Source organism: Anser anser (genome assembly GCF_964211835.1).
Source record: "Anser anser genome assembly, chromosome: 4".
Classification (NCBI taxonomy): domain Eukaryota; kingdom Metazoa; phylum Chordata; class Aves; order Anseriformes; family Anatidae; genus Anser; species Anser anser.
In genome coordinates this window covers 35997999-36279406 of record NC_139724.1, presented here as the reverse complement: position 1 = coordinate 36279406, position 281408 = coordinate 35997999, and the positions used below count along the sequence as shown (strand labels likewise).

Here is a 281408-nt window from a genome sequence, read left to right as displayed (position 1 = left end):
ACTTTTTTCTTATGAAGATTATCTAAGTATGTTTTGCGTTGAAAAAGGTGTTATTAAAAACTGGAAGTATACTTGTAGCAAGATAATTAAATTGGTTTGATCCCATAGTCTTTTAAGCCTGCAGAACTTGTAGAGATTGTCTTGTTCTTTCCATTTTTTTTTCTTTATGGATGGAAATAATTAAAAGAAAAACAGCTTTTTTTGATCTCCTACTTAGTTTCTCAGCTAGGGTTAATTCACTTAAACGGACTAGTTGAATAAACAGAAATGAAGAAAATATTGCCACCTAGCTTGCAGAAAAAGATGCTTATCAAAAACTTGTTTAACACTTCAGCAAACTGAAATTAATCATTCAACAGCTTGACTTCCCATGTAGCTTGAACAGAAAGTCTGTATTGCTTAGTAATACTACTTTTGTAGTATTGGCCTTTGTAAGGCAATTTTATTTAGTTTTAAATTAACTGATCTGATTAATTCTGTTATTATTTTATTTTAGAGACATGGAGAAGTTACCTTGGAAGAACAACTTTTCAGCCATAGACGTAAATCAAGAACAAAGTCTGAAACTTCTAGGAACCAGGTACTTTTTTTCACATTTAAGAAGGTTACAGATGATCTGGGGAGCCTGTCTGTTAGCAACACTAGGAAAAAAAATAACACTCAAGTATGGAAATCTCTAATATTGCTAAAGAATATTCCTTCTTTGACTTCTGATGTGTTTTGAAATGTGCAACAGTTCATACTCCTAACAGCTTTGCTTGAAGTAAGTGCAAAAGCAATGACATGAAATAATGCTCATAAATAAAATTGGGATAAATCATGTTACTAATAAAGCTCTGGTGCTAAATAAATAAATAATAATAATAATAAACTATGCGCAACAAGAGGGATTTTGAATTATTACTACATAATATTTTTTTCCAGCTGTTGTGGTGTCTCTACTGTTCTCAGCAACAGAATGAGAGAATATATGTAGCAATTCCCTACAGTGGTCTTCTTTAAGGTTGTAAGGCCAGTGACAGTATATTGTAGTTCAGTTTATTAGCCTTTAGATGGCATTAGCTCCTTGAACATTTTAGCTTTTAATTTTCTAACATGTTCAAGTGTGAGATAATGGAAAAGGAACACACCAGTAACTTCTGAACTTGTATTTTGTAAAGGCGAGCACAGTCAGTATGCTCAAAGCATCCTGTCCCCAACCCTCTCCCATTCCACTCCTCCCCAATGCACACACGAAGGGGGAAAGATAAACATGAAAGAGATTTTTGATGGAAAGCATGAAAGATGCAGCCCAGCTCCAGAGCATAGGGTTGAGGAATGTCTAATTCTGAGCTTGGTCTGTCCCCAGGCGTTGTACTGAAACAGCTCTGAGGTATAAATAAAGCAGCAGGGGCTTGTCAGGTTGTTTTTCCTATCTATTCTGCCTCTGCCAGCTGTATGCAGGCACAGAAGTACCCTTTTTTGTTGGCTTTATGCCATGAGAAGGTCTTTTGTATGCTGAAGTGATACATTAGTGGCTCCCTGTGCTGTGGTTAGGTCTAGTTCTACCATTAATGTGTGAAGTGACAGTATTGCAATAAGGAGTTGTGTTTAAGATTATGAAAAGAAATATAACCTACAGTACAGTGCTTTGCTGAAAAAGCCATTGTGTTCCTATTTTTTTGAAGGTAATATTGCTTGAAATTATGCATTTTCTAGATACTGTGTTGCATTTCAGTAGGATAAAGGCCTTCCGCGTGCTTTTAAGTACAAAATTCATGTGTATTCTGTGCAAAAGATGGTGTCAATATAGCTGATGATGACACAGGTGCATTTAAACAGTGCCTACCTCTACTCCAGAATATTTTCAATGATATGCTGAATTAACTGAATGATGCAGTAATTGAAAAGGAAAATAATCGACTATGGCTGTCATGATTAGCAATGTGCAGTTCCTCCTTCCTTAACAGCAGACCTTTTAAGCATTTTTCATCTCTGAAAGCACAAGATGTTTTTCGTAAGTGCTGTTAGGTCCATTTTATAGTTGAGGAAACTGGAACATCAAAATTTGATGATGTGCACATTATCATCTATGAAGTATCTGACATACCTGGAAATGGAACCTGGGTGGATTCCTGATCTCTGTTCTTGTGCCTTAATTGCCAGATTTATTTTCCATTTACTGTACATCTTTATATGGTAATAGCGTTGCTGTTTGCCATAAATCAGAGCTAGTGTTCAGATTACAACAATGGCTGTTTTCTCTTTGATAGAGTACCATAAAAATGCACAGTGCTTTAGAGTAAGCGCATGTATCAACAAAACCCACAAAATATTGAATGCTGACAGTGCCTATTTTCCAGACTTAAATATCTCTTTTTGTATGCGTGAAATTTAGGCTCCAATTCATACGATACTTCTCAATGGATTTCCACTGTGGGTTTTTTGTGTTTGTTTTTTTTTTTTTTTTTTCTCCAGAAATCAGTGTGATTGTGTCTGTTTGAGAAGCCTGAATTTTGTCTTCTAGTTCCAAGGTGAGCCTTTAATAATCAAATAGACATCAGAGTGTATTTTGTGCTGACGTTTTGCTCCACATTGCATTTGAGTAGGCTTTCATTGCAGCTGCTTCTCAGTTTGACTTAGTGAGGCTGCTAAAGGACTGTCTTGTTCTCATGCTATATTTGTTGTGTTCTTTTTTGTAATTTATTTACTTTGGAGAACTGAACCAGACTTAAGCATCTGTTCCTCAATGAGGTTTTGTGTGTGTGTGTTTTGACCCTGTATTGCAGCTGGTTTCATTACAGAACACAACAGTTAAGTGATTAGCCCAAGGTAATTCAGTGAATGGCTCAGCCTTCCTCAAAATTTTGAACTCTTCTGGCTCCTTGTCTTTTAAACTAGTCTGGGCTCTATATCATATTGGCTCCCAAATTAAATGAAACTTTGAGAACTGGAAGTCACTTTTCATACTGTATAATTACTGATGGGCATCTTATGTGGGAAAATGTCTGTAAAGCTCCTGCCTGGGAATCCTACCATTTTTTTTTAAATAAAGTGAAACAAAGCTTTTTGCATCAAATAGTTTATTATCTGTTGACATTAATTCACAGGGAGTATACATACATAAAATTAAGCATGTTTTACTGCAACGAAGAGTGTGCAGCACCTGTAAGGTGAGGTTGAATGTGATCTGCCAGCAGGAAACAGATGAAGTTTAATATAAAAAAAAATAAAAATAAAAAAGAAAAAGAAAATAAACATATCTCTATTATTACCAGTATTAGAAGAAAGAGGAAAATTATCACAGAAAAGTATCTTTCTTTCTATAGTGATCTTTAAAAGGCAGACATTTGCAGTTACTCAAAATTCTTCTTTCAAAGTATTAACAACCTATTTGAAGGATTTCTTCTCTGTGCTCATTTTCCTTGTTCCTTCGTCCTCCTCGAACCTGGATAGGACTATGTTGAACATAACTATTTGAGGCAGTGAGTAAAGAAACGATTGTGAGGAGAATGTGTAATTAGACTAATATTGTAAGGAAAAAATTGCCATGGTTTAAGACCTATGTCTTAAAGTGTGATCTAAGGAAAGGTTGGTTTGTCCAGTACCTTTTCTGTATTTGTTACTGTGTCATCTGGTTTAATAATAATTTTTCAAAATCTTGCCTTTTGTCTTCCATTTTCCTGTCCATCCCTGTTTAATTTTGTTCTTGTGAAAGCAAAGGAGTTGAATGAAATTGAATAAAGGAATGTTAAAAGTTTGTTTTGGTTTGTTTTGTTTGTTTTGTTTTTGGTTTTGTTTTGTGTTTTTTGTTTGTTTTGTTTTTTAACTTATTCACAGGTGGTTTTGTTTGCTTTTGGGAGAGGAAGATGAATTCTAATAGCAAAGCATTCCTGAAAAAGAAATCAGTAATTGTTACTGTATAGATTAATCGTGCATATAAATTAACATCAGGTGAAATTGTTAACAGAAGATATGCACCTTATGTCAAAGCTGAACTTGCACTTTTGTATCTTTTTAAAACTATGTTTTTAGCGTTCATATCAACTTTATAAACAAAATATTTGTGTCTTTCAATTATGTTTTGCAACGTAATTTTACCGTCTGATGAAAAGGTATTTTACCCACATTAAATCCCAATTTTGTATTCCTTTTAACATCCTTAAAACACAAAATGCCTTACATAAATACCTCTCTAATTAAAAATCTTTCCTGATTTGCCAATAAGATGAAGCTAAGGAAATATATGCCTAGCTAAAGAGTAACCTGAACCAAATTCTAAGTTAGAAATACTCCTGAACTGCAAGAAATCAGTATTTGAATACTACAGTTGATCACATCTTTAGAAGTGGACTGACATAGCTGCTGCATAATCAGCTACTTCGTGACAAAAATTCAACTTCTTGATTGAGTAGGCTCTTCCAGAACCAAAAATGGTCTTATTCCAAATTAATCCTTTTGCGAAGCAGAACCACTTTTCAGTGATTGGATTAATGTAGTATTATTGCTGAAATACAGGACTCACCCCAAAAGAGCTGATTCAACCAAACAGCCACTTTGCAACAAATATTTTTGTTGGTTCCCCTAAGGTAGCTAAGGGTCAGAGGCCAGCATCTTGAGGTTTTCAAACAAGAGGAAATTGAGTAAGTTTTGACTGAAATGAGTACCTAGCTCCTTGTATCTCCCCTAATTCATGAAGACATAGAGTATGAAATTTAGGAACAATAATATTTGGGAGATCTTTCTTTAAGACAAAATTTTGCGTTTGTGGTGGAGGTTGTTTGATTTCTTGTTGTTTTAAGTTTCATTCACATTCAGTTCCCTTTAACATTGCAGTGCTTATTCTGGCAACAAACTCGGCTGATGTGTTTGGCCGACGTCGTCCGCATTTGCTCTGAGCTTAGGCCACTGGAATTCTTAACATTCCCAAAGGGGTTTCCATCGGTTGTTACTGATTCGGGACTCTTCCTGCTGTGATAACAGACCGTCATCTCATCCAGATATTAATCCAATGATCAGGCAGCAGAGTGGTGACTGAGACAGATAGTGTCTTCTCTTGCTAGATTACTCATTTAATTTTCTGACAAATTACTCATCTTTTCTCCATCAGCACTGGACCTGAGACTGTCTCAATTCTTGCCTACAAGTACCCCTCTATCTTTGGCTGTATTTTAAGCTTTTCCAACTTGTGCTGGTTATCTCTGCCTTTTATTTTTCTGACATCATACGTTTTGCTGTCAGTAATCCAGCAACACACAAATAATTTGGTTTTGGTTTTTTATGTCTGTAATTTATGCTTCAGAGTTGAGTAAATTGCTGCACTTCAGACCCAATCCAAAGTCTAATGAAGTCATTGGAAACATCCCAGCTGACTTCATGAGGCTTTAGATCAGGCCCGTAAGTAGTCCTTGCATGCCACTGGGTCAGGACGTATAAAAGACAAACAAAGGAGAACGTTGTTTACCCTTCTTAGCCAGGCATGGTAAGGAAGCATAGTGAACAAGATGCAGAATACAGTTTAAATTATGACTATTATCAGCTGCTAATGCTAAATAATGCTTCGGTCAAAGACAGTGTGTGAAAATTTTTTAAAAATAGTTTGAAAAAAAAAGTAGTTAAGCATCACTGTGTTAAAGGATTGGAGAAGAGGCTTCTTCTATTTATTTATTTTTTTTTCCTTGTAATTGGCTAGTTAGTGGACTCTATGTGATGCTAACATGAGTAAAACTCATGGAAGAACCACATGAATGCTAGATGTTACTTTTATTTTCGAAGTTCCCATTTGACATGTTACAGAGTGCTGTAGGTAAACAAAATGTGTGAATCACTTGATGTTAGACACAGTTTGCTAATTAACAAAGGAAAGCTTGAAAAGGAAAATAAATGGTATTTGTTTTTTCTTCTATAGAATCCAGGTAGCGCTGTGAAAAAAGGGGCCTTTTTCTCCTCCTAGTAATACCAAAATTAAATTAAACTTTTCTTAGAAGAACTGAACTTGAAAGGTTTAAAAGAAAGAAACCCATCACACCATGACTTTCCCCAGGGGTGCAGCAGCCTTTGTAAGGTAAACAAGCTGTAGCACTGTGCTGTGGGTGCAGGTGGCTAATTAGTGCTCATCATTCTTTAATCCCAGGGGAAGGAAGGAAACCTTTTAAATCTCTCTATCAGACATTGAGGTAGTCAGGCTGCAAAGGAAGCAATGTCAAGCTGACTGTGTAGATTTTGTGTGAACAGTTAATTTGATTAGATCTTTAATGCAAATATGTTTGGTATACTGTTGCCCTTGTATATTTTTGAGTTAGGGCTTAAGTCAACTTTTAAAGTACTTTTATTGGTTTTAAATTTGTGAAATATATATAACTTCAGCCTCATTTCCTCAGGCCTCATCTACACTACAACGTTTTCTAAGCAAAGTTGCCCTGTGCTCCTACACAAGTTTGTAAGCTGGCAAAACATATCCCTTCTTTAGAAACAAAAACTGTCTTCCCATTACCAAACTAACCCTCAGCCACAAACCACGCTGCAAATGACATAACAGTACTGGCACCCAGAAACTTCTGCTCCCGCTCATAGCAAACTTTTTGAGTTGACCCTTGAAATTTCCTGCAGGGATAGACACGTGGCCCTGGCGAAGGCAACCAGCTGGGCACATGCTCTAGTGACACAGCAAGGTCAGCAGGTACGAGGCAGTACATGCTAGCAACAAGGCCTTCTGCTGCAGAAATATAATGTTTTTGCTTCTCACGTGTAGAGTGATGGGACTCATACTTCGCTATCTCATGGAGGTCTTCTGGGAGGAGATGGTAAAACATTCTGGTATTGGGCTCCATATGAGCACTTTGCTGATGTGGATAACACCTACTCTGAACGCCTACTACCCATAATCAAAGTGCTAAGTTACAGGCTTCATCATGGAGTCTGCTGATTAAAGTAACACTATTAGTATGAAGGATTGAATTCAACCTTATAAGCTTTGGGGTTTTGTTCACATCACAAAAACTACTGCTTAAAAATCATTAGGGATAGTTTATAGTTATAAGATCTTGTAGTGCCTGATCTTTTTCTTATAGGCCCACCTATAATCAGGTGATTATTTAATAATACCATTACTACAAAGATCAAAGATGTTTCTTTTTTCTTTTTTTTTTTTTTTAGGAGAAAATTTTGCACGTTTGAATCCCCACAAATGTGAACAACAGACAAAGAAACCTGAAAGTTAACAAAAAAAAAATTATGCAAATGCTGATTGAAGGGAAAAGGTAATAATAATACCTTAGTAAAACAGATCTCAGTTGTTTAATTACAGCAGGGGGACCAGGGGGGAAATCATTTTATCAGTCTCAGTAACAGTAACATCATTTTGTACTCTCAGTTGTAAGGAAATGAGGATTTTGTTATTTCCAGGCCTTCATCTTTTTCACTATATTTCTGTTCTGCTTTTCTATGGAAGCGAGCCTTTTACTTGCAGATTGTTATTGCCAGTTCATTGTAATAACCCTTAAACCTCTTGGTCAGCCAAACTTGATGGAGAGGTAGGGGTGTCAAAGACTGTAGGATACCCAAATATATTTCTGCCCTCCATGACGGGAGTGAGCTTTTCAACCCATCACCTTTTGCCTATAAGAATCTGTAGCCAGTTGCCTAACCCATGTGGGTACCAGTGAGGCAAATTACTTGTAAATAGTTCCACGCCAGCCATAGTGCATATTACTGCTTGCTAATCCAAAACAGACAGAACACCAAGGCTAGGAAGGGGAAGAAGAGAACACAAAATGAAAAGAGGCAAGTAATGGTAGTTTAAGTAGGATGTGAGTTCGTAGTCACCTGATCTTTCTTGCACGGCTTACTGAATGGGCTTGGTCCCTGCAAAGCATTTTATGAGACCGCGAGTCTACAAGTGTATCTGCATGCGAAAAATGTAGACCCTCAGAGGACTGCAATGCTTTATTTAGATCAGGAAAATCTTGTTTAAAGACCACTTATTCGTCATAGTTTTCACACTTGGTTCTACAGTAATGTCTGAATTTTAAGAAAAGAAAACATTTCCTCTTCCATTCACATCTGTGGATGACAGTACTGAGAGGAAAGTGGAACTTTATGCTTACAAGCACTTTTCCAGAATTTCATTTAACCATGTTTGGGAGACTTGTCTATCGATGTTGTAGCATTTAGTTGATTTAGATTTAGCACAGTGACTGATACAGTACTGCTTGGTAACTGTTCGGGCAGTAAAAACAATATAGTACAAAAGTAGAAACGTGTAGTAAAGTAGTTTGGTGTATACAACAGCAGGAAATCCTTGTGAGTGTAACAACTACATGAAGTAGATACCATAGCAAAGAAGCCAAAACAAGGGTAAATATTTCATGGTGATTTCCTTCTACAAAATACTTAGGTCAGTTGTACTTTCCAATGATTAAGTCAACAACATTTTTTTTTTCTGAGACTGGCAGTGACAAGTAGTTCTGCAAAGAGGTGTAAGCAAAATATAAAATACACCACATGGAGTGAATAAGTTTATTTTAAAGAAGCATGTCTACAACACAGATAGGACTACTCTTTACATTTTGAAATGAGTATTTTTTGTTGTTCAATTAGTTCAGTTCTAAAAAAGTGAAGTTAGATTTACACATAAGCATGCCTAATCATCACAACATCCTTATTTCATGGAAATGTTAAAAACTAAGCCATGGTATACAAATGTGTATGTCTGTACTTATATAGTCTGGGCTAGGGGTTTTACAAACTGTTGATAATAATTCTTATTCTAGTGGTAGGTGCTGAGAACATTGTGAACCACCAGTCTGATTTGGAAAAATAAGACCAAAATACCCATATTATAAAAACTGTGATTGCCATAGTCTCTAAATTAGGAGAATTTCTGCTGTTGGTTTGCATTGTTCCCTCCTTTTTGCAGTAGTATCAGTAAACACACTGTTAATCATGATGAATTCCTTTCTGATCATAATGAATGTGTTTTTCTCCCCATCCTCAAATATAGTGATATAATCTGCTATTACCAAAAGCACAGAAAAATCCAAGAAATCTTGTCATATTTCTTCATTGTCTCCATCTTCATGGAAATATGTTATTGCTGCAATCTGAACTCAAATTTCACTGAGTTTGTAACCTCCATCAGTTTTCTTTTGAAATGAGTATTAAGACCTCTTTTACACTAATCAGATTGATCTTATCATCCAAACACAAGCCTTCCTTATAGAGCTTCAAAATGTCTTTTCTTCCTAACAGTTACCTAAAATTAAAATTGTTAGTGTTAATAGATGTGGGATGTAATACTATGGAATACCTATTCCGTATGAAGAAAACAGATAGATGTTCTGAACAAATAATTCAGCACTGTAGCATTAGCTCTTCTTTGGGTTCAAATGAAATTTTACAAGTACATGCACTTTCAAATAACACTTTATCTATATTCTATAAAATTTGAACATCATGCAACTTCAAACTGAGAAATGTTTTCCCTGTCAGCTGTAGTGAGAATAATGTACAGGAAAAGGTGATGTAATGATCATATCACTTACATTATTCTCTCCCTAATGAATAATCTTCTACACTGAGGATGAGCTCACTTACTGTTATTGGAATCACATCTGTAAGCCACAGTACAGTGCTGGATCTACCAGAGTTTTGGTGCTGTAAAATCTGCCTGTAGTTAACGCTTTTCATTAGAATTGCAAAATGTTATATGTACTACATATGGAGTAAGTCTTCCTCATGAGGAAACCAACAGGAAAAAAAAAAAAAGAGAAGACATTTATATGCAGCATTTGTACTTGGGATTCACACCCTTCCTAAGCACAGCTGTATCTTTCTTTGAAAACCAGTCCCAAACTATTATTAGTTTGGAACATTTAAAACATGACAGATGTTTTCTGTTCTCATTAAAGCCAGAGCTCACATAACTGATACAGTAGTCTAAGTTTAATTTCAAAGTAAGGATTGAAAATCCTCTCTATTTCTATTCCTATTTGTAGTTTCCATGTAGACAGTGTGCTCAGTTGTGAAACTGTGTAACTTATGTAATGCGCTTTCTGTAAATGATGAATCATATTCTTATTTAAACCTGGTAGAATGAGTAAGGCTGGGAGTCAATTTCAAATTCAAGAAATAACATAATTAGAGCCACTGACTAATGTAATTCGGTGTTATAAATGCCTTGGACACACAAGTTTTTATTAATATTAATGAAGCAAGAATGGACAGAGAAGAATGTATTGTGTGCAGAAAGTCACATCTTCGCCCTTAGCTAAACAGCCAGTGATCTCCAATCCAAAGCAATGGATTTACATGCATATCCCATATGCATAGACATATATCCATATATAATCACTATTTACAAATTCAAGATTTAAAAACTTCTCGTATTTTGAAGATCATCAGGAAGAAAATTATTTCCCTCCCATTCATCAGTCTTTTCATGCACATTAAGGGAAGCCATGTGATCTCTCTTCTCTTACACTTTCTCCACCTTTTTTCCCCTCTGCTTTTGCTTCTCATGAGCTCCACGAATGTTGAGCTTGGATGGGACAGGCTGAGAAGCTGGAACTCTGCTGCCCAGGCCTTGTACATTCTAGCCACCTACTCCATCCCTGCTTCACCCCAGCTGTGTTTTATGTTTCTTTAGCTAGCCAGTAAGTTAAGCTGACTGCAGGGTTCTGGTTTTCTGCATTATTCTTACCCTTGAATTTATTATTTCCATACTAGTAGACAGTTCATTGCCACTATCTCCTCTGAAATTGCTTTCTTCCTTGTTCAGAATACTGTGATTTGTAGAAGAAAAAAAAATAGTAGTAGAAATGAGTGAAAGCAAAGGGATTATCATGTGAATCATATAGAAAATTAAACATTTGAATATGTTGGTAAAATTTCCATATATCCTGCCTACCACGAGAAAAGGAAAAGAATGCTCAGTTAGAGATAAAGGCTAAGTGATGAGTTTACCTGCCTGGGTATTATTAGCCCATTATTAGCTCCTTGAAAACTTCATGTCATCTATCCTATGATTATCTACAGAAATTGGTATCACCACCAATTGGCATTAGTAGAAGCTTGTCACGTGTAGAGCTTTTCACTTCCTTATTAAAATTTAAACTGGGCTGATTGCCATCCAGCAAAATCTTGTCTTCCCACCCTACCTTTAACTGAAGTTTTTCTTCCACCAGTGTAACAAAACACTTTAAACTTTAATTTTGAGGATGTGGAAGTTTATTGTAGATTTACCAGATTGGGTCTGCAGTGCTCATCTTGATACATTTCATGAACATTTTTGATGTTCTGTTTCTATCAGTTCTCTTTCTCCTAGACGTCTGCCACACCCTTCCCTTTGAGAGGCATCAGCATTGTTCCCCTGGCCCGCTTCGAGACCTGAATAATTCCAGAAAATTAAGCCATGATGTCATCTACGAGCAGAAATAAGCCATTATGTCCCTCACCACTATATTAATCATTGAATTATTCAGCTCATTTTCAACCTTCGTACAAATATATCACATTTGATAAAATTTCTGTCAGTTGATGTTTTTGGTGGATAAATGTCAGCCAGCTAAATAAACATATTCATTGCAGAGTATGAGACAGAAAGAAGGAAAATACATTTGGTTCCTTATATTAATTTCAGTTGTCTAAGTATTTTTTCTCAGAGGTTGTGTGCAGTCTTTGCCCACGTAACCGTATTTCTGTTAACCCTAGAACAGATCAGTTTTATTCTCTGCTATGCAATGCTAGGTGAAGCATCAGTCCCTAAACTGAGGAGCCAGTGAGTAATTTTCCTTTCCGACTGCAAAACATTCAAGAGTATGTGTGTATATGTGAATTTTTTAATTTGTGAATTATCACAAATCATGCCATCATTTTTTTCTCTGTTCAAAATAGCCTTCTTGACCTGACCTCAGTCATATAAGTATACAAGGAGATACAAATCAAGAAGCAAAATAGCAAATAGTGAAAATTTTAACAAAAACAATGCAATCCACGGCATATAGTACTAAAAGTTAAGAAACTATCACATTTTTCAATTCAAGGCATATAAAAAAGTGTAATAATGCACAAGTAGATTTCTAAATGAAATAGCTTATTCAAACTACTTATTCAAATACAAAACCTTGTGAATTAACATTATTTTTAAGTTCTACTTTTTTCAAGTGCTTTGAGATGCATTGTCTTTGATAAAGACTAAGATGTATGGGTTAGAGAGTAAGCCTGTACATATAGCCTAATGTATAAATTTGTTCTGATTTTTAAGTGTCACTACAGGTAAACATCTACCTGCCAACTCTGAGATCAAGCATTTCAAGTTTGATGTCAAGATACAGCTGAAAATTAGCTGTATTTTAGGTGTGTGATACACATCTAAACCTGATGCACCAAAAATAAAAATATTCATTTTAATTGCTGTTAAAATTAACTGTATTAGAGATTAGTAATCCAGTGTGCTTTTGTCTTTATATCGTATATTTTGATTAATGGAAATTTAAATAGTTAGATTTCAGTTACCTTTTTCATTTCATGTTGCCTTTGTTATAACTCCTCACCTCTGGCTGAGAAAGGATTTTGGAAGCCTTGCCCAGCCTTGGCTGGTAGGACAGAACTGAAAACCATCCTATTATCTCTAGCTGCAGAAGCTTATTGCCTAATCCCAGAAAGAGAATAAATCACGTAAAACTGACAGTTAAGGAACTTCTGGACAATGTAGGAAACACTGTCAGCCTTTCCCTCTGCCCATGGGCTCCCTGCTGATGCCTGCGCCAGTGGTCTACCTCAAGATCCACACCAGATGCAATCAGCTGGCCTCACGCTCGGGAAGGGGACGACACAGAGAGCCCATTCATCCTGCTGCGGAGCGTGTGGGCAACTCTAACTACCCAGGTGGGGTCTTCAGGCTGCTCAGAGCACCTGTCCTGGCAGCTGTCCGGATGATGTGAACCCGGCTGGTGTTTGAAACAACTTCCTTCCTGTTTCACCATATACCCTATTGTTATGATGAGGCATCCATCATAAGCTGATGTGAAGTCCAGAGCTTGTTTGGTGTCACAGCGGTAGCAGCAAACAGTTTATGGACTTTTTTCCTGCCTTTTCGAAGCTTGAAGGATGCTTGAATATGAAGCTGTCAATTTTCATCACAACCTTTGATAAGTACATAGATGGATAGGTTTAAGCATAAAAGATCATTTATTTTTAAAGCATCTAGGAAAGCAACTGGCTAATTATTTATCACTTTGGTTATCATAGTTAGCATGGCAGCTGGTAGTCAAAGGTGGCCCTGTTGTAGTTCTGCCCCCATGTCTGATGGAACCTTGATACCAGAATGCGGACAGAAGAAATATTTTCATCACTGGGCACTAACATCTTTTAAGAACCTTATCTTTCAGCTTTCATTTTACAGGTCAGTACTGTTTTATAGAATGCAATAACTGCAAGGAGCTCTGAAGATACTTTCTCTTACTGTAACTTCTTCTAAGGTATGCTACATTATGTAGTACTTAAGCTTACTTGCGTAATGCCAAGTTCCCACAAATTCTAATCAATCCGATTGCTGTAGAAATAGGTATAATTAGAGTAACAGGAAAAAGCATGATATAATCAGAAGAGAAATGAGTCACATTTGCTGCCCTAAGGTCTAGGCTGACCTAGTGCATGCCATTGTTCTCTCAAGGATCTTTGTTTGCTGATCAATTGTAAAACGCACCTCTTGGTACATCTGGAGTCTTCCAGCTGTGTGCAGTATGTGAAGCGTTAGTCAGCCAAAGTTGGTTGTGAAACTAGAAGGTAAGATTTTTAACTGAAATTTTTGACTGAAGAGTAACGAGAGTGCCAGTGATAAAACTGAGACTTTAAATACAGCGAATATTACAGTAGTCCTATGTGAAGCTTGAGACACAATTGCCTTCTTCAGAGAGCTGAAGTAAAGGCCAGAAATGCGGGTTTATCAACTCAGAATTTATCTGCTTGAGATCTTGCATCGAAACACAGGAAAATCTTCAGAGATGTAAGTGCATTATGAGGCCCATAGGTAATAGTAGTCTCCCTGCAGACAAAGAAGGTCTTAATCTACCTGCATAAATGTTAAGGAAAAGTCCTAAAATGTTAACTTGAAACCAGAAATGTCAGCACCAAGTTTCTTCAGGCGAACTCCTAACTTTAATTTTATTCCTTGAATACAAGCTTCAGAAGTATGCTTTTCACCATGAGGCAGATCTAAGGCTAGAAGCAGCCTGTTATCAAATACAGTTCAGACATATTTCAATGCGATAGAAATCCATTAGAGTATGTACAGGGTTTACATCAAAATTCATGTAAAAGCTCTCAGGATGATATTCCAATATAGAGGATGATATTCCAATATAGTCAACTTTTGCCTCAATTTTGATGACAAATCTCATGAATTTCAACACTAACTTAATCCCAGACTGCATATACTTTCCCCTGGTGCCTCAGTAGAGTATAAACCATATATGAAATGCTCTTGCATATTTAAAGGGATAAAAGCCAGGAATTAGAATTGGTTGGCTCTACAAAGAGCAGCATTCTGATGGACTGCTGTCAAACTTCTTGTAGAGCTAAATCCTGTTACATTTCACCGCTGCTGGTGCACTTAGAAACAGACAACCAGAATCTTCAAGTGGGGTGCCAGGATCATTGACACAGACCTAAGCTCAGCCCCAACCAGGGAGATCCTACTCTGCCCCAAGCTGTGCATTTCCACAGCCTCCCTCAGGCCTGACACTGGCACATGAGCAGCCAGGAAATATGTCAGGTGACAAAATTAATCAGGCTAAACCTGACCTCACCAGCAGAAAGTAATCCATCTCAGAAAAGTAGTTGAAGGTAGAACCCTTTCTTTAAATTTTTAGATAATTTTAGCACAATAATGATCCCCTTGCACGGACCTCCTATACTTAATGGATAATCACATCCTGCCTGCTTTTTAAAAAGCAGATCTTCATATTAAACAAGCATGCTGTTTAATTATTGCAGGAATGGAAGCGTGACTAGAGCACAGAACTGACTATACAATAATTTTTTAATCTAGTCATGTGCTGGAATTTTGCAAGAAGAGGATTCTCTTGTGAAAGAGGATTTAAGATTTTAATCAGAAGGTCAAAGCTAGTGAATTTTTGTTCTGGCCACTAAAGTCTCCTAACTGGGTGGAACAGAGAGCAGTGGCTTGTGAGTAGATTCTTATTTTGAGAATGTTGTTGCTACATACATTTGTTTTATACAAAAGTTACTACCTACAGAGTTTTTAAACTGTAAATAAAACAGCATTATGCAGGGGCCTATAAAAGCACAATTCACAGGACAAGTACTTCATTTGAACTAATGCAAAAAATAATCTGCTATATTAGGTCATAAATGAAAATGGATTTATAGTCTATTGTCTCCAGCTATTCCCATCACCAGAATATGAGATACTTTGGCAGAGATGAATGCAAAGAATAATCTCTCCTCAGAAAAGCTCAGGACAGCGATAGTGGGAATCTTACAAGCCAACAGTGGGAATAGACTCATCAGTATTTGTGTAGGCACGCACAGAGTCTGTCTGTGCTGAGCTTGGCTGAAGCCACTGCTATGAGTCACTCACAAATTTAAACAAGAAGTGTTGTGGAAGATTAAACAGAAACTGAGTAAGGAGTTCACAGCCTTCCCTGTGTGTATTTAAGATCCTGTTCATTTTACTACAGATTCACAAAATGAACAAAAAGGGAGCATTTAACAAGTGTACAATGTTTCGACTTCCTCCTCATTCCTCCTTTTACTCCCTTGAGCAATTTGGGATTATCTAAAATAATTAATTTAAAACATACTTTAAATAAGTGTTTTCTCATCAAAAACTCTCTTCAAATTTCAATGCACTTAGATGAGCTATGTTGCTGTAATAGAGATAAAAATTTAAGCCGAATTGTTTTGAATGTTTGTTGACAAATACTTTGAATGTAAATGTCATGTCATGTTCCTTTCTGACTGAGGAAAACAAAGAATTTTGAAAGGGGAATCTTCAGATGTGTTTGTGGGAAGACAAAGTCAGACTGGGGACATTTCTGCCACCTTTACATAAAACAAACAGATAGAAAGCAATAACAATTGATATAATAGCTGTTATTATTCTGTTATTGTACGAGAAAGTACTGGTGGTTTCTAAAGGGCATACAAACAAATGGATTGATTTTTCACCATACCTATTCTGGTGTTATATACCTCTGATGTTGAAGGCCTCTATATTCATTTTACAAAAAGAAAGGTTTTATATATATATATATATATAAAAAAAAAAAGTTGTACTTTAAGATATTATGAAAAGGATCCCATCTTCTTTGCTTTTTAGGTGACTATCATGTTAAATTTTTACATAAATGCTGGATATGTTTATCAGCTGCCCCTCTAGAAATAACAAATGCAGGATATTGTTCCGTTATCTTGAAAATTATATTACATGCTAGTTAGCAGAGATGTGACACTGGCAATGTACTGCAGCATATAATTCAATCTGATTTCTTTTTTTTTTTTCATCTTTGTGTGCCACTCGTAAAATCCAGATGTACTGCCAAGCTCTTCAAACACATTTCCAGCAGCAACATGAGCTGAACAAGAGCCTCTCATTCCTTGACAGACTCCTCAGGCAGCTGCGTGGGTGGCTTTGGAGTTTCTTTGTGGTCTTTCATGTGGTTGAGTTGCTGATGGGCTGTTTTGTCTGCTTTGCCCTCCTGGGTATCAGTTCTCTTTGATTTTGAGGAATTTACACATCTTTATCCATCTGAGAATACGGTTCTGTGTAAAACTTCTGAATTATGCAAACTGTGCTTCTTCATAAGAAAAATATATCTTATAAACCCATGACCTGGATTGCAGTTAAATTGCATAATTAAATTCTGACATTGAACATCTGATTGTAATTACTTATGTATTTATATATAACAAAGTACATTCTTAAAAAGCAGAACCTGATGATAGTTCATGGAATATCAATAGAGAAATAAAAAGTAGAAATTGAACATTTGACTGCAAAATTTCAAGCTAAATTTTGTGACTGCTGCATCCAAACAAGTCCTGTGTAGAAGATACCGTCGTGTAGAAGCAATGGTACTGAACTACACTTTAAAACAGGTTCCCAAATAGTTCCAAAACTGGCAAAACTGTAAGAATTCTCTTATTCTCCCTTCTCTTTGATCATCTGCAACTCCTGTCTGTGCTCCCAAGAGATTAGGATCACTGTTCATTTTGTACCTGTTTGGAAAATAGTATCATATTTAATCACATTAGCTCTTATACTTGCTTGGAAAAAAAGTGTATACTATTTATGCATGCATAACAGCTAACACAAAGCTAGACTCTGTAGTTAATAGGTTAATGAAGAAAAGAAAATAGTTGTGATTAGTCCTAGGCTCCTGAAAATATTTACTTCAAACTGCTAATCCATGGTACTGTTAGATGTGAAGTCTTTGAGCATTTATTACCACCTGCTAGCCTATTACCACTTGCTACTGAGCTGCAGACAGTTCTTTTTTTCCCCTTAGAGTGGGTATTTATTAAAGAGAAGCTTTATCACAATAGGGTTCTTGCCATAACAATATTTACCATACAGTAAGAACAAATAAGTGCTCATGGCATCTGCAGATAAATACAAAGAACATGAACAGTGATGACAGGAGAATATGATATTTACATTAGTGCAGATAATTAGTATGATTAAATTAGAGACAGATGGGTTAAACTACAGCATGCAGACTGATAATTTTTTGACTCTGAGTTATTTTAATTCAAATGATCTTTGAAGGAAAATAGAAGAAGCCTCTAGAGTGAACAAAGCACACTGCTATTGTAGGTAGGATGACTTAATAAATCTTTTTACTACTGTCTAACTGCTAGGCTACATTGTTCAAAGTGTTTATGATCTAGGGATACAGTAGCTCCCTGACAATATAAATGGTAGTGCTAGGCTTGTGAATATGTTTATTTCTCCCTGGGAGACTTGCTCTTGTCTACCAGCAAAACTCTATTTTGCAGGTATTTTGAAATTATGATCCCATAAAGTGGTTTATGTTCCAAGTATGATTTTTTGATGTACTGTTTAAAAAAAGACAAATTAATAGTAAATTTAAAAAGTACTAAAGAACTGATTTTATAAATGTGTAACAAAGCTCTTCATAATAATGGCAATCCCAAAGCTCATTCAGTCCATCCATTGATTGTATCAACTGGAATTTGTTGAAACGGTTGCAACAGAAAGATGGGTTGCAGGCGTGATTTGATATGCCAGTGAAACCAAGGCTTATCCCTCTCCATCTTGCCTGACCCACCTCATATCATTGAAACATTTGTGTGGTTAGGTGAGTACAGGTGAGAGCTGGCTAGCCTAATTCTAAGGTAATGCTGGTCTGTTGGAAGGAGACAAAGATGAGGCGAGAATGGTGTCCATTTCTCTTGTTCCCCATCTGGATCGTTTAAGGTCTTCAACAACAGTAAAGGAATGACACTCGTTTCAACAAAGGCTTATGTTCTGTCTGTATCTAATCAGAAAATAGGAATCAGCATCGGCCTGTATATCTTTACCATTATCTACTCATGGATAGATTATTGCGATATGCTATGTGGGAGCTTACTTCATATATCAACACAGCAGTGAGGAACTGGTGCAGAAATTGCTTGCACTGTGTTGGGTTAGGCTAGGTCAGTCTTTAACCAAAGTCTGAATTAAAGATATGACAATCAGCAAGTATTGTTTCTCCTCTGGCTCTCAGCAAGTAGACGAGCAGAGAGGAGAAATAAAGTGAATCTTGGTTCTGCCTTCTGACCAAATATATCAGCCAAAACTGTTGAACTGAGCAGAGCACATTTATTATGATTTTTTGATTGGTAGGCATGGTTTCTTTTCCTTTCATGGAGCAATGAAGGGAACAGGGAGGAAAACTGTGCTCCAGAACTTGTACCTCTGAGTGAAAATGCCTCTCTGATAAAATAAATCAGTTTCTACTCTGCCCACCCACCTTGATAAAGGGAGGAGCCCTCAGCCACTCTCTTGGTCTGAAATAGGCAAGGCATGGATGCTCTAACAGATGCAGCAGCTGCTTCATCAGAAAATGAAAGGAATTAGTAGAAATTTTATACTATCATAGTTCTGTCTGTATTGATGATAGCTTCACCATATAATAGACAGACTAAAGAAAACACTTTTTCAGTAGTGGTATGTGTGCAATTGGATTTAGATCTGTCAAATTAGTGGCTGTATGTGATGTTCAGACACGCAGTCTGAGTCTGCATTTTTCAATTTGGTTTGTGGTTTGTTTTTTTTTTCTTTTTTTTTTCAGGCAGATGTTGTAAATTGTCTATAAAAATATTAAAGACAGGCACAAATCCTTTCTGGTAGATTCAAGTTTGATGTGGAATCCACACAGGCTTTAACATTTTCTATGCAGACACTGAAACTGATATGACTCAGCAGAGATCCTGAAGTGACTCGAAATGATTTTCTGCTGCCATTTGCCCACTTCTTGGCACACAGCATCAGCCACACATCTTATTAGCTTCCCAGAAATCTGTGAAATGTTGAGCTCTGATGTTTTCTCTCAGCCACAAAGAGACATGAGTATTTTAACCATTAGTTTCCTTTAGCACAGCCAAATAAATACAGTCTGGTGAATGTAACAAGAAACTTAGCAACACAGAGTTGCAGCGCCATGGCAGTTTTAGCTCAGAACTAAAATTCCTATGATGTTTAGGATGTAACGAAAAGATAGTTAAAATTTTGCTCCCTCTTTTAAATTAACTTGCTTCATTTGCATGATAATTAATCATCGAGTTATCAAGTGTTTCTTATCGAATCTATAGAAGGTAAAAGATTGTCTCTACTTATGGTAAAAGATGCAAACCATTTTAATCGATATTGAAAGTAATTGTCGGGAGGATTTTAACTGTATCTGCTGACAGATAAATGCACATGAATAATGCACACAGATATGCTCTTACTGCTCTGTCAACTTTCTAGTGCATAAGCATGGATAGAGGTAATAGCAAGTTGTGGTGCAGTAAGCAGTTTGTTGCTCCCATCATCCTGAATTGCGTGTGTATACAAGTCTAATAAGCACACGCAAACCCATGGTCCTCTATTCAGCAGCTACATCAGTGTGGCCATATCATTAATCAACCAAGTTTGAGCTCTGTGATAGCGCAATGCAAATTTGTTTCCAGACTTATACCCTGCAGCACATTACGTGTGTGACAGCCAGTGATAACCTGGTACTAACCAGCAAATTCCCCTTCCCTCTGTCATCACAGTAAGTTGCTGACAGGCTTTCTTCATGGTCTCTTTGAAGCAGGAGAGAGGTAAGTCACCTCTTCTCTCTGGTAGGTGTCTCTTAAAGCTCAGGCTTTAATGACGTTGAGATTTTTACACGTGAGCACAAGGTAATGTCAGTTTCTATTCTGGGGTCAGAGAACAGGATGTAACTGGAGAGTGCCAAGTGCTTTGCCCTTTATAACCGAGGCCTGCTGCTCAGGAGAAAGGAAGTAATGCTAGTGCTGCTTAGTAAACATGGCACCCTCGCTGATACCAGTCAATTTTTTTTTTCCAAAATTGCTTGTTTGCTGCTGTTTTTATGTCACTTCTTCCAGATATTCTTAGCAAAATGGACAATTTCCTTGCTATTTCATTCTGTAAGTGGGATAATTGTTGGGAGTTGACTGTGGCTAGGGATGAAGTTTACTCGCGTACTTAGAGCAGGTTATCCTTTGAGAGAATGACAATAGTATACTTGCCAGATAGCTCAAATATTGTTGCTTGTAACATACCAACTAATGGACAAGCTGTAAACTACACCCTTGTGGGCTACTAAATTCCGTATTGCATGCAGCTGCTCTTATGTGTGACTGTAAAAATATGCCTCTAAGGAATTCTTTAGTAAAAGTAACGATCTTGCAAGAGGTCAGTCTTGTCTTACAGGCAGAAACCAAAAGCTTGCTTTGGTAAGACAAATAACTGGAATTCATAACACAAGGGTTACTTCCATTGAGTCAGCATTTGCCATATATATATGTCACTCAGAAGAGATGCATACGTGATCTTCCTAATAGTGTTTCTTTTAATGCATATCAAACATTGTTATATACTCAGGGACGCCTGTCAAGCCACGAAAGCCCACTTAGGAGGTACAGCTGCTAGGAAGCAGGAAAGTAGCCCATCCGAATGGCTCCGAGTACCTGTGACAGGTACCCAGTGGAGAACAAGCATCATTTCGGGACCTACTCGGGTTACTGTGGTAACAGCATGAGCACAGCCTGTGCTTTGGTTATGGGATGGGGAATGTTTGCCCAGCCCCCTGCTTAACACCACTGCTGCTGTATCAAGTCCTAACAGGACCACAAGACCACACATTTTGGTTAGTAATACCATCTCTTCCATACAGACTTTACATTTAACTATGTAAGGCAGCTGCCATGGCTGTTCCAGACCATAAACATGTGACCAGGATCATACATTATCCTCCTGAAAAATACTTGCTAAATCCTCAATACAGGCCATGTCTGTAAAACAGCTAATTTAAGATCCTGAAGGCTGCTGTTGTCATGTATTTCCAGAATTGAAATGTACTTTTTTCTTTTTTTGTAGTTAGTTTGCAACTCTTAGATACCGATTTGCCAATGAGCTTCTTTATCTTGCAGCATGTCAGCAATCACAATGACTTTTAAATATATCATGGATACACGTTACTTTTCCCAGTTATCAGTCTCCTTTTTTAATGATATTTTTTACATAATTGCCTAAGAACAATACGTTTGCCATCTGAAGTATTTATTACGTAAAAAAGGAATTTTCTTTATAACAAAAATAGTGAGGAATTTTCTAAAACTGGTGTCTAAATTCTGTAGTGATTGAAATGCCACAAGCTGGCTGCAAAAGAGATTTTAGTATTAATGTATTATTAGCAATTGTTGTTATATTTCTGTGGTTGCTTGAGACTGGAAGCAAAGTCTAGTGGCTTTTTTAATTGGTTGGAAACTGAAATGCAAGGTATTAACAAGACTGCCTCTTCTTGTCCCTGCCAACAGGCAGTTTCAAAGAATGTTTATCAGTATGAAAATGGCCCTCCGTGTACATATATACAAGCCCTGCGTGACAGAGCTAAATGACTTGACAGCTATTTCTGTATTTAAATGTGTTTCTGATACCACAGCTCACTTTCAATAAATGTACAAATACGCTTTGTGTTATTCTGCGATTTATTCAGTTCAGTCAAAGGTAAGCTCTAGATAGGATGTGCATCCATGAATATTGTCTGAAATGTTTGTTTCTCTCCCTTTTTAAAACAAACTCCCTGGTTTTGTGAATTGGCATCTTAGATAACAACATGAGTCAGAGTATAAAGTATTTTAAATGTCACCAGCTACAGCAAATCTTATACAGGCTTTTAAAACATTTTGCTGAATCAGAGAGAGAGTTCTCAGCTACGTTACGATTAATAAGCTATTCACTCTTGACATTTCGAAGCATGCCAAGCAAAACCCACCCTTGCTCTTCTGCTTGCTCTCTTTTAGCTTGTTTGTAGGATTTTATTGAGATGTTCTTCAGTGTATTTGTGCATCTGAAAATATTGAGGTATCTGCTTGGCTGTTGCAGGTTTCACCTTATTGCTGTGGTTTGGAAGGTTAAAGCTTAGTGTGTTTGAATATATACCCAGTAAGAGAGGAGTCTGTTCCTAGCTGTTGCGTTTGTACCTACTCCTACTTTTTATGTTTCTCATCTTTTTTTCAAAACCAGTTAAGACATATGAGTGCATATTTATGAAAAGGATGAAACTCATTAGTCATGGAACACTAGTATAAATACGGCTGTGTCCTCTGAGAAGAATACAACTTTAGGACATCAACATATGGATTGTTTATGACACTAATTTCTTTATTTGTTTTATCACTTCACTTTTGACTTAATCATGTGGCTTTTAAAACTTCTTGCCTACATAATGTTACAAACAATAAATGCTGTTGGTTAAAGTCTAGCACAGTTATTTTCCTGATTAAGCAGTAAGACTAGAAAATTGTACGTCCTAACTGAGACAGATAACTGTATTTATGACAAGCTCTTTAACAATATTGATATTTTAATCGATACTGATAGGATTCAAGGCTAACACATAACAGTGACTGCGCAAGTTTCTCTAGACACTTCTGTACATGGACTTTGTGACTATTGATAACAGTTTAGATCAGCCTCTCTATTTGCAGATGGACAAAACATTCCTTATGGCTGTGCACCTGTATCTGGCTGACAAATTTTCTTTTGCTGGTTTTTCTTCCTTATCTGTCTCTGACCCCCAGAAGCAGTCCAGAGGCTTTTCAAATTCCTGCAGTTCTCTGGCTCAGTTTGAGAATTATCCTAAGTTCTAGCCTGTTAACAGAACTGCTTTTTATTATTTTTTTTAAAGTTTATCTTAAAGCTCCTTACTGTTTCATACATACATAGACACAATCACTTTTGTTTTCATTATAAAATGTTAACTGAAGTTTATCAAAGGTCAGCTAATTCTTTAGATACTTAAAACAGGAGGAGGAACACTCATGATCTTTTTTCCAGTTTGTTTGCTCTTGGTTTTACTCTGAATTTGAAGCTAATAGATTTTAAGAATGGGTTGGGCACCTTTCTTTCAAGAGGGATAGAAGTTGTATTGTTTCTCTGGCAGTGGATCGAGAGGGCCTCTTAAGGCCTCTTCGAGGCCTTCTCTTTTAGGGATTCCTGAAAATTGCAGTCAACAGTTTTTAGAACAAGACTGTGTAAGAAAAGAAGGGATTCTTTTTATATTCTCCATAATTGAACCACTAAAAATATTTTTGTTTTAAATAAGCAGCAATAAAATACTGCTGACATAAATTAAAACTCTTCACACTGCTCTAGCTGCGAACTCGAGCTTTTGTGTTGAGAACTGAGAGATTTAAACCATTATCTTCCCACAGATTTTGCAGTGACCCAGACAACAATAAAACTACATATGGCCCTGAAAATCACACTCTATGCTTGCCCAAACAGTGCTGTTGGCCAGAATAGCTATTCAGGGTAATTGTGCGTATGTGTGCTGTCTTCCAAAATAAATCAATGATTTTGTGGAATAAAAATGTCACAATAGGGAGTCATTCCAGACTTATACCATCAAAACTATTCCAGAATAGCTACACTATTCACTTTTCGCATGCAGTCCTGCAATGGTGTCCATGCTTTGCCCATGTCTTGTTGGTTTGTCTGATAAAAAGCTTCTACTTACTCATATAAACTAAATTTTAAAACAAAGATGGGTATTAATGGGAGCTGCCAATCACATTATGCTAACAAGACATATTAGCTGAAAGGCTAGGTCACTGAAAAACAGTGACATTCTGAAATGCTGCTTCTCTCTTAATCTTCATTCTATACAGTGACACTTTTTTTTTTCTCCTAACATCTCTCAGTTATGTATCTCAGGTTGCATGGTCATTAAACAAAAGGTGACATTGCACAAGCCAGACTGTCAACATGATATGAGCAAAAAAAACTTGCTTAAAGTTTAAAAAATACCATCTTACATTATAAAAATTCTCAGTGTTTTCACAGTGTGTGATTTTAGTATATGAAATATATTTATTTTTTTTTAAGTATTAACATGGAAATGGGAGGTTACCCCAGTACAGAAGCTATGGAAAGCAACAAGTATGGCTTATGACACAAGCTCTGGTCTCTGATGCTGAACCTGGAACATAGTTAGGATACCTTAAAATTAGAGCTACTCACACAAAGACAGACTAATGCGTGTAGTCTAACTTCCTTTTAGAGCAACAGTAGACAGTTAAAAATGGTTTGGATATAGACAATAAAAATACAGCAAGCATACAGTGATATTTGGTTGTTAATCTTTTGAGCCAGTCTGACATCACATTCAAAACAAGCTGGAAATTTAGGTGAGCCTTGCATCAGCGTACTAGAGCATTCCAAATCGTTCATGAATGTTGCCCCATTCAGATAGTGTCAGCGTTTGATGTGCCAGTACAAACAGGGTCATTACATGCTGGATTTGGCAATTAATTCAGAAAACTGGTGTGCCAAGGCCAAAGGGAACCCTGTAAGATAAACCTGACTATTCATGGTCAAAACCCAGAAAAATAATGACCATGGTATTCAGGACAAATGCTGAAATGAGATGGGCTGATCTGTGGACATATTTAACTTCATGCTGAGATTTAGTTTTCCTGTTGGTTTGCATCTTGCTGTTGTTTGACAGACTGTCCAAGAATGTGCAAGATCTGAGTTGTTTTGTTTGTATTTTTTTTCCCCTCACCCATCTTGGCTGAGGCAAACTCTCAGGACAAAATCCATGAAGGAGGACCCTGTGGATTCCAAGACATTTCATACTTTTGTGCTTCAACCTTGCCCTGATGCATACCTGGCAAGGATACACGCAGAGACATTTTCAGGGTCTTTGTGCATTCCCTTTCTGCATAAAACTTAATAAGAATGTAATAGCCTTGATACCACCCTCCCTTCTCAAATTTGGCTGTAGTTGCCTGACTGATACAAATGTTATTCAGGTTTGCAGAAAGATATGTGCAGAGACAGTGTGATGATAATGATTTTCTTTCCATTAGAACAAGATCTAAAGATAGAATTCATTACTAAGACTTCAGAAGGTCAGGAACTCTGCAGCTTTCTGAGACCCATAATGGTAAAGGAAAGTATGTAATGTATTAATGCAACATACCTATCTTTTACCCTTTCCGTAAAGGAAGTTGTAGCAATATAATCACAGATGACATGAGGAGAGTGGTTCAGCCTAAAACCAGCATTGCATTACTGAGGTAAAACCAAAAAGGATGTCATTTTCAGATCGTGCCTTTAGCTCTGTACCCAAGGAGGGGAGTAATAGATTCTTGATGAAATGGGAAATACTGAAAGTCTAGCAAATAGCTGCTCATCTGGAGTATGCTCACCCCACATGCATCAAATTGATTCCTCTGTTGTAATAAAATCACAAGTTGCCCAGACCATGGCTCTACAGCTAACAAAGAGGGCATGAATGTACATGCTATGAGTGATACGTAGACATGTAGTGCCTTTCAGGAAGGCAAGGTGTAACCATCAGTGGCAAATATAGCTTACTGTATTTGAGAAAAATGGTAATTTATCATGATCTAATTTGGGGAAAGAAAAAATAGTCTAGAATATGTCTCTAGAAAGTTGGCAATCCTAGTCCTCTTTAACCATATAGGTATCCTTTTCAAGTTATTGATCAGATTATATTAGTCCGCAGTTCTGGACGAGCTGCTTTAGAAGCTTTTTTGATCTGACAGCAAAATCATTAAAATCATCATCACAATTATTACCTTTACTAGTAGTCAGAGTAGGATGATAAAATACCAGCCGGAAACAGAAGCTAGCATTTTGTAGCTTCCCAAAGCCCATGGCTGCCTAGCCTCTCTAATTTGTGAGGCCTGGAAGATGCAAGAGACTTAGTCTTTCTCCTTAGGAAGAGAACCTTGAAAATATGGCATGATTAAAAGAAAACAATCACTGAATTTGAAGACTGAAGATTTTTCTGCAAGGTAACAGGTGATTTGTAGTACTCTGGCAGAAGCTTAGCTATGTTTTTCATTCCAGAACTATATGCCATGGGATTGCAGGAAGGGCAGTCTGTGAAGCCATCTGTGAGAGCGTTAGGCCATGACAAGCTCCCTGATAGGTACCAGGAAGAAGCATCTCAGAAACAAGACCCAGTTTGACCAGGTGGGGCAGGCAGCTCCAACAGTAACGACCTATGCGAAGTTATACAGGCCAAAACATTCAAAGGACCTACCATCGCATCAAATACAGTATTACTGAGAGCGTAGAAGAACACCAAAAGGGAGTCACGAATCTGTTTATCTTCCACTTCAGCAGCTATTTTGGAGTAAGTGAGAACAGATCTGCAAACCTTGGCTAGTACACACTGAGGAGTGAGTTGTGGCCAACATAGCTGTGCAGGCAGAAACATCCATTGCTAATGCAGTCGTGCTGATTCTGATTGTGAAAGACCAGAAGAGAAGATACGGCTAAAGGTGCAGTTCTGCAGGTGTAAGCTTTGGCTGCGCTTCATCCATGTTGATAGTATTGTCTCTATTGTAACAGCAAAGCCTTCTACAGGTAGATCTGGCCTATGGTCTCTCCCAAGCATATGTTCTGTCAGTGAGTCTAGCCAAGTGCAGGAATGCCTGATCTCATATTTTCCTTTAAGAGATAAGAAGCTAGCTAGAAAACTAGTTTTATTTCATAGTGTAGTATTGAAATCAATATCAATGTCCTCTCCTGCAAAGATTTTCTTGTTCCAGACAAGAACTCTCACCGCCGGTCCCCACGTGGTCACTGTAACTTTACCTGACAGGGGACAGCAGAAAAGTTGGCTTCTCACTTCTAAAGCACCAGCTGAGGGAAGATACCGGTATGTGTTGTAGAACTGGAAGTACAGCAGGTAGAGGAATGCATTCTATTGCGGACAATATCAAACACTACAGGCAATTAAGATTTATAGTTAATAATCGAGAATTCAGCTGAATATGTAGGCAGCTTCTCTTCACCTTTCACTGCTGTTAGCTCAGGCCCTGGCTTGTTTGGAGAATTGTCATTTGAAAATATTATGTATGCCAGCAATTATGGCAAACTGTTTTGTCAGTAGCGTGGATCAAGTAGTCAAAATGATGCACCGTTTACTAAGTGCTTAGCTTCTCATTTGCTTGCTACGGTATATGAATAAACATCAAGTTGTGGTCTACTCTGAAGAAAAACTTTCCCACAAATTCTTAACACTTCTAAGCTGTGTTTGTGAAAGAGATTTAAAAATCATTGGTGGTGTGTAGCTTCAGCTCTGGGGGCACTTTGCACTTGCAAAGTGTTTATGGGTCAAGGAGACGTTTCTTCACTTCGTTTCCACTTCAGGACCCTAATGTCTCTCAGGCTTTGCTAACAAAAGGGTTTCCTTTCAGCAGCACTGTGGGAAAAACACAACTGCATTTGAATATTGTCTGTATGACAGCTTCCTCGGGCTCCACAGCTGACAGCTGTACTGATTAAGAGTTGCAGGTTCAAAAAATCTCACAGTAGGCAAGGCCCTGCTGGCTTTAATAGAAGTTACTCACATGATGACTACAAAATCAACGTGATTATTTTTCCTGTATAAAGACTTGTTTGAGAAAACAGGTCTTCAGGAAGACCTATTTAAAAACAAACTAGGTATTAGATTATTATTATTTTTTAAAATAAGCTACTGAATTCACACTAGCACAGAGTCAGAACCATTTATTCAAGGGTTGTTTTTTTGTCACTAGAACATTAGGTAGATTAGTGAAACAAAAACATTCATAGCTCAAGGTCCTTTCTGCCTGTGGTAGCTTTTAAACAAACCCATTGCCGAGATTTCCCTTTGCACCTTTTCTCTGGACTGATTAGCCAATGTTTGTTGTCTGCAGTTTTGTAATTTCCACTTCTTGGAAGATATGCAAATGAAGGAAACTATTATCTTGGAGCTTTGTATTATCCTGAAAAAAGCAAAAGGCTTACTGTTAAACTTATGTGTGAAAAGTCACCTTCTCATATGTAAAGAGCTCAGCCTTTTGTCTTTGTTTTGATGTGGGTGTGGATCAGCTATTTAACATTGAGTTCACACCACTTAATGCTTTGTGGAGACTTGCTTAAATACGGACCTTCTAAAATAAGATGTATTTCGGGTCTTCTCAATAAACAAACATTTTAATTCCTTATATAGTTCATTGATAGTCATGTGGGAGCCTTTGCTCAATTTAAATACTGTCTACATCAAAAAGCATCCTCTCTTCTATATCTGAAAGCTTGGGTGTTTTTTCCTATCCTAATAGTTGTTCTAATAAAAAACATTACCTCTTCCTGCAAACTTTGCTTTATTATAATATAAAGCATAGCAGAAATAGAGGGAATTAAAGAGATTATTATGGAGAGGAATGATAGACGGAAAAGATCAGGATTGTTTTAGAGAGGGAGCCAAATACCTGACAGAAGTATAACAAATCAAAAAAGAATGGCAGAAAGAAAGTAAACTGAACACACCTGATTACCTCTGGCACTCTCAAAATGGCAGAACAAAGGTTTTACAATGAAACTGGAGGGGAAAAATACAAATGTTTGTTTTTCTCTGGGGAAAAAAAAAACAGATATTTTTTTCCTTCTGTGTCTTTATGTAAAATGCCCTCTGTCCTTAATGCCTATTAGCTTCTGGTCTCTGTTGCAAGAACAGATGAATTTTAATATTCATCTTTTTTTTTTTTTTGCAAATATTTTTTCAAAGGCATCAAATTTAACTTCATCCCTCAATATAATTTTTCAATTGAGTGCTGGAGAGGCCATCATCCAATCCCATGTGCTGAGCGGAGGTTTGCAGTGGGATTTAATAGGAATATGTGGTTCTAACAAGTAGCTGCCTTTCTAGGGAATGGCATATCAGACTGCACTCCAGAGTGTGAAAAGAGAAGGCGTCCTCCTGGGTGCTTGCAGTCCTACCATGTTTTCAGATACATACTTTTTGCCTTGTGTTCTATTATTTTTTAATGTAGTCTATAGGTTTTATACTAGATAATGTGTGGCAGAAGAGTAAAGAAACAATTGATTTGCCATTTCAGAAAGCACTAAACTAGCCAAAAAATAAAAGCCTTTTGTATCTCAATGCCCTGGAGATGCTTGTAACAAGGGCTTTGCAAGTGCAAGACTACGTAGGTCCTTCAGGGTGAACCACTGTCACCTGTACTGACGACTGACAGCTATTTTGCCCTGACGTTTTTTCACTGCAGCAGTCTCTAGCCTGGTGACCAGATCAAGGTTTGTGTTCACTGTATTTATACTGCATTGGAAATGCTGTTTGTGTTATTTTAATCTTGATAGGGTAAGGTAGCATACAACATTTTATTTAAAATAAGAGAAAGATTTTTACGAGGAAGCCTCCATGATTAGAAAACTCCTGTGAAAAAGAGTTTTCATGGTTTTCATGGAGCCATTCTGTTCACAGTCAGATTGCATGTCACTTGCCACATCTATGTGACTATATCGTTTGTACGTAATGTACCTGGGTAGGTCATCATGATTTGTAACTAGGACGTGCTTTTGGACCCAGGGAGGTCTTATTTTCCAGCGCCAGCTCTGCCACTGATTCCATGAGTAATTGAACTTTAACAGCAAGGAGTTGGCAATTTAGCGTTTTTTTTTTTTTTTGGTGGTGGTGGTCTTTAATAGGAGGGAGAGCTAACCTTGTCTTACTCACACATTTGATATCCGCATGGCTGGTGACTTGTAGGACGAGAGTGTTGACTCCTGGGAATATCAAAGTGTTGCCCTGTGAGGATAGCTTTCTGCAGCATGTAAAGGAATTCCATGATTTCTAGCAATTCTAGTGCTAAGGGCAGTCAGAGGATGAAAAATATTGCATATAGGGCTGGAAAAATAGGAGCATGTATTATTTTTTGTGATTTACAAATATATTTTTTTAGAAGTTAATATCCATTATTTCTAACAAGAATTATATCCATAGTTCTCTGCATTAAAATAGATTTGTAGGGGAAATGGGAGTAGTGTGTTCAGGTTTTTCATGTTTGCCAGGCTAACCCTATCTGCTTAATTGCATGCCACAGCATCCAAACTGCAGAATTGTGTTTCTGTTTTGTTTTTTAAAACAACTAGCTTATCCCGTGGCATTTAAAATGTATCTTTGTAGAGCCCAGTATAGCAAACACTTTAACCATTTAGTAGTTATCTAAAGTAATTAACTGTTAACAGTGTTCTTGGGAAGTGTGATATTTTGTTAATGTTCTACAAGAATGTATAAATAGAACCAAGGGAGAAGTTTGTCATGAGTGTCACCAGGATAGCTAACACAGAGAAACAGAGGTGGATTGCAATGGAAGAGAAAAGGAAGTAAGATTAATTATTTTCCTGACATTCACCTTTATTGTCTCAAATCTTGTGGTAACGTCTCTCCTCCAACCTTCAGAGAAATATTGGGGTCTGACTGCCTTGAATTTAGTGGGTTGGCACCAAAGATGTGTTCAGTGGGTAGCATTTTGTGTTAAAATGAAAGAGTCACTTCTAAGTTTTCAGAAGCAATTGCCTTTTTCAGGTGGATGATTTCCATTTGACGTAACTAAAATGGAGTTATTTTGCTAACTTAGTAAAAACTCTGTAGGAACTGAAAGTAATATTCCTGCTTCAGTCTTCTGATACTGACTGCAGCCCTGTTTACAGGATATTCCTCTGACAACAAGAACAAAAGGATTATGGCAAAGCGATACAAATCTCATAGACAGCTTTTAAGCCCCGGGACACTGTCTCGCTAAGGACAACGCTGCATATGCCAAGGAGGGCACTGATCTTATGTGCATTTCAGTCTTCCACTTTTGTTGGGTCAGGGTATCACCTCCCCAGGGATGTCAGCCCAATATTTGAAGAAGCTTTAAAGAGGGAGAGGAAATAATATGCCTGTCCCAGGAGGGGAGAAAGGGGAAGTGGAGCAGAGGGAAGGGCAGCTGGCTGGGGAGAGTGTAGGACAGTAGACGGCACAGTAAGTTGAAATTACTTTTGGTCATAGAAAAAGTCCTTGCTTTCAGGTGACTAGAGATGGAGCAAATGGTGATGAGGGATCAAACGTGATGTTAAAATGCTAAGTGCAAAGCTCTGTTGCTACTCCGCCTGTGATGACAGCAGGCGCCCACATTGGATGGGGGTAGGCGGGAGAGGCTTGCCTGGATGAGGATGGAGGAAGGTCACAAATGTTCTCTTCAGCCTTTGTCTTTTCCCTCCTTATTTTCTCTCACTCTTCCTCTGGCCCCTCTTCGCCCTACTCCAGATTTTCCTTCCTTCTGGCAGTTTTGTGAATAGTGTCACGTTCCTGCCAGCCTCCTCAGGATGGCTGGAAAGGAGACAAACGGGGATAAGGGCTGCAGCTGGGGCCAAGCCACGTTCTGTCCCCACAGCGGTGCCAATGGACTGGGAGGAAACTGCTTCCTCCTGCTCCATGCTCTTCCCTCTCCTGGCCCAGGGTAAGCCAAGCTGCCGCCGTGCTCGAGGCCCAGCGGTGCTTCCTCTTCTTGCAAGAGCCCCAGCCCGCCAGTTTGGGCAAGGCAGCTGTGCAACGGAGCTGTGAAGAGCAAGGCTGTAGGGCAAGAGGCAGTTGTCTCAGGAGGTGTTTTTGCAAGCAGAAGATGCAGGTATTAGGGAAATGAGGGGAAGGCCCCGGAGGCAGCGCTTTGATGAGGCTCTGCGGAGTGCAGAGAACCTGCTGGAGGTGCAAGGGGCCCCTGCTGCAACATGGGGAGTAGGGATTGAAGAGCTTTGCCTGGATGGAGCCTGCACGTACTTTGCTGTACACATTTACATGCAAAGACTTGGGGCAGGGAGAAGAGAAAGTGTGTGCTGTTTCACTCAGAAAACTGGGAGACCTTTGCTAGGGCAGGCAAGGAAGCGGAGCTACAAATAAACAGGAACAGAACAAAGAAACATGCTGAAAATGTGGACAATATTTTTAAAGAACAAACAGGAGATGGAAAACTTTCCAAAACTGAACTGATAGTCATCTAAAGGTTATATCAGCCTGGAACTCCTCTTGTCCTCTCCTTTCAGCAACAGGTGAAGACTGTTTTGGGAAGCAAGGCTGGAGGTGAAGAAATCACTGACCAGTAGCTAGCTTAACTGGAAGAAGTGGAACAATTTTCTGGCTAGCTAGGAATGTGAGAAGCAATTTTCCATGCCTTTGTTGCCCCAGAAATGATGTTTGCTCATCTTAAATTAATTTGCAATAAAACCTTTTATGTAAGCAATGCACCAGTGTGACCTCCGTCCAAAGACAGCAAGGACTTTGTCTTATTGCAAGGTTGTGCCTCTGTGTGATAGAAAGTAGTTGGGAAATACACTCCCTTTCTTGTAAGGCAAATCAGTGAACAAATGCAGCTTTTTAGAATACCCCACAAGACCTGCATCTGTGCTATTTAAAATAGATCAAGTGGTTCACCTGCCTCAGTGGGCTACTATGCTGTGGGAGTAACAGCCAGTGGCAGGAGCAGAGAAATGCTTTATGCCAACTTTTCTGCTAAGTCCACATAGCTCTATCAATCTGAAATCTCTGTGATTTAAGATCCTAAACTACTCTTCACTAGTAGCTAGATTAGATTATTTGCAGGTTCCTCAAAATCACTCCTTCTTACTGACATCAGTTTCTTTTGAATTTGCAAATTGCTTTTCTCACAATCACTAATCTCTTGCTAACACTGTTTCCCCATTGACTGTGTCTATTTCTAAGATGAAAATGCAAAAGCATCATTCACTGGATTATCAGGTTTCTTGGTAAAATTGGTATTTGAGCCTGTGGAATCTCTTGTTCTTTAGATATGCTCGGATAAAAGATCATTTCTGTGAAATGTGCTTATCTAATACCATGAACATGCTACTCAAGTTTGCCTTGTCAGTATGAGAAATTTAGACCGTGTTAGAGTTCACAGCCCAGCAGGTAATAAATTCACCCCTGTATTATCACAGTGAAGGCAAAAGTGGACTAGTTTGGGGCAGAGGATGTAAAGGAAAGGGGGGATCTTGAATCTTAGTGAGCTCTGTGTAGTCGAGAGCTGGTTATAGAAAACTCTCTACTTCCATCACTGTCTCAGCCATCTATTCTGCCTCAAACTTTGAATCATTTCCAATATATGCTGTATGCTCTTATTCTGTTTGTTCAGATCACTTGCCCAATAAAAGACTAGACACCACTTTTTTATTATTTTTTTTTCCTGGATCAGTTTTCTACTAGATTAGCTATTTGAACTGACTCAGAAAACAGGTCTGACAAGCTCTGAGGACAGAAACAGTGCAATCACCCTGCTGGGAGAAGAGCAAGGAGACTAGATGAGCAGCCATGGTGAGCTGTGAGCTGCTAGATCCTCTGTCCCCGTCTTGTGTGACTTCATTTCCACTAGGGTGTTGAACATTTTTTGGAAGGTCTAACAAAGCAAAGCTATTCTGACAGCAGTGGAGGCCAGAGAGAGGTTGACCCTTCTCTTTCAAGTTCTGCTCACAAAATAAGTCCTGCTCATATGGGTCATGAAAAGGCAGAAGGTTGTATTGCTTGCCTAGGTGTCTTGGTTTGTCTTGAAGATGTTTTGAGTTGCCCCAGGGAGTTGAGTTTCTTGGGAGACACAGAAAAAATGAGACATTGCTCAGAGATGATTGAACAGATCCATGACTTTATCTCCTCCCTACTGCTGAAATAGTTAACGGGGTTGACATGTAAATTATCCTTAGTGTGCGTTTAATAAAAAGCCTTGTCTCTCCTGTCCGAATGAGTACAGTCCACCCAAGGAACCATTACACAAGCGCTCCAGGACTTGCTCCCAGCTACTTGGTTGGTTAATTATGTGCCTCACCTCTTCCTTATCAGACTAGGAACCCTATTTCATCATCACCAAGATGATCACAGACATAACAAGGGCAGCAACAGTTTGTGAAATAACTGCAATCCCTTCACCTAACGTTCACTTTCAAAACACTGTTGGCCAACTCATTGCCGGAGCACACCATCACACTTGCTATGTGCAAATCAGTGCTATGGCTATCTGCCACTCTGCAGATTTCACATGAGACCTGCTATTTGGATGTGACTTCTACACAGCTCACATACTTTCCAGTTGCACTTGTCAGCCCAGCGACCCTGGCCCAGAAGACAGCAGTACTGGGAAAGGACCTCTGACACTGTTTGCAGCTCCTGTACCCATCCCAGTCAAAGGAACAGCCACCTGCCCGTGGGCTCCTGCGGTACTTCTGAAGCCAGTTTAACTGGTTTGGATGTGGCACGGGCTGCTCTGCCAAAGCCAATAGTGCCTGGGGCACCCAGGACAGCCTGTTATGCCTGTTGGTAGTCTAGAGGGTGCTTTGCTCTTGCTCAGCGGCTTTTCTTTTCCATGCTGGATGGTCGTCTTAAGGTGGTCACACCTGATTCGGGTGCCATTGATTGTTTTGTGACTGTTTGGCTGAGTCTGGGCATGTTTTAAACCTTGGTTTGTTGAAAAATACGAAATGTCTGCATAAATAACAGGATGGATGGAGAATTTCTGTTATTTAGACACTGTTACAAACTCTGACATCAAGCTGCCCATTTTAAGCACAATGCAGGCCATTAGCTCCCCCAAAATAAGAGGGGGCAGCTGGAATATTTTTACTGTGTCTGAATCCAGTTATCTACGTTGCAGTGTAGCCCCGTGAACTGGCAAAACCGAAGGGACGTGATGCCTCAGCACGAGGTCAGGACAAACAGAAAGGAGATGCTGGGAGCTCTAGCAGCTGGCAACATCTGCACAGGGAGCCACAGCCTCAGACCTCTGGCGAGCTGATGAAGTTTATTTATGTGAAGCCTTGGTCAGTAATTCAACACAAATGAAGCTGTAGGTGTAATGATGTTTTGAATCAAAACAAACTAGTTCAAAATTTAAATCAGTAAGAAGCGCTTCGAGCTATCATTCAGGAGAGGAGTACTGCTGGCGTAACGGTGTACATTTCTGAGATGCAAATCAGTGAGCCTCTCTGAAGGCCATTTGCTGGGCTTCCTGTGAAATTATACTTGGCTCCTGAGATATATGAGAAATTATATGCGGCTCCGGAGCTTTAATGCAAAATGTATACCAGCATATTCTTAACTGCAGCTGTGCGAATTGCTTACTGAAGCCTTGCTTACCTACGTGGCTGAGATGAGACATAGGATGTAGTTTCACAACACTTTCAGCTGACATAAGCCGGCACTGCTGCCAAAACAGTGCAAGGGTGCAGTTAGGTGATCCAGCTGAGCCTAACTAACAGGTCACTGCTGCTCAAAGGGGCTGGCTCCTCCGTGTGTCCCCCAGACCTGCCTCCCTGCTGCTGGCCGTGCACTCCTTGTACTCCTCCTGCACTGGCTGTGCTATTCCTCTGATCCTTCGGCAAGCCATCTCAGCTCCCATGCAGTCAAAATGCGACAACAGTTGCCCAGTGGTTTCAAGGGCTGAGCTGCAAGGTTGCTTGGGCACAAGGAAGAAAGTCCTGGCTCTTCGTCTGCAGGCAGGTCCAGAGAAGAGGGGAGGAAGGTGTGGAATTGATGTTTTTTTGGCAGCAGGAAGCCTTTAGCTTGGCTGCATCTTTTAGCTGCACCCAGAGCTAGCCCTGCTGCAGACCCACCTGGCTCTTGTTTTTTGTTTCCCCACCACCTCCCTCCTTGTGCCAGTGCCAGCACTTGCACAGCCGGCTGATGAGCTGTCTGGGGAGCTGAAGCCCAAGGAACAAAAACTCTGTTTAGCTTTAACCAGGGTCAGCTTTAGAGACGAGTGGTAAGGGGGCAGGAAGGAGCAGGGTATGGGAGCAGCGGGAAAGACTGGCTGTGTTTTTTTTCCAGTGGCAGTGACTGCAATAAGGTGTTAGTGAAAGTACATGCCTGGAGGCCTGGTGCTGTGGTTGAACCCTAGAAAATGAGAAGTACCGAGTTTCCAGAGTGTATTTGCATGACGCTCAGAGGGGAAAGAGGAGTGTTTCACGTTTTGTTCACTGACTTCTTCCAAAGGGTAACTTGACCCAGTTATCCATCCTGGGAGATCCCAGATTTCTCCTCCAAATAAAATCACTCTGTGATTTAGTAAGGAGTGTGTAAATGAATCACCTTGTCAAGCAAGAAAAAAAAAATACACCGTCTTTGGCTTTTTGAAATACATCTAACCTGTTTGGTTGCTAGATATGTTTTAAAACATAATAACTGTTATTACTGCCGAGACAAACACAATACTATGCCAAAAACTAAACTGGATTCACTGTAGATTTTGCATTTTTAAATTCCAGTTACCCAGGCTGTCTGTTTTCAGTTCCAAATCATCGCAAAACAAACAGCTTTAACTTCTCAAGAAATGCTGGATTTACTTGAAAGAACTTTGTAGATATTAAGAGGTTGTTGGATGTGTTTTAATGTTGGCTGCAACAGCTGAAGCTTAAAATCTTGAAGTTTAGATTACACGAGGCTAAGGATTGCAGAGGAAAAATAGAAAATCTGGACTGATGATGTTCATGTAGCCCATGCATTGGCTGGAGAGCTGAGTGCACAATCACACTTTCTTAAAAATAACTCCAAAAAGCTACCCCACAAAGTGATGTCATTGCATGACTGAGGAGGCAGTGGAGGCCAAGAACAAGGTAGCGGGGTTGGAAAGAGGAAAGAGGTGAAATCCAGGGCCCTGAAAGAAACCTCTGTGTAGCTGTGACCCGAGGGGACATCCTGGTGGGCCACAGCAGAAAGAATGAGTGGTGACATGGAGGGTGAGAGCAGAAGTAGCAGTACACTAAGCCTGCCACCACGTGCTGTGTTTAGGGAGACCTCACACCAGCTACAGCCTTATTTACAGACATTTAGGTTAACTACTCTTCTATTTGTTGTTAGAAAAAAAAGCCCTCACTTTGCCACATTACAACCTCTATGCTGCAATTTGGTGAAAAGTTCACAATAAAAATGAAACCAATTACTGTAACCTTTTTCTGGTTCTGTTTTGTTGGTTTATTTCCTCTGACACTGAAAATTACATTTTATGCACATTTATAATGCCCTTTGATATCTGTTTTATACAAATGTTTAGTTGGCTGCTATTGGCCAGGTTTTAATGGCACTGTTTTAATGTGCAGATATTTTTTTTCTGTCATACCTATGCTTGGATGTGAAAATAATTTCAGCTTCTGCTGCTCTTCTGGCAGGACACTGACATTTGTTGTCTGTATGCAAGAACAGCTTCAGTGTTCTTGGGAGGAAACAAAAAAGAAGGGTTAGGAAAAAGGATGAAGAAAATTCATTTAAAATTTAAATTCACTTTAGATTTGTATTTATTTTCTGCAATATTCACATTACCACCTTCCTCTGGTCTAAATGAACTGCTACATTAATTGAATTTGTGTGCTTTCAAATTAACGCTTGGAATCACAGACTAGGTGAGTTCACAGGAATTCAAAGATTTATTTTATGAGATTCAGAGCTGCGGCTATCACCCCAATGAGATGCAAGAATTTAAGTCCATCCAAATTGGAGACGAGTAAGCCCAAATCCTGAGTATTTGTTCTGCCTAAAGACCTCATCCTTGACATCAGCCTAAGCCAGGCTGGCCCTGTACATAGGTTTTTAGTGTGCTATAAAAAGCTTTTAGGAACAGGTTGTCTTTGGGCAAGGCCCACTCTGTTATAAAAACAAGACAAGAAGTACTTTTCTCACTAGAGAAAGAAATATCAAGTGGCAAGCTCGTATCGTCACATTACTACTAATAAAGATGAAAATAATACTGTGTGGTATTCGAGCTAATTAGAAAATATATTCCCAGTCAGAACAGCTTACTGGTTTCCTTCAGCAAAGCTGTTAGATGACTTCAGCCTCTGTGTGCTCTGGAGAATTTAGCTGTGCCATATTGTCTGCTGCCAAGCACTTCCACTCCCTGTCCTCTGCAGCACTGAGGGCATCAGCTCTGTACGCTGGCCTTTTTGTACGTTAACAGCCTTATTTTTGGAAGGTCATGCCGGCGGAGCAATGCTGAGCGCTGCTTGCCAAGCAAGGCTCTGGGATGTTGTGGCGAGCGAGTTCCTATTTGCACCACTGCGGTTCCTGACTCTTTCGCTGCCCTGCGGCATGCTCTGGCCCTGGCTGAAGTTCTGTGTGTCCTCAGCAGCAGCAGGCTCGCCTCTCTGTATTCTGCAGCGCCCTTGGGCTGTCTGCTTGGGCTGAGCAAGTTCCTCCTGAGCTCCGCCAGGTCACTGTGGACCTGCATGCTTGACACATGGCCGAGACCACCCTAATTTCTGAGGGGAGGCTTTCCTGCTGATCAGACCGTCTCCAAACCAGTGGCTTCGTGGATGTTTAATCCAGTCTTACCACTGCAGCCCTTCTCTCTTGCACTAGTGCTGACGTTTGCCCCAGCTGTTTCTTCATGCTAATCCAGCAGAAAACAAATGCAACAGAAAATAGTTTTCTGCCACATGAGGAGTACCTCGATTACCATTCACACCTGTCACCCCTATTCTTGTTTAGCTGGTTTCTGCAGTCCCCTTCTCCACTCTTCTTCATGTATGAAAATGTTATTTGCTTGCTGTAAGGTATAAGTCATGTTGGTGACTATGCAGAGGGAATCATGTGGAATTTCATCCCCTTGCCTAATGACTACACACCAAAGTTGACTTTTTTTGTTTGTTTTATGCCTGCATGCATATGTGGTTGTTTGACTTTTGGTCACATATTTATGGCTCTTCGTCCTTAAATCTTTTAGTACATTAAAATTGCATCAGTCTGTGTTTCCCATTTGGAACGTCACTTTTTTTTTTTTTAATGTAAAACCTAGTTTGATACTATAGAGACATAAAAGAATGCAAAATTGTTATGAATTAAAAGTTCAACAGTTTAAAATGTGGGCAAAGGCTATTGCATTTTTGTTTGCTTGAGTTTCTTTTTTATACAAGCTCAGAATATAACTTAAGAAAAACTCGCATATTCTGTAAGCATGGGGCAGTAACTTACCAATATCCCACTGACACTTGAAGATTTAGAACTGTATTATTCAAGACTGTTATACTTTAGGGATTTTAGTACTTTCTGTCATGCGTGCTGCTGAAATAAGGGTATGTTACACCTATGCAATTTCATCACCTTGTCATTTAGACTGGACCACAACACAACCTGAGATGGTGCAGGCAGGGGGAATACAACATACCACTCATTTCACTAGCTTGCATGCTACATGCTGAAAAATGTTGTTACTCCTGTTGAATAACTCTGTCATGCGTACTTCTATTAAGGCTTCACAGTTTAGTCTTCGGAAGTTGCTCGTGTTGAAAATAATGAAGAATCGTGAAAATGTTGTATGAGCTAAACTGTCAGAGTCTCTCTGTCCTCTCACAGTCTGCTCCCACTCTGTTGCTTTTGCTCACATGTGGTGTTGTAAAGCAATTAATATATAAAAAAAATCATTTTGCTCATCTCAGAAGTATGAAGTTTCATAGATCTATGCCAAACATATTGTCTCATATACTGTAGTTCTGGTTACCCATGTTTGGAAGTTTCAGAGCTCATCAGAGGGAAATAGATGCAGTTTTTTGATGACACAATGGAGCAGGCACAATATTGGACCAATATTATACCTGTCACAGTATTATACCTGTGTCCCTTGGTAGTATCTTTGTTAGCTTAAAGACCCCAAGTCCTTCAGGGAGTGTCACAAATACATATTCTGTCCCTTTGTGCTAGATTTTTATATTTATATCTCTGATTTAGTTGACAGATGTGAAACAAGCACATGAAGCCAGATAACTCCCTAGTAACTACACAGCTGCAGATGTTGAAGAGAGCAAGTTATTCTGGCTAAGGTCAGTATTAATTTATGCTCAAAACTTTCTTCCAGACATGCCATTTTTTGATGGTATAATATATCTTACTGTTATTTTGGGCTGATCCCTCCCACATTGATCAAACTGCTTCCCCATCTGTGGCCTCTTCTAGCATGAAGCTGTAAAGCATTCAGAGCCCAGTATTTGCTTTTCCTGGGTGAGAGGAATAGACTTAATGCACAGACAAAAGCAGCAGTAGGTTAAAAAAAAGTCTAGAGACAGCAAAATGTCAAGGCTTGACAATATCTTACATCTGTGACAATTTGGAAAAAGTTTTTTCTCTACCTTCATCTTGTTATTTCTGCTCATAAGGACAACACAATCTTTTCTGTTAAGAAAAAAAAAAATCTAGTTTGCTTTTGTCACTGGCCAAACTCTGAATTTTCATGTATTTTTTCTTCTCTTTGATCTGTTTGAAACTCTTACCAAATTCCTACTCTGCTATGACCCCAGGTTTGGCAGAACCACAAATTCAACTCTGTATAATATAAACAGATAGTGTAAAATACAGTGCTGCTTTATAGTTGATTGGAATTAGCTAGTGGTCATTCACTTTGGGGTAACATGGTTGCCTAATGCTTTAAAATTTGAGGTAGATTGGTTAGCCATGCAGTTTAAGAAGCTATTTTTAAACTATAAACTGACCTCATTTAGCTTGGACAACTGCCTTTCCCATAAAGGAGAATATTAGTTTTAATTTTTTTGAAGTATATTTTAAGAGATTCTAGGTTAGCAAAGGTCACTGAGAAGCCTTAAGGCCTCTTCTAGCATCCCTCTGAGTTTCATAGGAGTCTTTCCACTTTTTTCAAACATCTGTGGATGACGATGAAGAACAAATAGCTGGCCTCTGATGGGAAGGCTTCAAAGATGGGATGATACATTGTGGCCGTGTGCCTTCTTGCTATGAACTAGCCAGCAAAGTTATAGAGCTATGCTAACCTGGCACCGGTTCTAAGCCTTTCAGCAGTTCTTACTAGGTTCAGCTCAGCGCCATGACAATGAAGCAGCAAGACTTCAGGTCAGCTTGGAGCACGAGTTGGAGCAAATTGTCACCTGCACAAAATATTTTCTATAGATATACCCAAGAAAGCTTGCCCTACAAACACATTTATGAATGCCAAATGAACGTGTCACTGTAGGGGTAGTATCCCAGCAAATGATCTTATTGACCCTTGGAGTAGAGCAGGAGGGTTTCATGCAGACAGGAGTTGTTTTGGGTTCAGAGAAGAATTGCAAAAGAAATGCCATAACCTACTGAAGCAGGCTGGTAATAATGCTACAGCTCTCCATGGTATTATTTTGTAGAAATGAATTGTGCCTTGAGAAAAATTTATTTCTTGCGTGCTTATTCAGTATTTATTTACTTATTTAGTAAAGTAAGGAGTGTTTGTTCAGGGCTAAACCCTATTTTACAACTTTTAATGTCATGCTGCAAGTTTAATATCATGCAACAAGAGAAATTTAAAAGAACTTAGAAGTAGCTCATCCACTTTTGTTATTACCTGTGGTTTCCTGTATTAATATTGTTTTATATAGTCAAGCTACTTCTGATGTTACGTGATCAGTGAGGTTAGACATCTTCCTCTCTCTAATAACCATTCTGGGCTGTATCTAAATAATGCAGAGGTGACTAAAGCAGGGCTTGGGCAGACTTCTTTCTAAAAGCATAAACCTGGAAGCAGCGTACAGAAGCTGGGCCTCACTTCATCCAATGGAGCCCCAAAGCACGGTACAGCACAGCCGTGCTCCCTTTTGACTGTGCCTGGGCCTCTCCCTTGCAGTCAGGCAGCTCCTCTGCTGCAGCTGGGAGGGGGTAAAAGACAACTTGGAGCTGCATCCGATGTCAGACCTTGAGCCAGCAGAGAGATTGCAGATGATGAGGAGAGCAGCAACAGTGGCATCTCTTCCTCAGCTTCCCACTAAGAAATAGTCATGCCTATTCAGGGGGACTCCAGTTAGTGTGAGTTGAGGGTAGGCATCTTACTCACAGCCCTGAGTAAATACTGTTGAAGAGGAGAGGGTTTTTAGAGGTATGCCGAAGCCTCAGCATTTTCCAGCTAGGTATCTCAAGACAATTCCCTGGTTAGAGTACTGATTTTTTGTTGCTGCTGTTGTTCCATGCGAAGGCACCCATGAATAAGAAGCAATAGTACTGTTGCTTTTGCTGCACTACAAGGTATGAGCCAGCTCTGCTTAGAAAGCAGGCAGAAACATAGCAAAAAATAGAAAGCTCTGCTGAAAATGCAGTGGATATAAAGCATATATCATCCTACTGAGAGGATCTCCATGCCAGAACTGACACATAACCTGCTGGTTTAAGAATGTGGGCAGGTAAAACATGGAAATGCTTACACGTGTGTAAAATATGTCCTAGCTCTTCCTTCACACGGTGCAGAAATACTGTGTCCCTCACTGAGAAATCTCGGTATTGGCCCATGATCGTGACTTATTTCACAACACAGTACTGTGGTGTTTGTGCCTGGTTTGGGATATAGCTATTTTGTTTCTGCTACTTACCACTGTTGCCTGCAGGTTTTCCTCCACACATACAAGGGTTCAGTGTTTGCTTATTAGGCAACGCAACCAGATTTTTTTTCCTAATAACCACTTGCACTGGAAATAAATAAATAAATAATCATAGGAAAAACATTTGGTCTCAGGAAAAAAAAAAAAAAAAAGCTTGATTTTGCAAAATTCAGATTTTGGGGCCAAATATGAGTAGGCTGTTATCTTTTATTAATTCAGGGACTTTGGTTATTTTGCTTTGTATCGTCAACACAAAACCAAAGTATTTACTTTTTTTGAAATAAAAAAATTCACCCCGAGAAAGCTCTAAAGTATTAAAAAAGGAAAAAAAAAAGTGTGGCTCTAAAATGGATATATCTATCACTTGCAAAGGATCTGATCTCTGTAAAAGTCACTGGAACAATTCCTATTGATTCCCACTGAATTAGAGTCAGGTCTCAGGAAACACCAGCTTTGGTTGGTTTAACTTCTTTCCCTTGATAGAAAGCTGTCCCGTGGGATGGAGCAGATAGGAAGTAAGAGTCGCTAAAGTAAGGTCAGTAAAAATGGCTTGAGTGACAAGCGTGCTCATGGTCTCCCAGTCCTCTAGACCAGGGGCCTGGCCAAAGCATGCTGTGGTTGCCCCTCAGCAAATGCACCAGTGTTTCTTCCCCCGTAGTGACAGACGAAGTGGGAGCCTGATGAATGCCCGTATCTCACTCTGGTATGCGGCTGAAATGTTTGGGAGTGTTCTGGGGGCTCGAGATTGGGTATAGGTATTGTGATCTTTGGAAACAATAAAATAGCAAGTTATCTCAGTGGTTTTAGTATAGTGGTAGCCCTTTGCATTCTTTGGGTTTTGTTGGTTAAAGTAATGCAACTACATATACTTGCAAGACACTCCCTAGGTCCGCCTCAATTTTACTGGTCTCTATTGCTTATGCCTGTGATTATATTCTATTCTTAGAGGTGTTACTTTGTCGATGTACACCATCCCTTAAAATCACTCTTATTTATTGCCTACAGCGTGCATGCAGTACCCATCTCTAGTAATTTGCAGCTGATCTCTGGGAAATGCTGCCAAGATTCCAGGCAGGCTTCAGGACGGTCTCCTGTACTGGCTGGGTGCAGTGTTTAGTGGCTGGCCCATTTCACAAATGCTTGCCACGTGCTGTCGGTCGTGCACCTGCTGCGGCAAGAAGCCTGAAGTGGAGCCACAGCTGCCTTCACGAGGCAGAGCAAAGCAGCCCCAGGCTGGCAGGGAGTCAGGAGCAGGCGTTTTGTAGGAGCAAAGCCTTCAGCTTCAGCTGAAGCTGAGCTGTGATGTGCCAGGGATCTCCTGCCAGAATTAAGGTTGCCTGTTCACAGTATAGACATGTCTTTCATGTTTGAAGTTGTGTCTAAGGAAGAACCGGAGATAAGACAGGTACTGGCAACAGGAGAGAGGAGAAGGGAATTTCTACATTTATTAGTCTTGTTGTTGAAGAAAGAGGAAAGATTTTATCATGTCTGCCTTGCTGAAAGCAAGGCTCTGGGTTCACAAGACCTGCTGGTAACGGCGTGTAACTGTGCCTACTTTCATGCCTGCTAAGGCTAGAAGGCCAACACCGCTTTCCTTACAGCAAAGAGGAAGAAAGCTCTGTTGTTGGGGTGTTTGCTGTATGTATGCCCAAGTAGGCATGACCAGCAGATGAGAATTAAGCTGTCATTTGTTCTAACCTTTCAGAAAACGTGACTAAGAGGGAACACAGCACTAATCAAACAGAGATGGGAGGAAAGCAGGGCTGAAGTCCTCCCAGCTGCCCACAGCTTGGCAGATGCCTGCCTGGTAATTAAAGAACTGATCATGAATGAAAGGCAGACTAATGATGCAAAGAGAACTATGGCACTCATACTTAGGGAAAAGCCTTTAATAGTTTTTTTCTTTTTATTTTTTTTCTGGTGAGCAAAGCACGGTCTCTTTAAAAGCCTTGGCCTCCCTTCCGAAGTGTTATTTCTCTGCCCCACCCCTGCATAAGCAACACCTGCGTACCTGCAGGGTGCTTTCTTCTTGATGGCTTGTACACCTTGATAATTCAGGTTGCTGGAGTGGTCTCATTAGCACAGCATGGCCATCCCTTTAGTTAACACAAGGACATTGATCTGACCTTGTCCAGATCCCAGTGATGCAGTAACTTGCTGTGCTAGTAGTCCTTTTGTTATATTTGCATTCTTGGTAACCACTGGGCTGATGAGTTTTAATAGGAGAAGGGAGCCCTTCCCATCCAGGACATGTACAAGAATAGCAGATGGTAGCAAGAAGAGCACCAAACAATTGTGGGTAGTTCTGTGCTGTGGGACCAACTGCAACAGGCTTCTCAGCAAACCCCTAGCGTTTCAGAAAGGTTTCTCAGTGCTGAGTGGCTGCTTATGATGTATGTCAAGCTTAACTGGGGGTCTGTGCCATTGCTCTGGGTGTAGAGAAATGTATAACATACCTTGGAATCCTGAAAGTACAGATTCTTTGGGGTCTGAGGAAACCTGATGGATTTAAAGGAGGAGAGAGGCATTTGGGAATAATTAACTAAGGAATAGTTAACTTCCAGAAAAACTGCAGAGGCTAATGTTCTTTACCTCTCAATAACGCATGTTATTGAAGTTACACAAGGGACTAGAGTGCTATGCTCAGGAGCAGTCAGTTTACTAACAGGCTTGGGGCTACCTTCAGCTGCTTCTGCTTCTCCCTGGTAGTGTGGAAGGCCTGTGACCTGAGCATTAGTGCTGCACACTGATGGTTTTCTGTTTCTGGTAAGACCCACCAGAACAGAGAGGGCATCCATCCTCCAACAGGTATTTTGGGTCCTCTGGTACACCCAACACATAAGCAGTGTTTTGATAGATTAAGGTCACATTTCCCTTGTTCAATGGAGGAATAGGGAACTCAAGGCCATTGTGTTTTGAGTTTCTTACACTTCTAAAATGTAATGAGGTAAATAAGATACTCCTTTGTTATGATGAGAAAATGAACGAAGTCTTCATTATGTGGGAAGGAAGGAGAGAAAGGACAAAATGTTAGGAGTGAGAGCAGGGAAGCAAATACACAGAAGAGAAAAATAATCACAGAAGCAGAATAGGCACAATGTAGGCTGCAGAAAGAGGCAGGGGAGAAACAAATGTGGGGCTTACTGGGTTAGGACATCAGGAGGCAGAGAGGTGGCTGGCAGAGAAAAAATGGAGGCATGTGCTTGCCCGCCAGAAGGACCTGCACAGGTATCAGCAGGGAGGAGCAGCTCTTACTGTGCTTTACAGGATCAAAGAGCAAGTGGAATATTTCTGTGTACGTTTGTACAGTGTGTAACACATGCAATTCCAGTCCTGATTACTATGAAAAGATAGCATAGATAATTAAAAAAGCATCACATACAGGCCCAGGTAGGAAAGACAAGACAAGGGTTGGCAAACCACTGGCTGACCTAGCTTGTCACTCCTTATTTTATTCCCATTTATTCATCACAGAACTAATTAGTGGCATATTATGGAACTGAGGTCATTAAGACTTAGGCTTCTTTGCATCTACTCCAACTAATTTTAAAACCAACTGGAGTGTTTTGGTACACTTCCCTTTTGTGGACCATGCCACTGTACCCCAACCCCCTTGCCCTTTATTTTGGCATTTGCATGTGGTCACTTCCTTTAGTAGGGCTTCCTTTCAATATAACGCCATGGCTGGAGATTTCCCAGAGAAGATGTGCTGCTTTTCTTCTTTCTGTACTGCAGTCCTTGCCTGGAGCAGGTGGGAGCACTGTGCCAGTTCTGCCCCATGCATGTCACATCAAAAGGACCTCGCTTGGTGTGTGCAAATTGAAGACTGAGCTGCACTAGGAAGAACTTCAAGGATGACAGCACTGGAAAATCAAATCAGCTTTAAAGAGAAACACACAGCATTTAGCTGGCTCTGCACTGATAACAAGCATTTACAATCACTAGATCACGAGAACTGCACCATGCAGGGATAATTGCCTGTTATAAATGGCACTGTAGTAACGAGGAGACCAGTGATCTGTATTTAACAAGATTATACACCACAAATCAACGATAAGGCAGGCATTGCTTCTCTGATTCACTTTTGTCAAAGATGAATGAACACAAGGCAAGGTAAAACAAAGATCGAAACAAAGAAAGCACAAAATATGTGAATGCTTTTCAGGCTAAAAAAATACAGAAATGAATTCTTCTGTAGACTGATACAGCCAAATGCAATAGACATAGAGAGAATGGGAGGTTTATAAATTCATTTGGGCCTCAGTGATCCCTCTGTGGGCGCAGCATACTGTGAAGGTGATAGGAGCCCTGACCTCTTGGAATTACCAGAGTCCTCACGGGCATTTTACTCACGAGCCACCGATGTCATTTTGTTGTCCCAGCTAAATTTCAGTTTGGTTAATTATATTCTGACTACTTGATTCCCCAAGAAGCATGGTTGTTGCTGTCTTTAGTTATTTGAAGATGAAACTTTGCATGTTTTGTCAGTGTATGATAGTTACACGTAAAATTCTACATGTATGCTCTGTTTTGCAGGCAAAGAATTGGAACCAAGGAGCTTCAAGCAAACCTAGGGATGAACGCACATTAGAACAGAATCTGTGGAAATCTGTTGAGGTAAAAGTTGCTAGTTTGTAGTGTGAATGGGTGGGAAATATGAATGTAAAGGAAAGGGAATGTCTCTGTAAAGGAATAGGTTATGTAATGTGCTTAATTTTTGCACACATTGTTAGAAAGTTCTCATGATGCTTGCAGTCTTACAGCAATTCAAATTTCTTGCTTTTGGATCTAATATTGAAAGGCTTTAGAATGGGATTTTGAAAAGAGAGGGCTGGCACGTTATACCAGGATCACAGAAACTGAACGAGCTCCCTTACTCTATTACGTTGCCTCTGAAAATGCCATGTCCGCAAGCAAAACCAAGAGTGATTTATTTAATTAATCATAAGGCATGACTGTAATTTTATTTCTCATCTGAAAAATGAGAAACATGGTCCCAGCAATACAATGCCTCTCAAACATGACAAACCAGGACCACTCTGGGCTACCTCAGACATCTGTGAGTGTAGCCTAAAATTGGGATAATGCCTTAGCAGTTCTCAGCTGAATCCTAAATCTGAATCCTGAACTGTTTCTTTCACTATCTGTGTTTTCCCTGGTGTGTATCTTATCTGAACACTGACCAAGCCTGACCTATTTTGTGCAAGATTTGATGAGATCACAGTGCAAGACTGTCTAACTGCAGGCCATAAATTGTTGTACTCCTCCATCTGGTTACTCTCTGACAAGCGTATGCTTTGCTTAATCAGGGTTATAGACTCCCTATCAGTGCCATCTTCTAGGTGCTGAAAGCCTTAGGAACATGAGCAACTGAGCTGTAGGGGTCACGTGCTGTGCGACTGGACTTTGCAGAAGCTGGACCAACTGCGCATTGGCTGTGAGGCCACTTTCTGGTTGCAGGTTTTCAGCTGGAGTAAGGCAGTATCACTGTCTCTTGCTATTTGCAGCTATCTGGGGACTTTCTGTGGTGATATCCATACTGAATATTTGATCCTTGTCTGTAAAAGCGATACTTTTCGGCATCCAGATAAAATGCTTTACACTGAAAACTACTTTATATCTGATTGTGTGCAGAGGCACATATGGGTACCTTAGTTTTCTTTTTTTTTTTTTTTTCCCTCCCCTGTTTTAAAGAATCATTGACTGTGGACTTGTACAAAACAGCTTTCCTAAGTGTTAGTAAGCCATGTAGTCCTTTCCCTTCTCTCTGATGCTTCTGACAACAGCAGAATCTCTGGGTATGCATGACATGATTCGGTCATGAATAAAGACTAAATAAATATAGAAAAAAATAATAAAATTACACAAAAATAAAGAGTAATAAATTGATTTGTCAGGGCTGAAAATAAGAGAACCTTTTTTGAGAGGCTGTAGTGCTCCTGTCCACTTGGGAAGAGTCATGACATTTCTCAGGGAAAGAAGAGATGAGTTTTGTGTCAAGAGATGAGCTATGAGCTGTAAACCAGCACCAGCTAAGTCTCAGTTTTGCAACTAAGTATTGAAAATGCACTTTTCATAATGGTGAGCTGCAACATGAACCTGGGGGAGAAAACCACTATTAGTTCCGTTTACTGAATGAGATGGGTCTTTTGGAAAGAATGTATACGAGCATGCAATCAAAGACAGGTGTCAGGATGCAACTCAACTGAATACTTGATTAAGATAATACCAACAACATTGATTTTGATTGGTGACATCTTTTAACTGTTTAATTTTGCAATTTTTATTTGTAGTGAGGATTTATAGATGTGACTTGTGCAATAATATATGAAGTTTAGAGAGGGTTGCTTTTAAATCTACTCAACTTGTTTGTCATAAATTTGGCTATTTTTGGTCAAGCAAGAAAAGAATGGAATTTAAAATCGGTCTCAGTGCCCTTGACATGCGGGCAACCTTTCCAACTCTTTGTGTGACTGCCAGGATGTTTGAAATTTACAAGCTAATTTCCTCCTGAAAGTGCAAACAGAAACTGATACATGTACATTTATTCTCATGGCTATCATTTATTGAGAACTCACTAAGAACTCATTGCCTTTGGATTACTAATTAAATGCTAATTTACTCACACCGACTCACTGAATTCCTCAGTCCAATCACTCTTTCTCTTCACATTCTCTTATTCAGCAGTGAGCCCAGCTCCTGTGCTTGTCATAGTTCTTCTAACACCATGTTTGCAGCCATGCTCAGAATGAAAGAATTTTTCATTGCTTAAAAAGAAGCTCGCTATGTCTACCGCAGTTTCATAGCCACTTTAAACTGGCTGAAGCCAACAACGCTATTAAAAAGATAAGTTTTGCCCTTTCTTCCACCTCAGCCCTGCCCCTGTACAGGCTCAGCACAAGGTTTTGGACAACCACACTGTGAACAAATCAGGGAACTGATTCAAATTAAAAATGAACTTGGGCCCTTGGAAAAACATTTGTTTTTCCCAGCCAGATCAGTTCCCTAGGCCTGTTCAGTTTGCAGCTGCACCAGCAATTGTGCCAGCACAAAGGGGGTGGGTGACATGGGGTTAGGGATGAGCAGCAGTTGTGCAGGAGGAAGGGGGGGGACTGTTTTACTGCTGACTTGTGCAGCCAAAAGTGACACTGAACTCTGGCAATGTGAGTTAGACTTGCCCCAGTTCAGAAAAATTGAAAAGAGGTTTCTGAATTCCTCAAGATTTATATTAAGTACCATTTATGTGGGGAATGAAAATGAGGCACAATACCTTTTTATGTTTTTAATCTCTATATAGAAAGGGCTTATTATTTTGTCACAAAATATTAACAAAACATGGAAGTAAAAGGCTGCATTTAGATGCAATATATGTGATTTTGTTAGTCTTCCAATGGTGTAATTTAGTTGTCTCCTCTTTGGGTATAAAGGAGATAGATCTCTGTCTCCAGAGAGTTACCACTGTTCACCAAGCCCTCGTCCATCACCACGATCCAGTCCCAGCCCAAAGCTGCTTTAGCCTATGGGCAATGGTGTAGCAAGCTGTGACACACAGCTGCTCGCACAGCACCAGTTTTTAGTGCAGCGGTCATACGGTGCAACCAAGTGAATCTACCTTCAAAAGTTTCTAAACAACCCCAGGCAAGACCCAAAGGGAAAATTTCCCTCTCTAGAACAGCACAATCCTGGTGCAGCAGAGCAGGCAGCAGAACTGTGCTTGGTGGCAGTATGCGATTTGCTGGCAGAATTGAGCAACCCAATATTCCTCCCTTCTTCACCAGTAACATAATATTGCTGGAGCAAAGTCCTTACATCAGAGCCTACAGAGAAAAACACCAATAAAGGAGATAAGGGAGCGCCCTGCTTAGTACTTTTTCTCAGCCCAAACCTTTTGGATTCATAACTTTTAATAAGGATCTTGGCAGCTTTAGCCAGCTACATTAATCTTAGGCAAGTAATGAATTTTGGTCTGAATCCCATCATCTCAAGGGTGGAAAAGATGAATGACTGCTCAATCTGATCAAAGACTTCTCTGGCATTTTTAGACAGATTTACAGCAGAAGCTTTATTTAATGCAACAGAGGAAAATACATATAATAATCTTGGAAATTATCAGCTCCACATTTATTCTATATAAATCCCACTTAATCGTGGTAGGCAGTTTAGGAAGAACTTCTAAGTTAGAGTGAAATGAGTTCTTTGTTTATTTGCATATGTGAGCGAGTCAGGAAGCAAAGGTAGGTCCCAAGCAGACTTTTGACTCTACAGGGACAAACTCATGAAGGGTTCATTTTAGTAGATGGCTGGACACACTGAAGAAGGCATATAGAAAACCCTCAGAACTTCCATCTTCAAGGCCTTTATAGCTTACTTCCTTTAGGTTTGTGTGCAACCTACACAGTGCCAGCTCAAAGCTTCTCTTCAGGGTAAGCGAAGTTGAATCTTGATGCTCGAGGATGTGGTAAGCTCAACCTCTGGCACAGAACAGCTGCTGAGGCACTGTGCTCCTTCTCTCCCCCTGCCCCAGCTGCCCGCAGGTGCCAGTAGAGCGCTCAGCGGGGAAAAGGGGGGAGAGGAGGGCCACTGTGTCCTCTTTAATGGGGACAGGACGTCAGGTGAGCAGCTCAGCGGCTGCCATCATTCCGATGCCCCATTCAGTTGGCCTATGGATGGCCACAGTTCATCCACGCTATGTGCACCATACCACTCCTGCTGCTGTGCAGGGATGAAATACCCTGGCCCAGCTCGGACCCAAGCACCTTTCTCGGCAATGGGAATCAGCTGCCAACTCTGTGCTACCAGGGCTAGCCAGTGCCTTGTACCCAAAGGGGTTTGGAAAACTGTACTGAGCTGTTTGCAGTTATGATGACCTCTTAAAAATACTTCTTACCTTCTCCCACATGCTGTCTTCTGCCTGAGGCATCTTTCCCAAACTGATCTGTGTAACTGCTGAACAGTCTGCATATCCACTTTTAATAATGCTGTGGTGGGAGGCTTGTTTAATACCTCACCTATTTAAAGAAGAAAAGCCGTGGAGGACAGAGGCTGATAAGTACTGTTTTTACCAGCCAGCCCAGGAAAGAAGGAAATTATGAAATCAAGTATCCTTAGAAAGCCATTATTCTTCCTGACAGAACTCCCCTCCTCTCAGAAAATACTGCTCATATTTTCCCATGCTAGGGCAACACTGTAATGGCTAAAAAGAAAATCACTCTAGTGATTTTAATGTAAATAATAAGTTACGTGTTTGATACAATTTAATTAGCCACGAAGCTCTAGTTTCTGGCACAAACCTGGTGAACATAAAGGTGAAGCAAAGTTACTGTGTTTGGTGCTAAACTGTCTCCAGAAGGCACTCGCTAGCCCTGGAACCCCTGTGAATAAGCAAGATGAAACATATGCTGCCTGGCTGAGGTTAACGAGAAATACTAAATTATAATCTGCATATAAACTCTGATTTTAGAGGATGATTGAAAGCTAATAGTGGAGGTAGCAGTTGTCATCATAGTATTTCTTAAATATTTGTTATGTGATGTAATAGAATAAAAATATGTGATATAATGAGTGTCTTAGCACTGTGCCTTCTAATAAGCTGTTTTTGAGAGGCATATTTTAAAGCTGATTAGGCAGGTGCTTGCTGAGATTTTAAAAAGTGTCTAAGAGACTAATGTTGCCTTTGAAAATCTTATTAGAAGTTTATCTGCATAAGTGCCCCAATTCCACTGAAGTTCAGGCTTATGAGCCTTATAACTGATGGTTTCATTTGATTTTACACCTGATCTGATGAAAAGTCAGACTGTTTCCAAAAAAAACTGTTCGTCTCCTTCATTGCTCCTAGCCCCATGTCATGTTTTCTTGCAGCAGACTGAACACTAATGTCATTGCACAGTAGGATATGAAAAAAAGAAATAATGTCCTCTGTAACATCTTCAGGTAGCACAATTATCCGGCCCAATGCAGAGGAGGATCACTGTTGTAGGAGAAGCATCAAGCTATATTCCTGGCTATATGTGCCCTTCCGGTCTCTACTTTCCATTTTCCTCATGTTATTCAGAAAGGCTAGTTAGATTCTAGTGATGTTTAATTAGGGTGTATTAAAAGTAGCTGATGGAGATGGAGGTGCTGAATGTGCAGAATTCAGGTAAGAAAGACACTTGTTGATACTACTCACACAGAGTAAGGGGTTTGGACAGTCACCTGTGAGTTGCACGTCTTAAAGCAGGCAGCAGACTTGCAGTTTTGACTTGGTTGTGTACAAAGGCAGCCCTGCCAGGAATGGCACGCTGTTTCTGCTTATTCTCAGGTCTTCTCTCACAACTGATCAAGCCAGCTCTGACCAACCCTCTGACCAACCCTGTCCAGAACAGCCGTTCAGGTTATTAAACATCAGCAAAAGGCCACACTGGGCTATTTTGTTGCCCTTTATAGGTATACGAGCATATTAATGCGATCCTCCCCAAGCCTCAGTCTAAGCAGAAAATAATTTAATTCTCTCATACCGAAGTGAACCAACCAGTCAACCCTAACAACAACAAAAGAGGTAAAAATGCGGTTCTAACAAGACACCTGACAAACTGCAGTGCTTCCCTAATTATCGTCTTGTCATATCTGCTTAGTGTGAACCATGCACTGAATAGATGCTCGGAGCCTGCTGCCCATCCCAGGCCTTCTCCACGTATTTCTCCGTGTGAAACTGGAGCGCTGAGGTGCTGCCAAGCTCTTGGGGCAGTCACTACTGCTGCACCTGGACACCTGGCCCTGATTTCAGTACAAAAAGAGTAACAGCCTCTTGTTTCTTCTGTGCATTGCTTGGAAATGTCTTCATTACACTGATAATATCTCGGTTACATTGTGCTCCTCCTGACCTTGGGCAAGCCATTTCAAATCTGTTTCTTTGGACTCCTCACACACCTGGGAGGATGGATGTGCCAAGCCTGGACTGCTGTTGTTCCTGTAATCTGCAGGGTCTCAGTCTCGCTGTGCTTTAAAATGAGGTTAATGCCATACAAAGGGCTTCCTATGCACACGAAAACGTACTGGTGTAGGTATAGATGTGATTATGCCAGTACAGATGTATCATGCGTGATCTTTTTTCATGTAGAAAAGTCTTCCACTTCATGCTTCGCATCTCCTTCCAGAAATGACGACTGGGTGAAAGCCAAGGTATTTGTTAAAAAAAAAAAAAAAGTTTCAATTCACTCATACGTGTGCTGTGCTCATCTGAGTACAGATTCCTATAGCCACAGTTGGTAGTGAAGCTCACCTTTCCTCGAGCAGGCTCCAAATGTTCAACTGGACTCACTTCAGAGCAGATGCGTGCTAATTCAGAGTTTGGCTCCATTTCAGAGGGCCGCAGGGGTGAGACCTCGTTCCCCTACACCTAATCACACAAGAAGCCTCACGCACCTTCACGGGTTTCCTCATAGACGTTAGGAGTAACTGCAAAAGCACGCAGAGCCAGGATGAGGCCCGCACGTACAGCACCTCGGGGTGAAGCGGTGTGTTACTGGAAGGTGTCGCTAACTCACCTTCAGCATTAAACACGGACTGAGCAGGGGCTAAGGGAGTGAATCCCTTGCGAGAACCAGAGGCAGGCCGAAACCCCGGGCAAGCAGCGTGCTGCCAATTACTCCAACTAATTGCCAGCCTGCCGGTGCTCGCCGTTCTCCTCGAAGCCCAGCCGCAGCCCGCGAGCTCCCGGCCGCCCCGCGGGGCGAGGGGCCGAGCCGGCCCGGCCCAGCCCGGGGGCGGTCACTGGGAGAGGATCCCTTTTGCCGGTCCGTCCGTCCATCTATCTGTCCGTCCGTCCGAGCGGAGGCTGGGCGGCTCCGACCGCCTGACGCCAGCCAGGCCGGCTCAGCCCCGGCGCGGAGGCAGGGCGAGCGCGGGGCTGCCCGGCGGCGGCGCAGCGAGCGGGGAGCCCCCGCCCGGCCCGACCCGGCCCGGCCCCCTTCTTCTCCTCAGCCGCCAACAACTTGGCGGCCCCGAGCCTCAGCGGGCGGCTGCGCTCTCCTCGTCCTCCGTCCTTCCTCCCCGCGGGGGTCCCCGGGCAGGGCGAGGGGCCGCGGCGAGGCCCCGGGGAAGCGGCTCGGTGCCCTCTCCTCGCCGGCATGATGGCGGCCCTCCCCGCCGGGGCGCGGGCTCCAAGTTTCTGGGTAGGTGCCGCCGCCGCGGGCTGGGAGGGACGGGAGGGAAGGGGACCCCAACCCCGGCCCCGACCCTATCCCCGGTCCCCCTCGGGACAGGGCAGGCTCCTGCCTTTGTGTTTTGCGGGGAAAAAGCCCTGGGGCTCGGACGGACCGCGGCTGGCCCGCCTCGCCGTCCTTCTTCCCTGCCGTCCTTTCTTCACGCGGCCCCCTCCCCTCTTTTTCTTCCTTTTTTTTTTTTTTTTTTTCCTCTTTCTAATTAACGTTTAAAATGAAAAATCTCTGCTCGGAGGTCAAGGAAAGTTCACTTTTTTTTTTTTTTTTGTCCTCCTCCGTGTTTGGATGCCCGAGATTTTCCCCTCCTCTGTCTCGTTTCTTCATGTACTCGGGCTGTACAGCCGAGTCCTCTTATCCTGAATACAGCTCCCTGAGGCTGCTGGAAACGTCCTGGTGTGGAAACACTCAGTCATGCATTCAAAAAATGGGCCAAATCCTGATTTTTTTTTAATTTTTATTCTTTATCAACTGAAGTCAGTGGGAGTTGTGACTGAGGAAGGACTGCTGTGCTTGCTCTTTTGTTAGTAGATCAATCTGAAGAAGATATGGGGTCTGACCTTATACTTTGCTTTTCCGGTATACAAATGATCTTTAAGAATAAGCTGTAATTGTTATTTTGGTGTATTTTAGGAAAAAAAACGGTGTTCGCTGCATGTAAAACAAGGTATCGGCTTTATTTGGGGAAGGAGAGGTATTGTTGGATCGAGGTGGGGAGGAGTGCAAGTAGATGTGTATTCCAGATACAAGCAAATGGAAAAGATCGCTGCCGTGAAACATGGCATTGTTTAATGGATGTCAGCGCTTAAAGATACCGCATCCCGAAACTAACGTGTTGAGAGAATAGCTCTGCTTCACACGTGTCATAACTCATACCTCACATCTCTTTTGCACAGAGGAGAGTAGTCAAAAAGAGAAAACTTTGATTCATTTTTTTTCCCCCAATAGTTCTGCGTGTTTTTAAGCAGCACTCGAGAATAAGACTAAAAGCTGCAGCTAACCCAGCCCACAGAGACTGCTTCTCTCCCCAGGCGTGTGTCTGTAGCACATTCTGCTGGTCCTCCTGTGGCCGTCTGCACCTTGTCCTGTCAAACAATAGGAGCAAATCATGTGAGGGAACTTGGGGTGTCAACATTGACTTTATTTTTTTCTTTTAATTGTCTGTAATTGCTCGGCTGAATTACAGGAGATTAGTTTGTTAGTTGCAACTGATTAATGTTCATTTTATTTTTCCACTGAATCGGAGAGCAGTGCTGTGAAGCTTATTAGCGGTTCTCGTTGGATTTCAGTGTGAGTTTGGAGCGCTCGCTTCTTCGCTGTGACTGGGAGATCATCAGTATGACGGTGAAAGCTCTCTAGCCCTTTTTGGAGTTCTTGCCCAGGTCAGAGGGACCAAATCCTTGCAGCTTACTTCAGACTGTAAGTAGGAGCTTGAGAGAAATTTCCCTTGAGTTGGGTGATCCAGAAGCCTTCCACAGCTAGTGGAGAGGATCAGTTCCAGGCATGATCAGGTTACCCTAAGGGTAGGGATTTGTCCTTGCTTCAGTTTTGGCCCCATCAACCGCTAGGTATGTAATCAAATACATTTTTTCCTTCTCTGTCCTGTTCAGCTTTCCTTTTTGTCTACCCTTGAAGATGCGATGATCCGGTACGTTTGAGAAAAGTGACTGAATAAGCAGATGGAGATGTTTCTGTTTCTGGATAAATATTAAGTATCAAATCAGATGTTTGAAAGCTGATGAGTTTAGTTTTGGTGTTCCTCTGTAGTCTGAACACAAAGTAAGGAGTTGAATGTACACAAGAGTAATACAAAGGTTCAGAAAAGTATTTACTGTGTTTTAGAGTACTGGCAATATATTTGGATTAAGTTGTGAGTTACATTGCTTGGTATAAAGATTTAAATTTCAAAAATGAAGGGGTTGTGACTTTTTTTTAAATTCAAGCATGAATGCGCTGTATATCACATATGGCCAGTGGTGTGCTCTGTGAAGTCCAAGCTGTGTGTGTAAAATAAAAGCTTATTTGAGTAGTCTTACCAAGCCTAATGGAGGCATCATCTCAGCTTTATAAATAATGTAAGTTGTGTATAATGTGGAGTCCCCAGAGACTGCAGAGAAAGCATCATTACCAGCCTTTTCAACCTGCTGGAGATCTTAAATTGATTTACAGCACTGAACTGGTGCAAAATGATACATCAGGATGACACGGGGTCAACCTGTAAAAGTCTATGATGTGAGCCCGTTAGTTCAGTCATCATAATTAAACCGTATTATGAGGGCAGCAAAGCAAGTGTCTGTGACACGTCCCATTGTGCTTCAGATATGGGTGGTTTAAGAATCAAATACAGAGAGCACCATGTTTATTATTGAAGTTATGCAAAGAGTAGCTGAAATTAAAGCTTGTGGTGCTGTGAAGAATAAATACTGAACCAATTTAGGCTGACTCTTCACCTCTTTCTTGTAGTCATTAGCAGCTGAAATAGATGAAGGCATGTGCAGCGTGGAGGTGTGTGTGTGGAGAAGTGATCGTGAGTGAACGTCTCTGAATTTTATATATTCTTTCTCTAGTCTCAAAACCAACTAGACTTTACCTGCAGACTGCAGACAGATAGCAAATAGACAAACAGGCAAAAAAGCTAACTTTTTTTTCTTGTATTTTTGTCGTACTAGATGCTTTAACTGCCTGTGGAAACATTCTTGCAGATCCGAGTTCTTTTATAAGACATAGTAGCTTAGTCATAACTTGAACTATATGACCAAACTTATTTTAGAACAGAGACTGTAATTTTGAGTATGGGTTGGCATAGATCACTCTACTTTTCTTAGTGGAGGCAACTGCAAGCTTCAGATTCATGTTTCTGCTCTAAATAGCTTAAAGTAGTGTGCCACAGACAGTAAAATGTTTAATGTATTACATATTACACATCTTATGTCTTGCCACTTCTGCTGATAAAATCACTATGAAGTGTTTTGGGGAAAATCCTGCTAAAGCTCCTTTTCTTTTTTCCAGGAGTCAGTGTGGTAGTTGGAGATTTGAGGGTTTTGGATGTGTTAGTAATTAAACCAACTTTTCATACCTGAGTTGGTGTGAACTCTGCTCTACATCTCTTGAGCTTCTCCCCTCCAAGAAAGAAACATATCTTATTTTTACTTGCTGATTTTTACTCGGGGGTAACTAGAAAGCTAATTTTGAGAGAAGCAAAGAAAAGTCACTAGTGGCGAAATAGCTGTTAGCGTTCATCTTCAGTTACATCGCAACAAGATGTGCTTTAGCTGAGATGCTTTCTGAGCAGTCAGTAAAAGAACTGAAACTCGCATTTGGGTGTAGTGTCTTCTAACATGTGAGGATGGAGCTCTCTTCTGCTGTGTCAGTGCAGGTGAATTAATGGAGTGACCTGACTGAAAACAAGGCCATACAAATCTGTGAAAAAGAAAATTGGATTTCATGAAATGCTTTATGGTTAATGAAGTGGTTCTACTGATGATTTATTTTTTCGATCTTTTTTTTTTTTAATTTGTGGCTTAGGTTTTGATGACAGGCTCAGTTGTGCTTGCAGAGCAGGGAAAAGTCTACTCTCTCCTCAAAAAAAGTTGTTTCCCTCTGGTATCTACAGGCTATTATTGTTCCACAGGCCTTACATTTATTCAAAAAAACAGAATGTGTACAAGTCTTAATAAAGAAGATACACAGTTCCTAGAAATTTACCTTTGAAGTTTCTTTAACAGAAAAGTTGCATTTAAACAATAAGCACCAATTTGGCAAGCGTAGCCTGAAATGCTTGCGATTTAAAGGCTCGTCTACACAGGCATCTTATGCTGCTCCATCCATTTTGCACCAGCTGCAATGGTGTAACTTCAGAACAGCATAGAGGATTTTCATGTTAGTGTTTTTTGCTTGGGATGGGAATTAAGTTATTTTAAAGTGGTACTTTCTTAAAAATTGATAGAGCTGCATCCACACAGACTGCTATATAACAACTATTTCCATGAGAATGTGGCTGTTCTTCAAGATTGCAAACAACAAGGGAAAATGTTAGATTAGGCCTTTTGTGAAGGCCTTTGCAGTGGGTGGGTTCAGGGGTGATGAGAAGGACACTCTGAGCTGTTAATGGCTGCCACAAAGATCTCTATCCTCCTCCGAGAACAAACGTTAATTTGCATTAGAGAAGCTTTTTTGTTTTGTGTGTATTTGAATGGGGGTGTCTTTGTTTTTTAACGGGATAGAGAAGTCAAACATTTCATAAAACAAACAGGTTAATTTCAAGGAATGCGAAATATTTTCCAGAATGAAGCCAGGTTGTGCAGGATCTGTTCCCACTTCAGCTTTTTGCCTGCATGTGTTGGCTTTGGAAGTGCCTCCTTGCTGAATAGGAGCAAAGCTGGAGCACGCTACTTCAAATTAGATAGGGTGAGGTAAAGTGTTCGGCACACATAACACTGAGCTCTACCCAGTTGTGTAGACAGGTCAATTTTTATTATTATTTTTCCTTCTGTGGAAGGAGGGACTTGCCAATGCGGAGAACTTCACCAGTACAGCAATTCTGGACACCTGCACAACGTGGTCATGCTGATATAACCCTGTAGTTGGTCTGGGCCAATGTCACTTTTATTTTGATATAGGCTACCCACATGGGAATGCGATGTTAAAATAGATGTCGCCCATCTTTCTCTTTTTGTCTTCCCCTACCCTTTTGCCTAGCATGCAGAGGAAAGGTCTGGAGTACGAGGAGGAAGACAAATTATTTTTAAACATGCCTTTATATAAGTTATTATATTTAGGCACTGTTCAAAGCAGTGTCATCCAAAGGCAACTATTATGTTGACTTGGCATGTAGGCAAATCATTAATGTGGTTCACCAGTGATTTTTTTGAAACATTATTTCATATTTCTGTGCTTATAAAGGGAACTTTTCCCAACATGGCAACAGATAAGACTGTCTAAATAGTGCTTAATGGTATTCAGAAGTATGTAACTTGGAAGTTTTTGTCATTAGAAGCATTAAAATGCCAATCCACATCAAAGTGAAATGTGACTATCAATCCAGTATTGGATAACTTGGAAATCAGATATCCATGATTTTATTTTTTTACAGTGTTAGAGACAGACAGTGTTAGTGCTATAGACAGAACCTTGAGTGTCTTTGTTCTCCTCGCTTCTGTGTCCAGAAGCTTCTGTACCCACGGGTGTAAGAGGCATGTGTGCCTAACAGCTTCAGCTGGTGGACCTTATTTCAGTGTGAAGAGATCTTGTTAGAGGGGAAACTGAAAATGTATCATTTTAATATGTATTTTGTGCAAGAGTTGAAGTTGGATTTCAGGATTTACCACGTTACAGAGTTTCTTCTGCAGCAGTTACAAGACTGTTTAAAAACTTGTCCAGGTAGGCAACAAGAAAAAAAACACACATATATGCACACAGAGCTAACACTTGACACTTATGCAGCAGCTCAAAAAGGGTTTTATGAATTTAAAGAAACCTTTATGTTCAGATTCCTTAGGTCGTGCAGTGACCATAGTTGATAATACTTTTGCTTGCTTTTCTTCCTCTGTTTGTTCATATTGGGAATTAGCATTTTATTGTTTTATGTTTTCATGAAGCACTAATTTACTGGGGAAATTTTTCTGATAAATCACTTCTGACTTCTGGTTTCAAGTGTTTTAAGGGATTGCCAATAATAGCAGCATTCTGTCTGGTGTAACGTGCTGAAACCAGGACACGACTCTTAAAGACTCCTTATTCTTACTGTGGCATATATATGGGATTATTCACACTTGATAGGTGTGCTCTATTTGCATGTGCACATATCAGTGCCTAAAATAAAATGCACTGCTGTTGGAAGTTAAATGATTTGGACCAGATAAAGGTAGAGTAAACCAATATAAAGTTGAGTAGAGTCTGCTAATTTACTAAGGTGTGTGCATATAATAACTATTTGAATATAAATACTTAAAAGCTGCTTAAACACTTAAAAGCATAAAATTATTGGAATTTTGGTTGAAGATGAAGTAAATATCTGGGGAATCAAGTTGCAACAAACTGTGGCTTTCACTGAAATGTGTTTCTGAGGGTGATAGAAGGAGGAAACATCTGCTGCTTGGTCAGATACTGTTAATGCATTGCATATTTGACTATACTAGCAATGTATTTCACCTTTGTATCTGTTAGGTTTCCTTTGAATATTAATATGGAAAGAATTAATGCAATGCACTTGCTGGCTTGCGTTTATTTTAGTAGTAGGGAGTTTCATTCAGCTGACATGTTGAGGAACAAAATAGGTGGCTTTTAACTAGTTATATTTCCTGAGGCAGTGGAAAGAGGACTCTCAAAACTTTTCTCCAAGACACATATGGAAGGGGAAGGGTTAGTGTGGAAGCGAAAGCAAGTCCATCTGGAACTGACATCTCCTGCTGTTTCACTTGATAACTTCTTTAAGGTTACAAACATAGTTTAATTTTTTGTGGTGTCCCTGTAAATTACACAGTGGATAGCAAGAGTGTGAGAAGGTTGTTTTTTCTTAAAGTCTTTGTTCTTTTCTTTCTAGCCCTCCCAAGACATTGCAAAACAAACTCTTTTGAGTGTTCCTGTGGGACGAAATGTTGGCAGAACACCTCTGCTTGCTCTTGGCCGGTTGTCTTTTTTTTCAAGGGTTTCTGAGCTGTGTTGTATGAAACAAGAAAGCTACTTCAAAGTCAGGATGCTAGCCCCAGTTTAAGAGTATAGGTTCTGCTCACAGGTTTGGAAAGGTTACTGAAATATGATCATTAATAAAACAGTTCTGTTTCTTGAAGGGTCTTTCTCTTGATATCTAAGTACTCTGTTGTGTAATTTGACGTATTTTTACCACTGTTGTGGTTTCCTTTGGGGAAAGCAGCTTTGGTTAGGATTTAAACTTAGCTATGAGTTATCTCACTTCTCTTCTTCTGTTGCCCTTACTCCACGTATTAAAATAAGACAGCCCATCTTAGCTCTGCAGGTAGCTTGGGAGGTGAACACATAAACATGACAAGGGTTGGGCATGGTTGCTGAAGATATCAGGTGCTATAGCAATGGGTATGGTTTGGGACCCTCTGCAGGTCAGTACATTTCAGTAGTGCACAGACAGTGAAAGAAGTGGTGGAAGAGTGGCTTCTAACCAGAGCTGTGTTAAACAAGGGCGACAGGACGAATGACTGGCATTTTAATGGAACAGAGCCATATGTGAAGCAAACTTCAAGGGTACAAGGAGCAAAGTAAGGATGAGTGAGGCAACTCACAAGACTTCTAGATGCTTTGAAAATATTTCAAATGTCTAAAATTTGGGGGGGGATATTGTTGTTAATATTTTTCTGTGCTTTGCATTCTAGTGTATCTGGTTTGTATTTGAAATTCTTAAAAGAAGTACAGTGAGGTCACAGGGCATTTTAAATAGAACTTGAAGTGGTCAAAATCAGGGAAGCAAGTGATCTGATTGTGATTTTGATCATAATTCATGAAAGCCCGTCCTTCGTGGAATTCTGACCAAATCTGCTATCCTCTGTTGAAATGTATGACTTTTGATTAACAGTACTGAATCCACTGAGTTTGTCTTCCTGGTGAATGCCATATTACTTTAAAAGCCAGGTCTCTTGTGACTCTGAATGTGCAAAGCAAATGATGCTCTGTCCCTACCCCTACCTAATAGGCACTTGATGTGGTTTTTGTATTTGCACTGAAGCAAGAAGGCTTCTGTCTAATTTTCCCGAACTAATTGTTTTTTGTTTTTATGCACGTAGACCAAAGTATTGTTGTTTTCAAATGATTATTAGGTGGGTTTGTTTTGAAAACTTATTTATTCCAGTTGTCTTACAACGTTATTTTTTTTTGTAAGAACAGCCATGAAAGAGGTTTTGAAATGTCTTGCCTAGACCTTCTTCTAGACTTGATAGCACATACATGATGACTTCAGGGATTGCTAAGTGCATGAAGTGATTACATTAGTTTAATTTCACATGTGTAGTCCTTCAGGAATCTCAGACATCTAAGATGGGTGCTTTCCTGCACAGAGAGGGAAGAGGGAGGTGGAATAAAATCAAGTGGCATCATTGCGGTCCCTCCATCAGTCTCCAAAGTTCAGGACCAGAGTTTGGTCTCCCTTCACACAGTCTCTTGGTCATTGCTCTTGCCGTCAGACGCTTTTGTTTTTTCATCACTGAGACGACTAGGAGATGGATAAACTGGGAGTTGGTTGTGTCTTTGTCTCTGTTTTGTTCATTACCTGGTGAATGCAGTGAAGAACTATACTGTTTCAAAAAGGTGTGAATTTTGATCTTGCTGGCTATCTAGGGAAACCTGCCTATATATATAGGTTGCCATCTCAGCTATTACAGTTTCCTGTTCTGTTTTTGCCCACTGCTGGCTTTGCAGTCTGGCATATTTAATAATAGGCCTTTTATTTTAGCCATGCAAGTGTCAGTGTTAAGTGCATCCACTTGGGTGTAGAAGCCAAAGGAAAACTTTGTCCATATTAACTTAAAAACTTGAGATAACTTAATTATAGCTTCTGTAACATGTGGTATTAGATTTCATCTGGGAAACATTCTATAAATACTCTCAGCTAAAAACGCTGTAGCGCGGGGTTTTTTTGGACAGATGGGTATGAAATCACTTTTCTTTTTTCTTAAGCTTGCTTGAAGTGCTTGCTAGAGCCTTTGGTTGTTCAGAACCAGCTGGGGCAGAGCTTTTTGCTCTGGGAATGAGACAGGGTTGTGCAAATGAGCTGTATGCTGCAGAGACTGAAGTACTTGTGTTGGAGCTAACACTAAATCTTTGTCCCAGATATTGTTTAAAATTAGGGAGGTGGCAGTTCCCTGAGAAGGAAAGGACTCTTAACAGCTCAGGTCCTCTCAGACCAGGCCACAGATTTCTTTGCTGGGGGACTTTGGTGCTCATCCTGCTCTGAGCTGATTGCACTGCTCTGCAGAAGACTTTCTGTGGTTGTTCCAGGTTAGGAAGGTGAATGGGCTGACAGACTGTAAGCAGAGCATGGAATTATGTTGGACTACCAAAGCTGGAGTAAGGAAATGAAGGGAGACTTTTTTTCGTTTTGGGTGGGAACAAGCTGTCTGAGCTGCTCATCTGCTTGTGGACCTGTGACCTTGCTGGCCAAAGGCAGCTGTTGGAGGTAGCCAGTTGTAAACGAGTACTGTAGTACTCCCAGATGAAGATTTCCTTAAAATGCTTGCCAAGGAAAGGTCTAATTTACATTTTTTTTTCCCAGATACTTATGTTGGTGATTAGCATGGTGAGGTTAGGCTGCCAACAGTTACGTCAGTCACAAAGCCCCAGTGTAGTTATATAGGCAGCAAAATGACAGTGATTAATGATGTAGCTTATTTTATGGGGGGTGAGGGAGGATGGATGGGGAGGAACACTTAAACAAGGTTTTCTGGTCAAGTGCTGTTTTGCTGCTATAAACTGCAAGCTATATTGGAAGTGTTTTTCTAGTTTAATGTAACTGCATGAGCAGAACATCCTGTATAAGATAGGACAAATGTTCTTTTTCTCACGGGGAAAAGGATGTCCTCCAAGTTTAACTTCATGGTAGTAGAAACTTTTTTCCCCCTCTTTACAGTATGAAATAATGTGAAACAACCGGCAGAGCATGTACTGTTAATGTCTTTTTTTTTTTTCTTTCTTCCAGAAAATATCACCTAACATAACTGGCATAAATACTCCAAGGGCTATTTACTAAGGTTTCCTGGCTAACTATTCCCTTTGCCCTTGCCCACACTAGTTTATTAGCTATAACTCGTGACCACATGCAGTGTATCTCCTGGAGTCTGTGAAGTGGGAGCAGGCAAGTAGGTAAAGGTGGATGTCAGAGTCCTCCTGGTGATACCTCCACCTAAGCATTTTCTTTTATTGAAGGAATTACTGAAAGCGTAGGACTGTAAATGTGTGTCCTCATCTGCCTGATGTGAAGACATGCCTGTGTGCCATCATGCGTGCCTCAGAGCCAGCTGGAGAGCTTCCTGTGCTTATTTTGGCTGAAAAGAGTTGATGAATGCTTGTGTGTACCACTCTGATCCTAGACTAGAGAGTGGTCGTTTTGGGAGAGGCGGAAAGTGGGCAGGTTAGATGGAAGTGGGAGGTTTAAATAACTTAGACTTTGTGTGCATTGCTGCAGTTTGGAGGAGATACTGAGGGAAACTTCCAGGACGTTCATCAGAGTGCACATCTGCTTAGTAGATATCAATCAGTCTGACATGCCTCATGAAGAAGATTCCAGTGAAGTTATTGCTGATCACACTGGTCTGACTGCTGCTTGTCCCCACATCTCCATCCCAGGACCAGGTATTGGCGATAGATATGGTACTGGCTTTTAGCACGAGTAGCATTGTAACTGAGGCCAGCGTCCGTGCTACTTTGGGAAATAGGCCTAGTGCCCATGCAGTGCTCATCCTGCTTGCAAGGAGAGGAGATGACACTGAGCTGACTCAACCACACTGTGTGAATAATATGCCTTCCTGGCTGTGGTGGTCCTTCCAGAAATTCAGCAAGTGACCCCCTGCTTCTCTCTCCACTTTACTCCTGTGTGTGCACAGGAGGGAGGAATTTCAGCACCTACACTGCAGGAGCTGAGACTGGGGAGTGCTGGTGGCAAGCTGCTTTCACTGAACTTCAATAAACACAGTTCTTCATTTCTGACTGTAGGCAGGTTTCCATCACACCTTTGCCTAGCTTCTTGCCTCTCCCTACTTGGGACACAGGAGTCCTCAGCCTTACAGGCCAGCCAGAAGCCTGGGTTGTTTGAGTCTAAAGTTTTGTTATCAAGAGAACCTGGAGTCCTGGTTTCAGCCACAGAATTAAAGGCATCTAGATTCTCAGCTTAGAGACAAGGAATGTGAAATTATTTTGTGCTCTTTTTGCTCACTGGCATTTAGCCTAGAAATAAGTAGTCTTGGAGAGCTGCAAGTCCTGCAAATTCATCCTGGTGTTTCTTTGCAACTTATTTGGGGGTTGGAGTTCTCCTGTCCTCTGTACTGGGACAGCCACAACTGTTTATTCAGTAGCAGGCAGCAATGGAAAGCTTGGGAAGCATTGTGCCAGGTTTTTAGCTAGTTTGCTGCTGACCACAGAGGGCATGTGTTGGTCAGGAAATGCTGTGTTTTGGTGTCTGAGCTGTAAGGGTGCAGTGCTTCAGTTCTGCAAAGCCCCAAGTGTGTAACTTTAAGCTTGTCTTAGAAAATGGTGGTGGAATGAGTAAGTTCCCTGAATTCTGTATGCAGAACTGTATAGGCTCTGTTAATTAAAAAAAAAAACAAACCACCTCTCAGATAAGAAAAGGATATTGAGTGGTTCTTTATATGTGGCTTGATTCCTCTTCCAAAGTCATAAAAAGCTTGCAGATAACCAGGGGCCCAGATAGACAGATAACAACCGTTTTCGCTTGTTGTAAAACTTCCGTATTCCCAGTAAGCAGTGTAGGAGGCTATCTCCCACTTCCTTTCGAGTTGTGCAGTTGGCGAGTGCTGTATGAACCATCAGTTCCTATCTGTGGGCTGAAGCCTTTGTTCAAAATCCTCCAAAGCCTTGATCTCAGGAATAGGAGAAAACAGTTTGACGTGAGATTCTGCAGATGTTCTGACTCGGGGCTGTGACGTGGTTTTGCTTCATTCTGCAGCCTTTTGGACCTCTTTGAATCTTCAAACACGGGTGCGCCCTCATTTTGTCCTTTTAGAAGGGGGAAGATGTGTCTGAGAGTAAAGGATCCGTGCATCTCGTTCCCTGCCGGCAGTAGTTGGAGGCCCTGTGGTTGGCTGAGATCGATGCAGTAGCGCTGGCACGTGCTCCAGTCTTGGTCGTGGTGCCTTGCCCTCCAGATCCTTGCTGAAAACTGTCTTTCTTCATCTATTTACCTCTGCACTACCTTTGCAAGTTTTGTTCTCCATTTGTAAGTGGGAGAACCGGAGGCTTTAAGCAAGGAAGCGGCTTGCCCAAAGGAAATAGGATTTGTCTTCTGAGCACCAGCCCAGCACTGTGTGTGACAGTGCTCATCCCGCTGGTGAGGTTTTACAGGCTTAGGGATGCCAGGAAGAAAACATCACTGATAACAAATTAACAGTCAGTTGTCTTCTTGGCATAAAAATGCTCTTAAGCATGGAGCCTTTAGATTTCATCATTGGCCTACCTGTCACCAGTGAGGTTGTTGACCCAGTTGGCAACCATGGTGGTGCATGATCCGCTCTGTGCCAGGTGTGCCTGCTACTTTGGTTTAGAGTAACAGACCACATAAATGCCATGATAGTTGTGTGTCAGTGACTTTATTCTTCCACCAGTATAGTTTTTAATGTTGGTGGGAGCATAGCCCATGTTGAGGTGTTAGTGGTGTGTAGTTGAAGGCAGTTCAAGGTTTTGGCGTGGACAAGCTCAAACGTATAACTCATGTGCTGGTAAAGGCCTCCCTCAGTCTCGATCTGTGGTGTGTTTTAAATGGGCATCGAAAACTTCCTGACCTGATCTCAGGTGAATCTCTAAATGCGTATTTACCTGCAGATCTTAACAATTCTCGTTTCCTTCTGTAATAGCTAAAGAGACATTTCTAAACGCTGTGATCTTGGCCTCTTCCATTTGCCAAGGGCCTGGCAGATTCGGGAGGCTTGGCAGATACGGAGCAAGTGCCAGGGAGTGTTTGCGGCCCGGTGTTGGGCTGCTGCTCACCGCCTCTTCTGGGGACCAGGGATGGGAGGAATTGGTGTTGTTGAAGGTCCGGTCCCAGTTTTCAGAGGGCTGCTAACGGCAAGCAGTAATTAAACAGTGCTTCACTGGAGGGTGGAAATCTGGCAGATCTGCTTGTTTGTTTCTGGGCTGTGTAAACTTGGCTTGTGAAGCTGTATCATCATTAAACACTTTCTCTGTCCAGAATGACAGTCGTGAATTGCAAGACGGTTTGTGAAACTGGACATGGACCTTTCACTCTGCATCTTGTTGTTTCAAAGAGATGCTGAAGATAGTGCTTTGAAGGCCATCTAAAGGCAAAAAATACTTCCATCAATTTTGCAAATCAGGCAAGAAGGAGGAAAACTAGAGGAATCCTTTTTTTAAAAGTAAAGTGTGCATCTAAAGAAGTGTGTACTTCATACATCGTGAAGAAGTCTTCAGTAGTGGCAATCCAGAGAGGCCATTCTTATTTCAAGTGTATAAATGGTGGGTGGGGGATTAATCTGTGAAAAGAATTACTTATTTTCATGACCTTTTTTTTTCTTGGTTTAATTTTCATCAGCCTATTCTTTACTGAGGCTTGACCTAATAACACTTTCATTAATGAATAAGTAACTTTTCCTTCTCAGTTTTTGTTGCCTCTTTCATTGGTGAAACATTCTGCTTTAAAGCTGAGGATTTGGAGCTGTAATTTAACATCTTTACTTAATCTCTGATGAATGAGGTCTGGGTCACAGTCTTTAGAAGTGGTTTAATGCAGCTGATGTAACTGTATCAGTGCATGCTCTTGGTAAAATGAATCATTTGTTGGAGCACTGGCTTGTATAAGCTGAGCATAACTGGATTGCATTTGGTGTGGTTCCCTCCTTAAAAATACTCCGTTGTAGAGCTACTCTAGATGAGGCGACAGCCTGTCGTGACTCCATGCAGTCTGTGCCATCCTGTAAAGACAAAACATCTTGCGTTTTATGGGCTTTACTCAAAAATTCTGAAAACTGGGTGCTGATGGGCATTTTTCAAAGATTTTTGCTTTATGTTGCAAATGTATGTTTTAACTACTCTTCAAAAACACACAAAGCCACCCTGAAAGTGACATGTCAGTAAATTTTCCCCATCTCACCTGTGAAGGAAGTTCCTCCTGCCCTACCCTGATGAATTGGAGGGAAGTGCTTTTTTCAGCTGATAAAAAGAAATAAAATTCCATGCCCTTCCCAAAGGAGGAATTCAACAATTGGACAAGTGGCGTGGGACCATGTGTAGGTTTGTAAAAGGATATAGTTTGTAAAGATGTTTCCTTTGATGCCTGTGATGAATATGGATGTGTTTCCGTTGGAGAGGGTTTTGATTAAATTATGCAATTAGAGCTGACCAGACAGATCTAAATATAGGAAGAGGTTTCAGTTATCCTGCCTTTGTGTGTAGTAACACACCCACACAGATGTGTGTTTGTTATTGTTGTAAACAACACCTGTTTTCTGAAGACAGTTCAAAAAGTCAGGAAAGGGAATGCTCTTTGTGGAAAAAGGGAGTTGTACTAAAGTTTTATGATGAAAGGGAAGGGAAGCTATTTTCCACGGCTTTCTGACTCTTTAGTGAAGGACTTCTAACGTAGATGGCTGGGCTGGTAATGGCATCTTTATGGATACACCATGTTCACAGAGCTGTAGGCAGTGGTCCAAACGGGGCTACAGGCTGTTTGGCATTTTCGAGACATTGCTTGTGACATCTTCTGATGCTGACTTGAGTTCCTCACCTTCTCCTGTCCTCTTGCACACTTAAGGTGGCTAGGGGGGATGATGTGGTATGTACAAGCAATGTGGATAAATTTGCCCATAGATGCACAATAAGATACTCACTGTGATGATGAATACTTACTGCGACTAGTAATTCATTTTATCTTATCACAATTATTTGTTTCAATATTTTTTTCTTTTGAATATTGGGCTTCACTTGAAGATTTCTTTAAGTGGCCTTTTGCTTGGAAAGAGTATAGAAAATGAAGTCGTCTCCCCCTTTACAGCATTAAAAAAAAAAAAAAACACAAAACAACCTCATGAACACCATTCTGTCACGGTTTGTGGTTCACAGCATTGTATTCATCTTACGAGTTATTTGAATGAAGCTCATAGCTTTGTAATCCTGTATGTGCCAGAACTTTAACTGAATAATCAAATCACAGTTCCTTCCTGACTTAAGTTAAAATATTAACTTGCGGTTTTAGAGATAATCTATGATAACACATCTGAGTCAGTCCAGCTGCTTGCCGACACCAGAAGGGGTTTCTCCACACCTGGGTGTATAGTTTGGTGCATCCCACTTGTACGAGCCCTCCTGTGCACTGGGCTTATCCGGCTTCCACTCCAAGTTATTTGGCAAACTTGGTGTTAGTTTTTTTTTAATCTGTAGTCTTGGCAAGATGAAGCAGTGCAAAGAGAAGACCAGCTGATGTTAAAGGAAGAGACAGATGGCAGTTTGTGGCTTCATGGAGTCTCTGAACACAGGAGTAAGTAAAATTCAACAGTGCAAACTAGGAGTTTGCCATTGTTTTTTTAAAACTTGGTTAAAGCTCCATGGCTTGAGGATTTGATGATTGTTTAAGAGGCTGTACATGTTAGCGTTTCTTGTAAACAGGGAGAAGTTGTGCTCTAATTAGGGTGTAGATAAGCTTCTTGCAAGACGTGTTGTTCCAATTTGTTTTCCAGAGTACAATTTTTAAATGTCAGAACAGTTACAGAGAACAGTATCTGGCATTGAGAAAAGCTGCTCTTAATGAAAAAGGGGGGAGCAAATTTAATCGATGATGCATCTGTTAAAATTGGGAACATGTATTTGCTGTGTCACTTCTCACAATTACGTGTTTATTTACAAAGTCTCTTAAGCCATTTTAGTTGGTTTATAACACAGTATTCAGTTTCTAATGCATACAGAAATGGAGCATTTTCTCTGGAGAAGCAGTAGTGAAGTTACCTTAAGTCTTTCAAATGTAGGAACCAGAAGCTGAGTTGGTAGGAGAATGCAGGAAAGTGTACCTTTTGGTTGGTGGTAGAAACCAGCCAGAGGCTGCGTATGTGGTTTGAACCGTGGTGATCATTGGCAAGGAGCTGGCAGATGCTGATGGTATCAGGTTTATTTCATCATGCTCTGGAGTAACTGAGCACTGGGGGGTTTGTCATTTGGGTTGCTGTCATGTGCCCCCCTCCACCCCAGTACATAAAGCATCTCTTGGGCTCGCTTCCTCATTTTGAGTGAGCGGTGGATCTGCTCTTTGGTGCTTGGGTGACGTTCAGAACTCCATCAGTCTGACTTGGCTTGTTGAATGAGGGAGAAGTTGTGCAAGTCCTTCTAAAGGCAAACACTATTGATAGCCATATGCTCTGTTGAGAACTGCTAGATGCTTCTTGCAAGAAGCTGGCACTTCACAAACCCCCTTACAAGCTGCTGTACTAAGTGGTGCAGGTAGGTGTCTACAGGGATTTTCTCTGGGCCAAAAAATGGCATAATGGAGACTTTCTTGAAAGGATAATCAGTCCCTCATTCAGATATAGTGAGCAGTTAGTTGTCCTAGTCCTCTTTATAGGCATGGTGCTTCGGTCTCAGGAACCAAGACAGAGGCTGCCTTACGGGACAGGCTCAAAGTATCTTGCTGGCCCTTGCTGGATGTCTAATACAGTGCCAGGAAAACAGCCTGTGCAGTATGTTGAAGTATTTTCAACACCAGTATTGAAGTGCTTCTTACTCAAATGCTTGATACATGTAGGTATGTATCACATACTGACACCTGTATCAGTACAATGCAGAGCAGAAATTAACGTGTGATTGCGTTTTTAAATTTTTTGTTTTTCATGCCAAGAATACATCCAAAAGAGTTAACTTTCTTTCTTGGTTCTCATTATCCTTTTCAGAAATGCAAGGAAAGCCAAGTTAGGTTCTGTGTGAACTCTCTAATGAGTTTTACAGCAGTTTGAAATGAAACTTGCTTTCTTTTTGCATGTGTATTGTAATGCTCTTGAAGCTTTTACCAGGTTTCCGTGCATTTTTTCAAGATGAACCAGATCTGATCTTCTGCCATAAGAAAGTGCAAAGAAAGAAGTCTTTGATTAAAAACAGAGTAATTCAGCAGAAGACTTCAGACTTCTTGTTTTACAAGTCACATTGCATGAAGAAGGAAATCAAAACTTTTTGCTGCTTTCTCCAAGGATAAGGAGCCAGAGGAAGCTGGTGCACAAATGGTGTAACACATTCTAGCATTACAGATGTTTGGACTGCATACTTTTTAGTAATACGTGGAAATAGCTTTTGCTGGGAGTAAAGTGACAGCTCTCTGGCTTCTATGCCAAAATTTGATATTTTTTCTTCTGGACCTTTTATTTTTAAAAAAAAAGTTGTACTGAGAAGAAACATGAATTGCTGAAAAGTTATCTTTCAGAGAAGGTAAATGACTAAATATTTTTTAAGAAGCAAATTAAAATTTGCTTGTTATTTCTTTATGTTGTCAATACCTAATGGACCCTTAGAGGAGGCATGCTGAATAAAATAAGATAAATTGAATTTTAAGAATGTAGTCAAAGAATAGACAGCTTTCTCTGTTAACAATTACGTAGATTCTCTTCCCTGTGGTTCCCGCCCCTTTTTATGTCTAACTGTTCTGGGCATATATTAAAAATACATAATAGGATCCTTTCTACCTGCATCACCAAGCCTGTAATACAAATAACAAAATTAGTAGGAGAGTTAGAGCTGCTTCTTGTTTGCCTGAAACTCAGGCTAGGAGTTGTTTCACCTCCCTGACAGCGAGGATCATCTAATTGTCCTAACCCTTTCTCCACCCACCAAAAACAATCATTTATGCAAAGCAGGACAGTTTCCTATGGGATCTCCTGTGGGAATTTGAGAACAGTCTCACTGCGTATTTTACTGTCTGCTTCGTGTTGCTGACAGGGTAACCGTCTCTGCTTTGAGGGCTGCAGAACTTCACTTTTAGGCATTTTGCCTAAGTACATTTGTTTAAATCCAAGGCTGGCTAAACAGCTGTATGTATAATGCTCTTTTTTTTTTGTTTTACAGCCTCCTCACAAGCTGCATGTGGGTTAGTGTGTCGGTCCAAAGATGACACAAAAGACAGCAGCAGTGAAGGAGGACAAATAAAGCAGTGCTGGTATTGAAAGAAGTTTGTTGATTCCAGCTCATCCATCAGCAGACAGAACGTGTAATAAAAAGTGCGTGGTTTTTGATGTGTAAAGAGTGACTGATAAGTGGGTAACAACTTGCTTTCCTTTAAACTGATTCCAGGCTGCCTTTTGGAGGGTGTCCTGTTGTTTGGACCATATTTTTATTTCACTGGTAGCTTGTGAGTAAATGTACCCTTCAAGGGCTGGTGGCCACTCAGCTATTGGAAATGCTAGCTCCTGGTTTCCCAGAAGGGCATGTGTATTTAGGGAAGAAAGACTCAGGCTGTGTCATCTGCTGATTCGTGGTTTAATCTTTATTTTGTACTTCCAGCTGATAAGACCACTGTGCAAAAGTAATACAGGAAATGATGCATTGCAAAAACCAAAAGTGGCAGAAAGGGAAATGGAATGTACTGGCAAAAGCTTGGCGCTATGGGCACGCTTTTGACTTCTTGGAAATGAAAAACTCCACCTACACGGCCCTTTTTTAGTTTAATACCGCCATTGGAATTCGGTGTTAGTGGTATACAGCAGCCTGTGGTTTTCTCTCTTTTCTTTCTTTTCTTTCTTTTTCTTTTTTGCCTTCCCCCAATCCCTTTGCTTTGTCTTCTGGCTTGATCAGGGCTTGGATGTTCTTTGGGCAGGCTGGGCTTCAGCAGTAGTCCCAGGACTTGAGGTTAGTGGCAGGCAAAAATGGGGCTCGTGTTGCCTTCAAGTGTATCTACAAGTACTGTGCCTAACGTTCTCCCTGTGCTGCCAAGGCATTTCTCACTACAGTGGTTGCTCCAGAGGTGCCAGCTGTTAAGATAACACCTTTGACTATGATGATGAGTGTTTTGGACCGTATTTATGGGAATGGGAGACGTGCATGTTACAGGATTTGAGCCAAGAATGTCAGAAAGCCTATTCCTATGATCTATGTACTCTTGGCTACATCTGAATGTCGTCCTAGGCTTTGCAGAGCTTGTGTGCTAGCACGTGTTAAACAGGTTGTATTTCCAGGCAGTGGTATAAACATACAGTTTTTAATAGGCAGGACTTGGGAAGGGGAGGAGGGAGAAGTAGTTTGGCCATTTATTTTTAAAGTATCTTGGTGGAAATAGATTGTGCCTAGGTAGAACTGTGTCTGCGTTCATTACCAATGTTGACAGAAGTTTGGATTGAGATTTAGAATTTGTACTTTCTTTTTCACTAAAACTTCAACTCAAGTCTTTTAAATATTCTTGTTTTAATTCTAACAGATGTGAAGTAGAAAGCTTGACTTGATTGCTCTGTGGTGTACCATTGTGCCTTGTACCTCTTGTGTGTGGAACTAGCATTTTTTGTTTGAAAGGTGCAGGAGAAAAGATATTCAGCGCATTCAATGAGATACAGATTATGTATGAGTTATTCTTAACTCAATACTTACAAGCACGTTTGAAGCATACACACTGGGCTTCTGATAAAAGGTTCTTACGCTAGGACAACATTTTAATAGTGCACTTTAGAATGCATGTAAGGATTAAATATACCCGGAGTACAGTCAGCGGCAGTAATGGAGTTTCAGTTCAGTCAGCAGTATGGCACGTGCCCAGCTAACAAAATAAATTCTTAACTTTGCCCCAGGCTCATGCAAATCTTGCATCACATTGACGTTATTTCAGATAGAAGTCTTAGCGTAAAAGGAATGGCAAGTTACCAGTACGAAGAGCAAGTAGACATGGTCTCTGTTAGTTCATAATCATTATTCACATAAATATGGTTTATGCTTTCAGCCTAATAAAACTGAACCTTTGCAATTAGATAATTGTTTCAGTGACAACTTAATTTGAACCAAGTGGATGGTTTTCAGCTTAAAGCACTCCAAGTATAGTGGCACACCTATGAAACCAATTCATGACAGTCAGGAGGGTAAGTGTGGCATGGCATTTACAATTTCAAGATCTGCAGTCATTTCTTAGTCTAAGTAATTCTGTCTCATGCGGCTGCACTTACACCTTCTATTCTGTGTGTGTATGGGTTATTTTTTTTGGTCTTTCTGATAGTAACAAAAACATTCGTATCCTCTTCCCCTTCCCTCTTCCTCTGCAACCTGTTGGTATCCACTCCAGGATACGTTTCCTGTCTGTCTTCATGCTGTGTTTGAAAACCGATGGTTTAGTGCTCTTTGCCTATTTTTTTCTCCCCCTTTCTGCCCCTGGCAGAGGTAAGCTTTTTGCTTGCTTCCAGCTTGGGCAGATGTGGAAACTTGCTGCTCACAGCAGACCCTGCAGCAGGAGCAGGGGCTTCTGCCAGCCTGCGTGGAGTTCCTCTCCCACCTTCACCCATTGTTTCGTCCCTGTTCCACGGCTCCCAGCTTGGGACCTCTGTGCCATCTGAAGCCCTCTTATCAGTCCTTCCTCCTTCCCACTCCTTCGCGTGTCCTTGAGTACAGCAGGCTGGCGTTGCAGCGGGAGGGGTCAGGATGTAATCAGTGCAGTAAGTTCCCGATCTCAGTCTGCTTAGGAACTGAGGGCTGTTTGGCGGGGTGGGAAGACAGAGCTTTGCTTTCATGCGGGAGATCAGTGAGGGCAAGGTTCTTTCTAGTTTCCTTTTTTTTTTTGGTTTGTTAATCAAAGTAACTCAGAGGTGAAGCTGCACTGTTTTTTTTGTCTCAGGTTGTGATATGCATAACTCTGGTGCAGTGGTTTTCGAGCAGTATCGCTTGCGGAGGGCTGGGTGGCACAGTGCTGTTGGGGCGTATTGCTTCCAGCTGCTCTTTGAAAGCAAAACAAAAAGCGCTGCTCCTCTTGTACGCCTTCCTTGGGACGTTTTGCTGTTTGAGGTTGGCACCGCTGATAGATTGCGGTGTGCCCTTCACACTTAGCAGTGAAAGATGAAAGTTGAGGGACTGTTTTAGGCTGGATTTGGTGGGAGCTGTGTTCCTAATACAGAGCCCTCGCCCTTCTGGCTGGTCTGTATGGGAATACAGCCATGTCTTTTTGTTTTGTTTTTTTCCATCCAGCTTCTCACGGCACTAACTGAGGCTATGTTTGGGCACTGAGCAGAAGCATTGTTGGAAGCTGGCAAATGCAGTTGTGGTCCCCCTTGCTTCATGGCACAAAAATCACTGAGGCTATGCAGCAAGTTGCGTGGGAGACCTGAGCAGGTGGGGGAGTTGTCCTGCTACCTTCTTCATTTCTCCACCCCTGTCCATTACTTCCACCTCATCCGAACTCCCCCAACCATTTTTGACTTTGTCTGTGCTGCTTCACTATTTTCCAGGGCAATCCCCTCATTTTTTCAGGACTATTTTGCAGAGAGGGACATGAAAGCTTCACCAGCAAGCCCTGCTGCTTACAAGTCTGTGTCAGGCTGTTCTTTGAGTCCAGTTCTCAGTCAACACTTTGTGTTGTGGTGATTTTTTTCGGGGGTGGGTGGGTTGTTTTTTTGTTTGTTTTTTTGTTGTTGTTGTTCGTTTGGTTTTGGGTAGCTCAGATCTTGTGGGGGGGGAATGTTTCTAACTGTTGTTGGTTAACTTAAAAAGTAAAATCTGTTTTCCTCTCCCACTGTTCTCCTGCAGGTTCTCAGCCTTTAGCACAATGAGAAGGTCACGTCTATCGCGGGGGAATGTCAGCATTGCCGTTCTGGGACGGGAGGACTGAAAAGGCAAAAGGACCAGAATTATTTGGGGCAGACTGCATTTGACTACTGATACAATCTGCTGGGTGGTGGTGGTGGAAGAACAGAACGGTCTGTCCTGCTTGGTCTGTGGTGTCCAGCGTGACCAAGTTGGGTCACCATGAATGTGACAAGCTTATTCTCCTTCACCAGCCCAGCGGTGAAGAGGCTGTTGGGATGGAAGCAGGGGGATGAAGAAGAAAAATGGGCAGAGAAAGCTGTTGATGCGTTAGTGAAAAAACTGAAGAAGAAAAAAGGTGCTATGGAAGAGCTGGAGAAAGCGTTAAGCTGTCCTGGTCAGCCCAGCAACTGTGTCACAATTCCTCGTTCCTTGGACGGCAGGCTTCAGGTTTCACACCGGAAAGGGCTGCCACATGTAATTTACTGCAGAGTGTGGCGCTGGCCAGACCTGCAGAGCCATCACGAACTGAAACCACTGGAATGCTGCGAGTTTCCCTTCGGTTCAAAACAGAAGGAGGTTTGCATCAATCCCTACCACTACAAGCGGGTAGAGAGTCCTGGTAGGTTCTTCCTTGTTTGTAGCTTCACACCTTATCTAAACAATGCAAAGTATGGCAGTTAATCATGTGACTCATCAGCTTAAATAAGCAAAAGTGGCTGTTTGCACACGTCAGATTCTTCCTCTGCGATTTATCTGGATGTAATCATTAATTAGCAGTTCTCCCTTTCACAGGATGAGTACTTGACATGTGTAAATGCATTTCATCACTGCATGGAGGCATAGTCTCAGCATACGCCTCAAGCTGCTGGGTCTGGTGTCACCTGGTTTTGTTGGTGGCCACCATCCCTCAATTCATTTGTTTTTTTATTGAACTATGCAGATAGAATGCATATGAAACATTGCTATGTAATGATTACCGTAGCTTGTGCATGAAAACTATTCTGACGAGGTTTTACAATTTCCAAATTATTCACTTCTATCACTTCTGTTTCTTCGTCCTCCAGAAGATAATACTGTCTTTAAGATCTTGCGTAATTTTGGCCTTCTGAAAAGGCTGATTTTAGTCAACAAAAGATACCCTTTCACCTTGAAACTTCGATAGCAAGGGTTATTTTCTGCGTGAAGTTTTACTTTCAGATGTTCTGCAACTTGGGGTTGTTAACCTGTTATCCACTTCCCTGCTCGTTATTATTTAAAGAGCAGCCCATTCTCTCTGTCTTCTCTTTAAAGGCCAAGCCCATCTTTAATAAATCCGTGCTTAATTTTGCTTATGTGAGTTTATTATCAGGGGGTGTTTCTGGGGCTAAGATAAAATGTGCTTGAATATATCTGCACTAGGCTCTGGTTACTTGTGAGGTGGTGCAGGGACACGTGCAGAAATGCACTGCAGGTGTGATGGGCTTTCCTGGTTTAGGTTTGGGAAGTGTATCTGTGTTGGGCATTTTATAAGCTGTGAAGTTGTATCTGCAGAGTGGCATGGATAGCTTAAGAACTACAGTGGAAATAAGGTTGTCACAAGAGTATTTTCCTGTGAATGGAAATTGCGTTTGTCGTGGATCTGCAACACTTAGTGCATATCTAGGTCTTAAATATTTCCCTGTGGTGTGTTAGTATGAATTTGGAAATCATGTGAATGGTACCCATAAAGTAGGGGTTTTTATGCAGCAAATGCTTAAACAAAGGAGTCTTCTGCCCTGGAAAAAGTTTTAGAAAGTTCTTAACAATTCTGTGTTAGGCAGAAGCAGGACAGTAAAATAAATAATTACGTCCTTGTGCTGCTAGCTTTCTACACATCTGCACCAGGTGCTTTTGTTCAGTATTCCAAACTATTGAGAATTAAGATTCCTGAAAGACATCTAGTTCAGTCACATTGAGCAACAGTTGAGCTCTTGCTGTTACTGTAATTTCAAGTGACATGTTACAACTCATTTTGCTTTAATCTTGGAAACGATTACTGAGTTTGAGAACACTTTCATTTGGATCACTTATACCATATTTAAAATAAGTTTCTGTAAATGCCCTGTCACTTCAATGAGATACACAAGATAAAAATAGCGTATAACTTGCAAAAGGTGTCTAACTAAAATACTCATTTTGGCTGAGTACTGCTAAGTAGCTTAAGTGGTTGGAAAGCTGGGGTTTGGGTGCTAAGTCATCTAACACATTTTGTACTTGGGAGACAGCAAAAAGTTACTACCTGTAAGCCAAAATTCTGGATTGCTTTTTAATTGGTTTTGTATAAGGTAAAATTTTTCTAGGTGCTTGTAGCTACAGAATTTTTGCTGGGGGGAAAAACAAACATCAATAACTTGAATGAAGTTGGAGATGGTAGAAATCAAATATTTCCCTTTTGCCTGGTGAATGCCTTTCTTCAGGAAAAACTAGGTATTTCTGATCACTTGCTTAGTTGGCAGCTGGGCAGTTTTCTTGTAAGTACCAGTGCTGGAGTCAGTTTGATGGAGCTGACAGAAGTATTTAGTCCTTCAGGAGATCAGTGTGTTGCTCTAACCAGTTGAAATGTTCTGGAGATGGCTGGTAACTAGGAGCTAGCTCCACTTCTCTGTAGATGCTCTTTTAAGTAGTGGTTTGGAGGTACAAATTTGTAAGTATGTTGAAGTTGCATCTTAGGAACTTCTCACAGAGTCCCAAGTGCACAAGTGGAGGTGAAGCCTGCCGTGTCTTTGCTGAGGTCTCTGGCTGGGTATGTAAAGGAGGGTTTTGCATTAGTTAACCACAGCTCTGGCCTTGTTTTGAGGGATATCGCATGGAGATGAGTGGTAAAGCATTTACCTCTGGAAACAGGCGGTAACTGAACTGCCTTTTGGCCTGGAGATGCGTGCTTCGTAAGTTACAACTTCTTTTTTCCTTTCCCTTCCCTGATCTCTGTGTCCTCCAAGCATCCTCTTTTGTCTTCATTTCCTGACAGTCACTCCCAAATTCTGCTAACCATTTTTTCCCACTTTTGCCTGGACATTAAATTAAAACACCATTATTGCTGCCTAAGTGCTTACACTTGAAGATTAGTAGGAATTCAGGCATGAGTCACCATTTCCAACAGTCTACAGACTCGAGCAGATACCACGGTTTGTTTCCAAGGTTATCATTGCAGTCAGGAGGGTTGGAAACGTACTTGACAAAACAAAGTTGGAAACTTAGATAGCGTCCGATGGGCAGTTTGTGCAGACTGTGCAAGTACATTGTGAAATTCTGGCTCTGCTTGGCAGCACGGTTGACACCTAATTGCTTCGTGCAGATCCAGCTACTTGGGAGCTGGTGCATAGGGCGTGTACGTGGGGTGGGATCTGTGCAGTCTGTGCACTTTCCTGTTTGTCGTCGTGTGACTTGTTTCGGTGTTGTGCAAGTTTTGAAGAGCGGATTAACGGTAAATCCTCAGACACTTAAAATCGTGTAGTTCTCCCAGCTGAGCAATTAATCTTGTGGATGCTTCTCAGTTTTCATGGTGCCAGAGGGATGCATGGGTTTTCTGCCTTGATACCTTGCTCCATCCTTGCTTTTCAGCTTGGAAAATACTGGAGTTGGCATGCTGTAGTCTGAATTCAAGCAAGATTTTATTTCTGTTAGCTAGGCTGGATAGAAACTGTTTGTGTGCAGTCCAGGGGAGGCTGAGAAGAGGAGAACTGCCTGTAGCTTCAAACACAGAGCCTCCCAGGCATCCCTGACCACTAGTATCTGCCAAGAGACTTGGTGTGACGTGGAGGTGAGGCAGTAACTCAACCTGTCGCAGAGGCTCTGCGCAGGTGTCGGTACCCGAAAACCAAAACAGACGGAAACCTACTTTGTGCTCTGGACTTGTCAGGAGAGGGCAAAGCCAGTGTGGGATGGAGGAGAGTTCTCCCCTCCCCTGCTCCATCACTGCTCAGGCTCATCGGGACAGCGCTGTGATTCCCCTGCGGGAGCATCCGTGCCCACACAGCCCTGTGGGTGACCTGTGGGCAGGAGCAGAGGTGGTGGGAAAGGAGTGGAGAAAGTGGAAAACTTGTTTGGTTGCAGGAGGTGGGAACACGATCTCATTCCGGGATGAAATATTTTCTGGAGAAGCGTTATGGTAGCTCACTGATGCTGTTTCATAGGTCTGCTGGGTGCAGAATTATTTCTGGTGCAGGGCAGTTAATGGCTGCCAAATTTCTCCCTTGGCAAGGCAAAGCAGAGCTTTTAATTAAGGAGGGCAGGGTCTGAATTTGATGCCTTTTAAAAACTGGCACGGTCAGCTAAACTGGTGTGATTACTTGGCTGGATCTTCTTTTTCTCCTCAGTTTTAGCTTTTGGTTTAGAGATATGTGGATACCAAGCTCCTGCCTGGTTTGGGATTCTTAAGTCTGATCAAGACACGAGAAGTAACTGGTAGAGACTGGGAGAGGAAAAAGCAAATGTGTTGTTCCTCATGCCTGTCTGAAAATGTCACAAATGACATCTCTGGTCTTGCTGGAGGACATGTGAAATGGCCTTCCAAAGTCTCCCCTGAGATACTTCTTTCTCTTCTTCTATACCTTTTATTTTTTTGTGGATGTGTGGCCTGTGTTCCTTGCTGCTGTCCTCAGCTATGTCAATGGGATCAGGTGAAAGATGTGACCTAGAATCTGGACAAACATTATTTTTGTTTTAAGCCCAGATCCAGTTTCCTGTAATAGCAAAACAGGGATGGGATAGGGGGAAGGGAGGATGAAGAGGTGCTTAAATTGACACTGCTATTTAAAGAGAAGTGTGATTTATTTCTTTAACACAGCATTAGGGGAGGAGGCTCAGTTCTTTTGCTTTAGCTAAAGGGAAGGAAGGAAGATGGAGAAGCTGAATATTTCATTTTCTTATACTCTTGGTGGATACCAGTTGTGGGTTCCATCTGATGCAGAATAATACTATATGGCCTCTGCTAGGTGTCCTTGCTCATTATCCTTCTAGGATAAAGAAGCTTTGAGTTTATATGTTACAAAGAAGGCAAAAGAACAGCTGATTTGTCCTTTATGCTTCATGTGTAGAAATGGTTGATGGTGCAGAGTACTTGTCTATAGGGTACATACATGCATCCAACTAAATGCTGTCTTCTGAGAGCGAATGGCATGTGTCCAGAATCTACTGGTGTCTTTACAGAGATCAGGCTCAGAAGAAACCTACTTTTCATTGATCTGAGCAAGCTTAAACCTGGCTTGGGAAATGCAGTTGTTACTTTTTGCTATTAATTTCTGGAGGTGTTAACTGATGCTCCTCTGTGCATCACCATGTGATGCCAGGGAGTAGCAAAGCTGATCTGTCCAGAACCAGTTGATCTGTCTTCCAAAATAACAGGGCTGCATTCATCAACCAATTAGTGCATCCACTTGGAGATAGACTAACTGCCCTGGTTCAACTTTTTATAGTTACCAACAAAGTGTGGATAAAAAAAAATGATTGATTTTCCTCTGTTCAGCTTCTCTTCTCCTTTGGAGAGCACACTGTGTTCTGCTGTACATCAGGGAGGCTTTTATGGGGCTGATGGTGCCCGTCTTCCACCCAAATTGCACGATGAGCAGTAGCTGCTTGTTTGTGACATGAATACGCTGTCAGAATGGCTGAGCTTTTAATTTTGCCTAAGGATCACAATGTTCCTTTCCATTATAAACATGAATTTAAAGTGGATGTCTGCTTCAACAAGCTTGTCTTCGGTGGCAAGAAACATTTTACGTGAACATATAGGTGCTTTTTGCCACAAGAACAGACCAAGTCCCCAGGCTCTGAGAAGAGCAGTAGGTGTGTCGTGCTGGTTTTGCTCCCAGCATGGACTCCTTGCCTATGACTTTAACTTGATTGTTTTCATACTTGCCTTTGATCTTCTCTGCTGTTTGCTCTGAGTGAGACTCCATCAGGCTGCACATCTACTTGTGTGCACCAGAGCTGCAGAAAGGAACTTGAAATGGTGGAAGTCCTGGATCAGGCAGGTTTAGATTTGTGCCGTCCTGGAAGTAAATGCTCCTTGGCTGCTCCCATACCCAGTGGTGCTGTCTGGTTCTTAGTAAATGAACAATAATACATGTTTAAAGGAGCTTTTGAATGCCATTTGAAACCATACAGTTGTTTGATTGTATATATTTGTATGGTTGTGCGTGCACTTGTGCTAGCTTGTGCTTGTTTGTGTGCGTGCTCTCTGTGGAGGTACTTTTCAGAAAAATGAAGTGGGTCTGTTAGTCACCCCCATCTCGTTCCCCGGTACCCACCCAGGCAGGATCACTGTGCATAAAACCAACATACCCGAGCTGTTACCTGGCAGATGACTGAAATGAGCGCTTTTTAGATAAGCAGCAGGGTTCAAACACCGCGTGCAGCTTGTCGTAGGCCTCGTCCAACAGGCAAGGGCCGTAATTCTGACAGGGCCACGGGGGGAACCAGGAGGGAAAACTGGGGGTGAGTGGCGATTCCCTGCGGGACTGTCGGCTCGCAGCTTGCCTGGGCTTTCAGGGGCCTGAGGTTTGCGTGGTCCCAGCACCTGGGAGGACCAGAGGGGGCAGGAGAGCCTCCGGCTCGCATCCGGCCAGATGGAGAGGCTTTGATGGCCTGGCCTCCAGGGAGCAGGCGGACCAGCTGCGTGCGGTGCTCCCCCGCCGTCCGGCCTTCTGGAGGATGGTGCTGGATGGGGAGGGACTGCGGGGACACTGGGAACGCGAAGGGGAAGTTGCTGCTTCTCTGGTGTAGGGAGTCTGAGGGGGAGGAAGCTGGGGAAGGAGAATATACATGAAATGGGAGGAGGAGAGAAAGAGAAGAGAGAGGGAGTGGAAAAGAAAACGGAGGGAAAAGAAATCAGAGTGACAGAGGCCAGCAGCTGATTTGAAACAGGGAAAGAGGAGATCGTACACAGAACCAATCTACAAAATTCTGCTCCTTTATTCCCATAGCAGGGTTTCTGCACCTCTGCAGGCTTGGGGGTGCGTGAGCATTGCTGGGAAGTTTTGCCTTATTGCTGTGTAACCCTGCTGTTGGGCGTAACTTTAAAAATAGCATGCTACAACAGGTGGGTACAATTATAGGATGGTTCCCCAAAATAGCAAACAACTGTCAGTTTGTTTGGCAAGTAGTGGGAAACTTTCCTCGCTTCAGTTTTGCAGAATTCTCTTCTAAAATTCCCTACCAGAGCTGAAATAGGGAGACAAAAAGGAGAGGATGGCCTAAACTGCAGGGTTTTTTGTCCAATCTCACCGTATGTCAGAGAACAGAGCCATGATGAAACGATAGAATTTGTCAAGAACGTGTTCGTTTCCTTTTATTTTTAATTAACCAGATTCAGATGTTTCTTCTGACTTAGAAGACCAGACTTCCAAGTTTTAACCTATTCTGTAGGATGGTGACTGTGGTTTTCGTACAGGTAATTTGAACTCTGGTCTGTGTAAATGTCCAACTTAATACACACTATCACACTGTAACTTCCTCCTGTATCAGGACTGCTTCTCCCTCCAAATCAGCTTACAAGAACTCCCTCACTAATGTGCATACAATTAGTACTAAATTCTGAAATTGGCCTTGACAAATGTCAGTTTAATCAAAATGTTAGCTTATCAGAGCATCCGCAAGTAAAATCTAATGTTAGCTGAATATTGTAATGCAGGAAATGTACTAATATTACTTGCCAAATGCATTTAGACCAGATGTCTGATGTAAAAGTAAAGTCAATAAAGCGACAGCTGCGGGTTTTTTTTCTCCCCCTTCTGTTTTTAAATACAGTCTTCAGTTGCAACTATGTAAAACGACAAATCAAGCTGTGAGGTCTACAGAAACTGCAAAATAAAGCAAAGAGTTGAGAAAACAAGGCAGCTCTCAGCTTTCTCCCAGAATAGAAGGTCTGGAATGTTTGTCTGTCTGTCACCCGGAGCAGACTGCTGGACAGCTATTACTGAGCCTTTTCACTTGCAGCTACTAGAATTTAGGTTTGGAGCAAAAGTCCAAAAGGCTGGCACTTCTGTTTTAGAGAAAACAGTACAGCAAAGGTGTGCTACCACAGCCTTGCTTCAGCCAGGTGCTATTGGAACAACATAAAGTAGTGAGATTCTTGGAGAATTGCGTTTGCCACAAGAGCATTAATTATTTTTAACCAAGAGTAAACTCGAACCTAAGTGTAGACATGTCAGTGTCTTTGTATGTGAGAACTTGTCCTCTGGTCAGAGAATATTCAATTTCGCCAGGTCTTGTTTCAGGCAACACGAGAAAACCTAATGACATTAAAACTTTTCTTTCTACTTGGTGTTTTATTGTTTACAAGCAAGATCTTGGCAAGACATTTCAGTCAGCGTGCTTCAATGACTCTTTAATGCTGGAGACAGCAAGCAGAGCTAAGCACGCTCAGCTGGGTATGCGCTGGTACCTGCTCTGTTCCCACCGTGGGACTGGGCTGCTCACCAGGATGCCACAGCCGATTTCAGCAGCTGTGGCGTCAAAAGCAGGAAATTAAGCTAAGAGTCTTTAGAAGGATTGAAATTTGTTAGTTTAACGCTGCTATGTTTTGGGGTTTTGTTGTGTTTTTTTTTTCCCTTGTTTTCCTGCCACTTCCTTTCCTACTTTGTCTTTTCAGGGTACAAGCCTCAAGTTCCTCCCCGAGCCCCACGTTTTCATGCCCATTTCCAGACAGCACCAACTGCTGTGTGAGGATTTCCCTCCTTCCCAACCTGCAGTTTTATTTTTCCCGTAAAACATGAGTGGCTTTGCATAAATCAATATGAAAATACAGCTATATGATGCTTGGAAATTAAAGTGCACCATCTAATGATAGTGCCCTTAGGCCTTCATAAGGGTTGAAGGCCATGTTTTGGTATAAGCCTGCACAAACACTTGTACATAACATACATGCACTAAGTTGTCATGATTTTTAAGAGCAGAATGGTTGAAAGTGCAGCAGCAGTTGCTCATCCTTTTGTTTTGTAAAGGCCACAGAAAGAGTGGGAAAGTGGGAAAACTTTGGAAAGAAAGGGTGATCAAAGCTTCCTTTCTTTTATATGGCCCCTTGGTTTATTCCAGTATTTGGTCTTTGAATTTCCAGACGTGGAAAGAGATACCCGTACCCAAATCTTCATGTAACATGCAAAGGGGAAAAAATAAAAAAAATAAACCCTTGAGAGAAACTAGCTGTCACCTTGTCTTATGTAAGATAACTATACCCCATCCAAATTGAAAACAAGTTACTTCGAAAGTACAGCAGGTCCTTTGGTGAGTAGGGGTTGTTTTTTTTTTTTTTTTTTTTAAGAGAGGCTTTAAAAAAGAGGTTGTAATCAAAAACTGGCAACTTCCTATGTTTGCTGAAATCATTATCTCTGGAGTGTGAAAATAGAACAGAAAGGAAAACCAGAATCTTAAGGAAGGCACACCTGTTAGTTTTCTGAGGAACACGATGACATACTGGAGATACAAAGAGTGGAGATCAGTAGCTTTCTTCAAAGGCCACCATTACATTTTCATAAAGGCATTTCTTTCTTGGTGTGGTTAGTTGAAACATTTATCTGAAAAGCCAGGTTGTCTTTGGTCTATCTTGTATGTTTTTGGCATTCTTGGCTCTTAGATGAAATGGCCCTGTGGGTGAAATTGCCCTGTAGCTGTAATTTCTTTAATACAGCTCCACTTGTTTGGTGCAGGCATACTCTGATTATGATTTGCATGTTTAAAAACAAGCTACCCAATTCCCAGGCTGTCATACTCAGTTGACAGATACAGGCTCTCTTCTTTGCTACAGTTCTGCAAACATACCCAGCTTGACTGCCGGGTGGTTTACCTTCTTCAGCCATTAGTAGCAGGGTTACTACTAGTAGTCATGTATTAATGCTGGCCTCCAGGTCCACACCTGCAGCGAAATTAAGACACAGTTTAGCCCCTTAAACCTTTTAGTTTGGTGTTTGAGAAGGCACAAAAATCAAGCTGTCTGATGACTTAAGGCTCTAGTCCATTAAATGGTTTGTTACAGTAGCTTTTTAAGACAACAGTGTATTTAGTAGTGTGTTTCCTTTAAATGAGTGCATCCTACTGAGTAATGATCATTTAAAAAAACAATCTTTCATTTCTCTGTATCTGTTTTCCCTTCCACTAAAGACAGCAAAAAAGGGGGAAATTGTCTGCAAACTGTTACAGCAGCATCCTGCAGAGATTCCCACAACAAAGATGTGCACCACTTCATTATTTTATAGCAACAGGTGTGCTGGCTTAGCACAGAATAACTCACTCATGCTTTTTCCCCTCCAATGATACCTTTTCCTGGAGTTGGCAGCTGCAGCAGAGATCGGCCTCGTCCCCTGCCGTACAGAGCCCTAGTAATTTGTTATTCCATATGGCTGAGGGCTGCGACATGACCAGAATCTCACTGCCTTACACAGGGCAAGGGGAACAGGAACGGTATGCATCCCCCATTACACTTTGAGATTCACAGATTCACAGATATTTCTAGGTTGGAAGAGACCTCAAGATCATCGAGTCCAACCTCCGACCTAACACTAAGTACTCCACTAAACCATATCCCCAAGCTCTACATCTAAACGTCTTTTAAAGACCTCCAGGGATGGTGACTCCACCACCTCCCTGGGCAGCCCGTTCCAATGCTTAATAACCCTTTCGGTAAAGAAGTACTTCCTAACATCCAACCTAAAACTCCCCTGTCGCAACTTTCGCCCATTCCCCCTCGTCCTGTCACCAGGCACGTGGGAGAATAGACCAACCCCCACCTCTCTACAGCCTCCTTTCAGGTAACTGTAGAGAGCGATGAGGTCGCCCCTGAGCCTCCTCTTCTCCAGGCTGAACAAGCCCAGCTCCCTCAGCCGCTCCTCGTAAGACTTGTTCTCCAGACCCCTCACCAGCTTGGTCGCCCTTCTCTGGACTCGCTCGAGCACGTCCATGTCCTTCCTGTAGCGAGGGGCCCAAAACTGAACACAGTACTCGAGGTGCGGCCTCACCAGAGCCGAGTACAGGGGCACAATCACTTCCCTCGACCTGCTGGCCACACTGCTTCTTATACAGGCCAGGATGCCGTTGGCCTTCTTGGCCACCTGGGCACACTGCTGGCTCATATTCAGCCGACTATCCACCAATACTCCCAGGTCCTTCTCGGCCAGGCAGCTTTCCAGCCACTCATCTCCCAGCCTGTAGCTCTGCTTGGGGTTGTTGCAGCCCAGGTGCAGGACCCGGCACTTGGCCTTGTTGAACTTCATGCAGTTGACCTCAGCCCATCGCTCCAGCCTATGCAGATCCTCCTGCAGAGCCTTCCTGCCCTCGAGCAGATCGACACACGCACTTAGCTTGGTGTCATCTGCAAACTTACTGAGGGTGCACTGGACGCCCTCATCCAGATCATCAATAAAGATATTAAAGAGGACCGGCCCCAGTACCGAGCCCTGGGGGACTCCACTAGTGACCGGCCTCCAGCCAGATTTGACTCCATTCACCACAACTCTCTGGGCCCGGCCATCCAGCCAGTTTCTAACCCAGCGAAGCGTACGCCAGTCCAAGCCCCGAGCAGCCAGTTTCTTGAGGAGAATGTTGTGGGGAACGGTGTCAAAAGCCTTACTGAGGTCAAGGTAGACCACGTCCACAGCCTTTCCCTCATCCACCAAGCGCGTCACTTGGTCATAGAAGGAGATCAGGTTTGTCAAGCAGGACCTGCCTTTCATAAACCCATGCTGACTGGGCCTGATCGCCTGCTTGCCCTGCAAGTGCTGCGTGATGACCCTCAAGATAATCTGCTCCATGAGCTTCCCCGGCACTGAGGTCAAACTGACAGGCCTATAGTTCCCCGGGTCTGCCCTGCGGCCCTTCTTATAGATAGGCGTCACATTGGCTAGCCGCCAGTCAACCGGGACCTCCCCCGATAGCCAGGACTGCCGATAAATGATGGAAAGCGGCTCGGCCAGCTCCTCCGCCAGTTCTCTCAGTACCCTCGGGTGGATCCCATCCGGCCCCATCGACTTGCGCACATCCAAGCTCCGTAGCAGGTCGCCAACCATTTCCTCATGGATAGCGAAGGCCACATCCAGCTCCCCATCCCCTTCCACCAGCTCAGGGCACTGGGTGTCCGGAGAACAACCGGTATTGCCGCTAAAGACTGAGGCAAAGGCGGCATTAAGCACCTCAGCCTTTTCCTCATCCTTAGTAACTAGGTTTCCCCTCGCATCCAGTAAAGGATGGAGATTCTCCCTAGTCCTCCGTTTCGCGTTGATGTATTTGTAAAAGGATTTTTTGTTGTCTTTAACGGCAGTAGCCAGGTGAGCTCCTGGCATCCGTCCGTACTTCTGAACGTACTTCTGAATGGTCCAGTCCCTGATCACGTCTTCGTTTACGGGTGAGCGACGTTCAGATTAACTCCTCAGTGACTCCAAAGGGAGCAGCGAGGCAGCCAAAAAGCCCTTGAGCTGCAGAGAGATCGGGACATGCATGGCAGTGAGCGATTATCCCAGCGCTGGACTAATTGGAGTGGTCTCTGTCCTATCTGGCGTGGCCTTTGGGGGTTTTTCTCCTCATTTAAGGTTGTAAGCAGGGAAGTGTGAAATAGGGACAGTGCCCAAATACATTCCGTAGTGATATTTTGGAGTCTATTTAGGTGGTATCAGTACCAGTTGTTTTCTTCCTTCCCTCTCCATGTGTATTTTGAAGAAGATGACATTTAATTATTTTAGGTTGAAAGACTAGTTGGAGGAAAAGTATAGGGAAGAGGAGATGGGTTCCTGTCTCAAGTCTTTCTAAACTTCACCAGTGGTTCTGCCCAATAGGCGAAAACATGCATATATTTTCCTTGGGGAAAATCAGGCACAGCCTTATTTTAATTACAGAAAACATACAGAAAATATCCTGTTCTCCAGCTATTTTAGAATGCTATAAATCGCATGGCTTCCTGTGATGTCATGTGTGTCATTGTTTAATGTGAGGTTGGGGATGGGAAAGGTAGGTGATGTACTTTCTGCACAAATTAACTTTAGAAAAGTTAATGGTTTGACCTTCATCCGCAGGAAAGGAAGAGATAGGAAAGCTGTGTTTTTTTTAATGGTCAGAAACGTAAGGAAGAATCATAAAGACAGGAAAGGGAAAATAGTTTTTAACACATGATCTCATTGTTAGTTTTTTCACTTCACTTGTAATTTATGAGTCCATCAAACGTTGGCCATAACAATTAATGTGTTGCTTGACCTCACTACAGAAGAACTGTTAGGCTTAACAGAACACGTTTAATTTGAAGAGATCCTAAAATTCAGAGGGACAGGGTTTGACCCTTGCTGTGTTGTGAACAGGGGGATTTGTGATGTCCACCTGAATGCTTTTTCTCTGGTGGCTTTTACCAGTGACCTGTGAGAACAGTTGCGTCAGAGGCAAGAGGCAGCTTGCCTGGCCAAGGGAGATGCAGCTCCTCCTGGGGCGTTTCGCAGTTGGGAGCTTCCAGAGTGCGGTAGATGGATGTGCTTTGTTTCAGAAAATGCTGTAATTAGGAATTTTGTATATTCCTTGTAAGATGGAGTTGGTTAAAATTTTCGTATCTAAACAAATCTCCTTAGGAATGACATCTGTCTCAAGTACTTGAGATCTGTTGAAACTCAGTGAAGCTGCTCTAAGAGAGTGAAGCATCAGATTAAGTCTTGAAAACCTGCTTTTGACACTAACAAACAGCCTTAATTTTAGTCATGAGGTGTGATTTTTTTTTTCCAGTGTGTCTGTTCAAGGAAGGTTTCTGGGATCAAACCTTACATGCGTTAATGCCAGTAGCAGGCAAAAATCTGGTGGATAAATTTCTCTTTCTGTTATGCATAAGCAAAAGAAAAAAGTGAGGAAAATCTGCTTCTTCAGTTAATGTATGGCTTGCTCTCAGAATAGAGAGCAAGTTGTATGTGTGGCATCCCTTTGTATACAGTTTAAATGTGGGCCTAGGCCTTAGGCCTGGTCTGTGGGTGGAACAATATCGTGGTGCTCTCAGACCCCTGGACACTGAAGTAAGAGCCTGAATACTTCTGAATAAGCCGAGTGCTGGAGGAGTAAAGGTGTCCTGAGGCATTGGAAGAACCTCTTTATCAAGATGACTTTTTAACATTTTGTTCTTGTTTTGCAATGAGTTTATAATTCGTCTTTTGGTGAAGCAGCTGTCTCTGAACACCTTTCTTAATAGTAGTGATACAGTTTTGGCTGTGGAGGCTTTTCCTTTTCCTTCTGTTTGTCTCCCATGAGGCCACCAGGTTTTGGGGACAGGGCAGGAGGCTCAGGGAGAGGGCTTTAACACTTTGTGGGTTTTAGCACCTTCCCTTGAAGGCACACATGGGGTTTCCTCTGGTCTTGTGGGGCTGTGGAATTGGGAAATAGAGGTAATGAAGGGAAGGGGCAAGTGTGGAGGACAATAACTTCTTATTTCAGTTCTCTGTGCATGGATCTCTTTCTCCCTGCCTTTCTTTCTCCTCCGCTTCCTTCATCACCCCAGAATCTCGGTCTCTAACAAGACAAGCGCTTAATCTTTTGAGTACCTTGGACTTTGCTGTGAGGCATTCAAAGGTAGAGGCTGAGGCACTGGAAAAAGATTGGCTTCTTTTATCTTGGTGTAGCTGGTATCATGTTCGTGTGCCCAGTTAAAGAGACCTTTGTTTTCCTCGAGTGAGGAGGCCTTGAGAGCATGGGGAGACCAGCAGTGTCCGATGTGCGTTTCTCTGATCCCGTAGTAGCATATAGTTGGACCTCAATTGCAGCTCAGTTTTATTATTATTATTTTGAACTAGATAATTTTATTTAAATTACACTTGTAAACTGATTTGAAGGGTTAATAACCATTTTAGTACTAACTGGTAAGAGCATAGCCTAGGTTAAAAATAAAATTACAGCTGTTGGGACCAGGCTCAGTTCAAGGCCTATATGATATTAGTATTGTCTTCAGAAAAAAATCCCTGTTCTTATTAGCAAGGTTTTGGGTTACAGGCCATTACGTGATTAGCAGGCTCACAAGTGCGGTAGAACGAAGTGCCTGTCAGCATTGCACTGGGACTGCTTCTCAGCATTTCTTTGTGCGAATAAAACCAAAATGTGGAATTGCAGCTCGTCCTTGGCTCTTCTCCCCTGGCCCTCTGAAAACAAGCTCCGGGCTGGTGAGCAGGGCAGCTAGCATGATCGCTACAAATTCAAGCTATGCAGTAACCGGATATAAGGAAGAGAGTTCTTGCTTAGACATGTGTTCCTCGATTTGACTACCTTGTTTTTAAGGCAGCTGTAAATTTGCCCTAGGGGGTGAAGAATGTTTTTTTCCAGGTATAGCCTAGTCCTTCAGAGCTGAGTCTCTAACGCTGTGGCTCTTTCCCCCCTTTTTTTTTTTTCCTACCTTTTCAGTTCTTCCTCCAGTGCTGGTCCCAAGGCACAGCGAGTACAACCCTCAGCACAGCCTCTTGGCTCAGTTCCGCAACTTAGGACAAAACGAGCCCCACATGCCGCACAACGCTACTTTCCCGGACTCTTTTCAGCAACCCAACAGTCACCCGTTCCCCCACTCGCCAAACAGCAGCTATCCAAACTCGCCTGGAAGCAGCAGCAGCACCTACCCCCATTCTCCAGCCAGCTCAGACCCGGGAAGTCCTTTCCAGATGCCAGGTATGGTCAACTTCTGTGACTCTTGAGAAGTGACAATGTGTTGGACATCACAGGTATCTTCATGTTTTTGCGATTATCAGCCAACACTTGTGTTCAATAGTAAGCTGAGAGGGTAGGTAATAAAGGCTATGTAATTGGTTTGTCTATGGGAATAATATCGAGGTTTTTAATATTTTTCCTCTTTCAAACACAATTAAAATGTTAAGATTAAAACTGTTCTGCGGTGGTGGATGGGATTCAAAGCTAGGGATTTTTCTGGGATGGTTGTTTAACAGTGTAGCCCATAGAGCATAACACTCAATATACAAGAAGAATGCTGTGGCTCATTCTTCCTTAGGAAAGAGGTCATCATAAATTTAGCACAGAGATATAGTTCTGCAAAAGAAGGATGTTTCTCAAAGAGATCATGCAGCTGCTACTTGATAAAACTTCTTCACGCAATGATATTATCTCAAGAAACAAATACATTTCAACTGTAAAACAGTTCCTTAAGGCCCCCAAAAGAAATCTTCAGGCTCTTTTAATTCCTACAGTCAAAGAAGTTGCAAACTTTATTTATTGTTGACAGCTGTTTGTAGCTGTTTTTTTCTGTGCAGCTGTCTTTTTTTACGTTTTTATATGCAAATTGGTAAAAAGGAAAAATTGCAGAAAAGCCTGTGAGAGATCTCTAGATCTAAATGCTAGAAGGACTCTGTGCAAATGCTTATGGATAGCCTGGTTGCATGTTTTCTTCAGGGGCTGTAGGAGAGCATGTGTAAACAAAAGTGGCAGACTTGTAAAAATCTGTTTTCTATTAGGTAAAATTAACATCCATAGATTTCTGCTGCTGATAGGAGTTTCTCTTGAAAATGTTTCTATCATGATTGAAGACTACTGAACTTGCAGAGGCAGGAGGGAAAGAAGAAGTTTGTTTTTTTTGTTTTTTTGTTTTAAAATGTGAAAAGTTGAGGTAGAAACAGCTGTCTACTCTCTGTGTTTTTGTTTTGCTTTAAATATGATTGGTGTGGTTGGGTTTCTTCCAGCAGGCAGAGATAAAGGCTTTTCCAACAGGAAGGTCTTCCTGAACATTGGCGTGTGGAAGCTCACTTGATCTTGGGGTTTGTTCTGTCCACATCCCCATAAAGACGTGTCAGCAGCTGCAGTGAAGAAATTGAATTAGAGCAAAGTCAAGATACTGATGTCCTTCATACTTAGTTCTGGACAATTGTCCGCTGCTAGGGAAAGAGGAGATTGACTTCCGGAAAATACAAAAAAAAAAAAAAATGTCCAAAGATCTTGAAAACTTTCCATATACAGGTTAATTTGTTGCATATAGCCTTACAGTTCTGTTTCCTTATCTGTGCATCACCAACATCATATTTGCACACACACGAATGCTGAGGCTTAGTAAAACAGGAGGCTTTTAAATTCCACTGCAGACTGTTAAGCTTTTAATGCAGTCATGTAGACATTATCTTCTCCTTGCTGCTCATTCCTCCAACCGAGGGTATTCACGTAAGGGAATTAGCAGTGTACCTGCCAGTGCTAGACATAAAGCTCACAGGAGAATATCTCCTAAGTAACAAGCAGTGAATAAATTTCATTAGCTTGTGTTAAAAAAGAGAGAAATAGTTACAAATCAGTGGTACGGTTCTCCTGCCTTTTCTTGATACTGATATGGTTTTTAGGGTTTTGAAGTCCCCAGACTACTGTTGTAGTTTGCAGTCAGTGCTCTCAGCAATGGAGTAAACGTGGGACGAGCAGCAGCCGTGTTCACCAGAGGTAGAACAGTGGTGATCTAGCCCCAGCTTTTGCAACAAAAGCTTGCAGAAATTGGGCAAGGGTTTCTGAACTTTTTTGCATGTAGCTCTGTGCAACTCATGTGGAAGAGAGGGTTCTGTGGTGTACTGGGGAGGTGGTGCTATCAGCGGCTTCCTGCAGCTTCTGAGAAGCCCTTTGGGAAGCACCATAGGTAGCTGGAGAGCAGCACAAGTACCTGGTTAGGGCACTCCGAGCAGTGCAGTGGCAGTGTTTTAGTGAGTACGGTCAGAGTTCACGAGATGGTTTTTATGCTAGCGATTCAATTCTGAACTGGCCAGTGCAGCCAGTAGGAGACACAGGCAAATAAATTCCAGACCCAAAAGTTATTATGTGAAATCTGGGTTCCTCAATACTTTCTACTGTTTCCTCTCTAGGGAAATGGAGCTAGATTGTAAAGCATTACTTTGCAATAGTAATAATAAAGTCGTGGATGTATCAGGGATGTTTGCATACTTTGCTGGTGGAATCATGCTGGAAACAGAAAAGCTGGAACTGAAAGCTTTCTGCTCCAACTTCTGTTCATATTTACCATATTCAATATTTACTTTGGGTCTGATCCTGAGAGCTCTGTGTGTTAATGTCTATATGGCACTTCCAACCTGCAGAAGATGTGGACTGGCAATGTAGCTATGCTTTCTTTTGTGGCTTGGTGGGGGGCAGGGAGTGACTTGTTTTTATAACTGTTGTGCTTAATGTGCACAGTAATTCTTTGCTTTCCTGAATCAAGGTCCATGATTGCTTTCTCAGATTTCTGGTGGGTGAAAGTTTATAGCTGAGTCAGGCTGGAAGCATTTCCAGGCTGAAACTGTTTATGTGGGTATGTATATATATACTTTAAAGAGAGGAAAGGGTTTGTGTATCTCTGCTTTTTCTATACTTAGCTGATACTCCCCCTCCTGCTTACCTGCCTCCGGAAGATCAGATGACACACGATACCTCCCAGCCAATGGATACCAACATGATGGCACCTGCAATCCATCCTGACATACACAGAGGAGGTAAAAATACTTCCTTCTCGTTTTCTGCTTTGCTTCTTAACAGTGAAGTACTTCAGAACTTCTTGGATGCTGTTAATAATTGACTTTTCATATTGTGTGTGTGTTGTTTATGGAAATTTTTAGCTGTAGAAAAGAGGACAAAAACACAAACAACTTTTTATGTCTTACAGCAACAGGGAAAAATAATAAATCTGGAGATGATTTTTAAAAAGTAAATATTTATTTATAACAAGAACATAACTCATTAAAAATGAAAGTATGTGGGCTTTATTACTTTCTGACTCCCAAACAAGTCATGACCAAAGTAATTTTTATATATTTTGTGTCTGGAAATTATAATCCCTGAACAGCGAGAATTCTTACAATGCAGCACATTTCTACGTGCACTGCTGAAATTACATATGTGCAAGGAAAGGAATCTCTGTATCTCTTAAATACATTAATTTATTGGAACAGTACAGTTAACACTATACAGCGCTTACTGAATTGTGGATAACAGTAGCTATAGTCAAGCATAGTTCTCCAAACAAAGACTTGATCAGAGGATGGGTAATACTGTCAATTATGTAAATGCCCACAGACGTTTTTCACAGGCAACTGGAGTATCTGTGTTTTTTCCTCTGAGACAGTACATGTCATAAAATGTCTGTTCTCATTATGTTTTTGTTTTGAATTCAGTTCTTAAATTAACGTCCTTAGAGAATATGCTCTGCTTCAAATAGTTAACCCTTCTCCTGGGTTAAAAAAAAAAAAGCTTTCTTTATTTTTACTTCTCTGTGTGTGTGTGTGTGTGTGTGTGTGTGTGTGTTGTTCCATCCTCTCCCCATTTTTATTCTATCTTTGAGTCTGGCAATGGCAGCACATGGTTCAAAACTCAGAGCTGTCTGCCAGAGCTGGCATTGCTACAGACTTTGAAATCTATAATTTAAAAAAAGTATATGTCCTATTGCTTTATGTACTATGACACAGACATCTTTTTACACATTGCTTTTTAAAGCCTTTGCAGCCAGCCGTGACTGCTGAGTAAAGGATTTAGTGCATTCGTCACATTGTGAGAAATAGCCCCTTTAGAGAACACATAAGCTTACACAGTTACTGACCATGCCAAGAAAGAGCAGCAAGCTGAATGCTGTGCCAGAATGATTATAAAGATCACAAGCGTATGAACAATTTAACTATTGTTTGAGTTTTTACTTGTTTTGTTGCTAAGCTTAATGTCTGGTTTCAGGAAGTATATTTACTCTCTTAAAACAATTTGGATAGGTTCCCTGGTAACCTATTTACTCTCTGTGTGGAATGAATCTTGCATGTGATAAACCCCATCTGTGTAGCATTTCCAGTTTTCACTGATACGATACACTGCGTGTGTGTATCTTGCTGCTGTTGAAGGCCCAAAGTAAATTTGCAATGTTTATGCCTGACTACAGACTTTTTGCATGTTTGCCTCTCTTAAAATACATGTGTACCATAGAATTCTTCCATTAGTAAGAAGAGGTTTTGCATTTTTCTTCTTCCCTTGTAACGTGCAACCATTCCAAAATAAAAAGTCCATTAGTGTTTTTCCCTCCTAATAGTTTAGTACAGTGGAGCCTCACCTCTGCCCCTTCAGTTTAAAAAAAAAAATACGAAAACAACAAAAACTCGGTATGCCTTCCTGTGTTTGTTATTTGTGTGTGTGTATGCTGTAATTTCACCACTTTTACAACCTGCATCAGACTTTTTAAAGAACAGTTTTTAGTGTAAACTTACCGCAGCGCTTCTCTTGCAAGCTCTTAGAAGCATGTTCTTCGCAGTGATTTGTTAGTCTTAGGAGATTTGACTTAACAAGCTGCATCCTGTCAATGAAGTTGGGTAATTTCCATTGTTGGCCCATGCTGGGAATAGAGAGACTAAGCGCACCTGCTCTGCATGACTTAAAGCAAATGTAAGGAAGTTAGTATGAAATCTGTGTGAGAGAGATATGATTCATTCTGGAAGAATGGCCAGCTGGCAAGATTTCTTCCTGACTTTTGAGAACTGGGGTAAAGCTGCAGCTTTGATAATTGCTGGCATCTTCATGTGAATTCAAAGTGTAGTAACCTCTTACTAATAATTAATGACTGATTTTTGTTATTTTATTTTTTAACAATGACATGAGAGGATAGAAAGTAACAAGGGTATCAGGAAAGACCAGCTCCTTTTTGCCACTGTTTTAAGTAAGGTATTAGTCAGCAGTAGACATTATGCTCAGAAGTTTTGCACAATGATGTAGGATGTTACCCTGCTTTCTACTGTTTGCCACCTTTCTTATCTGTTATATAATGTTTGTTTGGGGAGGAACTTTTTTTTGTTTCATTTCGCATGTCAGAAAAATCATAGTGGTATGAACAAAGGGAAGTATGAACAGGAATATGAGGGAAAATATTAATTGGACTTGGTTGGCTGATTTCAGTTAAGACTTGGGGTTGGGAGAAGGAATCCTCTGGCCAGAGAAACAAGTTTTCCTGTAACACCAGTCTTATTTTCATGTTAGCACTTTGGCCTGTAGTTAGAGCTTTAATCTGCAAAGCTGGTATCTTAGCAGCAAGTCCAACTGCGCTAGGCTGAGGAGGGAAATAGTCTCCTTCATCTAAAAGAAACCACATAAAGCAACCACATCCCTTCACTAGCCTCCTTTTATTTGGAGGCAGTTTAATAATTTGTAGCTGTATTTGGCACTTGAAAGAATGCGTACTGGGTGGAGACATCTGAAGAAGCCTGTGCTGTTGTTGGACACCCACTGTGAAACTCCCTTTGGTAAAGATCTTCTGAAGAAACTTTTCCCAGTGTAGAGTCACAAGTGTTACCTCAAGACTACCATGTGTTCCTAGAGCTTGTCAGATAGACGTTGCGAACCATGGATTTCCTATTGGCATTCTGCACAGTTCCCAGCTTTGCTTAGGAGCTGCTTAGGAGGAGCTTGTTGCTACCAGAGTCTGCAAAACCAAGTCCTGAGAAGTCCTTGCTGTTACTCCAGAAGTAATTCTTTTGTTGGGGAACAGTTGCAAGTTTTTTATTTGCTAGCACTTGATGAATAAAAGGTTCCCATTAAATAATACCTACCTTGATTTCATCTTCTCTTTAGTCCAGCATAATTATTAGGATTCTGTGTGTTAGGCCCTTGTTCAGGGTTGAGATGTATGATTGCAGAAGTGTTTCTCTGCTTTCCGGGCCTGCACCTTAGCATTATGTAGAAAATGCAGCAGGGTTATTGGGGCACTGCTTGGTATGTTCTTGGGAGCTTCCTGCACTTTTCTGTGGATATGTAGTGCCAGCCTTTTCCACTTGTGAGTCTCGTGCAAGTGAAGTTGAGGTGAAATTATTCTATTGTGTGTTTGTGGTAATGAAAAGTTCAAAAACAACTGAAGACAGAAGAGCCTTTCTTTAACTGCAGCTGCTTATCCAGATCATCTTTCAGTGATCTTCAGCCAAAATCAGCAGTTTTATGAATCTTTAAATCTCAGGCCTGTATTCCAGTGCCGCTAGACTGTAACATTTGTGTGGTTGCTTTACAGATGTTCAGGCAGTCGCTTACGAAGAGCCAAAGCACTGGTGCTCCATTGTCTATTACGAGCTGAATAATCGCGTTGGGGAGGCATTCCATGCTTCTTCCACCAGCATCCTGGTGGATGGCTTCACTGATCCTTCAAACAACAAAAACAGGTTTTGCCTGGGGCTGCTCTCCAATGTTAACCGCAATTCCACCATTGAGAACACGAGGCGACACATTGGCAAAGGTGAGTTTTAGATCTTTGCATCCTTTTTGGGGAGTTTCTTTCGCAGGGATATTTCCACTAGGATTGACAGCCTGGGCCATTTGCTTCAAGAGCAAGCTGCTCTTCTCAGTATGTGGGATAAGTGCTTGTTAGAATATTGGTAAATGTATAATTTTCTGGCCAGGTCGTATAAGCACGGTATTGTTCTTACCTGTTGTGTAATTACAGGAAATCTTTATCCCTAATCAATTCTTTATTGCCCAAAGCCTATCATAACTTTAATTAGAGCAAGAGCTTAAGGCAGTTTTTTTAATGAAATATCTTGATTTGTCTTGATTATTGGTGCATATGGAAATCCAAATGATAGTTCTTGGCACAAAATTTTTAGCTGCCTTTAGTTCCAACACAATTTAGCTATCCTAGCATGTTTTTAGAAGGACAACTTGCTAAAATAGTTTTCCAAATGCATTTTTAAAGAAGCCGGTGATTTTTTTTCATTGGGAATCTTGTTCTCTTCTGTGGCTGTGACAGTGTCCTGCAAAAGAGAAAAGCTTCTGGTTTGTGTCTGACTTAATACAGTCCTCTTTTCTGAGAACTTGCCCATAATGCAGTTGACATTCAAATCTGACATTGGCCCTGCAATGGTGTATTCCTGCCAGACAAAGTTTTCAGGAGCTTACATTATTAGCAAATTTTCAGAGACAGTTGGGGGTTGAGCATGCCCAACCTGTGGTTATCTGCAATAAGTGTCAATTAATGAAGTATCTTCTCCTTCCTTAGAGGAGTAAAGAATTGAAACTGAAGGAACTGAAGGTCATCAAGTTTTTGCCCTTAGCCTGGAAAACTTTTCTCTACGGGAGGACTTGTGCAGCTCTCAGCAGTACACCCCACCTGTGCTGCGCCACTCAAGTCCTAACACTTCTCCCTTCTTTTCCGCCCCATCCATCTTACCAAGTATGAGGATATTTATTTAACACCTCATTCATTTTCCCTTTAAAAGTAACCCAGCTGCAAGCAGCCTTCTGCTGAAGCACTTAACTGTATGTGTGCCAAAGTAGAGCAGAAAAGACAGGGAAGCTGTTGAATAAGTGTATGTATATAATTCTTGATGATGTAGAACTGTTAGTCTTTGAGGAAAAAGGAGTAAATCCTAAACTTGAAAGCAGCCATAAACTGATTTGCTGATCAGATGGTGTTATATGTGTTCCCACACACGTACATACATAGACAACAGCGAAATCTTACGTGACAGAGCACAGTCAAGGCATTCTGATTGGATTTCAGTTTAGTTTTTAAAGTCTGTGTGTTTGCTTCTTTGACTCGTAACATTGTGAGAGGTGAAAGGTTTAAGCAGCAAATAATCCATTTCTAAACACCAAAGGCAAATTTTCTTGGTTTCTCAAAGCCTTTGGAATTGAGTTCTCCCAAGCACATTTCCACAGAGGTTCCCTGTATGTCACGTTTTTGGGCATTGCTGCCACCAGTGATGGGTGAGGGAGTGGGAAATAGCAGTGAGGACTGGGAAGTTGACATGCACCCTCATTTGACAGACACATGAGGAATATAAGGGAAATTTTCTTTTTCCAGCTTTCTGGAGAGAAAGCATTAAAGTGAGCTGAAAAAAGCCTCATGCTAACAAAAATAGCGTTCAGGACTTTGTTGAGAGAATCCAGTTTGAGGCTGTTTTAGTATCTGCTTTCCCCCCCTGCATTTCCAGTTACTGTTTCACATAAATATAATGAGAACAAAGTTCAGCTGGCCAAGCCATCCACTGTACAGCATCAAAATTACTGCAGTACTTGCTGGTTTATTGTTGTTGAATATACAGCACATTAAAATACAGCAATTACTGATTATCCTTGCATATGCATACCTATATACACACCCTCCTTTCAAATCATGTACTGATGGAACATTAAAAAAAAAAAGTTTTAAGGCAGAATATGGTCTGATATGCAGTGTTAATCTCTTTAAGCAGAAACATATGGAGACATACCATGAAAAACAGATGCGTGGTGTGAATTCATCTAACCTCTTAATGTCAACATTCTCCTTCCAGGTGTTCATCTCTATTATGTTGGTGGAGAAGTGTACGCTGAATGCCTCAGTGACAGCAGTATTTTTGTGCAAAGTCGGAACTGCAACTACCATCACGGTTTCCATCCGACCACAGTGTGCAAAATACCTAGTGGCTGCAGTTTGAAGATTTTCAATAATCAAGAGTTTGCTCAACTTTTGGCACAGTCAGTGAACCATGGCTTTGAGACAGTGTATGAGCTTACTAAGATGTGCACTCTCCGTATGAGTTTCGTAAAGGTATGTGAAAATTTGCTTGAGCTTATTTTGTAAGCAAAATAAATATTTTTTTTCTTAATGTGGTGATTCTGAATTGTCGATCGCCTCCCTCCATCAACCTGTTAATAATTTCTGAGTTTAAATGTTTATAGAATAGTGTTCTGGAAGTGTAAGACAGATCTGAATGATATAAAGTTGTCTACAGACCAAAATCCATCTCCTGATGCATAGACTTTGAAAGCTGAGGTGACTTGCAGATGGTCTTTCTTCAGCTTTCTCTCTAGTTGCTTTCTGAAGCGTTGCTATCATGTCCGTTAACTACTCCAGTTTCATTGAAATGCCTCTCTTAAACATAATGATTCAATTGAATACTTCTATTTAATGTGTATATAGATAGTGTGTGTGTATAATTATTTGCATAATTACTCTAGATTTATGGGGCTTGTCTTTTTAATTTTGGGGGGGGATATGGCGTGGTACAATACAAGTAAGTTTTGAGAAGAGAGTTGAGTGGTCAATTACTTGGCCTAAAAATGTAAAAGCCACCAATTCATTACATAGCATCAGCTTTTGCCCCTTTAAATTACACTGCTATTGGTCTGTGCCGACTCCTGTTCTCAAAGCTGTTCAGCTGAACTTCATGCTTCTGTTCCTGGCTGGCATTTTTGGAGATGGGAGCTGGGACAGCCGTGTAAGTCATTGTAGTGGTTGTGGGAATGCAGATAGCATAATCTTCTAAATTTGTCCTGATCAGCAGCTAGCAAATCAGGAGACACAGTAACTATTTGGAATAATACATGTACCTTTCTATTCTAAGGGGACATGTAAAGTCAAGATTTGTTATGTGGCTATGAATATCAACATGTGTACTGATGGAAAAAAAAAAAAAAAAAGGCTAGTCACACATCAGAGGAGGATGGTACTTCTCAGATGTGTTAGGGTAGGGACTGCTAAAATGGAGTAGGTTGTTTATAGCTCCACATCCTGTAGAGTTGTACAGCAGTGCTGTCTGAACAGATGCACAGGACCTCCTGCATATTGGATGTTGCACTGCACGGTGTTTGGAGCTGCTGCTACCAGTGTTGGGAGCTGAGTAATCCCTTAATTAGGGGTTAATGCAGAGCAGCGTCATTGTGTTGTCTACAGACCCCCACCAAAAACAGTTCTCTTACAAAATGATTTTGAATGCTGTTTAAGTATCTGTTTATATCCTTGGTAGTAACGGTTACTAGATTGGATATGAGCTGAAAGAAGACCTATTGGCACTTGTCTTAACTTGGAAGTAGCCTGCTGGACAGTGATCATGCCTTCTTTCTCCTGAGAGTAAATGTTTCTGATTTATCACTGTGTTTGTCCTGACCGTCCTGCAAAACATGCTTTGGTTCTTGTCAGACAGATGCCTCACCTCCAATTCCATCATGTCAGTCTATGAGCTCATTTTTTAATTTGTTGATCTGTTTGTCAGCATTTTTCCCAGTTTTGTTCTATTTTTGATCATGGCGCGGGAGACTTGATTATCCCTCTTTTCAGAAAGTTTATGGGTGGGACATCATGTAACTGGTGGTGAGGTGTGAGGAAACGTTGCATTGCCAGAAGTTATGTCTTTGAGAACTTAGAGTCTCATTCCAAGAGATCACAAAATGACACTTCCAATTTTTTTTACTTCAGATTTGTTTGTTGAAATGTGATAAATGAATGTCATCCTGCTGATAATCACTGTTGAAAGCTAGATTACTTCAGTAAGGAAGAAAACGATTCACATGTGCTTTTCACACATTCGTTATTATAAAATAAGGTGATTTTTCTTCTTTCCCCACTTATCATTCTGTTTCCAGGGCTGGGGAGCTGAATATCATCGTCAAGATGTAACGAGCACTCCATGCTGGATAGAGATACACCTTCATGGTCCCCTTCAGTGGCTGGATAAAGTACTTACTCAGATGGGCTCTCCTCATAATCCTATTTCTTCAGTGTCTTAAAGGTTCCAAGCTCCTGCATTTTGGAAACAATTGAGCCTTGCATGTACTTGAAGGACGTATGAGTCAGACACACACTTCCCCCTCTGCCCCCCGAACTGGCAACAGCTGAATAAGAGCCATGAAAATACTTGACTTCTGTGACCAACTGTTGGATTCAGAAAAAAAAAAACAACACAACAACCCTTTGACATACTGTTGGTGTCAAGAATTTTAGTTTACGTTGTAATATTCTTATTGCAAAGTTGATTTGTAGGGCTTAGCATAAGGGGGACAACCAAGCCCAAACCACAATCTGTTGGAGCAAGTTCCTGAAGGACCATCCTGTAGTTGGCACTCTGAGATTTTTTCTTTCTTATGTCCATTGCTCACTTTTTTTTTCTGTGTCCTCTGGGGCTAAGAGCCAATGTTGAAGTCTGCCTTTTGCAGGATTTCTGCAGTCCATTCTAAAACCATTTGTCGAAGCTGATAGTTGCTGTTCTCTTTAAAAGACAAAAAAGGTTATATGGCTTAACCTCAATAACTGTGTAATAATCTTGGAAATTGTGTCCTGACCATACTGCTGTAAGAATGTTAGGTATGTTTTTGCTAAATGTATGTACGGTGTATTTGAAAGTTTAGAAATTAATTAGACTTAGACCATAAAGGAGTTAGGAATATTTGAATGGGGGGAGGTGGGAGTGGGAAGGGAAATGACAACTGAAATGTAGAATATATTGTAAACATAGCTTGTTAGTTTAAACTGAGGTCTGAGTTTTTGCTGTGCGTTTCATTTTTATAGTGGCTTTGTCTTGTTAATTCTGACTATTTTTGCCTCTTCCTTTTCCCCAAAACAGTTGTGCAGCTGGTTAATTCTTTTACCTGTGAAGAGGACAAAATGACTAATTCCTGCAGTTTGAAGGCTGCAGCTCTATGTATTTCAAGACATAATTGTACAGCGTGCTCTTTAACTATTGAGCAGTTTTATACAGTGTATGTAACAGAAGTAGGCTTTTAATTTTGTAAGAGAATCTTGTTTTGCCAAACATAGTAATTGTTAATTGTTTGGAGGACTTCAAAATCCCTGTGTGGGTCTATTTCAAACTTTTTAAAAATATATATTTTTAATTTTTATTTTTTTTACTGCTTGGTTTATTTTTTTCTTTGATCTTTTATATTCACATAAGCTGTAGTACTTTAAGTACCTTTATTCCAAATCTTAGTGGGTCCTCTTTACTGGAAGTTTTGAATAAAACCTGTTGTTACTGCTTACATTTGATTAAAACTTTGTCTTGTCCACTTCTTAGTAGATTTTTTTTTGACAAACCAGATACAGATACAACTTGGAGAAGGAACAACCAGAAGCGAAGAGACACATTATCTCTCATACTGACTTCAGTAATAAAACGAGCTCTCTAGAAAGACTTCTTAACTAGGCAAGATTAGAATGGGTGTAGTAACACTGAAGTATCCTAACCACTTTGTAAGAGATCTTTGAGATCTGATCATACGATATCTGAATGAGCCGAATTTCTGTGCTTTTACAGCCTGCTAGGTGTTTCAGTAAAACTGTGGAAGTAACTTCTAAGTAAGCACTGTTGCATGCTTACAGAGTTCTGAGAAAGATGGTGAGAAATATTTCACATAGGAAACATTTCCTAGAGGAAATAGGAACTCAGATGAGATCTGGCCTCATCTGTTTGCGTCTTTATCTGTAGTTGTAAAATGTATGAGTGAGTCTCATCTCCTTTCTTGAAAAATGTAGAGGTTTCCATCAAAAGAAATGCCTCCCTCCATTACAGTATTTTTCATTAGAATTGTTTGAATGCCTGTGTTCCACGAGGAAAGTATTTGGAGAGCACTTTTGTGTACCAGCCTTTACCTGGTCTCTTGGCCGCTTGCCTTAGGCAGGTTTACCTTGTGGAGGGTGTTGCTGCCTCCCAGCTGTTTTGCTGGAGACCTGCTGGAGATGAAGACTCTTCCTGCTCCCTGCCCTAGTGGCAAGCCTCCCCGCTCCTTTTTCCACACCTCTTTGCTCTGGGGAGAGGTGAGGGAAGGACGATCCCTTTACACCTGCAGTGTGCCACTTAGTTGGATGATGGAGTTTCAGAGTTCGGAAGTTGACTGGAAATCCAGCCCTTGGCCCTGGCTGTAGTGGGTTGTGGATTGCTAACAGGAGCATGAGGGAAAGTCGAGCAACTGAGATCCACGTGTGTTCAGCCACACCTATGCCTGTGAGTGTCACTGTAATGAGCAGTAGCCCTTTTTTGGAGATTGAGCCAGTCCTATCTTTTACAAAAATCTTAATCCCATTGCTTGGTCTAGTAAAGGTTTTTAAAACTAACCCTTCTCCCCTTGTAAAGTGGGAGGAAAAAAAATCCATGTTCAAGTTCCGTATGTAGGAGAACTTGGTTAGGGACTTTTTTTTGTATTTTTAATTATTGATTGTAAGCTTTAAGAACAAAATCAACTTTTCTTAATCTTAATTCAGTTTAACTTTTTTAGTAGTCATGGCACAAACATAAGTCTTAGAAGTACATAAAGTTGAAGATGACCAAAAAAAAAAAAAAAGAGAAATGTTTGCTCTTTGCTCAGTCTCTGTTTTTTGCCTGCAACCCCTACTACATTAACTTGCAGCTGTTCCCAACCAGGTTCCTTCCTTTTGTTGGAATACAGCAGCAGTTGGGTAGTGACATCTTTTTTAAAGTGCTGTAACCATCAATCATGCAGGTGTTAAGAAATAAGAGTGTTTCTGCCTTTCCATATTGGGATGGTCCTGTGAAAGCTTTAGTAAACTTTGAAATAGCTTTGGAGTAAGTAAAGACTGTTTTGTTGCAAATGTTTTTGAATGTTAGTGTCTTGTATGTCTTGGGCTGCCAGGTAGGGAACCAAACCAATAAAACCAGCTCAGATGCCATAGTCTGACCATTCTCATCCTCAAGAGATGCTGCAAAAGCTCAAATCTGTTAGTATGTATATTATCTTATATTGTTTGAGGTATTGTTTTTTTATAAAATTTCTCTGAGATTCATAGTTTGATGCAATCAGAAAAATACTGATTTATATTTCAAGAACATGAATGTATTACATAATTCGTCTCTTTTATTCTAAGTGGGGATTGAGATCAGCCAATACTAACCCTGTAATCTGTCAGAAACTTTGTGGGGTGCTAGTCTTTTGAAGTTCTCTTCCATTTTGAAATTTTCTTTGCTGTTGAAGTGCAGTGTACATAATACTTTCTTTATCTGTTATCCAGCTCTTTGTGTTGAGGAGACATTAGGTGTCAGGAAAAAGTACACCTTCATGTGATGGCACAGGACATCCCGGCTGGACTTTGATAGATGAGCTGAGTGGATTGGAGTAGCACTTGAGACTAATAGCCAAAAAATAGGAGACATTCCAGAAATTACCTTGGAAGAAGTAACTGCTAGCTTGAGGCTCTTGTGAAGATTTTTGGAGTGGCTTGTAGAAATTTTCTTACTGATTTGCCCTGTTCTGGATAGTTGGAGTCAGAAAGTCAGCAAAGGCACGGGACAAGACAGGAGGAAAAGAGTTTTTCTTGCTGACCTCACAGAATGCAGAGAAAGATGGGAGCTAGAACCTCCAGCGGAGCCTACAATGCCACTTCTGTAACCAGGTGAGTTCCTGTGGGTCAGTTGGTGATATTTCCCCATATTTTCCTGGGTCTAATCTCCTGAATGACCAAGCTAAATACAGAAGAGACTATTTTACGGAGGTATTTGCTCATCCTCTCCTATTAGGAGTGTCTTTTCACTTTGGAGTTGAACATGTTTTGGCTTCTTAATGCTAGAGAGAAAATAACTCTTCCAGGATGGGGATGACTTTTAAACCATATAAAAGCCTCTGGTGAACTTTAAAAAGGCTCAATGAGAGCTAAGGGAGGTAGTCACGTTTACTTGTGTGGTTTTCAGGAACTGCTGGAGAAGAATAATTCATATTTTAACATATCCTGTTATCAGAGAATCATGGGCTTGATCTTTGAATGCTCACAAAGCTGGCATTGCTGTATAGTTGGATAAAAACACTCCCTTACTGAATCACTTTTTTTTGCTAATGCAGACATATTTTCACAACTGCAGGTTTTTCTAGTCTCCTCTGTGACTCTATCACCATTTTAAGACAATAAATTAATGCAGAGACGTCTGAAACTTCTGTGGCCCTTTGTTGATGTGCTTTTTCTCTTTGATTTTTCTGTTGTCTTGCCACACTTCAAGCCTTTGATGAACACCCTGGAAGCTAGCTCTGTTTTGGTGGTCTCATGTATTAATTGCTGCTGCTTCATTCTGTTCAGTAAGTAGACTGTAGCCTCTTATTCTGCTCTTGAGATTCATGATTCATAACTGTGAACTGGCAGTCACCTTTTTCTGGATTTGTGCCTAAATATACAATACGACTCTACCATCACCAGTCATGGTAGAGCAATATATTTTTTACATACATCATCTCACAGTTCATTTTCTCTAAATACATATATAATTCTGTGAGGGAGAGAAGTGAAAATGGCTCTTATTTTACTCTGTCCTATTCTGCCCTTGACTTAAACAGTTCAACCAAGAGGCATTCCCTTGTCATGGTATCCTTTTTGGATAAACTAACTTTCTTTACTCTGAGTCCACCTCCCCAACTTCTGCATTTTGATGATGCTCCTTATTTTTCCTAACTTTTTGCGAATAGCTTTTTGTCAGATTCTTTTCTCATACCTACTGCATGGTCTATGTTTCAGTCAGAAAAACAAACAAAAAAACCCCCTGTAACATATGCTTGCCAAAGGCAGGTGAAGAATGAGGAATTATGGATTGCTGTAGGCCCTAGAAGCCACCCAAAAAGGTAAGCATGGTTCACAGGCTTTTCCAGCCCCTGCCCTCTCAAATGGTACGTTTTTTGGAGGAGGAAGGTGAATGCTATTGGATGTCAGTTTTGCTTGGGATTACTGTTTTTAAAGACTTTTACAGTTACAAGATGCACCTCACTCCTTTGTATGGAGGTATGTCACATGGTTTGCATCTGACTGAAATTGTCAGCCAGGCTTTGTACTTGTGTCTGTGTTCTCCGACTGTTGCCATTGGCTTTGTAAGCAAGCACTGCATGTGTTCTTGCCATCTCTCGCCAAGCGGACTCCAGAATAAACAAGCTGTCTGGCTTGTAGAATGAAGCTGATGTACTCTCTGCGAGCCCTGGTGACCCCTCCTCAGAGGGGAATCCTCTGCAGGACAAATGAAGCCGTGGCATTACTTTGTACGGACCACTGATGCGTGTGGGCTGGCTGGAGCAGGCCCCTGCCCAGGGACTGCTGACCTCACGAGGTGCCATGCCTCTTCTGAGGCACCGCAGGCCGCTGTCCTGCTGCAGACCGCCACCAGTTTGTCCCCGTACGTTCACATGCTGAGAACTGCTGAGGTAGAGGGCTCTGATTTTCCTACTCCTGTTCTGTTGAGGTAGCTGAGGTGGCTCCTATTTCATTCATCCCAGCTGTAGGAGGTAATGATCTCTTCAGCTGCAGCAGTTCAGTCTGATGAAGTGGTGATCAAGAAGCAGTTGCAATAGAGAGAGAGCCTCCAACACAACAATAACTCCAGTTTGTGAAACAAACCAAAGTACAAACAGTACAAAAGTCTAGAAGTTGATGCAGTCATCTTTCAGGAATGTAAGATTTTTTATTCTAGTGAGCACGGATTCTAGCGAGCGCATCTTGCCATGAAGGTTTGAGTTCAAAGATCTGCAACCTTTCTTCATGATCATCCCAGTTTATTTGAGACTTTAAATCTAAAACTTGAAGGCAGCCACTAGGTAAATTTTGAAGGAGAAATGGAACCTTCATGTGCTTCAGATTGTAGAGAGGATTTGCAATCTCTTGTGGTGGTGATAAAAACCTGCTACTTACAATTCTCTTGTAGTAAATGGAAAGTGAGATATAATTGTTATTACAGTGGGTACTCTCTGCTTGCTAAGCAGGCTTTCCCTGCTCAGAGTTTGGTTTAAGTGGGCATATCACTTGTTTAGACTTGGTGGAAGCTGCTGCTGGTCTTTATAAAGAATATTCTGATTTTTGTATTGCAGCTTCTTTCTTTCTCCAGTATGCCTGTAACAGGCAGACGCATTCTTTCATATGAAGAAAAACTATGTCCCTAAATGCTACTTCTCTTACTTTTGTAATGACCTTGGGCTTCTTGGTTTTCTTTTTCCTTCAGTTTACCGAGTCCAACTTAGAACAAGCAGGAGAATGAGTCTGGATGTCTGCAGTGCTGCACTAAGACTATTTCCCAGAGCACTTGGTTCTTGGCAGGAAAGCACAGTCTGTCTCATTTCTGAACCCTTCACTTCTGCCTTTTGGTGATACTTTTGGGATTGGTAATCCTGAGCATTTTCAGATACATGTGTAGAGACTGAAAGATGGCTGCTGTCCCATCAGATATTTCTTCAAACTTGTGGACCGGTCTCCTCAAGTCAAAATCACCATAGGCCATGGTGCTGGCAACAGCACTGTTTTAAAAATTGATCCAAACATGGCTTCGTTTTGAACATGACTCAGGCAATGGTTTTACTACAAACAAACTTTACAAACCTCTCAAACACAGCTTGATGCCTGTGTCTGTTGGATTTGGTCCATGCCACTTTCTAAAGCGGTACAGAAAGAAGCTACCTTGATCTGTGTGCTCTGAAGAATTATGTTTCCAGGAGATGGATTTTTATGTTGAGCCAGGAGAGGAGCTTTGTAAAAACTCTTTCATGGAGTAGGTTTTAATTTGTGTATGGGGTTTCTTTGTGCCTCTTCTCGTAACAGTTAATTTGGTGCTAATTCAGAATACAATGTGTGCACTGTGTGACCAGTCTGTTTTCTTGACCCATAGTATTCCTCTTTTTATTTCAGGAATAGTGACACTGCAGTAAATGTTCCCATGATTTCTGCAAGACACAGGAGAAAATTTGAACAGCTATGTAACGGTAGGGTTTAGTTTGAATTGAATGAGTTCGCAGTTATAGAAAGAAGCATTTGCATTTTTATATTCAAAATATATAAAAAAAATATCTTCAAAACTTTTCCTAGAATGTTGACGGGGCACATGCAGCATCATAAAGAGTTACTGGAGGTAGGAGCCTTCTGCTTGAGGAGCCTGATTCTGCAGAGCATACTTCCAGTGAGGGGCCACGTGTTTTGTCTTGGGTGATCTGTTAGTGCCATACAAGTACCAGATTAATCTGGATTGCAAATGATGAACAGAAGCAAAAAAGCTATGTATATAGCGGGAAAGGAAAGGTCGTTGAACTTGGTGAATTTTTTTTACAGGCTGGGCTGTTAGGATTAGGGCTACACAAGCAGAATGACTCTTCTGCCAGAGGTAGATTTAGGGTGTATATACCTCCTATGGCTGTGTCGGGGAGGGAGGGAGATGATCTGTGGTGGTGGGACTGATGAAGCTGGGGAACCAAGTGTGGAAGGGCAGGCAGAAGAGGGGTGACTGGCTGAGAAGGTACAGGCAGATGTGTTTCCTGACAAATTTTTCTTATGGTCACTTGAGAACATCAAGGGAATGTTCCTTTCTGTGCCAGGAGCTGTGGGTGGGTGGTGGATACACATGGTTGTGCAGTTGCATGAAATGATCCTAGACGTGTTGATCAGACCTGGGGCTTTACAGCTCAACATGCAGGAGACCGCCATGTATGTGAGCATTGTGTGGGACTGGGGTAGGGAAAGGATGGCCTGATCGTTATGAGTAGTTTCATCATGTGTGCAGTGTTTCACTGTTGTCTGGCATGGTTTTTCTTTCAATAGTAAGGTGGATGAAAGCATATGCAGAGTATGTGGCCTTGCCTTTGTTCGTCTCCGTGCTCTGGTCACCCCTGGTGTTTTGTAAAAAACACTGCTGTGCTTCCTTGCATGGGAAATCACCGTGGCCTCACACAGGTGTTGTATACAAGGAGCTCGCTCAGTCAGAATTCATTGTATCTACAACTGTGTGTAGCATGCCTGAAAACGTGACGTGCCTGTCACATAAACAGGAAATGACCCTTGTGGGGGACTGAGTGTAGCTGAAAACCTAATCTAAATAATGCCGTTAGTCGTCTCCATATGGTAACCTTTCATTGCCACGCAAGTTTGGAAAACATGGTTGTAACTGGCTTCCACATGCTGGGTGGATGCACAGATACCAGATGTTGCCTTACATGTTTAAGTCTCTATCTAAAATCAATCTGAGGCACAAATATTCTATGTACAGCAATTGTGGGTGAAAGCCTGCATGTGTAAAAGTATTTACATGGGAACGGGGCTGGACCTATAGCACTAGAAACAAGGTTGAGGTTTCTTTGATCATCTGAGTTTCTTATGGCAATAAATAGTTGAAACAAAACAAAACCAGAGAGGTAGCATACTTAAACCATATTTGACGATATGTTTTCATTACAAAGATATAGTTGTCATAAAAAGATAGAATAAAATGTGTTTTTCAGTGCTGGCTAGTATATCAGTAAAGGCTGGCTTCATTTCTTAAAATCGCCAGAAACAATACCATGTAATTTAGCAATAGACTGACAATATCCTCTTTAGTCATATAAAATTTAGGCACTCTCAATTTCTGTGCTTTCATGTGTATAATCTGTGATCTGTATTGTGTCTGTTTTTCAAATGCAGAACCAGAATGTGCTTTGTGAAGTTCCTGCCTCGTTCCATGTAGCCTGCTCCCTCCTTCCGAAGTCTTTCCACCTCCAAGTTCTTATGGAGTTGCTGAGAGCATAGTAAAAGGGCTGGTTAATAAAAGTAGAGTAAAAATTACATGAGGTACTGTAAGAAGGCATTTAGCATGTACCTGGAAAAACAACAGTTTTATTTATATATGTATATTAAATAAAAGTATTCTCTTTATTGCTTATGGGAAGCAGAACTTCCAGACTGCAAGTCTGACAAATTTAACCTGGAATTGCTGGTTTGCTACTGAAGTAAAAATAGTGCATTTGGAATTACATTTTAAATTACCTTCCTTATGGAAGGCAAACCTTATAAGACGTTATTTTCAAGGCAAAGGTAGGAACAGAGAGCAGCGATTTACTTTGCTCAGCATGGGTTTGTTGTGCACCAAATTTGTTTGCACTCCTTTTAAAGTCACTTTTCATAGGAGCGCTGATTTGAGGATAACAACAGTACAAATGGGTCTGTGTGTTTGTAGGAGCCAACTGTGCTTGTTGCTGTTCTCTAGCTGTATCTGTTGGGAGTTGTGCATGCATTTTCCCTGAATATCAAAATAGAGGTGTACCTAAAAATTGCTGTACCTGAAAAATGGAGCTCAATCCCATCTGTAGAGTACCCAGTAAATTAGCTACCAGCTGGCATAGCCATGTTGTAGGGCCCAATTCTTCATGCAATACAGAAGTTATTTCACACTATAGGTGGTTGTTCTCTTTACATATAGCACTTTTCGGTGATAATCATGTGGTACAATGTTGGAAGTACACAATGTTAATGACAGAACCAAGCTTGGGGTGCACAACACTTTTTTTGTCTCATCAAATGTGCTTAAGTGACAATCTCATTCTATTCTTGTCTGGAAAGTTGAATAAAGAGATTAAAGGAAATGAGAGATCATAGTCCTGATATTTAAAAAGAGAAAGGAGAAAAAAAAAAGTACAGAGATCTGCTTCAATTCTTTCCACCCCATCTTCTAAACTAATTCTGCCTCTGAGGAGCATACTGGAGGAAAGGGAAAAATCTGGATGGACTTGCTACATGTGGTTTCCTTCTGGCTCAAGCTTACCCAGCAACAGGGGGAGATCTCAGAGTGGAACAGATGCTGTGTTCTTCAGAGAAAATATGAATTGCTTCCTCTAAACAGATTGATCTAAAAGTCTGAGGGCTATGGGGTGAGGGGAAAACATTAAAAAAAACAATAGCAACAGCAAAAACAGTGCTTTGGAAATGTAATGCAGAAAGGGAGCTCAGGAACTCTGTAGGTCATTTGCTTTGCCTCCAAGAAAATGGTTGTTCAGACTCTGGCCTTCTAGCACGTCAGCAGTCCTGCTGCTACTTGTTTTCCTGAGAAGCATTTCAAGAGCAAGCTCTCGGAGGTAAGTTGGGTCTCTTCATCTTTTCCTGTTGCAAGAGTGCTGGTATGCTTTTGTCCATGTACCCATTACCTGTTCAGGATGGTACAGCAGGGGGCTCTTGTTGCTGGTAGGACCCGACCTGTGCCGGCTTTCTGATCTGGGTTTGAGAAATGCTCATGAGGGAGAAGGAAGCAAAAGCAGCAATGGATGGTCAGGGTGAATTGTTGGGAATAGTGGCAGCCCTCTGCTAGTTGCCCTATTTTTGCAAGTGTGCTCTTCAGATGCTGTCAAGAGGCTGCAGGTGGAAAATGTGACTTTTGGTGCATTAACAGTTGAGAGCAGTTTTCATGAATGTCGTATGTAACAAGTTTTTGAGCCTTGTACATGTTATGCATATGGAGAAGTGCAGTAAATCCCAGTCAAGTGGTGGGTTGGCTGCGTCATGTGCTCTTTCAGGCGGTATATGGTATAGATGGAAGGACTGAGTATAGGGATTGGATAAAAATCAAATGGAAGATATTTTGCAGTCTCCCTATGTATCCTTTTCTAGTTCTTTATCATCTTTGTAGTTAGAAAGTTTGTTCTACTTTTGGTTTAAATCTGCTTTTCAACAAATGAACCTGATTCCTTCTTAGTCTGCCTTTGTTGGTGATGCAGCAAGTCATTCACTGACATCTCGATGATGCCTATGAAAATATGTACATTCCTGCCCCTTGCCCTACTTTTCCATTTCTCCTTTTTTCAAAAAACTAATTTTTAAAATGCGTTCTTTTTTTTTCTGCTTTTAAAGGCACTTGATGAAGTTTTCTCCTCTGGATTCCAGTTTGCTTACCTCCCTTCTAGTAAGCTGCCTGAAACAGCGTTATGGTCTGGTTGAGATCTCACCAATACTTCAAAGCTATCGACTGGAGAGCTGAGTAAAGTAATTACTTCATTTCTGCCTTGTAGCACTTCTCTTAATAGATTTTGGGACTGCATTTTGCAACATCATTTCCAGTCTGTGGTTTTCAAGCCTTTTTAGACGGATGAGTGCTTAGCCAAATAGTTTTGTTTTACGGGGGTCAAAAAAAAAAAAAAGTTATATCTTGCACTTACCTATAGTGAATGTCACCTTGCTAGCAATACAGCAAGGTTCAATCCTATTTTCCTGTGAATCTTGACAAAAGGCTAATACTCGTGTGAGAATAAGCAATGGGGGAGCAGCGGGGTGGGGAATTTGGCCTAACTCCTGGATTCTTACACTCATAATTGGGTCAAAATACTAAATTTTGTATATTCTGGACACTGAATGTGAGGAATATTCAGATTTAGTCTTTAGAAAAGGTTAATTAAGCTAATTGGCAAGGATAGATCCTTTGGATGAAACTTTTTTGTTCTTACCTTTTCTTTTTTTGACTCTGTTTCTCTGATGCCTTTTTAAGCTAAAACAAGTCAAGTTTTTTGGTAAGAATTTACTGTTCTTTCTCAAGTAGGTGTTAAAATATTTATCCAACCAACATCTGAGGGTCATTCTTTAATATTAGTTAAAAACAAAACAACAAAAACCACATTCAACAGTTATGTTAAAGTGAAGGAAGGAGGCAAACATTTTTTCCCCTTTTATTTCAATGGAAAGTGCGTGTGCTTTCACCTTTTTTCATAAATCATCAAGAACAAAAAAGAGTAACAAATTTCTTTTGCAGGTTAGACATTAAAACTTGGTCTTTGCAGATTACAATGCATGAATTATGAAAGCATGTAGTTAGATAACTAACATTAGGTCTGTACTTGTAGCCTTCATCCAGAAAGACCAACCATAAACTTTTCAGAAATAACCTTCACTAAAATACATGGTGCCCTGTTGTCTGAGCTTCTGAGACGCTGTAGTCATCGTTTAAGTAATCCAGGAGTATTTGTGTGCATGGTGGGAGAATCCAGTTAGGAAATTGCCCATCAGAACTCAGAATGCTTACTGTATTACTGACATTATTTATTAAACGTTTTATTCTAAAATATAACTGTAAATAAATATGATATAAAGTTAGCTGAAAAGGTAAGAGGAATGGATCTATGACAAATAAAGGAGGTTTGATTTTTATATTTATATATTTCTGTAGATATAGTCCTGCTTGCTGAAGAATATCAAATGAGGATTGTACTTGCTTAGTTGGAAATCTTTGAAGGTTCTGGTTGGTGGGGTCTGCCTCTGAACTGAAGAGACTGGAGACACTCTATTTTACGGTTAAGGAACTTGGTCTACCACCTGTCTTGACATTTAATACTACAGTAACAAAACCAAACCAGATTTAACTGTTTAAACATAAGTACCTTTGTGGTCTACACGGCTAGTTTTATGTAGCATACTGGAATGTCTCTGTCCTGCAGAGTCAGGGCTTTGACTAGCGAATTTTTGCTAGCTTCTCTACTTCCTGTGGTGTAAAGATAAGATGTCATCTGCCATGTAGATTTCTAGGGGGGGAAAAAAGGACAATTTCTGATGTTAAAAGTAAGTAGAAATAAGATGGGGAAAAGGGAGACAAGCACCTTTATTATTCTATTTTATTTATAGTAGTAACAACGACCAGAAAAGACAGGCGTGAAGGCCAGCTTTTCTTCTGCTTAGCTGAGTCTCAAAGCCCCTGAGGTACTGAGACAGGTAGCTTCATACCTGGGAATCACAGAATCATACAATGGTTTGTGTTGGAGGGGACCTTAAAAAATGCCCATTGGGAATAGCACAGGTGTCCTCGATGCTTTCTTGGATGCTTTCCTGCTCTGTGCTGTGACTGAACGTTTAGGGCCTGGTCTGAATGTTTAAGAACTGAATTCTGTCGGAGATGTCAATGTTGAGGAAGTGGTCCCTTAGTCACTTGAGCATATTTTCATGCTTACTGAGACAGATTGATTTAACATAAAACAGGCAAGAATATTTTCCCCTTCTGCTCCTTGTTCCACACGCCTATGAAGTTAAAGTGAAATTGTGCTACAGTTAACAGATGTAGTCGTTTGCACGGCTCATCCTAGTGACAAGCCTCACTTTCTGCTGGAGAGTGTGTTCTGCTAATAGCATTTAACCCTCAGTAGGAACGGCTGGAGTATGAATGCCTGATAGGAGACCATCTGGAGAAGAGCTCTTCCTGAGGCTTATCAATATTCCAAGCAGGAACCTACAGGGAGTCTTTGCTCTCAGAGCAGCGAGACTGGAGAAGTGGTGACAGCTATAATGGCAGGGCACTAATGACTTTAGAGAAATGTTACTTTTGTAATTGGAAATGATACAAACAGTGTCATTAAAACAGATTGTTGATGCAATTTTTATTCTTGTCATAAGCTTAGTTCTAAGAATGGGTTCACTCTAAGGAGATGACATCGGAATTTTTAGGCTTTGCACAATTGGATGGACAGATCATGAGCCTTTAACTCACCAAATGCTGTTTTCCAGAACACCAATTAAAACAAGTGAGGCTTTGAATGACTTACTTTTCCTTCAGTTGAACAGTAGTGCAGAAGAGGTGAAATGTCATTCTTGAAGATGTGGTTAAAAAGCTGAGAGCTTCGATTTGAACTCTGATTGTTTTAATTATTATTATTATGTTTTTTCTTTAAGCAGTTGCACTTTAAGAAAAAAATCTTTATAGTCCAAGATTTGGCAGAAAATATGAGAAGCTTATTTAAAGATAAAATCAAGATATCTTCCTTTACCCTTCAAGAAACATCTCATTCTCCTCGTAACCCTGCTGCTCTAATCCAGAGTCCCTACCCATTCAGTCTTTTTTTAGAGTAAGTAGGCACACAAAGTCAGCAGAATGGTGGTGGGGAGGAGACGCTTCAGTGAAGGAGACCTTGAATACTTTTAATGCAACACTTGATTTTTTTGCTTGTTTGTCATATCAAGTAAATTTTTAATATCTAATTGGCACATAAGGTGTTCTGTCAGACCTCGACTAGTGGTGACTGTTGTCCTAACTGAAGTATTTGGCATCTGTTTACTGTGTTCTAGTATCAGTCTTGTTACATGAGAAGATAACACCAGGAATATATTCTCCTGGAAAAAAGCAGCAAACAAGGACAAAGAATGGTATGTATATATATAAAACAGCATTTTCTTTGTGTATTCCTGCATTCATCTTTGAATGTTTCATCTCCTGAAGATTTGAATCTGGCCTGGCTGGACAGAGTTGAGAGTTGGAGCACTCCTGGGAGCTGGTAGAGCTGCTGGCCTTTCCAAAGCGGGCAGAAAGTCTGAACCTACATCAAACTAGGGACAAATAGATACAAAGCTAGAAAGTTTGGAAAGAATTAGGTACAGCTTTTGTCGTCTGACTACTGTTTTCTTTCCACGGCAATGTTAGATGCCCTTTCTCACTGTGCTTTAATCAACAAAATAGCTATTTCTGTTTAAAGCTGATATGCTGAAACAGAATATTTGTTCAGAAGGAAAAGTTTCAGTCATTCAGTCTGTACCTCCTTTGCTTCTAAAATTACAAAATAAGTACAGTTGAATCTGATCTCAAAATGACGAAGGATGCTGATGACCACAAATCATCTGAGGTGAATGCTCAGTGAATGTTTCATTCTCAACAGTAAAATGCACAGTCTTTGAATAATGACTTGTGCTATAGGACAAGTCTTCATACCATTTATATGAAATTTCCAGTTTCTTCTCCGCACTGATTTTCTGAATAAGTCTCTTAAGACAGAAACAGAGCCACTGGTTAAAATTATGCTTTGTATTTTGTTTGTCTTTTGTAGGAAATAAGATGACATTCCCACATCAGTGTATATTGTAGGGACATCCCTAACTTACTGCAGCAATCGAGGAGAGGCCAACAGTAATTCTGCTGGAAAGTCCAAAGCTCACTGTGAAGGACTCCCAAATAGGGTTACAGCCACTTTCCATTGGTCTTATGTCAGTAAATAAAAAAATAAATATAAAAAAAATAAAACCAAGGTGGGAACTCGTAATGGCAGAGGTGTGACTTCAGTATGTTACATTCTGAATCCCACTGAATGTACTCCACATGAATGTGTTTAAGTTCCTCAGGTTGTTAGAACACTGCTGTAGCTGAATAGGATAGATTTATGGTTGTAATGATGAGGTAATAATAAATTCCTTTGTATTCAGAATATGTCCAAGCTGTGTGACAAAAATACATAGCACTAGCTTCCCCTCCTGGCCAGAAGAAGTAAGTGATCTTGAAGGTGAGACACCCAAATTATTTCTCTTTTTTACCTTTATACGCTAAAGATAGAAATGCTAGTTTTCAGAGAACAAATTAATACTTAACTGCTAATGAGAGGGAAGGAAAAAAGTGCTGGTGAGACATCTTTATTGGAATCACAGTACAATGATGGATTGAGATAGGGTTACTGTTGGAAGATGCAGTTCTTCTCTAAACGTGGGCCTAATTTGTAAAGTAACTAGATAAAAATAATAAATTTTGGACAGAAAAATTCCTGCAGTCCCTTTTAGACCCCTATTAGCTGGTGCTAGAAACAACTATTTTACTGCTCTCCATATTTTGTATGCTAATCTTCCCTGTGCAGCTGCGTCTGTTATGATTTTAACTTTTATTTTGGGGTTTGCCTTTTCTTGCTTGCCTTTTTGTTTTTAAAATAAGACATCTTTCTTTCATTTTAGTTCTAGGGTACAATATTTTGTAGTATTAGCATAAATTTTGTAAATACAGATGTACTGGCATAAAGGTGTTTATTTTGTGGCATAAGGCAACAATGCACAATATGATCCAAAATGCTTTTTAAAAAGCTATTGCTAAGTTAGTTTGCCAGCCTCTTACAATGTTGTACTGCAACCCTTTTGGATGGTTTGATCACATAATATTGAATCTTAGCAGAATCTTTCCTTTTTGTCATTCTCTTCCATCTGCTACAGCTGCCTGGAAAATGGGACATTTAAATCTCTAAATAATTTTGCATTGTAAGAAGACTGAAGTCTTGCTTTTGTGGGCATGTTGGAGACTAAGCATGCCAGTGCAGCATGCAGGCACATAGATGCATATGAGAAAAACAACTTCCCGCATGATAAATGATAGCCTCATGTTTAAGATGCTTATGTTGACTGCAGGAAACAGGATTCTCTGTTTATATCAGAGGAGTTGGTCTGAATTGGAAATATTTAGGTTTTCCAGTATCTCAGTCTTGAATCCCAATTATCACATTTATCATGGGCGTGGTCTTCCTCTTCATCTTGGCTGTAAGTGTCATCCTGGAACTGAAAATGTGTCTTGATATGTTTTGCTGCTATTGTTATGTTCCTATGGTCACTCCTGCCCGCTATCTCACTTCCACCAATTGTCTTTTTCACCTGCTTGTGAACCATTCAGCACAGGGATGTTGAAACAAAGATCTCTGAGCACTTATGCTGTTAGAGATGCAGGGAAAAACATTTGAATGCATGAAAGACTTCATCTTTACTCTTAATGCTGTTTAACATTGTTGTTCAAAGTTGTAAACTGTTATGCATTCATCATTCATTCTTTGCCCTAATGTATGCTTTACTTTGTGAACTAAGGTTTTTCTTCTTGCTGTATAAGATTGTGCTAATTTCATACAAAGCTAATAAACGTTTTACACATTGGGATGGCAGGGGAGGGAGGCAAGAGGTTGTATTTCACTTGAAAGTGTCAGTCCTTTTTTTCCATCTTTGTCAAGTTTGAAAGAACTTAGGAACTGCAGCCAATCAGTCATGTCTTCAGGCACAAAGTAACTGGGAATTAAGATATCTTGTCAAAGTCAAGTGTCAGATCGTATTATCCTCTTACGTTTACTAATATGCTTGCTATGGTTTCATTGCTGTAATAAAAGTAATCGGGAGGACGCAATTAATGATTTCCTTTCCAGCTTGTGCAATAATGGACTACATGAGAAATATTTTTGTCATGAGCCATAGATGGCTATGGAGGAAAACATTCTTTAAGCCAAATTTTTACATTATTAATTGAAAGAAAAAAATAGTATTTTACTGACAAGTGAAATGTCCTTGCAGGCTTATAATTTTAACAACGAATAAGTCTTGGAAAACATTATTTAATTTGCCTTTGCAGCCATTAGTCTGTATGAATTAGCATAGTTTTCTTGTCCATATAGTTATTTACAAATAAATTCACAGAAAACATAATTGCTTTTAGAAGATAAACTTTTTTTATCTGTCCCTTTCACATGTCATTTTAGACCAGGCAGTTCATCATGAACTGTTGAAAAACTTCTGCAGAAATGGTAGAAAATTTTCCAGTAGTGATTGATGTCATTTCTCACTAATGTGCAGTCATTGCTCAGTTTATACCAAAAAGAAAATGTTGGAGTCACTGCTGTAAAGTTCTGTGAATAAAGTTCAGCTCCCTTGCTTATAAAAATGTTATACAAGTATAAACCATAGTGTTTTAAGATGCTTTTTTCCTCCTCTTTCTTCGGTTACTCTTGTAGGTCTCAGCCACAGTTCAGAGAGCAAATTTCATTTTCCCAAGTTCACCAGGCAGCTCTAACAGCTCTGGCAACCTTACAGCTCCTCACCAGCATGGGTACAATGAATCTGTACAACAGTTGGAGTCATCTCCCTATTTGTAGGTTGCTGAACCGGGAACGCTGGGGTAAGGCTTTTGTCTCCAGACCTAGCCAGAGAGACGACTTACTGCTCTGTCCTAAAACCTTCAAGTGCCCCTACACAGCAAACACCTGCTTGTATAGCTGTTAATGAGCCTTTGGGGAAATTCACTTCTTTTACGCTGTTTCCTTGCCTGAGTCATGAATGTAAAACCCGAGTCCTGAGGTCATGATACATTTAAACAAGTAAACTTTCAGACGTGAATATGCTTCCATTGCTTTTTTTCAGGTGTCCAGTTATCTTTAAAATGATGGGGAAGGACTTTTTTTGTTAGGAGTTCTGAGACTGTTCTTATTTAAAGGCTACTGCTCGTTACTGAAAATCAGGCTGTAATCAGCAGGTACCTTGCGTAGTGTTGCTCTGCAAAGCTTGGATTGATTCAGATTTTTCTCTGAGAACTCAAGTGAATTGAGGGGTGTCCTCTGAAATAAAGGACAAGTGCTCATTCAGTCACCACTGTAGTTTCAGTTGGTACTGTAGCAGGGACTGTAGTTTTTCTGTAATTTGCCTAAGCATGACATGCAGGCAGGATTTAACCCACACCACAAATAAACACTTGCTTATTGCTCTGGTTGGCAGTAGCAGGTTGCAATGGAAGAGAACCCCTCGTTTCTCCTGTGCTCTGGGATGCAACGTGTCGGCAGCTCTCAGCCACGAAAGGGGAAGTGCTGCATTGCTGGTTCCTGGGAGCTGGGGGACAGGCATGTAGTGTTTGCAGGAGGGAGCCTGACAGAGTTTGGATACTCAGTTTGGATCTACATTATGTCAGCTGAAATTTTTTATGTAGCCTAAGGAGTATGACTATTTTTCTTGAACTTACCATAGCAATAAAACCACTAGTCTGGTTGTAATCATACTAGCCAAAAGCATGCATTTGCAAGTAAGGAGGGTGGAGTATTTAGAGGCAGAATGGAGAAATATTGGAGTGAGTGAGAGAGAGTAAAAAGAGACCCAGTGCTATACTGCAAGTGCAATGTGAGTAGTCAGCATAGGAATTGCCACTGAATTTGTATTCCTGAATGAGAAGTTCTTTAGCAATAAGGCATAGCGGAGAAAGCATTTTGGGGACATGGTAGAGCCTTAAATACCACGCCATCCTCACAGGGGGAGAATGAAGTAATGAAATAAAACCACATCTCTAAGAAATTGTCATTGCTTTTTGTAAGTGACATGCATTTCATAATTCTGGAACAATAACCAGTAATGTGTAGTCATACCAGACCTTTTAACATACAGATGGAAGGGCCAATAGAGGTAGTTCCTAGATACAGAAAAATTACATCTTTACATATTTGGGAAAAAGCCAGTGAGTTTCAAGCTGGTGCTGTTCATTTGATTTCATCAGTTATTTGTCCTGTTGTAATTTCCTTTTAATATTTTTCATTTAGATCATAGAGAATCTTACTTTTGTACTTTTGCAACACATTGCTTATATCTGTATCTATGAATGGATTAAATACTATAGTTATAATGTGCACAAGGATTGCTTTAGAACTTCTTAAGGAGATGAGCAGAGCAGTGGAAACTGGAGTGCTGCCAGAGAAAGGAAGCACTAACGGATGGCAGAGATGTTAATGATAATACTGTTTGTCTTGTGAGAAGTTACAGAAGTCTATTTTTCTATTACAACGATTGCGATTCAACTGAACACTTTGTTCAAAAGATCTGCACAAATACTAGTGCATCCTCACACGCCCCTACTCCATGGTGCAATATTTTATAACACTTGGCTCAGAAGGAAGACTGCCGTTTCACAAGTAACCAGCAGTACTGTTTTCTTAAACATCTGGGGTAGATTTACTATAAGGAGGTTAAGACCAGATCAGTTGCAGACTGTGATGATAACTATGGGATACACATTTTTATTCTTCTAACATCCCTGGAGAAAAGAAGCAGGGGGAACACAATAGAAAGTTGACTTGCATTTGAAATAAAAACAAATAGAAAATACGAGGGAAGCAAGCATGAGGCTTAGTGACTTTGAAAGCTACTGAAGGACTTTCCTGAATACCTCAGCTAGGATGTTGTGTGAATTAATAACTGGGTAAAGGACCACGTGAGCCTGCAGAACTCCTTGTGTTGGAAGTGAGAATGCAGAAAGCCCGTTAAGCTGACCAAAATTCAGTGGGTTGGGTGTAATAAAGACCAAAAAGATGCATGTTTGGTCTCTTACTGTATGTGACAATAAGGAAAACATGAAAACACTATAGTAGGACAGGATGCAGATCGAGGAGACTCAGGATATGGTACAGCTTCCAGGGAAGTCCTTTGCCTATTTTAGATGAGGTCAGAGTAATGTAAAATCAGAGATGCAAGAAAAGCATGTGATTGTGGGAGAGCTGCACAATCTGTATTCCAGTATACTGAAAGTATGTGTGTATATCCATTACAATGCAATAGGAATTCTTTCTGTCAAGTCTGATGTTTGGAAATTATAGTCTTTAGAGAAAAGAAACTTACTTGTTTAAGATTGGAGTTGAGTGGAGGGGGAGGTGACTTGCACAACTATGCTTTTACTTAGTTGAGCCTCATTGTGTGAGTGTCTTAAAATGGTTCTTGTATGAAAAGTACTGAAAAATACATACGTGACTTCCTCATGGTCATACCAGCTTGGCAATGCAGCTGATGAACCATATAAAATAGCACACTTTTTCTTAACTGCTGAATGCACAATTTAATATAATTCCTACTATTCTGTTCCACAAGATGATGGTGCACCAAGAACTGAACAATCCACTCTCCCCCTTCAGAGCTGCTGAAACGTGCAGTTTTCCATTGCCATTCATGTAGTCCTTGTAACAAGGTCAACAACGAAAGCATTCAAGGTGAAAGCGCACAAAGTCGAATGAAATGTAGGATCAACAATCTCTGATGAAACCATAGCGGAATGTCTTTGTTGTTGTTATTAATGGTGTTGTGCTATCTAGGTTTAAGAACAGCGCTTGAAACGGCCTTAGAAAGTGTGTTTAAAGAAGAAATGATAGTGATTCATGGTAACTGATGAACAAAGGCATAGCTACAGAGAGAGGCTACGCAAGGCTACTTTGAAATGGGAATTCCTGTCTCTTTCTGCTGCATCACATGCTGATGAGGATGCAAAACCCCACATTTCATCAGTTCTGACAAGAAAGTGTGGATTGTTCAATTCTCCATGTATGATCATCATATGGACTGGAAGAATACGAATGATGTTAAATTGTGCGTTTGGAAGTTAAGAACAAAATCTATGACATTTCATAGTCCATCAGTTGCACTGTCCCTCTTGCAGGACTGTGGACACCTCTGGTATTCTTTCCAGAATTGCGTTAGTATCCTTGTGAGGTACTAGCAACAGCTTAGGTAGCAGCAGATGGTGTGCATTTCTGTTTATTAAATGCATTGGTTTTAACACAAACAGATGCAGCACCAGGCTGCTAACATGACTAGAGAAATAAATAAGGAGGATATTTAGAGAAATAAAAAATAAGGAGGGTATTTAAAAAGTCATGGTTGTTTAACTTCGTGAAAAATAGGAAGTATGACTTAATAAACGGTTGGGGGTTATTTCTTTGCCATTGTTTGAAATGAAATGGGAGGGTATTAAATGGTCGTGTACAGATTTGAATTTGACATCTTAAAGATTTCAGAAGGGGAGTTAAAGGAGGTGTTGCCGCATCCTTCCTTATGCTGACAGGGCAGAGGACCTGCTCCTATCTCAGCACGACACCGGCAGCAACCCGAGGCCGCCCTCTTCTACAGTGCGGACGTGAGGAGCGGGGCCGCCCCCGCGTGCATTGGCTGCCCCTCGGCCGTGTCCGTTAACGCCTCGCAGCCCCTCACGCGACGCCGCCTAACGGTTACAACGGCCGCGGTGGGGCGGGAAAGGCGGGGCGCTGCGGCGCACGCGCGGCGCTGCCTCAGCGGCCGCGGGCCGTGCCCGGCGGTTCCGTCTCGTCCTGAGGCCGTCACTTCCCCGGGGCGGCGCCGCGCTCTGAGGCGAGCCCCGGCCCACCGGAGCCGGCGGCGGCAGCGAGCGGGGCCGGCGGCGCTGAGAGGCTGCCGAGGGCAGAGCCAGTCCCCAACAGCGGGTTTGAACCCCCGGAGTCCGCGGAGGTGGGGGGGGGGCTGAGTTCGTTAAGCCCAGCCCGGAGGGGGGGGGTGGGGGGTTGATTGGTTGGGTCCTAGGTTTGGGGGATTCCGGGTTGTTGCTGGATTTTTGTGGGATGTTGGAGCCTGTATTTAAACGTATTTTTTATTTCATATTTATAAAAAATTTGTTATGATTCCGTGTGATAATAAAGTGATGCCGTGCTGATGAACATTCTGTAGTGTCTTTTTCTGTTTTTCAAGGGGAAGAGAGAATCACCTTTTGCATTTAAAATGCTGGGTTTAGATAAAATATCAGCACCTGCATACACGTTTCATTTGTGTCCTTGCAAAAGCACTTGGAGTACTTTGAAGGAAGTGAACTTTTTCTCTCTCTCACCTTAGGGTCTATGCAAACAGAAGTGAACTGGTACCTCTGGAGCGTTTAATTCCAAGCAAGATGAAGATCCCCTCTGTACTGCTGAGGTTTCCTCATTGTTATCTCCTTAGAAGAATGTATTTCAAGAACTTTCACTGCACTTCCAGATCAGATTTCCCGTGCGTTGAGTCTCTCACGCCGGTGCGCCGGTATCATACAAAATGGATGTGTTCATCAGAGGGTTTGAAGAGAGAGCTGTGTCACCAAGCTGTCCCTGACCAGCAAGCAGAGGGACTCTCTGACAGAGAAAACAGACTCATAGACAGACTTTACAGTGGACTCATCCAGGGCCACAGAGCCTGTTTAGCTGAAGCCATTACACTTGTAGAATCAACTCAAGCTAGGAAAAAGAAAGTAGCCCAGGTGCTCCTTCAGAAGGTATTATCCTACCACAGGGAACAAGAAAAGTTAAATCAAGGAAAACCACTTGCCTTTAGAGTGGGTTAGTCCTTTTATGTCTGTCCAGTAGTTGCTTTGACAGAATTACAGCATTCACCTTTCATTATTACTGCTATTCTTTAAACATTGTGATCGATAGTCTTTCATCAGTGGTTTCTTGTGATTTGTAACCAACCTAGATCACTTCTGTTGTATGGCAGAGTTATGGCTTGGGCTGGAAAATGTGGAAAATGAAAAAAATCAAGGTATAATTGACGCTTCTTGAGTGGTTGGGGGCATTGGTTGTTGTGCTGTTTGTTTGTTTGTTTTTAATATGTATAACAAGATGAAATGTTAAGTAGTTAACTGATTGTTACAGCTATTATCTACACTTAGATAGGGAAGGATGTAGTTAAGCAGACACGTTCTTTTCCTGAAGTGAGTGTTTTCTTGAGTGCATTCTGAGTCCTTTCACTAATCCACGAAAGGAAGAATATGTACCTTCCTGTTTTATGGTGTTACTTTAAAGCAGCCTGCTTTTTGACTGAGGAGAGTTGAACCTGGCTCTCTTGGAAACTGTAAAATGTTCTTCCCTTGCGAAGAGCTGGACTAAGTAAACTCGGTTGCGCCCAGCTGCCATCTCTCATGTGTGTACAGAGGTATTAAGAACAAGAACTTGGGCATGGGAATAAGAAATACCTAGTGCAGGTTTTCAAACTAATCCTTCTTTATATGCTTTGAAATGGAAGTAAATTGCCCATTTTTTGAAATATTAGCCGCTCAGGGTAAGGGCTTATACTCCTAAAGTGTCTCTTGTATAAATCTGAAAAATACAGTTTTAGGATATTACAATTTAAAACTTTGTAATATAAACTAGTATAGATAAATTTCTTTGGAGGAGAGGAAATAAGGATAAACCAGATGGTATGGGTAGGATGAGGGGTGGCAAAGTGAGCACTGCTGTCTTGGGTGAACCATGGTGTTGTGTTTCAAGTCAATTACAATTGCTCATTGGGGTACTTTTTTGTGATCTTGCGCTAAAATAGGAATTATCAACTTAACTATCAAGTGTTCACATGATGTATAATTTATTTAATTAACAAGATCTTTTCCTAATGTGATTATTAGGGTTGTCTGGTCCTCCTGGTGCTGGGAAATCAACTTTCATAGAATGCTTTGGGAAAATGCTTACAGAAAGAGGACACAAAGTGTCGGTGTTGGCTGTAGACCCTTCTTCTAGTACAAGCGGTGGTAAGTAGGACTTAATGTTTCAGTCAGGTTTCTAATACCTTGTCAAATGTAAGAGTGTCTCGTTGGGGCAAATGGAAGAAAATTTTGGGCCCTATGAAATTATTACAAAACTGATATTGTATCACTTTTTCATTTTTTCTCCCCACACATTATGAAATTGAGAATTATGTATCAATGCCCTCATTTTGTCAAGTTTATTCCTTTCCAGTGTTTGAATGCTGTTTAACATTTTTTTGTCTAAAACTTTGCAAAGCCACTGTTTTCTCTCTAGTTTTATTAACTTACTTAATGCAACGTCAATGAAGGAGAAGAGCTTTCATTTCTACTTAAATTTCAGAAGTGACAGTGCTGATCACTGAGCAGGATATAAATGCTAATTTAAAACTAGAAGATGCTGCAATTCAAATGTATCTGTCAGGTTGGAGTATAGAATATTCATTAATTCTCTATAAGAATTTCTAGTTTTTTGTTGACTGTATCAGTTTCATGGTTTCCTGCTGCATTGTCACTGACCATTAGTCTGACTTGTAGCATGGCCTGCTGATTTTTTTTAAATTTGAGATTCCTCAAAGTTATGTGGCTGTAATGTGCCACTCTCAAACTCTTAGGGAAATTCTAGGCTGATCAGGCTTGATTAATGATATCTGTGACATAAATAATAGAACCTTGATTTTGATCCTTTTCTAACGGGCAGCTGTCAGGGAACATCATTCCTTTTTCCAGTATCTACACCATCGTAGAAGATGCTGCAATGTAACTATTTTAAAAAACAGATTTAAGCACTGCAATGACTTAGAGTTAAGAAACAGTATATTCTTGTATGTATACATTCAAGACGCCTGAGTAGAATAGCAAAATGTGGTGCCAAGACCGTACCAGTTATATGAATTGAGCATCTCTTGTCTTTTGGAATGTGCTTTATATATGTAGATCTCAATGAATTTGATGTAAAGTTTGTATGAATAATAGGAAGGCAGGAATGTATCTAAGTTTCCTTAAAAATGAACAAAAATCAACAACAAAATCTTAAGGTAAAGATTTGTCTCTTTGGAAAGAAACAGCAAATATTAATTAATAGCTCTTAAAAAAGAGCTGTTCAGGAAGTGCGGAATCCATTCTGACCTAGATCAAATTCTTCATATTTGGTAGCAGTAAGGTCCACTTGTCAGGCCTTTCCAGCCAGACAGGAATTTCCTAGTCCCGAGCAAAGTCTTGAACAACTATTATTGGAATATTGTTTTATGACTTCTTTCTTCCAAGAGATCTACCTTTTTCTCATTCGTTTTGGTGGGGGCAGGGAGCAGGGAAGCAAAGTCTAGCTGTTTGGCACATTTGAAATAATTTAATAGTAAATGTTTAAGGTTCTCTGTTGGGTGATAAAACACGGATGACTGAGTTGTCAAGAGACATGAATGCATACATCAGACCATCTCCAACCAGAGGGACGTTAGGAGGTGTAACAAGGACCACAAATGAAGCCATTCTGCTCTGTGAAGGAGGAGGCTACGATGTTGTTCTTGTGGAAACAGTAGGTATGTGCTTAGGGTTTTCTTTCAGTTATCCTGCTGTGACACCTAAATCAGGTGTGTCGCTAACTGCATACTTTGGCTGCTTTCATCTTGGATTTGCTCATGCTTTCTTGCACGGTCACTGGGTAAAAATGCATGCCTGTTCTGTCAATTTTCTAGGCCTTTATATTTTGTAAAAATGCTGGAACGGCATTTTCCCTGTTGTGTTTGTTTATTGCTGGTGAGGCACTGGAACAGGTTGCTCAGAGAAGCTGCAGATGCCCCATCCCTGGAGGTGTTCAAGGCCAGGTTAGATGAGGCTTTGAGCAACCTGGTCTGGTGGGAGGTGTCCCTGCCCATGGCAGGGGGTTGGAACTGGATGGGCTTTAAGGTCCCTTCCAACCCAAACCATTCTGTGATTAGTGGGTTTTATTCAAATCAGAAAGGTAGTGCAATATTATGATCTGATATTAGCGTTGTCATAAATGTGACTGTGAAAGATTGCTGTAAACAGTGAACTCTGGGTTTAATTTTTCAGGTGTGGGACAGTCAGAATTTGCTGTGGCTGATATGGTCGATATGTTTATATTACTGCTGCCACCTGCAGGTGGAGATGAATTACAGGTATTGTTTAGTTTCTCTTTGTAATTATACTACCTAGGACTAGGAGAAATTTAAATCCAAGTAGTACCTCTCTGTGCAAGAAGTCCATATCAATAGTATTTTGTAAATTACATAGTTGCTATTGGAGTCTTTTCAATGTCTTACCAACGTATTGCACAGTTGAGACCTGATTTTTTTTTTCCAGATCTTGGAATTACTGGGATGTAAGGTTTTGATACTCTCTGAGTAGTATCAGGTAGTATTATTATGACCTGTTTATTAGTTACGTATGGTACTGGGAGTGGTTTTGAGGAAAACAAATCAGTATAATTAGTTTTGTAAACTTGGTCATGTTTTGTTTAAACTTAAGTCTCTATGCATAAAATAGGTTATTGTGTAAACTCTGATATCCGTATTCAATGTCCCAGTGTCAAAGCAGAGTAATAAATGGTGATGACAGAGGCCACTGGTACTACTGCTGCGTGACTAGCACGCTCATCCTCCCACCAGCAGGAGCCATCAGAAAATAACAAAGCTTTCCTGACCTGCTTTCTGTGATGAAATCAGTGTGTCAATTATTCTGGATATTCATAATTTCTCTCCATGTTCTGTTCAGGGTATCAAACGGGGTATAATTGAGATGGCAGATCTAGTAGCTATAAATAAAGCTGATGGTGATTTAATTGTGCCTGCACGGAGAATACAAGCTGAATATGTTAGTGCCATGAAGCTGCTTCGCAAGCGTTCAAAGGTTTGGAGACCAAAGGTGTGTGTACTTCCCTATGGTATTTTTGGTGGTTTTTTGTTGTTGTTGTTGTTGTTGTTGTTTTCCCAGAAAATGTGCTGGATGCGTTGGGACTGTTATTGTCTCATTTAGCTGTTTGAGACTCCTTGAGCTCTTTTATAAAAAAATTAGTTTGATTGTTTAGCTTTTTACACCGTGTTAAATATTGATTGTTTATTGTTTAACATTCATATAGGTGGCACACGGTTCTTTGCTTTTCAGCAGTCTGTGTGTTTAGTTCCTCACTGTTTAATGGCAACTGATACATCTGGATACCTATTTGTTCAGCCTGATAAATGTGACCCAAAACACCTGTTTGAGATCAGTGAGGCTGTCAGAAATCTGTCTCTGTTTCAGTGATGAGGACTTTATCCATTAGATTGGGGAGAGAAAGAGAAAGAGAGGGTTTTTTGTTTGCTTGTTTTTTTTTTTTTTTTTTAGGCAGTTCCATTTTAAAGATGAAGTTGGATGCCTGAAATACTTTGGTAAAATGAATTCCTACTCTGGAAAACATATGTAAAAAGAAGTTTCAATACCTCCTTTCTGGAATATTTTAAGTGCAAAAGGGTAGCTATCAGAGTGTGTCTACCTGAATTAATAATTAAGTCTACATTTAAGTAAAATAGCAACACTGTACATTTTAGCTAAGGGTCTCATTTAAAATGATTCTCACTAGTTACACAAGCAGTTGGACAAACCCTATTTATCCCAAATACTGTAGATCTCAAGGTCTGCTTATAGTTGGTAGAATCCCAATTTTGAGTTTATTTTTTTTTTCTTATTCTTTATGGAAAAAAGTGTGAGTGGCACAAAACTCCTTTGAGCAGCATTGGGTGAGTGTATTGAAGCAAGCTTGCCTTCCACATTTCCTAATTTTCACTCGATCTACTTGATTCAGTAATTTAACCCTTAAGTCCAGTAATTATTTGGCTTTAAAAATTCTTCTGAATCCAACAGGTAATGCGTATCTCTGCCAAAACTGGAGAAGGTATCTCAGATATGTGGGATAAAATGACAGAATTCCGTGACCTCGTGCTCACGAGTGGTGAGCTGCTTGCCAAACGACGGAAACAGCAGAAAGTGTGGATGTGGAATCTCATCCAAGAAAATATGTTGGAACATTTCCGGAGTCACTTGGCAGTCAAGGATAAGATTCCACTTCTAGAAGAAAAGGTTCTTAGTGGTGTCTTGTCTCCTGGGCTGGCAGCTGACCTGCTGCTGAAAGCATTCAAAGATGGTCTCTAAACACTGTAGTATACTGTGTTCTTGCTACATTCTTCATGTAAACATAAACATTAAATACAGTTTTTCTATGTGTGGATTCAATTGTTTTGCTACAACAGACATTAATGGAATGCATATCCAGTAATCTGCCAAAAAAAAAGGTGAAAAAATATTTGGGCACAAAATACTGTAGGACCCTGTATATGCAAGGATTGTGACAAATGCAAACACAGACTCAGAGACTGTTACAGATTGTATTTGGACAAAAGCACATTTCTGAGTCTCCCATCTGTATACACCATGGATTTACTGGTCACAAATGTGTGCCTGTGTCAAAAGGGCTGGTTTTGATAAAAGTTTGGTGTTGCAGAGTCTCATTGTGGAACCATCTCAGAGCTGATTGGCAGTGCAGCTTTCCATTCTGGTACAGTATCAGCTGTTGCTTTTTCCTTCCTCACCTTTAGTGACTGCAAGAACAGTGAGCTTCCCTGATAGAACCTGACACAGTTTTAAATAAATTGTATGCATATAAATAGAGCATAGTGCTTGATAACTGGTTGGGAGTTACTGTACTATGTGCTGGGAGAAGGGAATGTAAACCAACCCAGATTCTAAATAGACATTTTAATAAAAAAGCAAAGTTTAATTAGACTTTTTAAAATACAGACATCAGATGGAACAAGTGCTATCTACAATGTTTTAATTGCAATTGGTTTTGTACTAGAGTAATTGATTTACTCTATTACTTTTTAGTAATAATGATTTGAGGTTCTGATCTGACTGAAGTAACTTCTTCGGCTTCAAACAAAATGCCCGGCAGGTTTTTCCTATCTTGTAGAAAATGTGGCTACTTAGGACCAAAAGTACATATTTTTTTTCCCTTTTCCCTTGAGAACATGTCTGGAGGTGTCGTTTTCTTAATCCAAGAACTAGAAAGTAGGGTTCATTTGGTACCTATTAAATATGAAGAGTAACATGGAAAAGTGGTGATTTCTGAAGACTTGACAGAAAAGCAGTAAAAAGCAGGAGATTTTATGACTCTATTGTTGCTTACATGAATTAACTTTAAGTATTGCTAGTGATTATTTTTATAATCTTGATTTTCTGTACATGTACTAAATGGGATGATGACTTTCATTCCTTATTTAAGCTCAGTTTTACCTATTTGAATTCCAAAGTAGTATGTCATTCACACAGCATTTGAGTTCTGGCAACCTGTGTCTGAATTGTTCAGGCAATTCCAGGGTAGCAATGAATCTGTGTAATTTGATCCTCTTTCTTTTTGCCTTCATTTTTTTCCCCCTGGGGACAGTTTTTTTTCTCTTCCCTTAGCACAGATTGTTATATTGTGTCCCCAGCAAAGTCTACTTTTTTGTGGAAGACCTCTGTGCTTCAGAATTTTCATTCCAGGGTAGGTATAATTTAGCAACTATCAGAAAAGGTGAATGAGTGTTGAAAATGCTGAGCATTTTTTTCCTTTGGTTTGTCAAAGTGGCATCAATTAAATACAGAAAAAGCCTTCATACTCAGTGCTAGCATTTCAGTTATTTCTCCTATTGTAGGACGGTTTCTGTATTGTTGTCCATAAATAAAATTCTCCGTATTGTTGCTCTGAGAATACGAAGCATGACCAAGAAGTAATATGTAAACTACAGTGTAAAGTAAAAATACTTCATAATTTATGGCAAGGATTTCTTTATATATTTGCAGTGCAATACTAACAAAGTGCGTTGTGTTGTTTTGCAGGATGTGGAGCTGAGACATTTCTTTTTAAAGAAATTTGGCACCAGTGTAGCTGGTATTAGTGGTTTCCACCACACAGACTGTCAACCTCCCCCACCCCCGTATTCCTGTTTCTTAAACTTTACATCCCAAATGAGTAATTTAGGATTGCTGCAATCAGTTACTTAAAAGTACCTGAAGAAGTGTTCAGGGGGTGCCAGAAGCAAAGGGATCTGATTATTGCCTTGCTGTGTTGTGGAAAAAAATGTTTCTTTTCTATATAAAAACAGTTTAGGTCTCTAATGAATATGACAAAGAGTACCCTGAACCTAAAGTGATTTCTTTCATCCTCTTAGATTTAAAAATTAACTGTATTTTGGTGGTAGCTAGTAGAGGAAAGACGGATGGAAAATGATTTGATGAGAGCAGCAGCTTTTTAACTGGTAAGTTCTCAACTTTTTGGTAGTCCATTTATTTCAGGTGACAGTTTTTAAGATGACCTAATTTGCACTTATCTGCTAGATGTAGTCTTCACTATTGTCATTTCTTTTTCTGTTGTCAGGGACTGCTTTTTTCCTTGTCTGCTATATGGCAGCCATCATGTAAATAAAATAGAACCTCTGGCTTTGTTTGAATAGAGGCTGTTCTAGCAGAATACCTTTTACCACTTCAGGATTTGTTTTCTGGACCAAGATCTGTCTATCTACTCAAGCTATGGCGTTATCATCGTCTCATTTTGTTGCTTCTCTTGGAGTAGAGTTAATTTACTAATGAACTCCTAGAAGATAGTGCAGTGGTTTAAATAAGTTCTACTTTTCATTCAGCTGCATTTTGCTCCTAAAGGAGAGCATTGAATGAAAATTACATTTGCCTTCTTTATGTGTTTGTTTGTGTTTCATGCTTCAGTAGACAGAAAAATGCCTTATACCGAAAAGGGTCTCCAGAAATGGCATGATAAATGACGGTCCCTGCTTTGTTTTCAGTGATTCCCCTACAAAACTGAAAAGCTGTACTGTGTGAACTATGAGCTGAGCCTCACATGTAAGAATCAACTTTTTTTTTTTTCTAGCTGGTAGAATATTGCCACAGAATGTTTTGAAGCCAACTGTTCAATTAGTTGTGCAGTTTTGTTTATGTCCTCACTGACATAAACAAAATGGGGAAGTGCATTGTCTTCAGAAGGACTCTGCATAGCTTGAGCCAGTAGGCTAGAATTTAGTAAACGATTCAGTATTTCCCAAAATGGGAAGTGACATTTGCAGCTCATCACTTCTAACTCTGGGGGATTAGACGGGGTAAAATGCACTAAAACATCGTCATTCAAGTAAACAGGCTTCTGAAAAAAAAAAAAAAAAACAGTAAATAAATCTGTTGAGTGGGATGTTGACATATTCTCTAGTTTCTAGAGTTAAATTTCTTTCACATTAACATTTAAAACCACAGCTACTGCAAAGCAGTATAAGAAAACTGTACGAGAAAATAATAAGACTGTTTGTAGCTAGAGATGCGATGAACTGTTAGACAAATTGATATGGGAGGTGAGGAACAAACTTTCCAGATGCACAAACTGTTGTGTCCTGTGAAGTCTTGCAGTTGTATGTAAGTGTGAAACTTTTCCCCAGGTCCCTGTATAGTAGATGTTGTTGCTGTTTCACAGCTGGAAAAACAAGTGTGGTGAGATCAAGTGATTTACCCAGGACTCTGAAACAGGTCAGTAGAGTATAAGGGTTACAGTTCAGTAGTCTTTACTCTGAGCCCCATGTATATTTACGGCCATGTTACTTAAGGTTGAAAAAATGCTCTTAGCAAGTTCATGCTCTCAGTGTGACTTACTCCTTTCATATCTAATCTCTCTGTCTTCAGTGACAGGACACAGTGACCCCTTCTTCACTACTGTTCTGCGGTAATGTCCTGCTTTAAGTAGTAGAAACCTGTTCCTTGATAGCTAATCTGCCTTCACCTTTCTGTAAATTCATTGCTTCCTGTTACATATGCTTGCTCGCTCTTTCTGTTTTCCTCATGTATGTTGCTTATTTATGAATCTGCAGTGTGTTACATGTCTTTCTGTGAGTTTTGAGATATTGGGGGGAGGGGTGTTGAGCAAAGCTAGAGCATACACGTTAACTTTTTTCTTTTTAATTAACCTTATGCGGCTCCCTTCCTAAAGTTTTCTTTCTTAAAGCAACTGTTCTGGTGTAAATATACTTCTTTACTTTTTCTTGCTCATTGTTCTGTTGTTCCCCCCTTGGATGCATAGTCAAGAAGTAATATTATCCATCAGTTAAAATGAGAAATGTTTTTACAGAGCTTAGTGGTTCCAACACCATTTTTTCTGGATGTTCTAAAGTAGCTATCATTTGAGACATGATTGAATAGGGGGTAGATAAAACATGCATGTAAAGCAAAATCAGTATGTTCCCCTGGAATGTACAATTTGAACAATCTACAGTGTACAGTTTAACTAGTAACAGGATTCCTCTTGTAAAAAGTAGATCAGATACTCAGTGGTCATACTCCTTACAGTTGATTTACAAATAAGCCCTCCCCCACTTCTGCTGTATTAGAACATTAACAAAATTTGTGGATTGAGAACAATTTCTTTTCTTTTCTTCAAATGGAAAAATTCATAAGCAATTACAGTACATTTTTAAAATGGATGTACGATAGGCATATTCTGTTCCCTGCTGCCATACCTAGGTATGGTTCATCTGATAAACGAGGAAAACAAGAGCTGACATTCATCGTAGTCAACGGAGAAGATGTATTATGGAGCAGCAAGAAGGATGTCTACTCTCTTCCTCTCATGAGAACATAAGAATTATCTCAGATGTTTCACTGGCAATTCTCACAAATTGATGTGATACGTAGTGTTTGCTGTGTGAGGTTTAAAGAAAAGATAAATTCCATTCCCTTTTCTGTCTTTTAGATTTGTTTGTTGAGGGCGACTACTTTAATAATGTAGACAGTTGTACTTTGGAATTAGGTGATTTTGTTTGTAATCATGCTCTAGGGGTGGAAAAGTTAATGCATTCAGAAGTACTTGTAGTTTAAGTACATGATTGTTCACCTGTAGCAAAAAGCAAAAGCTTTACTACTCAGAATGCACTTCTTTTTTGGCACTTCTCCTTCATGATGAATTTCCTGTATTTCTCCATAAAATACTATGGCAAATTGACTTACATTAGTTACTTTCTGTGTTTGTTATGTTTAGATGTCTTTCACTGGTAGAGTATTGTAAAAAAAAAAAAAAAGTTTCAATTATTTAAATTATTACTTTTAAAAATTATTGAGATAATCCCTAATTATGAATAATGTTATTTTTGTTTTGCTTCTTCTACTGAAAGAAACTTAGACCTAAAGATTCCGAGTACTGAGCTGACCTGCACTGTGGCTGGTGGTGATGGCTGAGGATATGTAGATTTAACGAGAAGATTGTCTCACTGATTGTGTGGCTCGTAGCATTACAGAGTCACACTGCTAAAAGTTTCTCTCAGTCCTGAATCTATGACACAAAGATCCTGTTTGTAGTTTTCTAATTGCAAGTGGTGGAAGACAAGCGTAATGTTAGTTCTTATGGCTTGTTGCTTAGCAGCAGTGATCAACAGAAGTGCAACCTTTTCTTTTCCTGTGACCTTGGTGAACCTTGGCACGGACAGAGCTCACCAGCAGAAGACAAGGATTTCTGAAGTGAAACCGCTGTTCAGTGTCTGCATTTGTGGCAAACCATCTCTTCTTGACCCCTTCATTACCTTTGCCCTTTAGTCTTCTTTGTCTCTCTCTCTCTCTCTCTCAAGTCTTTGAAGAAAACAGGCACCATCCTGGGAAGGTGGGGAGATTGAAAAGTTTAGAGATGAGTCAGCTGCGCTAAGACGTATTCTGCCACTTACGGGGGAAAAGGAGCTGAGCTAGTCCCCAGGTTGTCATGTCAGATGCTCCGCTCATGGCAGCAAAAAAAGCCACTGTATGCTTTATTTCTGTACCAAGATTAAACAGTTCTTCTGAATTACAACATTTCGAAGAGGGAGGGCTCCGTTTCATCTCTTGCAGGATGCACGTGGCTTTTAGTTTAGCTTCAGCCACTGCTCCCCACACCCATTTCCACTCCACACAATTCCTGGCTGTGTGTTTTCTCTTATTGGAAATGGTACCATTTTTCTACATCTTCACATCAGGAAGGGTGGCATCTGAGCACGTGACTCAGTGTGATTGAACAGGGGTCCTAGAATGCAGGCTGAGTTTTGTCCCATTAGCGAGTCAGTTTTCCACTTTCGAGGTAGCAAATTCATGGGCAATGAGACAGGAAATTTCAAAGGGGAACTGGAATAATTAAAATAATCTTGTTTGGTCCACTGCCAACTCTTTCATCTTAGAAAACATTGCTCTGGAGACAGGCACAGATCCTGTAAATGAATCTAATCTGGATCTCTCTCATCTAATGTTTTGAACATGTATTCCTTACTAAGCAGCTAAAGTGCAAGGACATTTCTGTGGGACAGTTTGAATGGTTATGGTTTCCTAATTTTTTCCTTTATTGGCTGCTGCTTGAGAGTAAGACTGGAGTAAGTGGATTCTGAAGTTAATGTGGTGTTTTCTCATGTAAATTTCATCGTAAAATCACCAAAAAGGAAAGATTTTTACAAACAAGACTTACACAACTTACAAAGAAAAATGATATTGCACTGAAAAGGCAAAATGCAGATTTAATTATTGACAAGCTGGATAGAATAAGGCTTTTCTGGGTTTTTAGTTTTATAGATCCGGAGTTTTTGTAGTAAACACCTTGTTTGCATACCAAGAAATTGCAGCAGAAACAAACAAATTGCTAGAAATGTCAGGGGTAGATCTTTTTCATTTTATTCCTCAGCCAAATTCGCAGCAACTTCGTTTACTAGATTCTTCTTGATGAATCAGTGACAGTGATTTACGGAGAAAACAAAATTGCTTAGGAAGCTTTCTAACGGGAGAGCTAAAGGGCACACAATGTGACAGGGAACTTGAAAGCTCGCTGGGAACAGCTGCAGCCTTCTCGTCTCAGCTGCAGTATTTGCAGCGAGCCCTTAGATGGTGCTGTACAGCAGCGCTCAGCCCTGCCGTGCTCCTGCTGCATCCGGCCTGGCAGCTCCTCCGCAGGGTCACGCCACCCGAGGGATGCTTTTGCTCCAAGTCAGGGTCTGTCGTGATCACTTGGTAAACTTCCTGAGCAACTGCCTGACTTCTCGGCCAACTTATCTTGGACTACTGATAGAATTTGGTTTTATTTTTTAATGAAGTTCTCATCTAAAAGAAAATTAATTCCAAAATGTTGCTTGAATAAATTATGGAAGCGAAAGTGACTCTCAGGGCCTGGGTGTTCCCAGCAGGGTGTTCCACACAAGTCAGAGCTTTCTGCCCAGTAGAGGAAACACTCCTCTTTCTCTCCAAAGTGTTATGCCCAGTAACTGGCAAGCTAATGTCTATTCCTGTCCTTTGTTTTCTATATATCCATGGATCCGTAGCCCAGATCTGAAAATTTTGCCTTAGCTCAAGTCTACAAACATGGATGAGGTATCTCTGGGCACTGTTAATTGAAATCAGTAAATGCAATCTGTCAGTAGAGACATATTAAATATTAAATTCAAACATAGATTTCAGTAACTGCTATAATTTAATTCTTATAAAACTTGAACCCTGTCATGTTTAAAAGTGTGTCAGATATATTGCTGTCTGTCTGTAAAATAAAGTGCTTTTGAATAATAGCTAAAGATTTTTTGAGGGCATTAGAGGATCACCGTGATCAAAGAACAGTATTCAGCCTGGGAACTTCCTCACATAAATGTGGATGTGGTACCAGGGCTTTCAGGTTAAATCTTCCATTCTGTGGAACTCACTTCATTTCTAAACAATTGTTGGATCCGGGACACAGATCTGGGGATATGAGCTGTGCTGTTAATTGCAAAGAAATTGAAATGGAATTTCCTTCAGCGGGATGGATCTCGAGCCACGAAGTTGGTTTTATTTGGAAGCCCTTGGTGAATTTCTGAAAGGAATTTGTTAGACAACTCTCAAATACTCTATCAGTATCTAGCCTTTTCTTTTATAGTGAGGCAGGAGAGAAGTGAGATGTTGAAAATAATTTGATCCCTGCACCTTGGAAAAGAGCTAAGTGAGTGAATTTTTCTAAGTTGGGAGTACAGCCTTCCTGTAGTTTTACTGTGTGTTTATGCACATTCCTGTAATTTGGGAATGGATTGAATTGCTTCCCACCTTTTACCACAATTTGAGGGGATTAAGCCTAGGAGTAGCCTGCCAAAGCAAATTAAATAATTCATGTTTCCAGCATGACTTCATTTAGTTGTGACTTTTATTTATTTAGAGAGAGTGAGAGAGAAAGAGCTGGTGTTGTTACAATCTCAGTACTATTTTTTTAATCTCTGTAACTTCCTACAACCCAACCATTTTTTTTTTGACCTTTGAAATGTACCACGCTGCATATACTAAGTATCGATTGTGTGTTCTGCTCATCCCAGTAATTTTCATCCTATGGTCTCTGCATGCTGTTATTTTAGGTGTATCTTTTACCATTATGCAAGTTAACGAGTTTGTAATGTTAACTTGCATAATGGTATCTTTTACCATTATGCACCTTGTTAACATTACCCCAAATTCTGCAGGCACATAGCTGGAACAAATACCAAGTCTTTTTTTCCTGTGTGTTGAGAAACTCTGTAACTGAAATCGCTGACAAGTTAAATGTTACCAGGTGGTGACTTGTAGCCTAAAACTGGTGGCTATAGATTCTCACCTGTGGAAAGGGACTCCTGTAGCTGTGCTCAGTTATGTTCTTCCAGCTGCAGCTGAATTTCTGCCACGTTAAGATCCTTAAGCAGCTGCAGCAGTGTCACACTGATCTAGCATTTAGCTTCCTCAAAGCTCTGCTCAAATATTTGAACTCAGTAGAACACCGTGCTTTGAGTAGGCGAGTGTCACTACAGCTTTACAGAAAAAGAAACAGCCACTGAGAGGTTAAACCAGCTTTCCCTTACCACACAGCAAGTCAATGGTGGAGCTGGAATTACAGCTTGGGAGGTTCCTGGCTCTTGCTGCACTACAATGCTGTGTAGAAAGGTCATTTCCCAAAATAGTACCGAAAGTTCCCATTTGTTATTGATAATAGGGCAACAAAGGGCTCTAGCTGTATTAATAGGTCACTGTATAATGTCCTTAATAATCCATAATTAGCAACCCTGCAAAAATGGCAACATTGCATTTTTTTGGGGCGGTATCACTTCCACAGTTAGTTTTGTCTACTCTCAGTAGGTATTTTTATTTTGTCTCTTCTAAAACCACTTTAAAGGAAACAGACACATTCACAAAGTAGGCGTTAAATAGCCTCCCCGTTAACTGTCATGTTGGACCTCATATTGGACTCACCTTCAGATCCGTTCAGCTCCCCTTCTTCTGTTAGTACGTGCTTGTCATGGCACTTCAGAGTTTGACGGTAACTTTGAAGCTATCAAGCAGACTTCTGTCTGCCTGGAAGAAAAATGTGGGCTGTTGGAGAAGGCTGTATATTACCTTCTATACCTTCTGTGTATTACCTTCTCCTAAGGCTGATAATAGAGGGTTTTTTTGGTGGCAACATTTTCCCTGTGTTGTGTGACAGCAACCCAGCACTGGCATACTTTGGCAGTGTAGCAGCTGAGATGCAAGCATGGAACTCCACAAAGGCACCAGGTTTGGTGGTCTCCAGGGCTTCCAAGAAGGAAGGCAAACCCCATCACCATACAGCTGGACAGGGGAAAGGAAGGTGACTACTTGTGAAGTTATTGTCACTGAGATTTAATCACAACCAGACTCAGTTCCTCCAGTGTACCTGGAGCTGGGGTGCCTGGTAGATATTGCTTGATTTTTTTAAATTTTTTTTTTTACTTTGCTTGTTATAATGTTCTATAAATCCTGAACTTAGAAATGGTAGCGGCACTCTAACTTATTGGCTTCAGCAGTCTACTACTGAAAGTTTCTGTTTCTTGTTTTTCCTCTAAATGAATTACTTGAACTTCCAGGTTATTTAGCAAATTAAGAAGGGTCATGGAGTAATAAATACGAAGCTTGAGTTTGTTCTTTTACTGGGCACCTAAATCTGTGCATCTGTAATTGACAGAAGAACAAATGGTGTTTTATGCTAGCCAAGTCTGAAAAATTCCAGTGAATGATGGTGGGAAGAGTGGCATTCACAAAACAAATAGTTATTGAATCAATTTATTTAGCCCTGTTTTGGTTTGAGTTAGTGTGAAGTGTTTCCAAACAGGCAAACCCCAAGAGAAAAACAAAACAAAACAGTGCACCTCCCCCCCAGCAAAAACAAAAACAAAAGCAAAAAAAAAAAAACATAGATTGATGATTAGGAAAACAAAATGTGTAAGGAAAGTTAAGAAACCAGAGCATGTATAGCATAGGGAAATGGCAAGGGTGCTGTTCTCTCATCTTTATATCTGCAGATCTATGTATTCGAATTAACAAAGCAATAAGAGCATTATGTGCTGGATTTGCTTTTTAATACATGTTGGTTGAAGTAATTGGATCTATTGTTGTGGGCAGAGGGAATGCCAGCTTGGCTCTTACAGTCACTGACTTGTGAACATGACCTACTGGAGGTCGAAACACTGGAGAGCCTGCTCTGTTTAATTCTCAGAGGTAACAGTCATAATAGTTACTGCTTTGAAAAAACAATCTAAGTGATCCCTGCCTGTATCTAGTTTACTGTTTGCATTGAATTGTTTATATTTTTTATTTTTTTCATCTCTGTAAGTGGATTCAGAATTTTTTTAGTTTTTTTTTTCTTTTTTTTTGAAAGCATAATTGAATTTTCACAACGGAAGTTTGTTAAATAAATCATCATAGATTGAACTGTAAATGCTAGTGGTTTTGGGTGATATTTTGGTACTTGTTCAGCCATCCTGCTTTCATTCCTCCTGCTGATCAAGCCAGCCAGACATAGTCAAACAGTCCTGCATAGGAAAAACAGTGTACTTTCAGCTTGAGGAAAGAAAAAAAAAAATCTCTTGTGATTGATGCCAAATGATTCCTGGTGAATGCTGATGGCTACATAATTTCAGCATTGAGTACATCTGCCTTCCCTGCTAGGGAACTCCAGAGAGACCTGAGAAAAAAACATCCTACAAAAAGAGACAAATGCTCTCTTTAGTGAGTCTCTCAGTTCACACTCCTGATCTTGCTGTTTGGGCAGTGCTAAGCTCCAGTCCCTGTGGCAGAAAGGGAGGCTTCAAGGTCTGTGTGGTTTGTATTTTCTGGCATCAGCTGGCTTAGTGGTTCTTCGTGGAATGAATCCTTTCAGAGAACTAGGGGAGTTGCTGTCAATCCTCAACTTTCCTCCTAGAAGTCTGTCATAACATAGTATTTTAACACTAACCATGCAATGAAACAACCCTTAGATTTTTGTAATCCATTATCAGATCTGCTGGAGTTAGAGAAAAGCAGGCATGGCATCGGTGACCATATCTCCTCCTGTAAGGTATACATTCCTGGACAGTTCAGATAGGGGAAACTGAACTTCCTCAGAATTTCTTTCTCTTCCCCCTAAAATCCACCAAGGTATAGGTACCACGTTATCTGTATTGAAGAGTCAATTCGAGCTGATTTGAAAATTAGTTTTTCCTTCTGGTGAATAGCCTTCTTCCACCACACTGCTCCTTAAAAATGCTTATGTAAACGGCTGAAATCTGTGTCTGCTATCAGGCTGGTTGGGATCTGTGGGCAGGCTTACTCTGTCATGCTAGTAATGTTTTTTCTAGAACTAGGAGAATTCAGACCTCCTTAAATCTGGACTTGGACTTGCAACAGATTTGAGTATTTTTACCTCTTGCTAGACAGCCTTATTTTTAATTTGCTCTATGGCTTGCTCAGGGCAAGCAGCCTGCTGTATATCTGCCTGCACTTGTTTGGAATTGATGCAGTGCGCTGTGTTGTACTCAGATTTACAGCCAAGGTAAAAGGAACAACCACTTGTTACCGTCTTCTCCCGGCCCCCCCCAACACGTCAACCACTCAGTGCTCCCTCAGAAGCACATTGGACTGCTCAGAACCAGGGGAAGTGTGCTAAAGGAAACAGTGAGCAGGGCCCTACATCGATTGCCTCAGGTCTTGTCTTCTCCTGGGTTCTACGTTTCTGCCTTGCTTTCGACCAGGGCTCGTTCAGTGTTTGTGATGGGGAAGAACTACTGAGGATATAAAAGGCTTTGCAGCTGGAGGAGAGAAGATGCAGGGCAGGCAAGATCAAGACTCCCAGCTGTTGTGTAAATAACTTCAAGGGCATAACTTTTTCAAAAGGCCTGTCCCTGGTTAAATAGTTCAAGTCATTGCTATTAGCCAGGAAACCTCGGTTCTTTAGCCCTAATAGATCCAAGTTCATTTGGATCCCCCTCTCCATCCCCTTTTCCCTTCTTGATATCTTCTGTTTACATGGTGTGCCCTTACACAACCTATTCACCCCTCTGTTTTTCTGTGTGATTGTATTTTATAACTCTCATGACGGTGTATTTCTGCAATCTTTCAGCAGTGAACATATATAACCATCTATTTTGTTCCCTTTTTCCTTACTTCTGGCTTAGATGGAAAGCTGCTTTGAGCCAGTGTGGAATTCATGCTACTTTTAATTACAAAGAGCAAATTCCCACTTTTGCAAAGCTCCTCTCTTTCATTTCCTTCCTGATGGTATCTCCGCGTCGCTGTCTGCTGTCTGACGGACCTCTCTCTCGCTGGAGAAGGCAGCTTGTGGTTCTGGCAGTAAGAGGCACCTGACAGATGCAGCCCTCTGCTCCGCTGCTAGGTGTGATAAGGGAAAATGCATTTTGAGTTGGAGTTAGGAACGAAAAGAATCCACACTAGTTCCTGCCCATATCCTGACTGTTTCTCTTCAAAAGACAGAACGTCTATCATGCAATGGAGTCACTTGTGTTAGAGTATGAAGTCTTTATTTATAGATGTATATAAATAAAAATCAGGCTTCCTCTAAAAACTGTCATCCTGCATCTCCCAAAAGCTGAGGAATCTGGAGTTAATGAGTGAGGCTGAGTCTCAAGAAAGAGCACCTTTCACTCAGAAAGACTTGTTTGTTTTAATTTGGCTGCTGACATGGATTGCCTGCAGTTTCATCCTACAAAAAAAAAAAAAAAGGAAAAAGAAAATATGTTGTTAAAGTGTTTAAAAAAGAAATATTACTGCACTGCAGTATTTGATATGATGTTTGCATTATTTCATATTTTGCCTAAAATAAATCCAGTATAATTGAGGGGGCATAAGATACAGTTGGCAGCTCAGACAAAATAAGATGTGCTACCAGAGATGAGGATGGATAAGTGCTTACGTAAGATCTTCATTATCTGACATTAATTGTGCGATGAAGATCATTGGAAGCAGGTGCCCTGAGCAGCTGGTGTGGCTGTCTGGTCTTCACCTTTCTAGGATGTAGGTTGGAACTATGCCATACTGTTCTGTCTTAAAAGGAGGAAAAGAATTGTGCTTTGGACTGGAAGTACCTGGAGGTTGGCTTCCATGTCTTATAAATTAAGAAAAGCCAGTCCTTTTACTTCAGTCAGCCTGTGATCCATGATGGATGCAGTCTCCGTTTCCTAGTTAGGTGTGCATCAGTCTCTTTTCTGACACCTCTCATGTCCAAAGTAACCTGCAGGGTTGTGGGTAAGAAAGGGTTGGTTCCAGGTCTGAGTGTCAACTCCGCCACTTAGTGACCTGAAGCCTGGGTGGGGGGTCTCACACAAGCTTGATTTTCCATGAGTAGGAGAAACTCTGCTTATTCACAAGAACAAGACTATGAGAAACATCAGCGTGGGCAAACGGATGGGGTTTCCTGTTTGGTGTGTGGACAGGCTGCTGTCCCCTCTCAGGCTGTCTGCCTGGTGTCCCAGATTGCCTTCTGGAGTTGAAAAAGGTGATATTTTCTTCCCTGCAGCTTCAGAGCACGTGGCAGCTGTCTCTGGCCTGTGCCCACGGGTGGGAGGCTTCTCTTTGTCCTCATGCTTTCCTGGGAGAGCTTCCAAAGACCTTGGAACAGGCAGGAGGGGCCCTTTGCTTGAGGGTAGCTTTCTTTGTTGGCCATCCTCTTTACTGCCTTGGAGGGAAGGGGGAACAAGGTTACCATCAGGCTTCCTGTTGAATGCTTCCTTGGGATGGTGTAAGCGTTCAGCTTTCACTTCAGTAACAATATTACGTGCACTACTGGGCATTGCACGTGTTCTTTCCATTTCTGTTAACAGAAGAGAAGTCTTCAGTAAGTCCACTTCCACGGCTGGGCCTGTGAAGAGAAGATTGGAGGGATTGAGCAGTCTCCCTGTAGAAGCAGGATAATTGATTTGAACTTGTTATGACACTGCAACTTGTGATGACTCTTGGGCTGCCCTCTGCAAGAGCAGAACAGGAGGAGGCAAGGTATGTGCGCTTCTGTGAGCACTGTTGTGGTAGCAGTTCTCTGGGTTTCAGTGTTTGCACAGTAAATTCAGTGTCAACATGTACAGACAGCAGATCTCAGAGGAGTTAGAGGTAAATAGCCTTTCTTTTTTGAGGTTTCTAGAGCAAGATGCAGAGCTAAGGGATTCTTTCAGTTTTTGCCCTGTCATGAATTGGCAGGTGACTTGGGAGGAGGTAGTCCCTGGTCATTTGGCAGTGCCAAGAGTGAGCTTTGAACCATGCAAGCTTTTGGCAGCTCGGGAACATTTGCAATGGTGACTTCAGAGTCCTGTCCTCTTTGTGGCTGCCAGCAACATTTTTTTGATGATCTGCTTTATTTTTATTTGGTTACTAAAAGCAAAATTTAGGTGGCTCAATCCCGCTGTTAGTCTGTCCTGAGAAGCCTAAAAAAATAGGAAAAATAAATTCTGAACTATACAAAAACATACCACGCCCATGTTGTTTTGCTTCCCTATATGTGGAGTGGTCCTGAAGTCTCAAAATAAGAGCATAGATCTTGAGAAGTTATTGGTTAGGTGACAAAAAGCTAAGGCCAGGACTCGCATGACTCGTGCTGTCGGCAGCAAATATAAAAGTTGAAGAACTGTCCGTTACAGTGACGAAATAAAAAATTCTGGTGGAAAAAGTCCATTTTGAAGGAAAGCTCAGGAAAACCTCTCTGTATAAAGGATTTGGGGAGCTGGATCCAAAGGCAGTCAGGCAGCCCGTGGCTGGTAGTGCTCCTCAGGAACCGCACACTCTGCTCCACAGGAAATTCCTGCGTCTTTAGAAACTTGTCTGACAGCAAAACATTCCACTGGGAGAAACCTCTGAGCAATCCCAATGTATGGATTTTTTTTTTTCTTTCTTTCTTCTGAAGTGTTAGTCAGCAGCATTACCGTGAGAGCAGAATACTGGCAGGAGCTGCGGGGTGAACGGGCCAGTTGAGGAGGGTAAACACTTTTGCCACATATGAAAGTAAACTGTGAGCGAAGTGAACTTGTTGTGCACGTGCTGAGGTCCAGAGGAGGGTAACAGCGCTGCTCACAAGTGAAAAATGGTTTATTCCTGGTAAGAGTGAGCAGAACAGGGCTGGCCACGTTGGGCACGTATGGTTGGCTGCTATAAAATAGCTTGGGGAAGGCTAATCAGGAACTATTTGTGTAATCCAAGCATTGAGGGGGCAATTTAGTATATTACTGGGTTGCAGGCTTGCAGCAAACAAAGTACTTTTTCCCACATAGTGGGTTTTCATGTAAATTGTGGAACTCAGTGCTGGACATGTAAGTTTAAAGACCAGATTCGGTGAGAGGAGGCCAATCCTGCCTCCCTTTCATAAGTAAGTACTTTTGTCTTGCACAGTCACGTTAGGAAGACCTTGGATATAAATTACTATTGCAGCACCAAAGGACCCTTAGCTAAATAGAGCTTAAAAGAAAATACCACCAGATTCTCTTTTTTTTTTTTTTTTTTCCTGTTAAGTTCCTGGTTACACAAGCTGAGCTGGGCCAGCTTGTGAGGGGGCCAGCACCTGCGCTGAGGTCTTCCATCTGGGACCGACTCCCGGGCTCAGTCGTAAACCAAAGCTGCTGCAACCGTGCTAACGAAGGTGCTCTGAACAGCAGATACACCTGTATAGAAGTGTATGGTAACCTTTTGTAGTGTACACAGCATTGCTTTCCAATTAAAATTGGATGTGAACTAAATTTTATTATGAAATTAATTAGTTTTAATAGACTAGTCACAGGAAAATAACCATGTGTTTATCACAGAATGAGGTATTCTGACGTGTCTGAATTTGGGTAAGTGATTACGTGCACCCTTAATTATATTTTCCTGGTTTGAATGGCTGGAGGACTGTTCTTCGTGGCTCTGTCTTAGAGGAATCTGTCACTTTGAATAGGAATGAAACTTGACTGGTAAAAATGCAATCTTGCCACAGTATCACCATATAACTGGATCTTATTTATTTTTAATTGACATGTCACCTTAAAAGATGCAATGCATATCTTTAAATTGCATTAACATTATATTCAGATCTTTTCATTAAGTGCTGGGTGTGCAGTCCCATTAAAAATAGGTAGCTAGCTATAAAAACATGAAGTCTTAATGCTTGCTTACTAAATATTCAGAGTGCAAACAGACATCGCTGATAATACATGTGAATGGAGCTATCCTGGTGTATTTTAAAAGTGTCACAGGCATGAGTGACAGACACCAGTGTATGCATATTATTTCAAATCAAACTGATGGAGTGCACACTCCTAAAGCTATTTATTTTTATTTATATTCCCATGCCATTTTATTTTTATTTTTCCTCAATTTCGGGAAAAAAGAAGATACTATGATTTTATTGCTAAAACAACTGCTGTGTCTAACTGTAATAGAATGCAATTGTATGCTGTGTACTAGAAAGTCTAGATGTCAGGAAAATGTTAATCCCTACAACACTAGAAATGCAAAACATGTATAGTTTAGCATAATTTATTTTGCTGGTTCTAGCAAGAAATTCTGTCTGAATCTCCCCACACAATTTTAGAGTTGTTGTTCCTACAGGGAAGCCAAGTGACTTTGTGCTCTCCTCAAGCAGCAGTTGCTCTCAGTGCCCAGACAAACTCTGTGTGCATGAGGCTACGCAGCGTGAGACGTGCAGTGGGGTAGGGCGTGCCTGAAGCTGGCTCCATCCCTGGGGTCTGGCTTGGTGGCAAATTAGTCGGTGCTGGGCATTGTGCTGGTAGTGCTGCTGTCGCGGGTGTAGCAGCAGGCCTTTTCTGATCGGGGCGAGACCAGGCTAGTGTGGTTATTTGCAGCAACATGCTTGAGGAGAGCAAGCCAGGGAAAGCATGCTCATATTCATTCATGCAATCGTATGTAAATAGGTTCTAAAGTCCTACTCAACTATGCATGAGCACGTTGGTTACATCTTTGACCCTCCCAACTGGCTTCCTGTTAAATCTGTTAAAAAGGAAGGTCTCCAGTCTACTGTGTGAATGAAAATTCCAGTCCTAAATAACAGACAGGGAAAGAATCAAGAAAACATTTGCTATTTTCTTGTTTGTTTTCTTTGTTTTTTAACCAGCCAGAAAGCGAGGCCTATTTTTGGTTTTGGTCACATTAGGCTGTGCTGAATGTTGGCATGAAGTTCTAGGAGCTCAGTGATAGCATTTTTCTATTCTTTATTTAAACAGGCACCTTCCCAGAAGAGTTACAGCACAAAGTTCGCAGTTCCAATGAAATGATGTCTGAGAAGTGCTGGAAAAGAAGGTATGTGATAGAAATTAGAGGCTTGAAAAGTAATGTAGAGCAGAAATATATGCAAACAACAGAGAATACTACAAGAAATCAAATAGTCTTCATGCTAAATTGGAAAACTATTTTTTTTCTTTTTTGTATTTTTCCCCCCCCCGAGTTTTGCAATGTGTTTTATTTTAATCAGAGTTGAGGGGGAGGGAAATGGAACAGTAAGATTTTTTTTTTTAAAGCTAGTATGAAAAGCTTCCCCCATACAGCCTTAAAGTAGGGAAATAGGTTGCAGAACCTTCACATGGCTGCACAAGAAATGCCAGATTATCACTTTTTACTCTTCAATACACCTCTGTCTACAACTGCATTTTACTGTTGTTGCTGGTGTTTGGTGTTTTTTTTTGGTTTCTTTGTTTTTTGTTTTTTAACCTAATGGAAAATTTCCTGTTGGTGCCCCTTGCAACTGTTCTGTGCCTGCTCTGAATCATGTTTCTCTCCCCACTTCTTTCTTTCTTTTCTCTTTTCTTCTGTTTTCTCTCTTTTTCTTCTCTTTCTCTTCTATTTCTTTCTTTCTCTTCTTTTTCTCTCTTCTCTCCCTCCCTCTCTCTCTTTCTCTCTTCTCTCCTCAGTGGGTACTTAAGAGGGTCGTACATGTAAGTATATCCACAGCCAGGTTCTTCAAAAAGCAGCTGTTGTGCACATGTGGCAGCACAACAGCTGCATTTCTGATGTGTTGCCTGGTATCCAGCAACTGGCTGGCTTCCTGGTATACATAGCAGCATTTTCCCAAGAGGCACACAACAAGCCCACAAGCCAAGTAGAATTCTGCTCTGTTTCAGATGTAACCTGTTAACTCAGCCTAGATTTGCCAAAACACATGTGACTTCGAAAGAGCCCTGACTGGCTTGATGCTGGAAGTGCTGTACCCCAGCTGACGTGTCCTCCTCCCACTGAAGTGGGCAGCAGGTCATCCCCTGCAACTTTCCCTCAGGTTCCTTAGGCCCAGGTGGTGACCGAAGACAAGATTTTAAAAAGTGACTGATAAACAGAATTGGTTGCTCAAGCTGAGGCACCTTGAAGATGCTTATCTTGCTGGGGGTATGACCTCAAGGCACTAAATCCACACCCATCCCTTTTCCAAGGGCTTCTGCTGGACACTCAGGCCCTGGCTCCCCATGTCCAGAATTAGCTGTTTCAAAACAGCTAATTTAGTTTCAAAGACGTCATTGCAAAAGACCACACACCTTCCCCTCGCAGGCTACTTGAGTGCATCTGTGATGAGAAGATGGCATTCCACTCACTGCCATCCCACAGACAAAGCCGTGGTTGGCAGACCTCTGGTTCGAGTGATTGTGCTAGCACTTTATTAGCTCTCCGAAAATATATAGCAGAGAAGAGGCTATGCAGGCTCTGCACAGTCTGCCTGAGCTCTGACCCCTCGGGCAAGAGGCTAGATTGCTTTTACAGCCAGTACTTAACCTTTCTGACGAGACTTGTCAACAAGGAAACCAATTAGCAGCAGATATGATGGCAGATGATATAATGCAGACGCCTGTTTGTTAGGAGCACAACTGATACGTTTTTAACACAACATGTATTTTAAAACATGGCTCTGAATTAATGACGCCATCCCCCACAAAAATCACTCTACAGTTGAGTTTCTGTCTTTAAGGTTTTTTTCAAAGTCTCTGCCTTAAGCCTTGTTCTGGTGGACTTATGGCAGGTGCAAGATCATAAGAAATAATGAAACTTTTGAATAATCAAAAAATTTCTTCCACTTTTCAATATTTTTAAATTAACATTGATGGCATATTCAAAATATATGGAGCTGCAGAATGTGAACAGGGCAGTTCTTGCCATCTGGAGTGGGTCTAGACAGAAACTGAGCTGTTTTCTATGACCACACAGATGTATATTGGTGTGTATATAACAGAAGAAAACTAGTTCAGGGAAACTTGAGTTAATTGATTAACACTGTGCAGATCTACAAGCACGTTGTAGCCACCTGCTGGAAAGGACAGTGGCTCTTTATCACATAAATATGTGACACCAATACCTCCGTTTGGGTGCAAATAAGGTTCCTCTGTCACAAATACAGAAACATGGTTTTGCAGAGGTGGGATGGGGGGAGCTAGGGGTAGAGCTTAACAGGACAGCTGATGTTTTGGTTGAGATTTGGCCTGATCTTTTAAACAAAAGTTTACAGTAAAACACAATGTCAGGAGCTACTAAAGGACCTGCTAGCTGACTTAAATGATAGCTGACTATGTGTCCAGGCAGGACAATTCAATCCTCTGGCTCTGGCCGTTCCTAGAGAAATTGTTCTCTTTGGAAGAGAAACTGGACAGTACCACAGCATTGCATGCTACAACATGTCAGGTCATAGGGATGCACACACTTCGAGAACCAGCCGTGTCCCCTCTCCTCCACCAGCCCAGATGCTCTTTGACTCACTCTGTACACATTCTCTGTTTGTTTGGACTGAACCTTTCAACCAACGTCTTAAACCTTTTTCTCAAGTCACCGAACAGTTACTATCATTTACAACAGACCTGTAACAATTTACAGTTACTGTTTTAAAACCATCAAGATACAATCTGCGTTTGGTGGATCAATCTCTGAGATATCTTTCAAAATCAAACCCAAGAATTTGCATGATCTGCTTTTAATTGCTAGGATAACTACAGTGCAAAAAAAAAAAAAAAAAGCACAACCAAACCAAACCAACAACAATAAACCAACAGAATTTCCTTTTACAGCACAAGAGGAAAGACCATCTCTGTGTGAACATAGTCGACTTACCATTCTAACGCCAGCGCTATAGAAGCCTTCCCTCCACATAAGCAGTCACCAGCAGGAGGAGGACCGGTGGATTCAGCACATGAGCATTAACAGCACTGCATTCTCTACCAGGTACTGATAGAAGGCCTGGAAATTAACATCCCTCTCCCAGTAGAAAAATAAAATCTTTTCAGTTGATTAGACCTTAACACTGTCCCAGCTGAGGGCAAAAGACAATTAAATTTATTGAATGTTAACATTAATTTATATTAATGGATAATTTTTGTCTAATGCATACCCAGATTTTTTTTTTCTTTGGTTAGTGTTTATAAACTCTTTTTCTTAACATGTTAAGTATCTTTTTGTGTTCAATGTGGCCAATAACATCTTTGCTTAACCAGAGCTTTCCTGTCTGATTTAAATTGTTGCTAACATCTTACCTCTTTTCCGTGTATCATCTTGTCTTGTTGGAGAATACGCCTCCATTCTTCCCCACCCCCCCCCCCACCCCTTAAATCAAGCCTAAAATCTACTCAAGGTGGTCTATAACAAGACAGGAAGGAAAAGCAAAAAGAAACTAAGGGTATAGCCAACCTTTTTAATTAGAGTATATTGTACTTCCAAACTGGATACACTAGAAATTGGCAATGCAACATAAGATGCAAAGGAATATACCAGTTACTGTCAAAATGACCCTGTACAGCCTTATAATGCAAAAAGCTTTATACAATACAAATTTTTATTAATGTACACAAACCTTGACAGAAGGATATCTGAACATAATACAACAAGTTAAAAAAAAAGACAGAAGAAAGAAAAAAGTACTGAGAACTTTAACTGAATTACTCAATGGAAAAACACACTACCTTTCATTAAAGAATGCATAGGGATAAACCAGTATGAAATTAGCTTCATGGTGGGGGGGAATTTATCAGAACTGTTGGTCTTTATAGTAGGAAGGGGTATCTCTGGAGAACATTCCTTTTTTTAGTCTTGAAACTGCAAACCAATTATTTTAATATGCATGAGCTCTGATAAATACTGTTTTTCTTTTTTCTTAAAAAAATAAAAACCTCCTAACACACTTTTCCTTACAGAGAAAACTTCTATAACTTACCAGAAAGAATGAATTTATCCTTTCCAAAGTGCTAAACAAATTTCCCAGGTACATTAAACATTACTATGTCAGATACTGCTACAGTGGACCATCGATGAACACATGGCGTTTGTATGCTGACAGCTCCTTCTTGGAAGTTCCAGCCCTAATTACATTGCAGTTTGAGTTACAGAAAGTAGCCTAGTAGTATTTATACTTCCTCCTCCTAGACGGCTGTACTTTACCTGTTGGTTTGAAAAATAAGCTTTCTGAGTTGGAAGTGTTTCCTCTGCTATGGTGGGGTCAGAGATAGATGCGTTGAGTGTATTGTATAGAACTGGTATAGTTTCCGGATGCAGATTGCATATTTCATGCTGTTGAGATACTTTTTTTTTTTCCCTTTGTGTATTTACTAATACAGCACTTTCTATTTTGTCTGTACTCCCAGGGGGGTTACCAGGAGTTCTGATGGAGTAAAGCATGGCAAACAGGGCCCTGAGTTACTTGCATTGTTTTCTAAGGTTTATACGTGCTTTGGAACAGATGGCTTTTCTTTACTGCGTAGACAGACAGAACTGCCACATGCTCGTTAGAACCAAAACTGTCTGCTGGAATGTAAACAAAATGGTGGGACTTCTCTGCCCTTCAATTAATAATTCCAAACAATAACTGGCTACTGTTTTGGATGTCTCCCCCTTGTAGATAGCTTCCAGGATGTTAAACAGGAGTGCACAGATCAGGATGTACTCCCTGAACAGGAAGAGTTTGGTCATGACAGTGGAGAATGTTTGGCCATCCCAGTGCAAAACAAACGTAGGAATCTTGATCACAGATTAAATGATGCAAATTTTGCATCAAAAAGTATTTCTACACATGCTTCACTTAAGAAGTAATGAAGATTGAGATTATGCTTCTACTTGCGCGTATGGCTCAGAGCCTTTGTGGACCAGAAATGCCTTCCTGAACTGGGGCACTGCTTTAGTGCTGTCACAGACAAGGGGCTGGCTCCAACTGGTCTGTCAGGATCTCTCCATCCCACAACAACCTGTAGAAGAAGCTGCTTCAGGACAGCATGAGGGTGGGTAGCACATCAGATGCGTCTCAGCACCTCTCTTACAATGGCTTGGCCAAGGGAGGGAGAGGGGGGACTGAAAAAAGCTAGGTCAGACATCTCCAATACCTGGTGAAAGACAGCGAGATCCAATTCCAAGAGACACCATGGAAAATGATAATCCAGTAAGAAAGCATTCCTGTAAGTCATGTGATAATTTTGAAATGCTTCATATTTCATACTTCCAATTTTAATGCAGAATATTTTTAATTCTGATCTTTCTTCCTGGATATTAAGTTGTCTATGAAACAAATCAATTAACAGTCAGCTTTTCTTCTTTAAGATCGCTGTTGTCATTTTGAGATTAACAAAGGTTATACAACCAATCCACATTTGCTTCTTCCTGCAATAAAGTGCTACATATAACATGTCATTTTAATGACCACAAAGTAAGAGCATTAAATAAGTATAAAGTTAGCTTCCTAGCAGTGTACACTCTATCAGCCATTAACAAAAAGGAATAAAGTATTACTAATAACATAGAGGGTATTGATAGGACCATAGAATCTGCAAGTACAATTGAAATAGTGAGGGTATAAAAGAGAACTGTATGGTTCAAACAGTATCTTTTTTATAGCTTGATATTTCAAAGAAGTTACTGGTACCTTTTCAAATATACAGTCATATTACCTTCACCCCACAGAATTTTTTTCTTTTTTTTTTTTTTTGCAAGTGAGAAACAAACTAGTGCAAGACTAAAGCACTGTGCAAATCTGCCTTTTTTTTTTAGTCTGAGTATTTATACCCAGAATTTATCCATACCCTTTGTAAAAATCCCCTTTGCTGGATTTTTTTCCACCATAGATTTCTAGTTGTACAAGTTGTTCCTGCAAACTAAAAGGTAACCACTGCATAATACAGCATATATATATCTATACATAATATTTATATGCCCTTTTAAAACAAAAGATGTATGCTATGGCCCAGGCTCAGGTGTTTGTTACACCTGCGTAACAGCTGAGAATTGGGCCTGCTGTGTGGGTGTGTAGACTGCACACACTGCATATGCATGTGCGTGTATACACACACACACACACACTTCCGTCGTCATACTCTCACCCTGCCGTGCTGAAAGCCATTTCTTCCTTATCAGCTCTACCCAAAATCCTCAGACCTTGACAACTCAATACAAGGCAGCAAACAACTAAAGGAAGCTGCAAGCAGCACTGAAATCATACACCAGGCCACCCTGAACCAAGAGTTACTCCTGCCACAACTCTACAGTTCAGGGGGGCAGAGTGCAGGGAAGGAGCAAGTGTGTTCAAAGGGGAAAAATAATAATTAAATAAGCCAAGACAAGGGATGTGCAAAAGCAGTGTCATGGCACGCTACAGACAGACTCTCTTTCACACACCCACACGCACACGAAGACCAAAAATAAAATGCATCAATATGTAATCTTACAAGTGCTGATTGCCATTAAGGACACTCGTTTTCAGCTTAACAAGACAAAATAGTTTCTTAGATAAGAGTACTGGGAACATGCCTCTGAAGGTAGAAGTATGCAGTAGGTCACCTCTTGAAGATTTAATAAAGCAGCTTTCATGTCAATGCAATAAGTATACACAAAGCCATTTTCTAAACCTTACTAATGGTATAGTACAAGTGTTCGTTACCTCTTCGGTCTATGGTTTGCAGCAATGTATGTATACCTGCTGGGTTTGTCGGGGTATTTTTGGTACAGAATGGAACTGCCCTCAGACAGTTTCTGCCCTTTCTGTTAGTCCAAGATAGGCAAGGAAGGAGTGTTTAGGTGAAGAGGCACCTCCTGGTGCAGTCTGAGGTCTGGGTGGATGGAATGTGAGATCGTAGTGGTTTTTGGGGAAAAACATTGTTAAAGGAATAAGGTGGGCAAACTCTGAGTTCCAGTATTTATCAAAGCACAGGGAAGTGCCGTTGATGGCCAAGGCTTTCACCGCCAGGTTTGGCTCTGCCCCACTGCTGTGTGCAGCCGACAGAGCCACTGTCTGCAGAGCCTGGGAGGCAGACATAACTGAGAGGGGTGACAGGAGGTTTCTGGAGCTGTTCACTGGTAGGAGTGGACTGGCTTCCTTGGAGGCTGAATACTGGCCCTTCTTCTCCTCTTCGGAGCAGTCCCCGATCTGGTGCTTCTTCACATGGCGGCTGAAGACGAAAGGGTGGGTAGTCTTGAACAGGCACTCATCGCAGCTGAAAGTCTGGCGTGGAGCATGCTTCAATTTCTTGTGCAAGTTGAGATTGTCTTTGCGTTTGCAGCTGTAGCTGCACTGGTCACAGTGAAAAGGGCGCTCGCCAGTGTGGACACGCACGTGTTCGATCAGCTTGTTGGCTGTCTTGGACAGGTAGCCACACTGGTCGCACTTGTAATGGTTGCCAAGCCGGTGTTCTCGGATGTGCATCTCCAGCTCTAGCTGATTTGCTTTCACTGTCTGGCAGATCCGACACTTGTACTCCATCTTGTAGTGAGTCTTCAGGTGGCACTCCATCGCTGCGGGGCGGTTAGTGGAGTAGATGCAGAACGGGCACCTGGCAACACAACACGGAAGGGCAGGGAGAGGGAAAAGAGGAGTCACTCAGCTGGAAGACCTGCATTCCTGGGTTAACCCCGTCATTCAGCCCCTCTCTGACTTACTAAAGCAGAAAAAAAAGGCACTTAGCCCTCCCTGTACAGTCTGTTTAGAATATTTAGTGGATCTTGACATGCCTCTACTTAGAGTAGCTTTGCCCACTAATGGTGGCAGAGCTCGCTCGTTCCTTGGAAAGCACCTATTCACTCTGAAGGAGCATCCCTTAATCTTACCGGCTTACCTCAGTGGGGCAGGTTCTGCAAAGCAGGCCAGGTTGTGCAGAGTGGGTGACAGGCTCACAGGTACTTTGTGTAATGATATTAGTGTTTGCACAAAGTCACTTTTGCCATTTTTTCCTTTCAGAACTGGTTTAAAAAATGAATGCTTACAGACGAATATGAAAGCAGCTGTTTAAGTAAAGATGGAATAAACTTGTAATACCACATGTACAGCAAAAGCCTAGAAAATTCCTTTTATGTGACCTTGAACAATAAGCTAGCTGGGTATTCGGCTAGAAACAGCTGAAAGTTGGTCTGCTGGATGATTTGTAGAGATTCCCAGTGCTGGGAGATGAGCTAGTCCACGCTCAAAGGGTGTGTGTGCTTGGCAGAGCTTGCCTACAGCTGCCTCTGCCACAGCAGGAATTGTTCCTGTGGGGGAACAGGATGTGGGCTCTGCTTACTCACAGCAGAAAGCGTCCGGACCGGGGTGGACATGGCAAAGGGCCTCACCCCTGGTTCCTGGACCAGGAAGGGCTGAGAAGGCTGGAGCCTTGAAAGCTTGGAAGTAAGCCTGAGCTGAACAAGCCTGGACACCAGCGAAACCAAAGCACACCAGCTTCTGCTTGATGTTGTTAAGAGGAAGCTGGTGAAGACAGCTACCTGCCAGAAATCTCTGCTACATTAAACAAAGCGTACTGCCTTCTAGGTCTAGCTCGTGAGCTAGAAGAGCAAGCCTAGATAAAAAGATAGAGCTCATGGACCAGGGTGCTGTCTTACAGATGCCTCCATCTCCCGCTGGTATGCATTCACCATTTAGCAGGTCTGCCACTTGTGCTCTATCGTTTAAGATAAGTTCTAAGCAGAGATCCTCTTGCTCCATGTTTGTTTTCCCTTGCTACAACTGGTTGCACATACAGGTTTAATTTTATCTAGCTAATAATCGAGAGACTCTTGAGCACAGTGAACAATACAGGAGGACAAACAGATAGTAGAACATCCAGACATTTTTCCTGATGCAACATCAAGTACTCTGATCCAGAGAGGGAGCCTGGCACTGAGGCTGCTAAAGCAATTAGCTCTATTGCAACAGAGAACTCAGCTGTCTATACACACATACCTCTCCTGGGCTGGGTGCTCTCTGGATCAGAATCTCAGATTTTGATCTGGAGCTGGAGGAATCATGTTATTTTCTCTTCCCCCACAGCAAACAGGAGACACAAAAATACAATTTACTTAGATCTCTTCAGGCTCTTCTGGATGCCTTAAGAAAAAAAAAAAATCAGAGCTTTTTCTTAGGTGCAGCTTTCAAGGTACCTCATTATTACTTGAGCTGGGCAGGAATAACTTATGTAGACTGAGAAGCCCATTCTGTCAGGAAGGTCTGAGTCATAGGTCATGGTTTTTCCTTGGTAAATAGAACAGATTCTGTGCAGCTTAAACCCAAAGTGCATTAGACAACTGGTCTGTACATCCAAGACAGACATCCCGTCGTTCTGGCACGCTACTTGTTTCTCAATCTGGTCTTCTTCCCAGATTCAGTCATCACATCTCAAGTGATCACAGATCCCAATTCATGGAACTACTGAGCTGGAGACCAGACGCTGCCTGGCAAACAGAACCAGTTTCACAAACTGCAGTGCAAACTGATAGAGCTACTCACGGTAACACTAAACGCGGTGCACCAGTCACCTGACAGTTACAGTGCACCAAAAACACTGGTTTGCTTAGCCAGAGCAACACAAGCAGGGAGTCCTGTGCTGAACCCTAGCTGGCCTTGAAGTGGTTCCAGCCTCTTTTTCCTGCAGCAGCTGGAACAGAGACCAGGGGCATACATCTTGCATAATGTCACACTGACTGTGCGCAGAGAGCAAGCATATGGCCCCAGCAGTCACTCCTTCCCTCAGGGGTCCAACTTTGACATCAGGGCACACTCACTCGCTACAAACTGCTCTGCACCAAAAGACCTTAAAGGGCAGCACCCTAGCCAAAGACAAAGGGCTTTTTTTCTTAAAAGAGTGTGTCATTTGTTACTTCTTAATTTATACAATAGAGATTATTCTGTGGCATGCAAACCAAAGCAGTGAGCATCAAAATTGTTAGTTGCTGGACTGACTTTGCATTAGCATCTACAAGGGTTATAAAGCTACTCAGAGATCTGATTTTGAGAAGCTGACTTCAGACTTAGCTGCACAGATCATACAGGATTTAGTTTCTTTAAGCCAGGTGCAGAACAGAGAATGCGCTGTGTGCTCTCCTTTGCTCCGATGCCTTCAAAAAAAACCCTCTTAGTTTTGCAGCACCTCTGTCCAGTACTACCTCATAATCTTAGGACTCATACTGTCTCCTATTTGACTTGAAATGGGAAAAGGCCATGCTTTGTTACAGCTCTAAAACCAGTGGACACTAGATCTACTACTAGCTATCTACTATAACGATGCAAGCCAATGTTAAAGCAACTGTAAAGGACTGGGCTTATATTATCTAAACAAAGGAAGCCCCAAATCTGGATTCCCAGACATTTAGCTAATCCTTTCTAGTTGACTTCCTTTTGTTCTATCCCCACAGTATTAAAGATGCTTAACACAGTAAAAGTTTGTGTACTTGCTTTCCTTACTTGAGCCCACCGGTGGGGACAGTGTGGCATTTCTTGTGCTCCAATAATTGCTCAGGTGTCTTCATGAACTTGTGGCACACATCACACTCAAACATCCGTGTGATCAGGTGGATTTGCAGATGGCGCTCAAACATATTTTTTGTTTTGCAGACAAAGTTACAGAAAACGCATTCAAAGCCTGAAGAATGAAAAAGAGAAAAATGTATTCCTCATATGGTGGCTGGATTCACTGCACAGAAGGTGACAGCTTGTGTTTGTTTAACAGGGTATTACCTTTCTCTGACTTCTCTTCAGTATTCAGTGAGGTCTGAGTACCAGGCACTACAGAAATGACTAGCAGATTGTTTGAACCTTTATTTTTTGGAGTTACATCTGCATCTTCTTTGCTGTTGGCAGAGTCACTGAGCGCTGACAGCGAAGATGAAGATGGACTGTTAGATTCACTGGGTGTCTTCCTCTCTTCAGCTGAAAAACAGGAATAAAGAGCAATAACTAGTACAGCAGATTAGATGAAAACTCAGCGATCCAGTTTTAAATTTCAGAAAAAATCTTATTTATATTTAAAGTTAATTCAGACTTGCTTCTAAACAAGTCTAAAATCAACTGGTTGGTTAAGGAAGCATCATAATTTCACCTCCTTCCATTTTATAAGTGTTTACAGTAGTATATTTCTGTTTATCCTAGAATGTATTCTGTCTGCAATGGCATAAGCCCTTGTCCATCGTATTCTGCTGCACGTCAAAAAAGTTGGATGGGCAAATGATTAGCTCCCATCCATGAGTTGGTTTATTCAGAGCTGTGTTAATATGAAATGTTGGCAAAGTCTGCTTTTATCTATGGGATAAAGTCCCCTGATAGAGGCGTCTGCAAAGAGCAGTGTGTGCCTAGCTTTCAACTCATGAGCGGCACCTTTAAGTAAGTCTGAGATAAAAATGTAGGAATGCACTAATGAAATCTGATGACCCAAGCTGTCAATAGGGAGGATGACTGGGATATCATACAGAAAGATTCACTGACCTTGGGGACCAGAGTAATAGAAATGGAATGAAATTTAATAGTACAGAGTACAAGGCTATGACCTGAAGGGCCAGTAACAAGAATTTTTGCTACAAATGAGGAGTGCTTAAGTTGGAAACAGTCAAGGAAAATAAAAGAAGAATTTGAGCAGAACATGGGATGAATATGAGCTATCAGCATGGTAGAGCCTCCAAGGAAGGTAAATATGATCACAGAATGTTATTGTCTGAGTTATTCCCAGTAGCTGCTGCTGTTTTACACTACCACCATTACTTATTTCATTTCAACTAATACACCACGTATGGCTGTGATTGTGTATGTCAAGAGCAGGGATTGTAACAAGAACAGACACAGTGAGGGATTGGTACAGTAAGAAAAGAGTATTTCATGTAAGAAAAGGCTCTACGAACGTTTAGATGGGATTAAGTTGTTCTCCAGGAATATACGAAGGAATAAATACAGTGGGAGGGACGAAGAAAGGTGGAAGGGCAAGAGGTGGACTGCTGTTTCAGACTGAAGACAGCTCTGGCACAAGAACAAAGTATGTGTATTCTGATTATCAGTAAGACACATGCTGGAAAATTTAAAAAGGTACCTAATCTTTAATGCCAGAAAATCGTCAGCTGCCTGTCTGTTGGAATAGTTGGTCTGCAACAATTCTACTTGCTTGAAGACATTCGCCAAGACCCTTATGAACAGATCTTTTATGACTTGGTAACCTTACAGGGTAAGGGGCTGGAGTCAAGTGACCCACAAAATCCATTCTATTTTTTTGCCTCCATATTTGCCTTATGTGTAAGCCCTTGGCTGAATTGCCTGCTGAACGGCTCATTTTGACAGGGTGATTGAGGAACAAATAATTAAAAGAGAGGCTTTAAAAGACAAGCAGCAGCTCCAAATTTTTAGTTTTAGCCAAGAGAGAAAGATGCGATTGAGTACAGCTCAGTTTTTAGCTCTGATGCAAGCTTTTCATGTGGATGGCATTTCTCCATTTGCCTTGACTTCCTACATGTGAAATACATATAGGTTAAAAGTTTGGGTGAAGACAGAGTTGTAAGGGAACACAAACACCTCAGATAGCAGGGAGATGGGAGCAATGTTGTAGTACTGAGAGCTGTGCTGGCACAAAATCCCATGAGGGCTTTCCAGTAGTTTGTATTTCTGTAGGGACATTTAACTTATGTATTTGTAAGCACAAACAGCTGCATTCTTCTCTCCTTTCTCCTTCTCCATATTCCTATTTTCCCACTTTTATCCCTGGAGGATAAAAGGAAGAGCAATTTAGCAATGGGAAAATTGTGCAGGATGCAATTCAGCTTCAGTATTGTCAACACAATTATTTGTAGCTTGTGATAGCAAAGTCCTTCTGCCTGGCGTTATAAGAGAAATTAATTAAAAGCATTCTAATTTTCTTCTCCCTAAATTATGCCAGACTTCATTAGCTGGACTACGCATGTGGAGCTTGTTTGAAAACTGCTGTTGCTCTTATCTTTGGCTATTAAGTGAACAGGACCAAAGAGACTTGGTCTGGTATGTGACTTGGTCTGGTATTCAATACAGAGTTGCATTTAAGGCACTGCTGAATCACAGTGTTGGCTAGGCATCAACATGATATTCCAAACTGACGGACTGTGGAGGTGAACAAACTGAAGACCAAAGCTCAATATTTTGTGTGTTACAAACTTACAGCCAGGTATGCATAATTAGCACTCAAAGTCACCTTATCACCTCTGAAGTCAAACCAGGATTTTGATGAAATAGTAAACCAGTCAAAAAAACACAAACAATGTATGCTGGCTTCAACCGGGGAGGGGATTTGGGGGATGTGAGGAAGGAAGACTAAGTAGTCCTTCATTTATTCCCCTAAGCTTGAAAACCGATCTGCAGTACCAGACTATTTGCCTGGCTAGAGTCCAATTCACTTCAGCTTTGAGAGATCAGGCCTTAATTAGCAAGCATTTCAGTGAAAGTAAAAAGTGTGCTAATGGGAAGTGTGAAGGTTGCACCTAAAAAGCAGGGAAGAGATCACTGCAGCTGGGAGAGGGGGATCATCACCTGTGTGCTTGCTGTTGACATGAGCCTTCATATCTGCCTCTTCCATGGTGACAAAATCGCATGCGGTGCAGCAGATCGAGAACATCCACTGCTCTTTATCCACGTGGAGGGACATATGACTGACAAACTGGACGTTCATCTCTGTCTCAAACCCACACACATGACAGCTGCAGGCAGAAGGGAATTCAAGAGTAAGAAGGATTAAAAAATAAAGCACAAACAGAAGCATATTGCCCTTCCCTTCATTTTTGTAAGAAAAAACTCACTGCACTGATTTATTTTCTTCTTCACTGTTGAATGTTCACTGGAAAATTCTTTTGTCTGCTGAACTGCCTTTGAACTGATGGCCATGCCAACGTGATTAAGGGCAGGCACAATGCAACAATCCTGTACATGCTATAATGATGCTAAATAATCATAAAGTTAATTAAAAACTACAGATTCCAGATGCTGCGCATCACCTAGCCGATTCCTTTGGGCAATAAGAGGCATTGCAGCCTTGCCAAGATGTTTAGTATGGCTGATACACTGACAAACGGAGAGCTTGCTGCACACTCCAGGAGTTATTTTCAAGCTCTGGAATGGTTCCCGTGCCAAACTGGGATCTTGTGCAAAACTGCCTGGCAGTTTCAGTGTAAGCAAGTAAAAATGGGTTCAAACATTTCTTATGCTTGACTGGAAAACAGCAGTCATCAGCTATACAAATAATTAGCAATGAGACAGATTTCACAGCCAGTGCATAAAAAGAGTGATATTGAGAGGCAACGGAAGGGACCCTTTAATTTAACTTTCTGTGCAGAGTCCTCCTCTTGTTTTGATTAGGCCATTAACATTTAAAACAAGCCAAAAACATTAAAAAGGCGTATACTCTAGGGCACTATTTTGCCTTCCCAGGGGAAAGGACTAGATAATCTAATCCAGGAGGTCTTATTTATTTCTTACTTCTATGGTTTTATAATTAAATCTGCTCTTGGCATTTTGACTGAAAGTAAGAGTGATTTTGTAGTCTGCTTGGCCACTAGGGTACATATCATGGTTTGCAGAACACGCAACAGCGCATACAAGGAGAATGCCCAAACAGCCATTTTATCTGGGCAATTCCTTCCAAGTTTCCAGGTAAATTCTCCTAAAGATCTTCTTTCATCATGCTGGTCACAGAACGTATATACCTCTAGCAAAGGAGGAAAATGTGTATGTAGTCATTATAATTATTGTAAAACTTTATTCTTTGATTTCATAGATTTGGCTGAAAACAACGGAGCTAACAGACACAACTGGAAGCATAGCACTTTACATTTGCCATGAATCTGTGTAAACAATGGGGTATTTTGAAGCACAAAACTTAAATGAAAAGTTAAAGAGGCTTCTTGGAGCCCATCTGCCTCACACAGCCATTAAAAAAACAACAACAAAACACACACCAAAAATGTCATTCCTTCCTTATTGCTATCCAAGTCAAACAGCATGAGGCAGCCACATGGGTTTTGCTGCTTAGCCCAAAGTCAAATACGGGCAAGGCAAATACTTTGAGAGCAGTTCCACCCTGCGATGCCAGAAGGGTGGCCCTGTAACACCACCTTAGCAGGAAGCTAAGACATTCAGATTCCAATGTCTGGTGCACAGCCCTCATCTGGGTCCTCACCTGTAATAATAAGGGTGCTTCTTTCCATCACTGCCTTCAGAAGTGACAGCGCTGACAATGTCCTCAGTATCTGTACTCACCAGCTTCACAGAATGGACGGTCAGGTGTTGGTTCAGATTAGCACGGCACTTAGCAGCATAGGGGCACAAGTGGCATTTGTATTTTCTCTCTTCTGAGAAAGAAACAGAAAGCCTTCAATGTATATTTCATATTGAAGCAAGCTATTTTCAAAGCTTCCAAATATGCATTCTTTGGAGTCTCTCTGAGCAACTTCCTGAATGAGGTACTTTGGAAGCCTGGCACTTCGCAAAGTTATAGGAGTTCACAGCAATTACTCAGAAAAAAGAACTCACTCAGAGGTAGTTTAGGGCTAGGGTGGTTTTTTTTTGTTTGTTTGTTTTTGTTTTTAACATGTTCTACCATTTGTAGTCAGATAATATAAAACCTCATAAACTGGAAAAGTGGGGTAACGGCTGCTCTGAGAGCTGCAGCAGAGCCAGTACAGAAACAGGTCAATAAGCTACACCTACTTCCTTTACCTAGCATCTTTTATTTGATTTTTGGGCCCAGTTATTCTTGAGGTTGCCCATGTGATCACCTGCAGAGAGCTGATGGTTGATGGTTTTGTATTAAAATCTGAGAGTGGGGAGAAAAGGGAATGCTGCATCATCAGGCCAATTCTGAACACAAGCTAACCAAAAAACCACTCAAAGAGCAATTAAAGAAATTAAACACAAGTTATGCTGCTTCACAACTGTTAAAATAAAAATTATTTTAAATTAAGCATTTCTAAATCCTCGCAGCAATCTTTTTGTGCATGCCAGGCTTCATTTTCTGAAGAGCTGATTAATAAAACAACCAAACATTACATCAGCTTTTACAACCTTTCCCTTTGAAGAGCTGCTGCTCTATATTTGAAATATAATACTACAAGTGTTAGGGGAACAAATTCAATGGAGAAGCTTTGGATTAAGAAAACCCCATAAAGCCAAGGAGCAAGAGCATCTGAACCTTTTCAGCATGGCTATACTAAATGACACGATACATACTGGTGTTATGCCAACAATATTTTTCAGCACCGCATCAGAAATTCTTGCATTCAAGTCTTAATTTGTGCAGTGCACCTCAGCAGGCTGACGAGGTGCATCTTCCATATCAAAACTCTGCTAGTCTCAGTTGATTTGAAGCTGATCGGATTTAAGAAAGCTGATATGGGGTAGAACAGCCCGTGTTCCTCTTAGAAGAAGTGAACGATGAGAGCAAAGGTGAGTGACAGATACTAAATCCTTTCAGTTTCACCACATCTGAAACACCAAGGCCAAATCTTTTGTTGTTAAGTAATGTTTAAAAAGCTCGTCAGGTGAATGTAAAAAAGGCCAGACAAAAGCTGTGTCTTCAGGACTGTGTTAATGGGCTTGATTAAACAGCTGAGGTCTACACGCAAGTCTACTGGAACCTGGACAAACTTGAACTTGCAGATTTTGTATAAAAATTAATTTAAAATAGGCTGTAAAGAAATGTTAGTTAACCCTCTGTGTACCACTGCTATGACATTCTGGCCTGTTTCTGGGCTTGGCTGTGCTCTAGGTGCAACAAGCTGAGGATAGCTCCTTCCACATACACTCTTCTGCTTACCTTCTCCCCAGGCCATGATGAACACAAGGATTTCCTCAGTGCTGCAGAGAACAATAAAGCATCAGCTTACCTGTGTGCAGCGAGAGATGTCGGGACAACGTCTGCTGTCGGCCAAACACTTTTCCACACACATCACAGGGGAAGAGCTGGTCGTTAAATTTCCAAGACGGCAATCCATTTCCTGCCTCCAACCCTAGCTTTTCTGTTTCTATGCCCAAAAACACATAAACAGAAAGTTGTACTTTAATAACTGTAAAGAATCTCAGATTTCACTCAGCAGAGTCCTGTAGGTATCATATAAAACACAGCACTTCAGGTATATGCAGTGTAATGTGGCACACAAGTTCATGTAAAACGGAAACTTTCCCAGTGGTGGAAAGAAAATTAATCTTTCATACAGCATATTCCATACATACTCTAAAGCAGAACACTTATGAGCTAGACATAGAATTAAACTGGATTATGTAAATAGAGAGAGTCAAAGTGAGCAGTGCAAAGCATTAACCTCCAATTCTGATTTTGTGGAGAAACCCCTCCTTTGGCTTTTTCAATCACCCACTTTTGCCTGGTGGATGAAGAAGACCTGGTTTGAGCTGGTGGTTTATTTTACACTGGAGTATTACTCACGGCTGAAGGAAAACTTCCAATCCTTTTCTAGTGATGCAGAAACTGCTGCAATATGAGCATCTTCCACTGAAGGAGAGCAGAAGATTGCTCAGACAAAAGCTAAGTGAAGAGAGCCCAGCATGCCAACGAGTGGGTGGCATCTGGTGTAAGCTCTAACCAGTACCTGCGGTCCTCAGGCATCAAAATCCCCAACAGCTTAGAGGGCTGTCCATTGAAAAACTCAGACCCACAGAGAGCACTTATCTTTAAAGAAGTGGTTTTAATTGTTCCAAGGACAGAGAGTCTGCTATATATCAAAAAAAAAACTCCACACAGCATAAAACACAAAGTCACTCTGTAAAGATGCAGAGAGAAAAAGACTGGAAGTGAGGAAGACAAAAAATGTACACAGTGCTTCAGGAGGAAGGTAAAAGCATGACCAGTTTTGATCTGGACAGAAGGGAGCAGGAAACCAATAGAGACTGAAGATAGTAGTGATACTATTCAGACCTATATGAGGACTTATTTTTGCTAAAAGACCGCCTACTTCTACTGGAATGATGAAAGATGCAACATGCAGAGCACCCTTCTCTAATCCCACACCACCTGTGACACTGCTGCCCAGAACTAATTCCCCTGGTGCACGTGTGACGGAGGGAAGCCATTTCGCTGGTATTTTCAAGTACACAGAAGGAGAACTGAGGACAAGAGCGCAAAAATATCTTGCTGAGCTTAAGCTGCTACCTTGGAGGTTGGTACAAAATGGTAAAATCTTCATCCAGTGCAACACTGAGGAATAAACACCCATGTGTACAGGCAGCATTACCTACCACTGCAAATTTGGCTAGCATGTCTGGAAGAGTCTCTCATTCACAGATAGGTGTCCATCTCACTCTGCTGTGATTTAGGCAAATAGTTGTCAAATACTGTAATTAATTTAAACAATAACAAAAACAATGCCTCATTTAGGGCTGAGATTGCACATAGCAATCTCAACAAGTTTATGGATGGTCGTATTTGCCAGCCCTGTTTCAGCTCCTGTTCCTTTCTCGTGTGACCCTGTGTGTGTACAATGTTCAGCACAGCTGAGAAATTATGAGGCACTTCTGAGTACTACCATCCAACAACAACACATTGGTTCTTAAAAAATTCCTAGTCATGGAACAAGTCCTGCCTCTTCAAAATAGCCATTTTGTGAAATTAAAAAAGACCCTCACTCCCACCCCCTAAGGGACCATAACCCTTAACCTCCAAGAACTTGAATAACAAATGATTCTTTTTGTTACCATCCTCGAATTCAAAACAATGGAAAAATCTGACTCTGTACTACCGTTACAGTTATTTTAGCAGAGCTTCTTGAGGACATCATCGAAACAGTGCTTTAAAAAAGGCATATGGTAATAATTATAAGAGAAGGTCACACAGGTGCAGGTTGCCTCAATATGGTCACAACAAAAATGAATTAATTGGGACACATACCAAACAAGTAGGCTCAATTAGAAGTAAATAAGTCTCCTAACAATTCATTTCAGCATTAATCATCAGCTCTCTTTTATCTCTTAAGTAGGAGAAATATCCTCTTCCCTCTGGCAGATTTATAGCTATCAGTTCTGGGAAGCTCATAGGAAGTTGGAAAAATATCAACTCTCTGGTTATCTCGAGCTGGTGAAAGCTAGTTCCCCGCAAAGCAGCTGCATATTTTTCATTGATGCAAAAGAGGATACTGTAGGTGTTTTGAAAGTACTTATGTTTACTTTAAAGATTTATTCCTGGAGTCCTAACTACAGTGCTTCTTTCTTCTCTTTCTACTGAATCTTCTATCTATAGCAAAGCTTTTTCTTTTCAGCGAGCTTCTTAGTTTGTTCATGGCAGACCAGAGTTGGTCTCTGGTGCAGCAGGAGCCTCAGCACTTCGTGGGAGATTTTTCAGCTCCGAGGGAAACCACCTACTTCTACCCACCTCACCCTCTGGAAAACTCTGTCTGCAGCCTAAGCCCTGTGTCCACGTGGTGGTCCAGAAAACTCCTCAAAACACACACAGTAACTGACCTGGCCAGTGACCTGAAGAATCGGGTGAGTCAACATCCATATTCAGTCCTTGGGCTCTGTGTCTAATGCCAGGGAATGGTCTTTTCTGTGAAGCAAGATCCTAACACTGGTTTGTGCACAGCGTTCTCTGTGTATCCCAAAGCATTTACCAAGAAAGTATCGTTTTAAGAATACTTTACACAGAGGGTCATTCAGTGGCCAGGAGGAAGATGGACTGAGACCAACTAACATTAAATAATAAGTCACCATTGCGAGAGATGTCTCATAGAAATCCATCTTTCACCAAGACATTCTCATACTTAAAAAAAAAAAAAAGACCTGATGTAAGATTTCTGCTTTAAACATTCAACAGCAAATTCCAAAGCATTTATGTTAAAAAAAAAAAAAAGACAAAATAATACTGAAATTATTAAATAAGTAAGAGGCTGCATAGGTTGTGGAGTTTAAAACAAAGTATGCTTAGTAAAATGGAAGGCCTCCAAGTTCTCTAGTACATCATTAAAAAGTAAGAGAAAGTTTAAGACTCAGCATATTAAGGGTTAGTAATAAAATTATTTTGAAATAGTTTTGCATGAAAGTTTTAAGAGCTAGATTTTATTTTTTAATATAAAAGTAAAACTTCATGAAATTTAGTGAAACACATTTTTATGGTCACCTTTCCTGCCCTTCTGCATCACCTGGCATCACTTCCCTACTAACCCCAAGTCGACTTCATAACAAGTACCTGTATTAAAGCTGACCATTCCCCATGGGGTTAGAAAGAGCTGGGACTGTCCCCACCTCAAGTTTCCCTGTGGTGAGGATATGGCAGACAACAGCTGCAGAAATGTTGCTCCATCCCTCCCCTTGCCCCTTCAAACAGAATAATTTCTGGTAGGCAAAGCCCAGTGGCTTGAGATAATTACTACCTACCCCTTTCCTAAGCTGTTAGTGATAATTTTGAACATGTATGTATTTTTGGTTTTCACATTTAGCAGTGAACTCGTTTTTTGTAACCTCAAACTGGTAATATCGCTATGAAGAACGCATTAACCACCCCTCCTGAAAAGCCTTAGTCTGACTTCTGTCAAATGCTGAGAGAGGATACCGTATCTGGCTGAAGCTCTAAATGAAGAAGAGAACAAAGTGTGACCTGAATACATAAGTAACTGTCTAGAGTCACTAAATCAGCATTGTGACTGCTAGAAGCTCTCACATACAAAGAAACTTCCCAAGAGACTGGATTTGGGCTCTGATATGTGGTACTTTGATTACTTATTTTCTTTTACTTAGCTTGTGTGTTTTTCAATTACTGCTTCACAGTGCTTTATACTACATTGTATTTCAATCTGTGGTTCACTGCAATGCTTAGCTTTATATCTTTATACCAATAACTGAAAGAATGAAACCACTATTTAACTGAAAAATATAAAGATAAGAAAACAACCAAAACATATATGATGAAGCATTTTTCAAAGAAGATAAATTCATATTTATAACCGTTGCTGGTTTACTGTCTGCTCTGACACCCTATAAATCACTTAAACAGCTGCTTCTCTGTTTCATCTTCACAACTCCGTAGACCTCAGAAGCAACAAATTTCGCAAGGGCAGATCCTTACAGTCCCAGAGAATCCTATAGATAAAAATTAAATAGATTGTCCTTTGCAATAATCATTCCTTAAAAAGGTAGAAGTGAGAGGTGCTGATGAGACCTAACAAGGAAGGTCAACATTTATCATCTCCATTCTTCTGGGAGCGTGTATCATATTTACACTTCGGGTTGTTCAGACAGTTTGATACCACGTAGACAGTCAAGAAGAAATCAAGTAAGTGATTTTGAAAATGAAGTGAACAGAAATTCTGTGAAGGGAGAAAATAAAGAGTGGTGGTGAGACTGTTTTTGATCAAACCCCCTTGCAACCGAAACGTGATGAAGAAAACAAGTTAGACATCTAGAGGAACTGGTGGCAGAACAGTCGTGCAGGGGGAGGCTGAGCACTAAGAGGGAGAGATGGCCAAACGCAGAACAAGAGATGAACTGGGAAAAGGTAGATAATAGCTGATGCAAAAAAAAGGGAAAATGAAATGTGCAATACCTCCCTCCTCATACTCCTCAGGGACAAAACTTGATGTGAAGAATATGAGATGTAGAAGGAAGCTCCCAAGGGAAAAAGCATCTAAAAAACTCCACAAAAACAGAAAATGAATAAACTGACCAGAAAACAGTGCTGGATAAAGTAACCAGGCTTCTGTGATCCTCATATAGATCCTCATGGCAAGAGGACCTACACAACTAGAAGTGCAGATGTCCCACGACAGGACACCTCAGCTTTGCTCTGAAAGACTGAGGCAATTCAACAGTCACCAGATAACTTTTGGTTCCTACCAGCCTGAAATGGATTGCTGTTAGCATCATCTTTCAAGTACCTCACTGTTACCCAGGAAGTAAATATACTGTATGCAGCTGAATCGGAATGTCACAAGAACTTGTCCCATTTGTAAGGTTATTTTTATTCTGTTGCATCTAAAAAACTAAAAGTTCAAGAAATGATTTATTCAGAAACAAGGCATTCAGATCAGGCAATCATACAAACACTGCTTTAAAAACATGTATTTGGTCACAGATTTTTTTTTCTTTTCTTCCTCTGCATTCATCTATGTTATTATGTCTTCCTGCTCTCTGCAGTGTCCACATCATCAAAGATGCATTTTACTGCTTTGGAGCCTTCCACCTACGCGTTCATCTATCACCTCTGGCAAGCACACAGTATTTAAAAATCAAGAACTTCTTTTGTGGAATATGTAATTAAGGCTTTGCTGGAAGCTTGTTTGCTGAAAGCCTGAGAAGGGCTTGCAAGCTCAAAAATATATTGAGTGTATGAAATTGCAGTGCTCCAGATACTATATATCTTACTTCCTTCCCAACTTACTTTCACAAAGGTTTTATTTGTGGCACCAGAATTCTTATTTCTAGTAAGTCAGTTAAAATAAATGGTGGAATCCTTCCAGATACTGTAGTTCTTAAGTAAGATATGTCTTGCTAGTTATCTAAGGAATCTGTGATCCTTAGTGGTCCTGCAGTCTTCATTTGTCTCAGCCAGCATCACAGCAACCTGTCTCGTCTTATTTTGGGATTTATCTTTTACTGTGAGCAGGCTCATCCACTATTAGCCAGTGATAAGCAACAGCTTTTTGGCATAAAAGCAAAAATCTATGCACCCCACAAAAATAAAAAGAAATAAGAAATATGTATATAAATAAAAACAAAGCTTCAGCTGAAATTCCAAGCTGTTTTGCCTGACACCTTTGTGGGCTTTCTTTTAATGACTTTTTGTAGCTATTAAAGGCAGTAAGTGCTGCAATACCAATTCAGGGGCATCTGTTCAGATAAACCCAAGTCCCCTTGCTTGTGTTCTGGCTGGCCAGAGGTGATCGTGCACCAGTCTGGGAGCTGTCTAGTGCTGGCAGCAGGGCCCTGTGGCCAAGCTACCAAGTTTGAAGCATGAACAAAGGAAGGGCTTATGTAAGCCTGTGTACCCAGTCACAACGTGCATCAGATAAGAGAAGTTATTTTGGGAGATTTTAATAACTACAGCAATACTCAATAAAAAAATTACTGCCCAAATATACAAACCATAATTCCACTTGCAAGGGGGACATGTACTTTTTATTTCATTAATCCTGAAAAACTGCACACAAGCTGTCTGAATGACAGAAAAAAAACTGCAAAGAGGAAGCACAGGACACCTCATTGCTAAATAAAACAACTTTACCAACTAGGTTAACAGGCTCTTATTTTTTTTTTCCTCAAATTCTTCATAACTAACTAACATTACTATAGAGTGTGGTAACAGATAGTCATGTTATGGTAATTTAAAATCCTTGGTATGGGAGAAAATAGAAACCAAATGATTTTATGTATTAGAAGTATGGTGCTTAAGTAGCTCTTTCTGAAGCCATCAACCAAAAAGACTTGGAAGTATTTCAATAAAGAGCTTGTATAAACCACAAAAAGAAACATTAATATTATGCATTGAGTTATTCCAAATGCACGATGATAGGCGACAACATTTGAAAAGGTCACTGAGAAGTGATAAAGATGCTTGTTTTTGTGGGGGAAAAAAAAAAAGTTAAACCAAAAGACGAACTTTAAAGATGCTTCTGCACAGGTACATTGGAAAATGGTGCACTTCACCACTAAGACTAAGCCCGTTGCTCAAAAACGGGCAGTTACAAGCAGGGTGAGAAGAATAAAACCCATATCATGACAAAGATAAGGCAGGGATACACTGACTTTAAAACACAAGTCCACTTCCCACCTTTGTTTAAAAATCAACTTCTCTTACAACTTCACTTATCAAACAGAGAACTTCTGACCAAGCAGTGAGGTTTGGGATAACCTTCATCTGCATTATCAAGCTGTCAGATTTGCTTTTACTGTACGCTTTAAACTTGAAACTTTAGAAACAACCAAGAAAACAGAAATTTCCTTCCCAGTTCCAAACTTAAATCAGTCTATGTTTGTAAATTCTGTGAAAGGTGGCTGGAGTTGCAGATTTTTAATAAATCCTAAAGCTGCAATAATTTTCCAGTCATTTCTTGAAATACATTATTTTTATAACAATGTACACTACAACATCAAGTTGAGAATAACACTGGACAACACCACCCAGCTTCTATGATGCACTGTACTGCTTTAGGATAAAGCATAATCAGGGTTTTCTTGCTGCTAACTTTGTTCTATACACAGTAAGAAGGAATAAAACAATGTAAAATTCTTGACATACGCAAAGTAAGGCCTTAAGCTGTAACATTTCTGACCAGAAAGTAGTGGTCATGGAAGAGTCCATCTTGCTCACTGCACAGGCTCCAGCAGTTCCTCTGTCATTCACAGTTATCACAGTGAAGAAAGTCAGCTTGGTTTCATAACTATATGTGAGATAATGCAATACGGTCCACATGGAAACTGGTTTATTTCTTAGACAGAGTGGAGACATTGCAAGAAAGGGAAAGAAACTAGCAGCAAATTCCCCCAAAATGTGTTTTTGAAAGCTTATCTGCTCACTGTCAGCCAATAGAGCTATGAGTCCCCTGAGTAGCAAAAGGCTCGATCAACACAACTTTTTTTCTTGTTTAGAAATAATAGCTATTATAAATAAAAGTTAAATTCTGTATCTATTGTCAGAGAAAAACTTGATAATGTGCTCTCTGTTGTCCTATGCTTTATTTTAATAGAATACTACAACGTCTCCCTGAAACTTTCTCCATGATAGCTGCAAGATGTGCCACGATGAATTTGCATAAGCTCCCCCTCCAATTCACTCTCAGGTAGGTGGCCCTCACATTTATCTCATCCATTTACACTGTAACATTTATTTTGGGTGCTACAATACTGAATACAAATGAACTTATGAAGGTATAATTTGCTCCTATTGTTATTTTCAAAACACAGTTGATTCATTTCTGTATTGCCAATAGGTTTCTACCCTTTGAGTTTCTTCCCTACAATTCTGTTTAAGACACACTTTCTAAGAAACACTTTTAAACACGATTCAGTGACTGTCATACATATTTAGGACTGTTATCGTATGTGTATAAAGTTCTTTTTGTCACTATGCCAATTTCTACTTGCAAGTCCACCTGAAGTGGGGGCTTTTCTTCCATAGAGAGGAGGTAATAGCACATTTAGGGCACTTTGCAGAGTCTAACACTTGTACTCTATCCAGGATTCAGATACAAATAAAGACAAATTGGCCTTTTGATTACTTTTTTCTTTTCAGCTCCCTGCATTCTTTCTAGAGGAGTAAAAAGTTCTTTACGAGGGAAATCGTAAGCTGGTGACCAGAAACATCAGTGGAGGGGATGCAAAAAAAACCCAATCCCAAGCACAGACTGAATACCTCTTCCTGACCTGAATAAATTAAGATTCAAAACTAAATGAAAGTAACTGCAAACATCCAGCAAAAGCCACCTTGCAAGTTGCTGGGGGAGAGGTACCACCCTTCACAGTACATGGTTGCTGCTGTAAAAGAAAACAATTCTTGTGCTTTTCTTGCAAATTTCCTGAGCGATAAGTAACGAATCTGCCATTTCCTTGAAGCCCTTAACTCACTCCTCTTTCAGAGGAGATTCACCTCTCCTCTCTCTCTTCCATAAACACGTGTCCCACCTTCCTTCTGCACTGCTCCCATCTGCCTCTGCTCGGGCTGCATCCGCAGGGCACCAGGGTAATCGGCATTGCCCCCGGCCCCAACAGGACTCGACTAAAACATCCAGGAAACAGCAGGGAACTTTGTACCCTGATTGAAATAGGGCTGTAGAAGAAAAAAGCATCTTCTCTTGCTTAGATATTTTTTCAACAATGGCCTTTTTTTTTTCTTAAGCTGTCCCAGTAGCCTGATGAATTTTGCATTTAATTTACTCCTAGGCAGACAAATATCATAGAAGACAACCTTGTACAAAATAAGACAGGTGAGGACTGGAGAGTCCCAAGGTAACTGAAAAGAAATGCGAAAGAATAATGTCTTCCTATTCCTTTTGCAGAGCGAGAAAAGTCATTTTAAAACCTCTCTTTCTATTTCACGTTGGGCTTGTATTTGGAAAAGTTTCCTATTCGGTCTGTTTTAGAAAATTTTCTGATATTAAGACAGACAAAAGAGGACATGAGACTTCATATGAGTTTGAATAACATGCAGAGTCTAAAACCCAGCATGCCGAGCATTTATAAGCCAAAAGCCCGATCTATCAAGTCTCTTTCAAAAGGTTATTTAATCACCATTACAGCTTTGCTACTGAATTTATATCACAGCATTGGAGCTGGAAGGGACCTCAGGAAGCCACTTTTTCCTCTCCTTCGCCCAAAGGTGCACCCACCACACACACAGCATACCTATCAGTCCTGACAGGTGCTTGTCTAACATTTAAAAAAAAAATCCTCCAGTGACAGAGGCAACACAGCCTGCACGGCAGTTGTTCCAGTGCAAAATCCCCCCCCACTGCTAGAAAGTTTTACTTGATGTTTAACTTAAATCTCCTCTGCTGTCATTTAAATCCATTATTCTATATTTTACTCACATGAACATAGGCAAGATTTATTCCTTTTCTCCTAAAGTTGTCATTTTACATATTTGAATGGCATTATCGTGTCTCTCCTCTTTCTTCTCCAGAATAAACACAAATCTTTCAACCTTTATGCACGGCTCGTGGTTTCTCAACCTCTGACCACTGCTCTCGTGCACATTGGTTTGGGGTTACAAAGCCCAGAATTGGATTCAGGGCTCCAGCTGTAGAGCAAGAAGTACCACAGGTGCCTTACAGACAACATTCCCAACATCTCAAAGGGATATCTGGCCTTTCTGCAATGTGTATGTTGTCAGCTCCACATACAGTGTTTGACCAAGACTGATCCAGATTCTTCCCTGCAGTTGCACTGCCTGGCCGTTCATCTCTCCCCCCTTTTTGTGGCGCTCACCATTCACCCAAGCATGGAATTTTGTCCTCACTGAGTTAGCCAATGTTTTCCAGACTATTTCTTCACTTCCTCAAGACACGACTGAACTCTACTTCTGTCCTCTGAAGTGATTAAGGCACCTCCCAGCGTGGTGTCACCTGGACATTTAATAAGCACATTTTCTCTTCTGTCACCTACATTAATTAAAGGACTGAACAATATGAGAACAAGCGCAGACCCTTGCAGAATCCCACTTGGTTCCTGGGGTTTGACAGCTACCCTCACCCACCTGATTAAAGTTTCACCTGCTCTAGGTTTTCCTCCTTACTGTGTTGTGGGAAGCAGCGCCAAAAGCTTCACTCAACGTAAGGGTCAAGTTTCGTTAATGGCCTGGCAACAACCATTGTCAGGTCTTTTTCCACACAGATCTCCCTGTTTGTAACAAGTGTACTCCCTGAGGCCAACTGCTGTTAGTTTGCTGTTTTCCCTTTTTCCCTTCCTGAAAATCACATTTCATCAGTTCATGGCCATTCTTCACCAGGTTGCCTTCTGTCACCTGCATCAAAACACAGGTCCAAAGAACCAGCTAAACAACCTTGTGCTGCCCTGAATTAGTCTCCCAGAAGACAAGTTAGGCAAAATCTGACATTTCTCATTCTGTGCTTTGGATGAGTGTAGCTGCTCAGTAAGCCCTTCTCAGATTTGACCTCCACTTGTGTTACACATTTATTTTGAAATACTGATGGCTACAATTACTTTACTTTTTAAAAAATCACTTGCTGTCAAACAACTGAGAAGCCACATCCAAAGATGTTAAGAGGTAGCAAAACCTGCCCTACTCAGGGTAAAAAGAAAGCCCAAATGCTAAGTTTTATTTTCCATGTGGAATGAAACTGTTACCTTTGCCCATTTTGACTTGGATTTGATGATGGTGATATGAACAGCTTCTGGTCTGCTGGATTTAGTGAAAGGAGTCTAACATGGGTTTATCCCGAATGAAACCGGAAGGTATTTGTTCTGAGCAAAATGACTTTCTTATGCCATTTACCATGAAGCTGATCCTGCTTTAGGAGGAACAAACACAAAGGGAAATGAAATGAAATGAAAATAAATATTTTTGTCTGTATGAGAAGATCATGCAGTGTAAGACTGAAAAAAATACCATGTATAAAGGCAGCCCATAATAAAAATTGCCCATTAAAAAATCATAACTTTTCAGATAGAAGTGCCTTTAAAGACTTCCATTAGACATGGACCTGAATGTATTTCTGTTTGTCTATTATAATTAACACTTTTCATCTTGAAGGTCCTGTAAATAACAGGCAAAATAATCAGTGCAGTGCCTTCACAAGGAAAAGTAGTAGCCCTGTATGCCCACAGCAATTCTTGCAAAGCCCAGCTATTTAGCATATGCTGTATTTAGAGAGGGAGTGGACAATTCACCAGGAGTTTCATGCGTTCCTCAGAAGGATCTGATCACAGTCCCCTTAGTTGCTGTGGGAATGGCCAATAAATTATGATTGTTAAGAAAAATTTGAACATGTACACATTTGCACATGATGCACATTTCAGTTGTCCTATTTTAGCCGAAGAACGCACTGTGCATTTTTGAGCAAGAGGAGATTTGATGAGTTGAAATGGTCTCTTCTGCCTAAGAATACTTTCTCTTTTGAAAGGGGCCTTGTTAGTTTTGAAGTGTGATGGCTGCTCAGGAGATGGGCACTATCACTGCACCACAGACCTGCAACACACGTGCATTAGATGCAAACATGCTTGGCAGCAGACCCAGAAAAAAACTGAAAAGGAAATGTAATCCTGTAAGTTTGCTTGGTAAAGAGATTCCAAGGAAAGAAGCAGAAATTCAGACCCCCCTGCTCAAAGGCTGCAGTGCAAGCTGGTTGTCAAGGCAGCTGGGCACACAGCAAAAGAAGGCTGCGCCCAGGCAGACGATCAGGGGAACCTGAAGACAAGATGCTATGGATAAAAACAAGCAAGAGTCAGAACCACTGTCACACAGTTTAGCACTGAATTATGTTGAACAAATTCTGAAAATCTGTCTCTCTTTGTGGAACTATGCCAAGCGCAGCCCACTTCTTCAGCAGTTCAACTATCTCGGTTTCCTAGAATCACTGTCTACAACTTGCCAGTTATCTGTCTCCTACTATCAGACTTCAGAGAGCAACCAGGATGGCTGACAATCCTTAGCCTCTTAACGTGTGCAAAGACAGCGTACACCAGGTAGCGTGTACCCAAGAGATGTACTTTTTGTGTGAAGAATCAAAGTAAAATACACGTTGGGAATCAGGAACTTAAATGAACTACTCAAATCAATTTGCCACTCTGTCACAAGTATTTTCCTACCATTTATGAGGCTGTCACATCGGTTGGATTTGTCAGAGGGCTCTCTCCACTATTCTTCAGGTATCTGCATGGATTCATATACATACACAGAAAGAGAGTATCTGGTTGAATTTCACCCCAGACAGGTATCAGAAGAGAAATAAAATTAAATGGTCGCTTTTGAAGACCGAATGAACCAGATTTTGGGAGGGTTAGTGAGTACCTAACACTGTGTTCTGCAGGCAGTGATGACAGCAGCGTAGCATCTACCTCCAGCACTGCTTCCAACACGCACATTTCACAACAATGCTGAGATGGAAATGAACAACAGGAACAAATGCCTGGTGGAGCAAACCCTGCATAGCGATTCAAGTGCCACTCTATGTTTTTCCACGCTGCCAGGAAGCCATCAGGGATCAGGCACTAGTATCATCAAGAAGCTGAAGGGGTTATCAAATGTCCTGGGTGGGCAAAGCTCATAACTCAGAGCAAAACTGTAAGCAAATGCAATGATCATAAACACCAAAAATAAAGGGATAAAGGAGGAAAAAGTGCACTAGGTAAGTCAATTCATGTGCAAGTGGACTCCCTCTGCTACTACATAGGCAATAAAAAATTGCTAATCCATCACAGGGCCAGAAAACGCTCCTAGGATTTTGAAATGTTCTTTTAGACTTAAAAAAAAAAAAGTCTGAAGTCCAGCAAACATGACTAAGGGATAGGAGCATCTGTCATACAAGGACAGCTGGGACTGCTCAGCCTGGAGGGATCAGCTTGGCAGGTGGGATCTTTTCAACATGTATATATACCTGATGGGGGGAACAGCGAAGAAAAAGCCAGGCTCTTCTCAGTGGAGAAGAGGCAGAGGTACAAATTGAAATGCAGGAAATTTCATTTAAACATAAGAAAACACTTTTTTTTTTTTTTTTTTGGACTGTGAGGGTGGTAAAGCACTGGCACAGGTTGCCAAGACAGCTTGTGGAGTCTCCGTCCCTGGAGATATTCCAAACCTGCCTGGACAGGGTCCTGAGCAAACCACTGACTGTGCCCTGAGCAGCCAGGCTGAACTAGACCGGTCTAGTTGAACTGTCTTTTGTTACCTCAACCATTCTGCGATTCTCTCAGAAATAACAGTCCACAGGTTCTGCTGCTCTGAATATACTAGAAAATCAAATGCTTGTATTTGTATTCTTAAATCCTAGCTTTCCTTTAAACATTCTGGCATTTAGGATTGCGAAGAAAACCTTCATAAAGCAAGCAGGGAATTACCTATAATGTGAAGTTAGAGGCTTTTTGGCAGATATAAGTAAACAACAACTGTAAGAAGGTGTGAATTGTTCTAATTAACTCCATGGGTACATAGCTGGGAAGCTGTACAATGGCAATTTAAATGCCAACATTTCGTTGTTGAGCACTTCAGCCGAATCCTTAGGGCCTGTGCATTTCACAGTCCCCTATGGCCTAGCACATTTTCCAGGGTGACAGAAGTGCCACAGAAATAAAAGCCTCGAGGTCTCCTTCCATCTCTACAGTGCAGTTACAGTGGTCTCAGGAACAACATAAGGTAAGTTAAAAATAGAAAGTCTGGCAACAGGCTAAAAGAGGCCAAGCTGGAAAAGAGTCACTGGCAACTTGTGGAGAAATTGAAACTATAGCCAGATTCACTCTTAACTTCATATTCAATTTATCAAAATCCTGACTTTCTTAACTAACCCAGAGATGACCCAAAATTCAGAACTAGTTGCAATGGATAATTGCAGAAGTTTAGTTTGCTGCAGAAGCCACAATCACAGTGCAAATACTGCCAGAAATACTGTATATCAATGAGTATGTTTGTAGGTTGGACCAAAAGGGCTCTTGCTACCTACTTTCTAGATGCTTTAAGCCACATATGCAAAATCACAACATCAAGATTACAACATTAACCTTAAAGTGTCTTTAAAAAGGGATTAGGAAGGAAGAAACATGTTAACTACTTCATTCTAAAGCATACGGTACCTGGACAGCAGCGAACAGCTTAATTACTTATCACATCCAAGTTAAACCCTGTATGTCCAAGAGTTATTTTCAACTACAGTCACAGAAGATACGAAACAAAGTAAGTGCGGTCACAACCACATCAATCTCACATAAATGCTGAAGGGTCATATGGCTAGAAGATACGGCCTTACCTTCACCCTGCTCACATCCCAACAAACTATTAGAAAAAAGAGAGTAGTCCGCTAGTTCCCCCGATCCAGCTTGCAATATGGCCACACAAACATCAGTACCACTGCATTGGAGAACGTGCAAAAACATGCCCAGGGAGCAGGCAGATTTGCCTATTTTAGCTTATTAAAGTTACTGTGGAATTACTGCTTTAGAGAACAGAAACAGGAGGGTGCAAGTATGAAGGGTTACAGGAAAAACATGTACATCTGCTGAATAGTCCTGTAGTAGCTGTAAACATACAGGAATCTTTGTCACATATATTAATTTAATTCAATAAATGCAAATATAGGATAATGCCACCAATGGCATCATCATTAAAAATACAACTGACAATTGTTTTGCACAATGTTTCCAATTTTTTACTGACCTAAAAGTATCACGCTACTGATTCAATATTGGCTTATGGGCATTCCTGAAGAGTAAGCATGGGCTGTCATCTTACAGGTCACTGCAGAACATGGAGACCCAGTGACAGAAGAGACTGATGCATTTTCAGAAAGGGACTTGAGGACAGAAGCTTTATTTGCTTTATTTCATTGAAATAAATACCAGTGGTAAATTTAGCTTGGAGAGCCAGAACTATTCATGGGCTACAAGTCACAAAAACCTACATCTTCCAGTTCCAGAAGTCCACTTCATCCATGCGAAATTCATTTATCACAATCAAAATTACAGTTTTGCAAGTTACAGTAAATTTTCACAAAAAGATGAAATTAAAAAAATAAAAATAAAAATCCTCTATAGATGAAATTGTTTCAATATTTGGCACTGGCAATGTAAGTGAAAGATGATACAAAGTTCTTGGTGAAATGGAGAGAAAATAATGAAATATTCTTATACTACATACAGATATGCATGGAGAAAAAATCCTTCTCAAACCCACGGTTAGAGTCTTTGACAATATTAATGAACTGACTGGAAAAGAAATAGTAAATATCACTCATCTGCATTTCATGGAGGCAGGTTTGATTTACAGAATGAGTCAATGAGATACTGGAAAACTGTTAAAACACATTAAAGATTGGCTAAGGGTCAGGAACACCAGCATAAGATCAAGTCTTTGATTTATCTAGGGATCTGGGCTGAACTACATAGTCTGACATACAACTAAACTGTTCTGTCAAAAGAAACCAGTCTTATAAAACAGGAGATAAAAATGCCCTTTTAAAGCAACTGTTTGAAATGAAAATTTTCATTTCTTCCCCTTACCTTTTGCTAGGCCAAAAAAGGTCACTTTGCTGTTCTTAAAGGAAAAAGCTCGAACTGTTGAATTGCTTTGAATATACCTTTGTATTGGATATGACTTTGATACTACTGTATTTTTTGCACAAACTGTTTGAAGTGGTCATCAATACTATCTTAATTTTAATTTTTTAACAGAAGTGAATATATTTAGATAGTAGAATAATCCAGAAAATTAACTGCAATTAATTTCATATGCTTATTAAGGTACAAAACACTTCAGAAAGGAAGGGAAATAATTCCCCAAACCCATCTAATACTTTTGAACTATGTACTACAGGAAACTTTCTTCCCTCCTCAAAATATTAACAATTCACCACAGATTATCAGGGAGGTACCATTACTTCTGCTGGACTCCCCTTCTAACAGCTGTGGAGATTTTTTCATTGGTTACCAGACTTAAAAGCTGCTACATGCTAATTATTTCTCCTGCCTGTGATACTGCTGCTGATCAGGATTCCTTTCACCTTTATCTCAGGTTAAATATATTGCTATGCCATCCTTCCCCCTCCCCCCCCTTATTTTTTCTCCCAGTAAGTGCCCCAATCAGTGCATTTCACACATCTTTTAATAGGTCTTTCCTAATTGTTTCATACTCCTTGGGGATCTTACATACTCAGTGCCCTACAGAGTGCGCACTTCCTCTTAAATTCCTAATCTTGCAATTCCCTTATAAACTGGATATGAAGAGAAGTGGTTTGCACTAAGAAGGATGGCAGTAGGCTGAAGGGCTGCTACTATACGAAGTCTAAAAGACTGAACTGTGGACCAGCTTAAAAATCCTCTTTGAGTTTTTAAGCATTGCATTAACAAAAGCATAAATATGCAGAAATTTCAGAGTATTAAAGAAATAACTATGATCTTGATAGCTACAATAACAAGTGAAACAATTCAAATTACAAGGTCATATGCCTATGAAGTAACAAGAAGAATTGCTGTTGCATGCTGTGGAATCATCAGCTGAAATTGTAAAGGAAAAGAAAAACATGTCACTATTTGATTAGCAAATGATTTGCAAGTCATCAGTGTGTTGTAGTTAAAGACTATGATTAATCAGTAGAGGCATTTCCAATATACATAAAGATTTCACGCTACTGAAAAAGTAATTGGTAGGACTTTACGTAGAATAGCATATGTAGTTCTTACTACACATATTTGCAGAGATTAATTGCCCTAAACAGAGACAGAAAAAGGCTATGATGCTGGTCAAGGAATGGAAACCCTATCATACCAACAGAGACTAAAAGATGTTGACTGGCTTACTTTTCCAAAAATGAAGGCTGGAATAAGGGGATATAAAATAGCACATCAGATGAGGCCACAAAAGAGAAGAATTATCAAAGCTGAAGGATACCATGATAAAAGGAAAAAAAAAAGTGGACGTTGTTGTGAGTAAATTTTGGCTGAGAGTGGTCCAACTCTTAAAACAGGTGAGCTTCTGAAACAGTGTCCTCATACAAATAAGTAAGGATGACAGGTTTAAGATGGATTATTGATAAATGATACAATTACATAATATTGTTACCTAATATAGAAAAGAATTGAACCTGACACATGAGATATCTGACCGTCCCATGTTCATGTCACTTTCCCAATTCCTCTTCAGCTAGGGTGCCAAGAAGTCTGCACACAGAAAATTGGCAGGAGTCTGGGGATACATCAGTTTGTGCTGGTACTCTCTTGGAAAGAAGCATGGAGATGGAGTTTCACCAAAGCCACCCAGACCGACCTAAAGGCTTCCTCACGCCACTCTGCCTGCCTGAGCCGTGCCAGGTCACAGAGCACCAGTGCAGAGTAGCAGCTCAGATCCCACACTTGTTCATTGGCCTCCGTTAGCCGTGGTGACAGTGACACAGAGTGGCATTTTTGGGTGTGGGCACTGCTTACTGAATGCTGCTGGCTGTTAGAAGCTAATCTGCTTGTATTTTAATTGATGACTTGAAGATGACACCAGACTGCAAATTTCCTGTCATTTTGTGTGCTGTTCTTTTCTAGTTCTTACTATCCCATTTCAGGGATGAAATAATCCCAAACAAATGTCAACCAAAAGCATACATACAATTTAACCATGGGACACACCACATATACATTTCCACAGCATTTTCTCTTACATCCGGTTGGCCTTTACTGTGGTTTGTTACTGTTCCTTTATGCTACTCTATGCAGGGATGAAGCTTTTTCTGAGCTATCCATAGCACCATGTAGATTATTTCTTCTTAGAAGGTTGAAACTCATAGAAAATCTACCTGTGGATATTCTACTGTTCTTTTACATGAATTTTACATTTGTAATTGATTAAAAATTTAAATCACATTCCTGATGCTACTGTAAAGTTGCTGTTCAGGTCCAAGAATTTATTATGAAGCTCAGAAAATGAATGACAGTGTTGTTGCAAAAAGAAAAATGAAACAAACTGACATTTTTAGATTTTCAGTATATATACTGCTGTTACATATTGGAGTCTTTTTAACGTTTGTTATAATGCACAGACCTATCCAGCTAAGACTTATATTCCATAAAGTACAATATGGGGCATCATGAACATATAAAAACCAGTTCCTCAATAGCCATTTTAACACTCCAGGATGTCCTAACCAACTAGATAATTTACGTCTTTTAAACATGTTACCAAAACCCATCCACAGTTTTAGTGGCCTCACTTAAAATGAAGTCTTATTGAGAATCAGAATTCTTAGACATTCATCTTGGTATGATGTAAGAGCATTACTGCTAGAGGCCATGTCCTCTGAGGTATTGAGCGCTGCCTAAGGAGTCCAAGAGTTCTTGTCTTTCATCTGGGTATATGAATATTCTATATTATGCCAAGGTCAAAAGCCAGAATTGAAGCGATAACCTGGTTTACATTTTAATACTTAGAAGTACCGCAAAACTGATCTGGTTCACCTAGTCCTAGGTTACAAAAACCACTACCTTCCTTGGGAAAGTGTAGTTGAGAATAGCCTGAAGACCCTTGTCCTCCTGCTACAATTTTTCTTCTTTTTCTGCCATGAATATTTACCCTTAGACAACATCTAGCTCTTAACCTCATCTGCCACTTCACAAGCTGTCAAATGACTATTCAAGCATTAAACAAAATGAAGGGTCTGTTAAGTTGTAAATTAAATGACAGTCTATAGTTGAAAATTAGCAGTAACATGCCCAAAACTTTATTGATCGCTAAGAAAAGGTGAATAACCCCCACTGCTACTGGCTGTGTAATTACTGACCTTTAGAACTCAAGAGCTATTAATTTAAGAACAGATACCAGTGAACTAGCAAACGAGATATTTTGCAACAGGACAGTAAAGGCACGTATCAAGGTTTTGCATGTATTTAGTGCCACCTTGAATGGTACTGATATATGTCTATATTCTCTCTTTTAATGCAGAATATAGCCCAAGCTACATTTGGGCATAAAATGCCTGTCAGCTGGTTCAGAAGATCAGTGGGAACGCACCCACAGACACCAAGGCCAAGGCCTTTCGGTATCTTGTTAGAACTCCGTATCTTTCCAAAAATGTTTCTAAATTACTGTTAAAGGCAGGGGAATTGTATTGCCAAGCTCAGCCACTCATGCACATACTGCAAACATTTCATCCATACTGTGAGAGATGGAGATAGAAATGGCCAGTAACAAGAGAATGGCAGGCAGTAATCAGATGTAAGTTCATTTAAACATGGAATACACACACCAAAAAAACCTACCTGTTAATACTGCTGTTTAATCTGTTATAGAGTCTTTGTTTCCTTATACAATTCACAATAGCAGTTTAAAGAGTAGTAATATAAATAAATCATTTTTTTTCCTCCCATTAAGCACTTACTGTGATGGAAAGACAGTTACCTTTTGACAAAGTAAACTACGTTTTAGGAGCACTGGTCAGATGTTGTTGCTGTTTACAGTAAGAAAATAAAAATAATAACAATAAAAAAAACCTATATTGACTGGAATTAATGAAAGAAAAAAAGGTATCTGACCTGGTGCAGATGTCCTTCCATGAAGAGCTGTTTCATTAGGCAGGAGATCTTTTGTGTTGGAAGTGAACGGTGATTGTCTAAATGTGTCTTCGGAAAAGAAAGGGCTATGGGGAAAATAAGATGTCTTTTTGTAAACAAAACAGCAGTTAACAACAACAACAAAAAAAGCAAGCACGATTTTTGACCTTAACATTATATTAAAAGCCCCATTTAATTTACAGAATTCATGCTGAAAGATATGCAGACTGTGAGGTAAGGTGTGGAGAAGGAGCATGCTTCGGGAAAACTGCATCTGAATCAAAACTGAAGTCCTCCCAAAATGTTTTTAATTACAGTATTTCAACATCTCACATTTGCTGTATCACATCACAGCGTAGATCATGAAAATTAATGCTTCAAAAATTTGTATTCTACTGTCATATCTGGAGAGGGCAACCAGGAAAAGTGCAAAATACTATATTACATATTTTAGAGTATTTAATAGTCTGATGAATATATTAATTATGTTCAAAACAAAACTTTTCAAATTTTAGGTTAAAATTATGCTGAACAGTTCTCTTTTGACACAACATCCCATGCATGAAATTAACTCCACCAGTTTGATTTTTAAAGCAGGGAACAATTCACACATGCAAACTGAATGGTGACTTCCCAAATAGAGCATAAATCACCAGCCACTTGATTCTGAAAAGTATAACATGCTTTGGTTTTAATTAACACACAGTAAAACGTTAATTTCAATAGTGAATGGGCATTTCTGTGAAAGTATTTTTTTTCTGCTCAGTTAAAGATCATAACGGAAACAAGGATCCCTTGTCCACAGTACAGACAGACATTAGTAAGCATTACATTATAAATTAAAAATGGAAAAGGATAATCCCTCTTGGAAAGCTGTTTTCTAATGTAGTGTATTCCATCTGCATACAAAATATGAACTTCTTCTAAGCAAAATGGGAATTACATTTAAATCTGATCTTTACAGTATTGAGATTTCTTAACAGGCTGCTGTATTAGAGGTGTTTTAAAGGTGTAAGACAGGAAGCCAGCTCATTTCTGCATTTTATTCTTATTGAGCAATAAAATCCAGGAACCCTTTCAGGATAAGGAATGTAGTACAAGTTCTTGAGGAGCACTGCACAGCAGGTAGTCCGGAACCAGAGAGTATGTGCCAGCAGGACCACCCATATTAACCCTACTAGTCTTGATATACAAGGCGTCAATCTATACAATGGCACCTGCAGAGCTTTTCCAACATATGGTCTTTCTGCAGAGAGTGAACATTGTGTTCTCCACTGAGTCACACTTGTATTCCATTCAGATCTCTTCAACCTTTGGGAAACTTGTTGATAATTAGTTACTGTGATCAAGTAACACCTTCAACAATCATGTTATTTCATTTCTCAAAGGTTTTGTTTTATTTTTTTTTTTAACTATTATTTTGTGCTGTTCTATATGTGACAGTTAATGGGATATTTTGGTATTTCTACAGAAGTCTGAACATAACCATAAGCAGAGTCAAACCGGTTGTGCTGGAGGTAAGGCATGAAGCTGCTCCAAACCTTGAACAGTTCAGGGTATGCAGATAGCTGATTAAGCAGGATAAAATGAACAGCTCCAGCCCACACGTGCAAAAGTTAACTTTTCCAAGGCTCACACTCCCACTCTGGGGTGAAATAATATAAAACAGACTGACGCTGTATAAAAATATGGCATCATTTATTGCAACATTCCTTTCACTGGGTTAATAATGATTTGAAAGAAAAACACCAATAAAAAAGTTTTATTACTCTTGTAAGTCTTCAAAATCTTGTAATCCACTCAGGTTTCCATGTTGGCCTGCCTGCTTGTGTCTTAGATTCAATCACTGGCACGCTGCTCATTGCTGGTTCTGAGCAAAATGATGCAGATCTCATCTATTTCAGGCTATGACATGTATCATGTGCAGGTTGCTGTTGAAGACTACATTGTGTTGGTGTCGTAAGAATCTCCCCTCTCCACCATCAGCCTTCAGGGAATTAGAAAATCATCCTTACCTTTTTTGCCTTTCTCTAGAATGGCAGCTGAGCCTCTTCAGTGTCAGCCCTACTACTGTTTTTATTTCAGTGGATATGCCTTCCAATCCCCAATGCAAAATAAGGAGGGAGAGCTCCTGCTTCATAGTAAGAAACTACATATATTGTTCTCAATCACGGTGCAAAGTAAAGTCCCTTGTGTTGAAGGTTAGGCTTTAAGATTTTTTATTTTTCTGGCTGCACTTCTCCAGTTTTCTGTCTACACAGATCTCTAGATGAAAGAAACTTATCTTGGCATCTCATGCTGGTGTATTCACTTCCAGATCATTTGCTTCTCCACTTTCTGTCTTCAGATCACAGATGGCAGGCTCTACCACCTCACTCAGCCATTGAGCTGTGAGGAATCCTTGCCAGTTTCATCTGCTTGAGCAAAGTCATATGGAAGTATATGCTCACAAAGTCCAAGAATACTCACAGAAGGAACAGCAACAGATAAGCGATGGTTAGAAATGTTAACATGGAATAAGACAGCAAAAAGTGCTTGCATACCCCATCTTGCTGGGCTTTGCTGATTTAAGACTCTTACCAATGACACAGCTTAATCTCTCCACTCCCCAGTTACTCACAGGTGGACAACAATGACCTCGCCTTGACTTTCTGCAGCTGTCAGCAAACTTCACACAACAATTGTGATTCCAATGCCTTCTTGTCATGACTCCAGATGTAGGTTGGTGAGCCAAACTGCAACACTACACGTTTTCTTAATGCAGCCTTCATGCCTCTATCCTCCACTGCCTGCTCCATCACATTCTATTTTTGAGAAGGTGTCATACCCTTACCAGTAAAGGCTTCCAGCTGTTTGTTTGGTTTGGGGTGTTTTGATTCTTTTTTTGGGAAGGTCTTTTGAGTTAATCTGTTTGAACTTGCAGGATTTAGTAGACTTACTGACTTCCCCTTAAGAAGCTCCTCTCATTCATGTCTTCTTCTGTTGATAGATAGGTAAGACAAGAAAAGCACCCAGAAGAATTGAATCAGGCATGCAGCTTTTCATACCCTGAGGGGTAGCAGCCCTTATCAGGACTTCTCAGTAAAATTCAGTGCGAGTTTGACAACAGCCAACTGCGTTACCCTCTGACAAGGTGGCAGCCAGAAGGGGAGATTGTTTGAACTGTCCTTAACCTTTCCAGTTTGAACTACCCTTGATAGATCCAAAAGTAGCTCTGGATTCTCACACCAGTCCTTCTGGTATCATGAGACATTGAAATCTATTTTTTACCAACTATTTATCGCTCCCTCTCCGCAATACACACTGGATGGTTAATGAGAAGTTGGACAATATGTGCATTCATCTTTATATGTATCTCTCAGGCTTATGTTTTTTCAAGAAGTAATGGGAAAGCTGTGCAGTCTCCATAACCCATAAATTCCCAAACTAGCAAATATGGAAAGCATTCACAATAACCAAAAGTTAAAAGCTCAATTTAATTCTCTTTCAACTCGTAACATCAAAAAGTCCCTAACGGGCATTTACTGAGTTGTTCAGTTTATTAAAAACAAATTTATTACAGTTACCATGAAAGAATGGGATGGGTCTAGGAATTTAAGATCAACATATTTCAGAGATCTTTTCTTCTGTAAGCAAAATGCTTTTCAAATTCTGTCTAGACAAAGTTGTTTTAGTTAGCAGGCGCTGTACACCCTGAGAACTTCTGCAGAAGGGGCTGCAGAGGCACAGAAGGTCTTATCCTATCTTTGAAGGGACTCTCCAGCATGTTTTCTCCAACCCATCTGCACTGACTAGAGAGCTTTCAGGTAGGAAATTAACGTATTCTTGCCCCAGGTGAGAGCTGAAGAAGGTATCAGAGATTTAAGTTTCAGATTTGGAAGCCAATTCCTGCCCACTCCTCACCATGGGCTACTAAGTTTTCACCAATTTTAGCTGCCACTTATTACATAATAAGTTTGAATTTTCCCCTAGGGACACCTCACTTTGCGGCTAACATATTTAAACAACCTGTGGGTTTGTTCCTAGCCAAAATACCAGAGAAGGGCAATGAAGCTGGTGAGGGGTCTGGAGAACAAGTCTTATGAGGAGCGGCTGAGGGAGCTGGGATTGTTCAGCCTGGAGAAGAGGAGGCTCAGGGGCGACCTCATCGCTCTCTACAGGTACCTTAAAGGAGGCTGTAGCGAGGTGGGGGTTGGTCTGTTCTCCCACGTGCCTGGTGACAGGACGAGGGGGAATGGGCTAAAGTTGTGCCAGGGGAGGTTTAGGTTGGATATTAGGAAGAACTTCTTTACTGAAAGGGTTGTTAGGCATTGGAATGGGCTGCCCAGGGAAGTGGTTGAGTCGCCATCCCTGGAGGTCTTTAAAAGACGTTTAGGTGTAGAGCTTAGCGATATGGTTTAGTGGAGGACTTGTTAGTGTTAGGTTAGAGGTTGGACTCGGTGATCTTGGAGGTCTCTTCTGACCTAGATGATTCTGTGGTTCTGTGAAAGTACGTATTTCTTTAACAACACATGCTGTCATTGAATCATATTTTTAATTCTTGCATAATTTCACTTAGTGTGTTAATGTGACTGTAATCTTGAACAAATGTTTCATTAGCATTGTCTCGTAGAGTTTGGCTTTTAAAAATTCATCTCTAGAAGGCATCGAGAGGGTAGAAATACCAAACTGAAATTTTGTTCAAGAAATTCAGGCTTGCCAGAAGACTGAATCACAACACCTCATCTTACATTGGTCCATGTCTTAAAATCCAGTTGCCACCCTGTTCTTCCCTCAAGCACTGCATGTAGCATGCAGTTTCTTTTAAGTTTCAGTTTTTGTAGAAAAAAAAACAGAAAAATACAATTCTTAAAACCATGTGTGAATACTTGATCAGAGGAGAACAGTCATTTTCACCCAAAGGCCTTTTTTTGTATCATGGACACTAAGAAATCAGACCTATAGGTGTAATTTTTCAGATATATGTTACATTGCTGCATGAAAATATCTTACACTTGTAGTATCAGGTCACATTTGCAAGAGAGAGACACATCTGCATACCCAAGGCAGAATTATGCAATGCCATTTGCACTACAGCTTTATAGATAACAATGGACTGCACTTACCTGGCTGTAGTTCTGATGGCATTATCTTTATTGTGATTGTGCTCTTTGCTCACCTTTTCTGCAGAGGAACATACATTATTATTATTATTTTGTGATTAGCATTTATCATATTTTCCCTATCAAGTTCTATCCAGTAGCACTATTTTAATGCTTTCTGTTAACAACGTTATCCAGAGTAACTTAGGGCAATTGATTACAACATGATTAGAGGATAGGCACTTTTTAAAAAACTCACACCAATTTTTCTTACCTTCGTATTTCAGTGCTAGTGCTCCACGTACAGTGTGCACTACAAGCATTCATTAAACAGTGCTAAAATCATTGCATTTATGTAGTAGCTGAGGTTCACCTTCCTTATGAAATGGACAGAACATTCCCAGGAACACTGTGCTGCAGCCGCTGCCCATTTATGCTGGGAACTGCCATCTATAGGTTTCCCTATACTCCCAAGCCTCGATCAACCAGTTGTCACTAATTATTTAATTAGCTTTCAAAAATACAGGAGTTGAACTCTGGCTTTTCCAATTCAGTTCAAATATTATGAACCTGACCTGACTGTCGCAGTGCTCTAAAGCATATGTTAACTATGGGGAACATTTGGCAAGACTTCTGCATTTCAAATGTGAGGGTAGAAGGGCTCTAATTCCTATCATGTTCCAGTTTTTAGTAATCTCACACATTCATAACACCTTAATGGTTATACACAATCTCTTTTTGTTCTTTAAATTCCATCAACTATTTCCACTGCTTTTACCTGATAACTGGAAGAGCAGCTCAGATGCCATCTTCACTGATATATCTTGGCTGAATAGATTTCTTTCTGGGAGCACACGACCTTCTGGTGCCTTCTGTATGTGTTCACTAATGTCTCGCCCTAATAAAGTGCTGTAGCCAACATTTTGGCTGGGTTGGCTGGGTGACACTGAAGCCTGTGAATCGTGAATGTCAACTTCCATTGGTTCTTCTTTTATTTTTACCATCTGGGTTTCCTTGTAACTCTCAGCTGCAAATATGTATTAAAAGAAAAAAAATAATTAGGTTACAATTTTTCAGAGCACTCAAAGCAGGAATCACAATTACAAACTCATAATTTGTACACCACATCACTGCAAAATGGTAAGGGAAGCGAGCAGCTGACTGCTATAATATTCTTCTAGGGTTTGTAAATAGAAGAAATCTCTCAAAAATATTTTTAAACTAGAGTATAGAAAATAGTACATAGTTGTAAATACAAGAATTACATCACTTTCTATGAACACTGGGTGATCACATCCCAGTTAGTGAAGCTTTGCTTCTCTTTATTAGCTGAAGTTACAACAACAAACCAGCTCTTCAAAGGCAGGGACTGAAGCTTTCTTCCAAACTCTCCATTACTCTTTATCAGCAGAAGTACCAGCACAGACAGTTAGAAATATTGGTATGGGGATAGAAGAAGAAACCTGATCTGCTCCTCTTCTGCTCTCTTGATGACAGGAGTATTGTGGGGCCCGCGCTTTTCTAAAGCGTGTTTTTCTAGCAATCACTGATACTCCCTCATATATTACAACACCCAATAACCATAATCACTAGCTTCCATATGTCCACATCCTTCCCTCTCTGCCTTGTTCTTCTCCAGTGTGCTAAGTCTAATGAACAAAACCATAGTCTAGAAGCCAATTTGTAGTTCACATTCTATACTTGATATTCCCCTGGTGCTGCTGAATGCTCTGATTTGGTTGCAAGGTGATTATTTTTTCTTCAGAAGAAAGCTCCAAAATCTCAAAAATAAGGCTCCAATGTAACTTGCCTACTACAGCCCCAAATACTTCTACAGCCTTCTTGATTCAGACTTTCTGCTGTGAAAAGAGAAGTTGAAGACCTGTGTAATTTACTCTCAGTTTAGTTTCAGAGACAAATAATGATTTTTTTCTAATGAACTTCTTTCAGAGTGTTCCTGAAAGGACATGGATATCATGGCAGAACTCCCCAGCCAGGTGTTGCCTCTGCTGTCTGGGTGCTCATCAGACACTTGGGAAACAGGCAGCCTGAGAAGACAGGCAATATACCTGGGACAAAATAAAGACAGACAAGGAAATAAATAAATGCACAAACACAGTTGTATAGCAGAAGGGCCATCCAGGTGAGGAACCATTCCAACAAAATTGTATGATTCTGTTCAAAAAAATGTACAAGGGATTTATTATTTTTGCCTAAACCTATATATGTACTTCTGCTACTAACCAAGATACTCAAAAGCTTATGGAAAATCTGCTTCTTTTTACTTATGATTAGCACATGCCCTACAATGTAGCCTAGGTATCCTCCACAGCTGGAGTCAAGGGAAAGCATAAGTTTGAATTGCTCAGACTTCATGAGCCAAAGGACAGAGAAGGCAAATCTAGCACCCAGGGAAAGAGGTCATGGGCAGGGACATACTGCAGCACATTGAGCCAGAGAAGCACAGACCTTAAATGTTGAGTGGATTAAGACCCGAGAGAGCAGCCTGGCCCTTGTCCAGACTGGGGGGATGCGATCAAATCTATGACCACAGGCCAGCACGTTAACTGGTGCGGGCAATCTGGCCATCCCCACACCATCAGGTCACTGATGAAGGTACTCTGTACTATGAGTTTCATCACTTGGAAGGTTCCTTTTCAGATGTCTAATTTTAATACTCATAAGGATTTGATACTAAAAATAAATAAACGGATACCAGTTTGTAAAAAAAAAACAAACAAAAAACACTAACCTATACAAACAATATTTTCTATTAAATTTGTGTCAGAGAAAAAAGTGGGGAAAAAAAACAGACTAGCTTCACTTGAGAAATGAATCTGTTGCTACTCTCTCTGCCTTTTCCCTCTTCTCTAACTCACATATTAATATGTCAGCCTCACAGATTTTACTCTAAGTACGAACGTTTCTAATTACCCAACATTACGATGACACGTGGAGGCACCAAAACATGGTTTGGTCATCTCTGATAATGCCCTCAAGCTAGTCAACTGATTGGTGTCATCTTGTAGCCTCCAGCCAAGATGATCAGAATCCCTTCAGCATGCAGGTATACACCTTCTGCGTAAAATTGAACTGATGTTTTCCAGTGAGTCCTTTTTCATTCCCCCGCCTTCTCCCTCTCCCCACATTCCTGTTGTACTTAAGTGGAGAAAAAGTGGCTTTGCTGCTTGCAGCTCTTAAAATAAGAAAAATCGAAGCCAGGAGATAAAAGCTACTTGGATATGCTCCAGGAATGATTTACATGAAGTGCTTTCAGTCTTTTCTTATGACATTTCATGACCTTTAAAAGAAACATATAAACATTGATAAAAATCTTTACCATCTATGATCCACCAGATACATTTCAGACTTTGGAAATTTTCAACTGAAGATGAGTTAGAAATATTATTATATAATGCCTTTTTTCCCCCCTGTTAAACAGACTTTTTTCTTTTTTCCTTTTTTTCCCAAGCTTCCATTAGCCTCTTATTATAAAGCCACAGAACATTGTATCTGTGTTGAAAAGTGCAAAAATAGTATGCTGTGCATTGAAACTGAACACAGAATGGCAATGGAACGCATCAGGTAACACCGTCAATCAAAAGCTCAGGTAACTCCACAAACAAATGAGTTCTTCAGATGTCTGACAGACTGAGCTCTGTACCCAGCTGCCAAATTTAGGTTCAGAGTCAGGCTGACCTTTGCTGCTCTTTCTGCTTTTAAAATATTCTTTCTATTTCTGTTCCTGCCCCACACAGTTTAATTCCCTGTCCTGCAAATGCTTTTCAATCAGACTGATACAACCCCAACTAAGGCAAGAGTTGAGCAATACCAATGACCTTCTCTCCTTCACAACCAGCCAACAGTCACATTGCCCTAACTAAATTCACATATTTGATAATTTCCTTTGACCTTTATCTTCCCAGCTGCACCCTTCTGACCTTGCAGAACGTCCCTACCACATGTGAGTCCTGTCATAGTCCAATTCCCAAAAGCAAGCACACACAGATGACAGGGAGGGTGATAATGATAATTTTACAAAGCTAACCAAAGGGAAATACAGCCTGTCCCATGAGCAACAACCACACCACAAGCTGCAGGCAGAGAACCCACGTGTGCTAGATCTTTTGCTGAAGAAAGGACCAGGATAAAGGTTATGGCCACGCACATCTCACAGTACAGACTGTCGAACTGTAACTTCTTGAAGATTATTTTCCCTTCTGTTCGTTTGTGCTGTAAGGAGACAGCCCTTATTTCTTTACATAGGTATCTCACGTGGTCATGGTGTAGCTGAAGCTTTTAAAGTACACTGAAAGGTCTCTAGGTTCAAATAATTAAAATCATGATAGCTTTGGCTTTTTTCCCACTTCTGCATTTCTCCTTGAGTAGATGGACTAGGTAAAATAAATGGCAATGTATCAGAATACAAAGTTAGTATATGACAGTAATTTCCTCCATCCCAGATTTTTATAGAAGTACAGACATCTAATTCCTAACAAAAATCAGGGGATAACAATTCAAATAGCTTTAAAATATCTGGACTGTGATCTGGTCTGCTATTCATTTAAACGTGGTCTGCTATTCATTTAAAACTAACCTGGATGAAGGTCAGAACAACAGTACAGCAGTGAACATTGCTTCTCTGGCAGAAGATCAACTAAATGACCTAATACACCTTTTTTTTTTTTTCTCCCTACTGTTAATTTTGTCATATAGAAGCAGCTTAACAAAATTAGAGAAAATTATTGCATACATGGATGTGCTATCATTAAGCCACAGAGATGGTCTTTACAGTCTACGTTTAAGCATCTGATTTAGAAAACCCTCAATGAACTTCACCCTATTCACATCAAGTGAGACAATTTTCCACATCAGATATGCAAAAATGCAGTATTTCATAGTCCTGTTCCAGGAGGAAGTAATTTTTTCCACAGCTTTCAAGTTCTCTGGCATTCACAAGTGCAAGGAATTGCTAAATAGTGGCACTCGTTTAAAATAAAACAAAACAAAACAACCAAACAAGAACGCACAGAACAATACTTGTGCTACCTAAAAGCTCAGGGTATGGCATTCAGCCCTGAAGGCGTGACAATGTCACCTCAGGTATGTGTGGCAGCAAAAGTGGCTATGAAATTTACCCTTAGACAATGCCTCTCTGTAGCCTCAGACAGAGATTGCCAAGTTTTAGAAAGCTCATTCAAGCTACCTCAGTCAGAAAGCTGGGACTACCACAGTCCAACACCTGTAACAGACATATGAAAATGGAAACGGGGACAAACAGAAAAATCATCTTTCCAAAGCAACCCACCACAAACTATATGATTTCATTGCTTCAGCACCATCTTAAAATAGATAGGATTCTAATTCATAAATCCTCAGCTCACGGAAAACAATGCAAAAAATGGCACGTAAAGTAAGTGAGAACAGAAACACTGGAGTTCCTTATGTTCTGAAAACATTAACAAGAAGTTAGCAATGTCAAGACAAAAACAACACATTTTTACATTAAAACGGGGGATAAAAAGAAGCATAACAAACTAGTAGACTTAAATACACTCATTGCAAATAGAGATACAAGGAAAAGATTTCACTTTTTGCTGGAATTGCAGTTCCAGTTATCTTAAAACCAAATACACATCCTACAATGGTAAAAACAAAACAAAACAAAAACAACAACAACAAAAACTATTGGCTCTTGTTTGACACTTCTCAATTCTAGATTTCCAGAGCACTTTAGAAGATGTGTTAACATAGTACTTATCTTACAAAACAAGAAACAGAAATGGCAAACTTTAAAATACGCACCTGCTCAAGTTATAAGCATTGCTGTTCATTTGCAAACGTGCATTTGCTGCAGTGACATAAACCAATATGCATGATGAAACCTTGTAATAATACACCCCGACTCAAGATACACTTGCAAAAGCATACTTTCTGACTCCTAAGCATTTCGCTTAGATTCAGTGTTCCTCCCAGTTGCAGGAACAGGTCTAGAACTAAGGAGGGACAGAGGAGGACACTGTGACTGCTGCCAAACCTGCACTGCCAGGCAGATGTTGTCAGGGTATTTCCAGCCATCCTGGTCACTTGGTGTACAAACTGGCAAACCACACGTCATGAAGAGGCTTCAACATACACCATTGCCCTGTGGCCCTGGGAACACAATAACCAGGGAGGAGCTGCAGTGCATTTCAGTAAGTTCTCCGGTTTGGACAAATGGGACCAGAGCTGTGGGATAAAATGCTGAGTGCACCTCACTGCAGGATACCTACAACCAGCGAGCCCCTGGCACTACATGTGACCTAGTAAGATCACATTTCCCCCATGCAAAAGGCAATAGTTAGGTTTATTTGTATACAAATACTGTTTTGTACTCAAAAATGTGGACAAATAGTCATTAGTCATTTCCTCCAAGTACTGTTCCTGACAACAGTATTTTTTTTTCTGTCTAGAGGTTGGTCGGCCTAACCACAGTCTCCTAAAAGATTATAGAACAAATCCTCCGGGAAGCCACTTCCAAACCTGTGAAAGACAGGACTGTGTCTGGGAAAAGTTAGCATTGATTTACCAATGGCAAATTGCACCTGATAAACCTGATCGCCTCCTGTGATGAAATGACTGGCTGTGAGGACAAAGGGAGAACAGATTTTGTTACCTTAACTTTGACTAGGCCTTTAGCATCATCATTAATAAATACCTGTATCAGCAAACCGGTAACGTGTGGACTGGATAAGCGGACTACAAGATGGGTGGAAACATGGCTGGATCTCAGGGCTCAATGGGTTGCGGTCAGTGACACGAGGTCTAACTGGCAGCCAGAGTCCTGCAGAGTGAATAGTGGGCCTGACTCTCTTCAACATCTTGATTAACGGCTTGGATGATGCACAGGAGCACACTTCTAGCAAGCTCATAGGCAAACACAAACTGGGAGAGTGGTGGATATGCTGGAGGGCAGCACTGCTCTTCAGAGGGACCTCAACAGGGAAGAGAAATGGGCTGACAGGAACCGCAGGAAGCTCAAAATAGGAAAACACTGAGAACTGCAATTAGAATAGCACGGCACATGATAACACAGGCTGGACAGTCACTAAATGGAGAGCTCTTTTGCCAAAAAGAACCTGGTGAACAAGTTGGACATGAGTCAGCAATGTGCCCTTATGGCAATGAAGGCCAACTGTATTCTGGGCCTTATTAGCAAACCTGTAGTCATTAGGTAGAGGAAGGTGGTTCTTACCCTCTATTCTGCACTTATGAGACTGCATTTGGGGTACTGTGCCCAGTTTGGGGCTCCCCAGTACAGAATGGACACTGACATCCTTGAGTATGTTCAGTGGAGGGCTACCAACATGGCTGGGGAGCAGCTAAGAGAAGAGTGAAGAGAACTGGGTCTGTTCAGCCTTACGAGAACAACACTACAGAGTCATTTTATTACTGTCTGTGACTCTAAGGAATAAAAAGAAGTTATAGAGAAGCTGGAGTTAGACTTCTCTCAGAAACGCACAGAGACAGTCAACAGACACAAGTAGGAACGTGGGAAATTCTTTCCACATAAATGGAAGAAATTTTTCACCACCAGACTGGTCAAATACTCACACATGTTCCCAAGGGATGCTTGGGCTCATCATTCTTGGACACATTCAAAACTTAACAAGACCCTGAGCAGCCTGGTATTGTTGGATCTGCCCTGAGCAAGGGTTTGGATTATGGAGGTCCTATCTGAACTTAATTATTCCACGAATCATCAGCACCAGATCACTTCTGCTGCACCTTTATCTAGCAGCATTTCCAAAACCTCCAAGCAAGGGAAAGCTACAGCATCCTGGGAAACACTTGATCTAGTGCTGCACTGGAAACTTTTCTTAATGTCCGGGCTGAACCAATCAAGCTGCAGCTGGTAGCTGTTGCACCTTGTTTTACCATCTGCCACTACGCAGAAGAGTTTGACTCCACTGCTTTTCTAAGACAACTTCAAGTAGTTGCAGGCTGTGATTAGATCTGCTTTTAGTCTCTCCTTTGCCAGACTAGATAGGCCCAGTTTTCTCAATGCTTCCTCGCAGGTCATAAGCCCTAGACCCTTAATTAGGTTAGCAGCCCTCCTCTAGACCCTCTACAAACTCTCAGCAGCCCTTTAAAACCACGGAGCCCCAAAACGGTACAGTATTCTCATGCAGACCTCATCCAGCTCTAAATACAGGGCACATGCTAAGCATGCTCTTCTAATGCAGCACACTATGTTTTTCACCTTATTTGAGATAAAAGTCAAAAGCAAGTGCACAGAATTAATAAAAAACCACAAGCCATATAGCAAATACTGCTTTCACTGATAACAATAGCAGTCCAACTATTTTCCATTCCTGAAATCAAGTGAAACATTTTAAATGATTCATACTTCTCCTGATCATTTAATTTAAAACCTCAGCCTATCACCAGAATTCTGAGATGTTCATATTTGCTGAAATGAACATCAGCTTTACAAATCAACTTTATGAATCAACTTAGAAAAGAAAGTCTTTCCCATATGTCTTATAAATTGGACTTGTACTAGTTTTTGCAATCAAGCAGACAAGGGTAACTAGTGGGTCAACTTGTACCGACTTCAAAAGCTTTCAGTACGGAGAATCGGGCATTTTGTTATGCTAATTGTTCTGATTTGCTAGAAATAAACATGCCCTAAAACAGCTTAAATAAAACCTTAGAGGCAGGGAACAGTTGGCGAGCCCTGAAGGTTCTGCTACAGAGACACAACAAGTAACATCTGACGTTCCCTAGGGCACTGTGCTTAATGCTTTATTTTGCTAGTATTTTTTCAAGCTGCTGTTTTATATAAGACAATGTCAATGAGCCTTGAATCAATGCAACACGATCCTGCATTAAAAAAAGAACAAAAAATTGGCCGATATTTGTTAGTGGAACTCAGAAATCCCATGCTATAGAATTTTTCAACTAAAGGCTCAGTTTCACAGAAATGCAAACCGAAAAAAAAGAAGAGAAAGAGAAAATTAAAGCAATAGATGAATTTGAAGTTGCAATATGCATCTGCTGTTCTTTCTGTTTGAGCAGTAGGAGTTATAGTGCTTACTAGAAAAATCCTACTTGCAGAACACAGCCAACCCTTTAAATGTTCACAAAACATAAATCAAAAATAATTTGGTAAGTCTACACGTGCAGTGAATTGTTATTTTACAACATATCCCAATCTATGAAAGTCTCCCAGTTGAAGAAAACTCTAGTTTCTGGTCATTTCTGCAGCAAGCTGTGCCTTCACAAAGAGCCTGGCTCCAGTTCTCTTGCCCTAACAAGCTGACTCTCCAAATCCACAGGGGACTGCAAGAGGCCCTTCAGCAAGTACTGTGCATCTACAATCCTCCGACAGATTGAAAAAATTGACACAATCACTTAGGGTTGTGGCCACTCCTACCTGGCTGAACATCATCAAGGAACAGCAGTAAAGCTAAGGATCAGGGGCTTTGTTTGAACTCTTCAGGGATAATTTCCTAAAACAAATAAATTAATAAAAAACTAAACAAACAAAAAAACAACCAGAACACCAAAAGAACCAAATTTGAACTACAGATATGATTTCTTATTATTCCAAATGATGTAATCTTTTATATTAACATGGTTTTCATTGAATGTCAAGATTTCCCTGACATGAAATAAAGGGAGAAAATAGCACTGTAGCACTAGCTTAAAGCTACAGTAGAACATCTACTGAACTTGAAAAGCTAGGCTCTGATATGAGGTACTTGCTTTTCTGTAGACTTTTTTGTTGTTGTTGAAAGCTGTAGTTTAATTATGGTATAGAAAAAGATAAAGCTTCACTCTTAACTATTAACAATGATTTTCACATTTCTGTTGGAAACACACACAAAAAATCTGGGCTAGCGGACTTCAATCTGTTGATGTGACTTGCCACGGCATCTCTCCAGCTCCCCTCAAAGAAAGTCTTATTTTGGGTCAGACACTTCTCCGCTTACTTTTTCAGGCTTCTGCAGAAGCACCTGCTGCTGCCCAGAGCCTTCTAACGAGCCATTTAGAGACCAAGGAACAAAAGACTTCCCTGTATTTTCACTCCTGCCTCCATTATCAAGGCTCTCTAAGCAGGGATAAAAGTATTCGACAGCTCCCCTGCAATCTAGGTACGGACATATCTTACAAAGTCCTGACAACAGCTGTCCCCAAAGACTGCAGCTGAGATTCAGACAAGCACTCCCCAGAACAGTCCACAAAGTTAGGAAAAAGAAATATATAGGAAGGCTAGTTTCTCTGCCACCCAATTCACCCCAAGAATGTAGTAATGTATGTTTTCTTCACCATATTAACAATAAACCAAAAGACCACCAACACAACCCACTAAACCTGGAAGATTTTGTTACTGCTAAGGATAATAGCTTACCAGCTACAGACTCCTTTTTGTTATTTCTATTTCATGTTGCTGATGAGAGTCAAGCAGAAAGTTACCAAAGCCTTAAATGAGGTAACTCTGACACCAACTGTCCAGACAACACAGGCATAGGTAGCACTACTATTTAACAAATTTTTAAAAATGGTATTCTCATTTAGTTTCTCTGGAAGTCTGTCCTCTCGTGACTGGAGTGGCTTTTGTAGAAGCTAATTTAAAGCCTTCGCAGGAAGCCCTTCAGTATACTGTGCCCTGATACATGCTGGGTCATTTCTGGAATGGGAAGAGCACTGGCGTGTTCTGGCCTTCATCTTACATCTAGAATTGTACAATCCTTCTCTCTCCCCCTCCCCCCCCCCTTTTCTTTTCTTTTTCCCCTCACTTTTCTTAATAGAAGCTCTAACCCATGTGGTTTCAGTTAAACCTAAAATATAGTGTCAAACAAAATTAATTATGAAGAAATTAGTGTAAAAATTTTCAAGTAGATAAGGACTTAAAAAAAATCAATCCACAACAAGCAGTTGTGCTGAAAGAGCTCTGAATTGTCATATAAATAGGTAATAATAAACAGAGTTGATCAAGGATGGCTTTGAAATCAATTGTATGCAACATTTTATTTCACAATCTTGGCACAAGAAATAAGTATGCACTAATTTCATCTGCTGATAACCCAAAATTACGATGCATTGTTTGTACTGGGAAATTGGTGTATTACAAGAAACACTGTGTGACCTGAGGACTGAAGTACTAATAAAACAAAGGAACTGAATAGTACAAAGGTCATGGATATGCTACTGATAACAAGGATATCTGCAATACATAGGGAATTGATCCACTGCAAGAAGAACAAAAAGACCTAGGTTACTGCAGAAATGCAGAATGACTACAACTCACAAATAATATACAGATGAAATAAAGGCAAATGGGATTCAGACAACATTTCTTGGAAAGACAGGAGCTTGCTAATGTTATAGTTCAAGGCACCAGGGTAAAATATTTATAAAACACTCATACCTGGAATAGATTTTATACACCTCCAACAATGCATTCCTTTTTGGACAAGAAGGGAAAGGAACACATGCTTCTGAAACACAATACATGCCCAAAACATATGAGCGGCATGATTACTGCAACAGAAAATGATCTTTTAAACAACGTTGGCATGTGAATGCAAAATTTATTTTAAATTTCAGTCTCCTCTGAAACCTACCTTTCATCTTACAAGACTGAGTGTATAAAATTGACCAAAGATCACTGTGTGCATCACTTAGTTAAACATTTGGAGAATTAAATTAGCTGCTCCATAAAAGAGAACGGGTAAGAATGTAGAAAACTGGTTCAGGTGTATTTGAAATACATTATTTCAATGTATTTTAAGTGATTCTACGCAATGTTTAATGGGAATTTAAAATCTTGCATGCATGGCACCCTTCCCAGGCTGAGATGAGAGCAATTTGCCCCACTCTACTAGTTCCTCAAATCTGTTTGGTTACCATTGCATCGCATCTCAGTGAAAACTTAGTAATGGGCTGCACGCACAGCTCACCTTTGTACATTTGTATAAGACACGGCAGTCATTTTACATTCTGTAAAACGTGGATTGAAGGTCTGTACTTAAGCTGGAACTGCTAACCCACAAAGACCATTTCTTTCAAATGGGTGTTCCATTTGTTTTTAAACATCGGATCAGTTGTTACAGTTTTGTTTTGCCTATCTGGATGGAAATGAGTTCCACCTAGACATGCCCTAGATTGACATTAGCCTTCCTAGTTTGAATAATCCTTTAGAAGAAGCGTTCAAAATGTGAGGTCTTTATTAGTTATCAAGCTTACGAATTGTGAGGTAGAAGATCTGAATTCAAGTGGAACGCAGTGGAGAAAACTCATATGAAAGGGCATAATATCTCCAGATAAGGTCCAATTCCCCTGAAGTAATATCCAGGATAAGGGCCTGACCTTAAGCACTGGCTATCTGCTGCTACAAGCATGCAAGTGTCCTGACAGCTTTTTAGCTTTCAGAGAACAGAGAGAACCTTGTGCAGTAGAACTAAAATATAGACAGCTGTATGTGTGATTTTTTACCCATTTCTGTACATCTATGTCCACAAAGACAACTAGTAAATGTTCTATTAATATTCTATTTCAATAAAATATGTTTATTCTTCAAAGTTCTTCCTAGTTTTAGAGTGAGTTCCGAGTGGCTGGCAAGTCTCTGCATTATATTCTCAAGGTACAGGTGATTTACAAATGAGTCTCTCTTACAGTATCTACCAGCCCAAACTAGGGTCCAGAGCCAGAAAGGCTTTCCACTAAACTGCACTAGCTCAACTAAGAGCCAGCACAACAGCATATCTGTTTGGGAAAATATATTTTCCAGTGAAAAATATAAGCCAATGCATCCCTTCACATGAAAGGAGACTGTAAGGTACATGTCTAAATCCTAAGGGGCTTCCAAGAGGCTGCAACAGTCGGCAATATTATTGCTAGGGGATAACAGAAACACGTATGGCAGGAATGCAGAAAGCAAAACACTATTTGTGTCGGAAATCCTTTGCCTAGTTTGTATGCAATCCAGGTTTTCTTAATTAGTAGTACGTAGAAGAACGTGAAAATAACAAGGCAAGGATGTCAAGGATGTAATCCATTCAGTCTTTACCAAGACCATGTAGAGTCCAGAAGGACCTGACTTAAACCCAATTATGCAATATATCAAGTCTGATAACTGCACTTGACTGAAGATTTCCCACAGACATTAGAACATCCAGACATTCACTCGTTTCAATTTTTTTCTTTTTTTTTTTTTTTTTTTTCCTCTTACTGAAAGTATCATGAAAAAGGAGGAAGTTTGTTCTGGTTTTCACTTTGTTCTGACAAAGTGGTATAGTTGTTTAAATGCTACATCACTAGAAACAAAGTGCGCAACTGCTTAAAATAATCTGGGAAGTCAACAGCAATTTCAGAATATTTTACCAGATAAAGTAAACAAGTTAAAACAAACAAACAAACATCAAACAAACACTAAAGAGATTCTTGATCTTAGATTTCCCTCTTACACTTGTCCTACGTTAAACTGTATGTTAGCATTTTTCCTCTTAACACTTTTTGTTTTAGATGCTAATTCAGAAAAGTGCGAGTTGAAAGCAGCACAAGAAATAAACTTGGTATAACCCCACCCACTGGCTGATTCAGGAATGTCAACTGCAGCAATACTGACTAAATCCTAAGTAAATCCTTACCATTCAATCCACTGATTAACCACTGTCAGCAAAAACTGTGCAATCACCAAGAAATCATAAATATATATATATTATACTAGTGTACTTCCTACTGGAACCTTTAAACACTGGGGTTTCCCAGCATAAGTGACTGAAGACTTGGTCAAGGTTTCCTACATGCCAGGTTTCACCCACATGAATAGACATTTAAGTCACTAATGCTCTAATATAATGAAGTCTGTAATAGAACTATTTAAACAGCCTGCTAGTACTGAATTCAACATTCACAATAAAGAACCCTAGTGTCTCTGAAGCACTTGAAAAATCATTAAGTTACGGGGCTCTTTCTTTATGGAAATGTTTATATACATTTATATGAACCAAGAAAAATAAAGTCACTGGCTAACATTCATTAGGCCATAAAGTTCTGTTACGAGAACACCATACTTGAACCAAATACCAACAGCAACAGTGCACTTTAACAAGATGTTTATTATTTGAGAGCTCAAAAAATTGGGAAACGTCTTCTGTGATCAACTATTAATACTTGGGATGCATGTTTTGCACCATCAACAACACCAAGGCCTGAAAATCAATGATTCAAAATTCCTCTGTAAATTAAAATGCGCAGGTATGAACAGGAGTGAACTAATTACATGTTAGAATTCATGAGGGGAGATCCTAGTGAGCTGAAGTTTTACAGGTATAAACTTGAGCTCAAATTCAATTCTGACAGTATCCAATGAAGCCAATTAATTTCAGATAGATTCAGCAGGGATCTCAGAAACTGGTGAACTTGTGTTTCCAATAGCACTTCTTGTTTGACCCCTCCACTCCCCCCAAAAAGTCTTGTCCAGTTTTGGAGAAGATTTAAAAGCTAGCTGATCCAGTTTAAGTGGGAAAGTATGAATCCTAGGCTCCCAGACCAATTTTTGTTTCTCACTACTAAAAATTTAAGTGTATTAAAAGTTCAAATCCTTTTCATCATTCATTTAAATCCTGTTCCCAGCAGGGAGAACTCAAACTTTTTACTTTCCCTAAAGTTAAACATCAACTCTGACAGCTAGACAAAGCATAATTAGCAGAACATACATTTTATTTGGCTCCCTCCAGACCTAACAGTACTTATGTGTATACACATGCATACTGTCCAACTGTCTGAAAGGCAACGTAGGCAAATTCAAGTGTTCAACAGCAGTACGGCAGCTCAGTTTACTTTTTTTTTCTTACAAAAAAAAAAAAAAACAACAGCCTCTTACAATTTTGAATACAATATATTGTCAGGAAAAAAAATAAAAAGCTTTAAAAGCATTTTTAAAGCTATATCAGGTACAGGTCAGTATAGATATATTTTTATGATGTTAATGAAATGACACAGATATGAATAAATTGATATAAAAATGTTTTGGTACATTTTAAAAATAACAGTACCTAAAAGCTTTAAGGTTTCATTTCTTTTGACTTATTCCATAGTCATTAATTTGAAGACCACTGAAATTTGTGCAGAACACAGATAATTAGATACTATGGTGACAGAACAAACTGAGATGTCTTATGTATATGAACTTGTGTGGCTAGACATTTTCATTTGTTCCTTTACTTGCTACTAAAGCTTCATTCCCTCCTTCTGCAAGGTAACCTTGTTAGCATACTTGAAAAAATATTAAGCTGAATATTATTAAATTAAAAATCTACCTGACAGCTTCATGAGGAGCTCAGATGCTGCCTTGACTGACATGTCCTGCCTCATCACATTTGTCTGCGGTTCTTGTGGTTTGAGTTTCTCCTCAGGGACACTGGGAGCTGAGGCTTCGGATTCCTGGCTGAACACATAGCTGGACTGAGACAAGGTTGAACTTGCAGCTTCTTCATCCTTAGGCTCATCTTTCACTTTAAACTTTGGAGTCAAGGGCTCTTTTTGATTTGCAGCTGTCAAGAGAAGGAAAAAGGTAGACTTAATGAGGTGTGTAATATAGAATCATACAGCAGCTAGTAACAGTAAGAAACCACAACCTGAAAAATGATAGAGCAGGTATTGGAAGCAAGAATGTCAAACAGTATTCAAAGATGCTTCAAGAGGTAAACAAGCATCTGCTTCTTCCGTACCAAAGGACAGTTTTGAATCACAAAAACTGTATCTAACCAGAGCTCAGGAAAACATCCTACTTCTCCTTCTTCTTTTGTCCCTACTCCAACTACAAAGCATCCCACAAAATCATTGGTTTGCATGTCTTCCATACGTTTGATGGAAGTTTATAATACCATGTCACATAAGGGCAGATTGGGCAAAGTCCATGTTCACTGCTACATAGTGAATTCTTAAGAGCATGAAAAAGAGGCAAGAGGTGAAGAGTAGAAAGACTGGAAAACTAAGAGGGGTGTACATAGATATGTACATAGATATGTTTCCTCTCCCAGGTATTTTCCTCCTTCCATATGACATTCACCTGTCCACCCTCATGACTCTTACAGACGAGCTCAGCCCTTGTAAGAGGGAAGCATCCCACAACACTTTTTACTGCACAGTAGGGCATTAGAAGTCAATATGCATTAACTGCTGTAGGGAGCTGTTTGTTTTACAAACCCATGGCAAGAACAGTAAAAGCTGAGGAAATGGCATACTAGAGGGACAGTAACATTCAATTGAAGGTGCAGGATACTGACAGGTCAAATCAACACAAATTCTGGGAAAGTTCACTCGCTTAAGCCCTTGGTCTACTTCCTCCTCCACTTCGCTGCTTCCTACCAACTCTCTGGCTCCTCACTTTCCTGGCTTATTTCCCAAGATACTCTCCTTCTCAATCGTTCCTCCAAAATCTGACTCCTGGAACGTGTGAATTCCTGCAGGCCACTGAAGTGCTCACCATCTCCCAGAGACCTCAGTCCCAAAGTATGGAGCACAATTGCCATCTTTCTTGCAAACAGTCAGTTCCATTTGCTTATGTGTTCATTTTCTTATGGTTCAGTGTCTTTTTTTTTTTTTTCTTTTTCCCCGAAGCAACTGTTTTACCCTGTAACACAATATTTAAATCTCTCCCATTTATGTTCCAGACTTGTTTGATCAGGCTTCTGATGATCTATATTTTTGCCCTTGTTGGTTGGGAAGCCATTACCAATGGCCAAGATTAAACGAAGTGGCACAAACTGTATACACATATTCAGCCCATACATACACACTGGGACTATTCACTATTTCAGAAATGAAATCAGTTTATACATGTAGTTTTTAGTATGGACTACAAGCACTTATGAACTAAGTGCTTTTATGAACTATAAGTGCTTTTACCGGTATTAGGAATTACTTTTTCCTTTTTTAAAAAAATAGCAAAAGCAGAAATATGAAACATTAAAGTCTGTTTCAATTCACCAAAATACAGATTAGACTCCCAAACCAATCTTAACTTTACCAAGGTACTCACAAAAAAACCCATCTGCCCTCTACATTGTCTTTCTAGCTCAATCTATTCTGGGGTTTGACCTGAGGTTGACCTTTTGGTTTTCACCAAAAAATAAAATAAAAGTCTTTCCCCCTTTAAAATAAGCCTCTCTAGCTGCTGCAGATATGAAAAAAGCCTCCACCAGGAGCAAAGTGCAACTGGTACAGAGATTTCTTCCTGAACTTTCAGAGAACCTGGAGAAAATTCTTTTGAATGTGTTCATTTCAAGAATGCATTAATTCAAATTGTTCCAGAAAATAAAGGAAATATGAGTATGAGTGAAGAGGTAAAGAAGACACAGTGAGAACAATCATTAACTTGTGCAGCCTGCTGTGTTTCTGCCCACAAAATGAACCAAGTAGAGGAAGCATTATGGACCAGGTCAGCAGGCAACATTACCGTGTAAAATACAGAGGTGATACTGAACTGACATACATAGGTCAGCGTGTTTGCAAGCTTTCACCATAGTCCACCAAAAACCATGTTAAGATCAAAGCAAAAATATCTACACACAAGTAGAACCACCATAACTAAATTTATACAATATCATAGCCTTAAGCTACGAACTTTTATTCAGAATCAGGCCCTAGTCGGCAGTGACAGCGGCCTTATGGGATCCCCTGCCACCAGAAGGGGGAGTAGCACAAGGATCAGTGTGGGCACTTCTGGAAGAAATTAGCATTTATTAAACCCTCTTTAACACAGAGCCAAAACTTGGGGGGCAATCTGACCCCACCAAGGGCAGTTGTCAAGTGCTACCTCTATGCCCTTCATCCCAGGGCTATTCTCCAGCTCTGCTGAGATGAAGTCAAACTCCAGTAGCTCAGAGAACCAACAAGTCAAGGTAGGCCATGCCAGAGCTTAAACTGAGGCACACCCAAAATGATTTTGAAAGGGCATCATTCCTTTCCCACCTCTGGCTCTCCCCTTCTTTCCCTAGGCCACGTTAGCCCTCCTACTTTGGCAGCTTGTGCTGTGAGCCACTGCTCTCTCACACTTTGAGCCACCACCCAGGATTCCAATGCAAAACCTACCCTGACAACAAATCTACCAGCACAACATTAGTCATAGTCCAAATGAGCTCTTCATGATCTGTACACTCGTTTTGTCCCTGTATGTCTATCAGACCTCACCTATGAGAAACATAAAATGTAGTCAAGGTCCAACAACCCAGAGAAGTCTTGATGATGGGCATTTGGCAATATCATGTGAGAGGAAAAAAGAAATCCAAGACTAATGTTCTTATCTATGTAGCTGGTTCTGACACTTTGCTTTGGACCAAACAGTCCAAAGATAGAATTAATAAACTAGGAAAGAGGTAGATATTTGTTTTGTTAACTGTCAGCACGTTCCTTTAACTGACCGCACTTTCCAAAAATCAAACATCTTAATCATAGACAAATCCCCAAAACCAGGTATATTTACCTCACTTTTCTTTCCCAGGAAAACAAAAACAAAATCAGACAACTACTAGGTCTGTTTCAACACTATTGCTTCAGTTAGTGGGGCTTTTGCTCTTCCTTGAAACCTGTTAAAGCAGATTCCAGTGTAAATGAAACCTAAAGAGAAGGACTAATAAAAAAGGGGGGAGGTTGTCCAGTCTATCAGATCCATACATTAAAACTATAGACAAAAAAAAAAGTCATGATTTCTAACAAATGGATAATAGCCATTATGATGCATCCACTAGTTACATTAGGGAGAACAATAAACAGATCTAAGAAAAATAATTGCAAATTAGGGAAATAAAAGTTGACTTAGACCAATTAGAAACAAACAAACAAACAAAAACCCCTAAGACTGAAAGATCTTTTTTTAAAAATGGAACTAGACAAGGATTAAAGAGAAGATGTTGAAGTCTATTAAAGTATTTTTGAACTACAGAATCATTACTCCCCAGAAGGAATAACATCTTCTATCTACATACGAAAATAGATACACGTACATATACTTAATTTGTAGTTAACTTACATTCATCCTGAATTGCAATGAGAACAGACTGAAGGATGTGTTGCCTGCGGACTGAATCCAAAAAAAGACAGCAATTTAATTTAGAAATACACAGTGAGGGAGGGGGGGAACAACACTGAAAATCCAACCAACAGGCAGCAGTCTCTGAAGCAGGGTTGATACTTCTACATTCATTCCATTCCATTCCATATCCTGAAGAAATAAATCAAAGAAGATTCCAAATTGCCAGTTTTTATCTTCCTGGAAACTGGGATCATTTGATCCATTTGGCAAAAGTAGAAGATCAAAGTTTTAACACTTTTCTCAAACTGCCAAATGCCACAAGAAAAGCCTTGGGCATCTGCCACTAATCTGAAACGCTTTGATAAGAGCTGCTAACAGCATCAGTCCACTCACCAAGGATTTCTGAATGCTTAAAATGTTTTTAATTGAGAAAGGAAAAATGGGCTGATTGCTTCAGCCAAGTTCAGTTACAAGTTACAAACAGCAAGGAGTTGGTCACCTTGTTTGTCTGAGCAAAGGGGGGGGGGGGAATCCACAACAAAAATGCCCCCACAAAAGAGGAGGCCATGACAAAAACCATCTACAGTCTGGGTCAGAAGAAGCAGTGCTGAAAATCTCTAATGCCACCGTACACTGCTGCGCCATCACAGCGATCCTCGACTACTGACAGAAAGATGAGAGAGAGCAGGGCACTCATGCCTGAGGGAAAAGTGAGGATAGATTCCCAAATGCACCGCAAATGGAGCTGATTTCCTTGAGACCTTTTTGATTCTCTTCAGACCCATCATGAAAGAGAACCATAGCATGACTTCTACCTCAGGAAGAAAGAACAGTATTTTAGCCAGATCCCACTGGAGCTAGTGCATCTGAACGATGCAGCGAGCCTTCTATTCCGGGGAGGAGCTCTGAGCCACAGTGGTTTAAAGAAGCCAAGGACCTTCAATAGCTTCAAAAGACATTTCCCTGAAGGTGGACAACATCCTCCTGAAGGCGGACAACATCCTCCTGAAGGCATCTGTGGTCAATAAAGGTTCTGACTTGAGTCTTCTACTATTTTCAGTCTAATAATTGAAATGCACAGGTAGGTATTGGCATTCTGCATGGAAACTATGGCTTATGTTTGAGGACACTCAAGAACTGAGTAAGGGGTACAAATGCTGCAGAAGAAGCCACCAGTGGCTTTTGCAAGAAGCATTTATACAACTGGAATCTGTTGGAGAATCTCCAGACTAAGATCCAATTGGCTGATAAATCATGTTCAGCTTATTATACACAGAGGCTGCCTACACCATAAGTGGCCCAAAAGGAGAAATACTATTCTTCTAGCAGGACAATCCTGCTGGTCTCTCATTTCTTTTTAGTGCTTCCTGCCCTGGAGTACTGACCTGTCCAAGAGCACGTCATTTTACTTACCCTTCCTGGGAGTGCTAACTCAATTACATCTCATTTTCAAAGCCCTTTACTCTGCCCTCAGCCAAATAAACTAGCATACAGGGCTGCAAAGAAGAGGATGGGAAACTACTTATGGCTCAAGGACACTTGGCTTTAAAACACTGCTTTTTATCAAAGCAGTGGAATGGCAGAATAGATGATCACGAGAAGTATGATAGTGCCACGACTTGCCACCTCAGGGCTTCCAGAGACCACTTAAAATATATGGTCTTCCAAATTATCTTGCTTAAGTGTGTTGAAACTGTGTAAGCAGTGGTCTAGAAAAGGTCGCTAATTATCTTGATCTTCTCTAAAGCTGTTTTGCATTTAAGGACCTGTAGTGGAGCAAAACGAGACACAACACTGGAGAGCGACCAGTCCTGTTACTCTCCTCTCAGAATTTTACAGCATTCTAGTGCAACAGGAATGGAGGGATTTGGCAAATTGCTACAGCACCTGGAGGACCAGACATGCCCCCATACCCTAAGATGTCTGGTATACAGCCAACATCCCACCAGCTAAACAAAATTGTAACATCTGCTAAGACCATGTTCTCCTTTCTAGGTAAAAATCAAAATAACAGCAGATTAGGTAAACTTCTGGGGAGCAGAAGAAAAGAAAGGGAACAGCGTAGAAGGAGCAAAGCAAAATTTGTTGCTTATAGGAAATAATTATTTGGAGTATGGAAATTTCTTCTCTCTACACAGGAACAGAGAAAGAGAGATGTGCCACCAGAATGACCTTTATAGTTGTTTACGAAAATTAAACAAACAAACAGAACAAAACAAATAATCAGAGATGATTGAACTAACAATGTCCTCAATTCCTGTTTTGGATAGATCTGACAGAATGGCTCATGAGCTAGGACTTCTGCCCAGAGTAATGGTGTAATCAGGGAAGCAAGAGACATCAGTCTAACTGTTCCTAAATATAAGAGTTTCTGTAGATAATAAAACAAAGTTGTAAGCACAGAGATGGTTCTGAATCATATTTATGTCTTCTTTTAAGCTGTATTGGGCTGAGTAAACAAAAAAGCAATTTGTTATATTGCATTTTAAACAACTGAATTAGAGGAGAGTCTACACTGCTTTATCTTGCTAAACTCTGTTTCTACAAGGTATAAAATATGATGTATGTGATTTTAAAAATACCAGGAAATTCTTGGACGTAAGACTAGCAATTGCTGAAAAGGGATGAGAAGAGTGGTGGCGTATCAGTGGCAAAGACTTGCACAAGTTTTCATTAGCTGTGCTATTGCACTTTTTCAGTTTTATTTTAAATTAAAGGTTCATATAGAAATTATGAAAACGTGATTCTGGAGAAGCACTTCAAAGAGATCTCAATGACATCAGGGGTATTTACACTGACAGCAGCATTATGGAATTCACAGTATTTTTAAATTAAGGATATGGCTGAATAATTGCCAGCCCTGTCCGCTTACATATTCCAATTGAAAATTTACATTCTGGCATAAACTATGAATCCTAAATATAGACAGCATGGTCTTTTCTTTGGAACCTACTACACAAGTGCATCAATTATGACAACTTAATTGGACATGCTTTTATTTTATTAAAAATAGCTGCTCGAAGAATATTCAAAGCCAGCCAGTTCAGTACTGTCAATGGCAAATGCTGCAACTTTTCAAGTTACTCGTGTTACCTTTAAGGAATGCAGTACTTTTCAAAAAGCAAACAGAACGGGTAAGCTAAGCGGTTACTTAGCTTATCTACTAGTATTTTGTGTGTAGCTGTCTGATGATTTACAATTTTGTTACTCCATTAATGGAATCAGCTCAGGAAACGTGAATGCAAAGCCCAAGTTCTTTGGACAGTCACCAAAATCCCACGGTGGCATTACTTTCCAAAATCAAGATTTGACTCCTCACACGGCAGTGACATCAGATGTGACTTAAACCGGGAGAAACCACTGTTTCTCTTTGTTTAATATGGCCAGCCCCAAACACTCAGCATGCCTGTTATCCCTTCTTCCCCCTTTCTATATTAAAGTTTTTCCATGCAAGTAACCTGGGGAACATAAAAAGAACTTCAGAAGCAAGGCACACACAACGTCAGAAGATGAAGAGAGATGCTTTCTAGAGTAATGCACTTGGTGAACACAGAAAGCCGGGGAAGGAGGCCAGGAATGAAGTATGCTTTACAATTACTATTTCCACACAGAATTCCTTTGAGATCAATAGTGCAAGAATCCCATTCATTTTGATGGGTTTCATTTATTTTCGAATGTTATGAAAAGTAACTGCTGTGCACAACATAGGCACAGTAATAACTTCACTAGAGCATAGTGGCCATGGTAATTTGGATCACTGTGAAAGCCATGCTTTATTACAGAAGAAAACAAGCCTTAGAAGTGGGTGGAAGGGCATCAGAATTTAAAGAGATGTGTTGTATAATGTCTACCACTGAAATTTTTAAAACAGGAAAAGCAAATACTCTGCAAATTACAATACGAATGCAGTGACAAAGAATTAGTGGAGTGGGGGAACAAAACATCCTGGCAAAGCACTGATCCATCAAAGTATTTGGGCAACTTAAAGCATACAGGCAATCCCACTGAAAATAAGAGGGGGAAGGTCTGAAGGTTAAAATAGACCCATGCTTAAATATTCTTCTAGTATAAGGTTATATGTTAAGAGTCTTCAACTAATTTTATTTATAAACAATAATCATTCCAAAGTTAAACAAAATTTCAGAGAATCCTTTTATATCACTATGAATTTAAAAACATCTCCTGCCTTAAGGTAAGACCTAGAGAATGAAATCTGGAAAAGATTTCAATGTTTGTTCCTATTTTCTGGTTCATGATTTGCATGCATCTAAAAATATTTGTGGCAACCAATATCATTGAATCATACAAAAATGAGGATTGAAGGGATCTCTGAAGGTCACCTACACCAGCGTTGCTCTACCTCTTTGAATCTAAAGACCCCCAAAGTCTTTCTGAATTAAAATTCAGAAGCCATTTTGAGCCCTATCATCTCAGTTCATTTATGAACAACTCAAAATCAGGTCCAACTTTGAACATCTGTAATTTTCCCCCCACCTTTGCTACTCTACAGCTTGCTACTTGTCGTTCAGCTGGAGTTTCCTCTAACTGCTTCTGCTGTTGTATGGTTCACTGACCAAGACACACGTATCTAGTCCATCCTACTGCTTAATACGTGATCAACGATATCTGACAGGCAGCTATCTGTTTTTAAAAAATCTCCAGTGGTGGAGATGTCCCAGTCTCTCCTGCCAATTAGAAGTTTAAAAACCTCAACTTTGGGAAAGATTTTCCTAATGCTAGCATAAAACCTATAGCAACAGATAAGCGTGTTATTGTTTGTCCTAATCATCATGAATCAACATCAGATTATTCACTCCCCTAAACGTTTTAACGCATTAAAGGTGTGACTCTCCTTAGTCTTCTCGATAGGTTTCACAACCTCACTCCCTTTCATGCATCCTCACTGGAAATGTTTCCTCAACCTCCAGTCAATTCTGCTGCTCTCCTCTGAAGTCCTCGCAACTGTCCATGCTCTCCATGAACCATAACGCCAAAAAGACTTGGACTTTACCAAGTCTAAGAGTGGGATCGCCTCCCCCTTCTTTGGGGCTGTTTCTCTCCTTACATATCCCAGTACAATGACTGCCGTTCTAGCAACGGTATGATGTTATTAACTCCTGTTCCTTTCCTACAGAACTGTTACCTAGCTGCTGTTCCTGGTTTTCTATTTGTGCAACTGTCTGCTGAATAGCTGCACATTTCTCCCTGATCCCTTTTCAAGGCAACCCTTGTCTTTGGCCTGCAAGCTACTCTCAACGTACAGTTTTCCAGCCACCTGATACCCACTTCGCCTAGACTAGAGAAGTACCGCATTGCGCAATCAGAAATAATATCCAGTTAAGATTATATACATGCTTATGAAGATTCGATTTCAAAAGTGATGATAGTTAATAGCCACCGATTTGGTACCATCTTCCACCCCAGATGCAGTAGTTAAGCTTCTGCTCTGAGATGGTACTGGAGAATGCATCTCTTGGGTGTGAAGGGAGGCAAGTATGCCTCCGGGTCAGACACTTGGAAAAAGAAGAGGCTGAAACTGCCCAGAAATGAAAACCAACAGGCCCCGAGGTTTCCCATGAAATTAGAGGCGCAGAAACTGAAACTAAGAAAGAAGAGGAGGAGCAATAAACATTGGCAAGCAAAAATAAATGTTCATTTAAGCCATCAATATTCAATAAGAATAAATGCCAAATTCTAAAAGCTTAGATATCTATCTACTGCTTCTCTCTTAGCCACAAGGCCTGTCAGAGAAGAAAATTAGATTGTTTTGACATAATTTGGTCTCGACAAATCTGTGTTGGCTGTTAAAATTGGCATATACGGTTTGAGATGTCAAAAGATTTATATCATGGAAAAGGTAAGGCCAATAATTGAAGTTCTGATGGGCCTAAGAAGAGAGTGTCATAATAAAGAAATCACTCAAACAAACTTGGTTCAGCATAGCAAGCAGTCAAAAAATGCAGCTATTACTTAGCCAACTTGTTTAAAGAGAATTTCTTTTACTTATTCTCTAAATTTATGCACGTTGTGTGCAGGAAAGCACAAGCTAAATGTATATAACACAATACAAATCTCAGGAGAAAAGAAATTCCGTTCCTTTGAACATGCTCTCCTTGTGTAGTAAACTTGGAGACTGGCAGTACATTTTCATCCAAATATGCACACATACAAAATTACAGATACATCTCACTCCCCCAGTGACTTTATAACATGTTGCTAGGTAACAGTGCATACAAGTCAGGTTTCAAGACCTTTAGTAAGTCACCATAAAATAACTGCATAGGCCTTTTGCATGAATAATGTACATTTGTATCCTTTTTCTCATGCCAATAGATCAGACACTGAAAACACGACCGGCTGCCAAACTGTAAACAGCTCCCCATCAACAGCTACATGAAAAACAACATATCAAAATGTTGCATGCTTTTTCAGCATTCAGCCCTTTCCCCCTCTCCTGCTTTCTGCTCTCATTCTTGCTACATGCATCCTCCACGAGCACTACCATCCACAGGTCGGTACAGCCGATGCACTGAGCCACGGGGTGTACAATACAAATTTAAAAGAGACATCAGAATGACAACATATACAGGACAGCTGTCAGACATCAAAAATGGATTTCGTATAAAGTTCAAATTCAAATCTCAATTAAACAATGTACAGACAAAACAGACTCATCTTTGCTCATTTTTTCTTGGTCATCCTGGGCAGATGAGGACTGCAAACCTTTCCACAATAAAAGGCTGCAGTTGCACCTGGGCAGGGGCATTAGGACAGAGCTACTTTCCTACTTTACCTGACAATAAAATTTACTGAAATGCAACTTACATTCTATCTAAAGGAAAAAGGTGACCAATTATTCTCTATTGAAAAGAGCATCTTCTGCCTCCGAAGCCTAAAACTTGCAACACAGACCGTCTTCTCCTTGTGAAACACAAGTTCCTCCAGTGACGTTTTTCCTGACTCCTTTCTCTTTAAGAATTAAAGGCCAATTTTGAAAACATTTAGTATAGAACAAACTCCTAGCATGTCCACAGCTCTGAAATGTTCAGTCAAATCAATAAGAGAGCACATAAAATAATAGATTTTCCCTAAACACATTCTCCACTTCAGATTCACACATCTGAATATCATTCTCACAGCAATAATCTGACAATGAAAAAAGAAACCACAATAAACACGTTTTGCATTAGATATGGATTTCAATTAAAATATTTTTTAAAAATGTTCACAACTCTCTAGGACTACCAATTTCATGTTAATAATCAAGAAATGCAATAACATTCATACTTCACAAGCATTGACTAGTTAGACATCATATGCTACTCTGAAAGGAAGGTCACCAATCACTTATTGGTGCTATTTAACAGATGGTTAAAGGCAGAGAAGTTAAGAGCTGAATTTTCTAACATGCTGTGTGCTCGTGACCCTCAGTGAATTTAAACCAGAACTACAGATATTTAGCAGGCCTGAAAAAACACACAAAATGAGATTTGCCAAGGTAATTGTCAGCGAATATCAAAGCCTGGAAAACAAGTTCTCACTCACAATCCCAGATTTTAATAATTAAACAGCAAAACCCCTCTCTTTTTCTCTTCTCTCACTGCTTTCCCTCTTCCCTCTATCAAGCACCTCTTTTCTTATCCAAAGAAACAAGAAATCACAAGTTAAGAAGTTGCAATGTTTTTCTCCCTGCAATTCAATGACTTAGCAGACCCAAGGCAAAAGGTTTCTTAGCCCATCAAAGGAGCAGCTGCCGCTGCTGGTGCTTGCTGCTCAATTACCTGACAGCTTCATAAGAAAATCTGATGCCATCTTGACAGAGATGTCTTGGCTGAATAGTGCTGATGCTGTATTGGCCACAAAGTCAGAGGATTCTTTCAGCTTTGTGTTGTTGGGGGCTCTGTCAACAGTGCTAAGAGCAAAAGGTGCAGCTGAGATGCCATTGTCATCTTTGGGCTCTTCTTTCACTAGTAAAGGTGGAACTCCTCCACTAGCCTGCCCAGCCACATCAGGCGTTTTAGATACAGATGCTGATCCCATAAGGTCAGGTCCAACTCCTTCCCTCTGTGGTCCCGAGCAGGAGTCACTATTTAGCTGTGGTGACCCCTTCACCTCAGTTTCTGGTATTTCCTCCTTCACTTTGGATTCTGTCCTGAGGAAATGCTGATGGCAACGCATATGGAGTTTCAGGCTGAAGTGGCGGGAGGAAGTAAAAGGGCATAGCTGGCACTGAAAGGTCTCACCCCTGTCTTGGTGCTGATGAACCTGGTTCAAGAGGTGAAAGATAAAAGCATGTATTAAGCAGAGCAGTTTACTAGCATTACAGAAATCTCAGCTCAACATGTCTGACACTGCTTTTAAAAAAAAGAAAATTTAACTAATGAATGAACTCTGCATTCAGAGCACTTGGAAGGAGGTCAGGTACTATGAACAGTAGGATTCTTTCACACGTAAGTCAACATAAACATCAGACTCAACTGAATAAAAAAAAATCAGAAACATCTGCTTCTGTGGCATGAAAATGATGAAGGCTGCTTTGGGTGAAACAGTTCTTATGACCTGATCCTGATGACCTGCCAGTGTGCAAAAAAGGATTTCCAAGCTATAACTAGCAGCTTTCTTGATTAAAAACAAAACCAAAGAAACTCCACAATAACCTATTTATTATATGTCCTGCTAAGTACGATCATTCTGTGCAACCTCATAAATAACAATTGTTCAGAGCAACCCAGCAAAATATCAACCTGCACAGCAACGTCCATCATCAATTTATGAACTATTAGGGTAAACACACAACACCTGACAATACCAATGTGCTATTGAAGCAGTTCACTGCAAATTAATCCTCCCAGAAAATAAACGGCTCTGTTATCATAAACTACAAACAGGAGAGATGGTGTTTGACAGCTAATTCTATCAGTCAATGATTACAGTTAATCTTACTGCCCTCATTTTTTGACTGTACGCTCTTTCTCATAGAGACTGCGTGCTCCTATATGACTACATAACGTCTAGCATCCCCAGGCCTAATCCTGATTATGTTTTAAAAAGAACTCTATCCATCCATCCATCTGCAATGGTTTACATATTATCTACCTGAACAGACACACTCATTAATATAAACTATGTACACACAATTATACAAGTTCTTGATTAACACAGTACTCATGAAAGGGAAGGAATAATTGAGCTCAGCATAATAATCACAGGTGTATTAAAAAGTTTTGTCTCCATAGCTTCACAAATAAATTTAAAATCTTGACAGTAGCACTCAGGGCTACTCCCTCCAGAAAGACTAGCAAATACATACGTTTGTTCCTTACTAATTGATGAACACGTGATTAAGACAAATTGGCACCAGATTGAGCTCCACACATTCATTTTCACTTGTGACTTGAGTTGGCTGGAAACATTGCACTGAGACAGATTTTTGTTGGAAAATGGCAATTTGTTGAATGTAAAATATTTCACCTGAAACATGGAGGGGTTCGATGAACTCTTGGCAAGGCAGGCGTCACCCTACTGAGAGGCACCCTATCCCCAGCTCTCTGGGCTTGGCTCAGAAGCTGCCACCTGTGCCAGGAAATCACGGCTTGCTGCTGAAGCCTGGGAGTCCAAAAGCCAAAAAGGAATTCAGTCACAAGCTCCTATCCAGCATTCCCAGCTCTACGTGCATTGCACCTGAACTCAGGTCTGCTAAAATGTGAAGCTGGTAGACCTCCCTCTTGCAGCCCTTTTTGCATTCAGTGAAAACACATTTCAGCAGCTCTGCGGAACTTTTTATTCAATGGTTCTTCAAAGGCTCTGGAGATTAGGTGCTAAATAAACAGCAAAAGAGACTTTCTCTTGGCCAGCCGCTTCACAGAATGACATTCTCGGTATTGTATAAGCATGACATTTACAGACAAATTCTGGAATCTTAGAATTGCAACTGACAACAACAAAAAATTAAAGCTAATGCTAGCCTAAGACAATTTTAAAGCAATAACCTTGCAGAAGAAGAGAAGCACAATAAATTCTAAGTATTAATAGGTTACAACGGAAATGCCAACCAGATCGTCTATCTCCACTGCTGGAAACTGGCTGGTCTGTGAGCACAGCAGTATGCAAGCTATTTCCTTCATGAAGAGCACCGAGAGGTACTAATGGTAGCAAGCACTCTCACCATGGCAACTTTCTCTCTTACACCCACTGAGATCCTGTGTGCCAGAGTTTGTCTCCAGGATCCCCACCAATCAACATTTCCCTGCCTACATATTTAACCACTTCTTCCAGAGGCCCTGTATCGCAACCATCAATGCGATGCCTCCTGAAGGCTGTCACTGCTGCAGATAGGTGGCAAAGTCTGTGTGGGAGCCCACCCTCACCTCCCAGGAGCACGGCACGCCACCCCTGCAGTACCTTTTGAGAACAGGGGACCGATTCATCTGATTTGGATTTCTCTCCTGTCCGAAGACAACAGCAGTGTCACCAATGGATTTCTCCTAAATTAAAGCCTTTTATAACTTGCAGCCAAGGAATGACAGAATTAAAATCCAGGGAATGGCTCTTACACTGTGCTAGTGCTTCCCAAACCATCAAGTGTCTTCTTCAGACTCAGCTAGGCTGCTGCTGGTGGTGGCAGAGCTACTGCAATGGGGGACGGATAACCCCTGGCAAGGACAAACACAGCAGCCTGACCTGACTCCTATTCCCTGGTGACAGCAAGAACCACAGGCAAGAGGAGATGAGAGGGTAACTGGAAAGTTTTCTCCAGAGTCCCAGTCTGAGCCTGGCTGCTGACAGATTTGGATCTCTCTGAATTACGCTTCAACAAACCAGAGCACATAAAGAAAGGCTCTTCCAAAATCCCATAAAACCATGTTCTGACTTATGTCAAAAACATTGAAGGACTTCTTCCGAGTTTCTTTCATTTAACTGTGGATATTCTCCTTGACAGCGCAAAGCATACTTATCTTTTTTTTTAATCCTACAGTCTTCCCAGTCTCAAATGGTCTTTTGTGGTTCTACAGTTTTTGCTGTGTGCGCTTCATATGAAGCACACAGTAAGTTTCAACAGATCTACACACTTCCTACAAACTTTAGACATAGTTGGAAGACTTGGGTACAATATATCTATTGGTTCTTTTTGTTTGTTTCTTTCTTTCATTTTCTCTTGCTGCCTCCTCATTGTCACATTACAATAAAGACAAAGAAGAGTCAGTTCAATTTATCTTCTCTACCACATGCATTATTTTGATCACACCTTCTAAACCAAGCGGTTCCAATCTTTTCAGTTTCTTTCTTCAAAGGAGTTCTTGCCATCCCACTACTCATTTTCATTACCAGCTTTTAAAACTCCTTCTAATACTAATATATCTTTTTCATGCACAACGTGCATCAGAAACGAATATCAGAAGTGGCAGCACAGCATATGTTTGTAATAGCATTGTAATATTTTCAGTGTTATTTTTGTTCTATTCTGCACACATTTGAATATCTAACATACTTTTTAACCACTACTGCACATGCAAAGAAAAGGTTTTCATTGAACTGTCTAGAATGATACCCAGATATTTTCCCTGAGTAGTTACAGTTCGTTATATTAAAGATAGTCAGGTGCATGATTAGTTTAGACTGCTGTTTCCAAGGTGCACTACCTTGTATTTGTCAACAGTAACTTCGTTTGCCCTTGCATTTATCTGTCAGCTAGCCTCTTTTTATTCTCTTTCAAGTTTTGCCTTTTCTAATCTTGATTTGTGTACATGAGGTTGTATCGTCTACAATTTTCTTACACCACAGACATTATTTTGTGTGCATATTTTCTATCATATTTTCTAAACTACACGCCACTCTTAGCAACGGAACACCCCTCTGTTAGCCTTGTGTCATGTTTAACATTGCTAATTTCTTCCTACCCTTTGTTTTATCATCTCTTGGTGAATCTCTAATTTGCTATAGTACATCACATTGCTTAATTTATTTGGCAGCTTCTCAGTGAGCAGCTTTGCCAAAGGCTTTTTTAAAGGCCAAATAAATTTCAAATGATTCTCAAGTCCATGATTTTCTTGACATGCTCAAAACATCTTAGTGGAAGAACACATGATTTCCTTTTACAGGAGCCACGTGTCCCTATCATATCACATCATTCATATCATCCTATATTTTGTTACATTTTTTGTCGACATACTAACATTCCTGGTATCATAAGCAGTTTGTTAAATCATCTTTTCATACTTAAAAGCAACATCCTGGCAGATTTACCAACCAGTTTAAGTGATGTGACCCCACCTAACACTGAACACGGGGAAGTAGGGATGAGAGAAACAATGACATAGACTACTCCTGCAACTTTGTAGTACCAATGAGGTAGATCTTCTCTTGTCCACTTCCTTAAAGTTGGGGTAATGCTGCTTGCACAGACTCTCCCTTCTAGTTACGAGGCACAGGAAAGGAAAGTTTGGCATTCCTCTTTCTTTTGCGGGACTCTGCAGATTTTATTGGTTTTGTTGTTGCCTGTGGGTTTTTGTTTGTTTGTTTTGGTTTTGCTTTTTTTTTTTCCACACTCAAAATAAAGGGGAGAATAAAGAGGACATTCATCCCTAAGCAAAATTAGCACATAAAGGGTGTAATTGCATGTGCGTGAATTCTGTTTGCTTCTGGCTACTCACTCTGACTTACTCTCATTGACATATTTATCAATTTTTTCTTTGCCCACTGTAGGTTTTATTTTTCTCATCAACTTTTGTTTGATGTGGATTTACATGAGGAGCATCTGTTTAAGAAACTACCACAATCAACAGTTACGACAACCTGACATTTATACATACTTGCCTCCTCACCTATCCCCCCCCCTTTTTTTTAATCTTGTCGTAAAATACCTACTGAGACTACACTCAGATACACTTGAGAGATCTCTATTTTGCATCTATCATGTGTCCTCTGCCATTTCCTTTCATGCTTTCTGATGAACTCCTTCATTTTTAAAATCTTTTACTTTCAGAAGTTTAGTGCTACAGTGCTAGTTTTGGTATGATCCTTCGCCTCAGGACACATACACTATTTATATAGGATTTTCTTTTTGAAACCGTTTCCTTGCTTTGCTTAAAAAGCGAAGAAGAAAAGCCTCTCTGCAGGACTGAACTACCTGTTCAAAAACTTTATTTCATTTTATTTGTCAGATTTAAGGTATACATGTTTTTCCTGTTGTATTCTTGTACCATATACAAAGAGTGACAAGATTAAAAGGTAGGTATTTGAAGTCACTTGTGGTACATATCTGAGACTCGAGTCACAGATTTCACTTGTTGAAAAGAACTGCAAGTCTGTAGTACCTCCCGTCAGCTGAGGTGAGGTAATGGAATCATAGGAGCCTCCCCTGGCTCTTTAAGGTTAGCTTAAACAAAACTAAACAAAAAACTCTCATAAAACACAGCCAGCCTCCTTCTCCTTGACGTTGAAGATGCTTTAAAGTAACCTGTTCTGTACTTCACCAGAAAGGACAGTGAATGCTTATGCAGTTTTCTGACCTTTGCTGAGGGATAAAGAGGAAGATGCAAATCACTACTGTAAGCACTTAGATACATTCTTCAGAGCCTTTTCTTATTCCTGTTATCATGTAATCAACAGCCTCCCTCTGATCCGCAGGTTGATTAGAACCCACTGAATATGACACAGAAGTATTAATCTAAGATCTCACTACGTGGTCCTTCTTCACAAGCAACAGTAGCACGAAGATGCTGTATCTGAGCACCATGTGACCTGCCTGCCATTGCATCTGCCTGTTCTGTTAAGCTTAACCTTCAGTTTCTTCATTTTCTGTCTTACCATCATGCTTCAGCACAAGTTCACAACACTAAACTTCTTTTCCACTGCTAGAAGAGCTGGCTCAACTGTTTCTGCATTATGTCTATATAGCAGCACAAGGAACATTTATAGATATTATTTTTGGCCATATGCTCCTCTTCCTCATTCCCCCTTCCAAGTACTCAGGCTAATATCCTGTTGCTTTCTTGGAACATATCCGTATGATCTCACAGCCTGTCCTTCCACCAATTGCTGAGGAAGATATGTGCATGATCCAAAGATATCAATTGGCCAAAATCTGACTGATGCTTGTGGTATTGCTCTGAGGTAAATTTAATCCTTACTTCCCTACCAGGAAAAACAGAAAAGCCTGAAAACATCTTGCTGAATTACACCACCCCTTTCTGTTGCTTTCTGCAGCTTCAGAAGTAGTACATAAGATATTCTTTTGCTCAAGAAGAAAATAACATGTTCAAACTGAGTATGTGTTTCGATATATGGAGAGGAGGTCTCACACAGCCCTTGCTGCCTGCCTGGACAGGACACCTCTCTCAGTTACCCATTGATTTTCTTCAGCTTCACTTTCAGCATTCTCTGGGCCCCTGGAAACCGCACTATGATACCAGAATAAAGTCCTCAGATGCTACCCTCAGATTCTTGTGAAGAAGGACCAGAACTTGTGGTTATGCAAGTACTATAATTTGTCTCCAAAATAGACTAATAAAATTCTGTACTGTGTCTATTTTAGGACTTTTCTAAGGTGCCTATCACTGTGGAATCTGAATGCCATATAACAATTATAGATAACACAATGTGCCTTAAAAGGCAAGCTACTCCGTCTCCCTTGTTCATTTTGTGCCTGCGTGGAAACTTTTCTTCTGCTTCCCTTCTTGCCTTTCACTTCCTCGCCTCCAGTTGTGAGTTCGTCCTGGCAAAGTGCCCTTACTGAAAGAAAGCTTTCATCGACATGGTGGGTAGCACATGTAGATCTGAATATGGTCAGGGCTGGAATTGCTCCAGCTCTCTCTCTATTAAGATATTCTCTAGCAGGGGACAAAACACCAAAAATACTGGCAATGTATTCTTGGCCAATGAGTTTGAGTTTACCATAAAATAACATTATTTATATAATTGATCATTACCCTAAAGATATACACAATAAGGAAGCCCCAAGTTGACACTCACACAAACCACTAATGGAAATCAAATCTCTAAACTAACTGCTTCAATGGAAAATGCCTACAAGAACCTAGAAAAAAGAGGAGGTACTCCAGCTCAGAGCTATGCTGCCTTGGAGGAAACACGGACAATGCTATTAGATTTTGAAGACCGCAGCTGGACAAAACACCTCAACAGGTTTTGCCTGCCATCCTGATCAATGGACCATAAAAGCTGAAAATTGAAGAGCAGCATAAAGAAAGCAAGCTTAGCTTGTGATAGCATCCTAGAGTAAAAACTGACTTATAAGAACAAACACCAGCCTGGTACCATAATTTTTCAGTCTTGACCAGCAGCTACAGTCAACTCATGGGGAAGAAGAGATAAGCGGAGAGCTACAGGCAGATCTGCTCTGCCTTCATAGGTGCCTGCCAGGAAAGATACAAGACCAGGTAGCTCCCGAAGGGTCCTGGGACAACAAAGAGCACTGGAATGTCCAACTGGCATAACCAGAACACTATATCCCAACTCCCAACTCTGCTGTACTACCTCTGGTGTGTATACACCACATTTTGAACAGTCATTTTTTTTTTATATATACGCTCATACTTATTTACAGACAGATTTAAGATCAGCACAGTTTTGTAATGAGAAAAAAAAATGTGATTTTTAAAAATCTTGGTATTGATTGACTTTCACCAAGGCAAACTCAAAGTATGTCTGACACTGTTCAACACAAGACTAACATCTCACTCACCTGCTACTATGTAAGTATTTCCACTTTTATCACTTTTGACCTGATAGGCAGTGTTTTTATGAATGGCCTGCTCAATTAAGAAAAGTTTATGAAACCCACTGCAATTAAGGTAAAACATTATCTTGCCGATTCTTGCACTTGTGATTTTATGCACCTATCCGGAAGACTATAACAAAAATAAAATACCAAATACTGGCCAACTAGTTTTATAAAACAATTGCCTTCAACTTAAATAGGGAGCAGTTTTATCAGCAAAAACCACTGAGTCCATCATGACCTACACAACCAGACTGCGTTGACTGAGGAGACTTTACCTACGTACTGAGGCTAAAGGAAGCTATAATCTCTTACGCTGTCAAGCAGCTTTGGGGCTGACTCTGGTCTCAATAAGATCAAAAGGAAGCATTACTTGCTAATAATTACCATATTACCAAATTACCAAACAATTACCAAATAATAAATGCTACATGTTACATACTTGTACCAGGGGTCTGTTTTAAGACAACGTGGACTCAGTTAATGAAGGGGTTTATGTTAGGAGCTGAGAAGAGCACAAGGGCTTCAGATAGCCATCAATCTGACAGCACTCAGATGGTGAAAAAGTCGCTGATTTTCCAACATCCTACCTATGACCTCCTATGGAAATTACCATGTGAAAAAGGAAGAAATAGGCCTTCAACCTGTAAAAAATAATTCCAAAAAGGCACAAAAAGCAGAGATGAAGAATTTCTGCAGGGAATAATAGGGATGTCTTTCACAAAGCAGGGCACAACAACAGGCCTCCACCAAGAAACAGCAAGCTTTTAGGTGGTTAATGCCTCTGTGCAGGTTGTCAACAACTGAAAATAAAAAACCTTTCCTGTTATGCTTAGTTCCTCTTCCTTCACATCTTCTACTTCGGAGGGTCATCTGAGCCCTCCAGTCAACATCACACACCAAGTGCTGAAAGAAATAGTTGCAAATACCAAACCTACTTGTACCTGACAAGGACCAGCACAATTCACTAAGGATGTCTGTGAACAGTGCACCGATTCTCACTAGGAGAGGTACGGGGTGAGCCTTCTGGCTTTGGGGGAATATTTTCAGACCTAGCAAGGACCTGAAATTCAACAAGATCTGCTGTTGTGATCAGTGGAATCATCTCAATTTATACTTAAGTGAATAGTTACTCAAGTGTAAACAAGGTGGGACTCCTGTCTAGTGATCTCAGATGTTGCAATAGTTTATATAAAAGCTGAACCAACATTCCTGCGCCCCTCCACACCAGTCTGGTACTCTTACACACATTTGCCCCAAACAAACAAAATATTAACCATTATTTTGATTCACTGTTATTATCACAGCTTGAGTACATTAACCAAGGCAACTCTTTACCCTTCAGCTTCTTCATCCATGGATTAATGGGTCAGGTACCATTTTTTACTTCACCAAGCATGCTCTACATTATACAAGACCAGACACTTCCTATCTTGCAACCGTGCAGTACTTCAGCTAAATTCAGCTAAAGAAACTTCAGTTTCTTTACATTTTTGTATTTCTCCATACCAACATGAATGTTGCTTCCTTCAAATGGTCACCTTCAGTTTGAACCTAAAGCATAGGCTGAGTTAAAAACATATTTTAAACTTAGTAGAAACATTCAAAACCAAAACATTACAGTATAACTTGTTATTCATTCTGTTTGGATACTTCACTTCTGAAGTACCTGCAGTTAAAAATCACAGCAAGAAAAAAGTTCAAACTGCAGAGCAGCAGGCCAAGTTGGTATGCTCCCTTAGTGCAATGCAATGCCAAGTGCAAGGCAGATACTAGCTTGCAGCCTGAAAGCAGCACTGCTATGTTTGCATGGTGTCGCATCTCAGCTACCATCCCTGCATCCGGTGGTTCCAGGTCCAGAACTAAATCCGTCACAGACAGCTTGTGCTGCACCTAGTGCATGTAACCCAGGGCAGCTTCCACATGACATAAAATGGAAAGGCAAGCAAAGGAAAATATTTTATTTCTTTATCTCTTTATGATGCCTTTATTTAAATAAACACATAATTAGTGGTACAAACAGTGAAATCTTCTTGCAAATGCCACTGAAATAGGTTTGTTGCGCTATCATTTTTTGATTGACACTTCAAGTGTTTTGAAAATTAGTAAACACTTCCCTTACCTTCATGTGTGATTTGAGATTGTCCTTGCGGGCACAGCGAAATGGACAGAGTGGACACTGATGACTTTTCAAACCTGTATGAATCACCATGTGCCGTTTCCAGTAACTCTTCCTCTTGATAACCAAACCACAGATCGGACACTGGAAAGGTTTTCCTCCTTCTTCTTCTGAGGCTTAGCAGAAGGGGGAAGAAAAAGAGAGCATCCTTTACAGCCACTTGTCGAATATTTTCCCCTTGTAAACATACTCAAGATACCATTTTTCAATGCTAGTATTTCATCTGCAAAGAGACACATCAGTTAAACAACAACATGTACCAGAAATTTCAGTTCCTCCCCGTGCATGTCTCTTTTCCCGTTAATCTAGTTATTCTCCCTCTAAGAAAGGTCACCATAATTTATAAAGGTTAATGCCCCAAACATCCTTTGGCTAATCAGTAGGGGATGCTACTCTGTCTCACCTGGTCCTAATGTTCCTTATAATTTAACTGAACTGAGATGGATGTCTCCCATAATCATAACTTTGCAGCCTCATTTCCTATCAAATGCCAGTTTTAGTAGCGTATGGAAAATATGCTTAACTGTGTTCAAAAATGATCCATTCCCATATCTGATTGATCGCCAGGTGGATATGGAGGATAGAAAACAGGACAATTCACAGCTTAACTGACAGGCACGCTGGTATTGCATATCAGATATATTTAACTCCAGAAGTGAATGATTTCATAACCCCTGCTGCTGAACTTGTTTAGCTATGGCTCGAGCAGATGCTGCCGCAACTTCAGCCATCAGGGGTCCTAGAGTCATGGGTTTCCTTGTACTCCTCTAGTTACCAGGGCATTAAATCTACTGCCTTCCCAAATGTTTTCACTCTGCTTTACTGCCCAATTCACCTATGATAAGAAAAGCATTTGGTGGCATTTGTCAAGCAAATATGGTTAGACTACTGAGTGTGGAACCATCTCAAGGTTGATGGAAAGAGAAATTCCTTGCTGCTGACTACACACAGCCATCCATCCATTCATTCTCTCACCACAATTTCCTCTGCTTATTATAAAGGTCTAGCATTATTACAGAATTGGAAGCCCTTTTTCCTCAATATAAAAGACAGACTGTTTTCAAATATCCAGAGCTCAGCAATGCCTATCCTGCTATTTGGAACTTCTCTTGGATTATTTCATCTCATTATCATCAGTTATTTCCTACTGATAAGGATAGAGCAAAAACCAAATTCCCTCAATAAGGAACTAAGGGGTAAAAACCACCAGGAAGATTTGTCATATCCTAAAAAAAATAATTCTTGCTATTAGACAGACACTGCAATTCCACTGATTACTTACTCATTATGTAAGCACAAAAAAGGACACACTGTCAAAGCATGCACTTCTGCAAGTCCAGAAATGTCTACTTGTGAAATTTTCTATCACACTCAAAGTATTATCAAATTGTTCCCCTCTCTGACTTTCTATGGAGCAAGCCCAAGCCAATGCTATAATTACTTGTGTTTCACTTTTTTAGTTTCTTTACTTACTTACGCAAAAGGCAGGAGAAAGACAATCCACAGAAAAATATATCGGTAGCACTTTTAACCTACCATTTCTTTTCCTTCTATTATATCTTTTCCCCAGCCTCTGGTTATCACAAAAGATCCACAGAAGAAATGTGTAACAAGCTTTCTATTACCCATTTTCCACACCATTAAAAATAAATCTGCAAACAAGACCAATCAATAGCAATTCAGCACTTTGCAAAATACGCAAAGAACTGGACCAAATGCCTGAGACTTCACCAGTAACAATACCAATTAATGGCACGGGGGATTTGCATCAACCCCCTCCAAAGCTCAACCACATTAGTACTTTACTACACTACACAAATCTTAACGTAAGAAAAAAAGGGGGGTGCAGCTTTCCTTCCTTTATATTAACGTGTATTTTATGCCACTTGCTGTCAATTAATCGGAAGAAGTGATTACACTGAGGACAAAATCACCTAGTGTTTCCCCAAAAAATTGCAGGAACAGAATTGCAAGCATTGCAGGCAAAAAGTTATTACCAAGCAAGTATTTTGTCAGTAAAAAAAAAAAAGGGGGGGGGGGGGCTGCCACCCACAGTCTTTCAGAAATGACATCAGAATTTTAACAGAGATTACAGACTTCCTTTAAGTTTGACCCAAAACCCACGAGCATTTAATAAAGTTGGCAACACTAATAATTTCATTAAAAGTTAGTCTTCTCTGTGTCACTCCAGCAGAACCTGTACAAGCAAGGATGAAGTCCACCCAGCTTGACTTGTGGTATTAGAGGTGACAATGTTCTGATAAGCCACAGCTCCAGCTTGCTGCCTGAATGACTCCGACCAAATAGCTCAACATGGTGGGCAAAGGAGCAACGTGCATACTAGCCTCCACCTTTGCTGTTCCTTGCTCGTCAACATCTAATTAATCTCGCAGAGTATTGATCTTATAACCAAAGCTAGATGTTGCTGGTGGGTAAGTAAAACAGATCCGTAACAACAAAGAAAACTCAACAATGCCTTAAATGTTCCAAGTATGAGAGGGGAACAAAATACCTCTCACTCTGTGCCTACTGGGAAAAGATGTTTAACTCTCTGGGAACAAGTCAAAAGCCCTATGTCCCCAGAAGCAATCAGACACACAATAACAGATACAACATTATTAAACTTTACTAGTTAAAGAAATACCATTTCTTTGCTTCTAGTGCCTTAAGGTTGTAGGTGTAAAAGGAATTGGGAACGTGTGACATTTATTTTCATGGGAAATACAGATGCTCTGCTACCCAGCTCAGTGCTACAGAAATTAAGTCTCCAATCAAAGGTCATTGCTTAGTGACTTTTTTTGCAGGCTGCGTTCCTCCACAGCCAAACGAACCAAGGAGTTTGGCCTTCCACAACCAACATCCATATATGCAAGCCAACCGTTTGCTTTTTGTTTTCAGTTGGTTAATTATTTAAAAGGAAAAACTTAATTGCATATCAGAAAACCGACTTAGAAGAACTTTTGTTATGAACATCACACTATAAAGTTTGCTCGGATGCCAACTGGCATTGGCCCAGTGCATATAAACTGAAAGGAAACACCCTTCCCCTTGGGATACTAGCCCCATATATTACAAAAAATGAATAGTTGTGCCTTGGTTACCAAGGACCTGAGGCAGTCGGCCCCTATTGTTATCCTTCAGCAGCACAGACCGCTTGGGCCCTCAGCAAAGAGAAGAGTTGCTAGGAATTTGCTGCATCAGAGTTAGTTTGCAAAGCGCTGGTACTACCAGCACACACACACACCCCAAAGCATTCCCCCAGAACAAGCTGCACGGACAAATCCCACAGTTTATCAGTCGAACACAGAACCCGGATTTTACTCCAACCATTTATTTTCCCTTGTAAATAACTTCTGATGTGAAGGGCTTTTCCTCCAGCAAGAAACAAACTAATAACTGCAAATAAATTTCAACCTTACCCCATTCCTATCCATTGCTGTCCTTCCTGTGTGAAGGCCAATCTTCATCACAAAGTTAATTAAATTAATGCCCACAGTCGCACTGGTGTAGCCAGCGTGGGTCCTCCTAGTCCAACACAAAAAGGTCTTTTTTTGGTTTAGCTTCTATTACTCTGGAAAGGTCTTAATCTAAACCAATGGAAACCTTAGGTCAGACCCGTGCCAAGACTAGCTTGCCACTTCAGCTGCCTTGGCAAAACACACCGGCACACCACTTGCAGAACACGTGTAGCTCACAGTATCCCACAGAACGCCACTGCAGGGAGAACACTGGTATCAGACACTTGAAGCCTGGATTTTCTACTAGAAATATGAATCAATGACGTGAACCTTTTATAAAAAGAAAGAATCTTGTTTTTCCTTATTTTGAAGATGGATCAGTTAAGTTTTCATGCATGGCCCACCGGTTCTTCAAAGCTTTTGTTACCAAGACTATTTCTTCTTATTCCCTATAAGCCTGATTCCTTGAATGCCAACAGCTGGAACTGGTGGAGGGAAGGCTGTCATGTAAAATGGTTCTTGTTGAGCTAAATTAGAGAAATGCAGTTCACTTTTTTTTTTCTAAATGACAAAGGATTGTAAAAGACCAAACATGTGAGATTTGTTCATGCTGCTGCAAAAAAATTTAATGAAAAGTGGCAACATAATAATATACTCTGGTAAATTAGGACAGGGTAGTAAGCGATTATACAAAAGTCCATTTGTGATAGAGACAGCAGGAGGGAGAATTCTCCCTTGTCCAGTATTTCAAAAGCACTAGTTTTGTATATGCTCACTGATACCGTGAGCTCCCTAACAGGGATTCTTTGATCTTCTCCATTAAATATTTTTGTGGGCTTATTTTGAACTTGGTGAGGGGGGGACATGCCATTGTATGAAATACAAAAAAAAAAAATTACTGAACTGTACACTTAAATCTTTCAAAAATGGAAACATTTGTGACAGTTTGGTCCTCAACTGGTATTTTAAAAAGCTTTTTTACTGTTTCCCCAGAGTACCTAGTTCTTATTCTCATGATATGTGGAATCAAAACAAATCCAGACCCATTGAAGAGATGTTATATAAGTGCATAGCAAAACAAATGCACTCTACTCAGTTGCTCCAACTGTATCCATACCTGTACTCGTGGGTTTGGATGCTCTTCCCTTAGGGACTGGCAGTAACAATAATTCCAAAGACTGTGGTGGAGTTGCTTTCTCTTGCTTCATCTCTGAAAGCTGCAGGGGATCCTCAGCAACCAGCGATTTCTTCTTCTCTGCCAACAGGGTGCCTGCAGCTCTCGCAGCAACCTCCTTGAGTAGGGCAGCTGAAGAGGTCATCGAAGCCAGAGAAAGGAAAGAACTGGCTGGAGGCGGGTGCTCCTGCCCAGGAGTCATGCTTCTTTCACTCACTTTCTTTGATAAAGCTGCTAACGTGGAGCTGGCTGACTGAGAACTAAAAGGTGAGGAAAAGGATTCAAATCTTATAGTATCTTCAGTCCTTGAAAGAGATTTGTCCTGCAGAACGGCATTGGCTGCAGCTTTCAGCTTCAGGATAGCTGAATCGGGGGACAAACCACAGGTGGTGGTGGAGTTTGGCAACCACTTCCCTTGATTCCATATAAAGTGACTACCTGCATTGTATTGGTCACTTTGTTCCTGTTTCTCAGCTAGCTTTCTGGCAAGAACACTTAGCTGCTGGGCGTGATGAGCAGGTGGAGAGAAGGAGAGATTTGAGCCAAGATTTACAGGGGACTCAACTCTGCCATTGACGTTAACGGCAGCATCCAGCTTCAGGGAGCCTGCCTCCAACAGCCGCCTCAGGTTACTGCTCAGTGGCTTATTTGGACCTGGAGGTTCTTCTTCACACAGAGATGACACATCAGGAGAAAGGTGCTCTTTGCCCTGTAATGTGTCTCTCAGTGCCTCATTTTCAACGGTTCCTAACTCCGCTGTGTTGCTGCTAGGAGTTGCACTTCCCAAAGAAGTATCTGGGGAAGTGGACTGCTCCTGGATTCTGTCCTCGAGAGACAACTTAAAGTTCTCCTGGACTTCTCCATAAGATGCTTCTGAAGGAGTCTCTGAAGAATTTCCAAACCAGCGTTCCTCTTCACTGAGCTCACCTTCCACCTCTTCCTGTCTGGTACCATCTGTGTGGAACCAAGAAAAACAGTATTATTCCCAAATCTGTGCAGAATAACTTCTTAGCATGGAGTATGCCTGGCCTCTGCATGACCCTTCTGGATAGCCACCTAACATCCCCCTGAAGTGAACGGACTTGGCATCAGCCTGGACTGAGTGACCAGGAAAAAGTTTTATGACTATGAACAAGGGTTTCTTTGAGGACCAAATTCAGGAAGCCTGTCATCTTTCAGTCAACATTACTAAAACAGTTAAAACTGCAACAGTACAAGTATACCACATGTACTAAATACCACCAGGGCACCACCCATATATACTGATAATTATTTTATTATCAGTACAGTCTGCACACCCTGCAAAGTATTATGAACTCTGTGGTATAAAGCAGGGACTTACAGGCCCAGAAATTATTAGATACTTGAGTCTCAGTACAGAAAACAGGCATGCGTGCCTTCAAAAGCAGATCAGGTGTATAGCTACTCAAAGGAGTTTCTTTCAGTGACTTTAAATCTCAGCCCAATCTTGCAGTTACCCCTATCTACAATATAAGACAATTTGTACCAATAATATACAGTTCATTTCTGAATAGCTGAAATGACTAATGCATGAATGCAAACTAAAGGTCTCATCTCTCCACCTACCTAGGAGAGGAATATCATACACACAAAACTAACCTTTGGGTTTTATTTTTTCTTCTCACATAGACACTACTTGCTTTCCATTCGCTTATCACTCTTCATTAAGGTTTTAAAGACTATCCTAAACTGAAGTTAGTTTAGATGAAATTATAAAGAAAAAAAAAAAAGCATGTGTTGGTCTCAATGCAGTTAGTTACATTTTCTCTTTTGGGTAACTGCAACACATCTCGTCTCTCCTCAGATCTCACTGGCAGTGTTTACAGTGCTGTGACCCTGGATTGCTCTTCTTCCTGATAGTATTCAAAGTAATACAGACATGACCAAGGCTTTTTTTTTTGCAGATCTTGTTGGCCAATCAGAACATGGTCAAGAACAACAGCAATGCTAGGATTAAATTCATGTTATCGTCTCTTGCCAGATACCTCTCACATTTCTTCTTTTAGACTCAGTGTCCCTAGCTACAAAAGAATCTTTGTAATCATAGCACAGCAAAACAAAAGAATTTAATATAACCCTCCACTGACATTCTGGCAATAAGCCTGCATGATATGTACTGTACCTATGATCATGTATTATTCCCAGATTCCATATTTAATTCCGGCAAATTACAAAGCTTGGAGAGAAGTCGATGAGTAAAATCTTAGATTTATGTTACTGCTTTGATCCAATTAATTTAAGAAGGAAAAACCTAGCCACTTGCATAAGTATAGATATACCAACAAACACTCTGAACATTGCATACATTACGAGGAGTAGGGCGTCATATTAAGTTCCTTTTACTCAAAACCCCTTGAAATTTTTTCACCAATATTTTAAGACCCCACAATAAAAGCACCCGTTTCCTTAGATTAGTATTTTACACAGAAGCGGGTTAGCATCTTTCCTATTCAAAACAAATAAAAGCCAAGCAAAACCCAAAGCACTTATCTAAAATTATTTTGATACTATCCAATGTAGGATCACAGATGGCAGCAGTGTTAACAACAGCAGGCCAATACCATGTACACTGAAATACAGCAGACGTGCTAACCAGTCGAGGCAGCACTTCTGCAGGTTGCAGGAGAACTGCAGGTATTCCCATTTCATCCTGTGAATGCTGCAAAGTAACTTGAGGCATGTCTTTACAGCTGGGTGCAGCCAGATGAGACCTGTCTGCTCATCCCAGATACAAGCAAATTCTGGACTGGAAGCCAAGAAAGCATCTTTCTGGCACTTCTCCTGAACTGATGCACCAAGAGCAGGGCACGTCCCCTGCAACACAGCCCAGAGCTGACACCACTACACAGGCTCTGAGCCAGAACCTGCCTGCATCCTACCACTTACATTCATGCACATTTACATTTGTCTGGGTTAAAACACCCCCCCAAACCCCTGGACCAAATCCTTCTCTCTCTCTGTGTCTCTGCTCCCTGCCCATAAATTGTGAGGGATAATCATATTTCCCTTCACTCAGTCAACAAAAAACTACAGCTTGAGAGAAATTTAATTGTATATAACTAACAGAAGAAGTGGGTTTCTGTTTTAGAGAAACTTCCAACTTACTAAACCTCCAAATTTCTCTGTTCCTGGACATGTATCTCTATTCCTTAACACTGATGTTTCCTAGTTGCAACCAGTCCTTTAAAAACAGTTAAAAAAACACCGTTCTTACAGATCTTATTCATTCTACTTGCACTGGAAATGAGCTCTTCCTTCTCACCTGTACCTGTTTTTGCATTAACCATAAAAGTAATGTTGCACATTTTTATTTTTTTTGGCTAACTATCCCTCCTCTCTATGGCTGACCCCTCAGGAAATACTCACAGTGCTTTAACAGGTCACTGGCAAATTGATTGTAAAGATGCAGGGAGTGGAAGTACGTCTGCTATGGTGGGGCTGCAGTGCAGCTTTCTTAGACAACGTAACAGCTTTCTTAGACTACGTAACAGCTGGGACCAAAGAAAAAGGTACCAAAGGCAGACAGGACAGGAACACGACTTGGATCGCCTTTCTTTTTCCAGACATGCACGTTCCCCGTTGGTCTTGCCTACGTGAAGGGCAGCCACCAACCTATCATCGACAGGGAGCAGCAGCCACGAAGCTCTCTTCTTTTTCACTTAAAGGCTTGCTACCAAGCCCAGAACTTCCCTCCGCCTTGGGTAACGCAGTGAGAGCTCCCCCTCCTGTTGCTCATCTACCTGTACCTACTCGGCTCTCAAAACTTCAAGCAGTCTTTATAAAAAAGGGAAAAGTTTCGTCTGCAGCATCTCTATCCCAAAAGACAGATGGATTTTTTTTTTCCCCATACAGCTTCTTTCAGTACCTAGAAACCAGACCTCTAACTGCTGACACAGTTCTAATTTTCCTCTTCTCAGTAATTCCCTCAGTTGCTGCAGTATCAAGTCCACTGTATTTTGAGGCTGTAAGGTTAATGCTGAAAAAGCCAGCATCAGTGTCTTATCATGAACTCAGTCAAGCCTCCTTTTAAACACTAGTGAATTGGTTTAGAAGCATAACTGTGAAGCCTGGCAATTTCATTTCTAAGCAAAGTTGCCATTCATGGCCTTCAGGGCAGGACTTGAATTCACATACACTTGCAAGCCTGTGAGTTTGAACAAGCTTGAGAACTCCTGGGGAAGCCAGCCCAACCCATCAACTTTCATACGAGTTCAAAACAAATAAAACCTCCCCCCAGAACTCAGAGGGTTCGTGGGACACCAGACCACGTTTGTCTGAAATAGGAGCCAACCTCCACGCATGTTAAGAAACTTTAGCTGACTTTCAGGTTTGCGGCAGAAGATTTGCATGACGTGTTTCTTCCCTTTTGCAACGCAGCTAAGGAGCTCCAGTGAGAAGTCCTTGAAAGGCTGGAGCAGACATGCAACACCACATTTAGGTTTCTTCTTTCTCCATCATAAACATACCCGTTTGTTATTACAGAATTACTTACAAATGTTCAGCTACAAACATTTCATTCCTATTTAAGACTGAAATGCTAAATGTGGGTAAGAAACCACCTGGAAATTGCAAAGCTGGAAAAGGTAACTTAGGAGTTAGGGGCAAATTCTCACTGACTTCCTTTTGAACAGGACCTGGCTGGGAATCCCGCCAACATTTACCAAGTAACTGCTCATCAGATTGCCTCTTCTCAACATGATTCAAGAGTCAAAACCTGTCAGCACTTCTCTCTCCTGACTTCCATGGCAGTTCTGGAGGGAGAACTGCTTCCCAAACCATTTGTCGCTGGCAGAGACTGGTGAAGTTAGGGGTGTCCTGCGTGCTTCGGGACTACCACATCACACTTCACCCAGGAGCCTCAAACACGTACTTCCCACTCCTGCCAGCATCAACAAAAAGCACCAAAATACTGCTGGGCCGCTGATGTAGCCCAATATCAAGCAATCTCTGGCAAAGCCACAGATGTGTGCAAAAGCACTCCTTGAAGAAGTGCCAGTTTCTTGCGCTCGCCCACTCATCTGCTTGTTTTCAAATACGGAGAAGTTCTGTTTCCCCTTCAAGAGATCGGTTTGACAGACAAATCTTATTGATCCTAAGCTACGCTATTTCGATTTTGTGACCATCTGCTTTTTGACGTAGAGCGGTGATTAGAATTTGACCATGATATCAATAAAAATGTAAATATTAACTGCACACACTACTTATCTCTGCAAACTGAAAAAGACAAACATGTTTGTTGATTTAAATACTGAGCCACCCAACACAAATGCTGAAAGCTCTAACTCTACCTAATGAAATGTACACGTGCCATTTGTGAAACTGGCAAGTATGAGATGATAAACAATTCCAGTTTGTATGGACCTGGAGTGGAGAAATACGAACGCAGCAGAGCATATGCAGGCTATGCAGCACAAGGAAAAAGTAAGGGTCTTCAAGGCATGGCACTGAGCGACAGACATGGGCAGTGAAAGCAAAAGCATGATTGCAAGAACACCATGTGGACCACCAGAAATTACCTGAGAAATGGCCACAATTAGGGAATCTACCCCAAAGAGACTGAATTGGCATGTTAAGAGGGACATAATTTCACTTTAATCACTCAGAGCAATGAGTAAATTACAGAACTCCAAAACAGAATTAACGCTGCAAATCCATATGCTATAGTGATATCATACATATGGAAATCATAATTATCAGATTACAGAACAAAAATTAAAACAAATATAAAAGAAGGTAGAAGTCAAATCACTTCAAAGAAATGCTCACATGAAAACTGCTGATGGGATAAATTAGGTAAGATTGCCCTAACTTCTGCAGTTACGTTTCAAGAAAAGCCTGGGAATCTACACGACCAGGATACACAGTATTAAAAGACCTTCTTTTTATTACCTTGTGTCATGGTTTCTGCTGGGATTGAGTTAGTTTTCTTTGCACAGGCTCACAAAACGCTGTGTTTTGCATTTTTGATGAGAATAGGGGTGATAACCCACGGCTGTTTCAGATGTTGCAGAGCAGGGCTCACACGGAGCCAAGGACTTCGCTGCCTCTCGTGCTGCCCGGCCAGCGAGGAGGCACCGGGAGCCGGGAGGGGACGCAGCCGGGACAGCTGGGCCAGGCTGCCCAGAGGGATGTCCCACGCCGTGTGCCATCGTGCTCAGCAACAGCAGCTGGGCTAGGGGAGGAGGAAGGGGGACGTTGGGAGTGAAGGCGTTGGTCTTCCCAAGGAACCGTTACGTGTGATGTTGAGCCCTGCTGGCCTGGACGTGGCAGAACACCTCCTGCCGATGGGAAGCAGCGAGCGGATTCCTTGCTTTGCTTGCATGTGCAGCTTTTGCTCTACCTAGTAAGCTGTCTTGATCTCAACCCCTGAATTCTCACACTTTTATCTTTCAGGTTCTCTCCCCCATCCCACCTGGGGAGAGCGAGGAAGCGGCTGGGTGGTGCTCAGCACCCTGCCAGGGTTAAACTACAACTTCTTGGCATCAAGCATCATGATCTATATAAAGATTTCAGATATGACCATTCAAGTTTGCCTCAATCTAAATAAAGTTACAATTGCATTTGTTGGCTATTTGTCACCCAAGTCATCTTCCTAGTTTGTTGCTCCAACTTGTTTCCTCTCTCTGATATTTTCTTGCCCCTGAGCTTTTGTTTAGCCCAACTAAAGCTAGATTGACCTACAAGTATAAGCAGCAGTTTAACAGCATATCTTACTCCCTCTTCAATGACTATCATAAACCATTTTCTATATTATTTTATACTAAACACTATTCCATAGCCTACTCAAAGAGCTAGGATTGAGTGATAGGTCCACACTGGGGAGCTGAGGAGCTCTGCAAAGATGCCTAAAGAATTTAAAAGGTCACATTAAACTTAAATGAAGCAGTAAGCCATCCGTAAGGAGTTCTGGGGAACCACAGACTGACTCAGGTGAGCAATCAGTTTAAAGCCAAGTAAATAGGCAGACAAATAAAAAATAAAGCAGAAACAACACCTGAGTGATCCAGAGTTTGGCCTCATGTGAATTCTCTCAAGAACAGCAAGAAAAGGGGGGCGAGTGAGGAGAAGCAGCAGCTGAGAAATGAGAAGGCATGGAGAAGTGTAAAAGTAGTCACTGACAAGGAAGAGGTGAGACAGACTGTAAACTGTTGTGCTCCTATCCGGCCTCCAGGATGGCTTCAATTACCACCAGAACACATCAAATTACCATGTCCTATACTCCCTCCTGTCTCCTTTCTTAGATCCCTCTAACAAGGATTAGAGATTGGGCCCCAGGCCAAAATACGCCGTTCTGGCAGCCCATTTCAGAATACGCTCTCTTCACAGGTGCTGCAACCCAGAACCATGCTATCACCACCAGCATCATATCCAAATAAGTTTTGATGAGTTTCCCATCACACGATGGCAGCACATTCAGGAAGAGAACGCAGGTCCACCAAGTCTCTATTTTAGCTCTGCAATAGTCATCCAACGTAAGCCCTTTAGAAGTGGAGTACAGAAGGATGCTCGCTTCCTCCAGCCAAGCTGGGTAAGTACCTCTGGCACAGGAGCCTTGAAATTTGCCAGAAAGTGGCTGCTAGTCACCCTGGGCAGAACAGTTTTAGTGGAATATGGAAAGTCAAAGATATACTGGAGAAGCTCCAGGATGAAATTAAGAGGAGAGGAACTTGAAGTCCTCACTGTAAACAGAATATTCAATGAGAACGAGCAGTCACAAAAGTGTCATGGCAGAATTTAGTGCAGACCAGATAAAAGAATGAAGGAGCTAAAGGCTGAATACAGTAAATACCTTAGGTAAACCATATATACTGTATAAACATATCATTTTAGCAACAGAAAAAAATAATAATTAGAAGAGATCACTCCCTAATATCGCATCACTTTCTAACACACATTGTCTCCGGCTGTCAGCTTCACATAAACCCTTGCTAATTTCACAACCAGGTTCTACTGAAAGCAACACTCACAGGCCTAAAAATGGCAGTCATATCTGGGGAGTCTATTTTGTGGTATTCTGTATAAATCACTAGGTCCAGTTCCCCACAAACTACTGTTTTTGTATTCAGACTGCCTTTTTAAGCACTTCGATTTGTATATTTTTTTTATTTCTTTGGGCTCAACAAACTTTGTGTGTTCCCACACCCACCAGACTATGTCGATGTGTAGCCTGTAGGACTACCTCAGAGACGCTGGGCACACTGTGCACTGACATCCCTGCCTCTAAAAAGCATTTACAGCTACATTTGATTAGACTATACATCCAGAGCAGTAGCGCTGTTGATTTTTCCCATAGGGATGCTTGCAAGAAAATCATGATTTTAATAAAGACACAAAGGCCTGCCTTAACTCCTTTTATTACATCAACAGCAGCAAATAAAACTTAGAAGTCACAGTTACATAAACAGTCATGTGCTAGAGTGCCCTCGGTCCCCCGTTTTCCCTTCATGGTTCCTGTGACCTATAATAGGTAAGCAGCACAATAAGTCACTGTCCTCTTTCAACAGAATTTCTGGCTCGCTCGCTTATCAACGGGATGATTATTCAACTCTTGACCTCATCACAAAATGGTTTAGCAGTGTTGCTGGTGCTTGAACCAAATTTCTCTACTGCAGGCTGACCCAGACAGCAGCACAGCTGCAAGAAGGAACTGCCAAAAAGCGGTAACTCTCCTGTGCTGTCCTTCTCCCCTGTGTTTTATATGTGTGAAAATACTCACGCAATTAGACAGGAAAAGAAGCCCTAGGTAGGACTCTGTATTTCATCTCCACATCTTCTAAAATAATGATTTTCCTAACTGGAGGGAAGGAGAAGAGGGAAAAAGAAAGGCACAGACTTTAAAGACAGGACATATATCCTCTGCTTTTATCCCTAACTTAAAATGAGTTTAAAAAAATCCACTTGCGAGAAAATCCCAGAACATTCACCTAGCAATTTCTCTAGCACTCCTTTTTTTTAAAAAGGGCTCCAGGATGAACAAGATTAGAGAAAGACAAGTTAATTACCTCGCAGTAACTGGGACTCTTCAAGATGCTTTGCCCGTGTGCACAAACAACTCTGAGTGTGCAGAAATACCATGCATCCAGGTTTCCCAACTGCTAGCCAACAGCTGAAAGTCAAAATGCACGTACAACGCTTTCCTCTCTGAAACAGGATCCAGGTGTTATGGACTCCAAGGAAGAAGGGAGGCAGGATGGATTATGGAAAATGCTTATCACAGACAATGTAAAACTGACTTATTTCCTGTCCCTCAAAGGAGAAAATTTTGTCAAAGATGGGAAACAGACAGTGACCTTTTATTTTCAAGCTAGTGCCCCAGAATAAGTATGTCAAATGAGTTTCCTTATCTGCCAAAAGGATCCTTCTGTTACCAGCTGGACATCCATGAAAGAGGACAGAAATACATGGTTTCTCCTGAGGTAAGCTATCACTACTTCACAAAGGTTCTCCTGGCTGTTGACAAACCACAAGATAGGACATTATAGGGACAGGAAGTCTCATCTCCCCTAAAACATCAAGCTCTTCAGAAGATTACTGCTAGTTCAACGGATGTTTGACACCTTGCCTCCAAGATTCACTGTTCTTCTGTTCTAGGCAAGAGGTTATAGTTGCTAGCTGTAGGATCAGTATTAGAGGAGTGCTGCTTCCACTGGGATTCGGAGATTTAAACAAGTGAACAGCAACCTAACAACCGTTGACACAAGCTCACAACTGAAAGAGTGATGGTCCTGTGCCCCCTCTTACATTTGCTCAGTTCTTTGCTTAGTGAGCCAATTTCAACTCTGCCAAGAAGTTGGAACAAAACTGATATGAATGAGACAGGAATGGGGAAACAGGAATGGATTTGGTGGCCTGAGAGTATTTATATTAGCCAGTAATTTGAGCCACCTATCCCCTGAGGTCCTTTATGGTGCAAAGCACATCACGCCTTGCCAATGAAAAATACCAGAGGATTCTCCCTCCCATCCCAAACCTCCACAATATACTACACCTCTCAGGGAGGACCTGGCCATTGTGATCAGGATGGCCACAGTAGGCAACATCACAGAGGCTGCTTTAGAAGCCCTATCCAGGACATCTATGGGTGCGTTGCCCACCAAAGATTGTTCTGAGACTAATTAAAAACACTCCTCTCTAGAACTGGGTGGCAGCATGTTCCTGAGAGAAGAAAAACCTTAAAGACACGGAAACAGTATCTTGATAGCAAAGCCTAGTAATCAGCAACCAATATGTGGGCACGGAAGTACATCTCACAGTGTTATACACATATATCAATGATACATATATACATACTATATATGTATGTATACTAATCTACATGTATTATTATACATATACTGTATATGGCTCCTTACAATTTAAAATGACTTTGTTCTAGGATTTTGCCCCTATTTGAAGCTCAGAGCTGAAGCACTCAAGGTGCATGCACAAAACAGAATGGGACACATGTGGGCTCAGAGGAATGTTTCTGAAGACCATTTCTCAAGCATTACCCCAAAGAAGAGCATCCTACTTAAAGAGCTTTCATTGACTTGACCAATACCTAGAACTCCTGAAGAGAAGGAGACAAAGACAATTGATTTTTATGAATGAGGTTTTTAGATGAAACAAATATTCCTGAAGTCAGCTTACTCTGCAAAGGCTTGGTTAGTAGCCCCAGGACGGATTCCTAAAGTACATAAAGTGTCAGTCTAACAACAGAAAATCACGTTCCTTACAAACCGTATTTTATGGTACCTATGTTCTTCTTGTAGCACTTTTATGGAGACTGAGCAAAATACCACAGCCCACCTTACTGAAATGTCCTTCCACAGGCCCTCATCAACATCCTATAATAAGCTATAGTTGAGTGTGAGCACACCTTTCATAAAGCGTGAGATTGCGATCATGCTGATTTATACACCACAGGAATACGGACAACTGAAAACCTGGAGTCTGTACATTAAAATATCAAAGGAATACACCTTTCTTTCCTGATGAAAAAAGACAATATGATAAACTATTTGCTACAAAACTAAACACTTCTTCAGGCACCAGCTTCTGAGCCAGATTCAAAAGCCCCTTATCAGGAATTTCAGGCTTCCCCAGGTCTTTTAAAACCAGCTATGATATCTGATTAAGACTCTGACAGAGTATTATAAATGTGAGGACAAACTACGCAGGAGATCAACTGTTATTCCCACAGCTCTATTTGAAACAGGAATCAGTTTTAATGATCTTTGATGGTTCAAGTGGTTCATGTGCTAGTCTATACCCAGAGACGTTCCCTGTACCTGAAGCTGTAGTGATCTTTTAACATCAGCACACATTTACCACAGTGGGCTCACTTACATAGTAAGTTCAGCACAGTGATTACAAATTCTACTTTTCCTTAGTTATAAGCAAGTTGAAAAATTCCTTATAATTCTTCCCAGTGAGCCAAAATTCACTTTGCTTGTTAATTTGTTTTGCTCTAGTTAGAAGTCTATGGCAATAGACTGTCACACTGAGAACGTGTCAAATACCAGAAGGTAACAGGGATGCTGGCATCTCCAAAGTAAGAGTTAAACATTATTCTCAACACTTTGATTATCCTTAGCATATAAAGCGTTGAGGCCTACCATGTCAGCCTACCTCAGAAAGGACCAGAAATATTTTAAGATTTCCCAACGTGGGCCTTTATTAGAAATGAAACCCCAAACAATTCTAGCAAAGAATTTGGAAAAGCTTTCTACGGTCTTAAGATTTCTAAATGCAGGAATTTAGTTTCCACTCTAAATCAAATTATTGTGGGGGATAATCACATGAATGCCAAATGGTCAGTATAGGAATCTGTATTTTAAAGACATCCTTGGATGAAAATGAACTCCATGAGCGAGAAGAGATTTTATTGCTTTGACAGGCCATTAATGAAGTCTTCTTTGAAGAACTGTTTACTGCACACAAAACTAGAACCTACCAGAGGCTTGATTACTTATTTCCAAACACCAACATGTTTTGTAGTAGTCTGATTCTAGGGCATAGTCCTCTGTTGGTGTCTGAAGACACCAAAATCAAGACTTAACTTTTTTTCCTGAGAAGATGTCAGGCTGCAGTATCTCTGACTTAAAAAAGAAAAAGAGAGGGAAGGAGGGAAAACTATGGTCAGACTAAACAATCACCATGAGTTCAAGCAGTGAAGTACCTCAGCATTCTCAATCCATCAGCATAACATTTTGTTTGGGTGTTACAGAAGACAAGATCCATTCACTTGGACACTTCTACTTGAGAAAATGGAAGGATCATACTACACTATTAAGATAGCTAAAAGGAGAAAAAAAAAAGTAACAACCACCTCAGTTCTTTATACTTTTTGTCCCTTAAAGGCAATGGATTTCTAAAAAAGGGGTTAGCACATAGGAGTGATCGCAGTACTAGCCAAAAACTTGACCTCTGACCCTGAATGAAAAGCTTGGAAATAGAGGAATTACATACATTTTCAGAGGTAAACATCTGCCTTGAATAGCTGAAATAAGACCAGCAGATTTTCTTTCTGCATGCCCAGCAACGCTTTTTTGGTGCTGAGGTGATCAATCTCCAAGAAAAAGACTAGGCATAACGGAGGGTTTAGAGGATCTATCTGCTGACTGGATGGCTCAAGGCGTCTTAAAGCAATTGGACTCTTCTTGGCTGTCAGAGGTATCCAAAAGGCTTTGGCAAACACCAGAAGAAAATTCAGAGAAGCACCCTTGCAGGTGTCACTTTTACGTAGTGAGCACTTCACAAGAAGTACCCATAGCAAAACTGAAGTAGGGCATTAAGCATGACTAGCACAGTTTCTCTTATCATATTATGTATGATCTAGGTGCCAAAAAGGGCTGGAAAGCTTTGCTTTCTAATCTTCATTTAACTTGGTAACAGATAAAACCGGTGGTTCACTCTCTTTTGCATATCTGTGTTCTCTATTTTTTTGAAATACATCTATGAACCGCCTGCTCTTACTCACTCAGTGCCTTCATCAGCTAACAATTCATCTTAATTAAGGCCTGCACCTGACCTGCCACCTCCCAGAACTGGCTGCAGTGATTTCTGTCTCAACTCTTTACTGCGACAAAGCGCATCTTCATTGCCTGAAACGTACTGCAAGCCTCAGAACAGTCACAGCCCCGACAGCAGAAAGCAAGGACAAAAATCCTTACATGTTCCTTGCAATTTAGAGCAGCCAAGAGAAAAGCGATCGGTTTACAGCGCAGATTATTGTAACATTGGTTTACCCTCAATATGTGCAGCTCATTTTAGTGTGGCTAGTCATTTAAAACTGACAGGGTCACCACAGCAACGAGATTTTAGTCACCCGTACAGTCGGAAAAGAAGTGCATGAGAAGTTGCAAGCGTCAATTCATCTGGCAAAATGGGCTGACCAAAGTGAGAAAAGTGTTCAAACATGCCACTTGGTCGCATACAAACAATTTGCAATGAAAATAAATAATTCCCCTTACCACAACAGCAATTCAGCATAATGGCTTACGCATGGTGATAAGTTTACAGAAAGTTCTCAAATGACCTGAAAGACTGAGATGGATCTAGAAACACCAGGGAAACGCCATAAAGCTCCTATGCTATCAGCTGTCCTGGGCAGGGCAATTCCAAACCCTCCTAGGGGACACACCACTGCCCAAAAGGCTAACGGAGGCACCAAAGCCATGCTGGCTGATTACCTGCTCCTTCACCCATTCATTTCAAGGAGGTGCCCTCATGTGTTGTACTAACCATATACGATCTGTACCCTTAAGCAATCCAGAGTAAATTTACCATAGCTACCACAATGTTAGCAGAAAAAAAATGGTCTGCTAAGGTTGATAAATCAGTCAATTATCTGCTTCCTTGACTCTTATTCTGGTGTAAATTTTTCAACCTTGCATTAGTAGTAACAGTACCTATGACAAGATGATCTGTACATTGCCAAAACCAACTGTTTAAATTAGTAAGAAATCCTTAATTGCCAACAGGCTTTTTTTTTTTTTTAAAAAAAAAAAAAAGGGTTCTAAACAGCAGAAACCATGGCTTCAGAAAGTAAAGCTTCCCAGCTATCATTACTGGAGGCCAATGTCTCCACACTTACTTTTGCTCAGTGCACAGCCCTCAATGATCCCTCAGCACACCCGAACACGCCAACAAGAGCACCCGCTGCCTCCCCATCCATACCTTCCTGCCTGGCTGAGGATATACACAGGACGCATGAAGTCCCCAGTCCCCCTTCAGCTCCTCGTACCAAGTCCAAAGTGCCTTCCCTCCCAAACCACCACCCATAAAACAGGAATAAGTCATGAATGTTCAATGCAAGGTGGTGGGGCAGAAATACTACTGAGGCACTGCAGGTACTGACTTCTTCGTCAGGCAGGCAGCCTTAATGCCCCTTGTGGGAATCTAAAGAACAAGGCAACTCTCAAAGGTGCAAGAGAACATGGGAAAACCACAAAGGGCTGTTGTCCTTACTTGGAAGCAGTGAGCTGGTTTAGGCTCAAAAGGGAATATCAAATCTGTGGCAAGGTAGATGCACATGATCTCAAGTAAAATTTCCCTTTCCATACCACTTCTCTCACTGGTAATAGAAAGAGATTTCCAGAAAAGAACAGAAAATATCTGACTAATGACACAGAAGCTGAAACCAAAATGAAAATGATGCATCATCCTCTTTCTCTACACACAGAAGTCAATAAGTACAGAGGACTATGCAACAGATCTGGTTTCCTGTGTCTTTTCAAAGACATGGTCAAGTTTTGGAACGGAGAAGGGAAGAAATCCCACCAGGGTTTGTACTGTGACAGAATAATATAAGCCCTGCATCCTTTCAATACCTGAGGAAAGCTCTTTAGGTTTCAAAATTGTTGGAAAAAACATACAGCAACATCCAGAACATACCCAGTCATTTCAAGGAATGTGCTTTCCTTTTTTTTTTTTTTTTTTTTTTCCTGCTTACCTCTGTTTCTCAGAGGGACAACTAACTGCTGTCCACATGCATGACTTCATTCACTGCTGCCTTGGTTTCACTGAGAAACTGCTAAATGCATCTTTCCTACAGTACATCTAATTAGAATACAGACTGTCTTTCAGACAAACTATTTTTTGTTAGGCCATGTATGCTGAGGACAACAGACTGACTCTCTGACTTGTACCCCTAAGTGCTATACAAACACAAGAAAAGAGAAGGAAACAATATTTCCTTGTCTCTCATGCACAAGGTAGTTCTTGAGAGCACTTTCAGATGTCTAATAACTACTGCATAAACCAGAAGTCTAGGAGACACTCAGGTGAAATCAGACCCCTACAGAAGAACATGCTACTTCTCGTCTGCTTTCTTCATGACTGCTGGCTCTAGTATCTCAAGCAAGGCCAACAAATGTCTGGAATAACACAAATGGCAGCATTAGCTTTTCCTCTTCTCCCCAAGGGGTTAAAAGCATGTTGTGTCTTCTCTTGAACCAGTTCCAAGTAACTTTTCATTCTATCAACTTATACAACTGCCAAATCTTCAGGCAGTGACACTGACAAAGTAGTGGCATTACCAAAATGAAAAATAGCAAGTACCAAATGAAAAATCTCTGCTTTCCCACATATAGGAAAAAGCTGACCAATCTCTCCAGCTGGTCTAGAAAACTTACCATAAATATTGACTGGCAAAGGATAAAAAAAAGGATGAATTATCAGTGATAAAAGCAGTGATTACATCTCACGTGGTTTTGGAGAAAAAGGAAGAAAACTAATTCTCATCAGTGCAGTAGTGCTACACAAGGATTAAAGCTGGAAAAATAGAGATGTCTGTGAAGCTCTCTCCCAAAAGGTGTGAAGAATCTCTGAAAATAACTTCTTGTTGAACTACAGGAAAAAAAAAAGAAACAAGAACTCCAAAAAACTGTCCACTTCTTGTCAGTGAACTGTCTCACTGAGCCTCCAAACATCCTCATGAACACCAGATAACCCAGAAAGCTCTGTCATTGGAATCTAGATCTCTTAGATGCAAAGACCACTCCAAGCAACAATTGTAACTTACATGCCAGAAAAACAGCAAGAAAAAAATTCTTGCTTGCTAAAGTCAGGTTTTCACGTCCTGTGCACAAAGGTAACTCAGCCAGCTTCTAAGGAAGGGAGAAGAACACAGCCTCTCTTTCTGTCTCTCGCTCGATCTTTGTTGCTGCAGGAGGCTGGCTGGCTGCTCTTCCTATAAAGGACATATTGGAGTTCAAAAAACTGTCAAAGAAGCGTGTGCATTTGCCTGCCTCGATGATATGATGCACTGTTGAACATTCTGACTTGCACTTACTTTGACTTTGGGGTCAGCTCAGTATTTCCTTCTCTGAGTACAAATAAGACATCTTAACTTCCCAACAGCCCCAGTGGCATTCTGGCAAATGCAATTCCTTCCACTCAGCTCGAAAGAATCACCATCTCTACATACTCAATAATCCAGACACTTCTGTTCAGTCTACGTAAAGGGCCAGGTTCTCTGCTGTGTAACCTGTGAGTATTGGCAAAGGAGGAATGAAGCATGAGCCTTTACAGATCTCTGATTCTCCCTTGCATTTTCTAACACAAAACCTGGGGATTGGCTCCTCAGGGGCAGTTGGAAATGGTTGTTAACTAGAAATAACTAGATCCCAGTAAGCTGCAGCCACGGCTCCATCTGTGACCACAGCTCCGTCTCTGATTCACAGCCTATTCAAGTTTCAGTGATACTGAGACGTAAGAAACAACAGTGTTATTTTCCCCCTAGGAACATCCCCATGCAATGAGAATCCCCGTCAGGGAAGACGAAGGCAACTTCCACCACATCTGCATCACCTTAGCAGCACAAGGGCAATCAGAGGAAGACTGCAAAGCTGGCCCATTGTTGATAAAAACCACTATGGTCTGGTTTTAAAAATTTGGTTAAATGGAACTCATTCTAGTCATTTTAGATTATTTTAAATATTGAACTTGGGAAGGTAGGGACAGCAAATGCTGCGAACTTTCTTTCCTTCTTATTAAAATACAGAAAGAGAAAACCCCACAGTAACCACTCCAAAACATCGATTCTTAGAAAAATACTGTTAAAAAACATGGAGTTGTTGCTTTAGAAGACATTTATGAAGATTGTTCAAGTGATCAGTGAAATAAAAGAAACAACAAAACCAATTAGAAATTCCAACACTACTATAATATGTAAGCTGCAATAAAGAAAACCAGGGAAGCCTCAGACCAAACCGCTGCAATGCCTTTAACTATGCCTCTTGTGTTTACAACCTATGTCAAGGGGTCACAAAGCAAAGAGGGGAGCTCACAAACTGTACGTGTGTCAATACTCAAGCACAGCAGGTGAGATCAGGCAGCATACCTGATCTCACAAAGATCTTTGTTATTAACCACTGTTTATTTTTGCTTATATGCAGCTTCTCTAGATCTATTTTTGGTAAATAACGTGCTCCTGATTTACCATCTTACTCTGCCCCATTACTCACCTGAGTGCTTTATGCACATTAGCTTGCTGACTGGTTCAGAAACAAAAGGTTTAGGTTTTAGATACTGAAATTATTCCTTCCCATAAATGTCACAAGAATCGAGTCCCCTATAATTTATTTTTTTCTCTCTCCCAAAGTCAGATTAAAGCATGGCAAATTATATTCTCTCTTTCTCTAATTCCTCCCACAAGGATGATATTATGGTAACGTATCTAAGGGGAGCTTGAAGAAGTATTTATTTTGTCATGCTGTTTGCTACCAAAGACAGCTGCTTTCTTTGACCCTGAGAGGATTGCTTGAGGTTAACAAGCAAAGCCAAATAAGAGAGGATTAGGAAGCTACTCGTAGGGGTAGGCTAACACACAGGAGCAGTTCTTTCCATGTGGAACAGACACTCCTCGCTCCTAGACACACTAAGGCACCGCCTCAGCTTTCAACCTTAAGAAAAGTTAGAGGTCACGTAAATAATGTGCAAGCACCGAATAAAAAGTGGAAACATGATTTAATTTAAAGAGATTTAGGATTCTGTGTTGAGCTCATGCTACGAGAAACTAATGCTGTGGCTACTTAGGGCACAGTCCATTTCTGTATTCTGCCTTACAAATCCACCTAAAATTCAGATTGAGAGGAATGCTGGAAGTGAAGGGGAAGTTTCGTGTCTACATCCATTCCATCACTGGCTTTTCTGCTGCACAAACAAACAAGCGTGCCAATGGCAATGGGAGTTGAGTTGATTTTTTCAAAGAGCACTTCTTGGCTGAAAACTCTGTGGGCTTTACCCACACTTTCTATGCAGGCCAGTAAACGCCTTCAAAGACAACAACTCCGATTCTCATGAGAATATGTCTATACTAAATAACACAGTGCTATGTAGTGATATCTGAGCCAGCTTGAGTATACCCAGAAGTATTATAGCTGAATTAACCTGGGTAGACTGCTGTGATAACTGCCTCCCATACACAAGGTAGCTTATTTAGAGCTTGCTTTGTTATCTCAATGTGGCATAGCGCTCCGCAGGAAGACATATAAGCAATTATCGTGAAGTCCATTTAGACCTTATGGGCAATGTAAAAGTACCTCAAGGTGGGCAGAAGAGCCCCCTTCAGAGTTATTCTCTGTGCATACAACTCCCTCTGGCCACACAGAATTGACAAAAGGATTATGTCAGCCCTTCCTCTCCAGAACGAGGAGCAGGATGAGAGCCAGTGGGCAGCAGAAATTAGAGCAGCTCTGGGTTGTTACGCTTACACCGGTGCCTGAGAAGGGCTCTTCATGGCCTCAAAGTGCTAGAAATACAAAAGCAGACAAGGGGAAATTCTGCTCCAATCACAGATGAAGTGAGTTCTCAGTCACTAGTAGCGAGGTCTAGATTTGACACAGTGGCCTATAAGGGGAGTAATTCTGCCTCTGCTTCAGGAAAGCATGCAAACACAAACAGCCACAACACCAGCTGCTGGATAAATCCAGTTGCCCACCACCCTCCCTTTTCCTTACATACTTTTGACTCCCTGATCATCTTGCTGTGGAAGATCTGATGCTATTTTAATTTTTTTGAGAAAACAAATTATTTGAGACGAATTATCGTTGCTCATTTGTACTACTACACCAGTCAAAGACTCCAACTTGCAAAGAATTCCTGTTCGTTAATAAATTCACACATAAGGATCACTCACAAAGCGGAGTCACACTTGTTAAAACCATCGACTCTTTTAATGCATTTTTCTAAGAGTTACTTGCCATTTGTTTTTAAGCATTCACCTGAATTCCCACTTTTGCCCTGATGCACCATCTTACAAACCCTAACAGGCACCAAGACCCAGGACACATCCAAAACATCCACTTAAAGTAGGAAGCCCTAATTTTAAAGTAAGCCTTTACCAAATCTTCTCCTATACAGAAACTTTCAGGTAAAACTTCTGTCCTACTAGTTTAAGACCATGCAGGGAAAAATTCTTTGTACCTGCTTAGAAAACCCTGTGGTAAAGGAAAAAGACATTCAAGCAGCAACCTTCAGATGAGGGCCAGCAGAGTTATAACCCCTTCTTGAGGATAGGAATCCCTAGAGGTTGGACCACGCAGAATTCAAAGGAACGACGACAGGAGCTTGCTTTGAGTTGTTTTGAAATTTTTATTTCTATCCTAGTGAGAGAGTGTCCCAAACAAAAGAAATGAAACAGAGCAGATGTTTGGAACCTAACTTGACTTTCTGAAACTGCTGATGAAGCCATGCGTTACAAGACCTCTACCACCTGGTAACCCTTTTGTTTTTAATGCAACTTATTCTAAGCAGCAGCTAAATCAGCAGACTTGCAAAACAAATTTTCTTTCATGGTCTACTGTGCTACCAACATCAGCCATTCTTTCCCCCCCAACTTCCACCACTAGCACCTAAGTACTGAAAAGAACAAGGGAAAGGGCTGCTTACGCAGTCCAGGTTTTCTCTCCTTACTGCATGCTTCTCAAAAAAATCATAACTCTTTAACCTGCAAAACAGAACAGGTTAGCCTGAGCATTAGGCTTAACCTGAGCTTCTACCATTTGGTGTAATTACACCACAAACATGAAATCCCTGGAAAAGCAGGAGAAATTTTACGCGATAGAGCCAACTGCTAAGTCAACAGGTTGAGACTGAGCATGTTTGGTGTCTAGGCCCAGTAGAACACCAGCTTGTAAATGCTACTGAAGGTACGGAAGAAAAAGAGAAATCGTCTTTGGGAGCATAACGGTTCTGTAATTTATGACCCCGAGTTATCTGTAAAAAAGAAAAACTGAAAGACAAGCTCTTAAGTGAACTTATGGGTATATGTTACTGAATCGTACGTTGAATTAGCCATAATGCAGTGTATATGTGCAGAGACATGCTGACTATACCCTGCAGCATGCTTCCTTTGAACTGAAGTCTGGCCAAGCCTGAGTTTTATTATTTAAATTAAAAAAAACTAATAATCCTTTGGGGAAAGGGATAATATCTACCTTTTTGAGTTGTTGGTGTTTTTTTTTTTCCTTCAGCCTAATATCATCTGTTATTCTTTATGATCATATCAGCTCACGTCATTTGTTGTTCTTCATATGAACAATGTTTAAAAGTGAAATAAAAAGTCTTAGTTTGGGGGGCGAAAAGAGAAGCAGAGAAGTCCCCCTCCCCCTTGAAAATTGACATCCATTACATACTGCCAGTTACTTTGAACTCAGGATTTCTGCACATTATTTTCATAAAACACGTGACACTTCACACATACACCATGGCGGGTTCTGTATACGTAAACTGAACTGATACAAATCACAGTACCATGAAGAGCAAACTAGGCACCAAAAAAATGGTGTACCAGGAACCAGAACAAAACATTATTGAGAAGATAAATTCTTCAAATATGACTCTGGAGTAGTTTAACAGCTGTAACAGTAAAAGGATTCCAGGCATAAGCCAAATTAGCTCTCCCTAACCATCTGAACTAATGTCTATATTATGATTTCTTTGCAATGTGAAAGAAAAAAAAGTCCTCTATATGGTGCTTCATGACAAATCACATGCCTAGTGAAGCTTCATGTTAGAAACCCTTTTAACTTCCAAAAAGTCCTCTTTTGTAGGTCATGCTCTCATTATCTTGCTCTGGGATCTGGTCTGATTAAATTATAGGAAATTACTAATACTTCACTTTGAACAGCCAGCTCCTCCTGGCTGTTCTTCTTTTTCTTTTTTTTAAACTAAATTCTTCCTACTCCTGCCTTCTTATATATAAAAAAGACAACAATCACTCTGTTACAAAGATGAAGTTGCACTCTTTCTTTGTCCATTTTAAGACTTAAAAATAAAAATGCATTGTCTGCATGTTCTTACATATCTCATTTTACTGCTCTACCTGCAGGTTTCCCTGTTTGTGTTTTACAGTCTTTTGTACTCCTGCCCTCTCTGAAATGCAATTCGTAAGATCCTAAAAACTTAAGTAACTTTAATGAGCACAACACTGACTCTGTGGTAGTCCAATTTACACTCCAGTGTGATTTATATTCTGTACTATCAGACAACACTAAGACATAGTCTACTATTGAATGACTTTAGACACTGACCACTGAATGACTTTATACAAGCGATGTAGTTGATATAATGTTGTTCCCCTCCCCTCCCCCCCCCCCAAAAAAAAAAAAGAAGCAAATCTGAAGAGACAGGAACTTCAGACATCAAAAACCTTCTCCCTTTATGGGGATTGTATTTCTGAAAAGTCAGTGAAGACTTTGCTATAATGAGTGGGACAAAATAAGAACAGTGTTTTCAGATGGAGTAATGCAGATGCTACTCCATCCAACAAAATGCTGCTGTTCATTTGAGAGGTACATTACAGTACCACCAGGACAACTATGATGATGGCAATGAAATTATTAACCTAATCATACTAAGAATAATAATTTTCCCTACATGGATCCTCTTGTTGACAATGAGCTATATCATGATCCCTGCAGTGGTGAGAGGTTAAAAATAGTAAATAGAAAATATGTTAAAAGCTTCCCCTTGTACATGCAATGCCTGATAGTAAGGTAATAAACACTATTAAAAGAGAGATTCCAGTTCCTGGTAAAAGCCTTTTGTCTCAGAACAAACTCTCAAATGCTGGTGAAAGCTTTTCTGACATTGGGAATTCTTTTGAAAAAAACATCCAAAACACCATCTCATGCTATTAGAAAGTATCAAATACAGCAAGGTGCTGAAATAAACTAAGTAGGAAACTTTCAATTATTCTTAATTTATTCCGCTGTCAGTATTTTCTTTACACTCTGATGATATAGCCCAGCAACAAAAAACAATATAATAAATAGCTTCAGAGTTTGTGCTTTTTGTTTTGTTTTTACGGTATAGAGACAGCTTAAAACTTCAGCAAAGTACCTGACCATGAAAGCGAGAAGAATTATGCCCCCTCATTATCACACATCTAGCTTTTGATATCAAAACTAACATTGTATCCATGCAGCGTCTCTATCTTCAACAAAAGATTGTGAACAGAAGTAGGTAGCAGTTTGTCCTAAATGAACCACATTCTTCAGATAGTAGTAGTAGTACAAAATTTTGAATGTAGCTTCTAATCGTGTCTGATATAACAAATGCAAGCTTTGTATACCTGGTATTGTGGCATTCATTCACAAACTACACTGCAAACAAGCCTTTGAGACTGAATCAAACCCCAAAGAGTATTGATTGCTATACTTAAGGCAACATAGTGGTCTAGATCCTAAATAATACTTGAGTGTCTCACAACTTTCCAGAACTTTTGCTTTTCCGGCTGATCTCTTCCAAGTCACATTTGTGAAGTTCAGAAGAAATGCACTTTCAGGGACTCTCAGAAAAGAAAATTGTGTGAGGTAGTGTGGTAGGTAAGGCCATGAGGAGAACAAAACAAAGTAAAGCTGTACTTATACATACATTTTTAAAGATTCTGATAGACACAGAATAGAGGAGAAAAAACATCTTTATTTAGGTCTAAGCACTGAAGTAGTTAAAGGGAAAACAAAAACAGAACAAAACAACAACAAAAACAAGCAAACAAAAAAACCTAAGTCACACTAAAGAATAGACTTCCTTTAAACATTCCAGTGAAGATGCATTGATTTGTCTGAGTCAGGTGCATGCAGAAGTAATCATAACACACGTGCACTAGGTAAATTTTTAACTTATGAACCTAACTCTTTCATTGTAAACTGAGGCTAGCTGCCCTACTATTTCATTTTTGTATGAATAAGCCATTGTCTATCCAGGAATTCCTAAAGTCCTGTCCTTATTCACTTGTATCTTAAAAAGGATTCACTTGGATTTTGCAGTGAGTAAAGACACTCCACTAGCATCTGTGACTAAAGATTTTCCAAAAACTTCACGCCTTTACAGGTGGAAACCCCAGTTCAATATTTTAACGGCGGCATTTCAAATGGCCCCTGTGCCTGACTGAACTCTGAGGTTCACCCTGCTTTCAGCAGGGGGGTAGACCAGGTGACCTCCAAAGGACCCTTCCAAACCAAATTATGCTGTAAACAACTCCAGCAACTGAGGGCCCAGCCTTAACTCTGCCCTTTTAAGCAAATACCACCGAAGCATAGTATTATTACATCTAATAAAATCAACCCTTTTTTCCTTCAACCTCTTCAGCATCAGTATCTGGCAACTCACTTAAAACCAAGTTAAATTGTTGCAACAGCCTAAAACAACTCTTTCTTCTTTTACATAAAATTTCTCCACCAGACGATGTGTTTTGGCAGTGCCATCTTCTTTTGTGAAATTACTTCTAAATCTACAGAACAGTTGTCCAGTGAAGTCAATGTACAGAAGTATAAAATAAGCATCCCAGTCAGCAGCAGCTGTACACCATCGCTTCAAGCAGCACGACTGCGTTCTTCAGGTGCATTTCGGGGTACACAATTTATAGGAAAGTAAGGCCTAAGTAAGGCCTAGACACCCTGAAAACACAGCTTCCTACCTTAGCTACAGTAAAGTCCACGGGACTTACTGTACTAAGCCACATTTGCTCATTTGCATTCTAGCATTGCCAAATCATTCAGTGGAACTATGTCTTAGTGTTTATTTCCCCAGCTGATAGAACCCAAATTATCACAGAGGGGTTCAGTAAGGTGCCATGTGTCAAAGCGAGCCCCACAGTCATTTAGGTGCACAGGGGAGTGTTCATGTGCTAACAACAACCTGTAACATAGCTTAGGGCTGAATCACAGCGTAACATCCACACTGGGGCAGAGTTAAGGTTGAATAGTGTATCAGCCATCTCCCTTCCAGATCCGCATGGTGTGCTTCACGTTCTTTTGCTATTGTTAACACTTAAAAATGAAAAATGTATGCACTCTTAATAAATGCATTGCTAAAAACAGCAGGAATTGCAAAATAAAAATGTATTTTACCCTGAGTAGCCATTAAAGCAATATGTTGCTAAAAAAAGTAAAATCACTATTTATAGCATTTGCACCCTGAACTGAGTGCAATGAATTCCAAGGCATCTTCTGAACCTGCAGGGCTGCAGACTGTAACAGTATTCCTACAATTCTCCTGAATTATCCAATGTATTATTAGGTGGTGTTTTTTTTTTTTTTTTTTGGGGGGGGGACGTTGTCAAATGATAGTTTTTAATCCAGTGCAATCTGGTTGTAAAAGAACTTAAATAAAACCCATTTCACAAGTAGCATTACTGTGGGACATCCAGTGTGTGCATGCTTCATACGTCAGGAGAGAAAAAAAAATCTTCCACGAATTTAACTAAAAAATTAATCTGCAAATTAGGCCGTGCATTTAAAATAAAACGCAGAAAGCACCCCCGGACGGAGCTCGGCTGGCACAATGCAGGCAGCAGCCGGGCGGCGCGGAAGAGGCCGCGGCCCCTCCCGGCGCAGGCGGTCAGGAGGTCGGGGCCGAGGCGAGCCTGAGGCGCAACCCGGAGGCGGGGGCAGCCAAAGCCCAGCGCCGGAGCCGAGCCCCGGCAGGCAGCGCCCGGGAGCGGCGCGGCCGAGCGAGCTAAAATGGAGCCCGGGCGCCGTGTCAGCCCGGGAGGCGGGCGGAGGGCAGGGGCAGGGGCGAGGGCAAGGTCAGCCGCCGGGCCGGCCGCGGCGCCGCCTCCCCCCGCCGGGCAGCCCCCGGGGGGCTCGGGCCGAACCGGGGCGGCGGCGCTCGCCCCCCCCCACCCCCGGACGCCCCAGGCCCGGTGCTCCCGGGCTTGGCCCCTGCCCCCGCCGGGCCGAGCCGGGCGCTGCGGAGGCCGCCCCCGCGGTGCGGGGGGAGCAGCCGCCGGGGCCGCCAGCAAGGGGCGAGCGGAGAGCGGAGGGGTGAGGGGAAGGAGGAGGAGGGGAAGGAAAGGAAAAAAAAAAAAAAAGAAGAAAAAAAAAGCCCAAGTGGAGCCCTTAACCCGACCCCGGCGGGAAGAAAGCGGGGAGGGAAGGAGGCGCTGCTGTTGGCGGGGCTGCGAGTGCCGCCCCCCGGCCGGGGGGGTCAGGGGGTGCCGGGGGCAGCGCGGCCCCAGCCCCAGCCCCAGCCCCGGCCCGGCGCCGGCCGCGCAGCGCAGGGCCCGGCCCCGCTGCGCCCCCCGGCCGGGGCCGCCCCGCTCAACTCCCCTCCGCCGAGCCCGGCTCCGGCACCGCCGGCTCAGCCCCCGGCCCGGCGCGGAGGGGCTGCGGGCGAGCCCCGAGCGGAGCAGCCGCAGGCAGGCAGTGCCCCCGGCCACCCCCGGTCGCCTTGAACCGGCCCCGGGGCCACGCAGGGGCAAGGTATTTTTAGGTGCCTTCCCCTCCCCTCCGCGTCTCCCGCACTGGCTGCCGAGCGCTTCGTGCGGGGAGCGGGAGAAAAGTTAACTGCTCTGCGAAGAGGGGGGACGGCGGGGGGAGGAGGGAGGCAGGCAGGCAGGGAGGGAGGGAGCGCGGAGGAGCAGGGCAGGGCGAGCCGAGCCGTGCCGGGGATGCGCGGGATGCCCTTAGCCCTGCGCCCGGGGCAGCGCCGCCGGCGCCCGGGGCTCGCCTGACCCTTCCCTCCCCGGCGGCAGCCCCGAGCCCGCCGCCGCCTCTCCCCGCTCCGCTCGGCTCTGCGGGGACCTCGCCGGGCACGCTGTGCCTCCCCCCGCCGGCCCCGGCCCCCCTCGGGGCGGCTGCGGGGTGCCCCCAACGCCGCCGCCGCCTCCCCCCGCTCCCGGGCCGCCCAGCCCCGCCGCAACCTTTAGCCGGGGCCGGACCTCGCGGCTGGTTCCGCGCAAGACGCCAGCAGCCGCTTCCCCTCTCGCCGCCCTCCCCTCCGGTGCTAGCCCCCCTCCCCACCCCAATAAATCGCCCCCCCCCCCCCGGCCCCAAAGAGAAGCCCACGCCGCCCCCCCCCCAGCACAAATGCACAATCACGGGCGAGGGGAGGGAGCGGGAGGAAAGGGCGAGAGCCGCGAAGAAAGAAGGGGGGAAAGGAGAGAGAGAGGAAAAATTAAAAGGGCACAAGGCTGTTCATCACCAACATGGCTGCCTTAGCTCAGACCTAAAAGAGGAATAACCCAGGCTGTGTCTTTGTCAGTTTCACCTCTGTAACCCTAAACTAATGCACAAAACGACGGAGGCGGCTGCAGAGGGGAAGGAGACGGGGAGAGGAGGAAGGAGAAAATGGCAAAAAGAGGGGGCACTTACGTGAAGAGAGGCGCTTGGGCTGCTCCTGCTTCCTCCTGGGCATTTTCCCCCTTTTTTCACATTCTCCTCCTCGGTTAACGGGAGATCAAATAAGACCGGGAGGGGGGGCGCGGGCAGGCACAAAGCCGGGCCCCCCGGGGGAGCCGCCAGCCGGGGCGGGCTTCCCCTCGCCGCCGGGGGAGCGGGGGCTGGAGCCGGCTCCCCGGGAGCCACCGCCGAGGGCTCTCCCCCCGCGCTCTTTCTCTCTGCTCTCTCCCCCCGAGCCGGCCGTGCACCTGGCTTGTCCCCGCTCGCCGTGCTCTCTCCTCTGGCTCCCTCCTCGCTCCCTCCCAGCGGCCGGGGGCTGCGGTCCCGGCGGGCGGGCGCCGTGCCGGGGCCGGGGCTGGCGCGGCGGTGCCGAGGGCTGCGCCCCGCTCCTGCCGGCCCCTAACTAACACTAACGCCGGGATCAAAGGGCAGCGGCGGCGCTCACGGCTCGCCCGCGGGAGGCAGCCGGGGACACACGCGCACACACGCGCGCACACACACACACGCACACGCCCGGCCGGGCAGGGCGAAGGGAAGGGAAGGTGCCCCCGCGCCCCGGGGTGCGCTGCCCCGGTCCCGCACCCGCCGCCGGTCCGCCCCGCGAGGACGAGCAGGGAGGGAAGGGGCTGGGAAGGGGGGGGGGGTTGAGGCTCGGCTGCTCGCTCGGGAAGCCCCTCGCCGTTCTGGGGAGAGAGAAAATAACACACACACACCCTTATTTAAAAAATAAATCAATAATAATAAATCAAGGCGTTTTGCCTTCCTGCGATAGAAAAGAAAAAGCGTGATGAAAAGGCACAGGGGTGGAGAGGCTGATCCTAACCAACTTCAGGGTCAGGGGGAGGGAGGCCGGCTGAGCACTACTCCCCCTGCCCCAGGCGGTGCACAAAGTGAGCGAGAAGGGAGCTGGGGATGCAGTGCCCCGGCACCAGGCTCTGAGCTGTGCCAGGGCAGCTTTTAAGCAGGGGACGAAATGCAAGCCCCCTGAAAATCCCAGCTCCTGGAGCAGTGCACGTGCCGGGGGAGGAAAGCACGCTTAGGTCACCCCTAATAGTTGATTTAACTGCCACATGAAACTCCTGCAGTGCACACAGCAAGCTGGACTTGTGAAATTTACTTTTTTCCTGCTGTAATGCGGGTAGACGAAGCTTTATCCCGAAGCAATTTCGGTGTGCATTATGAAGGCAGTATAGCAGTTTTCATTAACTGATACATACTTTCATTACTTCACAAATCACACATCTTTCTTCAAAGACGGACATGAAGGTGGGGAAAAAATAGAAGAGGGAATGGGTCTCACTGAAGCACAAAAGGTACTTCGTGAAAGAGAAGTGTTCTCTTTGTGACTTGCAGTCATTTGGATAAAAGTTCACACAGAGGTTGTTAATGATTTAAACTCTAAAACCTGTTACTACAATTGAAGTAAAATGGTTTGAAGCACGGTTGTTTCATATAGCTCTCGCTTTGTGTAAGGAAACTTTGAACTTCGCAGAATACATAATCGAAATCATGAGTCAGATGTTGCAACTAAAACAAAAAATGCATTATTCTCCCATGTATACCTATTAGGTTGGTTGCTTTTGACAATCTGACTCATCATTTTATCACACCGTATTTTATCCTAACTCCAAAACACTTTATTTTCTATAAACAGCTGTCTAGGAAAACTCAAAACGGTAGATTTGCAGCCTATATCTTTTAAGCAGTCACCTCAGCACTCTTAATCGCCTCACGCTAGAAAGGTTTCATATAATATTACACCCATTTCACAGCACAGTTGCCTCTTCCACGCAGGGAAAAACAAAGATTTAAAAGATTAGGTTTATAGGAGAGAATCTGAGGTTCCCTGACGTGAGTACAGTTCTGACGTTAAAACCAAACATACAGAGAAGGTGAGACTTCTGAAACAGAACACGCCTCCTGACTAAAGTTGGTTTCTCATTTCCCGATATGGCTAAAATACTTCGTTTTCATGGAGAAGTGTATTTACTTTTAATCCAGAAGCCAAAAAAAGAAGTACATAACAGAGTGATACAGGGCTGGAGATGAATCCAAACAAATACCTTACACCTACCTACTCATGACCAAGTGTACCGGAGTACCAAGTCCCAGAGTACTCAAGTCCTGTCTTTGCCTTCAGTTCTCCAGATTACACTGGTTTTGGAGATTCGTATAGCACGAGTAATGTAACACAAATGTAGCACGAGTAACAGTGTCAGCATTAATTTACAATATGCTAATTTTTTCCCCTCCATCATTTGAACCCCCCTTCAGGGGAGTTAAGGCAACTGCAGTAAGGACACTGGGGGAACACCGCTCTTTGAGAGCGCCATGGGAGCTGGCAAGCGACTGAGCAGCACCAAATCTCTGAAGATGACCTTGGCTTCAACAGATCTCCCAACAGTTTGACAAAGGGTTTAGAGGGCCAAGCCTTGAGCCTGCTCTGCAGTGAAAGAAATCCCAATGGCTGAATGAACTATCAGGGAGAAACTTTATACTTCAGCTTTAACGAGTTTCTAATCCCATGCCTGGAAGTAGTCTATATGGGAACGGCTTCGTTCTTCGTACCTCTCCTGGTTAATTGCGCTACTCTGCGCATTGTCCTACTTAAAATATCGCATCCAGCAATCACATTGAAATCAAAGACACCAGGTCTAAATTTACATGCTTTTATGCAGTGGTTTAAGGAAGATGACTTAGGGCATAATGCCATTTAAAAAATAATCTTCCCTTACATGTTTGGTCGTATAGCAGGAAAAGAGACAGAAGTTGGCTGACCATACTTTCGAACATTTCTAGTCCAGACACAAAAAAATAGTTGTGAGCCTTCCACAGATAACATAATATAAATAATGCATTGCCTCTGCAGGTCCTGCTATTAATAAGTAATGATCGTATGGCACCTTCCAAACACCAACCCTAGTTACACATATGAATTAAGTTCAGCCCCAGAAACCACTTTTGAACAAAGTAAATATTTTCTTCACTTACACATGAGAAAAATGAAACAAATTGAGTAAATAAGGTTTTACACAGTAACAAATGATGTAATGTTCTTAAAACCTTTGCAGGTTATCTAGCATCCAAACTATCTTCATATAATGTAACAAACACTTGAAAAGGTTGCTAAACTGAAACCTAAAAACTAACTGATGGCCTAGCTTTATTTTTTGAAGCTTTAAAGAATTCTGTTGTCAAGGTCAGCTTAAAAGAAAAAATAAAATTGTACTGAGAAAAAAAGAAAAAAGGCCATTATATCCAGTTCTTGGGCCCCAAACCACGAGACTATGGTAGCTACGGCACTAGGCCACCTCTGCTTAAAGTACAGCCTACCAAAAGAATTGCTGTGTCCCCCTGTGTATGCAAAGATATACAGACTCTCTTCAATGCTACTTGTATCTTTAGATTAATTTCCTGCTGAACAAAGGTATTTGCCTATAGCCCCTGTATCTTCAATATCTAACCAGGGACCCTGTTTTCCATCAAAATCACACTCCTTCCCACACCTCTTAGAGGAAGATTATCAGTAGCCTAAACTCCTCCTCTTTTCTCTTTTAATTGAGTTCAATATTCCTACACTGAACAGTAACTATGAATCAATCCTGCAAACAAGATTGGATTACAAACTTCTTGCTCTGAAGTGTTTAAGAGGCAAACATAAGGGGACGAACAAATCCATAGGATTCATAGGACCATGGATACCACCATCCTTGTTTGCAAGTGCTCTGTAAGCTAACAACATTAAGTACCAATTTGTAATAATAATAAATAATGACAAGTTAATAACTGGCAAGGCCACTGACTGGTTTCACAAAGGCCAATAAACAATGATCAGAAGTCATTATCAGATGATTACCACCTTGGGACAGATAATAAACAGTTACAAAGTGGGAGGCAGAGTTGCATAACCAGTGGATCCTAAACCACAAACAGGCTTTAGCTTTTGAAAGAGGCAACTGAGTTCTCCTTCCCCAAAGTTTTTAACCTCTTTGTCTTTTAAATGGAAAACATAATGCAAGGGCCACGGTCAAGGAGAGCAAACTAGACAAAAACTCTTTTTGGAACCACTGAAATCACTGGCAGTACTCTTCTGACTCTTCAATTGCTTATGCCATGATCGTGAACAGAGAATACACTGCAGCAGGAACATTCTTCAAGATCCCGAGTCTCATGAATTCCCCCTATGGTCTTGCAGCCTCAGAGTGGGGAGGCATCAGGAAGGAAGAGTGCAATGCATTCTGTATCTCTTAGCTAAACCACAGCCAGCTGTGTCAGAATATTGTCCAGATCCTGGTAAAAAAAACAAAACTAGCCATAATCATTTTATAATAATTTCAGCATAAGCTGCTTCTAGTTGCAATGCAAGTTCAGAATGTTAATCCCTTCAGAAGAATTACAGTGTTTACATGTTCCAGCTGCTAGTATAGGACACTACTTAGGAAAGGTGATATACCTCCTAATTCCAATTAAAACAGAAAACAAACAAACAAACCACCACTACTATAACAAAAAACAATACTACAGGCTGTTAGCCTTAAACCCATGCTCTTGAATAATCCTGGGGTCTGCAGGCCAGAAATACACAGACCAGAGGCCTAGAGACACAGTTGCTACCCAACTACTGTGATGTTCCTTCAGATTTACCAAGGAGATCTTCTGATTTTAATAACCATAAGTGCAGTTGGCTGCTTACTTACATAATTCACTATACTACCTCTTCATGCCCTTTTTCTGTAAGCATGTTTTGAAAAAACAAACAAACTTCACTTGAGCCTTTAACTATCAGCCTTCAGTTTACAGATCCGTAAGATACAGAATTTCTCCCCAGAATCCAAACCAGCAACGTTTTACAAACTACAAACTAAACATACAGACTTAATTTCATATTTTGCAATGTAAAATACTAAGCAACTTCTGACCTGATGAAAAGAATTTGTGTCAAAAGGGAATCAAAACACTTAGCTTAGGGCTATTACAGTTACAAATGTGAATGATATATACAAATATATCTGCCCCAATCTTGATCTTCTTGCACCATTTTCCATTCTCCACTTAAAGACATTCAAATCAGTAGCTTTATCCCATCTTAAGAGTGGTTTAAGTTAAATCAGAGTGAGACCAAAACCATTCCTTCCATCATTTTGTTTCCACTTAGCCTCCTGTTAGTCACTGGTTAATTGAAGATTTAGGCACATGCACATTAGCAAACACCTGCCATGGTTTAAGGCATTACCACCCTCTTGGAGGAGCTAACTGCTTCCACCCCCACACTGGCAGAACAGAATGCATTTGGCCTCCTTGTCTACTTCAGGGTGAAGTCTTGCAGCTTAGTTTAGTAGAAAGGCAACAGCATTTTAAGCCACAGCTGTTTGCTAAATGGAAGTGTGTCTAAGTTCTTAAACATCTTGTTACATATACTTTGAGAGGCAGAGTTTCTACTGCACCAGCAAGGTGGCAAATTCCTCAGGGAAATCAATTCTGGTTTCTCAATTCACTAGCTACCTTTGTGTTAAAACACTGGAGTAATACTGAGACTGCTCTGGACCTCGAGAACTGGCAAGTTCCCAAGGGGCTTATCTACCATCTAGGACTGTGCATTTACCAAACTCATCGCTCTCTCCCTCTGACATAGCATGTTACCAGCAGCAGCAGGAAAGAAGGAAGGCATAGTAGACTTTAGCAGTACTAGGCCAACTATGCCCTCTTCCCAACACCTCAATAATTTAAAGAAGGGTGAAAGAGAATAGAAGGGCAATTGGGAGACAAGAAAACAAGACAGTGATGAGATCTTATGTTCCCAGGGAAAGGAAACGCATGCAGGTAAGGGATAGGAGGAGTATGGGGAGATCAAGCTCCTAGCAGACTTCACCTGCCTGGTGTGATGAATTTCACATGGCATTCAGCTACATTTCACCATGCCACATGTCCTCAGTAATCAGCCCTCACCCACTGGCAGGCAGGAGGGTTTGGGTTGCAAGTCAGCCTGCTGTCACCGCTGCCTGCTGAGAATGAAGTCATGTGGCCGGTCCCCTCCTGTAGGGAGTATCTTCTTGCTTTGGCACTTCCCCGTCATACCAAACAGCACAGAGGAAAAGGTTATTTGTCTTTTGAGGTACTAGGAATAGTCTGGTCTCCTCAACTCCTGCTCACACAGTTTGACAGACATACTGTTTCTAGCCCCTACTTTTCAGCACCAGGGCCACCCAATGTCTTCAAGCTTGTAGTTTACAGTAAGATGCAAATTATTTGTCCATGAGAAGCAGGCTAATAATAGTGAAAAATCACACATGGAGTAGCACGCAACTTCATGAGTAGGAAGAAAGGGGAAGAAGTGATGACTGGAAGGAAGCAGCTTACATTTGCACACAAGAAAGCTGAGGGATGCAGCTACATAACAAGAAGAGAGACAGCAAACAGTGCCACAGGGATTGAAGCGTGGCTTTTAGAGAAAGGGAAAGCAGCACAAGGGAACAGGTGGGAAGTGCAAGGTTCCACAGGAGAACCTTGAGAGGAAAATATCAATTGAGTATTCACTAGCTAGGGAGCTTTGTATGCCTCAGGAAAAGGCAAACACCTGTGTGTTCAACTTCTTGACTCAGAATGATCATACATACATTGGGAGCTACTGTTTTCCTTTTTAAGGCAGAAACAAATGGAAAGGCCAAGAAACCTGTCATTTTCTTTACCTTGAAGTCTCTTATTTTTACACCTGTATCATAATTTATGAAATGCTAGCTCTAAATCATCATTTCTACCTATGAGAGTATATTCGAGGAAATGTGACTAAAATGTTTCCATTCTTGTCCTGTAAAAGAGGAGCTACTCACTCCATCTCAGTTTACTATTTGGTCAGAGAAGCATTAAGTATTTATTAAAAATTACAACTATTTATTTCTCCTGCCAAAGGATAAGGGTAGTTATGTAAGTATTCGACAGAAATACATCTTTCTTAGAGGCCAATGAAAACAGCACCAATGGGTGAGATTTTGAGAGTTTTCTTAAAGGACTGGTTGCACAAAGCTCTGGTGTCCAGCAAGCAGATCCCATCTCCTGAATTATTTTTAAGCCTAGGTTCCTGAAAACTGGAAGACAGCAAATGTCACTCCTGTCTGCAACAAGAGCAGGTAAGACAGTCCAGGGAACTACAGGCCACTCAGCCTCACCCTTGACTGTGTGGAATCAAAGCTGACAGACAGAATCCTCCTGGAAAGGCTTTCCACACACCTGAAGGACAAGGTGATTGGGAGTAGTCAGAATGGGCTTATGCAGGGGAACATCATTTTTAACCAACCTGATAGCCTTCTACAATAAGGTAACATGCTTGGTGGACAAAGGGAAAGCAGTAGGTGTTGTTTACCTCAACTTTAGTAAAGCCTTTGTGACTGTCTCTCATAACGTCTTCATATATGAAGTGACCAAGTATGGGTTAGATGAGTAACAGTGAGGTGGATTGGAAACTGCCTGAACGACTGGGACCAGAGAGCTGTAATCAAGGGTACAAGGGCCATTGGAGGCAAGTCACTAACAGTGTGCTTTTGGGGTCAATATTGGATCCAATACTGTTTAGCACCTTCATTAATGACCTGGACAAGGGACAGAGCGCACCCTCAGCAAGTTCACAAATGACAGAAAACCAAAAGGAGCAGCTGATGTACCAGATGGCTGTGCTGCCATTCAATTAGCTTGACAGGCTCCAGGCAGGGACTGGGCAGGGAGGAATTCTGTGAAGTTCATAAAGGGAAATGCATCTAGGGAGGAATGATCCCAGGCACCGGTACATCCTGGAGGCCTACCAACTGGAAAGCAATTTTTTCAAGGAGGCCCTTGGGGTCCTGGTGGACAACAAAGTTGACCACAAGCCAGCGATGCACCTTCACAGCCAGGAAGACCAACAGTGTCCTCTGTTGCACTAGGAAGAACATTGCCACCAGGTCGAGGGAAGCAATCTCACACCTTTACTACGCACTGGTGAGGCTGCATGTGGAATTCTGTGTCCCATTCTGGGCTCCCTGGTATCAGAAAGATACGGACGTGCTGGAGGGAGTTAAGCACAGGGCCACAAAGATGACGATGGGACTGGAGCATCTGTCCTATAAAGAGAGGCTGAAAGAGCTGCAGCTGTTTAGGCTGGAGAAAAGATGACTTATGTATACAAACGTGTGAGGGGTGGGAATGAAGATGAGGGAGCCAGACGCCTTTCAGTAGTGCCCACCAACAGGATAGATAGGAGGCAACGGGCATGAATCAAGAAACCCAGAAAATTCCATCTGAACACAAGAAAACACTTTTTTTCTTGCTCTTTCTTCTATTGTTTTAATGTATTGCTTTTCTTGCTAACCTGCACCCATTCTTCCTTTGTGCAATTCACTTCTTTCACCAGTAGGCATACAATTTACTCATTTATGCTCTCATATACATTGGCTGCTTGCCCTAGAGGTTCCTATTTCATGGAAGATACATATACAATTCATGAGGTACACAATTTAATTTATTGTTACACTTGCTCTCATTTAGATTTTGGAACAGATACTGCTGCTGCTGTACAGTGAGAAACACCTGCTGATTCCAGCAGTGCTATTCAAGACCCAAGGTGCTCGCACTGCAGAGAGATGACGCTGAATCTCGGCAAAGAGTAGCATGCTCTTGCCTGCAGAGGGAGTAATGGACCAAGGCAACATGCTCTCACACATCTCTTTCCCCCCTAACTGGGGCAACAAACAAAATGACAGAGTTGTGGGACAGGGGTTTTGCCGCTCTATTTGCTTCCCAATCGAAAAGCAAGTGTGTGAATGAAGAACTGATGGTCAGAAAATGGAAGAACGTACTAGAAAGCATTTGAGTGAACATCTATTTATCCCTTTGCATGTGTGCAACAGAACACACATTTTTGTATTAAAGTGGGGAAGAGAAAAGCAGAAGTGCTCCTAAGGTAAAGGGAGAAGTATTTTTTCCATATTTTATACTCTGTGAGGATTTTGCACAGGTCAAATCTACAGGCACTGGCAGAAGCCTGAACAGGACATATTCCCTGCCCAGCTGGAGCATTAAGCCCACTTAGTCTTGTGAAGGTCATCAGGCAGGTGATAACAGGGAAAAGTCAAAGCAAATGACTATTAGAGAAGGGGTCCAACAAAGCAGTTGACTTGTGCAAGGCCTATCAGTTTTAAGATGTTTTTGTTGGGTTTTCTTGGAAAATTTATTATATTTGGGACATTCTGTTCATTCTAACGTACTGAATGGCAACCAAGAGAAAACTAATAAACCTTCCTGGTCTCAATAATCATGAAGTTAGGTGGCCTGTACCTCACAGTGCAAAGAACAAGGGAAAAACAACAACAAAACACAACACATTTTGGCTACTTCATTCATGAACCATGTAAGAGTCAACTCAGGAAGGAGGTACTAGGATGCTTTCATTTACATGGGGACAAAAAGCAAAGTCAGTGGCTTTTAAATTATCAGCTGAGTAGCAGAACAATTGGGAAGAGGGCCATGAAGGTACTCAAATGCAAGCTTTCTAAGGGAAAACAGCTGAAAAAGGCACCACAGCAGAGACAAGATTAGAAAGAAACGGTGTATAATGTCTTTCTGATCCTACTGCAAGAGGAAATCTGCCCTGGGGAGAAGGATAATGCAGAAAATATGAGAGGAACTCTCCTGTTCAGAGCTTACTAGGTTTATAGGATTCATGCAGCCTTCCAGGCCTCATACTTGGTGATACCACATCAGACATATTTACACCTTCTGCTCAACTGGATATGTTAATCAAGTCTGGCACCCACTTACTTCCCTCCCATCAATAACTTTTAATCAACTTAAAGATGTAGAAAGCTCATCACACTCTTCACTGAAGAACATAAAAATATGAAAACTGTCATCCTCCATTGCTGACTATGTTTCAGATCATCACAACACATGGCCTTTTTTTTTTTTTTTTTTTTTACCAAACATCCTGCTTTATGCTCTCAGTGCTTCTATATTATTAAAAAGAATAGTACAACAAGTTCCCTGGAACTAGATACATTAAAAAAAAAAGCAAAACACACAAAAAAACACCAAAAAAGCAAAAACAAACAAAAAACCCACAGCCTCACCCAAAAGCTGCCCACAAGAACAAACAAACAAAAACCAACCAACACAACTGAAAACAGAAGGTGCTAAAAAGATGTAGACATTTTCGTCTGCTAGGAAAGCTAGAATTCAGATCCAAGTTGCTGAAAGTGCTCTTTCTTAACACCTTTTCACCTTTTGGCCTGACAGCTCTAACACTGCAGCTGACTGAAGTTGTCATCCCATCATGTAATAGAGGGAATATCTAACTTGCAAACCTTTCGAGCTTAAAGGCCCCTTCTCTTCCCAAGTTACCAATGAACTGTTACTGTATCCAGTTCTCTATTCCTGTTTCTCCCATGCTGAAAATAACACCAATTTTACCTCTACAACTGAAGCACGTTCTTCCTCTTCATCCTGACCCACAACACTCTTCTAACCTACATGAACACCTAAACTCTATATTCTTCCTCTGCTCAATCATCCTATCAAATTCAAAGCTTCATGCTTCATTTGCTGCCAAAATCAAACCCTTATCAAACTCCTCCCCATCTCCAAACTGCTGTGCCTTCAACATTTTCCAGTAGTATGAAGACTTCTCTGTCCAGCATCTTACAACGTAGGCTCTCTATAGTTGGCCTTCAAACTGACTTTCTCTGACAAACTGCTAATCTCCAGGCCTTGTTAAAGGCTCCCTTTATCTCAGCAACACTGTCCCCTGTGATGCTTCCCTTACTACTGAGTGTCCCATTGTTTTTAGCTGCTCCTTGTACAACCAAGCCTCAGGTCTTTACTGGCACAGTAAAGCTATTGTATACACAAAGTGGTAAGATGCAATTTTGCCATGTAGTCAAGAATTACAACCCTTAGCCTTCAGAGCTCTGCCCTGAGGGACTGTACCTCCTCGGACCCCAGACTGAGGCAACTACACTAGCAGATGCTTGGAGTGAAGGTGCTTCTTTCTTGGCCTACGCTGTGCAAGACCCAGGCAATGCTGCAGGCCTTGCTCACCAGTCCTTTAAAATACAGAACACCTTACCTCCTGTATTAAAAATCCTTCTTGTGTAAGGGAGAAAGTCTGCCGAAGGAAAAGGCTGTGTCAACAGACAGAGGATGACAAAGTCACAAATGCAAGATTAGGTGACAGGCCAATACTTGTTTTCTAGTCACAAGGTTAAGCATGCTGAAGATACAACAGTGACTTATTTACGGGTGCAGAAATAAAATTCCTGCACAAGGTCGAGTCTGTTTTACACCTGACTAGCAAGAACAAGCCGATGACTCAACCAGCCCATGCCACGGCCACCTCGTTACACCCAGCACACCGTTCACTGCCTCTCACCAGGAGGACACCGGCCTCAGGTGAGGAGAGGCGGCGCACCTACAGCGGCACCCCCTGCCTCTGGGGGTTTCCCTCCCGCCATTTTACCCTGCCTCCTTCCCGAGGCCGGAGGGGGAGCCCGGGCACGGCCCGCAGCGGGGGCTCCATCCTGCCTTGCCCTTTACGTGAGGGGCTGCCGGGTGCTGCCCGGGGGTGCTCGGCGGGGCCGGGCCGGCCGCCGGGCCGCGGCGGGGCGCTGGCGGCCTCCCCCCGGCCCCGGGGAACCGCCCCCGGCGGCTGTGAGGAGCGGCGGGGCCGGGCGGGTCGCCGCGGGGTGGGTGCCCTGACGGGGAGGTGCCCGAAGGACGTGACCCCCCCGCCTCGTGTCGTGATATTGGGGCCGCTGTGGCGATGCCAGCCCTACCTTCGGCTTTCCCCGCTGTTGGCTTTGGTCTGCCGGCCTCACGGGGTGATCCTTAACGTGGTGTCTGAGGGAACCGTGGTGCGTTCAGAGGAAACGTTTAGTTTCCTCTGTGTTAAAAGAGCGCCGTAAAGATAAGATTAAAAAAAAAAAAAGTCCCCCGGGAACATGTAACTATACGTTACGGTTTCTGCTCCTGAATGTTAAATATGCTGAATCACAACAAATGAGACAATTAGAACCAAATTTCAGGCAGGCCTTTAGCTACTATGTTGTGGAAACTGTAGCACTGTCAGCTTTTGAGTAAATTAATACAAGCAGTAAAGGAAAACAGCTTTAGGAGAATCCAACACCATCTTAAAAATAACAAGCTGTTTTGTAGTTTGTTTGCAGGGCTCGCCATGTGCTTAAAGATGCTATGTTTTGCAGCCAACCCTTTCCTATTAAATTACAAGAGGAGTAGCAGTGTTTTAAAGAAAACAGCATGTTAGCGCAGCACGTCCATGTGCACTTTTAAAATTGCCCCACGTACTCTACTGGACTCCCTGAGAGCTGAAGCTGTAGTTCCTCGACACCTTTCCACCTCACGAGCTTCCCTGGTCCAGCTCCATATTAGATCTGTCACTGGACTCAAACACTTGGGTTGTTCTCATGTGGGCTTAGCAATGGTACTTCTGATCATCATTAACACAGAAGATGCGAATTAACACAGAATATGTAAATGAGACTCTAGTGGACATACGAATTTTACCCACTAATCTCACACCTTTTCCTTTCAAGATATTCATGCAACATTATTATCCACCAGGAAAGCACAGAGAGCAACTGCTGCTAAAATTCATATCCTCCAGAGCAGGATCAGAGAAAGAATTAGACACAAAAATTAGGATATAGATAATCTCATATGATAAATTACTATGGTTTCATAAATTGCTGCTCATCAGCTGAACTTTCCTAACTGCTCTTGGACACCCTCTTAGACTGTTAAAATGGCAAGTACAATGTGTTAGACTAAAATACCTTTGTTTCACTTCAAATGTGCCAGAGATGAGAAGAGCACACAGTCAGCTACCTCATTATGCCATTGTAACTCAATAGCTTGCAATAGTCAGTACAATCCTAAACCACTGGGTTTTTTAAGTTCTGAATTAGAAGACGCATACCGAAAATAAAGGAGTCACTTGACTCTAAAGGTGCCAACGCACCCTGGATTCAGGAGCCAAGTGTTCAGTTGTCACTACTAACCTTTTGTAGTTCTACTATTTTTACAATCTTTTTGATGACCATATACTGAGCATATAGAAAATTGCTACTTTTACCACTGAAAATGTGGAGCGATTTCCCCAGGTCTGCACCTTCTACTTCTTCATTTGATCTTGTTAGCAGTTGGTCATAACAGTAACACTGCTTCGGTAAACATACACTTGAGAGGGAGAGAGCCTCATATGAAATGCACAAATACAAAAAAAAAAAAGTTAAAATAGATCCTTTTGTAGTCTCGGCTCTAGGGCAGAATCCTGAATTGTGGTAGGCCCCTGAGGTCCCTAGATACGTTATGACTGAGGTGCCTTAGAACCAGACCTGTGACCAATCCACACACTAGGAAACTACCTAGAGCTAGTGAAAAACAGATTTAATGCTTATTTCCAAATAAATTATTTATGCATTTTCCTCAACAAGTTTCCCCATCCTACATAGCCAAGCATCAGGTAATATAGGCACACTTTATAAAGTAAGTGGGAGTTGTGGGTTAGAGTCAGTTCCTTCAAGAAAAAGTTAAACTTAACTCACCTGCATCCTGGAGTTCCCTATCCATCGGTCTGCAGTGTAAAAGACTGTGTGTCATTGGCTCTTCTTTTACATCCCTCTTCTCCTCTGCTCCCTTCATCTGAAAAAAAACAGTAGTTACTAATGCATTTTCTAAGCAGCCCGATTCTGTTAGTACATTCCTATTTAAACTTGGAGAACACTTACCACTGCCTCTATCCAAGGAGACTGGTGGAAACGTTCTTGATCCACAGCAGGCTAAACTACAGTCACTGGTCAAAGCACACCATAGTTTGTTTTCAGTTTAAGCCTGGAAAACTTTTACCAGTGAAAGCTAAACTTCAGTACTTCCAGAACTAAATAGCAGCTGAGAGGGTTTATTTTGTATGTTTGTTTTTGCCTCTCTCTCTCTCTTCTTTCTTCTAATTGCAGTTTTAGACTTAATTAAGGTTTAGATTTCTGATTTTTGTTGTTGCTTCTTTTTGGAAAAACTGTTGAACTCTAAACCACAAACAGGATCTGAGCAGACGGAAGTGCAAAACAACTCACTGTAGCTTTTTTTTTTCCCGTCTCACTTTTAATAGTTCATTCCTGTAGAAAAGAAATAGTAATAGCCTTTCCTCAATGTTTGAAGGAAAGATGGAGTGAAGATTTAGGACAAATGCTAAGGAGCTAAAATAACAAGATTCTGCTCTTAGTCTTCAACTACTTTTCTGTCAGTCTCTCAGACTGCATCTTTGCTGCAGGAAGTCCTCTAAGCTAATCACTACTCTCTCCTTCTCCATGCATCGACTTCTCTCTGAAGGAAACTAGGAAGGCCAGAAGATAATGGGTGCCAGATGTCATTCCAACACAGACTCAGGTGGCAATCAGGGTGCTTACCAAGATTTACAGGTACAGCTGATCAAAGTATTATTTTTCCCCTCCTTTTGTGGAATACTTCAGCATTTCTACTTTTATTTTTTTTTGTGTGGGAACAGGTGTTAGGGGAAGAAGGTGAATCAAATCCTGATGTTGAAGCCCTACTAAGTATGCTCCTCTTCTGCTTTAAAGGGTAGACCCACTAGCCAGGTCATCTAACTTGTTTTAGGGTATTCAGCTGGTCAGCTAAGTCAACATTGCTGCAGAAAACTGACTTCTGATAGATCAACACTCCCCCACACACTGTCCCCAAACAGTGATTTTTTTTTTTTCTCCCCAAATAAACAACTGTTTTTTCTTAGACTTCTTTGTAGGCATGACCTCAAATTTTAACAGTTGTTTTTACTTGTCCTGATGGAGTTACTGGTTCTGTGAACTCCTTTTCTAGATTATTTCATCTTTTACTATCACAGCTCTCTGGAGATCAGCAAGACTTAAACCAGAAAAGAGCTATTATGCAAAAATATCATCCCAAGAATTATCTATAAACAGAAATGGCTATCATGTCAACACGAGATGAGAATGCTTGTATTACTACTGACACAGCACCAACATTTTACAGAAAAATCCTTTCCTGCCACAAGTGCCTCTTTTTTCTTTTTTTTTTTAATCATTTTTCCTCCTGTACCTGAGAGATAATCCACAAATATTTTATGTGGTTATTTAATACACTTTGGTCAGCAAGCATTGCTTGAGTGGCTGAAGAGGAAATTAATGCAGAACACACCAGTCATTTACCTGAATGATCTTTTCATGCATCCATCCTCATCAGCCAAACCCTACTTTTTAAGTCACACGTTCTGAAAGCAAGTAGCACAGGGATTTATGAGCCCCACTTCCCAGGCCTAAAAAGTTGGGGGAAGGAATAAATCAGTTTCTAGCACTGGTAAAAAAACACACACAAAACAAACAAACAAACCCAACAACAATAAACCAACAAACCAGAAGCAAACTGTTCAGCTCTAAAAACAGCAGCACAACTGTTGCACATTTGCCATAATCGCTAATTACAGTGAAATCCTGGTCCCAATTCAGTCAATGTCAAAATCCTCACTGATCTGCTCATAGCCAGGGTTTTGCTCATATAGGCTAATGACTCTAGCTCTCATGCACCAAAGCAAATTGTTCCAGGGCATGAGCCACTTTACTGCTTGCAACTGCTCTTTTCATCTCTTTGCCAGAAGTTAATTTTCCCATAGCAGTCAGCAGAATTCATCCTATATGTTCACCTTAGCCATTGCATTTTGCAGTCCAGGTGTTAGGACACAATGAGGCAAACTCAGCTAGCTGCACCTGCCCTAGATTAAGTGGTTGCTGACCCATTTCTAATACCCTGCCACCCCTTACCATTTTTTAGTTCAGATCTTCCATATTATTGTTTTAGGGACTTCTTTTTTATTTTAAAGAACACCATATATGGGTTATTTTACTAAGCTCTTGCTGGTGATTGTGCTATGTAGGTAGCAGCATCCACCTGAGGAACACCGGTAGGTTTATCAGAAGTTGTGGCTCACCTCACAGTTCTCCTCTGTCAAACCAATTCCATCTAGTCTGTCCACTTTGTTGCTGACAGAGTTTTAGACATCTAGTAGCATAAGGTTTTATTTCAAAGTTTTATGAAATCAATGGAATACAGCAGCCTTGAACAATTTTAAACAGTAGACAGCAAATGCAAATTCTGCTAGTCTTCACCAAGAGGGAGACATAGTCATTTAATATAACCCATATTTCTGTTTAACCCATATTAATTATTAATTAATTATTAATTAATTAATTATTAATTAATTATTAATTAATTAATAACATTAATTAATTAACCCATATTTCTGTTGTCAGAAGATACAGTTAGGTGCTGCCAGTTTGCAATCGTTCCCCAGCCTATGGAAGGTAGGATGAATTTACCTGGAGCAGCTTTGCTCTCTCCATGGACTATGGAGGAAAATAAACAATCGATTCAACCCCAAACATCAAATTTATAGATGGTTAAATCTAGCTTAAAGGAGAAGTCCAACTCATTTATTTTAAAATAAAATTATTTCATCATTCATTTAACTAAAAGGAATGCGGTGTCCTAAGCCACCACACGTGCTCTGACACAGCCTAGTAACATGGCATGGTTTGACATTCAGTGGCAGTACAGCTTGAGCAAGTGTAAGCAATTGCCACCCACCTTGCCTATCATTCCTTCTTTTCTGCACCACACTAGCAAAAGCATTTGTGTAGCACACAGTGAACAAGATTGAACAACAGATGTTGCTAAAATTAACTCAGAAAAACAAAAGCCCAAAGTCACTAACCATTCAGATGGATTCCCAGAGACCCCACAAACTGTACCTCTAAAGCAGAAAACAAGGGCACAGGAGCTGCATACGACTGAATGGCCATTTAAACCATTCTGATGAGACCACATACTTTGCCTGCAGTCCCCTAGACTGTTGTAGACTACTAAGCATTTCATTTAATTCTCTCCATGCAGATAGATGCCCATCTCCTGAGAAAAGACTAACCTATTCCCCACCTTACAAGACTGTTTGTGACCCAAAATATATTACATATTATGAGATGATAATGCATGTTATTACATAAGCTCTGTTAAGTATATCCACATCAATAACAGTAGTATCAGAAGCCCACCTGTTAGTCACTCTTCCCATACCAAATCTGTCCCTTCCTATTGCTCAACACACAAGGCACGTTACACAAAGGTCTGCCTGCTCACCTGTAGTTTATCAGAACTAACTGTTACTGTGTTTGCTAATAATGATTTGTAACGTTTCTGTGGTAAATCAGACTTCTCTCAGGAACATACTAGACCCATTACAGCCAGCAGGCCAACACTACAGAACCTTCAGCTGCCAGACCCAACAGATTTTCAGGACTGAAGAATCCTAGCAAATGCTCAGTGAAATAACCAGTTTCCTCAGATAAGAGGTTGCAAATAGCCTAGGTACAGTGACTTGAGCAATTATACTTTCAGGTAAAATGCTGGTTTCTACCTTTGCCCTGAGTCTTTAGTTTGGCTGTGATAAGCCTTCTGGCAGAAAGGCCCTTGCAAGCGCCACTGCCACTTGCTGCCCCTGGATCTGCACTGCACTTTTGGTGGCTGCCACATTTGCACACCTCCCCCTGTACTGCAACCTGTTACGCCACCTCCTGCTGCAGCAGTTCCATAGCACCTATACAAGCTATTCTATTCAGTACTGCTCTACGCATGAGAGCAAGTCTATTTCTTTCATCAGACTCCCCCAAAGAGAGCTTCTGCTTCTTCCTCCCCCAGTGGGGCAGGAGAAGAATTTGGGTCAGCGCTTTCCAAACCAGAAGGTGACAGGTCAGCTGAATGACCTTGGAGGAGTGGGAATGTAAAGAGTAGGATGTTCTGCATTTATGATACTGTATGACCATTCAAAGTTTCTGTGAATTTATCTGACTGCCTGACTAAATACATTACTGAAAGTTGTTTCAGCAATCCTTTCTGCAAATTAAAATGGTACCTGTCACTAATAATGAAGTCGAACATAACAGAAGAGAATGTAAAGAGGAAAAATTCAGTATTTACGTACTATAAATTCTTTGCGTTTCCTTTTCTCCCTCTTTGTGTCAGTATGTAAATTGCTAATAGATTTGCGCTGGATTATTTGACAAAAAAATCTACAGGCACCTACAAACCTTCCCCATACCCTACAAACAACTGAAACAAATCGTAAGCCTCCGTGTTCTGCTAAGCAACACTCTTCACACTTCGGTGTAAGTGTATTTAGAGGAAAAATAAATAATCTAATCAATACCTTGTACCTCAATTAAATTACCACAAGCCAAAATGTGGTTCTGATTCTCTGTCATGGGAACGTCTCTTTAGCTTGAACCCAATTAGTGAGAAAGTTAAGGCAGAGGGGAGAAAGGAGTTTTTTATACAATTGTACATTTTTTGCCCTTCTTTACAGTGAAAGTTTAAAAGGTAGAAAGTAGAATTTGTTCTTTGCCACCTTCTGTGGGTGGTATTTTGAAATGTTTAATTAACTTACTACACAAAACAATGTAAACCAGACTGACTTCACATGTTTTTCAATGGCTAAAGTACTGGAAAAAAAGTAAAGCAATGGTAAAGAAAATGAAGGTTAAGATTAAAGAAACCTACAGTTAATGACAGGCTGAAGTTCAACTGTCATGTAACTGAGAATGTTTGAGAGTGGACAATAATTAAAGTCAAGCAAAGGATGAAGCCCAGATTATTATAATGAGATATGATATGTTCTTCAGACTATCTGGAGGTTAATGTTACTTAGTTTCATACGGTTACGGGTAAGTAAGTACTGTACTACTATATAGTAAAAATAATGTAGCTGGATACAGTCTGCTTCACAGTGACCCAAGGTTAATGGTAGTTGCTCTTAGTATATTTAAAAGGTTTAAAAGAGATGTAACAACCTCAGCATTGGAAATCTAGTGCAATGGCACTAGAAAATGGCACTGAAGAGGCTAGCATAATACCGGTGTTCTTGGTTCCATGAAAGCAGCTTCCAGTGTAATGTATGTTGGCTTTTATCTCTGTAATTATACTGAATATGTCCATGAATTCTTTCATTCCTGAATGGCACCACCTTTTGAGTAATAGGTCATTGGTATGCATCACTCTGATAAGGTATTACACTAATATATCATTAAAGCAACAGATGTATTAATGTAATACATCACTGGGACAAAGCACTCTGATGATGATGTATTTCTGAGAAGATGGCACCATCCAGAAAGACGAGGCCCAAGAGAAGGCTTTTGCTCAGTTTAGTAGAAAAAAAAGGTATATTTTCCAGGCACAAAAAATATGATGCTTCCTATAAAGATATGATTCTGCTATTAATCCCCCCCTTTTTTTTGGGGGGGGAGAGGGGGGGAAGGATGGGGGGGATAATTTGATGATCGTATGGCTTGGAAAAGAATTTACTGTGGTTGAGGAAAAGATACCACTTAAAAACATAACCGATCAGACTACTTTACAGTCTTTTCCCAGAATGTCTGATCTCAGCCCTCCAAACTCTATACCAAAAATCTCATTGTGTTGAGAGCCTCAAGATGCCAATCCTTTTCTGGAGCTAGGGAGGCTATGGGAACAGTTCAGCGAGCTCAGTGATGACATAGTCTTGCAGAAGTCACCTGAGGAATGGGGCTCAGCTACATGAACAGCCAGAGGCCAGAGAAATCCAGTAATATTGGCCTTGCAGGCTCTAGCTGACTCACTCCTTCTGAGAGCAGAGATTATGCCACAGGCCCCCCAGGAACCAACACATGAGTTGTACTTAAATAGTTAGCTACAAGCAGCTCAAGGGGCACAGACTGGCCAGTTCTGTTCTAACCTCTGTGTATCAATCAACTTGACTCAAGACCTCCCATGGCCAATGAATTACATTCAAGCTTATGTAAAACCAAAAACTAATGTGCTTTGGGGGTGAGTCAAATAAAAGAATACGTACTCTGAAACAGGGCTCAGGAAGCTAAATAGCAGCAATCCAGTCAGTAGCATGTCCAAAACTTCCGTGGTTTCAGATTCAATGATGATCACAGTCCAGACCTAAATGAAATTCATTTGACATGTAACAGTGAGGATTTTGGAAGTAACTCTGAACAACTAGAACATTAAGTGGTAAAAGCAGGATAGCTATCGAGAAAGAAAAGGGAAAATGTAAGTATAGAGAATTAAAACAAAAGCATTTGAAAGAAAGAAAACAAAAGAGGTAAGAAAAGAGTTCACATGTCAAGGATAGAAAGAAAAAGATTTTTTTCACTCCTAATTTATAATGTTGACTTCGGTATTTAAGTTTTACTCTATCAGTTATAAGCACGCACACACGTGCTTTTCAATGAATAATAGAAGCAAATGGGCCCACCAGACCTGATTTTCTTTTCTCTTCTTGGTTGGGCTACTAACATTTATTCAAAGAAGAATTAACATCATAAAGTTTTTAAGGGCCAAAAGTGATTACAGAGCAGGTAAGGCAAATGGGAATCAGGATCATTAAGTTTTGGGAAGCTTTGTTCTAGCAGTGTGAGGTATTGTTTCTCTTTAAAAAAGTTTTAATTTCAATTTTTTAAAGTGGTAAAGTAGTGTTATTAAGATGAAAAAATGTCCAAACAGGTTCTCTCTTTCTGTCTTAATAGGACTGATATGTGATGGCACTATATGTTAGGACTTTCACAATCAAGCCTACATGCTCTAGTCAGAGCAAAGTAGATAATGTAAAACCATTGTGTGGCATGTCTTCACGTAATTTAGGCTTAGAGTCAATTTATTAGCTAATTCTTCTCTTTGTCAAATGCTCTCCACAATCTTATTTTTCACTTATATTTGAATAATTGTTTAGCAAAAGATACAGTTCTTCTAATCAATTTAATTTATTTCTTATATACAAAATACAGCACCAAATACTCCCTGTAAATGAAATTCTCTTTAACGGAACTATGTTCATTTATTGTAGCTGAAGATTTGCTTAACAGTGCGATATTTGGTATCAGAGAAACAGTTCTATTCATTATTTCAGTACAGTAGCAGCTAGGAACCAAAAAGAAGGGTAAGCCCACTGTTTTAGGTGCTGGAGAAACAAACAAACAAAAATGCAAAACTACTTCCTGACCTATTAGACCATCTAGGATTCTGTTTTATTTTGTGATCCAGTTTCACAGATGATGACAACCCAGTGCCTTGACAAGTCTGAGCTGAACAGATGCACCATGGGGGGAGATCTTATGTAATATTTGGAGCCTTTCCCCTGCTTTCCTAAACAGATGAGCACCTGCTTAAAAATATAACCCCCAAAGTCAGCTAGGCATTTGCAATTACTCAGCTGCACAAATAAAATATTACTACAGAGTGATGATTGATACTATAATCTGGTCAGTCTCCACTTAGATTTGCTCTTACTTTTCTTACTAGAGAAAGAATCTCTAGAAATAAGTAACTTCCTAGATTACATCTTTTCTGTAACGGTCTTTAACCTGTGGTTTGCAGAACTCAGGAAGAACCTAAGGAATCTGCAAAAGGGAATTAAAAGAAGCAAACTTACTCTAAGTAGGTTAACATTTCCCATACACCTACACTGGAAATCAAAAAGGACTAAAATGCACTGATTTGTGAGATACCGCTTTACATACTTTTCTCCATCCTGAATATTCCTCTTAGCAGTTTCTTCCATGTATTACTTGTCTTCTATACAACACTCTATATTCTTCTTTCAGTTGGAAACTGAGACTTTGCTTTAAAGTTTTCTTTAACACATAAAAGAATTATGCAGTAAGTCTCTGTAGAACCTGTCACAACTCCTCCTCTTGAATTCTAGGATGGCCAGGAATGCCTCCAATAAAATACCATTCAAACATAAGAAACACTCTCTGGCCTAAGACCAGTAGTCCCTTCAGTCTGGTATTGTGTCAGTGATGGCAGAAGTGGGGGAGTTGTTCTGGCAACTGTTCCCATTTTCTCATCAACTGGAGCTCTTCAGGAAGCAGTGGGCACCACTGGATGCTTTCCTCAGTGCTCCCCTCCAGTTCTTTATCTATGTAAATGTGATACTGTGACCTTCAAACCCCATACCTTTTTTTTTTTTAACTGTTGTAACATGAGCTGTTTTTGAAGCCTCAGACAGTTGTGGGTTTGTTTGTTTTCTCCTTTATTTTTATTTCTCTCAGCTGTTTTTCTCCCTGGGAAGTTTCATGGGGGGTTGGCTAATGCCTGAACCAAAATGGACAGGCCTGAGGGAATACCACCACCGCCAACAAAAAAGCTATTCTTTTTACCTTTCTTAATTTTTTGTTTGAAATTGACCTGCCATGTTTGATGGACTTTCCTGTTCTCATTTGAGCAACCAAAAACTACAGACCAAAAACTACATTCAAAGGAAGGTTAGGAATTGATTGGAAGAAATGTGCCTGGGTGTGAAAAGCAAGTGAGTGAATGGCATGGGAAGACTTTGAAAAGGAGACCCAGTAGACAGTCTTAGGATGAGAAACTTTAGGAGTTAAGGTTAAGCAAAAAGAATAGAAAAGGAGGCCAAGAATGGAAAAGCAGCAAGACTGGGACAGGGACAGCTTATGAAAGTTGAGACAAGCAGAGGCTCAAGCCTGTTAAAGATGGGCAGAAGTACCTGTGTGCGCATTGGCATGCTGCTGACCACGGCGCAGAGCTGAACTTAAGTTTCCAGTGGTTTTCCGATTAATTTCAGCTTGCCTTTGCTGCATCCCACTGCAAAAAATAATAATCATATAGTTGAAGATTAGTGTAAGGTGTATATGCCCAAAGACCGAGTTAATATTGTGTTGCGGCATTGGTACTGGCGCTTCCTAAATCCTGAAGGCTCAATTCCAGAACCTAATTGAACATGCTTTTAATATAGCTTTCTGCATGTTGCAGAAGTAGAGACTGAAGATGGGCTAAGGTTGTACTGAAGTGAGAGAGGCCAAGGAAAGGAACAGCTCTGGTACAGTTGCTGTTGAGCAATTTGCCATTTGAATAACTGGGCTGCACCTGCCCTGCACTCTTCCATTTTGGAGGGGAAGTAAAAACGTTAAGGAACTTAGAACAGCCTTTACATATTTCTCCAGTGGGTGCTTGCCAAAGTTGTAGCATGACTAGGGGACTTCAGGAAGGAAAATGCAGGACCCTGTAATTACCCAAATGCTTATTTTTTTTATTTTCATTTTTTTCCCCCTACCTGTCCTGAGGCAACTGCTCACTTTCATTTACTTGTCTTTAATCATGTGTTTAATATTCTTAAATAACACTGCATTAGAGATATAAATTACCACTTTTTTTTTCCTACCTTTGG

The 281408-nt window shown here is 40.9% G+C and overlaps 3 protein-coding genes and 3 long non-coding RNA genes across 22 annotated transcripts; 3 read left to right on the top strand and 3 right to left on the bottom strand.

Annotated features, from left to right (window-relative positions):
• Nucleotides 1–562: 562 nt before the first annotated feature.
• SMAD1 (SMAD family member 1) lies at nucleotides 563–104204 on the top strand. Of its 6 annotated transcripts, XM_083834695.1 has the most exons (10): nucleotides 54938–55077; nucleotides 56374–56541; nucleotides 56733–72231; nucleotides 72865–73016; nucleotides 76510–77128; nucleotides 91867–92124; nucleotides 94806–94922; nucleotides 98456–98677; nucleotides 100716–100972; nucleotides 102787–104204. In XM_083834695.1, the coding sequence occupies exons 5-10, from the start codon at nucleotides 76729–76731 to the stop codon at nucleotides 102928–102930; spliced, it is 1398 nt and encodes a 465-aa protein (XP_083690821.1). In that variant the 5' UTR covers nucleotides 54938–55077; nucleotides 56374–56541; nucleotides 56733–72231; nucleotides 72865–73016; nucleotides 76510–76728; the 3' UTR covers nucleotides 102931–104204. The 6 variants fall into 6 exon arrangements, with proteins under 6 accessions (XP_083690825.1, XP_083690820.1, XP_083690823.1 ...); XM_083834699.1 differs by lacking the exons at nucleotides 54938–55077; nucleotides 56374–56541; nucleotides 56733–72231; nucleotides 72865–73016 and adding exons at nucleotides 563–580; nucleotides 40287–40378; nucleotides 47462–47542; XM_083834696.1 differs by lacking the exons at nucleotides 56733–72231; nucleotides 72865–73016 and adding an exon at nucleotides 75952–76095.
• LOC310898935 lies at nucleotides 50672–54618 on the bottom strand. Its single transcript, XR_014583860.1, has 2 exons — nucleotides 54186–54618; nucleotides 50672–54069 (listed from the first exon to the last, which is right to left on the bottom strand). It is a non-coding gene; the product is annotated as an uncharacterized lncRNA (long non-coding RNA).
• A 20241-nt stretch (nucleotides 104205–124445) lies between the features above and the next one.
• On the top strand, nucleotides 124446–130905 carry MMAA (metabolism of cobalamin associated A). Of its 2 annotated transcripts, none has more exons than XM_083834701.1 (7): nucleotides 124446–124629; nucleotides 125033–125508; nucleotides 126573–126695; nucleotides 128057–128227; nucleotides 128742–128827; nucleotides 129423–129572; nucleotides 130548–130905. In XM_083834701.1, exons 2-7 carry the CDS (start codon nucleotides 125088–125090, stop codon nucleotides 130833–130835), a joined length of 1239 nt encoding a protein of 412 aa, XP_083690827.1. In that variant the 5' UTR covers nucleotides 124446–124629; nucleotides 125033–125087; the 3' UTR covers nucleotides 130836–130905. The 2 variants fall into 2 exon arrangements, with proteins under 2 accessions (XP_083690827.1, XP_083690826.1); XM_083834700.1 differs by having other exon boundaries at nucleotides 124447–124654.
• Nucleotides 130906–151605: 20700 nt separating this feature from the next.
• On the bottom strand, nucleotides 151606–273933 carry ZNF827 (zinc finger protein 827). 10 transcript variants are annotated; one of them, XM_083834656.1, is made up of 17 exons: nucleotides 273541–273933; nucleotides 273337–273443; nucleotides 271885–271949; nucleotides 271702–271798; nucleotides 231429–232439; nucleotides 226797–226969; nucleotides 216720–217203; nucleotides 205223–205456; nucleotides 190690–190938; nucleotides 189936–189993; nucleotides 184813–184916; nucleotides 165027–165164; nucleotides 163322–163493; nucleotides 161680–161846; nucleotides 158881–159072; nucleotides 158608–158785; nucleotides 151606–155731 (listed from the first exon to the last, which is right to left on the bottom strand). In XM_083834656.1, the coding sequence occupies exons 4-17, from the start codon at nucleotides 271796–271798 to the stop codon at nucleotides 154924–154926; spliced, it is 4065 nt and encodes a 1354-aa protein (XP_083690782.1). In that variant the 5' UTR covers nucleotides 271885–271949; nucleotides 273337–273443; nucleotides 273541–273933; the 3' UTR covers nucleotides 151606–154923. The 10 variants fall into 10 exon arrangements, 9 of the variants coding, with proteins under 9 accessions (XP_083690782.1, XP_083690779.1, XP_083690783.1 ...); XM_083834653.1 differs by having other exon boundaries at nucleotides 271885–272268; nucleotides 273541–273932; XR_014583852.1 differs by lacking the exons at nucleotides 273337–273443; nucleotides 273541–273933 and adding an exon at nucleotides 157111–157254 and having other exon boundaries at nucleotides 271885–272523.
• LOC310898936 lies at nucleotides 165171–177914 on the top strand. Of its 2 annotated transcripts, none has more exons than XR_014583861.1 (2): nucleotides 165171–167634; nucleotides 172827–177914. It is a non-coding gene; the product is annotated as an uncharacterized lncRNA (long non-coding RNA). The 2 variants fall into 2 exon arrangements; XR_014583862.1 differs by having other exon boundaries at nucleotides 168585–177914.
• On the bottom strand, nucleotides 260774–265277 carry LOC310898938. The gene is made up of 2 exons (XR_014583864.1): nucleotides 263038–265277; nucleotides 260774–262408 (listed from the first exon to the last, which is right to left on the bottom strand). It is a non-coding gene; the product is annotated as an uncharacterized lncRNA (long non-coding RNA).
• Nucleotides 273934–281408: the final 7475 nt, after the last annotated feature.

Bases quoted from the DNA above. Each gene is read 5' to 3' on its own strand.
- SMAD1 (XM_083834699.1), top strand. From the start codon at position 76,729: ATGAATGTGACAAGCTTATTCTCCTTCACCAGCCCAGCGGTGAAGAGG. The intron at 92,125-94,805 runs GTATGGTCAACT...TTCTATACTTAG, and splicing joins AAGTCCTTTCCAGATGCCAG to CTGATACTCCCCCTCCTGCT. The intron at 98,678-100,715 runs GTGAGTTTTAGA...TTCTCCTTCCAG, and splicing joins GAGGCGACACATTGGCAAAG to GTGTTCATCTCTATTATGTT.
- MMAA (XM_083834701.1), top strand. From the start codon at position 125,088: ATGAAGATCCCCTCTGTACTGCTGAGGTTTCCTCATTGTTATCTCCTT. The intron at 128,228-128,741 runs GTATGTGCTTAG...TTAATTTTTCAG, and splicing joins TGTTCTTGTGGAAACAGTAG to GTGTGGGACAGTCAGAATTT. The intron at 128,828-129,422 runs GTATTGTTTAGT...TGTTCTGTTCAG, and splicing joins CAGGTGGAGATGAATTACAG to GGTATCAAACGGGGTATAAT.
- ZNF827 (XM_083834656.1), bottom strand. From the start codon at position 271,798: ATGAAGGGAGCAGAGGAGAAGAGGGATGTAAAAGAAGAGCCAATGACA. The intron at 205,457-216,719 runs GTAATTGAGCAG...TTCTCTTGACAG, and splicing joins TTTTCTTATGAAGCTGTCAG to CTGCAAATCAAAAAGAGCCC. The intron at 161,847-163,321 runs GTGAGGACCCAG...TTCTGCCTGCAG, and splicing joins AAGCACCCTTATTATTACAG to CTGTCATGTGTGTGGGTTTG.